Below are 288358 nucleotides of genomic sequence, written 5' to 3' on the forward strand. Positions count from 1 at the left end.
GTTACAGCAGATTGTATTATATTACAGAGCAACATTCATAATTCTGCTGGTAGCTAGTGGAAGTTAAGCTTGGCTCATAGATCAATGTGGTTAGTTTTTCCTATGTCAGATTGCTATACAGTGCCTCATAGGGGACACTATCTGTAATGCACATCACCTGTTACAATGATGGTACTCTGTTCACCATTGTTTCCGTAGGGCCTGTTGCCAGATGTAGCTGTAAGCCGTGTACAGGGGAGGGCTCCCCAGGATACAGTGAAGTCACGAACGAGGAAAGCAACCCCAACGCCAGCTTTTGCCAAAACAGAATTTTACTTAAATGTGGCAATAAACACAACCAAAAATGCTGGGAACGCACAATCAATTTACATACATCTAGCCTGTAGGCTGAGACTCTTGTGTTGCACAGCACGGCGCCCTCTGATGGATGAAGGAGAAAAGTGAAGTAATTTACCTACTGGCGGGCACAACTAAACTGCCACACCATACCTTTTATTACCCTAAAAGAACAAGAATCACTGTATGGGAGTGTGGTATGGGCTAGCCTGCGGTGCAGCATAACAGCTTATAATCTTACACATATCTACAGTATTCCCACTCCCATAACTGGTCCTGTAGCACGTGCCTGTGTATTCCTTCTGAGCAAAACGCCACCCTGGCTTGAGTTTGCGGGAATTTTATCGGCTCCCCAATGTGAAATGTCACTTTAAGTTTGGAGTCCTTGCAATGAACAGTCGTAACACTTGTGGCCTGACACAAACAGAGACCCTAACTAACTAACTACAGGCCTGGTCTCAGTCTCTAGGCACCAACACTGTAATGAGGTGCGTGTACGATCTTACCGACCCGGGTCTGATTTGCATCCGCTGGTGACTCTGAACAGAACAAATGTCTCTCCAACAAGCATGCGGTACCGCAGTGTATGTTGCTTTGTTCCTCTGCTCTCATCAGCGTTCCTGGCAGCAATCTTCCTTCCTCTGGACAGGATCAGGGTCTTCAACACGATCAGCTTTACTTAGCTGCAGCTCTGGTCACTCTCACAGCCTTAATCTAAGATGGCTGCTCCTTCCTCTCCAGGCTCTGTGTGTGTGTAACCCCACCCCTCTCATGAATATGGAGATATATGAGCAGTCTGTAGCTGTGCTTAGGAAACAGCGACATCTTGTGGCCAAACAGCAGAATGTCAGTCCAGATCATTTAACTTCATTTAAACAAACACAATGTTTAGGCAATGAGAGCTGTTTCCCTATCTCACATAACTACAGTACGGTGATTTCTCAGGATAGCAGAGAACATTTGGTACTGTTCCGTGTGTACTAGCTACTGGTTCTCATGGGGTTAATCTACCTGTCTTGTGTCTGCACCTGTCTGGCAAATGTGCTTGTTCAGTCCACAATTTGGTTCCTGAGTTGTGTGTCAGTTTTGTTGAGTTCTCTCTGAAGTGAGTGTCTAGACCCTAGCTGTGCACTAATGTTCGCTAGATTATTTGTTTGTCCAAATGGCTCTGCCTGCCTTGTTCCTGAAACTTCACCCCTGAAGCCTTCCTGTTCCTGCAGCTTCAGCCATATATGTTCTTATTCTTGAAAATACCACTGCTAGATTGGTTTCTGTTGTATGTCTGGGTTCCAGAAGTATCTTCTAGTCTTCACATGTACAGTACCTAGTCTTTGTCTCTGTACGTCTGGGTTCCTGAGGCTTTCTCAGCCTGAGTGTCTGTTTACTCTGTATTTTCTGGACCTTAAAGAGGACCTCGTACTGGTTCTGACTAGGGATGAGCGAACTTCATATTTTGACGTTCGGGTTGGGGTATATGCTGAGAGGACTCCAGCATAACGAAAACTAGACGGATCCATTATGCTGGCCATAGACTTTTATTATGACCGAATGAATAACGGAATGCCTCTAAAAGCATTCCATTATGCATTCCGTCATGAAATTGAGTTATGGTCCGTGGTAACGGAATCCATAACGCAATTCAGCATATACCCCAACCTGAACACGAACTCGAACTTCAAAATATGAAGTTCGCTCATCCCTAGTCCTGACGTTACAATATTAGTACCTGGCGGTGTAGGGCTTTATTAGTAGATGATAGGGCACTTTTTTTTTTTCAGATGTGCTGCTCTTTTCCCCCGCTGTGCCCCCCGTTCACTTTTCCCACCCTGTATGCTAATTAGTAGCATCGGTACAGGGAGGAGGAGACTGGCGCATTTCTCAAGTGGCGTCTCCTTCTCCCTGGCTGTGATCTGGCCAATCACAGCGGAGAGCGTCACATCCAGGGAGAAGGTGATGCCCCTTGAGAAACACTGCAGGAAAGGAAACTGTTAATATCGACAGACAGGTCTACACCCATAGTGTTACATTCTACAGCCATAGCGTTACATTCTGCACCCATAGCGTTACATTCGACACGCATAGTGTTACATTCTGCACGCATAGTGTTACATTCTGCACGCATAGTGTTACATTCGACACGCATAGAGTTACATTCGACACGCATAGTGTTACATTCGACACGCATAGTGTTACATTCTGCACCCATAGAGGTACATTCTACACCCATAGCGTTAGATTCTACACCCAGTGTTACATTCTACACGCATAGCGTTACATTTTACACCCATTGTTACATTGTACACCCATAGTCAGCCATTGTTTCTGTAGCCTGCATTATCTACTTACCCAGAACAATAGACAATGCACAGTGATATGAAAAACCACATTCCCCCACCAAGCCATTAATCAGTGTTGTACTAAAACAGTAATTTTGTACCAGCCCTGGGCAGGAAAAATATCCACCTAGCAACACTCCCTGACTCCTTGGCCTCCATCCATGCAGTACAGAACATTATATTGCAGTGCTTTACGTGAGAATAAGCAATGTATACGAAGTGCACGCAGGGTCATAAAGTTGATTTATTCTGATAGGGGAAAAAAATTCAAACGCAATCTAAAATGTAAAAATCACTCCAGGGGTTGTCTATTTTTTATAACCCCTTTTTTCATAGGCGCAGTTTGTGCTGCTGCTGGAACCCTTGGCGATCAGCTGTGATCTATGGTGGAATCCAACAGCAACTTATCCTACAGCACCACTACAAATCTGTGCAATGCTCCACAGCGCCGGGTCCTCCAGAGACAGAGACACTTTTCGTAGCCTCTATTTACTCTGGAGAGGTTCCATACCGGAGCCCCACCGTGGGTCCCGAAGTACAGATTTAAAGGGAATGTGTCATCAGGTAATGACATAATGTTTAAGGTTTTAGGTTAAACATATATTATTTTTTGTAATAATTTTTGGTGACTTTTTTATTTATTATAATTTTTCCATGTCATATAAAAATTAAAAAAAATCCACCACAATCATGCAGTTTCCGCATGGCCCACTAGACCTAAAATGTGTTAAAGGGGTTGTCTCATTTTGGCAATTATCATTTATTATGTAAAGAAATTGAATACAAGGCACTTACTAATGTATTGTGATTGTCCATATTGCCTCCTTTGCTGGCTGGATTCATTTTTCCATCACATTATACACTGCTCGTTTCCAGGGGTTATGACCACCCTGCAATCCATCAGTGGTGGCCGTGCTTGCACACTATAGAAAAAAGCATTAGCCTATGTGCGCTCTCAAGGCTGACACTTTTTCATATAGTGTACAAGCACAACCACCACTCATGGATTATAGGGTGGTCGTAACCATGGAAATTAGCAGTGTATAATGTGATGGAAAAATGAATCCAGCCAGCAAAGGAGGCAATATGGAGAATCACAGTACATTAGTAAGTGGCTTGTATTAACGTTCTCTACATGATAAATGCCATTTGCTGATGTGAGACAAACCCTTTAAGATGTCCTGTTTTTGAGAGAAGCTACATGGCCAGGAGCTGACCTCATTCACTACTATAGGAGATCTGTAGACATGCTCTGTGACCTGTGCAGAGGTCAGGAGGGAGCTGATAAGCTGTGATATCACCTATTGTGAAAGGTGGATCATGTAATATCTATACAGAGGTGATATTTGTCATTGTAATCCCCCTCTTCCGATGATAATGTGATGGCTACTGAAAAGTGAACTGCAGTATTATATAAAAAAAAGTTTAGATAGTAACATGTAAAATTTAAAAAAAACTCTTGAACAATTAAAAAAATATATATATGTTTAAAGGGGTTTTCCAAGAGTTTTTTTTACTGATGACATATCCTCTCTGGATAGGTTATCAGTATCTGAGCAGTGGGGGTCCCACACCCGGGACCTCTGCTGATCAGATGTTTCAGAAGGCACTGTCGCTTGCAGTAGGGCCGCGGCCTTCGCGCACCTTTCACTAGGCCATGTGACGTCACGTTCATTGGTCACATGACCTAGGAGCAGCTAAGCCCCATAGAAGTGAATGGGGCTGAGCTGCAATACCCAGTACAGCCGCTATTAAATGGATGGCACTGTGCTTGGTGAGCTGTGAGAAGGCAGTGGAGCTACTGCAAGAGCCGGTGCCTTCTCAAAAGGCTGATCGGCAGAGGTCCCAGGTATCAGGCCACCACTGCTCAGATACTGATGACCTATCCAGAGGACTGTATGATGGAAGAGCTGCCAGGCTGGTTGGCGGTAGGAGGGTCCTTCCACTCAGTCCCAATAATGGCCAAACGTAATGTAGAAAAAGTGTAAAAGGGCAACTGTTTCTGGCTCTGCTCCAAATATCTCCAAAACCACATTTTTTACCTCAGTTGAAACGCGTTGTAATAAAGACTTTTCTTTTTATATATACCATTTTTGGAGAAGCGCCAGGAAGAATTGCCTTTTTGTAATGTTTGTACATACAGCTGTAAATGAGTCATATGACGTTTGTGGACCAACTACGTAAGGTCAATGATGTGCAGCAATGAATGTCACATGTAGGATTGCAAAATCCTTCATCTTTTGTCATCTTGATAAGAGAAAGTCTTGAAGATAAGGCAAGATTTCATTTTATTTTTTCTGAGAACCTATATCACCATCTAGTGGCATATCACAAACATGCTGACAAAGGTAGGCTGGAACTCAAAAATACTTGAAGATAAGACCAGCACTCACTCAAATGCAGTTTCTTTCCTTTATTGGTCACATAAATAAAGACACTTGTGACATGTTTCGGCTTAGGGAATGAGCCGTTCTCAAACAGACCTGAAGAAGGGTCACATTGTGTAATGTGTTTAGGGGGACCCAGGAACTAGCTGAGATCACGGCCCTACATGTGACTCCAGCAAAGAACATCTCACAACCAAAAGGAACTTTCATCTTACCCGGTAACTGACTTTTACTCTGCTTAATCCTGTTGTACCCATATAACCTGTATCTGTAACCTCAGACCACTGTATATATTCTCTGTGTATATTGTGTTATATCTAGTGTGCCCTTATGGCGATTAAATATATAATTTAATCTTGTGCTGTCTTGTATCTCGATCACGAATCCTCACGTCCGTGTTTTGGCCTAGTTATAAGCTACCGCGGGTTGGTTTCTCACCCTATATAATCCCATTAGCGGACTGGGCTTATATCAAACGAGAAGCTGGTGGCAGATAATCCGAGCTGAGACAGCACTGCTTTCACTGCGGCTGTGAAAAGGCTCTCTCAGCTTGTTGCCTCTCTGTGCCAGCGTGGACAGGAGGTATATGTGTACACTGTACCAAGCTGACCTTACCTGCTCCTCTGGAGGGTGTAAAGTCACGTTTTTGGTAACCCGTGACCATACCACGTCTCGTGAGCTCGACGTAGGCGACGTCAAGCGGGCACGAGTGTCACCGCCAGTTCTGTGAGAAGGTCTGGCAGACGTCCTTCTCTACCTCTTGCATGATGTTCTTTGTTTTGGTTTCACTTTGTCATCTCCTTTCCTTCTCCTAGGTGTCACCTATTTAGACTAATCGTCTCCCTTTATATTCCCTCCCATACTGCCTCACTTTGCGGTTTATACAACTTCCTGGATGAAGTGTTCACTGATTGAGGCTGCTGCTGCTGTTTACTCAGATAGGTCTTTTCATGTATTGTGTTTCCTTGCTGGCTTGATTCTAGGTGATCCTGACTCTGTCCGTATTAAGTGCAGGGAGCCGGTGGTCGTGTCCCCTCACTATTATAGGGTTTTCAGGTGTTGCACAGTCTTAGGTACGTGGGCATGCAATCGTCTACCATTGAGACCCTTGCAGGGACATAGCAGTCAGGGAGAGCTCTTAGGGTTTTATAGGGCTCACCTGTATGCTCCTAAGTTTGGGATCAAGCCAGTCGGACATTTATTCATAAGTTCCAACTATCTGCAACATCATCCGTGACAACGAGGTGTGGTATTCGTCACACTTTCTAAAATAGTCATTACTTTACATTCCCCATAGGTCTACTTAATGTTTGGATCATTTTGTAAATTACATTTTTCTTTTTTTTGGGACGTTAGAAGGCTTAGAAGTTTAGAAGCAAATCTTGAAATTTTTCAGAAAATTTCCAAAACCCACTTTTTAAGGACAAGTTCAGGTCTGAAGTCACTTTGTGAGGCTTACATAATAGAAACCACCAAAAAATGGCCCCATTTTAGAAACTACACCCCTCAAGGTATTCAAAACTGATTTTACAAACTTTTTTTAGCCCTTTAGGTGTTCTACAAAAATTTATGGAAAATGTAGATAAAATTTCAGAATTTCACTTTTTTGGCAGATTTCCCATTTTAATCAATTTTTTTTCAGTAACAAAGCAAGGCTTAACAGCCAAACAAAACTCAATATTTATTACCCTGATTCTGTAGTTTACAGAAACACCCTATGTGTGTACGGGCACAAGGCAGGGCGCAGAAGGAAAGGAACGCCATATGGTTTTTGGAAGGCAGATTTCACTGGGATAATTTTAAGTCACCATGTCACATTTTAAGACCCCCTGATGCACCCCTAGAGTAGAAACTCCCAAAAAATTACCCCATTTTGGAAACTACGGGATAAGGTGGTTTAGGGTACATATGATTTTTGGTTGCTCTATATTACACTTTTAGTAAGGCAAGGTAACAAAAAATAGCTGTTTTGGCACCCGTCCGATCAGCGGACCCCTGCCGCTGATCGGGCGGGTGCAGGAGCTGCATGTACGGCGCTGGTCCTTAAGTCACGTCCACCAGCGCCGTACATGTACGGCCTGGGTCTTTATGGGGTTAAAGGGGTTATCCAGTAAATTATATTAATGACCTATCCTCAGCATAGGTCATCAATATCAAATCGGCCGGGAGCTCAGCAAGTGCCGTGGCGTTTTCATTGGACATGTGATGTCACCGTACATTGGTCACATGGTCTTGTTGCAGCTCAGTCCCATTGAAGTGAATGGGGTTGATCTGCAAAACCAAGAACAGCCACTAGGATAGGATAGATTATCATCATCATTTCCTGGATAACCCCATTTAAAGGGAAGCAATCTATTGCTTCATTCCTGGGGGGGGGAAATTTTATGCAAATGAGCAGTTAAAGACCATGGACACCTTTTGGGGGCATTTTCTATGATTACATTTTACTCATTTTTGGCTAAAAATAATTTTTTCGATTGAACTTTATTAAAAATTTTCTGCTGTTTCTGAGATACAAGTGTTAAAAATCAGTCTGTTTGCAAGCTGTCACTTTCTGTTTTCTTTGAATCCCATCAGCTGACAGCTCATGTGAAGCCTTATCTCTGATCTCCTGACCTCATGAACACGTATTTAAGCCATATTGTTATCAGTGTGATAAAAATTGAGCTATAATGAGCATATATGAGGTCAGGAGATCGGAGATAAGAGCTCTACATGAACTGCTGATGGCAGGGCCGTAACCGTCATTATTTACTTGTTTATAAAAGGGGAAAGCACTTAACGACACAGCTATAAGAGCTGCATAGCCACTGACTGAAAAAATATGAGACTTCTACTGTAGACTCGTTTATAGCTTTGATAGCTAGTGTACATACATACACATGACAGCTGCCCCAGCACACTCAGCTCTGCTATATCTCTATATGACAGCTGCCTCAGCGCACACTCAGCACTGCTACAGCTATACACATGACAGCTGCCCCAGCACACTCAGCTCTACTATATCTATGCACATAACAGCTGCCCCAGAGCAATCAGCTCTGCTATATCTCTATATGACAGCTGCCTCAGTGCACACTCAGCACTGCTACAGCTATACACAAGACAGCTGCCCCAGCACACCCAGCTCTGCTACATCTATACACATAACAGCTGCCCCAGGGCACTCAGCTCTGCTATATCTCTATATATTATAGCTGCCCCAGCACACCCAGCTCTGCTACATCTATACACATGACAGCTGCCCCAGAACACCCAGCTCTGCTACATCTATACACATGACAGCTGCCCCAGCACACTCAGGTCTGCTATATCTCTATATATCTATCTACTGTATAGTAATACTTAGATATATAGATATAGCAGAGCTGAGTGTGCAGGGGCAGCTGTCATGTGTATAGATGTAGCAGGGCTGGATGTGCTGGGGCGGCGGTCATATATAGAGATATAGTAGAGCTGAGTGTTCTGGGGCAGCTGTCATGTGTATAGATGTAGCAGAGCTGGGTGTGCTGGGGCAGCTATCATATATAGAGATATAGCAGAGCTGAGTGTGCTGGGGCAGCTGTCATATAGAGATATAGCAGAGCTGAATGTGCTGGGGCAGCTGTCATATAGAAATATAGCACTGCTGGGTGTGTTGGGGAAGCTGTCATATTGTATAGAGATATAGCAGAACTGAGTGTGCTGGGACAGCTGTCATATAGAGATATAGCAGTGCTGGGTGTGTTGGGGCAGCTGTCATGTGTTCGTTACAGTATGTGGTGTTTGCGGCAGTCGCTACACTGGCCAAGGAGCCTCCTCGCTGTCGGCACAGCCAGCCGCGCGGCAGTGAAGGCTACCGGCCTAACGGGAATTTTCCCGGTAGCCCTGGCTGATGGGATTAAATGAAAAAAGAAAGTGACAGCTTGCAAACAGAGTCATTTTTAACCCTTGTAGCTCAGAAACGGCTGAACATTGAAAAAATTATTTTTAGCCCAAAATGAGTCAAATGGAATCATAGTAAAATTTCCCCAAAGGTGTCCTTTAAAAGGGTTTTCTGAGACTGAAATACTGATGACCTTATCTCCGGATAGGTCATTAGTATCTGATTGGTGGGGGTCCGACACCCAGGACCCCTGCCAATTAGCTGTTTGAGAAAGAACTGGCGCTCGTAGTAGTGCAGCATCCTTCTTGCAGCTTTCCCTAGGCCGAATGATGACACGTTCATCGGTCCTGTGGCCTAGTAGCAGCTCAGCCCCGTAGAAGTGAATGGGGCTGGGCTGCAATACCAAGCACAGCCACTATACAATGTACGGCGCTGTGCTTGGTGAGCATGAAGAAGGCTGCAGCTTTCACAGGAGTGACGCTGTCTTCTCAAACAGCTGATCGGTGGGATCCCGGGTGTCGGACACCCATCGATTAGATACTGATGACTTTTCCAGAGGATAGGTCATCAGTATTCAAGTTTCAGAGAACCCTTTTAAGTGCCCCGAGGGCATCCCCAAAACACTTTGTGCACCCTTACTCCTTCTGCTTCTTCTGTCAGCCCTCCCTCTCCTTCTTGCTTGACAAGGCCAGGCAGATGGCTATGCAGAAATCTGCACCCCTGCTGATCAGCTGTTTTTGTCGCTCCCATGTCTGAACTATATAGCTCTGTCCATTGTGCAGTGAGTGACGCTGGTTACTTCAATGGGAGCAACACTGCAGTAACCAGCTGCGTCCACTACACAACAGATGGAGCTGTGTAGTTCTGGTGATACCCCAAAACAGCTGATCATCCGGGGTGCTGGGTGTGGGACCCCAGTCGATCAGATAATGATGGCCTATTCTGAGGATAGACCATCAATAGTAACATCCGGGACAAACCCTTTTTGACTCATGTATATTCTCCATGAGAAGGTCACCTTGTATTGCAATTAGCTGGTTGTCTCAAATTGATTTCAATGTATATATTCCATTCACATAATATTACAATACTGAAAAAATTGTTTTTTGGGCAGTTTTATTTATGAATTCTTCTGACCAATGAATGTCTTGAGTGTTTTCTTATTACTGCTGGGCACAGGGGTGGCGGTACGATGCATAACCATTGTCAGCTGTAGATAAAACCAGACATGTTATCCCAATATTACTCCAAAGTCTACACTCATTTCAAAGTAATAACATCCCATGTGCTGCAGAGCGGTGTATCTGTTGGAAACATCTTACTGGACCTCCATACATATTCTCATTCTCAGTGATTGTCTGTCATTTATCATCATGTCATTGTAAGGTCCACTCATGATTCATTGGTTAATACATCTTTATAGTGGTTGGCGTCCCATTTTGCAATGTAGAGCTCCAAATGCATGGAGTTAAATGACAAAATTATGGCTTTCTGCAACCACCACTAGAGGGAGCTCTGAAGCTTATTGCATACTAGGTTGTTATTGACTTCAATATTAGCTCCCCCTAGTGGTGGCTGCAGGCAGACAGAATTGTATCATTTTGCTACACATGTCTGTTCAGGGGATTCCGATCAGTGTATAATATGATTTTCTGTAGTCTGGACAAATAAAAAAATTGTGTTCAAAGCCATCATTGCTGAAATAGCTCCCTGCACAAGTCAGCACTTTCTGATTGTATGATTGCGGAGCAGTGGGGAACTGAGAGTCTCCACAGGAGTCCTCTAAGTTTAGTCATAGGCTATAGGAAGCCATTTATGTAGAAGAAACTTGACCGGCTTCATGGTAAGTTTCAATGAATTTTATATTTTCTGTAGCTCTCCTCCCCTGCTTTATTAGACCTGGGCTTATGTTCACATGATGGATGCAGCAAAATCACAGGTTACCATGACCCTCATATAACCTTAAATGGTTATTCTATCCTCATGATCAATATTAAAAGCGCCGATCTGATACTGAGGACCTACATCGAAATCTCGGACAACTCATTTAACATTGCCCCATGAAATGTTTCGGGACCTTGTTGAAATTCATTTTCAAAAAACCCATAGGGGTTTTCAGTATTTTTATATTGATGGCTTATCCTCAGTAGGCCATTGAATATTTCCGCGGTACAGGATTAGCTCCAGCGTCTGAACTGCACGGCTCCATCCATTGTGTCGCAGACGCGGCTGGTAACTGTAGAGCTGCTTCTTTAGAAGCGAATAATGCATTGCATGCAAAATAGAGAGAGCTGAGCAGTTTCAGCACAGGAGCTAATCCTGAACAGCTGATTAGTGGGTCTGCCGGGAGTTGGACCACCGACCGATCTGATATTAGTAGTCTACTCTGAGGACAGACCACCAATATCAAAATCCTGGATAATCCCTTTAAGCCAGTTCTTAGCAATGCACCACTTGTTACCAAGTAATCTTATAAATATGGAAGAGTGATTTTGAGGTTTTCATTGAGAAAAAACTTAAAAGGGTTTTACGACATTTAAATACTTATAGGCCACCAGTATCTGGTGGGGGTCCGACACTGGAGACCCCCGCTGATCACATGTTTCAAAAAGGCACTGGTGCTCCTGCTCACCAAGCACAGCGCCGTACATTGTATAGCTCTTGTGCTTGGTACGGCGCTTAGCCCTATTCACTTCTATGGGGCTGAGCTGCTCCTAGGCCATGTGACAGATAAACGTGACATCACTCAGCCTAGGGACAGCTGAGAGGATGCGGTGCTACTGATGACCTAGGGATTGATCATCAGTATTTAAGTCTCGGGAAAACTCCTTTAATGATAAATCACTATTAGTGTTGAGCGAACTTGTATTTGAAATTCGGTATCTAAAGTCCGGGTTCGGGTTATCGAAGAATTGCGTTATGGATTCTAAATTCCGTTATGGTCCATGGTAGCGGAATCCATAACTCGATTCTTCGATAACACGAACCCGAACTTTAGATGCCAAACTTAAAACACAAGTTCGATCAACACTAATCACTATATTTAGGAATTGAGTTGTGCACCAATTTCCATTGAGTCCTATGTCCTCCTAGATCCCTACAAATGTTGGAATTTTCAAATGTTGGTATGGCTAATTATCTGAATACTTCTAGAACCTATTGGTGCCAAAATGAAGGAGCCATAGTGTGTATGCATCTACTGTATAAGGAGTTTTGAAGAAGCTTGAAATTTGATGAAAGCCAAAGAACCTCAAGTTGCTTCCTCCCTCTGTAGACATCATATCTAATAATATTGAGATAGTATGTGTCTTGACAGCTCTATAATTACCTGTTTCATAGTAATCATACACATAGATGGAGCCAGTCTTCACATTTAGCACTCTATTGCCCATTATAACGTTGAATGATAGGTAAGTTGTGTCACAGGTAACCTAAAGGAAATACAAAGCAAGGTAAAACCACAAACTCATCTCCAAAGATCACAATGACTTGGACAGCATGGTGGCTGAATGGTTAGCACTATTGTCTTGCAGTGGGTCTTGGCTTTGAACCTAGCCAAGGAGACTATCTGCACGCAGTTTATATGTTCTCCACATATTGGTGGATTTGTCCCAGTTCTCTGGTTTCCTCCTATAATCCAAATACATTCTGATTGTTGGTTGATTGGCTTTTGATGGAATTAGCCCTAGGGTCTGTACAAAATATGGAAATTAGATTCTGAGCCCCATTATGGACAGGGACTGATGCAAACTGACACAACCTCTGTACAGCGCTGTGGAATATGTTGGTACTATGTGAGTAAAGGGAATGGGAAATAGATAAGTGTTTACTCACAGATTTTAGGTACAGGTTCACATGATTGTTCTTGGTCTCACTGTTGGAAATCACTTTTTTTTCCACCAACTGTGAAAAAAAAAAAAAAAGAACATAACTAAAATTTTTCCTGGTGTTTCGTAACAATCCTTGCTCCAGAATCCAGGTAAAGCGGTAGGCAGCTGCCCATTTCTGGGGCAGAGAGGCAAAAGGAGCCAGTCTATTCCCTTTTCAACTTGTTTGCCTGGCTTCTGGAGCAGAGATTGTTCCATATTTTAAGGACAACAACCAGCAGAATGACTTGAATCATGGACTACTGCACAAATTAAATATAATAAACCTTAATCAGATACGTTACTGTATAGAAGTGCAAGGACTGCACTTGCATAAGACCCTCTGCCTAAGGGGGAATTCCCACATGATTGATTTGTGCGGGTAAATCCCAAGTAAACAAGGCAAGTAGTGGAGATTTTACATTATTAGGGCTTGCATTTACAGGCTTGAAGACTGCAATTTAACTACTCCTAAGTCCCTGATGACAACACCTCTGGCTCCACTACTTACCATACACATAAATGTCCACATTCTTCTCAGCTTGGGTGGACAGCTATGGGTATAGAGGTATATAGAATGCAGACAGAGAATGTCATGAAGACACTAAAGAACAGAAGCTGCAATCTTCAGGTCTGTAACTTAAATCATGTCATTATTGATATATTCTTCAAATATTTGCTTTTCATAAGAAATTCTACAAATGTAGCAATAGTTGGCACTCATAGTCAGTGACATATGTAATATACCTCTTGAAGAGACCAGTAGTCTACTTGGTATCCTGAGAGCAATGCAATATCTATGATCGCCATATTGGATTGAGGTCGATTTCCTCTATAGCTAAAAGATAAAATAAATACAAGAGATGAAGATACAGTAGAACAGTCCAAAATCCAGATATTCTGATGGGGTTAGTAGTACCTGACACTGATGTCAATAGTAAAGGTGTAGGCCACTCCGTTCACACAGCTCATAGACGATGTGTTTACCGAGAGATGGAAAGCGGAGTTCTCCTGGGGAACAGGGACGTTGTACTGAAGAGTGGTCTGCAGAGAGCAAATGGAAACATGAGTGACTTCTATGTGTCCTCTTTGGGAAAATGAGGGTAACAGAGGGGGTTATCTGATAAGGACCCCTCAATGATACCAAGCAGACAGCCATTGCATAAAATATACAGTGGGATGCGAAAGTTTGGGCAACCTTGTTAATCGTCATGATTTTCCTGTATAAATCGTTGGTTGTTACGATAAAAAATGTCAGTTAAATATATCCTATAGGAGACACACACAGTGATATTTGAGAAGTGAAATGAAGTTTATTCGATTTACACAAAGTGTGCTATAATTGTTTAAACAAAATTAGGCAGGTGCATAAATTTGTGCACTGTTGTCATTTTATTGATTCCAAAACCTTTAGAACTAATTATTGGAACTCAAATTGGCTTGGTAAGCTCAGTGACCCCTGACCTACATACACAGGTTAATCCAATTATGAGAAAGAGTATTTAAGGGGTCAATTGTAAGTTTCCCTCCTCTTTTAATTTTCTCTGAAGAGTAGCAACATGGGGGTCTCAAAACAACTCTCAAATGACCTGAAGACAAAGATTTTTCACCATCATGGTTTAGGGGAAGGATACAGAAAGCTGTCTCAGAGATTTCAGCTGTCTGTTTCCACAGTTAGGAACATATTGAGGAAATGGAAGACCACAGGCTCAGTTCAAGTTAAGGCTCGAAGTGGCAGACCAAGAAAAATCTCGGATAGACAGAAGCGACGAATGGTGAGAACAGTCAGAGTCAACCCACAGACCAGCACCAAAGACCTACAACATCATCTTGCTGCAGATGGAGTCTCTGTGAATCGTTCAACCATTCGGCGCACTTTACACAAGGAGACGCTGTATGCGAGAGTGATGACGAGGAAGCCTTTTCTTCGCCCACAGCACAAAAAGTGCCGCTTGAGGTGGGCTAAAGCACATTTGGACAAGCCAGCTTCATTTTGGAATAAGGTGCTGTGGACTGATGAAACTAAAATTGAGTTATTTGGCCATAACAAGGGGCGTTATGCATGGAGGAAAAAGAACACAGCATTCCAAGAAAAACACCTGCTACCTACAGTAAAATATGGTGGTGGTTCCATCATGTGTGGGGCTGTGTGGCCAGTGCAGGGACTGGGAATCTTGTCAAAGTTGAGGGACACATGGATTCCACTCAGTATCAGCAGATTCTGGAGACCAATGTCCAGGAATCAGTGACAAAGCTGAAGCTGCGCCGGGGCTGGATCTTTCAACAAGACAACGACCCTAAACACTGCTCAAAATCCACTAAGGCATTTATGCAGAGGAACAAGTACAACGTTGTGGAATGGCCAACTCAGTACCCAGACCTAAATATAATTTAAAATGTGTGGTGTGAAAGAGAGCTGTCCATGCTCAGAATCCATCAAACCTGAATGAACTAAAGATGTTTTGTAAAGAGGAATGGTCCAAAATACCTTCAACCAGAATCCAAACTCTCATTGGAACCTACAGGAAGCGTTTAGAGGCTGTAATTTCTGCAAAAGGAGGATCTACTAAATATTGATTTCATTTCTTTTTTGTGGTGCCCAAATTTATGCACCTGCCTAATTTTGTTTAAAGAATTATAGCACAGTTTCTGTAAAATCTAATAAACTTCATTTCACTTCTCAAATATCACTGTGTGTGTCTCCTATATGATAGATTAAACTGACATTTTTTATTGTAACAACCAACGATTTATACAGGATACATTTCGCATCCCACTGTAGATGTTCATTGATTTCAACACTCGTTTATGTGAGGTCCCAGTGTGAGATTGTGAATAAGCTCTGCCTGTATAAGGTTTAAGTTTAAAGTGTACTTAAACTGTCATTTGGCATTCCGGGCACTAGAGGCCACTGTTTTGCAGCTACAACCAGCACACTCTGGGATTTGCATATGTAAAGTAGGTGATGACTCATGCTGCTGCTTGTGAGTGAACCAGGAAGTGTTGATCTGACATGGTGGAAGGATTGTGCTGTGAGGGACTGAATCCGCTTCCATCCTGGCTTGCAGATGTCCAGCAGTGAATGGACACTCAAAGGAAGGAGAGTAGCTGTCGTCTCCTTACTGAATCCAGCTCTTTGAAAGAGAGGTTGTTCCAGGAAGACCAGTTTCAGTGTGTGGACGGAAAGCCTCATCATCAAGCAAGGCCGCACGGTTGCTGAGAGCTTGGTGGACATCCCGGGTAAGAGGCATCCTAAGGCCCAGAACGGACAAAGGTCAGTACACCCGTTTACTCCATGCTTTACACTAGTGGCGCCTGAAAAACAGAGACTAAGCCTAGGCCTGAAACTAGATAGATAGTTAGGGTTGTGTTATTGCCAGGTTGTTCGGGACTGTTCTGCGGTGCAGTATTGACGTTGCAGGCTCTGCTGTGTCCGCCATCGGCTAGGTCAGTCCTCTGTAGCGGCACAGCACGACTTGCAGGCTCTGCTGTGTCTGCCATAGGCTAGGCCTGTCCAGTGGGCAGGGACATTGACTGTGAGTCCGGAATATAGCGTTTTCTATGCGTATTTGTATTGTTTTGGTTATGCTTGTGTTATTACTTTTTGCCTAAGTAAAGTTTCTGTTCTTGCATATTAAGCTGGTGTCAGTGTCGCTTTCCTTGTCTGTGACTTCGCTGTATCCTGGGGAGCCCACCCTGGTACACGGCTTACACCAGCATCGGCGTCACATAACTCCCACAGAGTAACTAGTTGTTGAGGGACACACTCAAAGTAAAAAAAAAAAAGGTTTGAGAAAAATGCAACCCCTTTAAAGCTTGTTTTATAATTTAGAGCTGCAATCACAATTCTGCCGCTTGTATTGCAAAGATTAAACAAGTTTATCAACAAACCCATCTTTAACAGTTTAGCTGAATGAGTGTAATGTAGGGGCCAGTACTCTCCTGCGTCTGACAACTGCACCTGCATCTGACAACTGCACTGTGCTAAGTGTAAAAATGGCACTTCCAAGAATGCAAATCATCAGCGCAAGCAGGGACACTGGAAGATTTCAGCTGTAAACCCTGTAGAATAGTGAATGAAGCTCAGGACTAATGCATGACATACAGTAACTCAGGATCAGTACAGAATAAGTAATGTCATGTATGTACAGTCGTGGCCAAAAGTTTTGAGAATTACATAAATATTGGAAATTGTAAAAGTTGCTGCTTAAGTTTTTATAATAGCAATTTGCATATACTTCAGAATGTTATGAAGAGTGATCAGATGAATTGCATAGTCCTTCTTTGCCATGAAAATTAACTTAATCCCAAAAAAAACTTTCCACTGCATTTCATTGCTGTCATTAAAGGACCTGCTGAGATCATTTCAGTAATTGTCTTGTTAACTCAGGTGAGAATGTTGACGAGCACAAGGCTGGAGATCATTATGTCAGGCTGATTGGGTTAAAATGGCAGACTTGACCTGTTAAAAGGAGGGTGATGCTTGAAATCATTGTTCTTCCATTGTTAACTATGGTGACCTCCAAAGAAACGCGTGCAGCCATCATTGCGTTGCATAAAAATGGCTTCACAGGCAAGGATATTGTGGCTACTAAGATTGCACCTCAATCAACAATTTATAGGATCAACAAGAACTTCAAGGAAAGAGGTTCAATTCTTGTTAAGAAGGCTGCAGGGCGTCCAAGAAAGTTCAGCAAGCGCCAGGATCGTCTCCTAAAGAGGATTCAGCTGCGGGATCGGAGTGCCACCAGTGTAGAGCTTGCTGAGGAATGGCAGCAGGCAGGTGTGAGCGCATCTGCACGCACAGTGAGGCGAAGACTTTTGGAAGATGGCCTGGTGTCAAGAAGGGCAGCAGAGAAGCCACTTCTCTCCAAAAAAAACATCAGGGACAGATTGATCTTCTGCAGAAAGTTTGGTGAATGGACTGCTGAGGACTGGGGCAAAGTCATATTCTCCGATGAAGCCTCTTTCCGATTGTTTGTGGCATCTAGAAAAAGGCTTGTCCGGAGAAGAAAAGGTGAGCGCTACCATCAGTCCTGTGTCATGCCAACAGTAAAGCATCCTGAGACCATTAATATGTCCAATCCAAGGGAGTGGGCTCACTCACAATTTTGCCCAAAAACACAGCCATGAATAAAGAATGGTACCAAAACACCCTCCAACAGCAACTTCTTCCAACAATCCAACAACAGTTTGATGAAGAACAATGCATTTTCCAGCACGATGGAGCACTGTGCCATAAGGCAAAAGTGATAACTAAGTGGCTCGGGGACCAAAACGTTAACATTTTGGGTCCATGGCCTGGAAACTCCCCAGATCTTAATCCCATTGAGAACTTGTGGTCAATCCTCAAGAGGCGGGTGGACAAACAAAAACCCACTAATTCTGACAAACTCCAGGAAGTGATTATGAAAGAATGGGTTGCTATCAGTCAGGAATTGGCCCAGAAGTTGATTGAGAGCATGCCCAGTCGAATTGCAGAGGTCCTGAAAAAGAAGGGCCAACACTGCAAATACTGCAAATACTTTGCATAAATGTCATGTAATTGTCGATAAAAGCCTTTGAAACGTATGAAGTGCGTGTAATTATATTTCACTACATCACAGAAACAACTGAAACAAAGATCTAAAAGCAGTTTAGCAGCAAACTTTGTGAAAACTAATATTTGTGTCATTCTCAAAACTTTTGGCCACAACTGTACACAGGGACCCCACCAGCAGAATAATGAGTGCAGCTCTGCAGTATAATACAGGATGTAACTCTGTATATGTACAGGATAAATAATGTATGTACACAGTGACTGCACCAGCAGAATAGTGAGTGCAGCTCTGGAGTATAATACAGGATATAAATCAGGATCAGTACAGGATAAGCAATGTAATTTTCACAGTGATTCCACAATGTGTCTAAAACAACACTTCGATGACCCTACTGTGTATGGAGCTCTGGAGCAAACAGATGGTCACTGCACCACTGTTAATGAATTTAAATGGTCAGAAAAGGCTTACATTTTCAGGGCAGTATCAAAATTGGACCTCCGCTAATTGTTAAAGAGTTGTCTTCTCCCATGAGTCATGTTTTCTTTTTCATGGACACAAACTTTGGGGGCAGCATTATGGTCTGGGGAGTGTCTGTCGCATTCTCTGGATCCATGTGGAAGTCTCTCTCAGCCGATTTGGGTATGAATCCATCCTTGCAGATCACATACACCCATACATGCTGATTGTCTTCTTTGGGGCAGATGAAATCTTCCAGCAAGACAATGTATCATGTCACACATCAAGAATTGTCTGACATTGGATGGAAAAGCATGACCAAGACTTCCAAGTACTACTCTGGCACCCTAATTCCCCAAACGAACCCAACCGAGGGACCACCTTCATGGTCATGTTCTCTACAGGGAGTGCAGAATTATTAGGCAAGTTGTATTTTTGAGGATTAATTTTATTATTGAACAACAACCATGTTCTCAATGAACCCAAAAAACTTATTAATATCAAAGCTGAATATTTTTGGAAGTAGTTTTTAGTTTGTTTTTAGTTTTAGCTATTTTAGGGGGATATCTGTGTGTGCAGGTGACTATTACTGTGCATAATTATTAGGCAACTTAACAAAAAACAAATATATACCCATTTCAATTATTTATTTTTACCAGTGAAACCAATATAACATCTCAACATTCACAAATATACATTTCTGACATTCAAAAACAAAACAAAAACAAATCAGTGACCAATATAGCCACCTTTCTTTGCAAGGACACTCAAAAGCCTGCTATCCATGGATTCTGTCAGTGTTTTGATCTGTTCACCATCAACATTGCGTGCAGCAGCAACCACAGCCTCCCAGACACTGTTCAGAGAGGTGTACTGTTTTCCCTCCTTGTAAATCTCACATTTGATGATGGACCACAGGTTCTCAATGGGGTTCAGATCAGGTGAACAAGGAGGCCATGTCATTAGATTTTCTTCTTTTATAGCCTTTCTTGCCAGCCACGCTGTGGAGTACTTGGACGCGTGTGATGGAGCATTGTCCTGCATGAAAATCATGTTTTTCTTGAAGGATGCAGACTTCTTCCTGTACCACTGCTTGAAGAAGGTGTCTTCCAGAAACTGGCAGTAGGACTGGGAGTTGAGCTTGACTCCATCCTCAACCCGAAAAGGCCCCACAAGCTCATCTTTGATGATACCAGCCCAAACCAGTACTCCACCTCCACCTTGCTGGCGTCTGAGTCGGACTGGAGCTCTCTGCCCTTTACCAATCCAGCCACGGGCCCATCCATCTGGCCCATCAAGACTCACTCTCATTTCATCAGTCCATAAAACCTTAGAAAAATCAGTCTTGAGATATTTCTTGGCCCAGTCTTGACGTTTCAGCTTGTGTGTCTTGTTCAGTGGTGGTCGTCTTTCAGCCTTTCTTACCTTGGCCATGTCTCTGAGTATTGCACACCTTGAGCTTTTGGGCACTCCAGTGATATTGCAGCTCTGAAATATGGCCAAACTGGTGGCAAGTGGCATCTTGGCAGCTGCACGCTTGACTTTTCTCAGTTCATGGGCAGTTATTTTGCGCCTTGGTTTTTCCACACGCTTCTTGCGACCCTGTTGACTATTTTGAATGAAACGCTTGATTGTTCGATGATCACGCTTCAGAAGCTTTGCAATTTTAAGAGTGCTGCATCCCTCTGCAAGATATCTCACTATTTTTGACTTTTCTGAGCCTGTCAAGTCCTTCTTTTGACCCATTTTGCCAAAGGAAAGGAAGTTGCCTAATAATTATGCACATCTAATATAGGGTGTTGATGTCATTAGACCACACCCCTTCTCATTACAGAGATGCACATCACCTAATATGCTTAATTGGTAGTAGGCTTTCGAGCCTATACAGCTTGGAGTAAGACAACATGCATAAAGAGGATGATGTGGTCAAAATACTCATTTGCCTAATAATTCTGCACGCAGTGTATAGTTCCCCCCCACGCCCCCTCCTGCAGCTGTTGCATGCTCTGCAGTCAGCATGGCTCAAGATACCTGTGACAACCTACCAGGATCTTACTAGCTGCTGTCCGTGCTTTCGGCTGATGCTATTTACACCACTATTACTCTCGTAAGCACAGTCCGTGCTCCCTGCAGAACATATTCATTAATTTTATCCATATTCTGGGAGTGGGGAATTAATTATTTATCTATTTATCTGAATGCAATTCATTGTAAGTTCATTACTTTTCTGGTATGTTTTTGGCATGAAGTCCATGTAAATTGGGGAGAACACACAGAATGTGTGTGTATATATATATTCTGTATCTATATATGCAGATGTTACCAGGGGAATGGTTTCCTCTCATTACCTGTATAAGACAGCAGCCTATCCCTGTGATGCTGATGTTGTAATCACTAGGAACAATGAGCGATTGTCTCTGGACCAGGAGTCTGTTGTCCTTATTCAGCTTTATCTCCGAGCTTTGCTGATTTTGTCCATTCAGTTGTATAATGTGCTCAGTATTGGGGTTAAAAATCAATTTGGCAAATGCAGAAAGAGCTTTAAGAGCCACCACAGTGTCCTGGAAGACAAAGGATATGAGAGGATGAATGGATAGATAGCTAGAAGAGAGATGAGAGATATACTGTATTTTTCGCCCCATAAGACGCAAAGTGGGGGAAAAATGTCACTGCGTCTTATGGGGCGCATACTAATGAGCGCATCCATTATGGAAGCGCTCATTAGTACTGGAGGACCGGGAAGCGGTGAATGCAGCACTACCCGGGCTCTGTGCAATGAGCTGGATCGGGGTATGCACTCTGATGCCAAATTATGCAATGGCTGGGTCAGGTGTAGGAGATAGTCTATAGTTTTGTTTGTGATGTCAATTGCAGCGTGCGCAGGGTACAATCAAAGGTGTTATAACTCAAGCCCCAGGTTAGGAATGCCAGAGTGGTGTAATGTCTCTGTATGGTGGTGATAATGGTGTTAACGGTGTCTCCTACCTGGGTACGGCTGGACTCCTGGCTCACTTGCAATAAATTGAGTGTAGTGATAGTGGGAGTAATAGAGGAATTGTGCAGCAGTAATTGAGATCCAGACCCTTGGTAAAATTCAAACTTGTCTTTACTGATGGTAACTTTCATCCAAGCAAGATACAGCTTTACTCTTAGGTTTCTGCTGTATGGGGACTGACTAGCTGAGGAGGAATATGGCTTCTCCTGGGTCTCTGGACTCTACTCACAGTTATCTTCTCAGGGTATGCTTTCTTCGTGGAACTGGAGTTGTCTGCTTGCTTCATCCAGCCAAGGCTGCAGGGCTTAGGCTGGGGATTTGATCAATGTCTCAGCCGAGACAAGATCCTGGTTTTCTTCTCTATCTCAAGGAGCTCCTAACATGCACACCCTACCCCTAGCAGGGGGTGGGCTACACTACCTCTAACTTCCTTCTCTCTCCATGCTGCATGATATGGGCACTTTATCTGCGGTAATATAAGCTTGCTACGGTGTATCTGAGGACTATTGCCCTGCTTGTAATGTCTCATGAACAGCGCCATCTATTGGTTTCATAGTCTTATGACAAAACTATGAATCCAATAGATGGTGCTGTTCATGAGTAGTGTAGATCGCGAATATTCTAATCATAAATTTTTATTGTGAATTTTCCATGCAAAAGGATACACTAATAATCTTGGCAGATAAAGTGCTAGAAGATGTGTGAATGATAGCAGAAATCCGAATTACACCTCAGTGTTAGCGCAGGCTATTATAGGCTGAGTGCTACACGGTGTGTGGACTCTGTTGAGCAGTGTGCCCCACTTACTAGCACCCCAACAAGATGAACAGCGCCATCTATTGGTTTCATAGTCTTATGACAAGAGTAATAGTCTTGTCATAAGACTATGAAACCAATAGATGGCGCTGTTCATGACTCATGAACAGCACCATCTATTGGTTTCATAGTCTTATGACAAGACTATTAAATGAGTAAAATTAGACTCCAGCACTCACTTTTTTTCGAAGTATTAAGTTCTCCATTTATTCAAGTTATACACGGACAGTACAGGGCTCAAGAATTCTCTTGGTACAGGCTGTTTTTGACGCGTTTCGAAAAGTCTTATTCGTAAAAGACTATTACTCTTGTCAGAAGACTATGAAACCAATAGCTAGCGCTATTCATGAGTTGTGTAGATCGCAAATGTCTTTCCCATATGCCTATGTTTATGAAAATGAGTTTTTACATGACAAAACTGTATAGAAAGGTTATTGAATATTATGTTAGGCAGAGTTCCTAAATAGGTTTTTTATCTCTGTATATACAAAAGAAGAGAAAGGAGCTGATATCTGTGGCGCCGGGGCTGTTAGTACATCCAGTGATATACTTAATTGGCCAACTGTAGATATGGTCCAAGAGAAGTTAAATAGGGTAAATGTGAACAAAACTCTGGGTCCAGATGGATTACACCCAAGAGTGCTTAAAGAGCTCAGTTCAGTCATTGCTATGCCCCTGTTTATAATTTTTAAGGATTCTCTAGGGACTGGTACAGTGCCAAGTGATTGGCGCAAGGCAAACGTGGTGTTCATATTCAAAAAAGGATCAAGGTCCTCCACAGGTAATTTTAAACAGTTTAACTTCTGTTGTGGGAAAAATGTTTGAAGGACTCTTAAGGGATTATGTGGCTATAAATAATATTATAAGTGATAAGAAGGACAGAAGTTGTCAGACTAACCTGATTTATTTTTATGAGGAGGTGAGTAGAAGCCTGGACAGAGGGGTGGCTGTGGATGTACTGTAGTGTTTCTGGATTTTGCAAAGGCTTTTGATACTGTCCCTCATAGACGCTTAATAAGTAAAGTAAGGTCTATTGGCTTGGAAAGTATAGTTTGTAATTGGATTGAAAACTGGCTGAAGGACCGTGTCCAGAGAGTTGTGGTCAATGATTCCTATTCAGAATGGTCTCAAGTTATAAGTGGTGTACCCCAAGGTTCAGTGCTGGGCCATTTATTATTTAATGTATTTATTAATGATATTAAAGACAGGATTAATAGCACCATATATATTTTTGCAGATGACACTAAGCTGTGTAGAACTGTACGGTCTATGGAAGATGTCCACAAACTACAAGCTGACTTGAACACTGAGTGATTGGGCATCAACTTGGCAATTGAGGTTCAATGTGGACAAATGTAAAGTTATGCATCTTGGTAGTAATAATCTCTGTGTTTCCTATACTAGGTGATATAGCACTGGGAGAGTCACTTATAGAGAAGGATTTGGGTGTCCTTGTGGATGGTAGATTAAATTACAGCACACGATGTCAATCAGCTGCTTCTAAGGCCACCAGGATATTGTCATGCATTAAACGAGTCATGGACTCGCGGGGCAGGGATGTAATACTACCACTTTACAAAGCGCTGGTGCGGCCTCATCTGGAATATGCAGTCCAGTTCTGGGCATCAGTCCATAGAAAGGATGCACTGCAGCTGGAAAAAGTACAGAGGAGAGCGACTAAACTGATAAGGGGCATTGAGTCTTAGTTATGAAGAAAGATTAAAAGAATAAAATTTATTTAGTCTTGAGAAGAGACGTCTAAGGGGGGACATGCTTAACCTATAAATTAACCTAATAAATACGGCAAAAAGCTGTTCCATATAAAATGTGCTCAAAAGACAAGAGGGCACTGCCTCCGACTGAAGAAGAAAAAGTTCAGTCTCCAGAAGTGTCAAATCTTCTTTACTGTAAGAACTGTGAATCTGTGGAATAGACTCCTCAGAACGTAGTCACAGCAGGAACAGTGGACAGTTTCAAAAAGGGTTTAGACAAATTCTTAAAAGTAAAAAACATTAATGCTTATGAAAACGTGTATGAAATCTGAGTCTCCCTTCCTTCTGGGATTTGCGGCCCCACCTATCCCTTGTTTGAACTTGATGGACGTTTGTCTTTTTTCAACCGTATTAGCTATGTAACTATGTAACAATCAGAAAACTTTTTGTCTACCTAATGATATTGATCTAGGTGCGCAGGTCCACCCAAGCCATCCAACAGATCTGAAGTAACTTTGAGGCTAACTGGTTCTCAGTCAGATGAGAGCTGGTTTGGAATGTCTCCTAGTGCACAAGGCTGCCATTGTAAGGTATACTGACTAAGCCTGTCATCTGTCTCATGGATAGATTGATGGCTTGCATATACCTGGCTTTTGGCATATAGCCTTTGTGTGGTTGTCTATTGCATGTCGTAGATAATAGGAGTCCAAGACGCATCCAGCTATCCTCTTAATGCTGTTTCCAAACCATTTTGATGGGGTTTCCATCAATTTCTAACCTTTTTTTTTGTGAACCAGACACTCTCTCTTCTTCAGAGCAGGGGGTGCCTGGTTTGATGCTCGGGTCTCCCATTGACTTTCATTGTATTAATTTGTACTCGAGCACCCGCAGTATTCGGCCAAGCACTCGGATGTGCCGAGCATAGTGATGTTCGAGCCGAACAGCAGTAACGCTCAACACCAATCGGGGGACGTATAAGAGGATGGGACTATAACTCCCAGCAGGTCCAAGCCGTTATTATGTATTATCAGAGTACATTACAAGAGGAGGTATAAGAGAAGACTACAACTCCCAGCATGTCTAAGCAGTTATTATGTAATATCAGAGTACATTATAAGAGGAGTTATACAACTCCCAGCATATCCAGGGTATTGTAATGTACCCTGATATTATATAATAATGGCCTGGACATGCTGAGAGTTGTTGTCCTCTCCTCTTATACCTCATCTTGTAATGTACTCTTATATTACATAACAGGCTGGACATGCTGGGAGTTGCAGTCTTCTCATCACACCTCCTCTTGTAATGTACTCTGATATTACATAACAGGAGGTATAAGAGGAGAAGACTACAACTTCCAGCATTTCCCTGGCACTTACATTGAATCCATACTTCTTCACATGCATTGCTGGTCTTCTTCTTCATTACTTTAGTGCATTGCTGAGCTCTGCCTCCTATTCTGGTTAGATGATGGTGAGGTCATCACAGGTCCTTCATTCCCTCTGCTGAGCTCTGCCTCCTGCATCTGACATTATCGCAGGTTCTGTCACCACTGTGGTAATGATTTCTCTTATATGTGAGGGAGCGGACCTTACACTCCATTGTAAAGTGCAGCTGTTCAGCTGTTCACCTGTTTGCTTCCTCGGATGTTCAACTGAATAGAAGCACTGAAGCAGGGGGCCCCTTAGACAATGGGGGCCCTGGGCAATTGCCCAGTTTGCCCCCCTAATGCCAGCCCTGGGCATGGGGGTCTGATCTGAGGAATGGAGGGCTGATCTGATGTATGGGGGTCTCATCTGAGGTCTGAATGGGGGGTCTTATTTATATTGGGGCACTTATCTGAGGTCTGGGAGTCATTCACATTGGGTATGAGCTGAGGTATGAACTGAGGTCTTATTGGGGTTTTATTAATATTGGGGGTCTAATCTGAGGTCTGATTGAGGGTCTTATTAACATTGGGGGTCTAATTAAGACTGTAAGCTGAGGTCTGATTAACATTGGGGGTCTGATTGCTGCTCTGAGGTCTAATGACATTTTTTTTTTCTTAATGTCCTCTAAAACCTAGGTGCGTCTTATGGGCCCATGTGTCTTATAGGGCAAAAAATACGGTGGATCGATAGATATAAGATAGATAGATAAACAGATAGATTGGAGATAGACAGACAGATAGATAATGGATCGATAGATAGATAGATAGATAGATAGAATTTTACCAGGGTGGACTGAAATCCTCCATATGAATTTTGTTGCCTAATCAGCCAAACTGAGATCTGTGCCATGTACGTCAGTTCATCTTGGGTGATATTGGGGCCCCTGGCAATGCTCAGTAATATATATGCAGTGATTTCCACTTCAGCGGCAGAATACAGAGGGTAGAAAAGGCCAATAGGTCGTACTTCAGGTTTGTCTTCACGTTCCCAATGGATCATCCCTCCTGAGGGCGAGAAGATTATGGTATTAATACAGTCCACTATATTTTCCACGTCAGCAGAAGCCACATAGAAATGACTTTGCAATGACAATATTGTTGGAAGTAATTGCGGGTTTAATGATGTACATATTGGAAATGTCTACCACGAAACGCTTACCTTCAGAGATGGCCTTAGATTTTAGTGACTTGAGAAGACTATACCTCCTGTCCCAATCCTTAGCCAGTGTAAAGGTGTAGACCATGAGGACCTGGTTGGGTAAACTTTGATTGGTCTTAAGGGCGTTCTGTAGGCAGGTCAAGGTACTGTCCAACAAGGTCATCTGAGGAGGATACAAGACTCTACTTATCTGGCCCTTATTCAACGCCAACCCTGGTGACTCATCTCTTTAAAAAACAATACGGTAAGTCAAATGGCATTGATTTTTGTCTCCCCTTCCTTCTTCCCGCACTTACGCTGCTTCATCTTTGGAGAGGAGACAGCTCGCTTTCAAAGAAAGCTTCTCCCAACTGCTCTTTCTACAATGGAGATGTTTCTGTTGCAGATTTCTACAAGGTTGGTTTAGGAGCTTGACTTTATCAGTCTAGTATTCTTATAAAGCAATACGGGGCAAAACTAAAACCCTCTGCTGTTCCTATACCTGAGGGGTGGAGCATGACACATGGATTTTTTTGTGTTAGGCTCCTACCTTGGCCTTGCACTAAACATAGCACTGTATATCTCTTAAAGTGTTAACTCTGAAAGCATAAGTTATAAAGAGGACATAAACTTAAAATAAAAAAAATAAAACATTAAAGAAGTAAAAATTCTAGGAAAAATTGTAAGAATTACCCCAAGACTGTAATTAGACTCCAAGAGAGCGATGGCAAGGAAGGCCGTGTAGGTGAGATCTGCATCTGCTCCTTTTTTCTGTAGTAAGAGAGTCTTATAAGATACACACCATGCAGATAATACATAGCCTGGTTAATTGAAAGATATAACTGCCCCCCCCCCCCCATTATTGTTTCGAATTTAGCCTCCAAGGGCATCTCTAGTGTCAAAGTGGGGATCCATGGGCCCACCATGAAAATTATTCTAGAGGTCCAAACCTTATATCATGAAGTCTAATTTGGCTTTAAATTATAGACCTAGACACTGGTGGCAAGTGATTGGCTCCAAAGTCAGCCAAGTGTTTTTTTTATTCTGGGTGTTTGGGGCCCATTATGGTATCAAAGCCTGGGCCTACCAGAGAACCCTTTGGTACTCTGGTGGGCCAGTCAACTCTGATCTCCTCATTTCCTAAGAAATCCCTTAGTAGAAGGAAGTCTTTCATAGTTTACTGCCACCATTGGACCAGTCAGGACCTGGCCTCTTTTTTATACAGCAGTGTAGGGTCATACAGCAGCCACACAAGTTTCTTCCATGGTGCCTACACCCTGGCCTAAGATCCTGAGCAACAAATCAGCCAAGAAATTTCATTACATTGGAAGAAGGGGATGCATCACTGCAAACAGAGGAAGAATAGCTATGTAGGAACCTGCAATAGTTAGGTGGCCACCTCTAGACGTTGTAATATCATCCATGAAAGACAAATATAATAATTGATAGAAGAGACCGATTGTCTCAGGCGCTGCAGTCTACATGTCAGACCTGGCTGAACAAATATGAGTTTGGTTCTTACCATTATCATGAAGGAGTCACCAATGGCTCTGAAGCAGCCGCTGTCCAGTTGCTGGTTGTTTCCCAGCCAGATGAGTGTTTGCTGCTGAATTATCTCATCAATGTAAATGTATTCCTTGCATTTTTCAAAAGTCTTGAAGACATAAGCTGTCAACCTATAATGTAGAAGACGTGAAGTGATCACCTAACGTGTTCTTATGTATTACGGTCTATGTGAGGAGTATTTTAAAAGGATTATCCTATGGATTGTGCATAAAATGAATATCATATAGTACATGAAAATGTCTTTCTAATAAATCTAGAACCAGCCCTGTACCTCACATGGATCTAGAGATTTCCCCATTAATTGTTCTGTTAGATTTATTTCAAACTGACAGGGGGTATGTCCTTTCTGCTGCAGCTCTCTCCCCATCACAGCTCAGGGGGCTTTTCCCTTCTGCTACAACTCTCTCCCTATCACAGCTCAGGAAATGTGTCCTTTCTACTGCAGGTATCTCTCTTTCACAACTCGGGGACCGGTATGTGCTTTTTCTGCTGCAGCCAGCTCTAACCCATCAAAGCTCAGGGGATGTGTCCTTTCTGCTGCAGCTGTGTCCCTATCACAGCTCAGGGGTGTGTCCTTTCTTCTTCAACTCTTTCCTTATCACAGCTCTGTAGGTATGTCTTTTCTGCTGTAGTTATGTCTCTATCACAGTTCAGGGGCATGTCCTTTCTGCTGATGATCTTTCTTTATCATAGCTCAGGAGGCATGTCCTTTCTGCTGCAGCTCTCTCCCTGTAATTATCTCATCTTCTAACAGTAGATCTGGCTGGTGGCAGTTGAAGGATGGAAAGGAAAAACAGCAGGTGGTGCTATACAGATACATTCTATTCAATAACTATACTTCTTAATGACATGCAATTACAAAAGTATTCAGATGCATTTGCTGCTTTGAAAAACGTAGAATATTTTTAAGCGCTAGACCTTTTAATGACCCAAAGGGAACTCTTTATCAGTATATTAAAGTCGTAGGGGTGCTTGCATGAGCTCAGTGGAACTGAGCATGTGCGACCACCTTTATAAAGGTAGACAGAGAAAACAAAAAAGGAAAACAGCAGGTGGCGCTAAACAGATACATTCTATCAGATAACTCAGTGCCTATACCAAATTCTTAATGACAAACAATTACAAACCTATTCAGATCCAGGTGCTGCTTTGAAAAACATAGAATATTTCTGAGCACTCGCCCCTTTAATGACCCAAAGGGCACTCTTGATCAGTAGAAGAAGTAGCCATGGTGCTTGCTGGAGCCTAGTGGTCCCTTCACCACAGCACCTAACATATGTGGTTGTGCCCGGTACTGCAGCTCTGCCCATTCAAGTTAACAAAGGTAACAACATGTCCCAGGGGCTGAACCCCAACAATCATACATTGATCGTCTATAGCAAAGATGGTTAACCTCCAGCACTCCAGCTGTGGTGAAACTACGATTCCCTGCATGCTCCATTCATTTCTAGGGAGTTTTGAGAACAGCCAAGCAAGTGTGCATCTTGGGAGCTGGAGTGCCGGAGATTAGCCATCAAAGGTCTATGGCAATGACTGGTATCAGGGCAGGATACTGGTTGAGTCACTCTCGTCACTGTGAAGAGGAATTGTCTGGTTTTGTAGACTTGCTCTACTCTGGTTAATAGATGAGGGTCCTGACTGGGAACTTCCCTAGTAGGGCACTATTATATGGGTTTTCTTAACCAGACAACATCCCTTACGTTGCTCTTTCTGCATCCTTTGCAAAAAAAAATAGCAACCTCCAAATACTTTGTGTCCTCCATAAAAGAGCCAAGCGTCACTTACCATGAGTTTTCTTCACTCCCGAAGCCTCCAAATAAACTATAAGCTCCTGACGATAGTTTGTATCTGAGCTCTCGGTAATAACCTTAAGTAACACAAGAAATACTAGGTTTTTATTTAAGCAATCAAGGTGACTGAAATCTATTGAACAGAGAGATAACAATTTTAGCACTGCTCTATCCATACACGGAGCATTACTTGGAGAATACGTATGTGGTCTACCTGGGGTTGAATACGTCCTTACCAGTGTTCATGGACTGAATCCCTTTCTGGAGAATCTCTTCTGTAAGTTGGCCCGTGGCATTCAGATAATCTAGAAGATGAGGTATGGGAGCTAGGCGCACAAGATTCTGTTCTCCACATCCAAAAGGCATCTGGAGCAGGTTCTGAAGGTTCTGCAGGGGAAGACCTATAATATCTCCTGATAGAAGGGAACAAAGGGTTAGAAAGAACTTCTCAAATTCCAATATATAGCAATGGTGCAATCCAACCTAAAGCACGCAAAGCTTGTGAGCCCCAGTGCAAAATCTGTAATAGGACCCCCTTAATGTGTTCCATACATAATACTAGTTTCCTTTTATCCTTTTATGTCCCGTGCAGTTTAATCATGAGAATAAAACTAGATTTTCCATAAGAAAATTGCATGCTGACTGCAGCATGAGAATGACCAGAGTGAGAATAGCCAACACTCCCCAAGTTGTGCTCTGTTACTTGAAGAGCTTAAAGGGAACTTGTCATCAGGATTTTGTGCATAGAGCTGAGGACATGGGCTGCTAGATGGCCGCTAGCACATCCGCAATACCCAGTGTCACGGCTGAGGATGGGGGAAATCCTCAGCCGTGTGAAGCCCGGTGAGGTTATGGCTGCTTGGCCATGAAGACAGGATTAGGGAGCAGGTCACCTCCTAAAGGCATCCCTAACCTGACCCTGACTCCTAGCTACATGAGCCAACCTTGATGGTAGGAGGGCTCATGCTCCGGAACCTAGAAGTCCCTGCTAGCCCTCAAGATGGCCCTAAACTAGGAGCTGAGTAAGACAACCCACTCCTCCTAGACACGGAGGAGCAGGAGTCTCAACGGCCAAGCTGCTGGAAAAGGGGAGACATAAACAGCTCTATGGATATGGCAGGTGAACAAAGAGTTCCACCTACCTGCCACAGCCTTGCTGACTGGATCCCTGTGTAAGCAGGGTGCAGATCACAAACGCATCCCCACACAGGGACCCAGATCCATAGCTGCACAAGATCACAACAAAACATCAAACGGACATCACACATCACTAGAAATAAACTTAATGAGACATAATGGTTATGACCACAGGGGTGGCTCTTACTGGCAGGTAGTAAAGACAGAAGGCTGCTTTCAGCTAAGCATGGCTGAAGCAACCTCCAGCTCTGCAAAAGCAGTGAGGCTTTATAGGCCAAGAAGCCACACCCCACAGTCGGACACACCCAGTGAGACACACACACTAGGAAGGAGATTAACCCTTCCAACACCAGGGAAGGGAAAACACCACTAAAGGGAACGTGCACACAATAACATAAAAGCAAGTGCACACATACACACCTCACACAAAACCGCATGCACAACATAGCAAGCTGCAATGGCACAGCTCAGACTGCTACGCTGCCACATACATACTGTTGCCAGCGGCAACCACAGGTGAGGCAAATACCACAGCCCTCACCTGTGATTGACAACCAAAGAAAACCGCTGACAACCGCATGCGGTTCAGGAGTCACGGTCATAGCCATGGCCGTGACACCCAGTCCCCATAGCTCTATATGCTTTTATTGTGTAAAAAAAACGATTTGATACATATGCAAATTACCTGAGATGAGTTCTGTCCCTGACTCATCTCACGTACAGGACTCATCTCAGGTTCATTTGCATATGTATCAAATCGGCTTTTTTACACAATAAAAGCACACAGAGCTATGGGGACTGGATATTGCGGAATGCTAGCGGCCATCTAGCAGCCCATGTCCTCAGCTCTATACACAAAATCCCGGTGACAGGTTCCCTTTAAGCTCTTCAAGTAACAGAGCACAACTTGGGGAGTGTTGGCTATTCTCACTCTGGTCATTCTCATGCTCTATACACAAAACCCTGATGACAGGTTACCTTTAACTGCAGTGAGGTGATGACCTAGTAGTCCTCCAGTCATTCTCCCTCTGCTTATACTGCTGCAGAAAGACCAGCCTGAGACTAAAAGGTAGCTTAATTGCAGCATGAGAATGATCAGCCATGTGTCTTTTGGCTAGGATATTTTCTCACTAAAAAGACCTTTCAATAAGCCTGCAATGACTAAAATGATAACATGAGAATAGCCACCAGCCAACATGCTGTGCTCTATGATAGCCTGAGAATATTAGGTAGTTCAGCTGCAGTGTGAGAATAGCTAGCTATAAATTTTTAGCTATAAAAACTATGACTATCGAGGAGTTTAAGAGAAGTAATGAAATGACCAGGCACTCCTCCAGTCATTCTCATTCTGTACTGCTGCCGAAAGCATAGCCTGAGACTAAATATAGCTTGAGAATGATCAGCCATGTGTTCTCTGGTCATTCTTTGATTAGCAAAACTTTACATTTATCAGTAATAACTAAAAAGATAACATGAGAATAGCCACCAGTCCCCGTGCTGTGCTTTATGACCATAGAAGAGTTTTAGTGCAATAAGAAAATATCATGGTGGTCTTAAAGTTTTCTCATTCTGACGTTTCTGCTGCTAAAAATTACAGCCTGAGTATATTATGCAGTGTGAGGCTAACTATGTTCCCCGATCATACTATGAAAAATGATTCAATAGAATAATTGGGGGATACCTACCAAGATAACTGTGCAATGAGAATAGTCTCCAATCACCATGCCATGAGATGAGACTATTGAAGATTGCCCTTGGAGTGAGGGAATGACCAGGCAAGTCATAACTGATCATTCTGATGCTGAAAACTCTTGGGCTGTGCTTTGGGGAATGCGAACTGTGGCATGAGTGACTGACTTGGGAAACCACTTGGTTATTCTCACACTGCTCTTCGAGAGCAGCAAATACAGTGTTGAATAAACTATCTGCTAAATGTTTGACATTGATAGATATCATCTGGAAATGGCCATAATGTGACATCAACCTGAGCCCCACCATACAGAAACGACCTGAAATTGTCTACTGGTTACATGATATGGTTTTGACCAATACATCATAGTCCAACAATGACGGCAAGAACTGGAAGGGGTGTCCTGGTGACCAGAGATATTAGTTTAATACTACATAATAAACATGGAAGCTTGCGAAGACTTGGAGCCTAATGAAACTCACCCAGAAATGTAATAAATGCTGATATAGAACCAGGTACCACATTGGGCGGTTGAATTAATTTCAGTGGAAATGAACTATTTTCAGGTGTTTGGCCTGTGGACAAATAAATATTTCCCAATTTAACAGTTTCAGAAACTACAGCTAACCATTCAAAAAGGCAAGTTCTGCAGAATATATTATAGAAAAGTATAGATTGTCTGGTCCCTATGAGCAGCGACTGCTTAAAGTCAATGTCCAATCCATCCCTTAGTATCATTAATATAAAGTGAATGTCCACCCCTGAGTATTATTATTCTAAAGTGAATGTCCACCCCTGAGTATTACTATCATAAAGGTGAGTGTCAATCCCTGAGTATTATCATTTTTATTATAAAGCGAATGTCCATTCCTGAGTATTATTATTATAAAGTGAATGTCCACCCGTGAGTATTATTATTATAAAATGGGATTTGAAAGAATCAAAAATAGGCAGCACTACTACGTCAGGTTCCCCGGATGGGTGCTCTCAGCCAACAGATTCACCCAATCTATAAAACGAAATAAATATATCAAGAAATGGCTGGGCACTCTCTATACAGTATCTGGAGTTGGTGGTACTTTATTCAACCATAAAATCTTAAAATTTATATTTAATGTGTGACAAGTCTGGTCAGACTAAAAAGTGATATACAATAACTAATAAATACTTAAACAATAATATACAATAGAATACAATCGTGAATTAAGAACAAGGGTTCTCCTTTAGAACCTAATTAGTAGTTTTAGATCCAATGTCCAGAATTTCACATAAATAATCATAGAAATAATTTGCAGCGACAATAAATATTCGTAATTGTTTCGAATTTGTCTATGCAGTTTGTAGTATATCGATGGACAAATCGAAAAAATGTCTTCCAATTCTTAAGTATAAGAAATATTTGTTTGAATCGAACTGGTATGTCGATTATGCCCCCATCCCAAATACTTATTTCACCTCTAAATAGTGTGTCTACTCACGAGCCAGATCGATATGGGCGGAATCCGGTGGACAATCCGCGGCGTCCCGCGTGGTGGTTAAACCAGATCCCCCACTACTGCTTACTCACCTGAGTATCGATTTCACCAGAGGATGATAGTGTATGATTTTGCTGAAATATCGAGGGCGTCTCGACTAAAGTGTCCTTTATCGTCCACTTTGGCAAAATAGAATTTTCACTCACTGGCGCCAGTGGCTCCTTTACGCGTTTCCGGTTCTCCGAATGACACAGACTTATACGATCTGATTACAATGTTTTCCTTTCAGAGTATTCGTAGCTGTGAATGCCGGTGGTCTTTGTGTTGAGCAAGAGGGTCCAAAACTAAACGCGTTTTGGGGCTCTAAGTGGCCCCTTCCTCAGTGGTTAACCTCTCCTCCATAATCCATATCCTTATATAGGGGATTTGTAACATACAAAACGTAAAATGGATCTAGCTTTTCTCAAACAGTGTGATGGATTTGACCTGGATCGGACATTACTTATTTCTTTCATATCATTTCCATACTTCAATTTTTCTTCATAAATTTTTCATCAAGCATGTTCAACAGGTTCTCTAGATTGTATTGCACCCAAAATCGCAAAATATAAAAAAAACCGCATATGCAATATTAGTGCGTTTTCATCGCGTTTTCCATAAAAACTTATAATGAAGTTTATGGAAAACGCAATGAAAACGCACATTTTTATTCTAAAGTGAATGTCCACCCCTGAGTATTACTATTATAAAGTGAATGTCCGCCCCTGAGTATCATTAATATAAAGTGAATGTCCGCCCCTGAGTATCATTAATATAAAGTGAATGTCCACCCCTGAATATTATTATTATTATAAAATGAATGTCCATCCCTGAGTATCACTAACATAAAGTTAATATCCATCCCTGAGTATTATTATTATAAAGTGAATGTCTACCCCTGAGTATTATTATTATAAAGTGAATGTCCAACCCTGAGTATTAGGCCTCTTTCACACGGGCGAGTTTTCCGCGCAGGAGCAATGCTTGAGGTGAACGCGTTGCACCCGCACTGAATCCGGACTCATTCATTTCTATGGGGCTGTGCACACTTGTGCGTTGCGTGAAAATCACAGCATGCTCACGCAACACAGGCCTCATAGAAGTGAATGGGGCTGCGTGAAAACCGCAAGCATCCGCAAGCAAGTGCGGATGCGGTGCGATTTTCACGCATGGTTGCTAGGTGACGTTCGGGATGGGTACCCGATCTTTATTATTTTCCCTTATAACATGGTTATAAGGGAAAATAATAGCATTCTGAATACAGAATGCTAAGTAAATTAGGGATGGAGGGGTTAAAAAATAAAAGTTAAACTCACCTCATCCACTTGTTCGCGCAGCCCGGCTCGTATTTATTCTTCTTCTTTGAGGACCTGGGAGGAAAAGGATCTTTGGTGATGTCACTGCGCTCATCACATGGTCCATCACCATGGTAATGGACCATGTGATGAGCGCAGAGCCATCACATGGCCATCACATGGCCCATCACCATGGTGATGGACCATGTGACGAGCGCAGTGACGTCACCAAAGGTCCTTTTCTCCCAGGTCCTCAAAGAAGAAGAAAGAAGACAAGCCGGGCTGCGCGAACAAGTGGATGAGGTGAGTTAAATATTTATATTTTTTTAACCCTTCCATCCCTAATTTACTTAGCATTCTGTATTAAGAATTCTATTATTTTCCCCTATAACCATGTTATAAGGGAAAATAATAAAATTTACACAACACCGATCCCAAACCCGAACTTCTGTAAAGAAGTGCAAAACGCATTAAAATGCTTTGCACTTGTGGGGGAAAATCGCGCATTTTCCCGCAACGCACCCGCATCTTTTCCCGCACATCACCCGCAACGCCCGTGTGAAAGGGGCCTTACTATTATAAAGGTTAGTGTCCATCCCTGAGTATTATCATTTTTATTATAAGGTTAATGTCCATCCTTGAGTATTATTATTATTATTATTATTATAAAGTGAATCTCCCCCTGAACAATATTATATTGTTGTTTTTTTCTGTGCTGACTCATTTCATAATTGTCTGGACTTCCTTTTTACTGATACTGAGTTCCACATTTGCTGATCTGTCATATATGTAAACAGTAAGATTCTAGTTATCTGAAGCCACCACTAGGGGGAGCTTAGGGTTCACTTACTGCTGATACATTGAGCCTAATTGTTTTTTTCCAGACTTTTTGATAAGTCCTCTTTTTGTTGGTAACGCGGTAGATTCACCCATCACTTTGCAGAAAATGACTAATGTAAAAAAAAAATAAAAAAATAAAAAAAAAAAATCGGAAAGCTCTTCTAGCCCCTTAGTAGTAGTATCAGTGAAGGAAGTGCTTTCTTACCAACTATGTCATGATTATTATTTTATTATTGATGATTATTGCAAATAAGATATAAATCTTTTGAGATTTATTTTGTTACCTTGGATACAGATGAGGTTACTAGACGTCACTTCTTTTTTAATCCCCTCAGCCTAGTAAAAAGGAGGTAAAAAGTTAGCATTTCTTAATCATACTGAAATAAGATCTGTTTTTTTAAAATATACTTATATTCTATTGACTTCTATGGGATAGTGTTGTAGGCATGCTCACATTCCATTGACTTCTATAGGAGAGTGTTATGGGCATGCTCACGTTCCATTGACTTCTATGGGAGAGTTTGGTGGGCATGCTCACGGTCAATTGACTTCTATGGAAGAGTCTTGTGGGCATGCTCACATTTTATTGACTTCTATGGGAGAATATTGTAGGTATGCTTACAATGTACTGATTTATGAGATTGTTGTGGTCATGCTCTGTGATGTGCAGTAGTTGTAATTAAAACTTAGTAACATAGTAACATAGTACATAAGGCCGAAAAAAGACATCTGTCCATCCAGTTCGGCCTGTCATCCTGCAAGTTGATCCAGAGGAAAGGAAAAAAAACCCTGTGAGGTAGAAGCCAATTTTCCCCACTTTAGGGGAATAAAAAATTCCTTCCCGACTCCAATTAGGCATCAGAATAACTCCCTGGATCCCCGACCCCTCTCTAGTAGCTATAGCCTGTAATATTATTACGCTCCAGAAATACATCCAGGCCCCTCTTGAATTCCTTTATTGTACTCACCATCACCACCTCCTCAGACAGAGAGTTCCATAGTCTCACTGCTCTTACCGTAAAGAATCCTTTTCTATGTTTGTGTACAAACCTTCTTTCCTCCAGACGCAGAGGATGTCCCCTCGTCACAGTTACAGTCCTGGGGATAAATAGATGATGGGATAGATCTCTGTGCTGACTCCTGATATATTTATACATAGTAATTAGATCTCCCCTCAGTCGTCTTTTTTCTAACGTGAATAACCCTAATTTTAATAATCTTTCAGGGTACTGTAGTTGCCCCATTCCAGTTATTACTTTAGTTGCCCTCCTCTGGACCCTCCCCAGCTCTGCTATGTCTGCCTTGTTCACAGGAGCCCAGAACTGTACACAGTACTCCATGTGTGGTCTGACTAGTGATTTGTAAAGTGGTAGGACTATGTTCTCATCACGGGCATCTATGCCCCTTTTGATGCAACCCATTATATTATTGGCCTTGGCGGCAGCTGCCTGACACTGGTTTTTGCAGCTTAGTTTGCTGTTTATTAAAATTCCTAGAGCCTTTTCCATGTTAGTGTTACCAAGTGTTTTACCATTTAGTATGTACGGGTGACTTGCATTATTCCTTCCCATGTGCATAACCTTACATTTGTCAGTGTTAAACCTCATCTGCCCAAGCCTCCAATCTATCCAGATCCCTCTGTAGTAGTATACTGTCCTCTTCAGTGTTAATTACTTTACACAGTTTAGTGTCATCTGCGAAAATTGATATTTTACTATGCAAGCCTTCTACAAGATCATTAATAAATATATTGCAGAGAATAGGGCCCAATACTGACCCCTGAGGTACCCCACTAGTGACAGTGACCCAATCTGAGTGTGTACCACTAATAACCACCCTCTGTTTTCTATCACTCAGCCAGTTACTTACCCACATACAGACGTTTTCTCCCAGTCCGAGCATTCTCATTTTATATACTAACCTTTTATGTAGTACAGTGTCAAATGCTTTGGAGAAGTCCAGATACACGACATCCATTGATTCGCCGCTGTCAAGTGTAGAACTTACCTCCTCATAGAAACTGATTAAATTAGTTTGGCATGACCGATCCCTCACGAAGCCATGCTGATATGGCATTATTTGCTTATTTCCGTTGAGATGCTATAATAGCATCTCTCAGAAAACATTCAAACAGTTTACCCACAACAGATGTTAAACTTACCGGCCTATAGTTTCCAGGCTCTGTTTTTGGACCCTTTTTGAATATTGGCACCACATTTGCTATGCGCCAATCCTGTGGGACATTCCCTGTCAGTATAGAGTCTGCAAATATCAGAAATAAGGGTTTGGCTATGACATTACTTAATTCCCTTAGGATACGGGGGTGTATGCCATCCGGTTCTGGCTATTTGTCTATTTTAATCTTTTTAAGTCGCTGATGTACTTCTTTCTGGGTCAGACAGGACACTTTTAATGGGGAATTAATTTTTACATTCAGCATTTCATCTGACAGTTTATTTTCCTCAGTGAATACATTGGAGAAAAAAATATTTAACTGCTTTGCTTTCACCTCGTCGCTCTCTGTGACTCCCCCCTCATTACTCTTTAAAGGGCCGACACCTTCAGATTTATACTTTTTAACATTTATATAATTGAAGAACATTTTAGGGTTAGTTTTACTCTCTTTGGCAATTAATCTCTCGGTCTCTAGTTTGGCCGCTTTTATTTGTTTTTTACATGTTCTATTTTTTTCCTTATAGTTTTTCCGTGCTACCCTCCTGTTTTAGTGTTTTATATGCTTTCTTTTTGTCATTTATTGCTTTCTTTACAGTTCTGTTTATCCACATTGGTTTATTTTTGTTCCTTAACCTTTTATTCCCATACGGTATGTACCTCTCACAATGAGATTTTAGGATGCTTTTAAAGATATCCCATTTTGTGGCTGTATTTTTATTTTTGAGGACTTTGTCCCAGTTAGTTAGGCCTATGGCCTCTCTTAGTTGGCTAAATGTAGCTTTTTTGAAGTTTGGTATTTTTGTTCCTCCGTGTAGAAACGCTCTTTTGAATGATAATTGGAAGGTTATTACTTTATGGTCACTATTTACCAGGTGTCCCCCAACCTGCACATCTGTTGTTCTGTCAGGCCTATTGGTTAATACTAAGTCCAGTATGACCTATTGTTTATTTTTTTTATGGATATGCAGTGGGTGTCCCTCCACTACGTTATGAGTCACTTTAGATTACCTTCAAAATCTGCTTTTTTTAAATCTTACATCTAGTCGTCAGAGAGCATGCGTCCGAGCGCATGTAGGTGACGTGCGCACCTCCCTTCTGAATGGTGAACACCTAGCCCATGTGAGACGCCGCCTCTGTTGACTGACCCGCGACTTCTGAAGGGAATCCAGTGGTGCATTGCTGTGGACGCTGCCGCCTGTCCGCCCTGCTCGGCTGCGCTAAGGGTCTGCCGTCTGAAAAGGTATGTGTCTTTGATGGGGACCGAGACGGGGACCGGAATATAGAAGAAGATCGGAGGAGTTTGGTGGAAGGCGGCTGCACTGGTCTGAAGATCCGTTGCCTCCCATCTCCCTGATGGGAGTAGGGTGAGAAGCGCAGTGTATGGAGGGTTGCTGGATTGAGATCTTTACGTGGACATCCTTCTATTTTGAGGTGAGGTAAGCTGGTGCAAGGGGGGATAATCGAAGGGAGTCGAGGTCGCCAACGAATCGGCTCCAGAGTTTCAGCGAGGGAGCCGGTTGTCGACCCCCCCTCCCCCCTGAAGTATATGCTCAGAAGATAGGTTGCACCTCGAGATTTGATGGATAGGGTTCAACGCCATGGATGGCGATGTGTAATAAGGGCAGTAAAGCAAGCAGAAAAATGCCAGAGCAATGTTAAATTAAGATGGTCAAGGACCTGCTTCTGTGAATCTTCCCCCCTCAGACCAGGTGGGACGCCAGTTTGGTATTTTTTTAATGCCGAGATATTTTCTGGAGTTTCTGGCATATAATGGAGAGCAACTTAGACATTAACTACTGATTTTGGCAATCCCCCTGCCCCCCCCCCCCCAGTATAGGACATATTTGTTTTATTAATTATAACGGGAAGACTATAACTCCTGGAGGCCGGCCCCCTGTTTGTTGGCACTGGAATGTGTGGAAGATTGGAAGACTCTGGACTCTACCCCCTTTTTCACTTCCTTCTATATGCCTTTCTATGCATAATTGTAGTTCCCTGTCCTAATAATATTGGGGATGAATTTGACTCTTTCAACTGTATGAATCGACTTTGACTGAAAACCAGGGATACTGCTTGGCGATTGTTAAGCTGGAAGTGTTTTTTCTAGGAACTGCTATCAAATAAATTAATTGATCAAATATATGAGCTTTGAATTGTGGTAGTGTCTTATAAAGTTTGCTGGATTGTAATAAACAGATGAATGATTTATTTAATTGAGATATAAGTTATGCAATATGGAAGGTTGGGATAAAGATAAAAAGAAGGGGGGAAAAAAAGGGGGAGGGAAAGGAAAGAAAAAAAAAAAAGAAGGTTTTAGAAATGTCTAGACAAGGGGTGGGGAAAAAGGGGAGAGCCTCTCCAATGTTTAAGAGAATAGAAAGATCTAAGCAACAATTAATGACTAATGTACGTGGACAGACTAGCCCACCTGGGAGAAAGAAGGAGGGAAGCCAAGTCCTGGAGGGGGAACCCCTCTGCCCGATAGAGAACAATACTACGAGATTATCTGTTGAGGACTTCCAGCCTGGAGAGAGTGTTGATAAACCGTCTAAAGTTGTGGAGGAAAGCATTTCCACCAAAGAGGAGCAGGCACCTAGTTTGCAGGACATATTCCGAGAAATAAAAGAATATAACTCTGCAATACAGGATTTGTCTCTCCAGACTGGAAATATAAAGGAGGTGGTGGGGTTGCTCAGGGCAGATTTACAAAAATATAAAGACAGGCTTACAGAAGTAGAGAAGAGAACTTCATACTCTGAGGACCTTCTACAGATAATAACTAAGGAAAAAAAGTATTTTAAAGGAAGAAAATAGAGAACTCAAAAATATAGTATTAGATATGGAAAATAGGTCAAGGAGGCCCAATTTGAGATGTCTGGGGTTCCCAGAGGGAGTGGAGGGACGAGATCTATGTAGTTTCATACAAACTTGGTTGAGGGAACAACTGGGACAGGATATTTCAGACCATACAAATTTTGTAGAGCGTGCTCATAGAATACCGGCAAGGCTTCCCCCCCCCTTCCCCGGTACAAGATCACGACCTATTATAATTAATTTTTTGTCGGCTAGAGACAAGGAAGAGGTATTACGAAGGTCAAGAAATAAAGAGAAGTTGGAATACGCAGGTACAATAATAATGTTATTCTCCGACAATGCAAAGGAGGAGTCAATTTAGTACTCAATGATGTTTCCGTCCAAGTTGAGAGTCGAATGGGAGAATAAAACTTGTTTTTTTGATACAGTAGAGGCGGTGGGTGTATGGATCAAAGAAAAGTTTAAGATTTGAGGTGTAGAATTGGGCTGGGGATCACTCGGGAGGGAGTAATGCTAAGAGAGAGGGTCAGGTTCGGATGATATACTGGGCCATTCAGGAAGTGGGGTTAGGGAGGGTTTTGCTAGGTAATTGCCAATTAACTAACACGGGTTCAAAATTAAAAGATACCACAGTAGAACTGGGGTGGATTGACATTTGGAGGATAATGCACCCAAATTTAAAAAGATATTCATGCTTCTCAAAAACTCACAGGAGCTTATCACGAATTGATTTAGTTTTCACTGATAATAAAGGTGCACCGGATATAGAACGGGTTAAGTATGGACAACGTGGAATTTCGGATCATAATTCAATTATTATAAATATAAAAAATAAAATAATAATTGAGGGATGAATATATGTATAGGATGGATAAATATAATGGCCACTCACGATAAGGTTTTGAAAGAGATTAGGGAATACTTTGAGATAAATGAGGGAACAGCAGAAAATAATGTGGTATGGGAGGCCGCAAAAGCCTTTATAACAGGGGTTATCACAAAATATATGGCAATATGTAAGAAGGCAATAAGGAAAAATATAACGGATCTAGAAATAGAGGTGGAAAAAAAAGAAAAAAAAAATACACCCAAAATTCCATTGTACAAAATTATAGAGAGTGGATAGAAAAAGTGGCTAAACTGGAAAGTAAATTGCTTCTAATGGCGGAACAACAAAAAGAAAATTACGTGAGGGACAATTATATTTATGCACACATTCCCGGTAAAAAGTAAGCAGCTTTAGCGGTAACCCAAATAAAACAGAACAATTATATTTACTGTTTGAAAAACAAATTTGGGCATAGGATTGTTGAACAAAAAGCTAAAACAGATCTGTTTAAAGAGGACCTTTCACCGATCCTGACATTGTGAACTAAGTATACAGACATGGAGAGCGGCGCCCGGGGATCTCACTGCACTTACTATTATCCCTGGACGCCGCTCCGTTCTACCGTTATGCCCACCGAATCCTTCGCTCACTAAGTTATGGTAGGCGGAGATTTCAGTCACTAAGTTATGGTAGGCGGAGTCAGCCCTTGTTCTGCTGTAGTGCTGGCCAATCGCAGCGCAGAGCTCACAGCCTGGGAGGTTCTTTTCTCCCAGGCTGTGAGCTCTGCAATGCTATTGGCCAGCGCTACAGCAGAACAAGGGCAGACTCCGCCTACCATAACTTTGTGACCGAAGATACCGGAGGACATAGCAGGAGAACGGAGCGGACCTTTCACCGATCCTGACATTGTGAACTAAGTATACAGACATGGAGAGCGGCGCCCGGGGATCTCACTGCACTTACTATTATCCCTGGGCGCCGCTCCGTTCTCCTGCTATGTCCTCCGGTATCTTCGGTCACAAAGTTATGGTAGGCGGAGTCTGCCCTTGTTCTGCTGTAGCGCTGGCCAATCGCATTGCAGAGCTCACAGCCTGGGAGAAAAGAACCTCCCAGGCTGTGAGCTCTGCGCTGCGATTGGCTAGCGCTACAGCAGAACAAGGGCTGACTCCGCCTACCATAACTTAGTGACTGAAATCTCCGCCTACCATAACTTAGTGAGCGAAGATACCGGAGGGCATAACGGGAGAACGGAGCGGCGTCCAGGGATAATAGTAAGTGCAGTGAGATCCCCGGGCGCCGCTCTCCATGTCTGTATACTTAGTTCACATTGTCATAATCGGTGAAAGGTCCTCTTTAAGGAGTATTTCGAGGACATGTATAGCAGTAAGATAAATAAGAGCTCAGCGGAATTAAAACAGTTTGAGGAAAATTACCATTACCATGTTAACCTCTGATCAATGGGAAAGTCTGGAAGCTCCTTTAGATCCCACAGAAGTGGAGATGATATTATCTAAGATAATTAAGAATAAGACCCCAGGAATAGACGGAATTCCGTTTGAAATCTATGCTCAATATAAAGAATTATTGACTTAAAAAATGCTTACAATGTGGAATGTTTCGAGGAAACAGGGAAAACTCCCAGAGTCTTTGAGAGAAGCTCTAATAACACTTATTTTAAAACCAGGGAAAGATCCAGAATTTCCGGATTCATATTGTCCTATTTCACTAATCAATACAGATAATAAAATACTAGCAAAGATTTTGGCAAGTAGACTTGGGAGCGTGGTTTCTGGCATCGTTCATGAAGACCAGTCGGGTTTTATGTCTGGCAAGACTACAACTGACAACATAATTAGAGATATTTTATGTGTATCCAGCTGGAGCCTACAAATTGTGGTGAACGTATGATTGTAACTATAGACGCTTCAAAAGCTTTTGATACGATAGAATGGCCCTTTTTATTTGCTACACTGAAGAGAATGGGATTTGGAGATAGTTTCCTATCCTGGGTTAAGTTATTATACACTGAAGTCTCTGCAAGGGTAATATTGAATGGTGAATATTCCAATAAATTCCACGTCGGTAGGGGAGTCAGGTAGGGCTGCCCCTTATCCCCTTTGTTATTTGCCATAGCCATGGAACCCTTGGCTGATTTGATTAGGCAAGATAAAGAAATAGTGGGTTTCAGGTTTGGGGCCCATGAGGAAAAAATTGCTCTATATGTAGATAATATTATGTTGTTTGTGGGGTCACATGCCTCACTTATGAAGATCTTTCAAGTTTTTGAAGACTATAGTAATCATGCTGGACTGAATATAAACTGGTCTAAATCGGCCTGTATCCCGATTGATCCTATGAATAGTATTGTACCGGGACTACTGGAAATTAAAGAGAAACAAGAACCGGTCAAGTATCTAGGTATTCAGATAACATCTAATTCTAGAGATTATGTACAGCTGAATGTGGTCCCTAAAATACAGGAGATTCGTAAGAAAATAGAGGTTTGGAAAAAAACTTATATTTCGATGGCGGGGCGTATCTCATTAGTGAAAATGTGTATATTACCCTCTCTGAATTATAACTTCTGGAATGCACCGGTAATAATTCCCAAAAGTATATTTAAAAGAATAGCTACTTTAATAACGGATTTGGTATGAAGAGGCAAAAAAACTAGAATAAGAGCGCATATATTGCATATTCACGAGAAAGAGGGTGGTTTATCAGTTCCGGATTTAGAACTGTATTTTATTTCTGGGCAGATTAAAAATATGATAATGTGGAGTAAGTCATACAAATATAGGACCATGATAGCAGAGATCAATAAAAATCTGGAAAATTGTAGTATTTTTCAACTAGTGGAAGCAGATATTCTGTCAAAACAACAGTTTAGTAAAATACCTTTATTCGAGTTGTGGACTAAAGCTTGGAAAATGGCTAGAGAATTATGGCCTCAGAGGGGAATACATTTAGACACCTTGTTGTAGGAAAACATTCACCTTAGGGAATTAAAAATAATCAAACAAAAAATATGGTGGAAATATGGAATTTTTAAGGTCAGGTATGGAAAGAGGGGGATATAATTACCTATCAAGACCTTATAAATGAACATGAAATAGGCGATAAAGATTTAGGTTCTTCTACTTACAATTGAAACACGCTTTGCGAGCTGAGATAGGAAAAGGAACACAAATTGTCGCCCTATCAAAACCCTTAATTAATATCACTAAACTAGTAGTAGGCAGGAAATTGATCTCTAAAATATATGGATGGTTGTTACATCAGAAGATTACTACCCTAAACCATAGATGGCAAGACGTGTTAAATATGCAACAGGAAGAATTTTGGGAAAAGGCCATTCCGGCAAAAAATAGGGTATCAAAAAACTTTTCATATAGAATTACCCAATTTAATATACTATACCGCTTATACTATTCCCCTAAGATTTTCATGAAATGCTATAAATCTAAGAAATTTAGCTGCAAAAATGTGGGTAGGAAGGGGCAGATGATATTCACATACTTTGGACATGTACAAAGATTCAACAATTTTGGTAAAAGAAAAAATAGAGACAAATGACTTGATTAAATTCCCAATCTTTCTTGAAATATGTATTCTGGGAATAATGGATAAAATAGATACCTCCAAAGACTGGGCTGTAGTATCAAAATTAACATTCTATGCAAAGAAATATATTATTGCAGCATTGGGGAGATAGGGTGGTTCCCACAGCTAAGGAGTGGGAAAAATTTACTAGAACCTCGCTGATTACAGAGGAATTCCACTTGATATCAAGGAAGAAAAAACATAGATTTGTTAGTATGTGGCAGAAGTAATTAAAATAATAAGTTGTGACGTTCGGGGAATCCGAGGGGGTTGGTGGGGGAACGGTGAGGGAGGGAGAGGACCGGACCAAATTTTTTTTATTTATTTTTTCTCTTGTTTCTCCCAGGAGAGGACTAAGCAACAGGGCAACAGGGAGGGGTGAAAGGGTATGCACTATGAAATTATATATATCATGTCAATATTGAAAAGAAAACAGATTTGAAATGTATTGTTACAAGATTTATATGAACTATTAAATAAAGAGGAATAAAAAAAAATCTTACATCTATCATGAGATATAACCTCTTGAATTTACAGGCCCAAAGCCTGAGGCTGCATTACTGATATATTTTTATGATATCATGCAACAATCTACTTCTACCTCAATTTCTAGATCCTAGCTGGATGGAATAGTGATAATTATGTGGGTCTATCTGTGGATGGTGATCTGAATCAGGGTATATGACAATACTGGACAAAAATCAGGAGGGGACATATCATCAGAATCTCAAAACTGAAATCCACATTATTCACCTCGACAATAATGGTCTGTATCACAGTATCCTTGCGGGGTGGCTGAGAAGGATCATTGGTTCCATCACATGTTTGACCAATGTAGGTAGTCTCTGCCGAAACAGTAAAATTGATAACCCCTGGTAGAAGGGAAAAAACAAGGGTTAAAATAGAGATAGTATGTGAGAACTGTAATTCTATGAATTGAAAAAGGTTCCCATGAACATTTTAGGGGTGGTCCCTTGCACTGCACCAAGTGCAATTCCTATCTTCAAGGGGGTGTCTCACCTCAGACATTGTTGGCATATCGCTAGAATATACCACCAACGTGAAATAGGTACAGTTCCCACAGTAGGTGCAGGACCATCTCTTATCCCTAGAACGGGAACCCCTGAAGTAAACAGAGGGCAATCGCGCATGTGCAGCCACCCTCCATTCCTTTCTATGGAAGTTGCGAAAAAGGTGAGCGCTGGCTTAGCTATTTCCGATAGTCCCATTCGAGGTCAATAGAGTGGTGGCTACCCTTGCGCAGTGCACTCCTACATCACTTCTATGGGGCTTCCAAAATTGCTCTCGTCTACTTTCAGAACCCCCATAGAAATGAATGGAGAGCATGCTGTGAATGCGTTCTGAGCTTTCCTTCAGTTTTGGTGACCCATTCTGGAGATAGGCGTCGGTCCCAAAGGTAGGATCAGCACTTATCTGACATAACGATATGTCATCAATCTCTGACACCATAAATGCCATTTAAGCATTTATGGCACATCCTCAGGATCTGTGTTTATTTTATCCTACGTTATCTTGATAGACAAAAGTCCCAGAGCTGAACCCACATACCAGTATCTGATCAGTGCGGATTTAACTTCTAGCACCCCAATCGCTCAGCTGTTTGAAGGAGCCACGTTGTTTGGGCCAGCACTGCAGCCTCATACTCTACCAAGCACAGCTCCGTACTTTGTATGGTGGCTGTGCTTGGTACTGCAGCTCAGCCCATTCGCTTGAACAGGACTGAACTGCACATAGGTCATGTGACTTATAAAAGTGACCTCTCCAGCCTAGGAGGAAGCTATGGTGCTCTTCAAATAGCTAATTGGTTAGTTGATCTGATATTGATGAGCTATGATGATCAAGGAACCCAGCCACCCCATTCAAGTTATAAATTTGAGGGCAAAAGAATGACCTGAGTTCTATTGATCAAAATATTCCTACCTAATGAGGTCGCATTTATGTTCCAGATATAGGAGGCTCTCTCTTCTGAGCAGATGCATGCATTCTGTTCTCCCTCTTGCAGTGCAGCTTGATAATCATCAGACTTCGACAAACTTACTAGGATCTGTAAAGAAAGGACATACAGAAAATTGCCTAGAGATGGAGCTGGATGATTTTAAACGGATACTAGATAGGATACCAGTTGGTGAACTTTTACTCCTTCTAAACCAATTAAATGCAAAAATCCCCAAAGTTCCCATAGTAGCAAAAATAATTTTAACCAAGGTTTTAAAGACTTGTTCTGCAGCTGCCACCAGAGGTAGCATGGCTTGCTGAATACCATTTAACTCCTTTAAAACCCGCCTATTTTGGGCCTAACCTAAAGGGGTTGTCCCTGCTCAACATTTATATTGCTAGTACTGTTGAGCAAATCGAAGTCCATGAACTCCAGGGAAGATTCGATTTGCCGCAAAGCTGAATTTCCTTGTACTTACTTGTGGTAACGAATCGATTTCCCTGAAATGGCAGTAAAGAATAAAACAAATCATACTTACCTCATAAGAGCCAGATGCCGCCATCTTAATTGAAAATCCCGTACGAAAACCAGTGCACGGTGGCGTATGACGTCACAACGCCAGCCGAGGTGGTGACGTCATCACGTACCGCGCAATATTTCGTGCTGGATCTTCAATCAAGACGGTGGCAGCCGGCTCTTCACGATCAAATGGATGAGGTAAGTAAGATTTTATTTAATTTTTTTATTGTACATTTTAATAGTAATGTCAGATGCCGCGATCAGCGATGAATGTGGCATCTGAGGGGTACAATGAGGAGGAGAGACACAATTGCCATTCCCTGTCATTGCACCCACTATTTACTACAGAAGTAATTCATCACGAAGCTAATTTTTTTGTATAATTCGGCAAAGCAGCCGAATCGCATTCTCTAATACTTTGCTCATCATTCATTTCTAGGATATGCCGCAAATGTCAGATAGGTGTGGGTCCCACATCTGGGATCCGCTCCTATCTCCAGATTGGGGCCCTCAAAGTTAAGGAGAGTGGACCGTGCATGTGAAGCACTCACCAATTTTCAGAACTTCCATAGCAGTGAACGGAGGGTAGCTGCGCATGCGTTGCTGTTCTTCCTTCACTTCTAGAGCCCTATTGTAGAGATTTGTGCAGGTCCTACCTCTGTCATCTGCTTATATCTGACATTTGTGGCATATGGTAGCAATATGCCATAAATGTTGAGATGGGACAACACAACATTTTAAGATCCGACATTTAAATTTTTTTTTTCATCCTCATCATTCAATCAAGAGTGATAACTTTTTTATCTCTCCGTTGACGTAGACTTTGCTGGACAAGTTTAGATTTATCAAATGCAACATTTTAAAGTATGTACAATTCAACAAATAACTATTATACATTTTTTGAGGTAATACAAAAAAACAACACAATTTTTTAGGTTTTGTTTTTTGGGTTTTTACAGCTTTCACTATGTAACATAAATGACCGGTTGACTTTATTGTGTGTGTCACGATGATTACACTGATAAAAGTATTTTTTCAATTATTGCACAATAAAAGCATCACAAATATGATTTGTGCTGCCATTTTTTAGGTTTTTGTTGGTTGACTGAGCCATGTGAGGACATATTTTTTGTAGAATGACTTTTAGTTTGAGAAACAAAAAGAGAATTGCAGATATGATAACTTTTAAATGGCTAACAAAAATGGATGAAGCTTTCGAGACAACTTCATTAGGCATGCTATAATTAAGAGTCTGAAGAAACACAACTGGAAAGTCTGTCTTGGTATCTAACTCCAACAAACCCTTGGCCTACTTTTGGTACATCGAGGATATCTTGATCATGGATGGACTAAACTAATAAAATTTCAAGAACGATTCCATGAATTTCATCACACCATAAACCTGACACTGACGTATTCAAATACAACAATCAACTTTCTGGACACCACCATAAAAATTCAAAACAGCTCCCTAGATCAAAAGCCTATAGCCTAGATCAATAGGCCTACATAGCTGAAATGGGATAGCTAGCTGCCACCTAAAAGACATTAAAAAGTCCATCATTTACAGTCAGGCTATCAGATGTTCCCGCATATGTTTCCACCCAGCAGACAAGGATGAATACTTAAAATTTCAAAAAGACATTTTTACATCAGGGCTACCATCCTGCTTCAATGGATGATCAAATCACCAGAGCCACCAGAAGTCAACTTTTCCAATACAAGGAAAAAAAGAGAACCATTGTGTACCTTTGGTAGTGCCTTACAACCCACAGCTAGAGGTACTGAGAAAACCCTCAATAAAAAAAAAATTATATCATGTCCTGTACAAGGATGACCATGTGAAATTGAAACTCCAAGATTCTCCCCTGCTATATTACCTACAACCTTCCAATCTGAGAGATGTTTATGAGTTCTTTGTCATCTGAGCAGATGCCATTAATGACCACAGATAGGATCTGGATTCCCAACACGCAGTAGGAATATATGATTCCTGGGTTATTTACATATTCTGCATCCAATGTGGTGGACCTGATTTAGTGCACTAAATGTCCTACTGCGGGTCTCCATGTTGGAAAAACAGACTGAAAACTCAAAGCAAGTCTGAGGTCTCATCACCACACAATTAAAGAAGGAACATTTTCCTTTGGACAAATATTTTTGAAGCCAAGGATACAATGAAGACATATGAAAGCAGTCGTATTAAAAGGCAAATTTCAAGTCCCAAAGAGCCAGAAGGATTTGGAAGCGTGTATTTATGACATACTGAACACAAGACTGAATTTGTCACAAGGATCTAAAGAATCTGCTCCAGAGATAGTGGGGCTAGTGGTCCTTTACTCAGGCCAGTTATTAGACCAATTGTCGTGATCGAATGCTTATACAAACACTCGTGGCTGATAATTGGCCTATGCAAAGGTAAAGGGGAACAGCACTCCAAGTAGTTGCAATAGCTCTTCTGGGTACTCGCTGCCACGGGTTATGGTCCAACGCGCCCCAACAACGTTTATCCTCAAAAGATGAATGATGGAAGCGGCACTTCAGTTGAGATAGTTGCTTCTTGAATAAACTATCACACCTGCATCTTTACCGAGTGCTGCTTCCATTTTTCAGCTTTTGTGAATTGGCTTATACAAATATGCCACAGATCACCCAATGAATGAGCAAATGCTCGTGTCTCTGGCATGGCCTAATAGGTGCACTATGATGGTAGACCTGGATGATATTAGGCCCCTGGCTGCCATGTTAATGCATCAGCAATCCACGATCATGTCACAGGGGCCAATAGCTTGACAGAGAGAACCTCTACCGTCTATCTAACTACTACCACTATTGACTATGGCATCTATGGCATCTAAACTGCTGGAATCAGAGTTGTTTCTGTTCCCAGTAGATGAAGCAGGACCAGGGCTCTGTAATACTGTGCCCATGAGATCACCATGATGATAATGTACCTCACGGGGCATTAAACACCAGCCGCACTTGACATACATTTTTGACCCACCACATTTCACTTCAGTTACCTTCACACATTGCTCCAGATAGTTGGACACAAAGGCATTCAGGACAAGCAATTCTCCTCGAATGAAGGAATAAGGTAGAGACACCTCTATGAAGAATGGGAGGAATGTGGTGAACTCTGACGGACTCTTCGTCATCCCAAACCCGTCCGTTTCAGACGTGCAGATCATGGAGCCCTCCCACTCAGTGATGGTATCAGGAACTGTCTGAGATATATTGCCATGGCCTTGTGAACTGAAGCACATACAGAAAGAAATTGGCAGACTAATTGTAAGCGTTGGGGAACAGGAAATGAGATATATCATATTTAGATAGATACAATGACAGAGGCAGATAGCACCATGGTCCAAAGAGATCTACACAATTAGATTGGTCCTTCAGAATATGTTCTTAGCATGTTGCAGGGTTTTCCAGGACCAGTTTCATATCTGATCTGTGGCAGTTAAGACCCTCAGTATCCTTCTTAATCAGCTGAATGAAGGGGCCATGGTTCACATCAGTTAAGTCCCATTCAAATAAGGAAGGGGTTGGCAGATTGGCAGGCGTTCGGGGACTTTAGCCCCTCCAAATCAGAGAATGATGGCCCTATCCTAAGGATAGGTCTTTAATACAGTCCTGATCAAAAGTTTAAAACCACTTTAAAAATGGCAAAGAATCATATTTAGCATGGCTAGATCTTAACAAGGTTCCAAGTAGAGCTTCAACATGCAACAAGAAGAAATGGGAGTGAGACAAAACATTTTTTGAGCATTCAATTTAATGAAACCAACGAATAAACTGAAACAGGCTGTTTTTCAGCTGATCAAAAGTTTAGGACCACACCTCCAAAAAAAAACGAAACTCCCCCCAAAACAGAAATCCAACTTCCAAACATGAACTCAGTAATGAGTAGCTCCGCCGTTATTGTTTATCACTTCAAAAATTCGTTTCGGCATGCTTGATGCAAGCGTTTCCATGAGGTGAGTGGGAACATTTCTCCAAGTGGTGAAGACGGCCGCACGAAGGCCATCTACTGTCTGGAACTGTTGTCCATTTTTCAATTGGATTTAGATCAGGGGAACACGCAGGATGGGCCAAAAGAGTGATGTTATTCTCCTGGAAGAAGTCCCTTGTCCTGCGGGCATTGTGTACTGTAGCGTTGTCCTGGTGAAAAACCCAGTCGTTACCACACAGACGAGAGCCCTCAGTCATGAGGAATGCTCTCTGCAACATCTGGACATAGCCAGCGGCCGTTTGATGCCCCTGCACTTCCTGAAGCTACATTTTTCCACTGAAGGAAAAAGCACCCCAGACCATTATGGCGCACCCTCCACTGTGGGGCGTAGAAAACATCTCAGGTGGGATCTGCTTGTCATGCCAGTAATGTTGGAAACCATCAGGACCATCAAGGTTAAATTTTTTCTCATCAGATAATAAAACTTTCTTCCACCTTTGAATGTCCCATGTTTGGTGCTCTCTTGCAAAGTCCAAATGAGCAGTTCTGTGGCGTTCAAGGAGACGAGGTCTTTGAAGACGTTTTTTGTTTTTGAAGCCCTTCAGTCTCAGATGCCGTCTGATGGTTATGGGGCTGCAGTCAGCACCGGTAAGGGCCTTAATTTGGGTCGAGGATCGTCCAGTGTCTTGACGGACAGCCAATTGGATCCTCTGGCTCAGTGCTGAGGAAATTTTTTTGGGTCTTCCACTTGACTTTTTTGTTCCATAACCCTCAGGATCATTTAAGAAATTCCAAATGACTGTCTTACTGCGTCCCACCTCAGTAGCAATGGCGCGCTGTGAGAGATCCTGCTTATGCAGTTCAACAACCCGACAACGTTCAAAAAGGGAGAGTTTTTTTGCCTTTGCCATCACAACGTGTGACTACCTGACAGAAAATTACAATGAATCCACATCTTTGCACAGATTTGGCCTTTTAAAGGCATGTGGTCCTAAAATTTTGATCAGCTGAAAAACAGCCTGTTTCAGTTTATTCGTTGGTTTCATTAAATTGAATGCTCAAAAAATGTTTTGTCTCACTCTCATTTCTTCTTGTTGAATGTTGAAGCTCTACTTGGAACCTTGTTAAGATCCAGCCATGCTAAATATGATTTTTTGCCATTTTTCAAGTGGTCTTAGACTTTTGATCAGGACTGTATTACACTTTGGAAAACCCTTCTAAGACCTTATCAAAATTTTTGTTTCCCTTGTTTCAGTCAAGATAAATGTCATTGTATTACTATTTTGGCAGATATACTACAAGTATACAGATGTAATATTTTGCAGAATTAGCAAAGATGTGCTTGTCATTTGGCACCACCAGGTATAGGTTTTAAGAGAGAGATTTATCATAATGTACTTTAAATATATATTGGCGGAGAGCTACAAACTTGTTGTTATCATATATTATATGGTCGCCAAGTCAATTTTCCAGAATTTCAAGTTCAAATCTGTGTGCAGTGCCCCAGAGGATGACTGCAAAGTGTTTGTTATTGCTGAAAGAGTTAATGCCTTGTACGTATGTGATCCCAAGAGCTGTCTATAGGTAGGACTATTCAGTTATTAAAACAAAATCACTGTAGAATTGCAGTGGCCATTATGGCGGAACTGCTCGGACCCCAAACACTGTAGCGTGTTTCTCATTGGGCGAGCAGTCCCATCGCATGTGAACCACAGAAATATCGTGGCAGACATGGAGGAGCTGCTCAAACCCCAAACACTGTAGCGTGTTTCTCATTGGGGGAGCAGTCCCACCGCATGTGGACCGCAGCAAACGACCATCCCGAGCAATTAATGCGTACAAAGGAGGACGCCAGCGCGGTCCACATGCACCACAAAAGCATCCTGCACAGGCAGAGCATTGTGCGGATGAAAATACAATTATATAAATCCCTGAAGAAAATGCACCAAAAGGATATGTCACTGACTAAACTAGCTGGTCATGCAAGCAGATATTAAAAGCTGAGACTTTCGCCAATATGTTCCTGTCAGGAAGATATCGGAGCCCATCATTGCACCACGTCACGGTCACTCAGCATGGCAAAGGGTCCTACCACTACGCTAACTGTGGTGTGAACACGGTCTGAAGGTGATATGATCCAGCTCACAGCCCAGCCTGCACACAAATGCCTAGCAGGACAGCCAGTGCAATGTGAACAAAGCAGGACTGTGAGCCCCACCCATATCAGACCATGTGATGAAGGATTCCAGGTGCAAAGGAATGTTCAATTGCCAGATGAAGGCACATTCAAGACATATAAAACAAAATCACTGTAGAATTGCAGTGGCCATTATGGCGGAACTGCTCGGACCCCAAACACTGTAGCGTGTTTCTCATTGGGCGAGCAGTCCCATCGCATGTGAACCACAGAAATATCGTGGCAGACATGGAGGAGCTGCTCAAACCCCAAACACTGTAGCGTGTTTCTCATTGGGGGAGCAGTCCCACCGCATGTGGACCGCAGCAAACGACCATCCCGAGCAATTAATGCGTACAAAGGAGGACGCCAGCGCGGTCCACATGCACCACAAAAGCATCCTGCACAGGCAGAGCATTGTGCGGATGAAAATACAATTATATAAATCCCTGAAGAAAATGCACCAAAAGGATATGTCACTGACTAAACTAGCTGGTCATGCAAGCAGATATTAAAAGCTGAGACTTTCGCCAATATGTTCCTGTCAGGAAGATATCGGAGCCCATCATTGCACCACGTCACGGTCACTCAGCATGGCAAAGGGTCCTACCACTACGCTAACTGTGGTGTGAACACGGTCTGAAGGTGATATGATCCAGCTCACAGCCCAGCCTGCACACAAATGCCTAGCAGGACAGCCAGTGCAATGTGAACAAAGCAGGACTGTGAGCCCCACCCATATCAGACCATGTGATGAAGGATTCCAGGTGCAAAGGAATGTTCAATTGCCAGATGAAGGCACATTCAAGACATATAAAACAAAATCACTGTAGAATTGCAGTGGCCATTATGGCGGAACTGCTCGGACCCCAAACACTGTAGCGTGTTTCTCATTGGGCGAGCAGTCCCATCGCATGTGAACCACAGAAATATCGTGGCAGACATGGAGGAGCTGCTCAAACCCCAAACACTGTAGCGTGTTTCTCATTGGGGGAGCAGTCCCACCGCATGTGGACCGCAGCAAACGACCATCCCGAGCAATTAATGCGTACAAAGGAGGACGCCAGCGCGGTCCACATGCACCACAAAAGCATCCTGCACAGGCAGAGCATTGTGCGGATGAAAATACAATTATATAAATCCCTGAAGAAAATGCACCAAAAGGATATGTCACTGACTAAACTAGCTGGTCATGCAAGCAGATATTAAAAGCTGAGACTTTCGCCAATATGTTCCTGTCAGGAAGATATCGGAGCCCATCATTGCACCACGTCACGGTCACTCAGCATGGCAAAGGGTCCTACCACTACGCTAACTGTGGTGTGAACACGGTCTGAAGGTGATATGATCCAGCTCACAGCCCAGCCTGCACACAAATGCCTAGCAGGACAGCCAGTGCAATGTGAACAAAGCAGGACTGTGAGCCCCACCCATATCAGACCATGTGATGAAGGATTCCAGGTGCAAAGGAATGTTCAATTGCCAGATGAAGGCACATTCAAGACATATAAAACAAAATCACTGTAGAATTGCAGTGGCCATTATGGCGGAACTGCTCGGACCCCAAACACTGTAGCGTGTTTCTCATTGGGCGAGCAGTCCCATCGCATGTGAACCACAGAAATATCGTGGCAGACATGGAGGAGCTGCTCAAACCCCAAACACTGTAGCGTGTTTCTCATTGGGGGAGCAGTCCCACCGCATGTGGACCGCAGCAAACGACCATCCCGAGCAATTAATGCGTACAAAGGAGGACGCCAGCGCGGTCCACATGCACCACAAAAGCATCCTGCACAGGCAGAGCATTGTGCGGATGAAAATACAATTATATAAATCCCTGAAGAAAATGCACCAAAAGGATATGTCACTGACTAAACTAGCTGGTCATGCAAGCAGATATTAAAAGCTGAGACTTTCGCCAATATGTTCCTGTCAGGAAGATATCGGAGCCCATCATTGCACCACGTCACGGTCACTCAGCATGGCAAAGGGTCCTACCACTACGCTAACTGTGGTGTGAACACGGTCTGAAGGTGATATGATCCAGCTCACAGCCCAGCCTGCACACAAATGCCTAGCAGGACAGCCAGTGCAATGTGAACAAAGCAGGACTGTGAGCCCCACCCATATCAGACCATGTGATGAAGGATTCCAGGTGCAAAGGAATGTTCAATTGCCAGATGAAGGCACATTCAAGACATATAAAACAAAATCACTGTAGAATTGCAGTGGCCATTATGGCGGAACTGCTCGGACCCCAAACACTGTAGCGTGTTTCTCATTGGGCGAGCAGTCCCATCGCATGTGAACCACAGAAATATCGTGGCAGACATGGAGGAGCTGCTCAAACCCCAAACACTGTAGCGTGTTTCTCATTGGGGGAGCAGTCCCACCGCATGTGGACCGCAGCAAACGACCATCCCGAGCAATTAATGCGTACAAAGGAGGACGCCAGCGCGGTCCACATGCACCACAAAAGCATCCTGCACAGGCAGAGCATTGTGCGGATGAAAATACAATTATATAAATCCCTGAAGAAAATGCACCAAAAGGATATGTCACTGACTAAACTAGCTGGTCATGCAAGCAGATATTAAAAGCTGAGACTTTCGCCAATATGTTCCTGTCAGGAAGATATCGGAGCCCATCATTGCACCACGTCACGGTCACTCAGCATGGCAAAGGGTCCTACCACTACGCTAACTGTGGTGTGAACACGGTCTGAAGGTGATATGATCCAGCTCACAGCCCAGCCTGCACACAAATGCCTAGCAGGACAGCCAGTGCAATGTGAACAAAGCAGGACTGTGAGCCCCACCCATATCAGACCATGTGATGAAGGATTCCAGGTGCAAAGGAATGTTCAATTGCCAGATGAAGGCACATTCAAGACATATAAAACAAAATCACTGTAGAATTGCAGTGGCCATTATGGCGGAACTGCTCGGACCCCAAACACTGTAGCGTGTTTCTCATTGGGCGAGCAGTCCCATCGCATGTGAACCACAGAAATATCGTGGCAGACATGGAGGAGCTGCTCAAACCCCAAACACTGTAGCGTGTTTCTCATTGGGGGAGCAGTCCCACCGCATGTGGACCGCAGCAAACGACCATCCCGAGCAATTAATGCGTACAAAGGAGGACGCCAGCGCGGTCCACATGCACCACAAAAGCATCCTGCACAGGCAGAGCATTGTGCGGATGAAAATACAATTATATAAATCCCTGAAGAAAATGCACCAAAAGGATATGTCACTGACTAAACTAGCTGGTCATGCAAGCAGATATTAAAAGCTGAGACTTTCGCCAATATGTTCCTGTCAGGAAGATATCGGAGCCCATCATTGCACCACGTCACGGTCACTCAGCATGGCAAAGGGTCCTACCACTACGCTAACTGTGGTGTGAACACGGTCTGAAGGTGATATGATCCAGCTCACAGCCCAGCCTGCACACAAATGCCTAGCAGGACAGCCAGTGCAATGTGAACAAAGCAGGACTGTGAGCCCCACCCATATCAGACCATGTGATGAAGGATTCCAGGTGCAAAGGAATGTTCAATTGCCAGATGAAGGCACATTCAAGACATATAAAACAAAATCACTGTAGAATTGCAGTGGCCATTATGGCGGAACTGCTCGGACCCCAAACACTGTAGCGTGTTTCTCATTGGGCGAGCAGTCCCATCGCATGTGAACCACAGAAATATCGTGGCAGACATGGAGGAGCTGCTCAAACCCCAAACACTGTAGCGTGTTTCTCATTGGGGGAGCAGTCCCACCGCATGTGGACCGCAGCAAACGACCATCCCGAGCAATTAATGCGTACAAAGGAGGACGCCAGCGCGGTCCACATGCACCACAAAAGCATCCTGCACAGGCAGAGCATTGTGCGGATGAAAATACAATTATATAAATCCCTGAAGAAAATGCACCAAAAGGATATGTCACTGACTAAACTAGCTGGTCATGCAAGCAGATATTAAAAGCTGAGACTTTCGCCAATATGTTCCTGTCAGGAAGATATCGGAGCCCATCATTGCACCACGTCACGGTCACTCAGCATGGCAAAGGGTCCTACCACTACGCTAACTGTGGTGTGAACACGGTCTGAAGGTGATATGATCCAGCTCACAGCCCAGCCTGCACCAGCTAGTTTAGTCAGTGACATATCCTTTTGGTGCATTTTCTTCAGGGATCTATTCAGTTATTATGCTCTAGCTCAGCAAAGGGAGGCTAGCCCTGCCCGACTACACAGGAACTGTGTAGTTGGATTGCATCAGCCAGTTCAACCTGGCTCTGCCTGTGAGAGAGGCAGATACAAGTGACCCTGTGTGAATCTGAAGCCAGAAAATAGCATTTTTTTCCCCAGGAAAAACACAGTTTCTATCATGTAGAAGCTGCCAGAGAACTGCAATTGTGCCAGTAGACTAGGCCTGAGGGAAAGAGAACAGATATCTGCATACTGTCTAGGGTCACAAGGCCTTGGGTATTAGCAAAGGAACACTCGTTTATGGCTATGGACTTTGCTGCTTTGTGGAGAGGAGATGGTATGGATTGTCATCCAGATCTAGAGATCTGCATCCTGCAGAGGGAACTGCAGTACTGATTGTGATAGATTTGCACACCAATGATCATCTTGGAAAGATTGCATAGTGCTTAGAGAGAAATTCTGGGACCACTACTACCATCATTGTTGCCTATGCACACCTGTTTGGAAAAGCAAGCTCTGTGAAATACCTCAGAATTGTGCCTGATATATGCTTGTACTTCATCACCCATCATCCACAGTAAAAAGACAGTTTTTTGGCTATCACTAAACTGGGCCTGGTTTTTGACTCCACTATCATCCACCACCGGCTCCTGAACCTGACCTCCTGCCTTGCACCCCACCAAACATCCACCATCATGGGCACCTTACCTAACACCATTCAGGAGCCTCAAAAAATCCCAGGAAGTGTCCTAAGGGGGCAGCCTCTATCCACTGCAGTCCAAGGTGAGGACTGCCACTTCCAACATAGCCACTACCACTCCACCCATCCTCCACTTCTTTCTTCTGGACACCCTGTTCTGTATTACTAGATACAATTTGCATTAAAAAAAATGAGTGACAACTTTTATGGCAGCTTTAATAATGACTATTAGAGATGAGCGATGTTTTGAAAAAGTCAATTCGGCAGCTTTGCCGAATTTTGACAAGCAATTCGATTTGTTACGAATTACTTCATCACTGATCCCTTTCCATTGTATGGAGCAGATGCAATGATGGGGAACGTCGATTGTGCTGCCCCCGCATCATTTAACCCCTCAGAATCTGCATTCAACGCTGATCGTGGCATTTGTGACTCACATTCAGCTGCTCAGGGGTCAATCAGGGGTTAAAAAAATTTTTTACTCCCCTCCCCACGTGATCACTCTGGGCGCGCACGGTGACGTCACCGCACACATCCAGCGTGATCATGTGATGACGCCATCACGCTTGCCGCAGGTCCTTTGCTGGGTTTTTGTCAATCAAAATGGAAGCAGACGGCCTCTCCGCAAGCAAGTGGAGTATAATTTTTTTACCTTCAGCCACCGTTTTAGGAAAAATGTATTCCTTACCACGAAGCAGAAGGAAATTCGGCTTCGAGGTGAATCGAATCTTTCCTGAAATTCGAATTGAAGTCCACTTTGGATACTATGATTTGCTCAACACTAATGACCATACTAGTTGCCACCCAGGTGAGCAGCTCAGGAACCCTCTCTTCAAGCTAGAACAGAGCCATTCTTACATGGACCTGGTCATCTACGCACCATAAGGTCACCATTCATTTTAATAGAATACTATACGTCCAGAGAAAACACCATGATCACCGATGGTTAGAGAGGCTGGTAAATTTTTGTCCCTGCAAGGGAGCATTGTCTCAGAAAAGCAAAGCTCTTACCGCTATTTTACTGTGGGGTCTACTGGGCAGGGTGTGATTCTGTATGCCTATACTTCACTGCATTTCAGTGGTGCTATATGTCTGGAAATCCTCCCAACAATTTAACTCTGACGGGAGGCTCAGATAAAACGTAGCAAAAAGACATGACTACTTACTCAGCCGTTACCATTGTCCACACCCAGGTGTCCGAAAAGTTTCGTCTAACTGTTTCAATTGTTTCACTCTGCGCCATCTCTTCAGCCTTTGAAAATATTCCTTAAACAACATAAAAAAATCTGAAACATATTTGGTAGATGAGAAGATAAGTTCCACTGATCAAGAGTCATTTCAGATGATATTTTATATTAGTTTTTGCATAATTTACTTTAAAGGGGTTTTCCTTTTAAAGAGGAAAGGATGCCTCCTGATGTGCTAAATCAAAACGGATAAGTTTAATTCCGGTATTGAGATGCTATGCCGGATCTCAAAACAGGAATTAACAACGCAAATGTGAAAGTAGCCTAAGCTGTTAACATGGGCCAATAATACATTGTTAATACATTTGAAAAAGTAGTTCAATGCAAAGTCATCAACTGCAGCGCTGAAAAGTAGATAAGTCCATCAAGTTCAACCTTGTTTTACAGAGGTCAAATATTACTGCATTCCAGTGCCCTAAATACGGTAATACCTCCACACAGAGCTCAAGTAATACCACCACCATTCAACACCTAAATTATTTAAATGCCACCAAACAGACTATAAATAATTCAGTAATACAATGCCAAATGATAGTGCCAAAAAGTGACAGAACATGCAAACCCTATAGAATGTTGCTGTGAATACCTCAACTAATACCACCACAACATGAAAAGGTACTGCATATAGTTACCTTGTGGATACAAATCGTTTTTCAGGCTGCACACCTCGGGCTTTCTCACAGTCACGTCTGTCCCCACAATTAAGCCTATATACTAAACAAAAGACCAACAATTGGGGAACTGAATAGAGGGAAACCTGCACAAAAATTCTTATTCATTTTGTTCTTTTGATAATTACTTTTGTTAATTTGATAATTAGCTGTCATTAAACATGAATATTTTTTAACCAATTTGACCAATTTTGTTCCCAGGTGCTGGTGGGGAGCTGATGTAGGGTTGCTTTCCATTGAAATCTATGAGAATTATGGAACCCACCAAATGACCACAACATTTTCAGTAGCTCCCATGCTCTCCACTGCCAACTGGGAACAAAACCAGTCCATTCTCAGGATCTCCAGCGGTTTCTCTATTTTCAGGTTCTTTGGTGTCCAAGGCAGAGATCAAAAACTAAGCCCCAAGAAACCCCACTATGCAGAAATGGCAGCCCACATACTGGAATCTGCAGATGTCGTCAGCATGCTCTACTAATAATGTAGAGAAGGCTGGCTTTAGCTGTCATGGCTTCCTGTGCTTCAGAACCTACTCATGCCGCCATACAAAAGCACCTCACATTATGCACATATAGAGCACAAATACACCTTCCAAACAGGACAACACTACTCACCTTCAGGTTATTATATGTATCTCCGTCAGAATCACTACTCACAGGAACATAATAATTTCCATCATAAAATATCTGTTTATTGGGATCCTGACAGGGGGGTCCTGGCTCCTCAACATTGAATTCTCCAATAAAATATCCTGAGAACCAGTTCTGCAGGGAGGAATATACCTGATGGAGAGATGTTGAGAAACTTGATGACAACATAAAGACCTTAAAGATGGTGAAAAAGCTTAAAGTACTCTATGACCACACCGTGGGAACACCCAGGACCACATGGGAATGTGGAGAATGAAGGCATTAATCCCTTTAGTGCAGAACTTGAGTACCTTGGAGCCTTCTATAACATAGTTTGGATGGTAAAGCCAACAACTACATGCCTACATGCTATAGAATATACTGATATCACTGCCCAAAATGTCAATTATGTCATACTAGGAAATAATAGCTGGTCCCCACCTCCAGCCAGGGAAAAGCTCCCCATCTTTAGAGGTGGCAAAATCTTAGGAAAAAGAGAATGTAACTAGGATGAAAGGGGACAAGTGCTTCTTCTGATGATAAAGTGGTGGAATGAATCTGTACCTTGAAGGAGTCCCATACTAATATTAACTATGCGGTCCCTTCTGCTCTAAGTACCTTACTCCTCCCTGCATATTTTATAGGATCATAGTCATGTAGTGAAAGATGTCTGGTTTAGATAAAAGATAATTTTTAAATTGAAAAGTCTGGAATTCTGAGTCAATAGAGTGGAGCACTCAAGGGCTACAAAGTGTTTATGGACCTGGAGGATTAGACGTGTTCTCACATTAAACAGACAGCCCATTGATTTCTATGAACTATTTGTAATGTCTAATTTCTCCTGAGGGGGTGCTCCAGAGAAAGTGGAGGCTTACTAATAGGTTTTCCTACAGAATACAGCTGATCATTGGGGGTTCTAATGTTGTGATAAGTAGAGTTGAGCGAACACCTGGATGTTCGGGTTCGAGAAGTTCGGCCGAACTTCCCGGAAATGTTCGGGTTCGGGATCCGAACCCGAACCGAACTTCGTCCCGAACCCGAACCCCATTGAAGTCAATGGGGACCCGAACTTTTGGGCACTAAAAAGGCTGTAAAACAGCCCAGGAAAGAGCTAGAGGGCTGCAAAAGGCAGCAACATGTAGGTAAATCCCCTGCAAACAAATGTGGATAGGGAAATGAATTAAAATAAAAATAAAAAAAATAAAAATGACCCAATATCAATTGGACAGAGGTCCCATAGCAGAGAATCAGTCTCTTCATGCCATAGCAAAGAATCTGGCTTCATGTCAGCACAGAATCAGTCTCTTCATGCCATAGCAGAGAATCTGGCTTCATGTCAGCACAGAATCTGTCTTCATGTCATAGCAGAGAATCAGGCTTCACGTCACCCACCACTGGAACAGGCCACTGTCACACATTTAGGCCCAGGCACCCAGGCAGAGGAGAGAGGTCCCGTAACAGAGAATCTGGCCTTATGTCAGCGCAGAATCTGTCTTCATGTCATAGCAGAGAATCAGGCTTCACGTCACCCACCACTGGAACAGGCCACTGTCACACATTTAGGCCCAGGCACCCAGGCAGAGGAGACAGGTCGCGTAACAGAGAATCTGGCCTTATGTCAGCACAGAATCTGTCTTCATGTCATAGCAGAGAATCACGCTTCACGTCACCCACCACTGGAACAGGCCACTGTCACACATTTAGGCCCCGGCACCCAGACAGAGGAGAGCGGTCCCGTAACAGAGAATCTGGCTTCATGTCAGCACAGAATAAGTCTTCATGTCATAGCAGAGAATCAGGCTTCACGTCACCCACCACTGGAACAGGCCACTGTCACACATTTAGGCCCCGGCACCCAGACAGAGGAGAGGTTCATTCAACTTTGGGTTGCCCCGCAATATAATGGTAAAATGAAATTAAAAATAGTATTGAATGAGGAAGTGCCCTGGAGTAGAATAATATATTGTTAAGGGGAGGTAGTTAATATCTAATCTGCACAAGGGATGGACAGGTCCTGTGGGATCCATGCCTGGTTCATTTTTATGAACGTCAGCTTGTCCACATTGGCTGTAGACAGGCGGCTGCGTTTGTCTGTAATGACGCCCCCTGCCGTGCTGAATACACATTCAGACAAAACGCTGGCCGCCGGGCAGGCCAGCACCTCCAAGGCATAAAAGGCTAGCTCTGGCCACGTGGACAATTTGGAGACCCAGAAGTTGAATGGGGCCGAACCATCAGTCAGTACGTGGAGGGGTGTGCACAGGTACTGTTCCACCATGTTAGTGAAATGTTGCCTCCTGCTAACACGTTCCGTATCAGGGGGTGGTGCAGTTAGCTGTGGCGTGGTGACAAAACTTTTCCACATCTCTGCCATGCTAACCCTGCCCTCAGAGGAGCTGGCCGTGACACAGCTGCGTTGGCGACCTCTTGCTCCTCCTCTGCCTTCGCCTTGGGCTTCCACTGGTTCCCCTGTGACATTTGGGAATGCTCTCAGTAGCGCGTCTACCAACGTGCGCTTGTACTCGCGCATCTTCCTATCACGCTCCAGTGTAGGAAGTAAGGTGGGCACATTGTCTTTGTACTGGGGATCCAGCAGGGTGGCAGCCCAGTAGTCCGCACACGTTAAAATGTGGGCAACTCTGCTGTCGTTGCGCAGGCACTGCAGCACGTAGTCGCTCATGTGTGCCAGGCTGCCCAGAGGTAAGGACAAGCTGTCCTCTGTGGGAGGCGTATCATCATCGTCCTGTGTTTCCCCCCAGCCACGCACCAGTGATGGGCCCGAGCTGCTTTGGGTGCCACCCCGCTGTGAACATGCTTCATCCTCATCCTCCTCCACCTCCTCCTCATCCTCCTCGTCCTCCAGTAGTGGGCCCTGTCTGGCCACATTTGTACCTGGCCTCTGGTGTTGCAAAAAACCTCCCTCTGAGTCACTTCGAAGAGACTGGCCTGAAAGTGCTAAAAATGACCCCTCTTCCTCCTCTTCCTCCTGGGCCACCTCCTCTTCCATCATCGCCCTAAGTGTTTTCTCAAGGAGACATAGAAGTGGTATTGTAATGCTGATAACGGCGTCATCGCCACTGGCCATGTTGGTGGAGTACTCGAAACAGCGCAACAGGGCACACAGGTCTCGCATGGAGGCCCAGTCATTGGTGGTGAAGTGTGTCTGATCCACAGTGCGACTGACCCGTGCGTGCTGCAGCTGAAACTCCACTATGGCCTGCTGCTGCTCGCACAGTCTGTCCAGCATATGCAAGGTGGAGTTCCACCTGGTGGGTACGTCGCATATCAGGCGGTGAGCGGGAAGGCCGAAGTTACGCTGTAGCGCAGACAGGCGAGCAGCGGCAGGGTGTGAACGCCGGAAGTGCGAACAGACGGCCCGCACTTTATGCAGCAGCTCTGACATGTCGGGGTAGTTGCGAATGAACTTCTGAACCACCAAATTTAGCACATGCGCCAGGCAAGGGATGTGCGTCAAACCGGCTAGTCCCAGAGCTGCAACGAGATTTCGCCCATTATCGCACACCACCAGGCCGGGCTTGAGGCTCACCGGCAGCAACCACTCGTCGGTCTGTTGTTCTATACCCCGCCACAACTCCTGTGCGGTGTGGGGCCTGTCCCCCAAACATATGAGTTTCAGAATGGCCTGCTGACGTTTACCCCGGGCTGTGCTGAAGTTGGTGGTGAAGGTGTGTGGCTGACTGGATGAGCAGGTGGAAGAAGAGGAGGAGGAAGCTGAGTAGGAGGAGGAGGAGACAGGAGGCAAAGAATGTTGCCCTGCGATCCTTGGCGGCGGAAGGACGTGCGCCAAACAGCTCTCCGCCTGGGGCCCAGCCGCCACTACATTTACCCAGTGTGCAGTTAGGGAGATATAGCGTCCCTGGCCGTGCTTACTGGTCCACGTATCTGTGGTTAAGTGGACCTTGCCACAGATGGCGTTGCGCAGTGCACACTTGATTTTATCGGACACTTGTTTGTGCAGGGAAGGCACGGCTCTCTTGGAGAAGTAGTGGCGGCTGGGAACAACATACTGTGGGACAGCAAGCGACATGAGCTGTTTGAAGCTGTGTGTGTCCACCAGCCTAAATGACAGCATTTCATAGGCCAGTAGTTTAGAAATGCTGGCATTCAGGGCCAGGGATCGAGGCTGGCTAGGTGGGAATTTACGCTTTCTCTCAAATGTTTGTGAGATGGAGAGCTGAACGCTGCCGTGTGACATGGTTGAGATGCTTGGTGACGCAGGTGGTGGTGTTGGTGGTACATCCCATGTTTGCTGGGCGGCAGGTGCCAGCATTCCTCCAGAGGCAGAGGAAGAGGCCGAGGCGGCGGCAGCAGTAGCAGAAGAGGCCGAGGCGGCGGCAGCAGTAGCAGAAGAGGCCGAGGCGGCGGCAGCAGCAGAAGAGGCAGCAGGGGGAGCCTGAGTGACTTCCTTGTTTTTATGGTGTTTACTCCACTGCAGTTCATGCTTTGCATGCAGGTGCCTGGTCATGCAGGTTGTGCTAAGGTTCAGAACGTTAATGCCTCGCTTCAGGCTCTGATGGCACAGCGTGCAAACCACTCGGGTCTTGTCGTCAGCACATTGTTTGAAGAAGTGCCATGCCAGGGAACTCCTTGAAGCTGCCTTTGGGGTGCTCGGTCCCAGATGGCGGCGGTCAGTAGCAGGCGGAGTCTCTTGGCGGCGGGTGTTCTGATTTTGCCCACTGCTCCCTCTTTTGCTACGCTGTTGGCTCGGTCTCACTACTGCCTCTTCCTCTGAACTGTGAAAGTCAGTGGCACGACCTTCATTCCATGTGGGGTCTAGGACCTCATCGTCCCCTGCATCGTCTTCCACCCAGTCTTGATCCCTGACCTCCTGTTCAGTCTGCACACTGCAGAAAGACGCAGCAGTTGGCACCTGTGTTTCGTCATCATCAGAGACGTGCTGAGGTGGTATTCCCATGTCCTCATCATCAGGAAACATAAGTGGTTGTGCGTTAGTGCATTCTATCTCTTCCACCCCTGGTGAAGAGCTAGGTGGATGCCCTTGGGAAACCCTGGCAGCAGAGTCTTCAAACAGCATAAGAGACTGCTGCATAACTTGAGGCTCAGACAGTTTCCCTGATATGCATGGGGGTGATGTGACAGACTGATGGGCTTGGTTTTCATGCGCCATCTGTGCGCTTTCTGCAGAAGACTGGGTGGGAGATAATGTGAATGTGCTGGATGCACTGTCGGCCACCCAATTGACTAATGCCTGTACCTGCTCAGGCCTTACCATCCTTAGAACGGCATTGGGCCCCACCAAATATCCCTGTAAATTCTGGCGGCTACTGGGACCTGAGGTAGTTGGTACACTAGGACGTGTGGCTGTGGCAGAACGGCCACGTCCTCTCCCAGCACCAGAGGGTCCACTAACACCACCACGACCATGTCCTCGTCCGCGTCCCTTATTAGATGTTTTCCTCATTGTTCCCGTTCACCACAATTTTGAGAATGGCAAATTTGGGAATAGTTTTTCAACCCAGAAAAAAAAATGTGCTTTTACGGTCGCTACAAATAACTTTACCAGCTAAAACAGTACAGATTTGCTTGAATAGAAATGTGAGACCTGTTTTTTTTTGCACTGTGTGACAGGTTAAGGTTTAATCTCAGAATCAGACTTCTATCTGCACGGTAGCGTGTGTCTTAGGTTTTTCTGAATGACACTATCAGTACCTTCAATGTAAGATATCCTTTTTGGGATAGATTTCAAGTAGGCCTCAAATACCAGAAATTAGTTATTTTGAGAATGGCAAATTTGGGAATAGTTTTTCAACCCAGAAAAAAAAATGTGCTTTTACGGTCGCTACAAATAACTTGACCAGCTAAAACAGTACAGATTTGCTTGAATAGAAATGTCAGGTCTATTTTTTAGGCGCTGGGTGACAGGCTCAACTTGCCCCTGATGTAGTATATGGCCAAAAAATAACCACACTGTTGATGGTTAAATGCACTTCGGTGACACAGGCTCAGCCTGCAGCTGATGTAGTATATGGCCAAAAAATAACCAGACTGTTGATGGTTAAATGCACTTCGGTGACACAGGCTCAGCCTGCAGCTGATGTAGGATATAGCACAAAATAACCACACTATTTATGGTTAAATACACTTGGTGATAGCTTGTGCTGGCGCACCACAAGTCACAAAATGGCCGCCGATCACCCCAGAAAAAAAGTGATCTAAAAACGCTCTGGGCAGCCTCAAAAAAGTGAGCAAGTCAAAATAGCAGCAGTTCAATGATCCACAGCTGCAGATCGATCACAGAATAAAGTCTTTTGGAGGAGTTAATCTGCCTAATCTCGCCCTAACGTCGCAGCTGCAACCTCTCCCTATGCTTCAATCAGCAGAGTGACGTGCAGCGCTACGTGACCCAAGCTTATATAGAGGCTGGGTCACATGCTGCACTGGCCAATCACAGCCATGCCAATAGTAGGCAAGGCTGTGATGGCCTCTTGGGGCAAGTAGTATGACGCTTGTTGATTGGCTGCTTTGCAGCCTTTCAAAAAGCGCCAAGAAAGCACCGAACACAGACTTTTACGAAAATGTTCGGGTTCGGGTCCGTGTCACAGACACCCCAAAATTCGGTACGAACCCGAACTATACAGTTCGGGTTCGCTCATCCCTAGTGATAAGCTTAGTATTAGAGTCCAGATGGGGGAATTTCTTAGAATTCGATTTGTGTCCAATTTGTCCAAATTGGCCATCTGATTTGAGTTCGAATAAATTTAACCCAAATTGAAAGTGCTCTAATTGCCTAAAAAAGTCTTCCCCTCCCCCTCTTCTATCCCTCACTGTCTCTCTACCTCTCTCTCTCCCTCCCACCTCCCCTGCACTCTCTCCCTTTTTCTTTCTTTCCCCCTCCCTCTTACTCTGTCTTTCTCTCTCCCAATCCCTCCTGTTTCTTTCTTTCTTTCTTTTCTTCTTTCTTTCTTTTTCTCTCTCTCTCTCTCTCTCTCCCCCTCCCTTTCTTTTTTCCTCCTTCCCTCCCACCTCTCAACTCCTTTCTCTCTCCCTCTCATCCTCCTTCTCTCCCCTCCCTCTCTCTTTCTCCCATTAATTTTTGGGTCACCGATGAGAGATCTTAACCTTGAAGGCTCTACAAGAGGTGTTCAAAAGGATGGCAGGTCATGGATAAGCAGCATTTATATGACGTTGACGTTGAATTGCAATGTTTTTGAGATGTTGGAATCATGAATAAAGAAATGTTTAAAAACACGTACTGCTTCAGGTGTCATCCCTGTGTCTGGTTGGAGAAGAAGTATGCTGGAGTCAATCACTTTGACTGCACACAGAGATCCTGGAGATGCCGATATCTGTAGGTCAACATCGGAGGCTGGAGGTCCAATTTCTTTAGAGAAACTTAGCGATACCTAAAAAATTAATTTTTAATTAATATTTTCAGTAAAGTCTTCATCGCACAGAACTGTCCCGTCTGTTCTTGGTATCATCCATACCTCATTTTTGAAGCAGCTTTCGATATTCAATGACATGATGTCTGCAATGAGCTCTGTTTGTAGAAGGCTGTACACAATGAGGTCCGTCCTGAAGGCGATTTCTGAAGTTATTGGGAGGTCAAAAGAGAGAGTCCCATTCATAGCTGTAAGACAAGCGGGAGATATTTTAGATGATCCATATGATGGTTCTCTCATCTCCTTCTCTGTTACTAACATTGGCAATTAGGGATGCACTATGAGACGAAATGAGAACTTCACCAATGACAGCATCCAGGGGCGTAACTATAGGGGAAGCAGGGGAAGCGGCTGCTTTGGGGCCCTGACCCCGAAGGGGCCCATCCAGGAGGAGGAGGACTAAAAGATTTTGTCAGGGCTCCCTCAACAGTATTACACAATGCAATTATATCAAGTGACAGTATAGACAGTGTAGAAAACGGATAGAACAGCTGCCGGGCCTGGTCTGAGAGAGCGATCTTTACTAGCCACAGGAATGGGGGCGGCATGAATGGAAGGTGTTGCGAAAAAATTGCTGGGGGAGGGGGGCCCCATTCAAAAATATGCTGTGGGGCCCAGTCATTTCTAGGTACGCCCCTGACAGCATCTTAATTATAGAGGACGGCATTTCAGAAGATATAAAGCCTATTCCAAAAATATGGGGGGGAGGGAATATTCTAAATTTTTTAAACCAGCACTTGAACCTGAATAGTTTTGTAATTGCATGTAATGAAAAATGTAGTATAGCCATTGAGTTATTCAATAAAATGTATTGGCATAGTGCCACTTGCTGTTCCTTATTTCGCCCTTATTATCACCCTTAGTAACATCGTTGAGGTGGTCGCACATGCTCAGTTCTATCCTTAAACTGCCACCAGACAGGTCTTCTTTTAGAAGCCGAGACAGTTACAGGGAGAGAGTTGCAGCAGAATGGCCATGCCCCCTCAGAAAGGACATTTTCCTGAGCAACCACCTTGAAATAAATCTAGCAGAGCAATTGTAGCAATGAATGGGGAGATCTCTGGATCCATGAGAGGTACAGGGCTGGTTCTAGATTGTCATGTTCTATATGATGTCTGATTTTTTTTTTTACATTAATCATGGGATAACCCCTTTAACTATTGGCTTCAGGCATGTAACAATACAATATATGAGGCAGCACGTTGGCTAAGGGATTAGCAATGGGTTCCTTTGCTCAAATATGGCCAAAGAAGATAACATCTACAAGTAGTTTGCATGTTCTCCTCGTGTTTACGTGGGTTTCCTTGGAGTACTAGTGGAAGAGCTTATGAAGCATGCTACAATAGTTTATGTGCAAGAATGTAAAATTGAAGGCATAAGAAGATACCGTATTACTTCATAGACTTCATCCGTAGACCTTGAAGCAAATCTGAAGCATAGGCACTGAATGTACCTTGAATATCCACAAATAAAGCCCACGACTCACCCGGACTGAGCTCAACATCTTGCTGTCCAGACTGAACTATCCGTGATCTTGACATAGTCTGGAAAGTACATGGAACATGTCTTTATAACTTAATACCCAAATCCCATAAACCCAAAAATAATGCTTATTATCAGAAGGCAGAGATGTGTGCACAGAGGATGTACTGCAGAGACATGAGGTACAGGATGGCTCCATAGGCTTCAATGGGTGTTGTTTTATAGCATAATTTTAATACATCTGTGAACTTTTATGGAGCCACCATACAGCTGTGTGCATGACACCTAAGGTTGGAGCTTACAGGGGTTGTCTCATTATGATGGGGGGCATATGGATGTCATAGAAGGGGGTCTCCCTGAATTAAGATTAAGACTGGATGAGTTTAAATAGACAGCTCCTCTGTAAGGGTGGATTTGCATGTGGGCTTAGATGCAGAAGATAAGGATTCTCTAATGATTTAAAGTGGATTACACCTTTTACAATGCAAAGGGTGAAATCTGCAGCAATTTTGGAGCAAATCCACACCCAAAATTGGGACAAAATCTGCATGCCATTTCCCAAATCCACATCTAAATCTGCATCTACATGTCTTACCATATGTGTGAATCCCCTCACCCCTTCCTGGCTCTAGTTCCTATGGACCTAAAACCTCCATGTATTATGCGGACAGCCATTCATAGGCTATACCGTAAATAATACATAAAATTCCACATCTTTTCCCTCCAAACTTAGACCTTTGATCTTTTGCATATATTTTTGGATTCTACCACCACGACATCTTCTGTCACCACATTCAGATACTCACGAGATAATAGAACGTGGCTTTAGTAGCCCCAACACCAACCCCATCAGCGCTCAGAAGGAACTGAACCTCAATCTTCTGCTTCTGACCACATTGTAGGGTGCCCTGAAGAGGAATGATCTGCAGGAAGCTTCCGGTCTCCGAATAGAAGCGAAAGACAGTGTATTCATCGGTTGGATATTCATAACCTTGCCACCTATTGTAATAGCACTGCTCTGTATTCAGGTAACTGGCCTGTTAAGAACAAAGGAAAGGAAAAGAAAGAAAAATGTATCACAAATTAATATTTCGGTCTTATTGTAATCACAGGCATAATTGGAGTCTACAATATCGTCTCTGTATTTGAGGCATGTGTAGTACCCCAGTACAGGCACTATCATTCCTACACCTATCTAATGTCTCTAATGGTTAACAAATAATGTCATCTGTGTATTTAATTCCAGGTCCTTTGATATTGTGCCTTAATAATATTGCTATGTAACGCATGTATTGTTATTAAATGTATTGTGCCTGCTTGTCCAGCAGGTGGCAGTGTATCTGGCAGAGGGAGATCTTTAGATAGAATGGAACTTCCCATTCCATTCTCCCCCCCCCCCCCCCCCCCCCCCCCCCTGTTGGGCTGAAGTCGGCTCGACATGCTTCCTACCGAGGGGAGGGTTGCAGGAAGCTAGAGTGAGTTGAGAGTTGAGTTGAGAGTGAAGATGAAAGCTAAAAAGAGAAGAGAAAACATGGCGCAGTGAGGGGAGTGCCCCCCCCCCCTCCTCTGCAGCATCAGTCTTCCAGGGGAAGTAGATTGTAGAGCACCACGGCTCCAGGAAGTTCACAGACTGAGTTTTATGAGGGGGTCAATGGCCAAAGGCACTCCACTCAGAGGTACAAGAACTGCTAGAAAGTCCAGTAACCAGACTGAGGACAGAGATTAGTACAGTAGCAGAGGGAGAAAGCAAGGTCTCCAAGTTTGCCTGCCAGTTTACACTACAATCTGCTGAGTCAAGAGAAAGATCAAGTGTTGTCTGGATGCAAGTTTACTCAAGTAAAACTGTTGAACTTTACTAAGTATGGACTCGACTTATTCTCCACCACCTACGACTCTCCCCTTTATTGCTAAGAAGCCTAACTCTGGGGAGTGATGGTATCCAGGTAGGAGCACCAGGACACACAAACTATTCAGGCCATATACCACTTGGCATTCCCTACACTGGGACCCGATCGTGCCTCGGGGGACAGCATGTTGCATATGGGAAACACGTAAACTTTGAGTAACGGGCATAGGTATGAAAATGTCATATAAACACCATGTAAACAATATGGGAATGTAAGTCATACCCAAATACTATATGTATGCTAGAGAGAGGCATAAGAAAGTCAATAAAAAAGGCGGCGATGAGTCCTAAGTCTTCAGATCGTCATCAGATAGGTAGTCCTGAGCTCCTGGAGAGCCCTAATATTATTCACCACTCCAGGTCACATGTAAAGCTATTGCCCCAATACTAAACCTATCACTGGGGTTGGGGGGAAAATCTTCCTCTAGTGACAATGACAGTTTGGCTGAACTAACCAGTACAAGCATATCCTGTTGCCAACCTGGACAACTCTGCCAAGTGATGGCAATACAACTTCATCCAATCCCCAAAACTTTACCCCATTGGGTTAATCTGACCATTGATGGTAGTTCACCTTTTGGCAAGAAAAACATTCCTGTCAAAAAACTCAAGGTATCAACTCAAAGATTTTATTAGTGTAGGTACTTACCTGAAGAAAATCAGAGGAGAATAAATTGAGACTATTTACCTAAAAATTCAGGCCCACGAGACGCTACATAAACTCTCCCTTTCCGACCTACAACTTGAGGAATTGACGAAGCTAAGAGCAGAATTGAAAGCCCTCTTACAAACCAAAGTAGCCAAATATTATTTAAACTCTCAACACAAATACTTTGCCCATGGAGACAAGGCTTCAAAATTCATGATGCACAAAATGAAAAGTAGGAGATCCAATAATTTTATCCATCAGCTAACCTCCCCCTTAGGAGTCCCAGTGTTCTCTTCTACTCAAATTGCCACTCAGTTTCGAGACTTTTATGAAGCCCTCTACAATTTACCTCCCACCAACGCTCCAGATGCCCATAAGTCTCTCATTTCTTCGTTCATGACTCAGTGTCCCTACCATCCTTGATTGATTCACAAAAGCGGGCTTTAGTCTCTCCCTTTACCTTAGATGAACTGACCGCTGCCCTTCACCAACTACCAGTCGGCAAATGCCCAGGCCCAGATGGTCTTCCTGCCTCCTATTATAAAACCTTTCAGAGCCAACTCCTTCCCCATCTCCTAGATGTTTGCAATCTCACTCTAAAGGGTGGCCTTCTCTCCAGAGATATGACGATAGCACACATCACTTTAATAGCTAAAGAGGGGAAAGATCTAAAACAATGCGCCAACTACAGGCCAATCTCATTACTTAATTTAGACTTAAAGTTACTTGCTAAAATGTTGGCCAACCGCTTGGCTAATTTCCTCCCCCTCTTGATATATAGAGACCAGGTGGGCTTTGTTCGCAATAGGGAAGGCAGAGACAATACTTCCAGAGTCATAAATATATTGTGCCATGCCTCTGCATCCTCGAAACCTCTACTCTTTCTGAGTACGAACGCTGAAAAAGCGTTTGACAGGATCAATTGGACGTATTTGAGAAAAGCTCTGCTGCGCTTTGTACTCCCTGGTCTCTATGTACAAGCTATTTTTGCAATGTACTCACTAGCTACGGCTAAGGTTATGGTCAATGGAGTTATGTCCTCCCCTTTCCGCATCTGTAACGGCACTAGACAGGGGTGCCCCCTGTCACCCTTACTATTTGTTTTAGCTCTAGAACCTCTTTTGGCCTCATTGAGAAAAGACATTAACATCAGAGGCATTAATCTGGGAGGGCATGAACATAAATTGGCGGCCTTTGCTGATGATGTCATGATAATTATTATTATTATTATTATTTATTATTAAAGCGCCATTCATTCCATAGCGCTGTACATATGATAAGGGGTGCACATACATAATACAGACAAGTGCACTAAGCAGGAACAAGACGAGTTACAGACTGGTACAGAAGGAGAGAGGGCCCTGCCCGCTTACAATCTACATGGTATGGGAGAAGGACACAGTAGGTGCGGGTCAAGTTGGTCATGGCGGTATAGAGGCAGCAGGGTCATGGGTTGTAGGCTTGCCTGAAGAGGTGGGTTTTCAGGTTTCTTTTGAAGGATTCCACTGTAGGTGAGAGTCTGATATGTTGGGGTAGCGAGTTCCAGAGTATGGGGGATGCACGGGAGAAATCTTGGAGTCGATTGTGGGAAGAGGCTATAAGAGGAGAGGAGAGAAGGAGGTCTTGTGAGGATCGAAGAGTGCGTGTGGGGGTGTATCGAGAAAGTAGCTCAAAGATGTAGGGAGGGGACAGGTTATGGACGGCCTTGTATGTATTTGTTAGTACTTTGAAGTGAATTCGTTGGGCAATGGGGAGCCAGTGAAGGGATTGGCAGAGGGGAGAGGCAGAGGAGTAATAAGGTGAGAGGTGGATTAGTCTGGCAGCAGAGTTGAGGATAGATTGGAGGGGTGCGAGAGTGCTAGATGGAAGGCCACAGAGGAGAATGTTGCAGTAGTCTAGGCTGGAGATAATGAGGGCATGTACAAGCATTTTCACAGATTAAAAGTTAAGGAAAGCACGGATGCGGGAGATGTTTTTGAGTTGGAGACGGCAGGTGGTGGAAAGGGCTTGGATGTGCGGTCGGAAGGAAAGGGCAGAATCCAAGGTCACTCCAAGGCAGCGGGCTTTGTTGACTGGGGAGAGTGTGCAGCCATTGATCATGATAGATAGGTCTGTTGGGGGGGTTGAACAAGATGGGGGAAAGATTATGAATTCTGTCTTATCCATGTTAAGTTTAAGAAAGCGAGAGGCGAAGAAGGATGATATAGAAGATAGACATTGTGGGATTCTTGATAGTAAGGTGGTGATGTCTGGACCAGAGAGGTAGATTTGTGTGTCGTCAGCGTAGGAGTGATACTGAAAGCCATGGGACTCTATGAGCTGTCCCAGGCCAAAAGTGTAGATAGAGAAGAGCAGGGGTCCTAGGACAGAGCCTTGCGGGACACCAACAGAGAGGGAATGAGACGAGGAGGTGGTGCAGGAGTGGGAGACGCTAAACATCCGGTCTGTGAGGTATGATGTGATCCAGGAGAGGGCCAGGTCAGTGATGCCAAGAGATGAGAGAGTTTGCAACAGAAGGGAGTGGTCAACAGTGTCGAAGGCAGAGGACAGGTCAAGGAGAAGGAGGACAGAGTATTGTTTCTTGGTTTTGGCTGTCAGTAGGTCATTGGTGACTTTGGTAAGGGCAGTCTCGGTCGAGTGGTGGGGTCGGAAGCCAGATTGTAGGCGGTCAAAGAGGGAACAGGAGGAGAGGTGGGAGGACAGTTCTGAATGGACATGTTGTTCAAGTAGCTTTGAGGCATACTTAAGAAGTGATATGGGGCGATAACTGGACAAAGAAGATGGGTCAAGTGAAGGCTTTTTGAGGATGGGTGTAATGGTAGCATGTTTAAAAGCAGAGGGGAAGACACCAGAGTTTAGTGATAGGTTGAAGAGATGAGTTAGGGCTGGGATAAACACTGTGGTGAGGTTAGGGATGAGGTGGGATGGGATTGGGTCAAGTGCACAGGTGGTCAGATGAGATTTGGAGAGTAGAGTGGAGAGTTTTTCTTCTGTAATGGTGGAGAAGCGGGTTTTGGGAGAAGTGGACCGAGCAGTTGTGTAGAGGGTCTGTGGGGACTGTGCAGTAAAGCTTTCTCTGATGTGGACTATCTTTTGTTTGAAATATTTGGCAAAGTCCTCAGCTGAGAAGAGTGGAGAGGGTGGGGACGCTGGGGGACGGAGAAGGGAGTTAAAAGTGTTAAAAAGTTGTTTAGGGCTGTGTGACAGGGAAAATATGATAGATGAGAAGTAGGCCTCTTTTGCATCAGCGAGTGAGGATTTGAATATGAGAAGGGATTGCTTGTATGCGGTGAAATGATCATTTGAATGGGATTTCTTCAATCGCCGTTCAGCAGCCCTGGAAGCTTGTCTGAGTTTTTTGGTCAGGTTGGTGTGCAAGGGTTGTCTGTTGATTTTCCGGATTGTGTTGTGTGTGAGGGGGGCAACAGTGTCGAGAGCTGTACTTATTGTGGTGTTATATAGGGTGGTAGCAGCATCTGGGTCTTGGAGGCAACAGATGGTAGAGAGTGGGAGAAGAGAGTCAGAAAGCAAGCGAAAGTCGAGATGTTTGAGGTTCCTGCGGGGGTGTGCTAGTGTGTGGACCGGGGGAGCTGCAGAAGAGACCAGTGAAGAGAAGGTGAGTAGGTTGTGGTCGGATAGGGGGAGAGGCGAATTAGAAAGGTTAGATAGGGAGCAGAGGCGGGTAAAGATCAGATCCAGAGTGTGACCATCTCTGTGGGTGGGAGCTGAAGATCACTGTGATAGGCCGAAGGAGGAAGAGAGTGACAGGAGTTTAGAGGCGGCCGAGTGGCATGTGTCAATAGGGATGTTGAAGTCACCCATGATGATAGTGGGGATGTCGGCAGAAAGAAAGTGTAGTAGCCAGGTGTTAAAGTGGTCAAGAAAGATGGTGGCTGGGCCTGGAGGGCGGTAAATGACTGCTACTTGAAGGTTGGAGGGAGAGTAGATGCGAACAGAGTGTACTTCAAATGAGGTGAGCGTAATGGAGGGTGGCAGTGGAGTTGGGCTGTAGGAGCAGGTGTCTGATAGGAGAAGACCAACTCCTCCACCATGTTTGCAGCCGGGGCGGGGGGTGTGAGTGAATCGAAATCCACTATAAGAGAGTGCAGCAGGGGAGAAGGTGTCTGAGGGTGTCAGCCATGTTTCTGTGAGACCCAGAAAGGAAAGGTTTTGAGAGATGAACAGTTCATGAATGTATGACAGTTTGTTACAGACAGAGCGTGCATTCCATAATGCTCCTGCAAGAGGAACCAAAGGAGCAGGGGTCAGAGGAATGGTCATTAGGTTTAAGGGGTTGGAGAAATTTGTAGAAGGAGATTTGTAGTGGGACATGGAGGTGATAGTGGGGATTTGCTGAGGGGGTCCTGGATTTGGAGAGATATCACCAGCAGTAAGGAGAAGCAGAGAAAGTGTTAATAGATGAGAATAAGAGAGGGCATGAGGTGTCCGGGTGTGTTTGGGAAGGAAGTGTTTTATGTTGGCAAACAGGTTTGTGCAAAAGGTCAGATGAGAAGGTAAGATGGAGGAAGAGATGAATAGTTCCTTGCTGGGTGAATGGATGTGGGGGTATTTCAGGAGGTTGTGGAAAAGTAGGAGGAGTAAGAGGAAAAATTTTAACATTGTTTGCATTAACTATGTCTGTAATTACCTGTGGTCCCCTTCTGGTCCAATTCTGGTGTAATTCAGTCTGTGCACTTAAGAGTTGCACTTGAGAGATGTTGCATGTGGAAAGACCAAGGTCTGAAAAGGCCATTAACCGTACAGTCTCTCTCCCCCTTATACAAAATCATCTACAAAACTATAGCATAGTTTCTAACTTCAAAGTTAATGAAAAAAAATCTCTTATTATGATTAGTGGTCTCCCAGCACACATCAAACAGGCCTTAAAGGTTAATTCACCCTTTGACTGGTCATCCCCCTTTTTGACTTACCTGGGTGTAAAGATAAGCCCATCTGTCCCTTATCTCTTTGCACTAAATTATACCTCTTTGCTCCAATCTATGATTAAAGTCATAGACAACCTTAATCTTCGTGCTCCATTCTTATCCTGGTTTGGACGTAAGAATCTTCTCTCGTCACTGATCATACCTCGCCTCACTTATCTCCAGCAAGTTCTCCCTATCCCTATACCTAAGTCTTACTACGAATCTCTTAGAAAAAAGTTCAGATCCTTTGTATGGAATGGAAGGAAACCGAGACTCTCATATTCCCAACTCTCAAAGCCGGTGTCTGCGGGAGGGATTGGTCTACCAGATCCTGAACTATATGGTAATGCGACACTCCTCTCTAGAGCAATAGAGTGGCTACAAAATACTCCTGAAAAGTCTTGGGTCCCATTGGAACAACAATTAATGGGTAGACCCTTACGGTCTCTACTTTTGGGAAGCCAAATTCCGACCTTTACCCCCCCTCCCCACCTCATACCCAATTCTGCAAGCTACCCTGAATGCATGAAAATGGACAATTTCTACACACTGCTCAATCCCATTTCCATCCCCACTTCTCCAGGTCAGGGATGTGTTGGGTACGATCTCCCCTGACAGGTTGTCTTCCACCCGAGAGAATTATGAAGCGCATCTACCCCCATTATCTTTTCCCTGGGAATCTCTGGAGACATTACCAGTGTTAGTGACATGAAAGAGATCCTAAATCCCCAGCCTAGTGGTATAACCCTAATCACATATCTTAGAATGTTCATGACCCGCAATACAGGAAAAGGTGAACTTCTTCACCCAATAGTATGGCTTGAATCTCTGTTCACTGATCCAAAACCACCTAAAAAGCTTATCTCACAAATATACAATAAGTTAAGATCAACTCCTGTAACTGTAAAACCAGCCTTTATCCGACATTGGGAAAAAGACTTAGATAGAGACCTCCCCCTCTCCATGCTCCCCAAACTCTTCCTTTCTGCCTTTAAATCATACAGATGTGTTAGGATCCAGGAAAATAGTTATAAACTCCTATCCAGGTGGTATATAACCCCAGACAAATCTTGCCTCTTCTCAGAGGGCTCCTCGGATGTTTGTTAGAGGTGACAGAGGTACTTTTTTCCACATCTGGTGGGATTGCCCCAAAATAAACAAATGGTGGAGAAAAAAAACTCAAGAGATCCACATAGGATGACTATGGTCCTAAGTCAATCCCTCCTTATGGTCCAGGATCCTGCCATTCTAGGCAGGATATTGGGTTCATCCCGCTAACTGAACTGAGGCCTAAGTATCAGGTAACCTTTCAACATTGCTGACTTGGGGCAGCATTGACTAGTGACAGATCAACTTTGAATCTTTGCAAAGTGTTGACAAGACCCCCTGAATATTGTTGGAACTGTTATAATTTAACCCAATAATATGCTTTGTGTGAATTGTGTTGGTTCATTTCTTTTCACCATTGTAAGTCTACAGTAAAGCACTCTAAAACTGTTAATGCCTTTTCCAATATGGCACAAGTAAGATATGAGCCCTAACGCTATAATTTGTGGGAAATAACACAGTAGTGGCCCTCTGCTGCACACAACTACCACATAGCCACAATTCCCTGTATCAGGGACAAATCAGAAGCCTTGCATTTGCATTACATGGGATACAGCTGTGAGTTGAGTTGTAATTAGGGTTGAGTGAACTTTAGGATTTTTGGACCTCGGACCCAAACTTTTTCGTAAAAGTTCGGGTTCGGGTTCGGTGTTCGGCGCTTTCTTGGCACTTTTTGAAAGACTGCACAGCAGCCAATCAACAAGCGGTTAACTGTCTGACCTTAGAAGCCATCACAGCCATGCCTACTAATGGCATGGCTGTGATTGGCCAGAGCAGCATGTGACCCAGGCTCTATATAAGCTTGAGTCATGTAGCGCTGCACGTCACTCTGCTGTTACAAGTGTAGGGATAGGATGCTGCTGGACTGGTGATTTCAGGGAGAGAATAGGAGAGAATCTAACTCAGCGATCTACAGACAAATAGTTGTGTGGGTGCAGGGCACTTTCATTTTATCCTGCCCTTAGGCCATTGACAAAAAAAAAAAAATACTTTTATAATTCTGTTAGTTAGGTGGGTGGCGGCGGCGGCCATTTTATGCAAGCTCAGTGCACCAGCACTGCATCTGAGCTTTTGGGACATTGCAAATCAGCATTTTTTTGGCAAACTACAACATCTGAATTAGTCAGTGTGCAATTTAAGGTAGAAATACACCCATCATTTTCTGGGGTTTTAAAAACACACTTTTTTTTTCAAAAAACAGTATTTTCCTGTTCTGCAAATGTTAAATTCAAGTTTAATATATACAGCTTTCATATTCTGTTACCAAAAAAAACACTTTTTTGGCAATCTACAACATCTTGATTAGTCAGTGTGCAATTTAAGCTAGAAATTAGAGTTGAGCGGACACCTGGATGTTCGGGTTCGGCAGGTTCAGCCGAACTTGAAAAAAAAGTTCGGGTTCGGGACCCGAACTTGACCCCAAACCCCATTGAAGTCAATGGGGACCCAAACTTTTGGCCACTAAAATGGCTCTAAAATAGCCCTGGAAAGAGCTAGAGGGCTGCAAAAGGCAGCAAAATGTGCTTAAGAGCATGGCAAGTGCTCTGCAAACAAATGTGGATAGGGAAATGAATTTAAAAAAACATAAAAGACTTTAAAAAAAAAAAAATTAGGAATGATGTAGGAGCAAGAGGTTGAGGAGACGGTGAATGGGTGGATGTGGCCGTGTAGGCTCACGTGGCGGTCTAGGTGGAAGCGGCGGCGAAGAAGGAATAGGTAGCCAACACAGATGTGTGTTATTTTGCATTTTTACATGGGGGTATCCCCCAAAATATTGGGACATATAAAAAAAAAAATAAAGGAATAAGTGCACTTGAGTTCAAGGATGGATGCTTGAGGCTGTTAGAACTGTCTATTCTGCACAAGGTACGGACAAGTCTTGTGGGATCCAGGCCTGGTTCATTTTAATGAAAAAGTGGTTAAGTCTGTTAAAAATAATTAACCGCCAATAAAAACCCTGATGTAGGGTATTGCACTCAATTTTTTTATTTTAAACTCTATATGACAGCAGTATTTGTGGCCTAAATTTCACAGTAATTTATGCATGTCTAATCCCAGATGTGCACTATAAAAAAAAAAGGTTTTTTTTAACCCCAGTGTCTCAAAGCAGTATTTCTGGACTTGCAGACATGCAGATATCCTGTGCTGGTGCACTATCGTTGCATAAAATGGCTGCCGATTATGTATTGATATTGACTAACTGAAGGAAAAAAAGTTCGTTTTCAGTAGTAGTTGGCTCAGGGCAGGCTTAAAACAATTGTGCACTGCACCCACAAAACACATTTGCTGTAGATCGCTGAGTAAAGAAGCAGTTCTTCATAAGATTCCTCCCTCACAGCAGCTCTATATGACAGCAGTATTTGTGGCCTAAATTTCACAGTAAGTTATGCATGTCTAATCCCAGATGTGCAGTATATCAGAGGGTTTTTTAACCCCAGTAAGCAAAAAGCCGTATTTGTGACCTAAATGTGACACTCACTTATGCATGTCTAATCCCAGATGTGCAGTATATCAGAGGGTTTTTATAACCCCTGTAAGCAAAAAGCCATATTTGTGGCCTAAATGTGACACTCACTTATGCATGTCTTATCCCAGATGTGCAGTATATCAGAGGGTTTTTTCACCCCAGTATGCCAAAGCCGTATTTCTGGCCAAAATGTGACACTCACTTATGCACGTCTAATCCTAGATGTGCACTATATGAAACAGATGTTATTTTTTCACCCCACAGCAGCTCTATATGACAGCGGTATTTGTGGCCTAACTTTCACAGTAACTTATGCATGTCTAATCCCAGATGTGCAGTATATCAGAGGGTTTTTTCACCCCAGTAGGCAAAAAGCCGTATTTCTGGCCTAAATGTGACACTAACTTATGAACGTCTAATCCTAGATGTGCACTATAAAAAAAAAAGTTTTTTTTTAACCCCAGTGTCTCAAAGCAGTATTTCTGGATTTTCAGACATGCAGATATCCTGTGCTGGTGCACTATCGTTGCATAAAATGGCTGCCGATTATGTATTGATATTGACTAACTGAAGGAAAAAAAGTTTGTTTTCAGTAGTAGTTGGCTCAGGGCAGGCTTAAAACAATTGTGCACTGCACCCACAAAACACATTTGCTGTAGATCACTGAGTAAAGAAGCAGTTCTTCATAAGATTCCTACCTGATCTCTCCCTCACAGCAGCTGCAGCCTATCCCTACACTAATCCGAGCAGAGTGACGGGCGGCGCTACGTGACTCCAGCTTAAATAGAGGCTGGGTCACATGCTGCAGTTGGCCAATCACAGCCATGCCAATAGTAGGCATGGCTGTGATGGCCTTTTGGGGCAAGTAGTATGACGCTTGTTGATTGGCTGCTGTGCAGCCTTTCAAAAAGCGCCAAGAAAGCGCCGAACACCGAACCCGAACTTTTACATAAATGTTCGGGTTCGGGTCCGTGTGCCGAAAAACCTAAAGTTCGGTACGAACCCGAACTTTACAGTTCGGGTTCGCTCAACTCTACTAGAAATACACCCATCATTTTCTGGGGTTTAAAAAACACATTTTATTTTACTGTTCTGCAAGTGTTAAATTCAAGTTTAATATATACATCTTTCATATTTCTGTTACCAAAAAAAACTCATTTTTGGCAATCTACAACATCTTGATTAGTCAGTGTGCAATTTAAGCCAAAAATACACCCATCATTTTCTGGGGTTTGAAAATGACAAAAAAACACTATTTTCAGGCCTTGCAGCATCAGTACGTGTGGAATTACAGGCTTATATACTGCTGTCAAATTCAGTTGTTAAACAAACACTCGTTTGGGCACAAAAAATTTAGTTGGCAGCCTTAGATGCAGATGTCATTGTGATATAAACCCTTAATACATTTGGATTACATTCAGAGATCTTAAATCAATATTAAATTCAAGCCTTAACTGGTTCAGGCACTGTGAGATACCCCCTCTACATACAGGGGTTTGATTCAAGGATTTGAAATACAGCCATTTTGTGCAAAGAAATATTTACTTCAGGCCTACACTCGTTCAGACCGTGTAAGATACTCCCTCTACATACAGGAGTTTGAATCAGGCATTTGAAATACAGCCATTTGAAATACAGCCATTTTGGGCAAAGAAATATTGAATACAGGCCTACACTGGTTCAGACCGTGTGAGATACTCCCTCTACATACAGGGGTTTGAATCAGGCATTTGAAATACAGCCATTTGAAATACAGCTATTTTGTGAAAAGAAATATTTAATACAGGCCTACACTGGTTCAGACCGTGTGAGATACTCCCTCTACATACAGGGGTTTGAATCAGGCATTTGAAATACAGCCATTTTGGGCAAAGAAATATTGAATTCAGGCCTACACTGGTTCAGACCGTGTGAGATACCCCCTCTACATACAGGGGTTTGAATCAGGCATTTGAAATACAGCCATTTGAAATACAGCCATTTTGGGCAAAGAAATATTTACATCAGGCCTACACTGGTTCAGACCGTGTGAGATAATCCCTCTACATACAGGGGTTTGATTCAGGGATTTAAAATACAGCCATTTGAAATACAGCCATTTTGGGCTCAGAAATATTTACTTCAGGCCTACACTGGTTCAGGCCCTGTGAGATACTCCCTCTACATACAGGGGTTTGAATCAGGCATTTGAAATACAGCCATTTGAAATACTGCCATTTTGGGCAAAGAAATATTTACATCAGGCCTACACTGGTTCAGACCGTGTGAGATAATCCCTCTACATACAGGGGTTTGATTCAGGGATTTAAAATACAGCCATTTGAAATACAGCCATTTTGGGCAAAGAAATATTTACTTCAGGCCTACACTGGTTCAGACCGTGTGAGATACCCCCTCTACATACAGGGGTTTGAATCAGGCATTTGAAATACAGCCATTTGAAATACAGCCATTTTGTGCAAAGAAATATTTAATTTAGGCCTACACTGGTTCAGACCGTGTGAGATACACCCTTTACATACTGTTGTTCTATTCTACTATTAACTAAACACCCATTTAGGGCAAGATCCAAAATTTGAAAAATATGAGGAGAGCGTCAAATAAGGGACGTGGCCCAGGTCGTGGTGCTGCTGGTGGAGCTCCTGTTGCAGGGAGAGGACGTGGTCGATTTGTGCCAGCTACACACACAAGTCAAACCCTTTCCTCAGGTGCGAGTAGGCGACAAAACCTGCAGCAGTATTTGGTCGGGCCTAATGCTGCTCTACGAATGGTTAGGCCTGAACAAGTACAGGCGATAGTAGATTGGGTTGCTGACAGGGGATCCAGTTCCTTCACATTGTCTCCTACCCAAGTCTCCTGCTGAAAGACCACAGTTGGCACCTGCAGCCGATGTCCATCAGTCTTTCACCTCACCCCCTTGCAAATCAGCCAAGCAGTCTGAGCCCCAAGTCATGCAGCAGTCTCTTCTGCTTTTTGATGACTCTGTTAGCAGGGTTTCCCAGAGCCATCCACCTAGCCCTGCCCCAGAAGTGGATGAGATTGAGTGCACCGATGCCCAACCACTTATCTTTCAAGATGAGTACATGGGAGGACCATCGCAGCACATCTCGGATGATGACAAAACACAGGTGCCAACTGCTGGGGCTTTCAAAAGTGTGCAGACCGACAAGGAAGGCAGGGGTGAAGACTGGGTGGAAGATGATGTGGAGGACGATGAGGTCCTCGACCCCACATGGAATCAAGGTCATGCGAGTGACCTATGTAGTTCGGAGGAAGAGGCGGTGGTCGCACAGAGCCACCAGCACAGCAGAAGAGGGAGCAGGGTTCAAAAGCGGAGCGGCCGTCCTCTAAACAGTACGCCTCCTACTGCCCACCGCAGCAAGGGACTGAGCACACCAAAGCCAGCTCCAAGGAGTTCCCTGGTGTGGCAGTTCTTCAGACAATGTGCTGACGACAAGACACGAGTGGTTTGCACGCTGTGCAATCAGAGCCTGAAGCAAGGCATAAACGTTCTCAACCTGAGCACAACCTGCATGACCAGGCATTTAAGTGCAAAGCACGAGCTGCAGTGGAGTAGACACCTCAAAAACCAAGAAAGGTCTCTGGCTCCTCCTGCTTCCTCTTCTGCTGCAGTCGCGGCCTCTTCATCCACCTCTGGAGTGACAGTGCCACCTGGCACCCCACAAACAGAGGATCTGCCAGCAACACCAACACCTGGATCACCAAGCATCTCCACAATGTCCCACGGAAGCGTTCAGCTCTCCATATCCCAAACGCTGGAGAGGAAGAGGAAGTACCCCGCTACCCACCCGCGATCCCTAGCCCTGAATGCCAGCATTTCTAAATTACTGGCCTTTGAAATGCTGTCATTTCGTCTGGTGGAGACGGATAGTTTTAAAGGCCTTATGGCGGTGGCTGTCCCACAGTATGTCGTGCCCAGCCGCCACTACTTTTCACAACCAAGTAGGTGACAAAATCAGGTGTGCACTGCGCAACGCCATCTGTGGCAAGGTGCACCTGACTACGGATACGTGGACCAGTAAGCACGGTCAGGGCCGTTATATCTCCATAACAGCACACTGGGTAAATGCAGTGGCAGCTGGGCCTGAGGCAGATAGCAGTTTGGCGCATGTCCTTCCACCACCGAGGATTGCAGGGTGCTTCAGTTTGCCTCCTGTTGCTTCCTCCTCCTACTCTGCTTCCTCATCCTCTACCAGCTCCTCATCCGGTCAGCGTAAAACCTTCACCCCCAACTTCAGCACAGCCAGGGGTAAACGACCGCAGGCAGTTTTAAAAATTATCTGTTTGGGGGACAAACCACACACCGCGCAGGAGCTGTGGACGGGCCTTGAACAACAGACCGATGAGTGGTTTGTGTTAGTCAGCCTCAAGCCCGGCCTGGTGGTGTGCGATAATGGGCGAAATCTCGTAGCAGCTCTAGGACTAGCCGGTTTGACGCACATCCCTTGCCTGGCGCATGTGCTGAATTTGGTGGTGCAGAGATTCCTTAGAAATTACCCCGATATGTCAGAGCTGCTGCATAAAGTGCGGGCCGTCTGTGCGCGCTTTCGGCATTCTCACCCTGCTGCTGCTCGCCTGTCAGCGCTGCAGCATAACTTCGGGCCTTCCCGCTCACCGACTCATATGCGACGTGCCCACAAGGTGGAACTCCACCTTGCACATGCTGGCCAGACTGTGCGAGCAGCAGCAGGCGATAGTGGAGTTTCAGCTGCAGCACGCACGGGTCAGTCACTCGGCTGAACAGCACCACTTCACCACCAATGACTGGGCCTCCATGCGAGACCTGTGTTCCTTGTTGCGCTGTTTCGAGTACTCCACCAACATGGCCAGTGCCGATAACGCCCTTCTCAGCGTTACTATCCCACTTCTATGCCTCCTTGAAAAACCGCTCCTGGCGATGATGAAAGAGGATGTGGCACAGGAGGAGGAGGAGGAAGAGGGATCATTTCGTAGGGTTTCCGGACAGTCATTCCCAAGTGGCTCCGAGGGTGGGTTCCTGCACCCACAAACCCAAGGTACACAATTGTCCAGCCAGGGCACATTTCTGGAGGATGAGGAGGTGGAGGATGAGGAGGAGGAGATGCAGGAGGAGGAACCATGTTCACAGCAGGGTGGCACCCAGACCAGCTCATGGCCATTACTGGTGCGTGGATGGGGGGATACAGAGGACACGATACATCTCCCACAGAGGACAGCCTGGCACACATGAGCGATTTCATGCTGCAGTGTCTCCGTAACGACCGCCGAGTTGCCCACATTCTAACTTGTGCTGAATACTGGGTGGCCACTCTGCTGGATCCCCGTTACAAGGACAACGTACAGTCCTTAATTCCGTCACTGGAGCGTGATCGTAAGATGTGCGAGTACAAGCACACGCTGGTAGATGCGCTGCTGGTGGCATTCCCACCTGACAATTTTTGGGTGTATAGTACCACTGCTATACCTAGTAGGCCGGTTAAAAAAATAAAATAATGGTCATTAACATTTTCTGGTGAAATTCACCAATTTTTGGGTGTATAGTACCACTGCTATACCTAGTAGGCCGGTTAAAAAAATAAATAAATTGCCATTAACATTTTCTGGTGAAATTCACCAATTTTTGGGTGTATAGTACCACTGCTATACCTAGTAGGCCGGTTAAAAAAAAAATAATTGTCATTTACATTTTCGTGTGAAATAAACAAATTTTGGTGTGTATAGTACCACTGCTACACCTAGTAGACCGGTAAAAAAATAAAAATAAATTGTCAGTTACATTTTATGGTGAAATTAACAAATTTTTGGGTGTATAGTACCACTGCTATACCTAGTAGACAGGTTAAACCCCAAAAAAATTGTCAGTTATATATTCTGGTGAAATTCACCAATTTTTGGGTGTGATGTACCACTCCTATACCTAGTAGACCGAAAAAAAATAAAAAATTGTGTCAGTTAAATTTTTGGGTGAAATTCACCAATTTTTGGGTGTAATATACCCTCCTCTACCTAGTTGACAGCTTAATAAATTTCAATAATTTTTCTGTTACATTCTTGGGTTGACATTATACAATTTTAGATGTGAATAAACACCTGCTATGCATAGGTGACAGGGAATAAAATTTTATATATTATTCAGTAAATAATGACGCCACATCCTTTCATTCAATGCTTAAACTTTGAAAAGTTGTCACACTTTTACACTTTAATAATTTCTCCCATATTTCAACTCTATAATTTTAAATTTGAAAAAATGAATCCTCCCTTGGATGTGGTCTCTCTTTCTCACGCTCCCAATCTGGCCTGGAACCCTGATTCCCCACCACCCGTGATCACCATGGTAGGATCATAAAAGAACATCGAAAGTTGATAGAGAAGATATCAAATTGGATCGTGAACATCACGGGGATGTGCGACATGGTGGGGCACTAAGTGTGCACATGCCTACACGAACTGACTGACAGGGGTCAGCCCCTGCAACTTTTGGGTCTCCAAATTGGGCACATGGCCTGAGCTTGCCCTTTACCCCTTGGAGGTGCTGGCCTGCCCTGCAGCCAGTGTATTGTCTGAACGTGTGTTTAGCACGACTGGAGGGGGTTATCACAGGTTATATTTCCCAATGTTTTGGGGTGTACACTAATTTAAAAAAATAAAAATAAATTTAAAACCAAAAAGCAGTGTAGGCTACCTCCTCCTCCTCCACCGCCGCTTCCACCTACACCGCCACATCCACCGCCTCCTCAACCTCCTACTCCATATGGACCTGGTCCTCTTAGATCAAGATTATTATTTTTTTATTGTTAGGTATATTATGTTATTTTAAGTCATTTCCCTATCCACATTTGTTTGCAGAGCACTTGCCATGCTCTTAGCCACATTTTGACAACATTTGCAGCCCTCTAGCCCTTTCCATGACATTTTTAGAGCTATTTTAGTGCTCAAAAGTTCGGGCCCCCATTGACTTCAATGGGGTTCGGGTTCGGGGTCAAGTTCGGGTCCCGAACTCTAACTTTTTTCCGAAGTTCGGCCAAACCCGTCGAACCCGAACATCCAGGTGTCCGCTCAACTCTAGTTGTAATGTTCAAGAACTGTGGTGCTCATCTAAGATGTTTTCTTGCCTAAGCATGAAAGGTTGGAGCTCCACTCCTGTGAAAGATCAGGCTATAGGAACCTCAGGTTGGTCAGCAGAATTCCTACAGGCTGAATGTGGTACTACATGATTGCCATGTCCCGTTTGTAGTTTTCTATAACGTCTAAGAGTCGTAAAATGCATGCCTGTGAAATAATACATATGATAAAAATTGTAATACTTCACCTGTTTGTCACAAGCTGCGCTCGACAGCAATGTAGACCAAGCTCTCTAAGTGCCCAAGGATGTAACCACCAACTCTTGGTCCGTGAGGTTCAACATGATACCTGTCTTGCTTTAGAGAGTGAATATTTGAAGTGGGACAACCCCTTTAGGGTACAGCTACATATGGCATAAATGCTGTAGATTTTCTGCACTGAAACTGAGTGCGCACAATATTTATAGTAGCAACGAAGTGGAAGAGATTTCATAAGTCTCATCCGCACGCTGCAGGGAAAACCCTCAACGTGATGTGACTTGTGCTACGGGTTTTCAGTACACAGCATGTCAATTTATGTTTTGGGCTTTACCCGCGGCTTTTAACCTGGAGTCCTGTTGTATTCACAAAATTTAATATATTATACATACCCTGATTGTAAAGTTGGGTTCTAGGAAGTTAGAGGTGTCTATCTCGTATCTTGCTGATCCGTCCAAGCCAGTTATTACAGTCTGACTGCTCCAAACACAATCAAAATTGAGCTGCACCTCTTCACCTGCTATCGGGAGGCCCTTCTCATCCGTAAGTAAAACCTGAAAATCAAAAATATTATAAGACATACAAAATGTAAATTGTGATAGCCAAAATAAAAAGTCTACCACATCCTATATACATACAGTACCAATATGCAGTACCCATACAGCATTCATACAGTACATATATAGTACCAATATACAGTGCTCATACAGCATACATGCAGTATCATTATACAGTACCCATACAGCATACATACAGTACCAACATATAGTACATGTACAGTACCATTATACAGTACCCATACAGTAACAATATATAGTATATGCAAAGTACCATTATATAATATCCATACAGCATACATATAGTACCAATATAGAGGACATGTACGATACCACTATACAGTACACATACAGCACCAATATACAGTAAATTTACAGTATCATTATACAGAACCCATACAAATAATATCAATATACAGTACATGTATAGTACCAATATACAGTACATATACAGCATACATATAATACCAATATACAGTACATGTACAGTACCATTATACAATACCTATTTAGAATACATACAGTACCAATATACATGACATGTATAGTACCATTATACAGTATCCATAAAGCATACATACAATACCAAAATACAGTTCATGTACAGTACCATTATACAGAACATACATACATATAATACCAATACACAGTATGCATGCAGCATATGTACAATACCAATATACAGTACCCATGCAGCTTATATACAGTACCATTATACCCATTCAGCATGTTAGACATATTCTTTTGTTTATCAAAATTCTAAAATAGTGGACATTTACCATGACAGAATATGGGAGGCCTCTTTTATAAAACTGGTTCATATACTCATAATTTAATCTGATGCTGGCAAGTTGGCTGGTCACCGACAGATACCGAGTCTTTGTGACTTGGATCCCTGCAAAAGAAAATAAGATTAAAGCTGTTTTCACACCTAAACTCTGGAATATCAGGTCCGGAGATTTATCGGAGATTGTCTTTCACACATGTAGCTATCAGTTCCATGTCAGTCCGGTTTACATTACAGAGGAAATGTTCAGCTTGACTAGATATAGGGCGGGTACTTCAATACGGCTACTGTGATTTTTTGGAACATTTACTGCCGTTCTCACTCGGACAAAACCTGGATTTAGTACTAGGACTCTAGAGAGAAAAAGTCTGGGTAAGGCCTCATGCACACGACCGTTTTTTTTTGCAGTCCGCAAAACTGATTTCCGTTGTTCCGTTATCCGTGACCATTTTTTCGTCCGTGGGTCTTCCTTGATTTTTGGAGGATCCACGGACATGAAGTAGTTTTGGTGTCCGCTTGGCCGTGCGGAGCCAAACGGATCCGTCCTGACTTACAATGCAAGTCAATGGGGATGGATCCATTTGACGTTGACACAATATGGTGCAATTGCAAGCGGATCCGTCCCCATTGACTTTCAATGTAAAGTCAGGAGTCCCTATTATACCATCGGATCAGAGTTTTCTCCAATCCGATGGTATATTTTAACTTGAAGCGTCCCCATCACCATGGGAATGCCTCTATGTTAGAATATACCATCGGATTTGAGTTAGATCGTGAAACTCAGATCCGACAGTATATTCTAACACAGAGGCGTTCCCATAGTGATGGGGACGCTTCAAGTTAGAATATCCGACGAACTGTGTACATGACTGCCCCCTGCTGCCTGGTAGCACCCAATCTCTTACAGGGGGCTGTAATCCGCACAATTAACCCCTCAGGTGCCGGACCTGAGGGGTTAATTGTGCGTATCATAGCCCCCTGTAAGAGATCAGGTGCTGCCAGGCAGGAGGGGGCACACCCCCCTTCCTCCCCAGTTTTAAATTCATTGGTGGCCAGTGGGTCCCCCCTCCCTCCCCTGTATTACTGTCCATTCATTGGTGGTCAGTGGGCCCCCCTCCCTCCCCTGTATTACTGTCCATTCATTGGTGGCCAGTGGGCCCCCCCTCCCTCTCCTGTATTACTGTCCATTCATTGTTACCAGCGATTAAACTGGGACTCCGATCGGAACTCTCCGCTGCCACCAATGATAGGGGGGGGGATTTAAATTAGGAGGGGGAGGGAGGGGGGCCTCACTGGCCACCAATGAATGGACAGTAATACAGGGGAGGGAGGGGGGCCCACTGGCCACCAATGAATGGATAGTAATACAGGGGAGGGAGGGGGGGCCCACTGGCCACCAATGAATGGACAGTAATACAGGGGAGGGAGGGGGGGCCCACTGGCCACCAATAAATGGACAGCAATACAGGGGAGGGAGGGGGGCCCACTGGCCACCAATGAATTTAAAACTGGGGAGGGAGGGGGGGTGCCCCCTCCTGCCTGGCAGCACCTGATCTCTTACAGGGGGCTATGATACGCACAATTAACCCCTCAGGTCCGGCACCTGAGGGGTTAATTGTGCGGATCACAGCCCCCTGTAAGAGATCGAGTGCTGTCAGACAGTTCATAGTATATTCTTACTTAAAGCGTCCCCATCACTATAGGAACTCCTCTGTGTTAGAATATACTGTCGGATCTGAGTTTTCACGAAGTGAAAACTCAGCTCTGAAAAAGCTTTTATGCAGACGGATCTGCGATCCGTCTGTGTGAAAGTAGCCTACGGCCACGGATTACGGACGCGGATGCCAATCTTGTGTGCATCCGTGTTTTTTCACGGACCCATTGACTTGAATGGGTCCGTGAACCGTTGTCCGTCAAAAAAATAGGACAGGTCCTATTTTTTGGACGGACAGGAAACACGGATCATGGCCGCGGATGAACAACGGTGCATTTTCAAGTTTTCAACTGACCCATTGAAAGTCAATGGGTCCGCAGAAAATCACGGAAAACTGAACAACGGCCACGGATGCACACAACGGTCGTGTGCATGAGGCCTAAAGTTCAGGACAGATAGTCCGGATGTTTGCATTCACACATACAGTTCCTCATGATTCTGAACAGGGGACACTGTTGTCATACATCATTTGGACACTGTATAATACTGCAGGGAAAATGAACCCTTACTGCCAGGTTTACCTAGAAATTAAAGCTGATTGTGAAGGGACTCCTCCTTTAAGCTGAATTGTTATCAAATTGATAAGAATTCAGCCTAAATGAGTGATTATGAGCTGTCAGGGAAGTAGAGATAAGGGTTATGGAATGAGATTTCTGTGACAAGGGGACAGTTCGTAGAATCAGTGGAAATTTGAAGGCTGTAGAAGACAAATGGTGGATAATTTTTAATAAAGACCAATTGGAAAATGCATTTTAGCCATAAATCAGTACAATGCAATAATGGGAAAAAAAATGGATTCAAACGTGTCTGTAGCCTTTAATTGTGGTCATGGAGACAGTGAGTGTCCCAGGGGTGCTACGTGGCTTAAAGGGGTATTTATGTTGTTACACATTATCCCCTATCCACAGCATAGGGGATAATTACAGTTGCAAGAAAAAGTATGTGAACCCTTTGGAATGATATGGATTTCTGCACAAATTGGTCATAAAATATGATCTGATCTTCATCTAAGTCACAACAATAGACACTCACAGTCTGCTTAAACTAATAACACACAAAGAATTAAATGTTACCATGTTTTTATTGAACACACCATGTAAACATTCACAGTGCAGGTGGAAAAAGTATGTGAACCCCTAGACTAATGACATCTCCAAGAGCTAATTGGAGTGAGGTGTCAGCCAACTGGAGTCCAATCAATGAGATGAGATTGGAGGTGTTGGTTACAGCTGCCCTGCCCTATAAAAAACACACACCAGTTCTGGGTTTGCTTTTCACAAGAAGCATTGCCTGATGTAAATGATGCCTCGCACAAAAGAGCTCTCAGAAGACCTACGATTAAGAATTGTTGACTTGCATAAAGCTGGAAAGGGTTATAAAAGTATCTCCAAAAGCCTTGCTGTTCATCAGTCCACGGTAAGACAAATTGTCTATAAATGGAGAAAGTTCAGCACTGCTGCTACTCTCCCTAGGAGTGGCCGTCCTGTAAAGATTACTGCAAGAGCACAGCGCAGACTGCTCAATGAGGTGAAGAAGAATCCTAGAGTGTCAGCTAAAGACTTACAAAAGTCTCTGGCATATGCTAACATCCCTGTTAGCGAATCTATGATATGTAAAACACTAAACAAAAATGGATTTTATGTGAGGATACCACAGAGGAAGCCACTGCTGTCCAAAAAGAACATTACTGCACGTTTACAGTTTGCACAAGAGCACCTGGATGTTTCACAGCAGTACTGGCAAAATATTCTGTGGAGAGATGAAACCAAAGTTGAGTTGTTTGGAAGAAACACACAACACTATGTGTGGAGAAAAAGAGGCACAGCACACCAACATCAAAACCTCATCCCAACTGTGAAGTATGGTGGTGGGGGCATCATGGTTTGGGGCTGCTTTGCTGCATCAGGGCCTGGACGGATTGCTATCATTGAAGGAAAAATGAATTCCCAAGTTTATCAAGACATTTTGCAGGAGAACTTAAGGCCATCTGTCCACCAGCTGAAGCTCAACAGAAGATGGATGTTGCAACAGGACAACGACCCAAAGCATACAAGTAAATCAACAACAGAATGGCTTAAACAGAAGAAAATACGCCTTCTGGAGTGGCCCAGTCAGAGTCCTGACCTCAACTCGATTGAGATGCTGTGGCATGACCTCAAGAAAGCGAATCCCACCAGACATCCCAAGAATATTGCTGAACTGAAACAGTTCTGTAAAGAGGAATGGTCAAGAATTATGTAGTGGCCTCACGGACTAAGCGTGGGCACTACACGAGGGTCAATTGGGGTGTGCGTGACTTCTCTTCACTAGGGACAGGAGTGTCATTTCCAATTGTGCAGATATTATGTAAATTGTAAAGTATTGTTTTATATGTAATGTTTTCCCTGTATTATGTGGTATCAGGCCTAGTCTCTGTAGTTAGTCATCCTAGACGCTAGAGGGAGCTAGAGTTGCCTTAGTATAAGTATTCAGGCCCAGACGGGAGAGAGGGAGTTCGAGTGCAGAGAGTTCAAGGTCAGGGGTCTGCTGAGACCAGTGAGGAGGACAAGCTAGAGCCTCCCCCTGACATGCAGCTGGACAGCCCAGGCTGTTAGTTGTAACCAGGGGGCTAGTAGAGGGATCCTAGCCTACCTGAGGATAAAGAGAGCCTAGGTTAGCTCTGAAGACTCCCCAGTAGCAGGATGGCACCTCCTGGGGAGAACCAGCAGTTATCCTCCCGTCTATTCCAGTCAACACCAGGTCAGATAAGTACCATGATGGACAGAGTTATATAGAATACAGCAAGTACCTATATTGGAGAAAGGAACGATATACCAAGGATAAAAGCCAGCATTTGGGCATCCGGGCCTTGGCATCCAGCTAGCTAGAATAGCTGAAGGGGATAAAGCAGGGTTGCACTGTAAGCAATCACCATTGTGTTCCTCCAAGTATCTTGCCTGTTTATTTCCTGCCGTCATCTGAAGTCTACCTGCTTGTGAAAGAATTGTCTGAGGATCTGCATTATAACCATCTATAAATTGAACTGTATGTATAAAACTTGCACCGTGAATTTCCAGTAAAAAGACGTTTGGTTTACTTACTGATTCCTCAATTATTCCACCTATCATTATACGGTGTGCCACCGTCCAATTGGCACTGGCGTCACGAACTTTAAAGGGACCTTGCCCCAGGCACATAAAACACCTGCAACATCCAGGGCACCTCATCCAACACCAGGCCTGGTCCCTAAACACAGAGTGTGCCCCAGAGGACTTTTGTGCCAGCCTCTCCTTCACTGCCGTATGCCTGCCCAGGGGTTTCCATATATAGCTGTGAGTGACCCTCGCTTGCCATTGACCGTGACCTCACAATCGCATTACCCTGCAGGTCTGGCGTACCGCAATTACTCCTGACTAGAGTTGAGCGAACACCTGGATGTTCGGGTTCGAGAAGTTCGGCCGAACTTCCCGGAAATGTTTGGGTTCGGGATCCGAACCCGACCCGAACTTCGTCCGGAACCCGAACCCCATTGATGTCAATGGGGACCCAAACTTTTCGGCACTAAAAAGGCTGTAAAACAGCTCAGGAAAGGGCTAGAGGGCTGCAAAAGGCAGCAAAATGTAGTTAAATCCCCTGCAAACAAATGTGGATAGGGAAATGAATAAAAATAAAAATAAAATAAATAAAAATTAACCAATATCAATTGGAGAGAGGTCCCATAGCAGAGAATCAGGCTTCATGTCAGCAGAGAATCAGTCTTCATGTCAAAGCATAGAATCAGGCTTCACGTCACCCAAAACTGGAACAGTCCATTGTCACATATTTAGGCCCCGGCACCCAGGCAGAGGAGAGAGGTCCCATAACATAGAATCTGGCTTCATGTCAGCAGAGAATCAGTCTTCATGTCATAGCAGAGAATCAGGCTTCACGTCACCCATCACTGGAACCAGGGCCGTCTTTAATATTGATTAGACCCTGGGCAAGAATTTACTTGGGCCCCCTGGATCCCGCCCCCCCCCCCCCGCACTTTGCTGTACATGCTATACAGCAGCACTTACCTGTCACGTCCAGGGCCTCCAGGTGACGTCTCCTCTCTGTCATCATCTTCTCTGTAGATCTTCTCTCTCATCATCTTCTCCACTCGGTCTGGACAACTTCTCTCAGCCGCCTCGTCTCTGCAGAGTGTGACACACAGACATCTTAGCTTCCTCACATTCTATCATTATCCCCCAACTGGAGTCCCCACAGTGTTATCCTGCTGCTTGCTGTGCCCCTTCCCCCCCAGGGGTGTAGCTATAGGGGGTGCAGAGGTAGCAGTCGCTACCGGGCCCAGGAGCATGAAGGGGCCCAAAGACACTTGTGCCGCATAAGAAGACACACAAAGCACTGAGGGAAGGGGGGCCCAAGCTGAACTCTTGCACCGGAGCCCATGAGCCTTTAGTTACGCCCCTGCCCCCCCTCCCAATACCCCCAAATACTATCCTGAAGAAACATTACTGCCCCCCATAGTAATAGTGCTCCTCATAGTCCCACCAATAGTAATTCCCTTCTAGAATGCCCTCATTAGTAACACTGCCCCAACCGTGATAATGCTCCTCAACAATGCCCCCATTATTAGAAGAGCCCTCCCATATTAATAATACCCTCACCCTCCCCAGTAGAAATAAGTCCCCCTATTGTTCACCCAGTGGTAATAAAGCTCCCTACAGACCCCTCAGTAGTAATAAGGCCCCCATAGTGCGCTTAGTAGAAAAAAGGCGGATCTATAAGACCCTCCTATAGAGCCCCCAGTAGTAATAAGACCACCTATAATGTCCCCTGGATCTGCAGTGCCCCCTGCAGTTATAATCCTCCCTCCACCATACAGTCCCATGTAAATAACATCACCTCCTCCCCAGCCGCCTCTAACGCACAATCCCATGTAAACATCACCCCCTAAGGCTACTTTCACACTTGCGTTCGTGCGGATCTGTCCTGTACTTGTACAGGACGGATCCGCACCGATAATACAAACGAATGCATCCGTTCAGGACCGATTCGTTTGTATTAGATTTGAATTTCTAAGTCCCAATACGGATCTGTCCTGACTTACATTGAAAGTCAATGGGGGACGGATCCGTTTTCAATTGCACCATTTTGTGTCAATGCAAAGGGATCCGTCCCCATTTACTTACATTGTAAGTCAGGACGGATCCGTTTGGCTCCGCAAGGCCATGCGGGCACAAAAACGCTGCTTGCAGCATTTTGGGGTCCGCCTCCAAAACGGAAAGGGGGGCTGTACGGAGCCGAACGAATGCATTCAGAATGGATCCGCATCAATTCAGAATGCATTGGGGTTAAACTGATGCATTTGGGGCTGCTTGTGAGAGCCTTGAAATGGATCTCACAAGCGGATCCCCAAACCCAAGTGTGAACGTAGCCTAAACATTAAGTCCCATGTACATAAACATCATTCCCCCCCACCATCCACTTTCAACATACAGTCCCATGTAAATAACATCACTCCCTCCCCCAGCCACCTCAAGCACACAGTTCCATGTCAATAACATCCCTCCCTTCAGCCCTAACATACATCCTAGTTAAATAACTACAACTCCCAGCATTGCTCTGCGCCTCTACCTTCACTTACCTCTCCAGTCCTCATATACAGACATCAGCATTAGGCTCCTTCACATGATGGTGACATCATCCAGGTCATCCTATCACAGCCTGTTTTGCTGATCACATGACCTGTGATGTCACCACAGGTCCTTCACCTGTATTAGATTCAATTGTATTGCCGTTCTGTGTACGGCAATACAGTTCTATCTAGCAGGCAGGCAGGACATTCGGGGCCTGGGACAAAACATCAGGGGCCCAGGCCCCGAATGTTTTAACCTAGCGACACAGTTACTAGTAAATGGGAGTCGGGAAACAGAGCTCCCTTGGGCCCCCAGGAGCAACTGGGCCCGGGGCAGCTGCCCCTTTTGCCCTGCGGCAAAGACGGCCCTGACTGGAACAGTCCATTGTCAGATATTTAGGCCCCGGCACCCAGGCAGAGGAGAGAGGTCCCATAACAGAGATTCAGGCTTCATGTCAGCAGAGAATCAGTCTTCATGTCATAGCAGAGAATCATGCTTCACGTCACCCAACATTGGAACAGTCCATTGTCATATAATTTAGGCCCCGGCACCCAGGCAGAGGAGAGAGGTCCCATAGCAGAGAATCTGGCTTCATGTCAGCAGAGAATCAGTCTTCATGTCATAGGAGAGAATCAGGCTTCACGTCACCCACCACTGGAACAGTCCATTGTCAGATATTTAGGCCCAGGCACCCAGGCAGAGGAGAGAGGTCCCATAGCAGAGAATCTGGCTTCATATCAGCAGAGAATCAGTCTTCATGTCATAGCAGAGAATCAGGCTTCACGTCACCCACCACTGGAACAGTCCATTGTCAGATATTTAGGCCCCGGCACCCAGGCAGAGGAGATAGGTCCCATAGCAGAGAATCTGGCTTCATGTCATAGCAGAGAATCAGGCTTCATGTCATAGCAGAGAATCATGCTTCACGTCACCCAACATTGGAACAGTCCATTGTCAGATAATTTAGGCCCCGGCACCCAGACAGAGGAGAGAGGTCCCATAACAGAGATTCAGGCTTCATGTCAGCGACTCAGCAGAGAATCAGTCTTCATGTCATAGCAGAGAATCAGGCTTCATGTCACCCACCACTGGAACAGGCCACTGTCAGATATTTTTAGGCCCCGGCACCCAGACAGAGCAGAGGTTCATTCAACTTTGGGTTGCCCCGCAATATAATGGTAAAATGAAAATAAAAATAGGATTGAATGAGGAAGTGCCCTGGAGTACAATAATATATGTTTAAGGGGAGGTAGTTAATATCTAATCTGCACAAGGGATGGACAGGTCCTGTGGGATCCATGCCTGGTTCATTTTTATGAACGTCAGCTTGTCCACATTGCTGTAGACAGGCGGCTGCGTTTGTCTGTAATGACGCCCCCTGCCGTGCTGAATACACGTTCAGACAAAACGCACCTCCAAGGCATAAAAGGCTAGCTCTGGCCACGTGGACAATTTGGAGACCCAGAAGTTGAATGGGGCCGAACCATCAGTCAGTACGTGGAGGGGTGTGCACACGTACTGTTCCACCATGTTAGTGAAATGTTGCCTCCTGCTAACACGTTCAGTATCAGGTGGTGGTGCAGTTAGCTGTGGCGTGGTGACAAAACTTTTCCACATCTCTGCCATGCTAACCCTGCCCTCAGAGGAGCTGGCCGTGACACAGCTGCGTTGGCGACCTCTTGCGCCTCCTCTGCCTTCGCCTTGGGCTTCCACTTGTTCCCCTGTGACATTTGGGAATGCTCTCAGTAGCGCGTCTACCAACGTGCACTTGTACTCGCGCATCTTCCTATCACGCTCCAGTGCAGGAAGTAAGGTGGGCACATTGTCTTTGTACCGTGGATCCAGCAGGGTGGCAACCCAGTAGTCCGCACACGTTAAAATGTGGGCAACTCTGCTGTCGTTGCACAGGCACTGCAGCATGTAGTCGCTCATGTGTGCCAGGCTGCCCAGAGGTAAGGACAAGCTGTCCTCTGTGGGAGGCGTATCGTCATCGTCCTGCGTTTCCCCCCCAGCCACGCACCAGTGATGGGCCCGAGCTGCGTTGGGTGCCACCCCGCTGTGAACATGCTTCATCCTCATCCTCCTCCACCTCATCCTCGTCCTCCTCGTCCTCCATTAGTGGGCCCTGTCTGGCCACATTTGTACCTGGCCTCTGCTGTTGCAAAAAACCTCCCTCTGAGTCACTTCGAAGAGACTGGCCTGAAAGTGCTAAAAATGACCCCTCTTCCTCCTCCTCCTGGGCCACATCGTCTTCCATCATCGCCCTAAGTGTTTTCTCAAGGAGACATAGAAGTGGTATTGTAACGCTGATAACGGCGTCATCGCCACTGGCCATGTTGGTGGAGTACTCGAAACAGCACAACAGGGCACACAGGTCTCGCATGGAGGCCCAGTTATTGGTGGTGAAGTGAGGCTGTTCCGCAGTGCGACTGACCCGTGCGTGCTGCAGCTGAAACTCCACTATGGCCTGCTGCTGCTTGAACAGTCTGTCCAGCATGTGCAAGGTGGAGTTCCACCTGGTGGGCACGTCGCATATGAGGCAGTGAGCGGGAAGGCCGAAGTTACGCTGTAGCGCAGACAGGCGAGCAGCGGCAGGATGTGAACGCCGGAAGCGCGAACAGACGGCCCGCACTTTATGCAGCAGCTCTGACATGTCGGGGTAGTTGTGAATGAACTTCTGCACCACCAAATTCAGCACATGCGCCAGGCAAGGGATGTGCGTCAAACCGGCTAGTCCCAGAGCTGCAACGATATTTCGCCCATTATCGCACACCACCAGGCCGGGCTTGAGGCTCACCGGCAGCAACCACTCGTCGGTCTGTTGTTCTATACCCCGCCACAACTCCTGTGCGGTGTGGGGCCTGTCCCCCAAACATATGAGTTTCAGAATGGCCTGTTGACGTTTACCCCGGGCTGTGCTGAAGTTGGTGGTGAAGGTGTGTGGCTGACTGGATGAGCAGGTGGAAGAAGAGGAGGAGGAAGCCGAGTAGGAGGAGGAGGCGACAGGAGCCAAAGAATGTTGCCCTGCGATCCTTGGCGGCGGAAGGACGTGCGCCAAACAGCTCTTCGCCTGGGGCCCAGCTGCCACTACATTTACCCAGTGTGCAGTTAGGGAGATATAGCGTCCCTGGCCGTGCTTACTGGTCCACGTATCTGTGGTTAGGTGGACCTTGCCACAGATGGCGTTGCGCAATGCACACTTGATTTTATCGGATACTTGGTTGTGCAGGGAAGGCACGGCTCTCTTGGAGAAGTAGTGGCGGCTGGGAACAACATACTGTGGGACAGCAAGAGACATGAGCTGTTTGACGCTGTCTGTGTCCACCAGCCTGAATGACAGCATTTCATAGGCCAGTAGTTTAGAAATGCTGGCATTTAGGGCCAGGGATCGAGAGTGGCTAGGTGGGAATTTACGCTTTCTCTCAAATGTTTGTGAGATGGAGAGCTGAACGCTGCCGTGTGACATGGTTGAGATGCTTGGTGACGCAGGTGGTGGTGGTGTTGGTGGTACATCCTCTGTTTGCTGGGCGGCAGGTGCCAACGTTCCTCCAGAGGCGGAGGAAGAGGCCGAGGCGGCAGCAGCAGAAGAGGTAGCAGGGGGAGTCTGAGTGAGTTCCTTGTTTTTAAGGTGTTTACTCCACTGCAGTTCATGCTTTGCATGCAGGTGCCTGGTCATGCAGGTTGTGCTAAGGTTCAGAACGTTAATGCCTCGCTTCAGGCTCTGATGGCACAACGTGCAAACCACTCGGGTCTTGTCGTCAGCACATTGTTTGAAGAACTGCCACGCCAGGGAACTCCTTGAAGCTGCCTTTGGGGTGCTCGGTCCCAGATGGCGGTGGTCAGTAGCAGACGGACTCTCTTGGTGGCGGGTGTTCTGCTTTTGCCCACTGCTCCCTCTTTTGCTACGCTGTTGGCTCGGTCTCACCACTGCCTCTTCCTCCGAATTCTGAAAGTCAGTGGCACGACCTTCATTCCATGTGGGGTCTAGGACCTCATCGTCCCCTGCATCGTCTTCCACCCAGTCTTGATCCCTGACCTCCTGTTCAGTCTGCACACTGCAGAAAGACGCAGCAGTGGGCACCTGTGTTTCGTCATCATCAGAGACGTGCTGAGGTGGTATTCCCATGTCCTCATCATTAGGAAACATAAGTGGTTGTGCGTTAGTGCATTCTATCTCTTCCACCCCTGGGGAAGGGCTAGGTGGATGCCCTTGGGAAACCCTGCCAGCAGAATCTTCAAACAGCGTAAAAGACTGCTGCATAACTTGAGGCTCAGACAGTTTCCCTGATATGCATGGGGGTGATGTGACAGACTGATGGGCTTGGTTTTCATGCGCCATCTGTGCGCTTTCTGCAGAAGACTGGGTGGGAGATAATGTGAACCTGCTGGATCCACTGTCGGCCACCCAATTAACTAATGCCTGTACCTGCTCAGGCCTTACCATGCTTAGAACAGCATTGGGCCCCACCAAATATTGCTGTAAATTCTGCTGGCTACTGGGACCTGAGGTAGTTGGTTCACTAGGACGTGTGGCTGTGGCAGAACGGCCACGTCCTCTGCCAGCACCAGAGGGTCCATTAACACCACCACGACCATGTCCGCGTCCCTTACTAGATGTTTTCCTCATTGTTACCGTTCACCACAATAAGAAAAAAATTATTTGGCCCAATGTATTGAATTCAAATTCAGGCCTTTTTTACAGGCACCTAACACTATCTGGCTATCTATTTAGGTACCGTATTACACTAATACAGGCACAACAGTAACGACAGATTTAGCTGAATATAAATTGTAGGCCTAGTATTTAGGCGCTGGGTGAAAGGTATACGTTTACGGACAGAATTATTTAAACTTGGAAATGCACGGTAGAGTGTGAAGTTATTGAGGATGACACTATCCGCACCTTCAATCTAATATACCCTTTTATGGATCAATTTAAACTTGTCCTGATACAGCAGAAAAAAATATATTTAGGGGATTGCTAAGTTGGGAATTGTATTCAACCCAGAACAAAAACTGTGCTTTGGCGGACACTAAATAAATTGACCAGCCTCAGCAATAAACACAGATTGAGCTGAATATAAATTTTAGGCCTATTATTTAGGCGCTGGGTGACAGGTATACGTTTACGGACAGAATTAGACTTGGAAATGCACGGTAGCGTGTGTGTGAAGTTATTGAGAATGACCCTATCAGCACCTTGAATCTAATATACCCTTTTAGGGATAGATTTAAAGTAGGCCTGATACAGCAGAAACCACTAATTTAGGAAATTGCTAGGTTGGGAATTGTATTTCAACCCAGAACAAAAACTGTGCTTTGACGGACACAAAATAACTTGACCAGCTACAGCAATAAACACAGATTTAGCTGAATATAAATTTTAGGCCTATTATTTAGGCGCTGGGTGACAGGTATACGTTTACGGACAGAATTAGACTTGGATATGCACAGTAGCGTGTGTGTGAAGTTATTGAGAATGACACTATCAGCACCTTGAATCTAATATACCCTTTTAGGGATAGATTTAAAGTAGGCCTGATACAGCAGAAACCACTAATTTAGGAAATTGCTAGGTTGGGAATTGTATTTCAACCCAGAACAAAAATTGTGCTTTGACGGACACAATATAACTTGACCAGCTACAGCAATAACCACAGATTTAGCTGAATATAAATTTGAGGCCTATTATTTAGGCGCTGGGTGACAGGTATACGTTTACGGACAGAATTAGACTTGGATATGCACAGTAGCGTGTGTGTGAAGTTATTGAGAATGACCCTATCAGCACCTTGAATCTAATATACCCTTTTAGGGATAGATTTAAAGTAGGCCTGATACAGCAGAAACCACTAATTTAGGAAATTGCTAGGTTGGGAATTGTATTTCAACCCAGAACAAAAACTGTGCTTTGACGGACACAAAATAACTTGACCAGCTACAGCAATAACCACAGATTTAGCTGAATATAAATTTGAGGCCTATTATTTAGGCGCTGGGTGACAGGTATACGTTTACGGACAGAATTAGACTTGGATATGCACAGTAGCGTGTGTGTGAAGTTATTGAGAATGACCCTATCAGCACCTTGAATCTAATATACCCTTTTAGGGATAGATTTAAAGTAGGCCTGATACAGCAGAAACCACTAATTTAGGAAATTGCTAGGTTGGGAATTGTATTTCAACCCAGAACAAAAACTGTGCTTTGACGGACACAAAATAACTTGACCAGCTACAGCAATAAACACAGATTTAGCTGAATATAAATTTTAGGCCTATTATTTAGGCGCTGGGTGACAGGTATACGTTTACGGACAGAATTAGACTTGGATATGCACAGTAGCGTGTGTGTGAAGTTATTGAGAATGACACTATCAGCACCTTGAATCTAATATACCCTTTTAGGGATAGATTTAAAGTAGGCCTGATACAGCAGAAACCACTAATTTAGGAAATTGCTAGGTTGGGAATTGTATTTCAACCCAGAACAAAAATTGTGCTTTGACGGACACAATATAACTTGACCAGCTACAGCAATAACCACAGATTTAGCTGAATATAAATTTGAGGCCTATTATTTAGGCGCTGGGTGACAGGTATACGTTTACGGACAGAATTAGACTTGGATATGCACAGTAGCGTGTGTGTGAAGTTATTGAGAATGACCCTATCAGCACCTTGAATCTAATATACCCTTTTAGGGATAGATTTAAAGTAGGCCTGATACAGCAGAAACCACTAATTTAGGAAATTGCTAGGTTGGGAATTGTATTTCAACCCAGAACAAAAACTGTGCTTTGACGGACACAAAATAACTTGACCAGCTACAGCAATAACCACAGATTTAGCTGAATATAAATTTGAGGCCTATTATTTAGGCGCTGGGTGACAGGTATACGTTTACGGACAGAATTAGACTTGGATATGCACAGTAGCGTGTGTGTGAAGTTATTGAGAATGACCCTATCAGCACCTTGAATCTAATATACCCTTTTAGGGATAGATTTAAAGTAGGCCTGATACAGCAGAAACCACTAATTTAGGAAATTGCTAGGTTGGGAATTGTATTTCAACCCAGAACAAAAACTGTGCTTTGACGGACACAATATAACTTGACCAGCTACAGCAATAACCACAGATTTAGCTGAATATAAATTTGAGGCCTATTATTTAGGCGCTGGGTGACAGGTATACGTTTACGGACAGAATTAGACTTGGATATGCACAGTAGCGTGTGTGTGAAGTTATTGAGAATGACCCTATCAGCACCTTGAATCTAATATACCCTTTTAATGAATAGATTTAAAGTAGCCCTGACACAGCAGAAACCACTAATTTAGGAAATTGCTAAGTTGGGAATTGCATTTCAACCCAGAACAAAAACTGTGCTTTGACGGACACAAAATAACTTGACCAGCTACAGCAATAACCACAGATTTAGCTGAATATAAATTTGAGGCCTATTATTTAGGCGCTGGGTGACAGGTATACATTTACGGACAGAATTAGACTTGGATATGCACAGTAGCGTGTGTGTGAAGTTATTGAGAATGACCCTATCAGCACCTTGAATCTAATATACCCTTTTAGGGATAGATTTAAAGTAGGCCTGATACAGCAGAAACCACTAATTTAGGAAATTGCTAGGTTGGGAATTGTATTTCAACCCAGAACAAAAACTGTGCTTTGACGGACACAAAATAACTTGACCAGCTACAGCAATAACCACAGATTTAGCTGAATATAAATTTGAGGCCTATTATTTAGGCGCTGGGTGACAGGTATACATTTACGGACAGAATTAGACTTGGATATGCACAGTAGCGTGTGTGTGAAGTTATTGAGAATGACCCTATCAGCACCTTGAATCTAATATACCCTTTTAGGGATAGATTTAAAGTAGGCCTGATACAGCAGAAACCACTAATTTAGGAAATTGCTAGGTTGGGAATTGTATTTCAACCCAGAACAAAAACTGTGCTTTGACGGACACAATATAACTTGACCAGCTACAGCAATAACCACAGATTTAGCTGAATATAAATTTGAGGCCTATTATTTAGGCGCTGGGTGACAGGTATACGTTTACGGACAGAATTAGACTTGGATATGCACAGTAGCGTGTGTGTGAAGTTATTGAGAATGACCCTATCAGCACCTTGAATCTAATATACCCTTTTAGGGATAGATTTAAAGTAGGCCTGATACAGCAGAAACCACTAATTTAGTAAATTGCTAGGTTGGGAATTGTATTTCAACCCAGAACAAAAACTGTGCTTTGACGGACACAATATAACTTGACCAGCTACAGCAATAACCACAGATTTAGCTGAATATAAATTTGAGGCCTATTATTTAGGCCCTTGTATTTCAACCCAGAACAAAAATATATCCTTTGCCAGACAGCAGACAGTATTACAATTGGCTGGCCACAGCTGAAGCACCAGATTCAGGGTACTGCTATTTTGGCAATTGTATTTCACCCCTCAATAAAATAGCAAGCACAGCCAAGCCCCTAATGTAGGATATAGCCAAAAAATAACCACACTATTGATGGTTAAATGGACTTGGTGGCAGCTTGACCCTGATGTAGGATATAGCAAAAAATAACCACACTATTGATGGTTAAATGTACTTGGTGGTAGCTTGTGCTGGCGCACCACAAGCCACAAAATGGCCGCCGATCACCCCAGAAAAAAGTGACTGAAAAACGCTCTGGGCAGCCTAAAAACAGTGAGCAATTGAATATCAGCAGTTCAATGATCCACAGCTGTAGATCGATCACTGAATGAAGTCTTTTGGAGGAGTTAATCTGCCTAATCTCGCCCTAACGTCGCAGCTGCAACCTCTCCCTACACTTGAATCAGCAGAGTGACGTGCAGCGCTACGTGACCCAAGCTTATATAGAGGCTGGGTCACATGCTGCACTGGCCAATCACAGCCATGCCAATAGTAGGCATGGCTGTGATGGCCTCTTGGGGCAAGTAGTATGACGCTTGTTGATTGGCTGCTTTGCAGCCTTTCAAAAAGCGCCAAGAAAGCGCCGAACACCGAACCCAGACTTTTACGAAAATGTTCGGGTTCGGGTCCGTGTCACGGACACCCCAAAATTCGGTACTTTTTCCACCTGCACTGTAAATGTTTACATGGTGTGTTCAATAAAAACATGGTAACATTTAATTCTTTGTGTGTTATTAGTTTAAGCAGACTGTGATTGTCTATTGTTGTGACTTAGATGAAGATCTGATCACATTTTATGACCAATTTGTGCAGAAATTCATATCATTCCAAAGGGTTCACATGCTTTTTCTTGCAACTGTATTAGATCATCTGGAACCCCCACTGATCATGGGAACGGAGCAGCAAGTCGGGCATGAGAACTGCCGCTCCATCAATCTCTATGAGATTTCCAAAAATAGCGCTGTACGTGGCTATTACCAGAACTCCCGTAGTGATCAACGATGTGGCAGTGCTTATGCTCGACCTGATACTCCATTCTGAAGGGTACGGAGTCCCCATTCTTGTGATTGTTGGGGTTATCCCTGAAGATACCTTGTAACAACCAGAATACCCTTTTAATACCACCTCTAATGATACTGGGCATATGTATCGTTGGGGATACCATATGTTGTATGTAGCTGTTGTATTTCTTTTTGCCCATAGGAACATTACAACGACTTCCAATATACTGCCTGTACTTTCTCTATGGACAGGTAGGCTGTATACTCCATTATATGGACTAGTCATGTATCTGGAGGTCCCTGGTGGGGTGTAGAGGAATGATATTGTTGAATGTAATTTTCTGGAAGGTATAAAAGAAAATTGATGTAAAATGTAAGAAAATTTTAAATTGTGAAAGAGCCTTCTGTTACCTGTCCCATTCTCCGTAACTGTTACAGATAAATTAAGATTGGTTTGGGCTCCAGAGGGATCCATCTGGATGGAGGTCAGGTCAATTTCCCCATAGTAGGTGCCATCTGAGGCCAACTGCAGCACATAATATAAAGCAAAAAGAAGAAAGTCACCTTGACATTGGAACATAAGATTTGGCTCCTTACTCAATACCCGTACACAATAGAGAGCTATTAAATGCATGGCTGCACAACATTTCACATGGAAACAATGGAACTGAGAAATGGGGATCACTCTAAATTAAAGTGGTATTATACCTACTATAAAAAAAAAAATTAAATTGCTCTTTGCGCACATTTCTGATCAAACGTGTGTTGGGCCCATCTACCAGGCGTCAAGGTGGCTTCCACAGATGGGTTCCTGACACTAACAGAACTGCCTCTCTTGGACTTACTTAAGCCTACAATATTCAGGGCAGTTTAGGAAAGAGCTACATTTATACTCTGCTCAGAAGTCCCAGGAAGATGGGCATTGCTTAGTCTAAAAGAGGCCGCTACCCTCAATATATACTACAAGAAAATTTAGACTAGCACATTCATGATTAGTGATGGCCAGTTGGCATTGTTCGCCCGCGAACATATGCGGGCTGCCATCTTTTTTCACAAGTCCGGCGAGACACAGGTAAGCCCTTACCTGTGCCTGTGCGCGAGCCGGTCTGAAAACAAGTGCGGTCAGCGGGAGCAGGCAGTTCCGAGAACAGCCATCGGGGGCCTTCATCGGGCTGTTCTCGGAACTGCCTGCTCCCGCTGACCGCACTTGTTTTCAGACCGGCTCGCGGCACAGGCACATCTAAGGGCTTACCTGTGTCTCGCCGGACTTGTGAAAAAAGATGGCAGCCCGCATATGTTCGCGGGTGAACAATGCCAACTGGCCATCACTGTTCATGATCACAGGTGCATATCCATCAAGCAATGCCTGCTTTATGGATATGCACCTGTGACCATGAATGTGCTAGTCTAAATTTCCTTGTAGTAACACAATAGAGAGCTGACATCTTGTTGGCTTAACCTTTATTTATGGGAACGAACATTTTATGCCTGACTTTATGTAGAGCACAACAGCATCGGGCTTCACTTTAAAGGGTTTTTCTGGTATCCGCATATTGATGACCTATTCTAGGAATAGACTATCAATAGAAGATCGGCAGGGGTCATTCTGTGCACCCTTGTATCTCCGGCTTCCTCTGCCAGTCCCTCCCTCTCCTTCTTACTTGAATGAAGCATACCATGCCAGTAAACTTTTATGGACATCCAACTAGCCATGGCTGTGTATGCAGAGCAAGCATGTCACAGGATTCTCTGGGCACACAGAGAGTATGGTCTCAAGCTGCTCCAACTCTGGGCTAGCATCTCCTCAGCCCATATGACCCAGCAATAGCTCCTACAGTCTCTTTACCTGTACATTAGGTGGTACTGATAACGAGGTAACCGTACAATGCTCAATAGGTCTATGCTTGATACCTGTTGGGCGCCCGATCTGAAGAGTGGTTTGAAGAGTAACATTGTGAGGAAAGTATCAGAGTAGTTGTCACATTGTTACATTCTCTCACTTACCTGTGCTGTCTTATAAAAGCAGACGCCATTTTTGTCCTTGAAGCAATTATTTATTAGACCATAAGTGGGTTGTCTGCAGAATTTTACTGCTACCGCTCCAGGCACTGGTTCTCCATACGTATAACTAAAGTGACAAGTACGGTGAATGAAATATAATACTCCCTTTAGTTTATAACATATGCACTTTCTTTTAGTAAGTTACATAATTATTTCATCTCACGTACTCTGCACAGATATTAAAATGTAGAGTCTCATCCAGAATGGATAAAGTGCTCGGAGCCTCAAATGTCACATCAAATCTGGGCAGCACTGAAATATAAAATAAAATGGATGAAAACCACTAAAATGATGATTGTCCATGGAAATATAGAACCTACAAATAGCTTAATTTTCCCCTTGCTCTATACTCAAGGCACACCCAGTATTGCATGCTGGTTTCAACTGGAAATGGGCTGTTAGTTTTAAACATGACTTAACTGGAAGAGATGAGTGAATAGATTCTAAACTAATCGAATTTGACCCGAATTTTGTAAAAATTTGGTGTTGTATCCAAATGTAAATTTTTGCTGGAAAATTTTGGGAGGAGAAAGTGAAAGGGAAAAAGAGAGATATAGGGAATGAGAGAGATAATGAGAGAGAGAGAGAAAGAAAGGGAGCGACATATAGAGAGAGGGAAAGAAAGATAGGGAAAAGGTGAGAGAGAGCGAAAGACAGAGGGAGAGAAAAAGAGAGAGAGATACAGTGGTGGAGATAGGGAAAGCGGCAAAGAGATAGAAAAGAGGGAGCTAGAGAAAGGGGAATAGAGATAGAGAGAGATAAAGAGAGAAAATAGAGGGAGAAAGAGAGAGATAGGGAGAGAGAAAGAGAGAGATAGAGGAAGAGAGAGATGGGGAAACAGAGGTGGATAGAAAGAGATAGAGAAAGAAAAATGAAAAAATAAAAAGTAAGAGAACTATGGGGGCCATTTATTAAGACCGGCGTTTTAGACACCAGTCTTAATAAAGCCCCTGCGCTGGCGGTGGATCCGCCAAAATTATGAAGAGCCACCGGCCTCTCCATAGCTTTGGCGCATCTAGGGGCGCTTCCATAATGCACTTTGGTAATAGTAAGTTTAACTTTGGATGCTACTGGAGAAGAAGACATCAGAGTATCAGATGTCTGCAATGTGTGAGCTCTATAATTCCACTACATGTTGGTGATAATATTTTGTTTTTCAAGTTTTAGATAGAGATAGTTATATCAATAATACATACCATATTCATCCACATTAAACCACTGACTCACAGCAGCGTTAGGCGCTATCTCAGCCGTTATAGCGTAAGATCCAGAAACTGCGTCATCCACCAGAGAGAATTCTAACGATACAAGACCGCTTTGTGACTTCTGATCCAACCATTGGACTAAGCGACTCCCTGATGGATCCTGCAGCAAAGATGGTTGAAAGGAAGTGCACCCCCTCTTACACAAAAACACGTATCCTTTATGTTACATTGTTGCTTGGGATTTTACTTTTTGACCCTTTTGCGGTGGCTCCTCCACCTACCTGAACTATTTAACTGCTATAATCTGTTACTATACCTATAAGTGCTTGCTACAGTAGTTACATGCTGCATTATATCTCCCTGCATATAACAAGATGTCAACTTATCCCCTGGCCACAGGATAACGGATACATGATTAGCAAGTGTCCAAGGGTCTGTCTTCCCTATTTGAATGCATGTCTGTTTGTCCGCCCCTCCATACAACTCTATGGGACTGCCAGAGACAGCTGAGTGCTTGTTGTCAACCGATAGGTTGTTGTCATGGGACAACCCCTTTAAGTGCACCATGTATTACCATTTATGTTGATATGTCATATTATTAATGTAATGTGGTGTGTTAAATATGTGTTGCATGTGTCCAGGGGTGCACCACCAATGAGGCAGCGATCTGCTAATCTTGTGTTAGCAGCAGGCAGGAGATTAAAAAGTGAACTCGTAAATTGCTGCTGGAAACCAAGCCAGCAATAATCCTGCATGTAGTTAGCAAAGAAACATTGTTATCAGGCTCAACAAGAAGAAATGTGACTTGAAGACCCAGGGCCCCAATGTATAAACTGTATTGGTACCTCCACCTTCCTATGTGATGTGTCTTCTTATATGATAGAGGGGCATTTGGGCTTCTGCAGGTACCAGAGCTGGGATAAAACTGCTACCTTTGCTCCTCCTATAGCTAAGCCCCTGACCGTAACCATTACATACATTTCTAAGGGGTTTCTTATACAATGCAAATGCCATTATAGGCCATAATTTATATAATATGCAGTAAATGGGTTTTCTTACCGTCAGATAAACCAGAGGATACTGAAAGAGAAATAAAAAAAAAATCGGTTGTGTATGATGATTTTTCTTTACTTTTATATAATGAGTAGCCAGCATCTCCCAATGTAATATGGACGGTATATTTTAAGCATGGACTAAGAGGATAGGCAAGCAGGGTGTGCATGATGAGGGTTGTAGCAGTGAAGCCAGTTCATTAGCTGAACATCTCATATAAGTGGTTATCCATGGTTAGAACTTATTATTTTCAGTAACAGCGCCACTCTTGACTCTTGTCCATGGGCTTTGTCTGGTATTGCAGCCCAGGCCCATTCACTAAAATAGGCATGCGGTGGAATACCAGGCACTACCCATGGATAATAGTGGTGTTTTCTGAAGAAAAAAAAGAGGGCCTTTAAAGGCTGCAATTAGACATCCACCATATGGCTCTGCCCATTTAATGCCAATAATGGGATCTGATTCATAATGTCTGAATAACCAAACACTTCTGTGTCCTTGTAACCATCAGAGAAGAACGTTTTTGGTCTTTGTATACTTTTCCTACAGTGATGACATCACATTCATCCATGTGACCACTGAAGTCAAACACTGGCCTCAGTGGTCTTGTGTGATACATTCTAGCATCAGCGCTGAGCCAGTGATTGGCTGCAGTGGTCACTTGCATATACAACATGTCATTGACATGGCAAATTAAACAAAGACTGGCAGGGGATTTATCAGGTGAGTAAAAGTTATTTGTTATTTTATCACATTCCTTGTTTTTAGTTAATCTTGGACAACCCCTTTAATCACTTCATACTTTTTGAGGCTATAAATGTATACACTGGATAAATCACCAACAAGACCCAATAGATTACATGTGAATAATCCCATAAAAAACTAAGACTAGTCATCTCCAACTGGTCTCAAGAAATAGTAAACCCCATAACAGGAGACTCACCGTTGCATTAACAGGAAGCAGCTGCTGATTTAGTGAAACCAGATTAAACAGCACTACGGAAAGAAGTTAGGGTACTGGTAAATTTCACTTAATTTCACCCCTAAACAGGGTTTTCCAGTATCATAATGAGTTTTTTTTAACCTGCCCAGAACACTACATATTTGTGGCCCATATATCTGTTTTTTCATGTCTGCACTTTCCTTTCCCTGTTCTCAGCATCACTGCATCCTGGCAGGATGTCTACATGCAGAACATCCTGTTTTCATCAGCCTCCTAATGAGTTTTCTAACCAAACCCATGCATGCTTTGCTCTGTAATGCTTCATAGGTCTTGCTCTGCCTAGCTAACATGTAAAGTGGAGGTGTGGGGGGAAAGACAGAAGTAGGAAACCATGAGAAACATTACAGTGCAAAGCATGCTGGGTTTGGCTATAAAGCTCATCAGGAAGCTAGTCAAAACAGGAAGTTCTGCAGGTAAACATCCTTGCAGGATGCAGTGATGCTGAGAACAGGGAAAGGAAAGTGCTAACATGAAAAAAACTGATTTGTGGTGCAAAAATTGCCGTGTTTGAAGCACTCTGGGCAGATAAAAAAATTATTATTGGCCCAGAAAACCTCTTTAATGAAGTTCACAGTATGAAAGAAACTTCATAAAGGATAACTACAGTGTATGCCAGAATTTTTCATTGTGTTTCTTAATTTATAAAGGTCTTTCCAGACTGTGTATGAGCCTTATGTTTGAGTTACAATGTGGGAGTCATTCCCAATGTATACCTCTAACAGAAGGGTCTGACATATTCCATTATATAAGCATACAGTGGTTCACTCCACTCATAGGACCCATTTGCAAAAATCATATATTCATTATTTTTTACTGTATGTCCATTCTATTTCTTAATGCGAAGAAAAAGGGTATATGATGCATACTTATCTAGCATATGCCTAAAGAAAGCTTATTTGGAATAGAGCTTCAATGGGGACATATGGATATAGAGCTTTACCATTGCTTACGCCGAATGTGTTCAAACGTAATGTAAACAGAACCCAATTTCCTCAAGGAAAATGGCAATTCTTGGATCTTACCACTCTCTCCAGCAACACATTAGTACCTCACTAGTGCTGTCAATAGGAAGTGACTGTGGTGGGACGGGGCAAGTATAACTGAGCTGCATATTGCCCCATCACTAAACCAGAAGAGACACCATAACCTTATACAGCTGCTGTGAGTGCCACTTATTGGGTTCTCCTAGCATTTGATAGTCTTGGTACAGACCTGGATGTGGTTTTCCTATGCTGCTACCTAACAAACCCCAAGTCCAGGAAGCAAATATCTGGATACCTTTCTGTCCAGGTTTGTAGATTGGTTTATCCATTTGGACGAGGTAGATGTTGTTGACCTCAGTGATGACCACAGAATATCTCTGTAATACCTGCACATCTTCTCCAGAAACAGAGAGCAATACAAAGACGGGAACATCACCTTGTACTACTGGGATCTAAGAGAGTCAAAGAGAAAGACTGGTCTAGAATCTAATATTAGATCTACACAAGCATATAATGTTATAGGGGGTTGTACAGGATTAGAAATACATAGCTGTGTTACGAGCAACAGGAAATTCCTTGCTGTCTCATCCTCACCTGTTTACTGAGACTGCATTACTGACACTTCAATCTGGTTCATTTGATTGACTTAGGCTACTTTCACACTTGCGGCAGAGTGATCCGGCAAGCAGTTCCGTTGCCGGAACTGCCTGCCGGATCTGGCAATCTGCATGCAAATGGACAGCATTTGTAGACAGATCCGGATCCGTCTCACAAATGCATTGCAAGAACGGATCCGTCTGTCCGTTTGTCATACGGACAAACAGATCCGTTTTTATTTTTTTCACATTTTTAAAGGTCTGCACATGCGCACACCGGAAGGACGGATCCGGCATTGCGGTATTTTGAATGCCGGATCCGGCACTAATACCTTCCTATGGAAAAAAAATGCCGGCATTCAGGCAGGTGTTCCGTTTTTTGGGCCGGAGATAAAACCGTAGCATGCTGCGATATTATCTCCGTCCTGAAAAGTCAAAAAGACTGAACTGATGACATCCTGATGCATCCTGAACGGATTTCTCTCCATTCAGAATGCATTAGGATAAAACTGATCAGTTCTTTTCCCCGGTATTGAGCCCCTAGGACGGAACTCAGTGCCGGAAAAGTTTAACGCAAGTGTGAAAGTACCCTTAGCCTGCTTAATTTAGGGAGGAGTTGTGTATTGAGGCTTTCTTTGACTCTTCAGAGATTCTGTGCTTCTTTGACAGGTATACTGAAAGCTCTGTGTAATTTTTCAGATACTTTTATTCTAGTCTTGTCTATTGGTATTATATCAGTTTTTTCTGGAATTTGTGGTTCTACTGTCTTTCCTTGTTCCTAGCATAGTGGTTATGTCTATTATGGATTCTGTTTATGCCTGCTGTTTAGTTTTGATTAGTCTTAGCTGTCTTGCTGGGTTGTATTGCAGAGCAGGGTCAGTTCCTCGGTGCCTTTATTTCTGTTCACTGCCATTCACCGCTCTCTACCTAAATCCCATTACCACTTTCTATCTGTTCCATTTCCAGACCGCCATCTACTTCATCCTTTTCCATCATCTCTCAGTGAGTTATTTCTATGCATCTATAGCCTGCCATTGTTGTTAAATGCTTAATATATAGGGTTGAGCGAACCCAAACTGTAAAGTTCCCGTCCGTACCGAACTTTACAATTTTTGGTACCCAGACCTGAACCTGAACTTTGCCGGAAAAGTTTGGGTTCGAGTTCGGTGTTCGGGCATTAAATAAAGCGTGTTAAAAGGCTGCAGGGCAGCCAATCAACAATCTTTTAAACTGTGTGCCCTTAGAAGCTATCACAGCCGTGCCTACTAATGGCATGGCTGTGATTGGCCGGTGCATCATGTGACCCAGCCTCTATATAAGCTGGATCACGTGTAGCACCGCCCATCACATTTTTTTGTGGGTGCAATACACCATCTTTGCACCCCTGACACAGAAAGCTAATCATGAATCTGGCTGTTAATTCTGTGGGTGACCTACAGCGATTTTTTTTCTGGGTACAATGCAACATTGTACTTTGTACCCCTGACATACAAATATAATAGTTAATCCGTCTGTTAGTTAGGTGCACGTCATATACCCATTTATTGCGTGAAGTACACCTGCACTGCATACATGACAGGGAAAATAATATAGTTAATCTGTCTGTTGGTTCAGTGGGTGACCTCAAAGAATGAGGAGAGCATCAAATAAGGGACGTGGCTCTGGTCATGGTGCTGCTGGGGTTGGTGGAGCTCCTGTTGCAGGGAGAGGACGTGGTCGATCTGTGCCAGCTACACGCCCAAATGAAACACCTTCCTCAGGTGCACGTAGGTGACAGAACGTTCAGCATTATTTTGTAGGCCCAAATACCGGTGTACGAATGGTGAGGCCAGAACAAGTAGAGGCGGTAGTAGATTGGGTTGCTGACAGTGCCTCCAGTTCCTTTACATTGTCTCCCACCCGGTCCCCTGCTGAAAGTGCAGAATTAGCACCAGCAGCCTATGGGCATCTGTCTTTCACCTCACCCCCTTACAAATCAGCCAAGCAGTCTGAGCCCCAAGTCATGCAGCAGTCTCTTCTGCTTTTTGATGACTCTGTTAGCAGGGTTTCCGAGGGCCATCCACATAGCCCTGCTCCAGAAGTGGAAGTAATTGAGTGCACTGATGCCCAACCACATATGTTTCAGGATGTGGACATGGGAGGACCACCGCAGCATGTCTCTGATGATGACAAAACACAGGTGCCAACCGGCAAGGAGGGCAAGGGTGAAGAGTGGGTGGAAGATGATGTGGAGGATGATGAGGCCCTAGACCCCACATGGAATCAAGGTCATGCGAGTGATGTGTGCAATTCGGAGGAAGAGGTGGTGGTCACACAGCACCAGCCGCACAGCAAAAGAGGGAGCAGTGTGCAAAAGCAGAGTGGCCGTCCCCTAGCCAGTATGCCTTCTACTGCCCACCGCTCCCAAGGACTGAGCACACCAAAGCCAGCTCCAAGGAGTTCCCTGGTGTGGCGGTTCTTCAGACAATGAGCTAACGACAAGACACGAGTGGTTTGCATGCTGTGCAATCAGAGCCTGAAGCGAGGCATAAATGTTCTAAACCTGAGCACCACCTGCATGACCAGGCATCTAAATTAAAAGCTTGAGCTGCAGTGGAGTAAACATCTCAAAAAACTGATCTCAGATCTCAGGCTCCTCCTGGTCCCTCTTCTGCTGCAGTCTCGGCCTCTTTCTCCCCCTCTGGAGGGACAGTGGCACCTGCCACCCCACAAACAGAGGATGTGGCAGCAATGCCACCACGTCCATCACCGTCACCAAGTATCTCCACAATGTCCCATGGAAGCGTTCAGCTGTTCATCTCCCAAACACTGGAGAGAAAGCGGAAGTACGCCCTACCCACCCGCGATCTCTGGCCCTGAATTGCAGCATTTCAAAATTCCTGACCATTGAAATGCTGTCATTCCGTCTGGTGGAGACGGAGACTTTTAAAAAACGTATGGCGATGGCTGTCCCACAGTATGTGGTTCCCGGCCGCCACTACTTTTCCAGGCAAGCCATCCCCATCCTGCACAACCAAGTGGTGGACAAAATTATGTGTGCACTGCGCAACGCCATCTGTGGCAAGGTCCACATAACCACCGATACGTGGACCAGTAAGCACGGCCAGGGACGTTATATTTCCCAAACTGCACACTGGGTAAATGCAGTGGTGGCTGGGCCTGAGGCGGATAGCAGTTTGGTGCATGTCCTTCCGCCAGCAAGGATTGCAGTATGTTTCTCTTTGCCTCCTGTTGCCTCCTCTACCACCTCCTCATCTGGTCAGCGTAACACCTTCACCACCAACTTCAGCACAGCCAGGGGGAAACGACAGAAGGCTGTTTTGAAACTCATCTGTTTGGGGGAAAAACCCCACACCACGCAGGAGCTGTGGACGGGCCTGGAACAACAGACTGATGAGTGGTTGGTGCCACTGAGCCTCAAGCCCTGCCTGGTGGTGTGCGATAGTGGACGAATTCTCGTAGCAGCTCTGGGCCTAGCCGGTTTGACGCACATCCCTTGCCTGGCGCATGTGCTGAATTTGGTGGTGCAGAGGTTCCTGAAAGATTACCCCGATATGTCAGAGCTGCTGCATAAAGTGCAGGCCGTCTGTGCGCGCTTTCGGCGTTCTCACCCTGCTGCTGCTCGCCTGTCAGCGCTGCAGCATAACTTCGGCCTTCCCGCCCACCTCCTCACATGCGACGTGCCCACAAGGTGGAACTCAACCTTGCACATGCCGGAGAGACTGTGTGAGCATCAGCAGGCGATAGTGGAGTTTCAGCTGCAGGACGCACGGGTGAGTAGCTCTGCGGAACAGCACCACTTCACCACCAATGAGTGGGCCTCCATGCGGGACGTGTGTGCCGTGTTGCGTTGTTTTGAGTACTCCACCAACAAGGCCAGTGCCGATGATGCAGTCCTCAGTGTTACTATCCGACTTCTATGTCTTTGGAAGAGGATGTGGCACAGGAGGAAGAGGGATCATTTCCACGGTTATCAGGCCAGTCATTCACAAGTGGCTCGGAGGGTGGGTTCCTGCACCAACAGAGGCCAGGTACACAGCTGTCCAGCCACGGCACAGTTCTGGAGGATGAGGAGGATGATGAGGAGGAGGAACCGTGTTCACAGCAGGGTGGCACCCAAAGCAGCTCATGGGCATCACTGGAGCGTGGCTGGGGGGATACAGAGGACACAGACGATACACCTCCCACAGAGGACAGCTTGTCGTTGCCTCTGGGCAGCCTGGCACACATGAGCGACTACATGCTGCAGTGCCTGCACAACGACCGCCGAGTTACCCACATTCTAACCAGTGCCGATTACTGGGTGGCCTCCAGGGGCATCGTTAGGTCAAAACATTCGGGGCTTGAGCCCCGGATGTTTTGTCCAATGCCCGGAATGTTATGCTGGCCCCACCCCCCTTATACTTGTTCCGCTACTTGCGTGCTGAGCGGGCATGAGTTCAGTCACTTCGGTGCGCAATCCCATGAGACCCGCCGCTGTAGGTCACTGGTCTCACGGGATCACGCGCCGCAGGACGGGATTGCGCACCAAAGTGACTGAAGTTGAACTCATGCCGATGCAGCCAGCGGAACAAGTACAAGGGGGATGAGGGGATGATCTGTGGGGTTGCCCAGACGGCCAGGCCCTTTACAGTGGTCTTTAACACCTTTCAGCAGTCCCCCTTTCACTGAAGGGGGGACTGCTGAAAGGGGTTAATAACTACTGTGAAGGTGGGACTGCTGAAAGGGTTTAAAGTACAAGGGGGGTGGGGGGATGATCTGTGCGGTTGCCCAGACGGCTAGGCGGGACAGCTGAAAGGGGTTAATAACTACTGTGAAGGGTGGACTGCTGAAAGGGGTTAATAACTACTGTGAAGGCCCCCCTTCCCGGATATGGGGGCATGGCTTAATTGGGTGGGGGCGTGGCTTCACAGGGTGTGATACATTGGGCTTGTGCCCCGGATGTTTTCAGACCCTAGCAAAGCCCCTGGTGGCCACCCTGCTGGATCCCCGCTACAAGGACAACGTGCTGTCCTTAATTCCGTCACTGGAGCTTGATCGGAAGATGCACAAGTACAAGCGGACGCTGGTAGACGCGCTGCTGGTGGCATTCCCACCTGACAGCGGGGACACAGTGGAAGCACAAGGCGAAGGCAGAGGATGAGGAAGAAGTCGCTAATGCAGCTGGGGCACCGCCAGCACCTCAGAAGGCAGGATTAGCATGGCCGAAATGTGGAAAAGCTTTGTCAGCACGCCACAACAACCAGCACCACCAGCTGATATGGAACGTCTTAGCAGGAGGCAGTATTTCAGCAACATGGTGGAGCAGTATGTGTGCACACGCCTACACGTACTAAATGACGGGTTTATGGGTCATTCATGGGTCCCCATTGACTTCAATGGGATTCGGGTTCGGGGTCAAGTTTGGGTCCCGAACACGAACTTTGCGGCGAAGTTCGGCCGAACCCGGCGAACCCGAGCTTCCAGGTGTTCGCTCAACCCTATTCATATATTTTTCTTGCGGCCATCTGTTTGTTATGCAATTTTGCCCTATTAGACTGTAAGTGCTGGGGTTATCTGAGTACCAAGAGACACTGTTAGTACTTGGGAAAGGCGATTGCTATAGGTCAGGGATGCTTAACCTACTGCCCTCCAGCTGCTGTAAAACTACAACTCCCACCATGCTTGGCTGTAGGCTGATAGCTGTAGGCTGTCACGGAATGCTGGGAGTTGTAGTTTTGCAACAGCTGGAAAGCCGAATGTTGGGCATCCCTGCAGTAGTGAAGTCCAGTCCTGCAGTCTTGGGAATAACCAGCATTGTTACAGGTTGCTTTCCTTCATAAACAGCGCCACACCTGTCCATAGGTTGTGCAAGGTACTACAGCTCAACTTAATTGAAGTGAATGGGGCTGGGTTGCAATACACAGTCTGGGGAAAGGCATAGCACTCTTTGTAAAAGCCATGTTTTAGTAATCCTGTACAACCCCTTTAAGAACTTCAAAGATAAGAAAGGACCACAAAGTTTACAAAAACATTTTTTGTCATTTTGAAAAATAATAAGAAGGATTTGCTGGTAATTCAAAATACATTGGACCATACTACTTACTACTCCTGACAACCCATTTCCTAGCAGGATTGCTAGTACCAAAAATACATGCCTGATACATTGTGCCTGATGCCTCTGGGCTCCCGATACCAGCGATTTCCACATTTAATTGTATCTGTATCCTCAAGACTATAACAAGGACAACTTCTACAAAATTTAGCAGTTTTTACAGATTCATAGATCTGGAGTGAAATCTATCACAAATCCTTAGCACAATCCAGGTTATACATACAGATTCACTGTAGATATGCTGTGGATTTTTCCGCCATGGGTGGTAAAGTCCCCTGGCGTCAATGCTTTATTTTGCATACAATTGATGCAGGGAAATTGCCGCCTACATTACTAATCCATTATGCTTACTCAAACGGTAGCAACTGATTTCATGAGTGTATTGCTATTTTGTGTCATTTTACGGCCTGTACTGGCTGGGAGTTCACTAGAGAAGAAGCTGAGCAGGAGAAATGCTTCTTCCACAGAGCCTGGTCAACGCTGATGAATTTTAAAATATATTGCTATGAACACTATGGGAGGTAAAACCTGCCAAAATTAAAATGAAATTGAAAAACTTAAAATTATAATTAAAGAGGACCTTTCACCGATTATTACAATATGAACTAACTAAACAGACATGTAGAGCGGCGCCCGGAGATCTCACTGCACTTACTATTATCCCTGGGCACCGCTCAGTTCTCCCGCTATGCCCTCCGGTATCTCCGCTCACTAAGTTATAGTAGGCGGAGATTCCAGTCACTAAGTTATGGTAGGCGGAGTCTGCCCTTGTTCTTCTGTAGCGCTGGCCAATCGCATTGCAGAGCTCACAGCCTGGGAGAAAATAACCTCCCAGGCTGTGAGCTCTGCGCTGCGATTTGCCAGCACTAGAGCAGAACAAGGGCAGACTCCGCCTACCATAACTTAGTGACTGGAATCTCTGCCTACCATAACTTAGTGAGCGGAGATACCGGAGGGCATAGCGGGAGAACTGAGCGGTGCCCAGGGATAATAGTAAGTGCAGTGATATCCCCGGGCGCCGCTCTACATGTCTGTATAGTTAGTTCATAGTGTCATAATCGGTGAAAGGTCCTCTTTAAAATAATGTTTTAACATTTTAATTTTATCTAGTGTCTGCAAAATGCATGCCAAAATTAAAAAGAAAATTCAATTTCTCCATTTGAATTTTCTTTTCCAACTCCAGTGTGGGTCATAAATGTAAAAATAAATAGCCTTTTTCATTTTAAATTTCCACTTTGTCAATTAATTCTCCTCCTCCTATAGTGGGGTTTTCATGTCAAAATCATGAATCAAATGAAAACACCAAGTAGAAGCTGAAAATGGTAGATTGAGATTTCAATTTCATCTCTTGCAGGCATTTTCTCTGCCAAAAGTCAAATGAAAAAGAAAGCCCATTTGAATTTTCATTTTAGCCTTGTACTAACATTCAGATTCCTTTAAATGAGCAGCAGTGGGCGTGGTGCAGCCTGCAAAATGTTGTTATTTAAAGGATAACTGTCATATTTATTTATTTTTTTCTAGTTTATTAGAGCTAGGCATGTATACCTGAGTTATCTGTCAATAATTGCTAAAAGATCTGTAATTACCTTACAATAACAGCTTTCATTAATGTCCTCTGTCCCTTTCCACTGCTCCCTTAAAAGACCGTTACTAGGGCTCATCTGTCTCCCAACTTAATGTAAACAGAAGACGGAGGATCGGTCCTTCACACTGCATGCCTGCATTAGGCTTCAGAGTGCAAAGACGTGTCTTTCAGTAATCCAATCTGATTGGCTGGCAGGAAGCTTCTGGCTACAGCAAGTGTGTATGGGAAGTGAGGGAAAGCAGGTTTGGCCTCAGAGAACTGGCATGGAAGCCATCTTGAGATGGTCCTCATATTGTAGAGGTTAAAACAGCCGTAACTAAGGGAAAAACTCAAAGAAAACAGTGGTATGTGAAGAAACTAAAGATTGCTTTATGCATAATGCTGCAGCAGCAGTAACATATGCTAAAATAGATTTATTTTTATTTTTATGGAAACATGACAGTTATCCATTAAAGCATACCTTTCAAGTTTTTTTTATTCTAGATAAATACTTTCACTTGCGAGGTACTGCCCCCGCTGATGCTGCCACCCTGCCTGTTTTTTTTTTTTTTTTTAAATGGCTCCTATGCCCCGCTGTGCTCCCCTGTAGTTTTCCCGCTCAGTATGTTAATACTGAGCATCGTTACAGGGAGGAGGAGATGCCAGGGTTTCTCAACGGGCGTCTCCTTCTCCCTGGCTGTGCCGCAATCCAATCACAGCGTCACAGCCAGGGAGAAGGAGACGCCCATTGAGAAACCCTGGCATCTCCTCCTCCCTGTACTGGTGCTCAGTATTAACATACTGAGCGGGAAAACTACAGCGGGCACAGCGGGGCACCTTGAATTCCTGACTGAACAGACAGTGACTCTGTATGTCCACTAGAGGGCGCTGTGCTTCTCCACACAAATCTTAGTACTGTGTCGAATGCATAGGATGGGATTATGAGTCTAATAGATGGCGCCCTCTTTTTGAGGAGTGAATTATACTAGGATTATGATCATATCATCAACTCTGCTGCCCTTTTAACCCCCTAGATGCTGTGGTGCCTAATCACCCGCAGCATCTATGGGGTTAATCCACTCTGCCATACTTGAGTGAGGACATGGTGGACGTTGCTCTAGAAAAGTGCCAAGGAGCCTAATAATTTGCAAATGATGGTACACATATGTCATGCGCCATAATCGGTGACTTTTTTACATCAGTATAGCGGCATAAAACGATTAGTAAATGTCCTCCATTGTGTCTGTGTGACCAAAAATCAGGGGGCGTGACTTGCAGAAACGTGGGACATCCTTGGCATCACTGCTGATTGCTGGGAGAGTTCAGACCCCCATGATCAGTATTGATGGCCTACAATAGCGCTCAGCAACCTTTGGCCAGGAACGCAGCTTTAGCGTAGCTATGTCCTATTCTTATCCATGTTGCAGACAAGAACAGGCATTGTTACAATGGATTCACACAAAAAAAATGCTGTCATCCGTATTTTTTGTGGATCCATGTTTTGCGACCATAAAATACATACATTTGCGTGCATGAGCCCTTAGGGTAAGGGCTCATGCACATGACTGTATGTATTTTGTGGTCCGCAAAAACCGGATCCGCAAAAAATGTGGATGACGTCCGTGTGCATTCCGTATTTTGCAGAATGGAACAGCTGACTTCTAATAGAATAGTCCTATCCTTGTCCTTAATATGGACAATAACAGGACATGTTCAATTTTTTTGCAGAGCAGACATACGGAAACGGAATGCACATGGAGTAACTTCCGTTTTTTTTGCGGATCCATTAAAATGAATGGTTCCGCAAGAAAAAAAAAAAGGAATAAACACAGAAAGAAAATATGTTCATGTGCATGACCCCTAAATGTCAGGGTTTGGTCGGTATTAAGGTTCGGGTCAGTTTTAGGGCTCATGCACACAAATGTATTTTCTTTCCGTATCTGTTCAGTTTTTTTGCGGACCGCATGTGGAACCATTCATTTCAATGGGTCCACAAAAAAACGGAAGTTACTCCGTGTGCATTCTGTTTGCGTATGTCCATTCAGCAAAGAATAGAATGACAAGGATAGTACTGTTCTATTAGAGGCCAGCTGTTCCGTTCCACAAAATACGGAATGCACACGGAGGTCATCCGTATTTTTTGCGGATCCGTTTTTTGCTGACCGCAAAATATGTACGGTCGTGTAAACAAGCCCTTAGGGTTACGATTAATAATAGGGTCAGTATTACGGTTACCGTTATTATTATGGTTGGTATTACATTTAGGAGTACGTATTAGGATTAGTAATAAGGTTAGGGTCAGTATTATGGTTAGGCTCTGTATTAGGATTAGGGTTATTATTACAGTTAGGCCCCTTTCACACGGGCGAGTATTCCGCACGGATGCGATGCGTGAGTTGAACGCATTGCACCCGCACTGAATACCGACCCATTCATTTCTATGGGGCTGTGCACACGAGCGGTGATTTTCACGCATCACTTATGCGTTGCGTGAAAATCGCAGCATGCTCTATATTCTGCGTTTTTCACGCAACGCAGGCCCCATAGAAGTGAATGGGGTTGCGTGAAAATCGCAAGCATCCGCAAGCAAGTGCGGATTCGGTGCGATTTTCACGCACGGTTGCTAGGGATGGAAACCCGATCATTATTATTTTCCCTTATAACATGGTTATAAGGGAAAATAATAGCATTCTGAATACAGAATGCATAGTAAAATAGCGCTGGAGGGGTTAAAATAATAATAATAATAATTTAACTCACCATAGTCCACTTAATCGCGATGCCCGGCATCTCCTTCTGTCTTCTTTACTGAACAGGACCTGTGGTGAGCATTAATTATAGGTCAAGGACCTTTGATGACGTCACTCCGGTCTCACATGATCTTTTACCATGGTGATTGATCATGTGATGACCGGAGTGACGTCACCACAGGTCCTGTTCAGTAAAGGAGACAGAAGGAGATGCCGGGCATTGCGATCAACTGGACTAAGGTGAGTTAAATTATTTTATTTATTTATTTTAACCCCTCCAGAGCTATTGTACTATGCATTCTGTATTCAGAATGCTATTATTTTCCCTTATAACAATGTTATAAGGGGAAATAATACAATCTACAGAACACCGATCCCAAGCCCGAACTTCTGTGAAGAAGTTCGGGTTTGGGTACCAAACATGCACGATTTTTCTCACGCGAGTGCAAAACGCATTACAATGTTTTGCACTCGCACTGAAAAATCGCGGGTGTTCCCGTAACGCACCTGCACATTTTCCCGCAACGCCCGTCTGAAAGAGGCCTTAGGGTTAGTATAAGGGTAAGGGGTCAGTTTTCGGGCACATGAACAGAAAAGGGAAGGACGGTCTCAACTAACCTGTTCCAGATGGGTCCCACAAGGATCATGCAGCGATGCAGACAGGCCTCTTCTGGCAGGTCTGCTCTGGTGTAATGTCGCAGGCGGTGCGATGACATCATCTACATCACAGACAAGCGCCCAGAATGGAGGGACAGAACCAATCATTCCATTCTTTCGCTGGAGCTGCCAGATGCTCAATTGTATTTGTGTCCAGTGCAGGAGCTCCAGAAACCAAGTGAATTCACCTGGTGCCTGGGTCATTGTTGGACTGGGGTGCCTAGGGCCCACAGAAGAACTGATTCTGGGGCCCACCCTATAGCTACATGGAGATATTACAGTACATCATGTCACACTGGACATAAACACTGTAGATTTGCTGCACACAAGTATATGATGGCCGGTCCACAGCATTTACGTGTCGGCAAAGTGGATATGAATTTAAGGGGTCTCAGCCACATGTTATGAACAAAATTCACTGCACAGATTGGACTGCGGTGCGGATTTTAATTCAGTGGCATGATTGCTGTGGATGTTACTGCTGCAGATTTACAAGATGACGGACCCCCACCTGTTCTTTTGTCAGGACTTCACACACATGAAGACGGCACCGCACAGAACTGTATTGTGCACTGCCATATATCAATATCGTAGGCTGGGGATCCGCAACCTCCGGAGCTCCAACTGTTCTGAAACTACAACTCCCAGGATCCTGCTTTTACATCTATGGGAGTTACAAGAAAAATAAATGTGCATGCTGGGAGTTGTAGTTTCACAGCAGCTGTGCAGAGTGCCGAAGGCAGCTTCATAGCCAAATCATGGGCCTCGGTGCAAGAGTTCATCCTCAGCCCTCTTACCTCAGTGCTTTGTGGCCAGGGAAGCACATAGCCTTTGCGGTGCCTGAAGCAAAAATTGAAACGGCAACACCTACCCCCCATGCCAAATTTTTGACATAACCCCTTCTCTTCAGCCAAAAGAGTGACTTGACCAGCATATACTTTACTTTGTATAATACCAGTGTCTTCTTAAGTGGCACAGGAGTCTTCGGACTCCCTCAGGCTCCTGGGCCCGGTAGCGACTGCTACCTCTGCACCTCCTATAGCTATACCCCTGGCCGAAGGTTGAGGAGCGCTACTGTAGGCCATCAATACCGATCATGGGGGTCTGAACTCTGTGATGCCAAGGATGCTCCCTGTTTCTGCAAGTCATGCACCCTGATTTTTGGTCACACAGACACAATGGAGGACATTTACTAATCGTTGTATGCCACTATACTAATGTAAAAAAAAAGTCACCGATTATAGCGCATGACATATGTGTACCATAATTTGCGACTTTTTAAGCTTCTTGGCACTTTTCTGGAGCAACGTCCACCATGTCATCACTCAAGTATGGCAGAGTGGATTAACCCCATAGATGCTGCAGGTGATTAGGCACCACGGCATCTAGGGGGTTAAAAGGGCAGCAGAGTTGATGATATAATCTTAATCCTAGTATAATTCACTCCTCAAAAAGAGGGCGCCATCTAATAGACTCCTAAAAATAATCCTATCCTATGCATTCGGCACAGTACTAAGATTTCACTGTCACAGCGCCATCTATTGGAATTGTAAACTTGATCCTGTGTTAGCTGTTGGAAATGTGGAGAAGAACAGCGCCCTCCAGTGGACATACAGAGTCACTGTCTGTTCAGTCAGGAATTAACAGCCCACTGCTGCTCATTTAAAGGAATCGAATGTTAGTACAACGTTAAAATGAAGATTCGAATGGGCTTTCTTTTTCATTTGACTTTTGGCAGGGAAAATGCCTGCAAGAGATGAAATTGAAATCTCAATCTACCATTTTCAGCTTCTACTTGGTGTTTTCATTTGATTCATGATTTTGACATGAAAAATCCACTATAGGAGGAGGAGAATTAATTGACAAAGTGAAAATTTTAAATGAAAAAGGCTATTTATTTTTACATTTATTTGTGACACTTATGACCCACACTGGAGTTGGAAAAGAAAATTCAAATAGAGAAATTGAATTTTCTTTTTAATTTTGGCATGCATTTTGCAGACACTAGATGAAATTAAAATATTAAAATGTTAAAACGTTATTTTAATTATAATTTAATGTAAAAAATGAAAATCAGACATCATATGGTGCATGACACTGTCTTCTTACAAAGCTGGAACCAACCCTGTACCTCACATGGATCTAGAGAACTCCCCATTCATTGTTCCAATTGCTGTACTAGATTTATTTCAGGCTGGCAGCCCAGGAGGCTTGTCCTTTCTCAGGGTGTGTGTCCTTTCTAATGGAGTGTGTCCTTTCTAATGGAGAGTATCCTCTCTGATGCAGCTCTTTCCCTGTAACTGCCGCTGCTTTCAACAGAAGATATGGCTGGGAGCAGTTCAAGATTTAAACTGAGCATGTGTGACCATCTCAGTGAGGGGGACAAGAAATAAGGAATAGAACAGGTGGCGCCATACAGATACATTTTATTGAATTGCTCAGTGGCTAAAATAAATTTATTATATGCAGTTACAAAAGTATTCAGATTGAAGTGTTGGGTTGAAAAATGAAGAATATTTTTTTTGGTGCAAGCCTTTAAGTAAGAAAAGCAGTATCTGGTTAATGAAGTCCTGGAGTTGGGTTCTAACTAGTGTTGATCACGAATATTCGAATTTCGATTTTTTATCGCGAATATAGGTATTTCGAAAATTCGCGAATCTTTTGAATATAGTGATATATATTCGTAATTTCGAATATTCAATTTTTTTTTTAATCAGTACACATGATCCCTCCCTGCTTCTAGCTTGTGGGCCAATGAGAAGGCTGCAATATACTTGACTTTAGGAGTAGTGTTGTTTGCGAATTTTCAAATTTTTATTGCGATTTTTTTCAACTTACAACTATTAGACAAAGAAGATTATAGCACTATATTAGCTAAATTGCTCTATATTCGGGTTTTTTTTTCGAATATTTGCTATATTGCTATAACTTAGTTTTTTCGAATATTCGTAATATTCTAAAACAAGAATATATAGCAATATAGTGAATATTCGGGAAAAAAACGAATTTAGAGCAATTTAGCTGATATAGTGCTATAATCTTCTTTGTCTAATAGTTGTAATTTTTTTCTCATCTGAAGTTCAGATTGGAAAAAAAATACAACTATAAAAAAAAAAGATTATAGCACTATTTTAGCTAAATTGCTCTAAATTCGTTTTTTTTTTTTCGAATATTCACTATATTGCTATATATTCTTGTTTTAGAATATTACGAATATTCGAAAAAACTAAGTTATAGCAATATAGCAAATATTCGGAAAAAAACGAATATAGAGCAATTTAGCTAATATAGTGCTATAATCTTCTTTGTCTAATAGCTGTAATTTTTTTCTCATCTGAAGTTCAGATTGGAAAAAAATTACAACTATAAAAAAAAAGACAGAAATGAAGTGGCAATTCTGGAGGAGCTGCTCAGCCCCTGACACTGTGGCGTGTCTTTTTATTGGAGGAGCAGCCCGACCGCACGTGGACCGCAATAATCGACTAACCCCAGCAAAATATGCATACAATGGAGGACGTCGACGCGGTCCACATGCACCACAAGAAGCAAACTACACAGAATGTAGCAAATAAACATATGAAACACAGAGAGGAAATGCACCAACAAGAAATGCTACTGACTATACTGGGAAGTAATGAATGCAGGTATTAAAAGCTGAGACTTTCGCCAATATGTTCCAGTCAGGAGAATATCGGAGCCCATCACTGCACCACGTCACGGTCACTCAGCATGGCAGAGGGTCCTAGCCGCTGCTCTAACTATGGTGTGAACACGGTCTGGGGGTGATATAATTCAGCTCACAGCCAAGCTTCCACACAAAAGCCCAGCATGAATACTGTGGTAGTACAATGTGAATGAGGCCAGGCTGTGAGCCACACCTATGCCAGACCATGTGATGGAGGTTACCAGGTGCAACAGAGTGTATAAACACACCCAAATCTAACAAGACAAAAACACAGAAATGAAGTGGCAATTCTGGAGGAGCTGCTCAGCCCCTGACACTGTGGCGTGTCTTTTTATTGGAGGAGCAGCCCGACCGCACGTGGACCGCAATAATCGACTAACCCCAGCAAAATATGCATACAATGGAGGACGTCGACGCGGTCCACATGCACCACAAGAAGCAAACTACACAGAATGTAGCAAATAAACATATGAAACACAGAGAGGAAATGCACCAACAAGAAATGCTACTGACTATACTGGGAAGTAATGAATGCAGGTATTAAAAGCTGAGACTTTCGCCAATATGTTCCAGTCAGGAGAATATCGGAGCCCATCACTGCACCACGTCACGGTCACTCAGCATGGCAGAGGGTCCTAGCCGCTGCTCTAACTATGGTGTGAACACGGTCTGGGGGTGATATAATTCAGCTCACAGCCAAGCTTCCACACAAAAGCCCAGCATGAATACTGTGGTAGTACAATGTGAATGAGGCCAGGCTGTGAGCCACACCTATGCCAGACCATGTGATGGAGGTTACCAGGTGCAACAGAGTGTATAAACACACCCAAATCTAACAAGACAAAAACACAGAAATGAAGTGGCAATTCTGGAGGAGCTGCTCAGCCCCTGACACTGTGGCGTGTCTTTTTATTGGAGGAGCAGCCCGACCGCACGTGGACCGCAATAATCGACTAACCCCAGCAAAATATGCATACAATGGAGGACGTCGACGCGGTCCACATGCACCACAAGAAGCAAACTACACAGAATGTAGCAAATAAACATATGAAACACAGAGAGGAAATGCACCAACAAGAAATGCTACTGACTATACTGGGAAGTAATGAATGCAGGTATTAAAAGCTGAGACTTTCGCCAATATGTTCCAGTCAGGAGAATATCGGAGCCCATCACTGCACCACGTCACGGTCACTCAGCATGGCAGAGGGTCCTAGCCGCTGCTCTAACTATGGTGTGAACACGGTCTGGGGGTGATATAATTCAGCTCACAGCCAAGCTTCCACACAAAAGCCCAGCATGAATACTGTGGTAGTACAATGTGAATGAGGCCAGGCTGTGAGCCACACCTATGCCAGACCATGTGATGGAGGTTACCAGGTGCAACAGAGTGTATAAACACACCCAAATCTAACAAGACAAAAACACAGAAATGAAGTGGCAATTCTGGAGGAGCTGCTCAGCCCCTGACACTGTGGCGTGTCTTTTTATTGGAGGAGCAGCCCGACCGCACGTGGACCGCAATAATCGACTAACCCCAGCAAAATATGCATACAATGGAGGACGTCGACGCGGTCCACATGCACCACAAGAAGCAAACTACACAGAATGTAGCAAATAAACATATGAAACACAGAGAGGAAATGCACCAACAAGAAATGCTACTGACTATACTGGGAAGTAATGAATGCAGGTATTAAAAGCTGAGACTTTCGCCAATATGTTCCAGTCAGGAGAATATCGGAGCCCATCACTGCACCACGTCACGGTCACTCAGCATGGCAGAGGGTCCTAGCCGCTGCTCTAACTATGGTGTGAACACGGTCTGGGGGTGATATAATTCAGCTCACAGCCAAGCTTCCACACAAAAGCCCAGCATGAATACTGTGGTAGTACAATGTGAATGAGGCCAGGCTGTGAGCCACACCTATGCCAGACCATGTGATGGAGGTTACCAGGTGCAACAGAGTGTATAAACACACCCAAATCTAACAAGACAAAAACACAGAAATGAAGTGGCAATTCTGGAGGAGCTGCTCAGCCCCTGACACTGTGGCGTGTCTTTTTATTGGAGGAGCAGCCCGACCGCACGTGGACCGCAATAATCGACTAACCCCAGCAAAATATGCATACAATGGAGGACGTCGACGCGGTCCACATGCACCACAAGAAGCAAACTACACAGAATGTAGCAAATAAACATATGAAACACAGAGAGGAAATGCACCAACAAGAAATGCTACTGACTATACTGGGAAGTAATGAATGCAGGTATTAAAAGCTGAGACTTTCGCCAATATGTTCCAGTCAGGAGAATATCGGAGCCCATCACTGCACCACGTCACGGTCACTCAGCATGGCAGAGGGTCCTAGCCGCTGCTCTAACTATGGTGTGAACACGGTCTGGGGGTGATATAATTCAGCTCACAGCCAAGCTTCCACACAAAAGCCCAGCATGAATACTGTGGTAGTACAATGTGAATGAGGCCAGGCTGTGAGCCACACCTATGCCAGACCATGTGATGGAGGTTACCAGGTGCAACAGAGTGTATGAACACACCCAAATCTAACAAGACAAAAACACAGAAATGAAGTGGCAATTCTGGAGGAGCTGCTCAGCCCCTGACACTGTGGCGTGTCTTTTTATTGGAGGAGCAGCCCGACCGCACGTGGACCGCAATAATCGACTAACCCCAGCAAAATATGCATACAATGGAGGACGTCGACGCGGTCCACATGCACCACAAGAAGCAAACTACACAGAATGTAGCAAATAAACATATGAAACACAGAGAGGAAATGCACCAACAAGAAATGCTACTGACTATACTGGGAAGTAATGAATGCAGGTATTAAAAGCTGAGACTTTCGCCAATATGTTCCAGTCAGGAGAATATCGGAGCCCATCACTGCACCACGTCACGGTCACTCAGCATGGCAGAGGGTCCTAGCCGCTGCTCTAACTATGGTGTGAACACGGTCTGGGGGTGATATAATTCAGCTCACAGCCAAGCTTCCACACAAAAGCCCAGCATGAATACTGTGGTAGTACAATGTGAATGAGGCCAGGCTGTGAGCCACACCTATGCCAGACCATGTGATGGAGGTTACCAGGTGCAACAGAGTGTATAAACACACCCAAATCTAACAAGACAAAAACACAGAAATGAAGTGGCAATTCTGGAGGAGCTGCTCAGCCCCTGACACTGTGGCGTGTCTTTTTATTGGAGGAGCAGCCCGACCGCACGTGGACCGCAATAATCGACTAACCCTCATTCACATTGTACTACCACAGTATTCATGCTGGGCTTTTGTGTGGAAGCTTGGCTGTGAGCTGAATTATATCACCCCCAGACCGTGTTCACACCATAGTTAGAGCAGCGGCTAGGACCCTCTGCCATGCTGAGTGACCGTGACGTGGTGCAGTGATGGGCTCCGATATTCTCCTGACTGGAACATATTGGCGAAAGTCTCAGCTTTTAATACCTGCATTCATTACTTCCCAGTATAGTCAGTAGCATTTCTTGTTGGTGCATTTCCTCTCTGTGTTTCATATGTTTATTTGCTACATTCTGTGTAGTTTGCTTCTTGTGGTGCATGTGGACCGCGTCGACGTCCTCCATTGTATGCATATTTTGCTGGGGTTAGTCGATTATTGCGGTCCACGTGCGGTCGGGCTGCTCCTCCAATAAAAAGACACGCCACAGTGTCAGGGGCTGAGCAGCTCCTCCAGAATTGCCACTTCATTTCTGTGTTTTTGTCTTGTTAGATTTGGGTGTGTTTATACACTCTGTTGCACCTGGTAACCTCCATCACATGGTCTGGCATAGGTGTGGCTCACAGCCTGGCCTCATTCACATTGTACTACCACAGTATTCATGCTGGGCTTTTGTGTGGAAGCTTGGCTGTGAGCTGAATTATATCACCCCCAGACCGTGTTCACACCATAGTTAGAGCAGCGGCTAGGACCCTCTGCCATGCTGAGTGACCGTGACGTGGTGCAGTGATGGGCTCCGATATTCTCCTGACTGGAACATATTGGCGAAAGTCTCAGCTTTTAATACCTGCATTCATTACTTCCCAGTATAGTCAGTAGCATTTCTTGTTGGTGCATTTCCTCTCTGTGTTTCATATGTTTATTTGCTACATTCTGTGTAGTTTGCTTCTTGTGGTGCATGTGGACCGCGTCGACGTCCTCCATTGTATGCATATTTTGCTGGGGTTAGTCGATTATTGCGGTCCACGTGCGGTCGGGCTGCTCCTCCAATAAAAAGACACGCCACAGTGTCAGGGGCTGAGCAGCTCCTCCAGAATTGCCACTTCATTTCTGTGTTTTTGTCTTGTTAGATTTGGGTGTGTTTATACACTCTGTTGCACCTGGTAACCTCCATCACATGGTCTGGCATAGGTGTGGCTCACAGCCTGGCCTCATTCACATTGTACTACCACAGTATTCATGCTGGGCTTTTGTGTGGAAGCTTGGCTGTGAGCTGAATTATATCACCCCCAGACCGTGTTCACACCATAGTTAGAGCAGCGGCTAGGACCCTCTGCCATGCTGAGTGACCGTGACGTGGTGCAGTGATGGGCTCCGATATTCTCCTGACTGGAACATATTGGCGAAAGTCTCAGCTTTTAATACCTGCATTCATTACTTCCCAGTATAGTCAGTAGCATTTCTTGTTGGTGCATTTCCTCTCTGTGTTTCATATGTTTATTTGCTACATTCTGTGTAGTTTGCTTCTTGTGGTGCATGTGGACCGCGTCGACGTCCTCCATTGTATGCATATTTTGCTGGGGTTAGTCGATTATTGCGGTCCACGTGCGGTCGGGCTGCTCCTCCAATAAAAAGACACGCCACAGTGTCAGGGGCTGAGCAGCTCCTCCAGAATTGCCACTTCATTTCTGTGTTTTTGTCTTGTTAGATTTGGGTGTGTTTATACACTCTGTTGCACCTGGTAACCTCCATCACATGGTCTGGCATAGGTGTGGCTCACAGCCTGGCCTCATTCACATTGTACTACCACAGTATTCATGCTGGGCTTTTGTGTGGAAGCTTGGCTGTGAGCTGAATTATATCACCCCCAGACCGTGTTCACACCATAGTTAGAGCAGCGGCTAGGACCCTCTGCCATGCTGAGTGACCGTGACGTGGTGCAGTGATGGGCTCCGATATTCTCCTGACTGGAACATATTGGCGAAAGTCTCAGCTTTTAATACCTGCATTCATTACTTCCCAGTATAGTCAGTAGCATTTCTTGTTGGTGCATTTCCTCTCTGTGTTTCATATAAAAAAAAAGATTATAGCACTATTTTAGCTAAATTGCTCTAAATTGTTTTTTTCTTTGAATATTCACTATATTGCTATATATTCTTGTTTTAGAATATTACGAATATTCAAAAAAACGAAGTTATAGCAATATAGCAAATATTCGGAAAAAAAACGAATATAGAGCAATTTAGCTAATATAGTGCTATAATCTATTATACTAAAATTCGCATGGCGAAAATTCGCATATTACACGATCATTACCTTGCCGATTTTTCGAGTAAAAAAATCGTAGAATATAACGAATATTCTAATTTGCGAATATTCAACGAATATTCTACAAAATATTCACGAAATATCGCGAATTCGAATATGACCCCTGCCGCTCATCACTAGTTCTAACATCTACTTTCCAAAAATCTGGTACAAGACACTTACCTGGAAGTTGTTACATTGGAAGTATGTAGGAGGGGAGACATTCTCAGAAAATATAGTGGAGTTAATCCCGCTGTACTGAAGTACCACATTGAGCTGTAGAGTTTGCTCGTAACCTTGGAGGTTCATACAGGCTTTTTCAATCTCTCCGCTGTTCAGCTTTGCAGGAATGTAAAGTGCATATTGTCTATAGGGACACATGGTTAACAATTATTAATACTTTTACCAATGCTCCTACCATGCTTAAACCTCTACTCCATCCTCTACTTCAAACTATGGTCCAACCAATGCTCCAACATATGCTCCTGGCAATGCTCCAACCTATACTCCTGGCAATACTCCAAGCTATACTCTATACTCCTATCAATGCTCCAACCTATGCTTCCACCAATGATTCTAGCAATGGCCCAACTAATACTATAATCTATGCTCGTTGCAATGCACCAACCTACTATATGCTCCCACTAATCATCCTATCAATGCTCCAACTTCTTGCAATGCTCCAATCTATACTCCTGGCAATACTCTAACCTATACTCCAATCTTTACTCCTATCAATGCTCCAACCTATGCTTCCACCAATGATCCTAGCAATGGCCCAACCAATACTTCAATCTATGCTCCTAGCAATGCACCAACCTACTGTATACTCCCACTAATGATCCTATCAATGCTCCAACCTCTACAGTATGCCCAAACTAAAGTTTCCTTTACATGGGCAATTATCAGGGAGAATTGGGACAATTATCGGGCATGAGCATTCATACAAACACTCATTTCTGATAGCTGTCCTGTCTAAGGCTGAGTTCACACGGGCGTTGCGGGAAAATGTGCGGGTGCGTTGCGTGAAAAACGCAGAATATAGAGCATGCTGTGATTTTTTCACGCAACGCACAAGTGATGCGTGAAAATCACCGCTCATGTGAACAGCCCCATAGAAATGAATGGGTCCAGATTCAGTGCGGGTGCAATCTCGCCCGTGTGAACGCAGCCTAAATGTCTCATCAGTCACCTGACAAACGAGCAAAACATGACATAGATAGATAGATAGATAGATAGATAAGAAAGCTAAGAATAAGCCATCTATTTATTTTTAACTAAACAATAAAAAGTTTATTATATCCACAGCTGGTTTACATGCAAAGTCTAAATAATGTGTACACATATGTACAGTAATAACTTTTATATAGAGACAATAATCTGTACATCAGAATTGAGCAAGAAGTAATACAGACGCTATACTCGCTGTATGTCTGTAGGAGTAACAATCCCTGAAGCGTTGAAGCTCATGTATTACACACAGCATCATATATACCAGTGAAACCTTGTACCTACCATTGTTCTAACTACATCCCTCATATGGGGGCAAGGATAACAAACAAATCCTTTCCTCCCCGCACAGAAAGACAAGAGGAAAAAGGAAAAAAAAGAGCATTTGGTCCAGGTGGTTCTTCAGTGACAAATCAGAAGGTGAAATATCAGTGTGCCCCAGAGACAACAATGGGGAAGTATTAACAAGGTTCACATACATTACTGTTTGTACTTTCCTGTAAGGGCAGTAATATCTGCAGAGAAGTCTCATTGCTGACGATCATGACCCTTGTCCCAAGAACTTACGGTTCTGATGTCCCCGCAGAGATGAGAACCTGGAGGAGCACACTCAGTAGAAGGCTTCTCATGTTGGCACCGACTGGTGGAGTGACACAATAATTCTTGTTTATATACAGCTGTCCGAGGACAGGTCACTCCTGCTCCTGGCTCGGTTTCGTCTTGGAGGTGGTGGCATACTCTGTAATTTCAGAGTGGCACACCCAATCAGTTCTGAAGTAGCAAAACTATCGATAAGCATGCAACGTGGCATTCAAAACAGAAGAATAATTACAAGTGTAGCAGAGCTGAAAGTATCATTTACCTCTTTTGGGGTGATATGCTGCCTGTTTGATAGACGAAGGTCCCATCTCTAGGACCCGTTGCTATCTCAAGAACGGGGGCCCCCTTAAGTGAACAGAGACCATACCACTTGGCTATTTTCGGAAGTCCCATAGTGGTGAATGTTAAATGTCCAAGGTGTGAATAAGCCCTGCCCCCAGACACTCCGCCCAAACCCTCGCATAAACACATACTTCTGGGTATGTAAACTCCAGTCATTTTTGGGCCTGGACCAGACTAATTTTTTGGAATTGTGTCTGAAAATTCGGGACAATCTCAACAAATCCGGAACTGTTGGCCACTATGGAAACTGGTTGCCTCTCATTATCTCAAGAGATGAAATTTGTAGCTCTCAATTGGTCAGAACTGGGTTTGTCAGACATAGTGTTGTGACCCGCAGATGTGCAAGATGGTAGAATTTCATATCCCACCGTGCAACCAGGGCTATAGCTGAAAATCCCACATGTGAGCAGGTTGCACTCATGAAGACCAGTGAAGATGAGTCCACCTTTATCTACAGGTATAGTAGGTAATTGACACAAGCTCTCAGAGGACTCTAGATGGTTGGCGTCTCTGACCGTAGAATACTCTGCCATATTTATCCAGTGAAGACAGTAATTACAAGTTGAAGAATGAGGGTCAACATTCACTAATGTCAGTGTACCCAGAAATTGTTGTAAATTACGCCATTTTTGTTTTCCAGATATGGTACAGTTCTGGTGCAATTGCTCACGTTTGGCTAGTTTTGAAAAATCCAGTGCACCTAGCTCAGGGGCAGATTAAGTGACCTAAAAGCCCTGGGCTGTTTCATAAGTTAAAAAAAAGTATACTGCACAGCATAATCCCCCAACCCTAATGCTAAGGACATATTATATTCTGCGCTATCACACATACAGTACAGGAGAATACAGCACTACATACGTATTACATCCAGTGACGTCTCCTCTGATGTAGATGTTCCCTTTTCTCATCTTCTCCATTTGAAGCTTGGAAGCAGACCACCATGACGACATCTTTCAGCCATGTCTCTGCAGAGTTTACCACACAGATATGTTAGCTCCTCACTTTTCCATCATCCTCCCCCTCCTGGTGCCCCAGCATTGTTATCCTGCTGCTACCACCAATACAGCGCCCACTGTGGTCTCCAATAACCCCAAAGACTATACTGAAGAAATAATAGTGCCATATACTGTAGATATTCCCCAAAGTGCTCCCAAAAGACCCACCAATAGTAATAATTCCCTCCCAGAGTGCCCTCATTGGTAGTAGTGCCCTCCATGTCCGCTAACAATAATCCCCCCACAGTACCGCGATAGTAATAATGCACACATGGTGCCTCCAGCAGTGCTAAGCCCCTAAAGTGACCCCAGTAGCAATAAAGCCCCTCTACAGTGGCCACAGCAGTAATAATGCCCCATAGTATTCTCAGCAGTTATAATGTCATTTATAGAACTTCCAGTAGTTACACTGCCCCCTATAGAGCCCCACTAGTTATGTTCCCCAGTAGTGCCCCCAGTAGTTCTGATTTCTCCAGTAGTGCCCCAGCAGTTATTATTGCTCAGTAGTGCCTCATTAGTTCTTATTGCCCCTAGTAGTTCTTATTACCCCAGTATTCCCCCAGTAGTTCTTATGGTCCCAGAAGTTCTTATTACCCCAGTAGTGCCCCCCAATAGTTCTCATTGCCCCAGTAGTGCCCCCAATAATTATTATTGCCCCAGTATGCCCCCATAAGTTCTTACTGCCCCAATATTCCCCTTGTAGTTATGGCCCCTTGTAGTTATTATTGCCCCACTATGCCCACCGTAGTTATGACTTCAGTATTCCACAGTAGTTTTTTATGGCCCCAGTAGTTCTTATTGCCCTGCATTCATCGGTAGTTCTTTTAGCCCCAGTATACCCCCAGTAGTTATTGCCACAGAATGCCTCTGGTAGTAGTGACTAAATACTCACCTCACTCCTGCCATCTGTGATGCAGACCACAAGCCTCTTCTGCCCTGTGGCCTGATCCCTGCGCAGGTGGTTGTGATAACATCATCATGCCACAGAAGTGAAAACATCATTGTCCTTCCTGACCCGGCATAGGTGGTGTGGTGATGTCCTCACATAGCAACCATCCGCGTCACTCTAAAGGCTTCAGGCCTAGTGGCCTATGGCCTATGAGAGCAAATGGTAGGTAGAGGAGCCATGAGTTCTAATACTCTGCCTCAGTATTCAATTACAGGGCACTGGGCAAAACATCCAAGGTCTAAACAACAGATGTTTTCCCAGGAATACTGATGGGAGTTTTGGGTGGCCATTGGCCCCCAGGAGTGTGGAACCCCAGGCAGCTGCCCAAAACATCCATAGTGTAATCCACCCTTGACCTAGCTTGTCAAGGCTGCATGATGATGCAGGAAATTTGCCCCTTTAATCTCATGCAACCCCTTTAAGGGACACTCTAATTACATTTTCAATCACATAAACAACCTACAGTCAGGTCCATAAATATTGGGACATCAACACAATTCTAACATTTTTGGCTCTATACACCACCACAATGGATTTGAGATGAAACGAACAAGATGTGCTTTAACTGCAGACTGTCAGCTATAATTTGAGGGCATTTACATCCAAATCAGGTGAACGGTGTAGGAATTACAACAGTTTGCATATGTGCCTCCCACTTGTTAAGGGTTCCAAAAGTAATGGGACAATTGGCTTCTCAGCTGTTCCATGGCCAGGTGTGTGTTATTCCCTCATTATCCCAATTACAATGAGCAGATAAAAGGTCCGGAGGTCCTTTCCAGTCTCCTATTTGCATTTGGAATCTGTTGCTGTCAACTCTCAAGATGAGATCCAAAGAGCTGTCACTATCAGTGGAGCAAGGCATCATTAGGCTGAAAAAACACAACAAACCCATCAGAGAGATAGCAAAAACATTAGGCCTGGCCAAAACAACTGTTTGAAACATTCTTAAAAAGAAGGAACACACCGGTGAGCTCAGCAACACCAAAAGACCCGGAAGACCACGGAAAACAACTGTTGTGGATGACCGAAGAATTCTTTCCCTGGTGAAGAAAACACCCTTCACAACAGTTGGCCAGATCAAGAACACTCTCCAGGAGGTAGGTGTATGTGTGTCAAAGTCAACAATCAAGAGAAGACTTCACCAGAGTGAATACAGAGGGTTCACCACAAGATGTAAACCATTGGTGAGCCTCAAAAACAGGAAGGCCAGATTGGAGTTTGCCAAACGACATCTAAAAAAGCCTTCACAGTTCTGGAACAACATCCTATGGACAGATGAGACCAAGATCAACTTGTACCAGAGTGATGGGAAGAGAAGAGTATGGAGAAGGAAAGTAACTGCTCATGATCCTAAGCATACCACCTCATCAGTGAAGCATGGTGGTGGTAGTGTCATGGCGTGGACATGTATGGCTGCGAATGGAACTGGTTCTCTTGTATTTATTGATGATGTGACTACTGACAAAAGCAGCAGGATGAATTCTGCAGTGTTTCGGGCAATATTATCTGCTCATATTCAGCCAAATGCTTCAGAACTCATTGGACGGGGGATGGACCATGACCCAAAGCATACTGCAAAATCAACCAAAGAGTTTTTTAAGGGAAAGAAGTGGAATGTTCTGCAATGGCCAAGTCAATCACCGGACCTGAATCCGATTGAGCATGCATTTCACTTGCTGAAGACAAAACTGAAGGGAAAATGCCCCAAGAACAAGCAGGAACTGAAGACAGTTGCAGTAGAGGCCTGGCAAGGCGTGATGAAACCCAGCGTCTGGTGATGTCTATGCGTTCCAGACTTCAGGCTGTAATTGACTGCAAAGGCTTTGCAACCAAGTATTAAAAAGTGAAAGTTTGATTTATGATTATTATTCTGTCCCATTACTTTTGGTCCCTTAACAAGTGGGAGGCACATATGCAAACTGTTGTAATTCCTACACTGTTCACCTGATTTGGATGTAAATACCCTCAAATTAAAGCTGACCGTCTGCAGGTAAAGCACATCTTGTTTGTTTCATTTCAAATCCATTGTGGTGGTGTATAGAGCCAAAAATGTTAGAATTGTGTCGATGTCCCAATATTTATGGACCTGACTGTATATGTACATATTCTATGTAATTTTTTGGGGATATAATTTTTTAAGTCACTCCATGTATTCTACTTCCCTGTCCTGTCTCTTTAACTTCCTCTTTGTTAGGACTTTTAGTACAACAGACAGTCTCTCTTAACTCTCTCAGTCAGACCATCACTGCCAGAGAGAGCCCCCTTCCCTTAACTCCATTAGTGGGTCACACATTATACTGATTGATGTAATGCTCTTCTGTGGGCATCTTTATCTAGGCCTATCAAGAAAACAATAGAGCTATCATACTGTCATTCACATTCTACACCTATTATTATCGCAAGGATTACCCTTCAGATAATATCTTCGCGCAGCAAAAGTAAGGTACAATTGATTACCTGGATATTATCTATATAGAAGGTCTTATCATTCATGCTGACTGATACAGAAGCACAAGATTTTGTATTTCATTTTCAATGGCATTGTACAGTCAAACTAAACAAAATGCCAAAAATGCTAAAAATAATTGTTTTCTATAACAAGTTCGTTAAAGGAAATACAACTTTCTGATGGAAGTGTCCCTTAAATGACTTTTTTTTATTTTATTACAATGGTAAGTGTAAGAAATAAAGGGATTTCAGCTCACCCACCATCCTCCTTCGCCGTGCACGGATCCCGGACCAGGAATCAATCAAAACAAGGATACAAGGCTAAGTGCTCTTGTTTGTTTTCACATCTACATAATAATAAGTATAAACCACCTGTTTCTGTCCAAGCCATTTCAGAATGCCCTGAGGCCTACGTCTAAGAGCAGAGGAAGCATGTAATTTGTGATGAATGATAGACATTACACGGGAAGTAACATTTATTGCTTTATTTATGAAGTAAGATTAAGTAACATGAACCAATAAACTGTTCCTTACCCATGGAAAAGTACGGTTACAACACACAAAATAAGCAGGCGTCTTATAGAGGTCAACCACAGGTAGTTCATAAAAAAAATCATTAAATATCAAGTATTTGACTGCTGAAAATGTCAAAAGTAGATAGACCAGAAAGGCTAGCTTGGAAGAAAATGGGGAAATACTTAGGCAACTGTGGGAAATTGTAGTCATCAGAGAAAACAGAAGTCTTATTCAGCATTAGATGAAGATTCCTACAGAAAGATGCCCATCCACATTATAGTTCTTGGTTGTGCTGATCCAGAAGAAGGTGAAAAAAAAAAATCAGGATCCTGCAGGCCATATTTTTTTTTTTGTCTTGGACAAGTTTTAAGAAGAATGGTTTGATCTTCAGAGGACACAAACATTTCCATGCCATCACATGTGGTTTTCTGATACAGTCCACATCTCGTTCCAGTGGTCAGTGCTGATTCTGGACATATGTCCCTTAACCTCTTAAGGACATATGGCGTACCGGTACGGCTTGATGTCCTGGTACTTAAGGACACATGACATACCGGTACGTCATGTATAGATCCGATCACTGCCGCAGGGCGGGCGGTGATCGGAACCCGGTGCCTGCTGAAATCAATCAGCAGGCACCGTGGGACAATGCCCAGGGGGGTCCTGTGACCCCCCCTGTGTCAGCGATCTCAGCAATTCAGACCTGCGGTTTGCTGCGTTTCCGGGTTATTCAGGTCTCTGATGACCCGATAACATAGTAACATAGTAACATAGTACATAAGGCCGAAAAAAGACATTTGTCCATCCAGTTCGGCCTGTTATCCTGCAAGTTGATCCAGAGGAAGGCAAAAAACCCTGTGAGGTAGAAGCCAATTTTCTCCACTTTAGGGGAATAAAAAATTTCTTCCCGACTCCAATCAGAATAACTCCCTGGATCAACGACCCCTCTCTAGTAGCTATAGCCTGTAATATTATTACGCTCTAGAAACACATCCAGGCCCCTCTTGAATTCCTTTATTGTACTCACCATCACCACCTCCTCAGGCAGAGAGTTCCATAGTCTCACTGCTCTTACCGTAAAGAATCCTCTTCTATGTTTGTGTACAAACCTTCTTTCCTCCAGACGCAGAGGATGTCCCCTCGTCACAGTCACAGTCCTGGGGATAAATAGCTGATGGGATAGATCTCTGTACTGACCCCTGATATATTTATACATATTAATTAGATCTCCCCTCAGTCGTCTTTTTTCTAAAGTGAATAACCCTAATTTTGATAATCTTTCAGGGTACTGTAGTTGCCCCATTCCAGTTATTACTTTAGTTGCCCTCCTCTGAACCCTCTGGACGGTGATCGGTGGTGTGATAATACACCACCAAGTACCGTCCTGCGATCCTGAGATGTGGAGGTCACGCCACCTCTCAGGATCGCATCTGATTGGCTGTCAGGGAGGATGGGCGGGCGGAGCGGAAAATTTGAATTGCCGGAGCTCCTCTCCCCGCTCATACCGGTCCGTGAAGTGAGTTTTTTGTGCCATCTGTAGTCTGAAGGGACAGGTAGGGATAGGCGATTTTGGCAGGGATAGTGAGGGATAGATAGGGAGGAAATTTTTTTTTTTTTCTAAAGCACTTTTAGCACCTTGATTGGGTGTCTGGGGTCCACAGCACTCATCTGCATCCTCCTCATCATCTAGCGATGATGAGGAGCCCCCAAGGCGGCGGAGACGGCGCCAGGCGGATCAAGGGGACCTCCATGCCAGGGACCCTGTGGCCCACGCTAGTATGAGCAGCTCTGGGGCTCGTACTAGTTTTCCGGCCCACCAGATCAGTCCATCTGAGCCCCCTGCTGGTGAACTTGTCTGGTGTACCCCAGAGATTTTTGAGCCCGCGATTCCTGATTTTGTAGGCCAACCTGGAATCCAGATTTCCACAGTGGGTTTCACTGAATACGACTACTTTAGTCTTTTTTTCAGTGACCTTTTTGTAAATCTGATGGTGCAGCAAACGAAAATGTACGCCCAACAGTTCGTTGCACAACACCCGGGCTCCCTTTTGGCTAGGGCCAGTGGCTGGACTCCGGTCAGTGCAGATGAGGAAGTTTCGGGGCCTCATGCTGCACATGGGCCTAGTCAAGAAACCCATTGTCAGGCAGTACTGGAGTGGGGACGTCCTCTACCAGACCCCACTCTACAGTATGGCCATGACACGTACCCGGTTTGAGTCCATCTGGAAATGCCTGCATTATGCAGATAATGCAGCATGTCCCCCCCAAGGTGATCCTGCCTATGACCGCCTGTACAAAATCAGGCCAGTCATCGATCACTTTGGAGCCAAATTTGTGGAGGCCTATGTACCTGGAAGGGAGGTCGCGGTTGATGAGTCTCTAATTGCTTTCAAGGGGAGACTAATTTTCCCCCAGTATGTTCCCTCTAAGCGGGCGAGGTATCGCGTGAAGCTGTACAAACTTTGTGAGAGTACCTCAGAGTACACTTACAAGTTTCATGTGTACGAGGGGCGATATTCCTGTATGGAACCCCCAGAATGTCCCCCCCACTCTGGGTGTTAGCGGGAAACTTGTGTGTGACCTTATGCACCCACTGCTAGATAAGGGTTACCACCTGTACGTGGATAACTTTTATACTAGTATCCCCTTGCTCCAGTCCCTCGCCGCCAGATCCACATCCGCTTGTGGGACCATGCGGAAAAATCAGCGCGGTCTCCCTACCTACCCCCTCCAGGTACCTGTCCCCAGGGGTGAGACCCGTGCCCTTACCAGTGGAAACCTCCTGTGGCACACTCTGCACCTTTTTTGGGTCCGTCTCTTCTTTCCAGTATGGGGGACCACACCTGGAAAGTGTTGGCCAGGGACGATCCGGGCCCCTCCAGTTCCCGAGGTACTCCCGCCTGCTCTTTCCTGGTCAGAAAAGATCAGGGCCTTGAGGACTGCCTCATAGAACTGGAGGAATTTCCCTCTGTTGACAGCGCTCTGGGACAGCACAAAAGAGTTGTACAAGGCAACTTGCACCAAGTAGACCGCAACTTTTTTGTACCATGCCCAGGTTTTGCGCATGGCGTTATATGGCTTGAGGACTTGATCAGAGAGATCAACTCCTCCCATATTGTAGTCGTCGATATAATCGGGCTTGAGGACCATTGCCGCGGTACTTTGCACAGGGACAGGGGTGATGCCGTTACCGTGAATTGTGGACAGTACAAGGAGATCCCTATTGTCTTTATATCTGACCAGCAGCAGGTTTCCACTGGTAAGGGCACGGGTCAGGGCATTCTGAAATGGCTTGGACAGAAACAGGTGGTTTATACTTGTTATTATGTAGATGTGAAAACAAACAAGAACACTTAGCCTTGTATCCTTGTTTTGATTGATTCCTGGTCCGGGATCCATGCACGGCAAAGGCGGATGGTGGGTGAGCTGAAATCCCTTTATTTCTTACACTTACTATTGTAATAAAATTTTTAAAAAAGTCATTAAAGGGACACTTCCATCAGAAAGTTGTATTTCCTTTAACTAACTTGTTATAGAAAACAATTATTTTTAGCATTTTTGGCATTTTGTTCAGTTTGACTGTACAATGCCATTGAAAATGAAATACAAAATCTTGTGCTTCTGTATCAGTCAGCATGAATGATAAGACCTTCTATATAGATAATATCCAGGTAATCAATTGTAGCTTACTTTTGCTGTGAGAAGATATTATCTGAAGGGTAATCCTTGTGATAATAATAGGTGTAGAATGTGAATGACAGTATGATAGCTCTATTGTTTTCTTGATAGGCCTAGATAAAGATGCCCACAGAAGAGCATTACATCAATCAGTATAATGTGTGACCCACTAATGGAGTTAAGGGAAGGGGGCTCTCTCTGGCAGTGATGGTCTGACTGAGAGAGTTAAGAGAGACGGCCTGCTGTACTAAAAGTCCTAACAAAGAGGAAGTTAAAGAGACAGGACAGGGAAGTAGAATACATGAAGTGACTTCAAAAATTATATCCCCCAAAAATTACATAGAATATGTACATATAGGTTGTTTATGTGATTGAAAATGTAATTAGAGTGTCCCTTAAAGGGGTTGCATGAGATTAAAGGGGCAAATTTCCTGCATCATCATGCAGCCTTGACAAGCTAGGTCAAGGGTGGATTACACTATGGATGTTTTGGGCAGCTGCCTGGGGTTCCACACTCCTGGGGGCCAATGGCCACCCAAAACTCCCATCAGTATTCCTGGGAAAACATCTGTTGTTTAGACCTTGGATCTTTTGCCCAGTGCCCTGTAATTGAATACTGAGGCAGAGTATTAGAACTCATGGCTCCTCTACCTACCATTTGCTCTCATAGGCCATAGGCCACTGGGCCTGAAGCCTTTAGAGTGACGCGGATGGTTGCTATGTGAGGACATTATTACACCACCTATGCCGGGTCAGGAAGGACAATGATGTTTTCACTTCTGTGGCATGATGATGTTATCACAACCACCTGTGCAGGGATCAGGCCACAGGGCCATAAAAAACTACTGGGGAATACTGGAGTCATAACTACAGGGGCATACTGGGGCAATAAGAACTACTGGGGTCTGGGGCTATAACTACAAGGGGAATATTGGGGCAGTAAGAACTATTGGGGGCATACTGGGGCAATGAGAACTATTGGGGGGCACTACTGAGGCAATAAGAACTTCTGGGACCATAAGAACTACTGGGGGCATACTGGGGCCATAACTACTGGGGGCATACTGGGGTAATAAGAACTACTGGGGGCAATAAGAACGAATGAGGGCACTACTGAGCAATAATAACTGCTGGGGCACTACTGGAGAAATCAGAACTACTGGGGGCACTACTGGGGAACATAACTAGTGGGGCTCTATAGGGGGCAGTGTAACTACTGGAAGTTCTATAAGGGACATTATAACTGCTGAGAATACTATGGGGCATTATTACTGCTGTGACCACTGTAGAGGGGCTTTATTACTACTGGGGTCACTTTAGGGGCTTAGCACTGCTAGAGGCACCATGTGTGCATTATTACTATTGCGGTACTGTGGGGGGATTATTGTTAGCGGACATGGAGGGCACTACTACCAATGAGGGCACTCTGGGAGGGAATTATTACTATTGACACTAAACCCAGTGTCTGACACTAAACTGACACTAAACCCAGTGTCAGGCAGTACTGGAGTGGGGACGTCCTCTGCCAGACCCCACTCTACAGTATGGCCATGACACGTACCCGGTTTGAGTCCATCTGGAAATGCCTGCATTATGCAGAAAATGCAGCATGTCCCCCCCAAGGTGATCCTGCCTATGACCGCCTGTACAAAATCAGGCCGTTCATCGATCACTTTGGAGCCAAATTTGTGGAGGCCTATGTACCTGGAAGGGAGGTCGCGGTTGATAAATCTCTAATTGCTTTCAAGGGGAGACTCATTTTCCCCCAGTATGTTCCCTCTAAGCGGACGAGGTATGGCGTGAAGCTGTACAAACTTTGTGAGAGTACCTCAGGGTACACTTACAAGTTTCGTGTGTACGAGGGGCGATATTCCCGTATGGAACCCCCAGAATGTCCCCCCCACTCTGGGTGTTAGCGGGAAACTTGTGTGGGACCTTATGCACCCACTGCTAGATAAGGGTTACCACCTGTACGTGGATAACTTTTATACTAGTATCTCCTTGCTCCATTCCCTCACCGCCAGATCCACATCCGCTTGTGGGACCGTGCGGAAAAATCAGTGCGGCCTCCCTACCTACCCCCTACAGGTACCTGTCCCCAGGGGTGAGACCCGTGCCCTTACCAGTGTTAACCTCCTGTGACACACTCTGCACCTTTTTTGGGTCCGTCCCTTCTTTCCAGTATGGGGGACCACACCTGGAAAGTGTTGGCCAGGGACGATCCGGGCCCCTCCAGTTCCCGAGGTACTCCCACCTGCTCTTTCCTGGTCAGAAAAGATCAGGGCCTCGAGGACTGCCTCATAGAACTGGAGGAATTTCCCTGTGTTGCCAGCGCCCTGGGACAGCACAAAAGAGTTGTACAAGGCAACTTGCACCAAGTAGACCGGCAACTTTTTTGTACCATGCCCGGGTTTTGCGCATGGCGTTATATGGCTTGAGGACTTGATCAGAGAGATCAACTCCTCCCATATTGTAGTCGACGATACAATCGGGCTTGAGGACCATTGCCGCGGTACTTTGCACAGGGACAGGGGTGATGCGGTTACCGTGAATTGTGGACAGTACAAGGAGATCCCTATTGTCTTTATATCTGACCAGCAGCAGGTTTCCACTGGTAAGGGCACGGGTCAGGGCATTCTGAAATGGCTTGGACAGAAACAGGTGGTTTATACTTGTTATTATATAGATGTGAAAACAAACAAGAGCACTTAGCCTTGTATCCTTGTTTTGATTGATTCCTGGTCCGGGATCCATGCACGGCAAAGGCGGATGGTGGGTGAGCTGAAATCCCTTTATTTCTTACACTTACTATTGTAATAAAATTTTTTAAAAAGTCATTAAAGGGACACTTCCATCAGAAAGTTGTATTTCCTTTAACTAACTTGTTATAGAAAACAATTATTTTTAGCATTTTTGGCATTTTGTTCAGTTTGACTGTACAATGCCATTGAAAATGAAATACAAAATCTTGTGCTTCTGTATCAGTCAGCATGAATGATAGGACCTTCTATATAGATAATATCCAGGTAATCAATTGTAGCTTACTTTTGCTGTGAGAAGATATTATCTGAAGGGTAATCCTTGTGATAATAATAGGTGTAGAATGTGAATGACAGTATGACAGCTCTATTGTTTTCTTGATAGGCCTAGGTAAAGATGCCCACAGAAGAGCATTACATCAATCAGTATAATGTGTGACCCACTAATGGAGTTAAGGGAATGGGGCTCTCTCTGGCAGTGATGGTCTGACTGAGAGAGTTAAGAGAGACGGCCTGCTGTACTAAAAGTCCTAACAAAGAGGAAGTTAAAGAGACAGGACAGGGAAGTAGAATACATGAAGTGACTTCAAAAATTATATCCCCCAAAAATTACATAGAATATGTACATATAGGTTGTTTATGTGATTGAAAATGTAATTAGAGTGTCCCTTAAAGGGGTTGCATGAGATTAAAGGGGCAAATTTCCTGCATCATCATGCAGCCTTGACAAGCTAGGTCAAGGGTGGATTACACTATGGATGTTTTGGGCAGCTGCCTGGGGTTCCACACTCCTGGGGGCCAATGGCCACCCAAAACTCCCATCAGTATTCCTGGGAAAACATCTGTTGTTTAGACCTAGGATCTTTTGCCCAGTGCCCTGTAATTGAATACTGAGGCAGAGTATTAGAACTCATGGCTCCTCTACCTACCATTTGCTCTCATAGGCCATAGGCCACTAGGCCTGAAGCCTTTAGAGTGACGCGGATGGTTGCTATGTGAGGACATTATTACACCACCTATGCCGGGTCAGGAAGGACAATGATGTTTTCACTTCTGTGGCATGATGATGTTATCACAACCACCTGTGCAGGGATCAGGCCACAGGGCAGAAGAGGCTTGTGGTCTGCATCACAGATGGCAGGAGTGAGGTGAGTATTTAGATATTTTTTATTTTGTCACTACTACCAGAGGCATCCTGTGGCAATAACTACTGGGGGTATACTGGGGCTAAAAGAACTACCGATGAATACAGGGCAATAAGAACTACTGGGGCCATAAAAAACTACTGGGGAATACTGGAGTCATAACTACAGGGGCATACTGGGGCAATAAGAACTACTGGGGTCTGGGGCTATAACTACAAGGGGAATATTGGGGCAGTAAGAACTATTGGGGGCATACTGGGGCAATGAGAACTATTGGGGGGCACTACTGGGGCAATAAGAACTTCTGGGACCATAAGAACTACTGGGGGCATACTGGGGCCATAACTACTGGGGGCATACTGGGGTAATAAGAACTACTGGGGGCAATAAGAACGAATGAGGGCACTACTGAGCAATAATAACTGCTGGGGCACTACTGGAGAAATCAGAACTACTGGGGGCACTACTGGGGAACATAACTAGTGGGGCTCTATAGGGGGCAGTGTAACTACTGGAAGTTCTATAAGGGACATTATAACTGCTGAGAATACTATGGGGCATTATTACTGCTGTGACCACTGTAGAGGGGCTTTATTACTACTGGGGTCACTTTAGGGGCTTAGCACTGCTAGAGGCACCATGTGTGCATTATTACTATTGCGGTACTGTGGGGGGATTATTGTTAGCGGACATGGAGGGCACTACTACCAATGAGGGCACTCTGGGAGGGAATTATTACTATTGACACTAAACCCAGTGTCTGACACTAAACTGACACTAAACCCAGTGTCAGGCAGTACTGGAGTGGGGACGTCCTCTGCCAGACCCCACTCTACAGTATGGCCATGACACGTACCCGGTTTGAGTCCATCTGGAAATGCCTGCATTATGCAGAAAATGCAGCATGTCCCCCCCAAGGTGATCCTGCCTATGACCGCCTGTACAAAATCAGGCCGGTCATCGATCACTTTGGAGCCAAATTTGTGGAGGCCTATGTACCTGGAAGGGAGGTCGCGGTTGATGAGTCTCTAATTGCTTTCAACTGGAGACTCATTTTCCCCCAGTATGTTCCCTCTAAGCGGACGAGGTATGGCGTGAAGCTGTACAAACTTTGTGAGAGTACCTCAGGGTACACTTACAAGTTTCGTGTGTACGAGGGGCGATATTCCCGTATGGAACCCCCAGAATGTCCCCCCCACTCTGGGTGTTAGCGGGAAACTTGTGTGGGACCTTATGCACCCACTGCTAGATAAGGGTTACCACCTGTACGTGGATAACTTTTATACTAGTATCTCCTTGCTCCATTCCCTCACCGCCAGATCCACGTCCGCTTGTGGGACCGTGCGGAAAAATCAGCGCGGCCTCCCTACCTACCCCCTACAGGTACCTGTCCCCAGGGGTGAGACCCGTGCCCTTACCAGTGTTAACCTCCTGTGACACACTCTGCACCTTTTTTGGGTCCGTCCCTTCTTTCCAGTATGGGGGACCACACCTGGAAAGTGTTGGCCAGGGACGATCCGGGCCCCTCCAGTTCCCGAGGTACTCCCACCTGCTCTTTCCTGGTCAGAAAAGATCAGGGCCTCGAGGACTGCCTCATAGAACTGGAGGAATTTCCCTGTGTTGCCAGCGCCCTGGGACAGCACAAAAGAGTTGTACAAGGCAACTTGCACCAAGTAGACCGGCAACTTTTTTGTACCATGCCCGGGTTTTGCGCATGGCGTTATATGGCTTGAGGACTTGATCAGAGAGATCAACTCCTCCCATATTGTAGTCGACGATACAATCGGGCTTGAGGACCATTGCCACGGTACCTCGCACAGGGACAGGGGTGATGCCGTTACCGTGAATTGTGGACAGTACAATGAGATCCCTATTGTCCTTATATCTGACCAGCAGCAGGTTTCCACTGGTAAGGGCACGGGTCAGGGCATTCTGAAATGGCTTGGACAGAAACAGGTGGTTTATACTTGTTATTATGTAGATGTGAAAACAAACAAGAACACTTAGCCTTGTATCCTTGTTTTGATTGATTCCTGGTCCGGGATCCGTGCACGGCGAAGGAGGATGGTGGGTGAGCTGAAATCCCTTTATTTCTTACACTTACTATTGTAATAAAATAAAATAAAAGTCATTAAAGGGACACCTCCATCAGAAAGTCGTATTTCCTTTAACTAACTTGTTATAGAAAACAATTATTTTTAGCATTTTTGGCATTTTGTTCAGTTTGACTGTACAATGCCATTGAAAATGAAATACAAAATCTTGTGCTTCTGTATCAGTCAGCATGAATGATAGGACCTTCTATATAGATAATATCCAGGTAATCAATTGTAGCTTACTTTTGCTGTGAGAAGATATTATCTGAAGGGTAATCCTTGTGATAATAATAGGTGTAGAATGTGAATGACAGTATGACAGCTCTATTGTTTTCTTGATAGGCCTAGGTAAAGATGCCCACAGAAGAGCATTACATCAATCAGTATAATGTGTGACCCACTAATGGAGTTAAGGGAATGGGGCTCTCTCTGGCAGTGATGGTCTGACTGAGAGAGTTAAGAGAGACGGCCTGCTGTACTAAAAGTCCTAACAAAGAGGAAGTTAAAGAGACAGGACAGGGAAGTAGAATACATGAAGTGACTTCAAAAATTATATCCCCCAAAAATTACATAGAATATGTACATATAGGTTGTTTATGTGATTGAAAATGTAATTAGAGTGTCCCTTAAAGGGGTTGCATGAGATTAAAGGGGCAAATTTCCTGCATCATCATGCAGCCTTGACAAGCTAGGTCAAGGGTGGATTACACTATGGATGTTTTGGGCAGCTGCCTGGGGTTCCACACTCCTGGGGGCCAATGGCCACCCAAAACTCCCATCAGTATTCCTGGGAAAACATCTGTTGTTTAGACCTTGGATCTTTTGCCCAGTGCCCTGTAATTGAATACTGAGGCAGAGAATTAGAACTCATGGCTCCTCTACCTACCATTTGCTCTTATAGGCGATAGGCCACTAGGCCTGAAGCCTTTAGAGTGACGCGGATGGTTGCTATGTGAGGACATTATTACACCACCTATGCCGGGTCAGGAAGGACAATGATGTTTTCACTTCTGTGGCATGATGATGTTATCACAACCACCTGTGCAGGGATCAGGCCACAGGGCAGAAGAGGCTTGTGGTCTGCATCACAGATGGCAGGAGTGAGGTGAGTATTTAGATATTTTTTATTTTGTCACTACTACCAGAGGCATCCTGTGGCAATAACTACTGGGGGTATACTGGGGCTAAAAGAACTACCGATGAATACAGGGCAATAAGAACTACTGGGGCCATAAAAAACTACTGGGGAATACTGGAGTCATAACTACAGGGGCATACTGGGGCAATAAGAACTACTGGGGTCTGGGGCTATAACTACAAGGGGAATATTGGGGCAGTAAGAACTATTGGGGGCATACTGGGGCAATGAGAACTATTGGGGGGCACTACTGGGGCAATAAGAACTTCTGGGACCATAAGAACTACTGGGGGCATACTGGGGCCATAACTACTGGGGGCATACTGGGGGATTAAGAACTACTGGGGGCAATAAGAACGAATGAGGGCACTACTGAGCAATAATAACTGCTGGGGCACTACTGGAGAAATCAGAACTACTGGGGGCACTACTGGGGAACATAACTAGTGGGGCTCTATAGGGGGCAGTGTAACTACTGGAAGTTCTATAAGGGACATTATAACTGCTGAGAATACTATGGGGCATTATTACTGCTGTGACCACTGTAGAGGGGCTTTATTACTACTGGGGTCACTTTAGGGGCTTAGCACTGCTAGAGGCACCATGTGTGCATTATTACTATTGCGGTACTGTGGGGGGATTATTGTTAGCGGACATGGAGGGCACTACTACCAATGAGGGCACTCTGGGAGGGAATTATTACTATTGACACTAAACCCAGTGTCTGACACTAAACTGACACTAAACCCAGTGTCAGGCAGTACTGGAGTGGGGACGTCCTCTGCCAGACCCCACTCTACAGTATGGCCATGACACGTACCCGGTTTGAGTCCATCTGGAAATGCCTGCATTATGCAGAAAATGCAGCATGTCCCCCCCAAGGTGATCCTGCCTATGACCGCCTGTACAAAATCAGGCCGGTCATCGATCACTTTGGAGCCAAATTTGTGGAGGCCTATGTACCTGGAAGGGAGGTCGCGGTTGATGAGTCTCTAATTGCTTTCAAGGGGAGACTCATTTTCCCCCAGTATGTTCCCTCTAAGCGGACGAGGTATGGCGTGAAGCTGTACAAACTTTGTGAGAGTACCTCAGGGTACACTTACAAGTTTCGTGTGTAGGAGGGGCGATATTCCTGTATGGAACCCCCAGAATGTCCCCCCCACTCTGGGTGTTAGCGGGAAACTTGTGTGGGACCTTATGCACCCACTGCTAGATAAGGGTTACCACCTGTACGTGGATAACTTTTATACTAGTATCCCCTTGCTCCATTCCCTCACCGCCAGATCCACGTCCGCTTGTGGGACCGTGCGGAAAAATCAGCGCGGCCTCCCTACCTACCCCCTACAGGTACCTGTCCCCAGGGGTGAGACCCGTGCCCTTACCAGTGTTAACCTCCTGTGACACACTCTGCACCTTTTTTGGGTCCGTCCCTTCTTTCCAGTATGGGGGACCACACCTGGAAAGTGTTGGCCAGGGACGATCCGGGCCCCTCCAGTTCCCGAGGTACTCCCACCTGCTCTTTCCTGGTCAGAAAAGATCAGGGCCTCGAGGACTGCCTCATAGAACTGGAGGAATTTCCCTGTGTTGCCAGCGCCCTGGGACAGCACAAAAGAGTTGTACAAGGCAACTTGCACCAAGTAGACCGGCAACTTTTTTGTACCATGCCCGGGTTTTGCGCATGGCGTTATATGGCTTGAAGACTTGATCAGAGATATCAACTCCTCCCATATTGTAGTCGACGATACAATCGGGCTTGAGGACCATTGCCGCGGTACCTCGCACAGGGACAGGGGTGATGCCGTTACCGTGAATTGTGGACAGTACAATGAGATCCCTATTGTCCTTATATCTGACCAGCAGCAGGTTTCCACTGGTAAGGGCACGGGTCAGGGCATTCTGAAATGGCTTGGACAGAAACAGGTGGTTTATACTTGTTATTATGTAGATGTGAAAACAAACAAGAACACTTAGCCTTGTATCCTTGTTTTGATTAATTCCTGGTCCGGGATCCATGCACGGCGAAGGAGGATGGTGGGTGAGCTGAAATCCTTTTATTTCTTACACTTACTATTGTAATAAAATAAAATAAAAGTCATTAAAGGGACACCTCCATCAGAAAGTCGTATTTCCTTTAACTAACTTGTTATAGAAAACAATTATTTTTAGCATTTTTGGCATTTTGTTCAGTTTGACTGTTTAATGCCATTGAAAATGAAATACAAAATCTTGTGCTTCTGTATCAGTCAGCATGAATGATAGGACCTTCTATATAGATAATATCCAGGTAATCAATTGTAGCTTACTTTTGCTGTGCGAAGATATTATCTGAAGGGTAATCCTTTTGATAATAATAGGTGTAGAATGTGAATGACAGTATGACAGCTCTATTGTTTTCTTGATAGGCCTAGATAAAGATGCCCACAGAAGAGCATTACATCAATCAGTATAATGTGTGACCCACTAATGGAGTTAAGGGAATGGGGCTCTCTCTGGCAGTGATGGTCTGACTGAGAGAGTTAAGAGAGACTGTCTGTTGTACTAAAAGTCCTAACAAAGAGGAAGTTAAAGAGACAGGACAGGGAAGTAGAATACATGGAGTGACTTCAAAAATTATATCCCCAAAAAATTACATAGAATATGTACATATAGGCTGTTTATGTGATTAAAAATGTAATTAGAGTGTCCCTTAAAGGGGTTGCATGAGATTAAAGGGGCAAATTTCCTGCATCATCATGCAGCCTTGACAAGCTAGGTCAAGGGTGGATTACACTATGGATGTTTTGGGCAGCTGCCTGGGGTTCCACACTCCTGGGGGCCAATGGCCACCCAAAACTCCCATCAGTATTCCTGGGAAAACATCTGTTGTTTAGACCTTGGATCTTTTGCCCAGTGCCCTGTAATTGAATACTGAGGCAGAGTATTAGAACTCATGGCTCCTCTACCTACCATTTGCTCTTATAGGCCACTAGGCCTGAAGCCTTTAGAGTGACGCGGATGGTTGCTATGTGAGGACATCATCACACTACCTATGCCGGGTCAGGAAGGACAATGATGTTTTCACTTCTGTGGCATGATGATGTTATCACGACCACCTGCGCAGGGATCAGGCCACAGGGCAGAAGAGGCTTGTGGTCTGCATCACAGATGGCAGGAGTGAGTATTTAGATATTTTTTATTTTGTCACTACTACCAGAGGCATCCTGTGGCAATAACTACTGGGGGTATACTGGGGCTAAAAGAACTACCCATGAATACAGGGCAAAAAGAACTACTGGGGCCATAAAAAAAACTACTGGGGAATACTGGAGTCATAACTACGGGGGCATACTGAGGCAATAAGAACTACTGGGGTCTGGGGCCATAACTACAAGGGGAATATTGGGGCAGTAAGAACTACTGGGTGCATACTGGGGCAATAATAATTATTGGGGGCACTACTGGGGCAATGAGAACTATTGGGGGGCACTACTGGGGCAATAAGAACTTCTGGGACCATAAGAACTACTGGGGGCATACTGGGGCCATAACTACTGGGGGCATACTGGGGTAATAAGAACTACTGGGGGCAATAAGAACTAATGAGGGCACTACTGAGCAATAATAACTGCTGGGGCACTACTGGAGAAATCAGAAATACTGGGGGCACTACTGGGGAACATAACTAGTGGGGCTCTATAGGGGGCAGTGTAACTACTGGAAGTTCTATAAGGGACATTATAACTGCTGAGAATACTATGGGGCATTATTACTGCTGTGGCCACTGTAGAGGGGCTTTATTACTACTGGGGTCACTTTAGGGGCTTAGCACTGCTGGAGGCACCATGTGTGCATTATTACTATTGCGGTACTGTGGGGGGATTATTGTTAGCGGACATGGAGGGCACTACTACCAATGAGGGCACTCTGGGAGGGAATTATTACTATTGGTGAGTCTTTTGGGAGCACTTTGGGGAATATCTACAGTATATGGCACTATTATTTCTTCAGTATAGTCTTTGGGGTTATTGGATACCACAGTGGGCGCTGTATTGGTGGTAGCAGCAGGATAACAATGCTGGGGCATTGTTATCCTCCAGGAGGGGGAGGATGATGGAAAAGTGAGGAGCTAACATATCTGTGTGGTAAACTCTGCAGAGACATGGCTGAAAGATGTCGTCATGGTGGTCTGCTTCCAAGCTTCCAATGGAGAAGATGAGAAAAGAGAACATCTACATCAGAGGAGACGTCACTGGATGTAATACGTATGTAGTGCTGTATTCTCCTGTACTGTATGTGTGATAGCGCAGAATATAATATGTCCTTAGCATTAGGGTTGGGGGATTATGCTGTGCAGTATACTTTTTTTTACTTATGAAACAGCCCAGGGCTTTTAGGCCACTTAATCTGCCCCTGAGCTAGGTGCACTGGATTTTTCAAAACTAGCCAAACGTGAGCAATTGCACCAGAACTGTACAAAATCTGGAAAACAAAATGGCGTAATTTACAACAATTTCTGGGTACACTGACATTAGTGAATGTTGACCCTCATTCTTCAACTTGTAATTACTGTCTTCACTGGATAAATATGGCAGAGTATTCTACGGTCAGAGACGTCAACCATCTAGAGTCCTCTGAGAGCTTGTGTCAATTACCTACTATACCTGTAGATAAAGGTGGACTCATCTTCACTGGTCTTCATGAGTGCAACCTGCTCACACGTGGGATTTTCAGCTATAGCCCTGGTTGCATGGTGGGATATGAAATTCTACCATCTTGCACATCTGCGGGTCACAACACTATGTCTGATAAACCCAGTTCTGACCAATTGAGAGCTACAAATTTCATCTATTGAGATAATGAGAGGCAACTAGTTTCCATAGTTGCCAACAGTTCCGGATTTGCTGAGATTGTCCCGAATTTTCAGACACAATTCCAAAAAATTCGTCTGTTCCAGGCCCAAAAATGGGTGGAGTTTACATACCCAGAAGTATGTGTTTATGGGAGGGTTTGGGCGGAGTGTCTGGGGGCAGGGCTTATTCACACCTTGGACATTTAACATTCACCGCTATGGGACTTCCGAAAATAATTCACGGTAATGGCATCACCCCTGTCCCTGTGCGAGGTACCGCGGCAATGGTCCTTAAGCCCGATTGTATCGTCGACTACAATATGGGAGGAGTTGATCTCTCTGATCAAGTCCTCAAGCCATATAACGCCATGCGCAAAACCCGGGCATGGTACAAAAAAGTTGCGGTCTACTTGGTGCAGGTTGCCTTGTACAACTCTTTTGTGCTGTCCCAGAGCGCTGGCAACACAGGGAAATTCCTCCAGTTCTATGAGGTAGTCCTCAAGGCCCTGATCTTTTCTGACCAGGAAAGAGCAGCCCGGAGTACCTCGGGAATTGGAGGCGCCCGGATCGTCCCTGGCCAACACTTTCCAGGAGTGGTCCCCCATACTGGAAAGAAGGGACGGACCCAAAAAAAGGAGCCGAGTGTGTCACAGGAGGGGGATATGGAAGGACACCACCACTCAGTATGACACGTGCCCCAATCATCCGGGCCTCTGAATTATTGGTTGCTTCAGGGAGTACCACACTTCCATGGAGTACTAAATTTATAATCCCCTTTCCCAATATAGCCACTGACTATCGAAAAAAAAACTATGGTTCTCAGACTTGAGACACCCAAAAAAATAAATTTTTCCCAAAAATGATATTTAGTAAAACTAAAATAAATAAAAAAAGTAGACATATTAGATATAGCCACGCCCGTAAGAATCTCCTCTATAAAAATACCCCATGACCTACCCCCCAGATTAACACGGTCAAAAAAAACGATCACCTTACATAACAAAAAGTGTAATAGCAAGCGATCAAAAAGTCATATAGCCCCCAAAATAGTGCCAATAAAACCTAGCCCCTACCTAAGATAATCGGCTAAAAACTAAAAAAAAACTGACTCTTAGACTATGGAGATACTAAAATGTTTTGTTTTTTTGTTTATAAAAGGATAATATAGTTTAAAACCTAAATAAATGTAAAAAAGTAGACATATTAGGTATCGCCGCGTCCATAAGAATCTCCTCTATAAAAATCCCTCTATGACTTTACCCCCCAGATTAACACGGTCCAAAAAAATTTTTTTAAACTGTGCCAAAACTGTTATTTTTGGCACATTTTCCATTTTAATCCATTTTTCTCCGGGGGTTAACAGCCAAACGATACTTAATATTTATTACCCTAATTCTGCAGTTTACATAAACGCCCCATGTGTGGTCGTAAACTGCTGTATGACCAAACGGCAGGGCGCAAAAGGAAAGGAACAACATATGGTTTCTTTTTTTTTGACACCATGTCCCATTTGAAGAACCCCTGATGCACCCCTAGAGTAGAAACTCCATAAAAGTGACCCCATCTAAGAAACTGCAACCCTCAAGGCATGCAAAACTGATTTTACAAACTTTATTAACCCTTTAGGTGTTCCTCAACAGTTTATGGCAAATGGAGATGAAATTTCAGAATTCCTATTTTTGGTAACCTTACCTCACAAAAATGTAATATAGAGCAACTAAAAATCATATGTACCCTTTAAATAATCCCAACAAAACCGCCACCTTATCCCGTAGTTTCCAAAATGGGGTCACTTTTAGGGAGTTTCTACTGTCGGGATGCATAAGGGGGGCTTCAAATGGGACATGGTGTAAATAAACCAGTCCATCAAAATCTGCCTTCCAAAAACCACACGGCGCTCCTTTCCCTCTACGCCCTACTGTGTGATCGTACAGTAGTGTACGACCACATATGGGGTGGTTCTGTAAACCGCAGAGTCAGGGCAATAAATATAGAGTTTAGTTTGGCTGTTAACCCTTGCTTTGTTAGTGGAAGAAATGGATTAAAATGGAAAATTTGGCAAGAAATCTAAATCATGAAATGTCATCTTCATTTGCCTATAACTCTTGTGGAGCACCTAAAGGGTTAATGATGTTTGTAAAATCAGTTTTGAATACGTTGAGGGGTGTAGTTTCTAGAATGGGGTCATTTTCGGGTGGTTTCTATTATGTAAGCCTCACAAAGTGACTTCAGACCTGAACTGGTCCCTAAAAATTGGGTTTTTGAAAATCTCAGAAAATTTTCAAGATTTGCTTCTAAACTTCTAAGCCTTGTAACGTCCCCAAAAACTAAAATGGCATTGCCAAAATGATCCAAACATGAAGTAGACATATGGGGAATGTAAAGTAATAACTATTTTTGGAGGTATTACTATGTATTATAGAAGTAGAAAAATTTAAACTTGGAAATTTGCAAATTATTTAAAATATTTGGTAAATTTGGTATTTTTTTATAAATAAAAATGATTTTTTTTTAACTTCCTTTTACCAGTGTCATGAAGTACATTATGTGACGAGAAAACTATCTCAGAATGGCCTGGATAAGTAGAAACGTTTTAAAGTTATTACCACATAAAGTGACACTGGTCAGATTTGCAAAAAATGGCCTGGTCCTTAAGGTGAAATATGGCCGTGTCCTTAAGGGGTTAAATGACATGGTGAATATCAATGACTGCACCTAAGGAGTTTGACAGAAGACTCTCTTGGAACAACCAGGACTCTTCCTAGAGCTGGCCTCCCCATCAAACTAAGTAATCTGGGGAGAAGGACCTTATTAAAAGAGGTGACCAAGAACCAATAGCCACTCTGGCTAAGCTCCAAACATCCTGTGTGCAGATGGTATACACTTCCAGAAGGTCAACCATCACTGCAGCACTCCAACAATCTGGGCTTTCTGGCAGTGGCCAGAAAGAAACCTCTCCTCTGTAAAAGACACATGAAAGCCGTCTGGAGTTTGCCAAAAGGACCTAAAGGTCTGATGAAACCAAGACTGAATGTTTTAGCCTCAATTTTAAGAATTGTGTCTGGAGTAAACAGGCACTGATCATCACCTGCCCAATGCTATCCCTACATTGAAGCATGGTGCTGGCAGATGTTTTATGCAGCTGGGACTGAGAGACTGGTTAGGGTTGAGGGAAAGCTGATTGGAGCAAAGTACAGAGAAATTCCTGATCCAGAGAGCTCTGGACCTTAAACTGAGCCGAAGGTTCACTTTTCAACAAGACAATGATCCTAAGCACACAGCCAAGACAACACAGGAGCAGCTTTGGGACAACTCTATGAATGTCCCTGAGTGGTCCAGTCAGATCCCTGACTTGAATCCAAACATCTCTGGAGAGACCTGAAAATGTCTGTCCACCGACAGTCTCCATCCAATCTCACAGAGCTTGAGAGGATCTGCAGAAAAGAATGGCATAAAATCACAAAATCCAGATGTGCAAACCTTGTGGCATCAAATCCAAGAAGACTGGAGGCTGGAATCACTGCCAAAGGCGCTTCAACTAAGTACTAAGTGAATGGTCTGAATACCTACTGTATGTCAATGCAAGATTTTAGTTTTACCTTTTCATTAAATTAGTAAGGATTTTGAATATTCAGTTTTCACTTTCTTATTATGGGGTATTGAGTGCAGAAAGAAGGGGAAATTTGATATTTTTTTCATATTTCACCATACGGCCGCAACATAATGAAATGTGAAAAAAGTGGAAGGGTCTGAAGACTTTCTGAAAGCACTGTATATGGCTTGTCACTGTGCCACTGACTGGCTATACTCTGGAGGGGCATGTCTAAGCAACTACCTGGTTTTCACTAGAGCCTCAGATGGTAAAGACTTGAGCCGTTAGGGTAGTTGCCCAGGGCTACTCCAGAGCAATCTCGAGTCAGTGGCAGCTGGTCCAGGCGGACCAGGAGATACCTGGGTAGGTACCAGAAGTACATGCGTAGTCAGTAGGGTTGAGCGAACCCGAACTGTAAAGTTCGGGTTCGTACCGAACTTTACAGTGTTCGGTACCCGAACCCGAACATTTCAGTAAAAGTTTGGGTTGGGGTTCGGTGTTCGGGTAATATTAATATACCATCGGATCGGAGTTTTCTCCAATCCGATGGTATATTTTAACTTGAAGCATCCCCATCACCATGGGAACGCCTTTATGTTAGAATATCCCATCGGATTTGAGTTAGATCGGGAAAACTCCGATCCGACAGTATATTCTAACACAGAGGCGTTCCCATAGTCATGGGGACGCTTCAAGTTAGAATATACTGATAACTGTGGACATAACGGCCCCCTGCTGTCTGGCAGCACCTGATCTCTTACAGGGGGCTGTGATCCGCACAAATAACCCCTCAGGTGCCGCACCTGAGGGGTTAATTGTGCGGATCACAGCCCCCTGTAAGAGATCAGGTGCTTCCAGGCAGCAGGGGGCCAGACCCCCCTCCCTCCTCAGTATTAAAATCATTGGTGGCCAGTACGGCCACCCCTCCCTCCCCAGTATTAAAATCATTGGTGGCCAGTGCGCCCTCCCTAGTATTAAAATCATTGGTGGCTAGTGCGGCCCCCCCACCCCCTATTGAAATCATTGGTGGCTAGTGCGGCCCCCCACCCCACCCACCCCCTATTAAAATCATTGGTGTCCAGTGCAGCCTCACCTCTCCCCCCCTAAATAAAATCACTGGTTAACAACAACCCCCCCATCATTGGTGGCAGCAGAGCGGCAGTTCCGATCAGAGCCCCAGTTTAATCGCTGGGGCTCCGATCGGTTACCATGGCAGCCAGGACGCACTGCAGTCCTGGCTGCCATGGTTACTTAGCACTTTTAGCAGCATTATACTTACATGCGCTGACTGTGGCCGGCCGGCGCTCCTCCTACTGGTAAGTGAAAGGTCTGTGCGGCGCATTGCTTATACCACAGACCTGTCACTTACCAGTAGGAGGAGCACCCGGCCGGCCACAGACAGCGCACGTATGTATAATGCTGCTAAAAGTGCTAAGTAACCATGGCAGCCAGGACTGCAGTAGCGTCCTGGCTGCCATGGTAACTGATCGGAGCCCCGGCGATTAAACTGGGACTCCGATCGGTACAGCCGCTCCACTGCCACCAATGATGGGAAGGGGGGGTTGTTAACCAATGATTTTAATTAGGGGGGGAGAGGGGAGGCCGCACTGGACACCAATGATTTTAATACTGGGGAGGGAGGGAGGGAGGGGGGGCCACACTGGCCACCAATACTTTTAATACTGGGGAGGGAGTGGGGTCTGGCCCCTGCTGCCGGGCAGCACCCGATCTCCTACAGGGGGCTGAGATCCGCACAATTAACCCCTCAGGTGCCGCACCTGAGGGGTTAATTGTGCGGATCACAGCCCCCTGTAAGAGATCGGGTGCTGCCAGGCAGCAGGGGGCAGTTATGTACACAGTTCTTAGTATATTCTAACTTGAAGCGTTTCCATCACCATGGGAACGTCTCTGTGTTAGAATATACTGTCGGATCGGAGTTTTCACGATCGTGAAAACTCAGATCTGAAAAAGCTAATACTATTATTTTCCGTTATAACCATGTTATAACGGAAAATAATAAAGTGAAGTTCGGGTCCCCATTGACTTTAATGGGGTTCGGGTTCGGGTCCAAGTTCGGATCAAGTTCGAGTCTCGAACCCGAACTTTTTTTTAAAGTTCGGTCGAACTCCCCGAACCCGAACATCTAGGTGTTCGCTGAACTCTAGTAGTCAGGCAGGCGGGGTCGTTACCAGGAGCAACAGTGCAGCACCGAAGGATGAGGCAGAGGTGTAGTCAGACAGGCAAAAGGTTAGGGCAGGCGGCACAGGTGCAGGTCAGGCAATTCGGGTCGGCAACAGGAAAGCAGGCAGGGATCAGATGATAAACAGAGTCCAGGAACGAAGTATAAATCAGGAGCACACAAGAGTATCAGGAACCAACAACTCAAGGACCTTGACACTGAGGCATCTGGGAAGAGGGCTGAGCCACTTAAATACCTGCAGGAGAGCATGGGTTGGTCAACGAGATCACCTGACCTAACCCCCACAGCCCAGGGAGTGATGCACTCCACCCTTGAAACATGAAACCATCCCAACACAGGCTGTGACCAGGGCTGAGTGTAAGCTGTGGAGCGGAATCCTCAGAAGCGATAGCAGAACCCTGACACAGCCCAGGACTGCAGCGGTAAGCGGGGGAACAGCGGCGCCCCGCAGTCGCTGTTACATGGCTATGGGTAAACATATGGTAGGCAGGGGTAAGTACCAGCCTGTTTAATATTACTCTGCACTTTAAAATAAAAATCTAAAAATTATTCCTTTTTGATGCCTTTTTCTCTGTCTTCTGATCTGTAAACTGGTTTTGTGTGGGACAAATCACAAAAGTTTTGGATTTGCCAAAAATTTGAATCTTTTGGGAAATTGATCACAAATTTGATTCATGTGGAATCGATTCACTCATCCTACAAATGGGAACCTCTCTGATCATAAAGTGATGGCCTATTCTCATAATGAGTGGAGAATACACCTTTATTTGGGAGATAACTATTTTCAACTGAAAAAAAACAACAACTTTTTTTGGAGTGGTAATAAAATCTTTTATTAATCCTTATTATTGTTACTATTTTATATAAGGATCAGTGTGTTATGGAACATTTCCTAACATTTCTACATACATAAAGCATCAACATCAAGAACAATTCCCTTTTGGATTTTGTGAAAAAAACAAGACACAAGAGACGGAGGAGAGAGAAGCAGACAATGTCCAGAGGTAATTCTCAGAGGTCTGTCTACTAATCTACACACTGAAGAAAGTGATTCCCTCCAGGCCATATCTCACTGCTGGAAATGTGCACCTTTTATGCTGAAATTTACAAGTTTCTGAAGTTTTCTTAAAGGACACCTATCAGCACTAATAATCTTACTAAACCATTTAGACAGCCTGGTAGGGCTAATCCTGGTGATTAAAAGGATACCTGTCTTGTTGAATATGGTTGCAGCGTTCCCCAGAAAAAACAGACTTTTACTCTTCATGCAAATTAGGGCTTCAGTGCAGTGAGGGGCGGAGTCTAGCTCTTTGGTGCACTGAGGCTTCTCAGCTTTCCATTGCTGGCACCACCACTCAGTACACGAAAGCCTTTATTTGAATGAAAAATAAGGTATTTTTTCTCTACAACAATGCAACTAGTTTTCACAAGACAGGTATCATTTTAATTAGCAGGATTAACTCAACCAGGCACTTTGTCTGGTTTAATGGGGTTGATCATGCTGGCATGTGTTCTTTCTTAACATATAGAATATTTTGTAATTTCTTGAATGAAAAAATTACCAATGATGTTTGAATATAATTGTCACGGAGTGGGTATTACAGAGCACACAGGGACGGAGAATGGGATATGGATCCAGAGGACTTTATTGTATCACAGGGAAATCACTCCACAGAACATGGCCGAGCACCAACTCACATGGCTTATGCCGAAACAACAATGAATAAATCTATGGACGCCACCAGGTACTCTCCAAACGTCCTGGGTACCCTGTTGCTCAAAAGATGGCTCCCCTCGGCCAAGGGTGGATGGCAGACGATCCCCAGTCTCTACTTTCTCCTTGTGGCACCAGGTCCTGGTCCATCCAAACCTTCCTGTCCTGTACACTACAAAAAAAAACAACTTCCCCTCTGCTGACCTGTCCAGCACCTTATAGAAGATTTGTGGGCAAAAGGTGAAGAGCCCATGCCTTACTCACTCCTCCGGATTCCAAGGGTCCTGTCTTCGGACCGTCTGTCCAATGTTTATTTATTGAAGCCCCCAGTAACACAAGTAAAGGTTTACAACCCTTTCCCCCCTGAATGTCTGCAGAATACATGACGCCGGTAGAGTAAGAGGTGGTCATTAGAGATGAGCGAATCGAAGTTGACGAAGTGGAATTCGATCCGAATTTCAGGAAAAATTAGATTCTCACCGAATCCGAAGTTCCTCACGCTTCGGGGTAACGAATCGCATTTTTTCCTAAAATGGCTGCTGCATGTGTGGGGACATAAAGCAAGGAACTCTAGGAAGGCGGGATCACCCATAATGCCATGGGGGGAGGGAAATTACATTATAGGAGGGGAAGATAGTGCAGATAGAGACCGGGGGCGAGGTAGTGGGACTGGGGGAGGAATAGAAGGAGGGACTAGAACAGTTCAGAAGGAAAGGTGTAGGGTAAAAAATATACATAAACCTCTCAAATGTATGTATACTAATGCCAGAAGCCTGACTAATAAAACTGGGGAACTGGAATTAGTGATGTGTGAGGAGGACTATGACATAGTGGGAATAACTGAGACATGGCTGGATGATAGCTATGACTGGGCAGTTAATGTACAAGGTTACAGTCTGTTTAGAAAGGATCGTCAAAACCGTAGAGGGGGAGGGGTATGCCTTTATGTAAAGTCCTGTCTAAAGCCCACACTCCGGGAATATATAAGTGAGGGACATGAACATTGGGAGTCACTGTGGGTAGAGATACATGGAGCTAAAAACAATAATAAATTACTAATAGGAGTTTACTATAAACCACCTAATATACCAGAGTCCACAGAAAATCTACTACTAAACAAGATAGACAAGGCGGCAAATCATAATGAGGTGGTTATTATGGGGGACTTCAACTACCCAGATATAGACTGGGAAACTGAAACTTGTATATCTCATAAAGGAAACAGGTTCTTGGCAATAACCAAAGACAATTACCTCTCCCAACTGGTTCAGGACCCGACTAGAGGGACGGCCATACTGGACTTAGTATTAACCAATAGGCCTGACAGAACAACAGACGTGCAGGTTGGGGGACACCTGGGAAATAGTGACCATAAAGTAATAACCTTCCAATTATCATTCTAAAAAGCATTTCTACAGGGAGAAACAAAAATACCAAACTTCAAAAAAGCAAAATTTAGCCAACTAAGAGAGGCCTTAGGCCTAACTAACTGGGACAAAGTCCTCAAAAATAAAAATATAGCCACAAAATGGGATATCTTTAAAAGCATCCTAAAATCTCATTGTGAGAGGTTCATACTGTATGGGAATAAAATGTTAAGGAACAAAAAGAAACCAATGTGGATAAATAGAACTGTAAAGAAAGCAATAAATGACAAAAAGAAAGCATATAAATCACTAAAACAGGAGGGTAGCACGGAAGCACTGAAAAACTATAAGGAAAAAAATAGAACATGTAAAAAACAAATAAAAGCGGGCAAACTAGAGACCGAGAGATTAATTGCCAAAGAGAGTAAAACTAACCCTAAAATGTTCTTCAATTATATAAATGTTAAAAAGTATAAATGTGAAGGTGTCGACCCTTTAAAGAGTAATGAGGGGGGAGTTGCAGAGAGCGACGAGGAGAAAGCAAAGCTGTTAAATATTTTTTTCTCCAATATATTCACTGAGGAAAATAAACTGTCAGATGAAATGCTGAATGTTCAAATAAATTCCCCATTAAAAGTGTCCTGTCTGACCCAGAAGAAGTACAACAGCGACTTAAAAAGATTAAAATAGACAAATCGCCAGGACCGGATGGCATACACCCCCGTATCCTAAGAGAATTAAGTAATGTCATAGCCAGACCCTTATTTCTGATATTTGAGGACTCTATACTGACAGGGAATGTCCCACAGGATTGGCGCATGGCAAATGTGGTGCTAATATTCAAAAAGGGTCCAAAAACAGAGCCTGGAAACTATAGGCCGGTAAGTTTAACATCTGTTGTGGGTAAACTGTTTGAAGGTTTTCTAAGAAATGCTATCTTAGAGCATCTCAACAGAAATAAGCAAATAACACCATATCAGCATGGCTTCATGAGGGATCGGTCATGCCAAACTAATTTAATCAGTTTCTATGAGGAGGTAAGTTCTAGACTTGACAGCGGCGAATCAATGGATGTCGTATATCTGGACTTCTCCAAAGCATTTGACACTGTACCACATATATAAAATGAGAATGCTCGGACTGGGAGAAAATGTCTGTATGTGGGTAAGTAACTGGCTCAGTGATAGAAAACAGAGGGTGGTTATTAACGGTACACACTCAGATTGGGTCACTGTCACTAGTGGAGTGCCTCAGGGGTCAGTATTGGGCCCTATTCTCTTCAATATATTTATTAATGATCTTGTAGAAGGCTTGCATAGTAAAATATAAATTTTCGCAGATGACACTAAACTGTGTAAAGTAATTATCACTGAAGAGGACAGTATACTGCTACAGAGGGACCTGGATAGACTGGAGGCTTGGGCAGAGAAGTGTCAGATGAGGTTTAACACTGACAAATGTAAAGTTATGCACATGGGAAGGAATAATGCAAGTCACCCGTACATACTAAATGGTAAAACATTCGGTAACACTGACATGGAAAAGGACCTAGGAATTTTAATGAACAGCAAACTAAGCTGCAAAAACCAGTGTCAGGCAGCTGCTGCCAAGGCCAATAAGATAATTGGTTGCATCAAAAGGGGCATAGATGCCCATTATAAGAATATAGTCCTACCACTTTACAAATCGCTAGTCAGACCACACATGGAGTACTGTGTACAGTTCTGGGCTCCTGTGCACAAGGAAAACATAGCAGAGCTGGAGAGGGTCCAGAGGAGGGCAACTAAAATAATAACTGGAAATGGGGCAACTACAGTACCCTGAAAGATTATCAAAATTAGGGTTATTCACTTTAGAAAAAAGATGACTAATTACTATGTATAAATATATCAGGGGTTAGTACAGAGATCTATCCCATCATCTATTTATCCCCAGGACTGTGACTGTGACGAGGGGACATCCTCTGCGTCTGGAGGAAAGAAGGTTTGTACACAAACATAGAAGAGGATTCTTTACGGTAAGAGCAGTGAGACTATGGAGCTCTCTGCCTGAGGAGGTGGTGATGGTGAGTACAATAAAGGAATTCAAGAAGGGCCTGGATGTATTTCTGGAGCGTAATAATATTACAGGTTATAGCTACTGGAGAGGGGTCGTTGATCCAGGGAGTTATTCTGATTGCCTGATTGGAGTCAGGAAGGAATTTTTTATTCCCCTAAAGTGGGGAAAATTGGCTTCTACCTCACAGGGTTTGTTTGTTTTTGCCTTCCTCTGGATCAGTTTGCAGGATAACAGGCCGAACTGGATGGACAAATGTCTTTTTTCGGCCTTATGTACTATGTTACTATGCAGCCAATCAGCAGCCAGCCCTCTGATGTCACAGCCCTATAAATAGCCTCAGCCATTTTGGATTCTGCCATTTTCCAGTGTGCTTAGTGCAGGGAGAGATGTCAGCAGGCGCTAGGGACAGTGCAAGGAAAGACTTCATTGTGCTGGGAAAACGATTTACAAGTTCAGGGAAAGATTAGTAGAAGTGTAGGGAAAGGAAAGGAAGGAATGGAGGAATTATTACACAGTTTTTAAGCAAAACAGGGTCCAATAGGGGTGTTTACAGCCTGGGTAATAGGAACAATCCTATTACACCTTGCTGCACTGACTGGGGACCCAAATTGCCATTATACAGCTCTGTAATTCCAGCAAACCGTTCTTGTTATTGGGGTGCAAGTGCTGTTTGATACAGCCATTAACAGGGTTTATTACAAGGAAATATTTATATGTCTTATTTGCCCTAGTGCGGTGCAGTTATATGTTCAAAAGCTTTTTTTGGCGTGTATTAGTGGGAAAAAAAGGGCTTATTAGCCGTTGTGTGTTGAAGCGCGAAAATTACAGCCCTTTTTGGCGTGTATTAGTGGCAAAAGAAAAATATATTTGCCGTTCAGCGGTGCAGTTATAGGTTCTAAAGGCTTTTGTGGCGTGTATAAGTGGAAAAAAATAAGGGCCTGATTACCGTTCAGCGGTGCAGTGATATGTTCTCAAGCCTTTTCTTGCATTTATTAGTGTCAAAAATATATATATATTTGCCGTTCAGAGGTGCAGTCATATGTTCTAAAGCCTTTAGTGGCGTGTATTAGTGGCAAAAGAAAAATATATTTGCCGTTCAGCAGTGCAGTTATATGTTCTAAAGCCTTTTGTGGCATGTATTATTGGGAAAAAATATATATATATTTGCCGTTCAGAGGTGCCGTCATGTTCTAAAGCCTTTGTGGCGTGTATTAGTGGCAAATATATATATATATATATATATATATTTGCGTTCAAAGGTGCAGTTACATGTTCTAAAGCCTTTTGTGATGTGAATAAGTGGAAAAAAATAAGGGCCTGTTTGCCATTCAGCGGTGCAGTTGCCGTTCAGAGGTGCAGTCATATGTTCTAAAGCCTTTTGTGGCGTGTATTAGTGGCAAAAATATATATATATATATATATTTGCAGTTCAGAGGTGCAGTTATATGTTCTAAAGCCTTTTGTGCCATGTATAAGTGGAAAAAAATAAGTGCCTATTTGCCGTTCAGCAGTGCAGTTATATGTTCTAAAGCCCTTTTTGTAGTGTATTAGTGCAAAATAAAAATATATTTGCCGATCAGCGGTGCAGTTATCTGTTCTAAAGCCTTTTGTGGCATGTATTAGTGGAAAAGTAAAAATATATTTGCCGATCAGCGGTGCAGTTATCTGTTCTAAAGTCTTTTGTGGCGTGTATTAGTGGAAAAAGAAAAATATATTTGCCATTCAGCGGTGCAGTTATATGTTCTAAAGCCTTTTGTGGCGTGTATTAGTGGAAAAGTAAAAATATATTTGCCGATCAGCGGTGCAGTTATCTGTTCTAAAGTCTTTTGTGGCATGTATTAGTGGAAAAAGAAAAATATATTTGCCGTTCAGCGGTGCAGTTATATGTTCTAAAGCCCTTTCTGGCATGTATTAGTGACAAAAGAAAAATATATTTGCTGTTCAGCGGTGCAGTTATATGTTCTAAAGCCTTTTGTGGCATGTACAAGTTGAAAAAAATAAGGGCCTGTTTGCCGTTCAGCGGTGCAGTTATATGTTCTAAAGCCCTTTTTGGCGTGTATTAGTGGAAAAAGAAAAATATATTTGCTGTTCAGCGGTGCAGTTATATGTTCCAAAGCCTTTTGTGGCGTGTATTAGTGGCAAAAAAATATATATATTTGCCTTTCAGAGGTGCAGTCATATGTTCTAAAGCCTTTTGTGGCGTGTATTAGTGGCAAATGAAAAATATATTTGCCGTTCAGCGGTGCACTTATATGTTCTAAAGCCCTTTGTGGCGTGTATAAGTGGAAAAAAATAAGGGCCTATTTGCCATTCAGCTGTGCAGTTATATCCCATTATTACTTTTGGATCTTGCACATATGTAGTAATGCAGAGAACAAGAGAAGATGGAGAAACATAACGCACATATTGCCGGATAATGTATGTGTAGACAACATCCCCAGCGGCAGTTGCCAGTTTGGTTCACCCAAGATTGACAGAGCCAGGTGAGATGACTATGCAGGAACCTGGCGCTGTCAAATCAAGAAGGAGAAGGAGGGCCTGGAAAAGGAAGCAGGAGGATCAAGGGTGCACAGAGTGACTTGGACCCGCCCTCGGTGCACTTAACGCTCATTTGCATAAGGATTAAAAGTACTTTTTCTCCAGAATGAAGCAACGAGTTGCTAAGTGAAAGGTATCACTACCTTCAGCTGAACTAGCCCTACAAAACACTCTGCCTGGTTTATCGAGAATTTCCTGTTTTTTTGTTGTCCTCTGAATCTTTTTTCCAATGTTCTGTTACATAAAAGATAAATTAGTGGATAATGGTAAGTGTCAGTGAGAATCCCCTTTGTTTTTTTTTATACAAGACGCAGGGGAAATTACATTTAAAAGAAGAAGTTGTAATTCTCTGAGGTCCAACTGTCCATCTATATAAGCTGAGATTTTCCAGGAGCCTTTGCTCTCTACAGCACACGTCAGGTGGAGTATATATCTCTCAAGACTTTATGACTAAAGGAAGAAGGGTCCAGTATAGTTACATAGGCTGAAAAACACCCTGGTCCATCAACTTCAACCCTTTTCAGAGAAATTATACCTTATTACTTGAAAGATTGATTATAACTAGAGATGAGCGGACACCTGGATGTTCGAGTTCGGCAGGTTCGGCCGAACTTGAAAAAAAAATTCGGGTTCGGGACCCGAACTTGACCCCGAACCCGAACCCCATTAAAGTCAATGGGGACACGAACTTTTGAGTAGGGATGAGCGAACCCGAACTGTATAGTTCGGGTTCACACCGAATTTTGGGGTGTCCGTGACACGGACCCGAACCCGAACATTTTCGTAAAAGTCCGGGTTCGGGTTCGGTGTTCGGCGCTTTCTTGGCGCTTTTTGAAAGGCTGCAAAGCAGCCAATCAACAAGCATCATACTACTTGCCCCAAGAGGCCATCACAGCCATGACTACTATTGGCATGGCTGTGATTGGCCAGTGCAGCATGTGACCCAGCCTCTATATAAGATTGGGTCACGTAGCGCTGCACGTCACTCTGCTGATACAAGCATAGGGAGAGGTTGCTGCTGCGACGTTAGGGCGAGATTAGGCAGATTAACTCCTCCAAAAGACTTCATTCAGTGATCGATCTACAGCTGTGGATCATTGAACTGCTGATATTCAATTGCTCACTGTTTTTAGGCTGCCCAGAGCGTTTTTCAGTCACTTTTTTCTGGGGTGATCGGCGGCCATTTTGTGGCTTGTGGTGCGCCAGCACAAGCTACCACCAAGTACATTTAACCATCAATAGTGTGGTTATTTTTTGCTATATCCTACATCAGGGTCAAGCTTTCATCAAGTGCATTTAACCATCAATAGTGTGGTTATTTTTTGGCCATATACTACATCAGGGGCAAGTTGAGCCTGTCACCCAGCGCCTAAAAAATAGGCCTCACATTTATATTCATCCAAATCTGTACTGTTTTAGCTGGTCAAGTTATTTTTAGTGACCGTCAAAGCACAGTTGTTGTTCTGGGTTGAAAAACAATTCCCAAATTTGCAATTCTCAAAATTTGTGGTTTCTGCTGTATCAGGCCTACTATAAATCTATCCCTAAAAGGGTATATTAGATTCAAGGTGCTGATAGGGTCATTCTCAAAAACTTAACACACACGCTACAGTGCAGATCCAAGTCTAATTCTGTGATTAAACGTATACCTGTCACCCAGCGCCTAAAAAATAGGCCTCACATTTATATTCATCCAAATCTGTACTGTTTTAGCTGGTCAAGTTATTTTTTGTGACCGTCAAAGCACAGTTTTTGTTCTGAATTGAAAAACAATTCCCAAATTTGCAATTCTCAAAATTAGTGGTTTCTGCTGTATCAGGCCTACTTTAAATCTATCCCTAAAAGGGTATATTAGATTCAAGGTGCTGATAGGGTCATTCTCAAAAACTTAACACACACGCTACAGTGCAGATCCAAGTCTAATTTTGTGATTAAACGTATACCCGTCACCCAGCGCCTAAAAAATAGGCCTCACATTTATATTCAGCTAAATCTGTCATTACTGGTGTGCCTGTATTAGTGTAATACGGTACCTAAATAGATAGCCAGATAGTGTTAGGTGTTTGTAAAAAAAGGCCTGAATTTTAATTCAATACATTGGCCCGAATAATATTTTTCTTATTGTGGTGAACGGTAACAATGAGGAAAACATCTAGTAAGGGACGCGGAAGCGGACGTGGACATGGTCGTGGTGGTGTTAGTGGACCCTCTAGTGCTGGGAGAGGACGTGGCCGTTCTGCCACAGCCACACGTCCTAGTGTACCAACTACCTCAGGTCCCAGTAGCCGCCAGAATTTACAGGGATATTTGGTGGGGCCCAATGCCGTTCTAAGGATGGTAAGGCCTGAGCAGGTACAGGCATTAGTCAATTGGGTGGCCGACAGTGCATCCAGCACATTCACATTATCTCCCACCCAGTCTTCTGCAGAAAGCGCACGGATGGCGCATGAAAACCAAGCCCATCAGTCTGTCACATCACCCCCATGCATATCAGGGAAACTGTCTGAGCCTCAAGTTATGCAGCAGTCTCTTATGCTGTTTGAAGGCTCTGCTGGCAGGGTTTCCCAAGGGCATCCACCTAGCCCTTCCCCAGGGTTGGAAGAGATAGAATGCACTAACGCACAACCACTTATGTTTCCTGATGATGAGGACATGGGAATACCACCTCAGCAAGTCTCTGATGATGACGAAACACAGGTGCCAACTGCTGCGTCTTTCTGCAGTGTGCAGACTGAACAGGAGGTCAGGGATCAAGACTGGGTGGAAGACGATGCAGGGGACGATGAGGTCCTAGACCCCACATGGAATGAAGGTCGTGCCACTGACTTTCACAGTTCGGAGGAAGAGGCAGTGGTGAGACCGAGCCAACAGCGTAGCAAAAGAGGGAGCAGTGGGCAAAATCAGAACACCCGCCGCCAAGAGACTCCGCCTGCTACTGACCGCCGCCATCTGGGACCGAGCACCCCAAAGGCAGCTTCAAGAAGTTCCCTGGCATGGCACTTCTTCAAACAATGTGCTGACGACAAGACCCGAGTGGTTTGCACGCTGTGCCATCAGAGCCTGAAGCGAGGCATTAACGTTCTGAACCTTAGCACAACCTGCATGACCAGGCACCTGCATGCAAAGCATGAACTGCAGTGGAGTAAACATTCAGGCTCCCCCTGCTACCTCTTCTGCTGCTGCCGCCTCGGCCTCTTCTGCTGCTGCCGCCTCGGCCTCTTCCTCCGCCTCTGGAGGAACGTTGGCACCTGCCGCCCAGCAAACATGGGATGTACCACCAACACCACCACCTGCGTCACCAAGCATCTCAACCATGTCACACGGAAGCGTTCAGCTCTCCATCTCACAAACATTTGAGAGAAAGCGTAAATTCCCACCCAGCCACCCTTGATCCCTGGCCCTGAATGCCAGCATTTCTAAACTACTGGCCTATGAAATGCTGTCATTTAGGCTGGTGGACACAGACAGCTTCAAACAGCTCATGTTGCTTGCTGTCCCACAGTATGTTGTTCCCAGCCGGCACTACTTCTCCAAGAGAGCCGTGCCTTCCCTGCACAACCAAGTATCCGATAAAATCAAGTGTGCACTGCGCAACGCCATCTGTGGCAAGGTCCACCTAACCACAGATACGTGGACCAGTAAGCACGGCCAGGGACGCTATATCTCCCTAACTGCACACTGGGTAAATGTAGTGGCAGCTGGGCCCCAGGCGGAGAGCTGTTTGGCGCACGTCCTTCCGCCGCCAAGGATCGCAGGGCAACATTCTTTGCCTCCTGTCTCCTCCTACTCAGCTTCCTCCTCCTCTTCTTCCACCTGCTCATCCAGTCAGCCACACACCTTCACCACCAACTTCAGCACAGCCCGGGGTAAACGTCAGCAGGCCGTTCTGAAACTCATATGTTTGGGGGACAGGCCCCACACCGCACAGGAGTTGTGGGGGGGTATAGAACAACAGACCGACGAGTGGTTGCTGCCGGTGAGCCTCAAGCCTGGCCTGGTGGTGTGCGATAATGGGCGAAATCTCGTTGCAGCTCTGGGACTAGCCGGTTTGACGCACATCCCTTGCCTGGCGCATGTGCTGAATTTGGTGGTGCAGAAGTTCATTCACAACTACCCCGACATGTCAGAGCTGCTGCATAAAGTGCGGGCCGTCTGTTCGCGCTTCGGGCGTTCACACCCTGCCGCTGCTCGCCTGTCTGCCCTACAGCGTAACTTCGGCCTTCCCGCTCACCGCCTCATATGCGACGTGCCCACCAGGTGGAACTCCACCTTGCACATGCTGGACAGACTGTGCGAGCAGCAGCAGGCCATAGTGGAGTTTCAGCTGCAGCACGCACGGGTCAGTCGCACTGCGGATCAGCCCCACTTCACCACCAATGACTGGGCCTCCATGCGAGACCTGTGTGCCCTGTTGCGCTGTTTCGAGTACTCCACCAACATGGCCAGTGGCGATGACGCCGTTATCAGCGTTACAATACCACTTCTATGTCTCCTTGAGAAAACACTTAGGGCGATGATGGAAGAGGAGGTGGCCCAGGAGGAAGAGGGGTCATTTTTAGCACTTTCAGGCCAGTCTCTTCGAAGTGACTCAGAGGGAGGTTTTTTGCAACAGCAGAGGCCAGGTACAAATGTGGCCAGACAGGGCCCACTACTGGAGGACGAGGAGGACGAGGATGAGGAGGAGGTGGAGGTGGAGGAGGATGAGGATGAAGCAGGTTCACAGCGGGCTGGCACCCAACGCAGCTCGGGCCCATCACTGGTGCGTGGCTGGGGGGAAACACAGGACGATGACGATACGCCTCCCACAGAGGACAGCTTGTCCTTACCTCTGGGCAGCCTGGCACACATGAGCGACTACATGCTGCAGTGCCTGCGCAACGACAGCAGAGTTGCCCACATTTTAACGCGTGCGGACTACTGGGTTGCCACCCTGCCGGATCCCCGGTACAAAGACAATGTGCCCACCTTACTTCCTACACTGGAGCGTGATAGGAAGATGCGCGAGTACAAGCGCACGTTGGTAGACGCGCTACTGAGAGCATTCCCAAATGTCACAGGGGAACCAGTGGAAGCCCAAGGCGAAGGCAGAGGAGGAGCAAGAGGTTGCCAACGCAGCTGTGTCACGGCCAGCTCCTCTGAGGGCAGGGTTAGCATGGCAGAGATGTGGAAAAGTTTTGTCACCACGCCACAGCTAACTGCACCCCCACCTGATACGGAACGTGTTAGCAGGAGGCAACATTTTAATAACATGGTGGAACAGTACCTGTGCACACCCCTCCACATACTGACTGATGGTTCGGCCCCATTCAATTTCTGGGTCTCCAAATTGTCCACGTGGCCAGAGCTAGCCTTTTATGCCTTGGAGGTGCTGGCCTGCCCGGCGGCCAGCGTTTTGTCTGAATGTGTATTCAGCACGGCAGGGGGCGTCATTACAGACAAACGCAGCGGCCTGTCTACAGCCAATGTGGACAAGCTGACGTTCATAAAAATGAACCAGCCATGGATCCCACAGGACCTGTCCATCCCTTGTGCAGATTAGACATTAACTACCTCCCCTTAACAATATATTATTGTACTCCAGGGCACTTCCTCATTCAATCCTATTTTTATTTTCATTTTACCATTATATTGCGGGGCAACCCAAAGTTGAATGAACCTCTCCTCTGTCTGGGTGCCGGGGCCTAAATATGTGACAGTGGCCTGTTCCAGTGGTGGGTGACGTGAAGCCTGATTCTCTGCTATAACATGAAGACTGATTCTCTGCTGACATGAAGCCAGATTCTCTGTTACGGGACCTCTCTCCTCTGCCTGGGTGCCTGGGCCTAAATATGTGACAGTGGCCTGTTCCAGTGGTGGGTGACGTGAAGCCTGATTCTCTGCTATGACATGAAGACTGATTCTCTGCTGACATGAAGCCAGATTCTCTGTTACGGGACCTCTCTCCTCTGCCTGGGTGCCTGGGCCTAAATATGTGACAGTGGCCTGCTCCAGTGGTGGGTGACGTGAAGCCTGATTCTCTGCTATGACATGAAGTCTGATTCTCTGCTGACATGAAGCCAGATTCTCTGTTACGGGACCTCTCTCCTCTGCCTGGGTGCCTGGGCCTAAATATGTGACAGTGGCCTGTTCCAGTGGTGGGTGACGTGAAGCCTGATTCTCTGCTATGACATGAAGACTGATTCTCTGCTGACATGAAGCCAGATTTTCTGTTACGGGACCTCTCTCCTCTGTCTGGGTGCCGGGGCCTAAATATGTGACAGTGGCCTGTTCCAGTGGTGGGTGACGTGAAGCCTGATTCTCTGCTATGACATGAAGACTGATTCTCTGCTGACATGAAGCCAGATTCTCTGTTACGGGACCTCTCTCCTCCTCCTGGGTGCCTGGGCCTAAATATGTGACAGTGGCCTGTTCCAGTGGTGGGTGACGTAAAGCATGATTCTCTGCTAAGACATGCAGACTGATTCTCTGCTGACATGAAGCCAGATTCTCTGTTACGGGACCTCTCTCCTCTGCCTGGGTGCCGGGGCCTAAATATATGACAATGGACTGTTACAGTGGTGGGTGACGTGAAGCCAGATTCTCTGCTATGGCATGAAGAGACTGATTCTCTGCTTACGTGAAGCCAGATTCTCTGCTATGGGACCTCTGTCCAATTGATATTGGTTAATTATTATTATTTTTTTTTTTATTTTAATTCATTTCCCTATCCACATTTGTTTGCAGGGGATTTAACTACATGTTGCTGCCTTTTGCAGCCCTCTAGCTCTTTCCTGGGCTGTTTTACAGCCTTTTTAGTGCCGAAAAGTTCGGGTCCCCATTGACTTCAATGGGGTTCGGGACAAAGTTCGGGTCGGGTTCGGATCCCGAACCAGAACATTTCCGGGAAGTTCGGCCGAACTTCTCGAACCCGAACATCCAGGTGTTCGCTCAACTCTACTTTTGAGCACTAAAATAGCTGTAAAAATGTCATGGAAAGAGCTAGAGGGCTGCAAAAGGCAGCAAAATGTGCTTAAGAGCATGGCAAATGCTCTGCCATCAAATGTGGATAGGGAAAATAATAAAAAAAAACATAAAAGACCTTAAAAAAATTAAAATTAGGAATGATGTAGGAGGAAGAGGTTGAGGAGGCGCTGAATGGGTGGATGTGGCCGTGTAAGCTCACGTGGCGGTCTAGGTGGAAGCGGCGGCGAAGGAGGAATAGGTAGCCAACACAGATGTGTGTTATTTAGCATTTTTACATAGGGGTATCCCCCAAAATATTGGGACATATAAAAAAAAAAGAGAATAAGTGCACTTGAGTTCAAGGATGGATGGTTGAGGCTGTTAGAACTGTCTATTCTGCACAAGGTACAGACAAGTCCTGAGGGATCCAAGCCTGGTTCATTTTAATGAACGTGAGTTTGTCCACGTTGGCTGTGGACAGGCGGCTGCGTCTGTCTGTAATGATGCCTCCTGCCGTGCTAAATACACGTTCAGAGATTACACTGGCTGCAGGGCAGGCCAGCACCTCCAAGGCGTACAGGGCAAGCTCTGGCCATGTGGACAATTGGAGACCCAGAAGTTGAATGGGGTAGAACCATCAGTCAGTACGTGTAGGCGTGTGCACAGGTACTGTTCCACCATGTTGTTCAAATGCTGCTTCCTGCTAACACGCTCCATATCAGCAGTTGGGGCCGGTTGTTGCGACGAGGTGACAAAGATTTTCCACATGTCGGCCATGCTAACCCTGCCTTCTGAGGTGCTGGCGCTAACACAGCTACGTTGGCGACCTCTTCCTCCTCCCCTGCCTTCGCGTTGTGCTTCCACTTGTCCCCCGGAGTCAGTCGGGAATGCTCTCAGAAGCGCGTCTACCAGCGTGCGCCTGTAGTCGCGCATCTTCTGATCACGCTCCAGTGAGGGAATTAAAGGGAACCTGTCACCGAGATTTTGGGTATAGAGCTGAGGACATGGGCTGCTAGATGGCCGCTAGCACATCTGCAATATCCAGTCCCCATAGCTCTGTGTGCTTTTATTGTGTAAAAAAACTGATTTGATACATATGCAAATTAACCTGAGATGAGTCCTGTCCCTGACTCATCTCACGTACAGGACTCATCTCAGGTTAATTTGCATATGTATCAAATCGGTTTTTTTACACAATAAAAGCACACAGAGCTACGGGGACTGGATATTGCAGATGTGCTAGCGGCCATCTAGCAACCAATGTCCTCAGCTCTATACCCAAAATCCTGGTGACAGGTTCCCTTTAAGGACGGCACATTGTCTTTGTAACGGTGATCCAGCAGGGTGGCCACCCAGTAGTCAGCACACGTTAAAATGTGGGCAACTCTGCTGTCGTTGCGCAGGCACTGCAGCATGTAGTCGCTCATGTGTGCCAGGCTGCCCAGATGTAAGGACAAGCTGTCCTCTGTGGGAGGCGTATCGTCTGCGTCCTCCGTATCCCCCCAGCCACGCACCAGTGATGGGCCCGAGCTGCGTTGGATGCCACCCCGCTGTGAACCTGCTTCATCCCCATCCTCTTCCTCGTCCTCCAGTAGTGGGCCTTGGCTGGCCAAATTTGTACCTGGCCTCTGCTGTTGCAAAAATCCTCTTTCTGAGCCACTTCTAAAAGACTGGCCTGAAAGTGTTAGAGATGACCCCTCTTCCTCCTCCTCGTCCTGGGCCACATACTCTTCCATCATCGCCCTAAGTGTTTTCTCAATGAGACATAGAAGTGGTATTGTAACGCTGATAATGGCGTCATCGCCACTGGCCATGTTGATGGAGTACTCGAAACAGGGCAACAGGGCACACAGGTCTCGCATGGAGGCCCAGTCATTGGTGGTGAAGAGGTGCTGTTCCGCAGTGCGACTCACCCGTGCGTGCTGCAGCTGAAACTCCAATATGGCCTGCTGCTGCTCGCACAGTCTGTCCATCATGTGCAAGGTGGAGTTCCACCTGGTGGGCACGTCGCATATGGGGCGGTGAGCAGGAAGGCCGAAGTTACGCTGTAGAGCAGACAGCCGAGCGGCGGCAGGATGAGAACGCCGGAAGCGCAAACAGACGGCCCGCACCTTATGCAGCAGCTCTGACATGTCGGGGTAGTTGTGAATGAATTTCTGCACCACCAAATTCAGCACATGCGCCAGGCAAGGGATGTGCGTCAAACCACCTAGTCCCAGAGCTGCAACGAGATTTTGCCCATTATCGCACACCACCAGGCCAGGCTTGAGGCTCACTGGCAGCAACCACTCGTCGGTCTGTTGTTCTATACCCCGCCACAACTCCTGCGCGGTGTGAGGCCTGTTCCCCAAACACATCAGTTTCAGAACGGCCTGCTGACGTTTACCCCTGGCTGTTCTGAAGTTGGTGGTGAAGGTCTGTCGCTGACCGGATGAGGAGGTGGTAGAAGAGGAGGAGGAAGCCAAGTAGGAAGAGGAGGCAACAGGAGGCAAAGAATGATGCGATCCTTGGCAGCGAAAGGACGTGCGCCAAACAGCTCTCCGCCTGTGGCCCAGCCGCCACTACATTTACCCAGTGTGCAGTTAGGGAGATATAGCGTCCCTGGCCATGCCTACTGGTCCACGTATTTGTGGTTAGGTGGACCTTGCCACAGATGGCGTTGCGCCGTGCACACTTGATTTTATCCGATACTTGGTTGTGCAGGGAGGGCACGGCTCTCCTGGAGAAGTAGTGGCGGCTGGGAACGACGTACTGTGGGACAGCAAGCGACATGAGCTGTTTGAAGCTGTCCGTCTCCACCAGCCTGAATGATAGCATTTCAAAGGCCAGTAGTTTAGAAATGCTGGCATTCAGGGCCAGGGATCGAGGGTGGCTAGGTGGTAATTTACGCTTTCTATCAAAGGTTTGTGAGATGGAGAGCTGAACGCTTCCGTGTGACATGGTGGAGATGCTTGGTGATGTTGTTGGTGGCACATCCTCTGTTTGCTGGGCGGCAGGTGCCAACGTTCCTCCAGAGGCGGAGGAAGAGGCCGAGGCAGCAGCAGAAGAGGGAGAAGGAGGGGCCTGAGCCCTTTCTTGGTTTTGAAGGTGCTTACTCCACTGCAGCCCGTGTCTCGCATGTAGATGCCTGGTCATGCAGGTTGTGCTAAGGTTCAGAACGTTAATGCCTCGCTTCAGGCTCTGATGGCACAGCGTGCAAACCACTCGAGTCTTTTCGTCAGCACATTGTGTGAAGAAGTGCCATGCCAGGGAACTCCTTGAAGCTGCCTTTGGTGTGCTCGGTCCCTGGTGACGGTGGCCAGTAGCAGGCGAACTGTTTTGGTGACTGCTTCTCTGCTTTTGCACCCTGCTCCCGATTTTGCTACGCTGTTGGCCCGGTCTCACCACTGCCTCTTCCTCCGAACTCTGAAAGTCAGTGGCACGACCTTCATTCCATGTGGAGTCTAGGACCTCATTGTCCCCTGCATCGTCTTCCACCCAGTCTTCCTCCCTGACCTCCTGTTCAGTCTGCACACTGCAGAAAGACGCAGCAGTTGGCACCTGTGTTTCGTCGTCATCAGAGACGTGCTGAGGTGGTATTCCCATGTCCTCATCAGGAAACATAAGTGGTTGTGCGTCAGTGCATTCTATGTCTTCCACCCCTGGGGAAGGGCTAGATGGATGCCCTTGGGAAACCCTGCCAGCAGAGTCTTCAAACAGCATAAGAGACTGCTGCATAACTTGAGGCTCAGACAGGTTCCCCGATATGCACAGGGGTGATGTGACAGACTGATGGGCATGGGTTTCAGGCGCCACCTGTGCGCTTTCTGCAGAAGACTGGGTGTGAGATAATGTGAACGTGCTGGATCCACTGTCGGCCACCCAATTGACTAGTGCCTGTACTTGCTCAGGCCTTACCATCCTTACCACCGTCAGCTAGGGACCTACCACGGCAAGAAAACATGGTATGTTGAAACAAATGTAAAGAATGGAAAGTAAACAACAAACCAAAAATGAATAAAGACCAGGTGTGGTGAAACACCAAAGTCCAAAAACCGTGGAGGTGATGGCAGAGACCAGGGCTCACCTGAAAAGGACCATGTGTGAATCAACCCAGGATGGCGCTACCCCAACACGCGTTTCGGCGTGCCGAAACGCTTGTTGGGGTAGCGCCATCCTGGGTTGATTCACACATGGTCCTTTTCGGTTGAGCCCTGGTCTCTGCCATCACCTCCACGGTTTTTGGACTTTGGTGTTTCACCACACCTGGTCTTTATTCATTTTTGGTTTGTTGTTTACTTTCCATTCTTTACATTTGTTTCAACATACCATGTTTTATTGCCGTGGTAGGTCCCTAGCTGACCATTGATTCACCTATATACTTTAGCTTACACTCTGTTTATAGGCTGGTCATTGCACCGAGCATTTTTTCATGATCCATATGTATTGACCTATGTGTTCTCCCAGGGTGGCGCTCTTTTCTTTCCCCTGCTCTTACTCATTTTGTTTATGGCATCTATGTACTTTTAATCATGTTTCTACAAAATTTTATATAATTTAAACATACACTGTCATTCTTTGGTACTTTGAGCTCCATTTTCTTGTTTTTCTGTTAAAAGTGGTTGTCTGTTAAAAATAATTAACCGCCAATAAAAACCCTGATGTAGGGTATTGCACTCAATTTTTTTTTTTTAAATCTATATGACAGCGGTTTTTGTGGCCTAAATTTCACAGTAACTTATGCACATCTAATCCCAGATGTGCAGTATATCAGAGGGTTTTTTCACCCCAGTAGGCACAAAGCCGTATTTCTGGCCTAAATGTGACACTCACTTATGCACGTCTAATCCCAGATGTGCAGTATATCAGAGGGTTTTTTCACCCCAGTAAGCACAAAGCCGTATCTCTGGCCTAAATGTGACAGTCACTTATGCACTTCTAATCCCAGATGTGCAGTATATCAGAGGTTTTTTTCACCCCAGTAACCAAAAAGCCGTATTTCTGGCCTAAATGTGACACTCACTTATGCACGTCTAATCCCAGATGTGCAGTATATCAGAGGGTTTTTTCACCCCAAGAAGCACAAAGCCGTATTTCTGGCCTAAATGTGACAGTCACTTATGCACGTCTAATCCCAGATGTGCAGTAAATGAAACAGATGTTTTTTTTTCACCCCAGTATGCCCCAGAATGAGAAAGCCGTATTTGTGGCCTAAATTTCACAGTCACTTATGCATGTCTAATTCCAGATGTGCAGTATATCAGAGGGTTTTTTCACTCCAGTAAGCAAAAAGCTGTATTTCTGGCCTAAATGTGACACTCACTTATGAACGTCTAATCCTAGATGTGCACTATATGAAACTGATGGGTTTTTTTCACCCCAGTAAGCAAAAAGCTGTATTTCTGGCCTAAATGTGACACTCACTTATGCACGTCTAATCCTAGATGTGCACTATATGAAAAAAAGTTTTTTTTAACCCCAGTAAGCAAAAAGCTGTATTTCTGGACTTGCAGACATGCAGATATCCTGTGCTGGTGCACTATCGTTGCATAAAATGTCTGTCGATTATGTATTGATATTGACAAACTGAAGTAAAAAAAGTTCGTTTTCAGCAGTAGTTGGCTCAGGGCAGGCTTAAAAAAATTGTGCACTGCACCCACAAAACACATTTGCTGTAGATCGCTGAGTAAAAAAGCAGTTCTTGATAAGATTTCTCCCTGATCTCTCCCTCACAGCAGCTGCAGCCTCTCCCTATACTAATCCAAACAGAGTGAAGGGCGGCGCTACGTGACTCTAGCTTAAATAGAGGCTGGGTCACATGCTGCAGTTGGCCAATCACAGCCATGCCAATAGTAAGCATGGCTGTGATGGCCTTTTGGGGCAAGTAGTATGACACTTGTTGATTGGCTGCTGTGCAGCCTTTCAAAAAGCGCCAAGAAAGCGCCGAACACCGAACCCGAACTTTTACGTAAATGTTCGGGTTCGGGTCCGGGTGCCGAAAAACCTAAAGTTCGGTACGAACCCGAACTTTACAGTTCGGGTTCGCTCAACTCTAATTATAACCATTCAATATTACATAAGCCCTTTTTCTTTTAATTGAGAAGTTCCCTCTTCAGGCTTAAAGTATGAAAGGACACACATTCTTCTCATCTAAATCTCTATCAAGGTGTGGAAAATTTTTTGATAACATATAAATGTTTATTATGTGACTAAATGGCTACGATCAGCTACATTTTTGAATCTACACTCATTGACGCACCAAGAAGGAGATGTTTGAATGAAGCTTTCTATGTGTGACTATAATGATGATTAATGTAAGTGATTACAATATCAGAGGAAAGGAGAAGTTTATTGGGGAAAACTGTACAATTCAAAGAAGGCTCTAGGACCCTGTTGGCCTCTAGCCTGGGCACAAAGTAAGATACAGCCTCTAGCCTCGGCACAAGGTAAGATACGGCCTCTAGCCTGAGCACAAGATGAGATACGGCCTCTAGCCTGGGCACAATGTGAGACACGGCCTCTAGCCTGGGCACGAGGTGAGACACGGCTTCTAGCCTGGGCACAAGGTGAGATATGGCCTCTAGCCTGAATACAAGATGAGATACAGCCTCTAGCCTGGCCACAAGGTGAGATACGGCCTCTAGCCTGGACACAAGATGAGATACAGCCTCTAGCCTGAGCACAAGATGAGATACGGCCTCTAGCCTGGGCACAAAGTGAGACACGGCCTCTAGCCTGGGCACGAGGTGAGATACGGCTTCTAGCCTGGGCAAAAGGTGAGATAAGGCCTCTAGCCTGGATACAAGATGAGATACAGCCTCTAGCCTGGGTGCAAGGTGAGATACAGCCTCTAGCCTGAACACAAGGTGAGATATGGCCTCTAGCCTGGACACAAGGTGAGATACGGCCTCTAGCCTGGATACAAGATGAGATTCAACCTCTAGCCTGAACACAAGGTGAGATTCGGCCTCTAGCCTGGACACAAGGTGAGATATGGCCTTTAGCCTGGATTTAAGATGATATACAGCCTCTAGCCTGGGTGCAAGGTGAGATATGGCATCTAGCCTGAACACAAGGTGAGATACGGCCTCTAGCCTGGATACAAGATGAGATACGGTCTCTAGCCTGGATACAAGATGAGATACAGTCTCTAGCCTGGATTCAAGATGAGATACATCCTCTAGCCTGAATACAAGATGAGATATGGCCTCTAGCCTGGACACAAGATGGGATACGGCCTCTAACCTGGATACAGGATGAGATACGACTTCTAAATTGGATACACAATGGGATACAGTCTCTAGCCTGGATACAAGATGAAATACGGCTGGTCGTGGAAGCATACAGTTTCAGTATGGCCACAGATGTTACAGCGGGGCCTATAGATCCTGCACACTTGTAGGTTGCTGAGCAGGTGTCCCAGATGGTCCCATAAATGCTCGATTGGCTATAAATCTGGTGACCGAGCAGCCAAGGAAGTGTTGTAAACTGGCAGAGACATTCCTGGGAAACTCTTGCTATATATGTGGGTGACCATTATCTTATTGACTAAAAATGCACAATAATACCAGTAGGATCCAATATTATTACTGATAATAAAAAAAAACTACTCTAAAGCATAAAACCCACTCAAATACTCAATTATCAATCTAAAAACAATCAAATAGGAAATATCGATATAAGCTTCAGGGCTATTGATATGCCACTATATAAGCAAAAAAGAGAGCCAGAAAATATTCAATATTCAAATAGCTACATTGAACAAGGCCACTGTCAGACACTCTGTTATAGTTATGATCAGAAGACTTGGCAAGCAGATATCACCAATCCAATTGGTCACAATCTCTCAGAATGGAAACTCCAGGTATCCAGGCACTTCTCAATAGCAAGTCAAACTGGTAGTATACAGGTATTCTTCAATCAGCCTGATCCTTCTTTTATAGTCCTGGAGATAAATAAACACTGCAAATCTTTCGCAATATTTATGAAACCGCGCTACTTCACCTTCGCTACTTCATCCTTTGGTGCAATCATCCACATTGTCAGACACCGGAAATCAATACTCCCAACATTAATCTTAAACCGGACCTCTATGGGTTCCTCTGTAGAGTATCAAAATCACACAATAGTGAAATACCTCTGGTACAGATTCAAATTTCCGTGGTTTTATTATACTCACAAACAGAATAAAATTGGCAGCATATCATAAAACATAATACGCATCACAGCCCAGGAATGTCTACCAGTCAATGATCTCCAATCCAAAAGTAGCTTCTGAGAGTCTTTTTATAGGGCAGCAGGGGAAGCACTTTTATGCAAAACCCAGTGTCTAATCATACCACACCTGTAATCCTTTACATATCTGCCTGGGACATAACTGCATTCTGCGTTTTGCAGCCATCTGACATTTCTGTCTGGGTGCGTTATTTATTTTCTTTTGTCAATGAGTGGAGAAGATTTCATATTCATTAGTGCTCTTATTAACCTAGAATTAAAGGGGTTGTCCAGGATTTTGATGGCCATCAACATCTCCTACCGAGGAGCCTCAACCAACCAGACTTCCAGCTAAATAATATGAGTTTGTAATGTACCTCCAGAAATATAAGGAGTTGAAGATTTGGATCTGGCCCTGGAAGTCCACACTGGAACCACACAGCTTCATCCATTGTGCAGTGGACAGAGCTGGCTGCTGCAGCTCTGATCCCATTCATATCAATAGGAGCAGCGCTAACCAGCTCCATCGACCACTCCATACAATAATGGACGAAGCTGTGCATTTGCAACACAAAATTCCAGGGCCAGAGCCACATCTAAAACTTCTTATGTTTCTGGAGGTACTGTACGCCACAAACTCATATCTTGCAGCTGGGAGCTTGGCTGGTCGAGGCTCATTGACCCCTTTTGCACTCCCTCTTATCCAGCCCTGATGGCTACCAAGTAATCTATACATTAAGTAGATTCTATTTTTCCCTTATCCTTCAATAAGAATGTTGTAGACTCCACAGAATACAGAAGGAACCAAGCTCGTCCATTTACATACATAATGTGAATAAGTTATGACTTTTCTAAGGTTGTCATCATTGGTAACATCTCCATCACTTTCTCTGTCCATTTAGGATGATATCAGAGAATAAAACAGAAGACGGATTTCTCTTGTTGGGTTTCTTTGAATATCCCGATCTACAAGTTTTACTATTTCTTATTTTCCTGCTGATATATCTCTTCTGCCTATTGGAGAACATATTTCTTATAGTTATTATCTACTTGGAGTTAAATCTTCATACACCTATGTATTTCTTCTTATGCAATTTGTCCTTTCTCGACATTTGCTTGACTACTCACATCATCCCTAAGTTTCTCCTGACATTTTTGGGCCTGAGATCAATCTCTTTCTTGCAGTGCTTGACACAATTGCATCTCTACATTGCCCTCCACTGCTTAGACTATTGCTTATTGACGGTGATGTCCTATGACCGCTATGTGGCCATCTGCAATCCTCTCCATTACAGTCTCGTCTTGAACATGAAGATCTGTGTCCTCCTAGCTGGGGGTAGTTGGTTTCTCAGCATTATAGACCCCCTACCAGTCACTATTGTGCTTTCCCATTTTCCATTCTGCTCCTATAGGATCATTGACCACTTCTTCTGTGATCTCATGCCTCTATTAAAGGTCTCCTGTGGTAATGTCTTTAAAGTGATGTCCATTATTTTTAGTAAAGGTGTTATTCTTGGTTTAATATCCTTCATTTTTATAGTATCTTCCTATAGTTACATTATCTTGGTTATAATGAAGATGAAGACGGCTCTGGCGAGGCGCAAAGCCTTCTCCACCTGCTCCTCCCATCTCACAGTCATCACCATGCTGTATCTGAGTCTAGTCTGTGTTTATGTCATACCTACCTCAGATGATCCTTCCAATAGTAAAAAGGCAGTAGCTCTTCTTAACACAGTGCTGATTCCAATCCTTAATCCAATGTTGTACAGTCTTAGAAATAAAGATGTCAAATTCACAATTCAAAAGCATTTAAACTAAAAATTTTGCCAAGTACACAGTAGACCAAACATAATAAAGAGGAGACCATTGTCTTCATGTCGTGACCATCTTTCAATGTACTCCCCTGATCTTCTGAAAATGTAAAACATGGTTTCCATGATATGCCAGCCTTAAAGGGCTTCTGTCACCCCACTAAACATTTTTTATTTTTTTTTGTTACTTTTAATCCCTATACTGCGATTTATGCATACATACTGTAATTAATCATTTTGGTTAAGCAGATTATGTTAAAAATGTACTTTTAAAATATGCAAATTACCTTGCTACCAGCAAGTAGGGCGGCTACTTGCTTGTAGCAGCCGCATCCTCCTATCCTAAAGACGCCCCCTCCGCATGTTGATTGACAGGGCCAGCGGATGGGATCTTTCTCTGCTGGCCCTGTTTGCATTCAAAATCTGGCGCCTGCGCCGTACCTATCTTCAGTCGGCGCAAGCGCACTGAGAGGGGGACGCTCGCTCGGCGCTCCATCCTCAATGCGCCTACACCGATGACGTCACATCTACACCCGGCGCAGGCGCAATGAGGAAGGAGCGCTGAGCGAGCGTCCCCCTTCTGTTAGAAATTGTTAGCTATTTTATTAAAAAGGAAAAACTCTAATTTTATGTAAACATAAGTATTTAGACCTTTTGCTATGACACTTGACATTTAGCTCTGGGCCTCCCATTTCTCTTGATCATTTTTGAGATTTTTCTGCACTATGGCTGGAGTCACCTCTGGTGAATTCAGTGGATTGGAAAGACACAGCCGTGTCTATATGATCTCACAGTGCATATCAGAGCAAAAACCAAGCCATGAGTAGTGTGGATCGTGAATATTCTAATTGCGAGTTTTTATCGCGAATACTGGCACTTGGAGAATTTGAGAATATTTAGAATATAGTGCTATATCTTCGTAATCGCGAAGTATCAGTACCCATGATCCCTCACTGCTTCTTGCTTGTGGGCCAATGAGAAGGCTGCAATATCTTTGACTTTAGGAGTAGTGTTGATCGCGAATTTTTATTGCAAATTTTCCAATTGTCGATTTTCGCGATCAAGAAAATAATGACTAATCACGAATTCGAGAATATATGACGAATATTCGCCCAAATATTCGCAAAATAGCGCAAATTCGAATATTGCCCCTGCAACTCATTACTTGCCATGAGGAGGAAAGAACTGTCTGTAGAGCTCAGAGACAGGATTGTGTAGAGATCTGGAGAAGGGTATAAAACAATTCTGCTACATTGAAAGTTCCCAAGAGCACAGTGGCCTCCATAATTCTTAAATGGAAGAAGTTTGGAACAACCAGTACTCTTTCTAGAGCTGGCCACCCCACCAAACTAAGTAATCGGTAGTTGGGGGGGGAACTTTGATAAGCGAGGTGACCCCTAACCCAATGGTCACTCTGGTTGAGCTCCAAAGATCCTGTGTGCAGATGGGAGAAACTCAACCATCACTGCACCTCTCCACCAATCTGGGCTTTATGGCAGAGTGGACAGACAAAAACCTTTCCTCAGTAGACACATGAAAGCCACTGGAGTTTTAAAAGAAGCACCGAAAAGACTCTCGAACTGTGAGAAACAAGATTCTCTGGTCTGAAAAAAACAAGGTTGAACTTTTTGGCCTTGATTGTGGCTCATCAGCTGCCCAATACCATCCATACAGTGAAGTATGGCAGTGACAGCATGATGCTATAGGGGACAGGAAGACTTGAGTGTTGAGTGAAAGCTTAATGGAGCAAAGTGCATAGATATTCTCAATGAAAACCTGATCCAGAGTGCTCTGGACTTCAGTCTGGGCTGAAGGTTCACCTTCCAACAAGACAATAACCCTAAGCACACAGCCAAGACAACACAGGAGCTGCTTAGGGACAACTCTGTAAATACCAAGTAGAAAGTTAAACCAATGGCAGGGACTAAGTAACATAGGGGTCGCATGGACAAATCAGAACATTGAATATGTATATAACATGATTTATTAAAGATCATAAAGGAACATGATTATTAGTATGAATAGTTATCATAATATATAAAAATTATAATAGAAATAAATCAAAGAACAAGATATCCCCTACTGACTAATTATTCCTAATATAAATAGTCAGTAGGGGATATCTTGTTGTTTGATTTATTTCTATTATAATTTTTATATATAATGATAACTATTCATACTAATAATCATGCTCCTTTATGATCTTTAACCCCCTTGCTACCAGCGCTGTACATGTACGGCGCTGGAGCGATGTGTAAACATGTCGCCCGCTCGCATGTGCAGCAGGCGTCATGGCCGGCAGATCTCTGCTGTTTCATATAGCAGAGTAGTAAATCAATAAAAATAAAAAAATTTTATATAAATAATAGATGTTGAGATGGTGTCCTTTTGGCGCTGCAGATCTCCGAGTAAAGTGGGCTCAATTCACATTTAACAATCCTTATTCCATAAAGGTGATCGCGCTGCCAAGAATACGTGGAGGCTTCTAGGTTAGGTCAGACTGTAACAGGTTCCTCTTATGCAACCAAACATCCGAGTCCCAGCAAAGATGGTCTCATCACGAGCGATATTTCTGTGGAGGTTAGAGTATCGTGTACATAGTCAAGATCCACCAAAGTGATGAATAAAAACGCATTGAACAAGCATCCAGGATACGCCCGACCCAGGTTTCGCCAGAGGCGATGGTTACACCCACACAAGGGAGTGCTATTTATACAGGAAAGGGGTACACAAAAAATCCCTCCTCCCAGTTTTTCCTTTTCCTTACATCGCTAAACACTTCAAAGACTTTTTTTCTATATTATAAAATAAAATAAATAAATAAATAGATATCTTCTTAAAACACTTCATCCGCATTACGCTATAAGCAAGATTATTCCCATTATAAAATCAAACCATTACCCAAAGCGCTAGATCTTCATTCATAAAATAGTAACAAGTCTACTCATCACCAATGATCTAATACTCCACCCTAACCCCGCCTCTACTACCATTCAGTTTATTTTCATTCTTGGTTTAGTCACGTGATGTCTTTCATCCAATAGGATCAATTCCACTAGAAATACACTGCGGACACAAATATTATAGAGTCAGTACAGTATCCCTATTCACCTACTCCACTAAACAGGGTTTGACGTCAAAATCAATATTCATCCCATGTGGCTGTAGGGTATCCATTCTATATATCCATTCAACCTCGCGACGGTTGATGTTAGCCACTGGCTCACCGCCACGCCAGTTCACTTTTACCTTTTCAATACCTATAAACATCAGCCCTTTTGGATATTTCCCATGAAATTTCTTAAAATGTAACGGCACACTGATTTTCAAGGACCCTTTCTTATATTTATAATATGTTCTAATAACAGGCATCTGCTCACAGGACATTTCACCTCTAATTTTATATGTTGACCCCTTCTTAGACTGAACTACTTGTGCATTTGTCCTCATTTTTTGTGCGGTTCCTGCGTGGGAGCAAAAACCGCGCTATTGAGTTATGAACAGCGCCCTCTATTGGTTTCACAGTCTTATGACGAGACAAATATTCTTGTCAGAAGACTATGAAACCAATAAAGGGTGCTGTTCATAACTCAATAGCGCCCTCTAGTTAGTGTAGCCTTTTGCATGGAAAATTCACGATTAGAATATTCGTGATCTACACTAGGATGATATCTGAGACTGGAAATATCTGACACAATCGGAAAACTTTTTGTCGCCCTAATGATATTGATCGAGGTGTGCAGGTCCACCGAAGCCATCCAACAGATACAAAATAACTTTGAGATTTACTTGTTCTCAGTCAGATGAGAGCTGGATTGGAATATCTCATAGTGCACAAGGCTGCCATTGTAAGGTATGCTGGCTGTTATATATCTCATGGATAGATGGATGGCTTGCACATACCTGGCTTTTGGCCTATAGACTTTGTGTGGTTGTCTATTGTATGTTGTACATAATAGGAGTCTAAGACGCATCCAGCTATCCTTTTAATGTTGTTGCCAAACCATTTGGATTGGGTTTCCATCAATTTCTAAACTTTTTTTATGAACCAGACACCCTCTTCTCTTCCGAGCAGGGGGTGCCTGGTTGTCTCTCATTGACTTCCATTGTATTAAATTGTATTCGAGCACCCGAATTATTCGGCCGAGCACTCGGATCTGCCGAGCATAGCGACGCTCGAGCCGAACAGGTATGCTCGCTCATCACTAGTTTTTATTCATCACTTTTGTGAGTATAATAAAAGCTTTTAAAAGAATTTACCTTTGGTGGATCTTCACTATGTGTACGATACTCTAACCTCCGCAGAAAGATCGCTCGTGATTAGACCATCTTTGCTGGGACTCGGATGTTTGGTTGCATAAGAGGAACCTGTTACAATCTGACCTAACTTAAAAGCCTCCACGTATTCTTGGCAGCGCGATCACCTTTATGGAATAAGGTTCATATAGCAGAGACCTGCAGCTAATTACCGTGACCAGCAATAATGCCAATCGCGGTAATTAAAGGCTTTAGATGCTGTGATCAAGCGAGATCATGGCATCTAAATGCACAAAAACCCAGAAGCTTGCTACCGATGACACGTGTGGCCAATTTGGACATCGGTAGTTGCGCTGAATATTTTCAGCTTCGCTGATGAGACTGAAAGTGTTCATGCTGCAATTCTTATTTTGGCAGGCCAGGATAAGAAATGAGCAAACTAGCGTTTTTAACGTCAATTTAAAAATCCCTGATAAAACAAAATCAAAAATTAAAAAACATTATTTATAGGCTCATATATGAGCTTTAAAATGATCACACATTATTTTTTTTATTAAAAAATATATAAAAAATAAAAAAAATATAAAAGTTTAAATCACCCCCCTTTCCGTATAATTAAAAAATAAATACCTAAATAACAATAAATATAAACATCATGGATATTATCATGACTGAAAACACCCATACTATTAAAAGTTTCCAATACGGCGAATGGCATAACGGAAAAAAGGGTAAAAATGGCCAATTTGCCATTTTTTCATTGCCTCTCTTACTCCAATTTTTTTTTAAAAATATGATCAAAAAGTCACGCACACTCCAAAATGGTATCAATAAAAACTAAAGATTGTTCCGCAAAAAATGAGCCCTTAAACAGCTCAGTAGACATAAGAATAAAAAAGTTATGGGGGTCAGAATATGGAGATGTAAAAAAAATCTTTTTTTTATCAAAGTTTACATTTATTTTTACACTATTTAAACATAAAAAACCTACACATATGGGGTATTGTTGTAATCGTACTGACCCAGAGAATGAAAATCATGGGGCAGTTTTGCTGTAAACAAAACACTGTGGGAACAAAACCCATAAAACTGTGTTTGTTTCCATTTCACCCCATTCATAATTAATGGTGGCATTAGAAAGTACAACCTATCCCGCAAAAAATAAGCCCTTATACAGCTATGTGACCTGAAGTATAAAAAAGTTATGGGTCACGGAAAATAGGGAAGAAAAATGAAAACACAAAAATGAAAAACATCCGGTATCATAAGGGTTAATAAATCACGTTATATACATAGTCAATGTTCTGATTTGTCCATACGACCCCAAGTTACTTAGTGTCTGCCATTGCTTTATCTTTGTACTTGGTATTTGTATACACGGCAGTGGGTGTGCCGTAGGCAATGCACCCCTATACAGAGACATCTGAGAGAGTGAGCCCCTGTGCCACCACACAACTCTGTGAATGTCCTTGGGTGACCCAGACAAAGTCCTGACTTGAACAAACATCTCTGGAGAAACCTAAAACTGTTGAAAATGTAATGAATAAAGTAAAAAAATAGCTGTGTACTTAACACCTTCACACATTATCATCATGATTTGTAAGAGGTTGTATGGAGCGGGCTGCTTCGATGAGCCCACTGCAAACATGGCAGGTGCCAGCTGTATAATACACCAGGCACCTGTCCGCCATGACCAGTATCAGCGATGACACAGAACCTGGTCATTTAATCCCTCAGATGCTACAGTCAATAGTAAACACAGCATCTGTGGCATTAGGCAGAGGGAGGGGCTTCCTCTGCTTTTCGATCAGGGCCCCCACAATGAAATTTAGGGGCTCCGATTAGTTACTATGAGAGCCTGAGGCCTGCTGAAGGTTCCCAGGCCTGTCATGGCCAACTGCCTGCAAAGCTGTGCATGCGGCACAGCTCAGCAGGCAGAGCATCAAAATCCCATAGACTGTAATAATGGGACAAGAGATCAGAAGATCGCAGATTTTAGTGACCTATAGGGCCGAAAAGTTGTTGTAAAAAAAAACATAAAAATAATAACAATAACATAACAATAATAAACATAAAGATTCCTATTACACCCCTTTCCCAATTTTACCAATAAACAATATAAAACATAAACATAACAGGTATGGCCACATCCAAAAATGTCTGAACTAATAAAATATAAAAATATCTTTCCTGCGTAGTGTACTTTGTAATGGAAAACAATAAAAACACGCGATTCAACATTTTTTTGTCAACTTGTCCCCCCTAAAAAATGTAATAATAGCGATCTAAAAGTCACCCGTAACCCAAAAACAGTACCAATAAAAACTACAGTTCCCTCCACAAAAAACAAGCCCTCATACAGCTCAGTAGAGGGAAATTTTTTTAAATTTTTTTTTTAATTTAACTTTATTTTTATTTTAGAAAATCATAAAATTAGTACATAGACCAATATTAATCACATTAGTGTATATAATATAACAATCATAAATATCCTTATAACCCTCCCCCCCCCATTGGCTGTCGTTCCCCTCAGTTCATTCAAGTGCAACATACAATAAATACATTAGATATATCTACGTGGCTCTGCATGCAACTCTCCGATTCCTTTCAATATCCTCATAAATTTTAATTTGTTGAAGGTATAGACCCCACTCCCTTGAAGAGGGCTGGGAGACAGAGACAGTAGAGGGAAATTTTAAAAAGTTCTGGCTGTCAGAAAATGGCGATGCAAAGAAAATTTTGATTTTTTTTCAAGGAAAAAAACTAAATAAAAACTATACAAATCTGGTATCTCTGTAATCATATTGACATAAGGACATCATTTCATTTTAGAGCACAGTGAACACCGTCATATCAAAACCCCAAAAACCCTGGCAGAATTGTGAATTATTTTCAATTTCACGTACAATTTTTCAACCCCATAACTTTTTCCCATTTTCCAATACAAGACATAGTAAAATAAATGGTGCCATTAAAAAACCACAACTTGTCCAACAAAAAAATAATCCCTCATATGGATATGTGAACTGAAAATGTAAAAATATATGGCTAAAGGAATGTGTGGAGGAAAAAATTAAAATGCAAAAATGAAAATGGGCTTCGTCTTCAAAGGGTTAAATCTATAGGGACATATCTGAGGTTTTGGTATAGTGGGGGTCCGAGGGCTGAGACCCCCACTGATCACTAAAAAATGAAGAAGCATTCGGCTAAGCATTGCCTCTCCTAACTGCTGAAGACAGACTGAAGATGGGCTCAAAGACTTTCTGTTAAGTGTGACTTCAGCAATGAAGAGTAACAGAGAGCTCAGCCAAGCCCTTGTACCTCCTCATTTTAGTGATTGCCTGGGGTCTTGGCATCCAGAAACCCACCAATCAAAAACTTTGATATGCCACTCTGCTGTTTCAAAAGTTTTTTGAAAAAATCAGTTACTCTTTAAATCCAAAAATAGCTGTGTCTTAAAGGGGGTTAAAGGGTTTGGCCAACTAGGAGATGCGCTGTATGCAATGTATTTTCTAGATTGCCAGTTGGCCTTTTAGAACCTCCCATTACCAAAAAGGTTTCTCATCCAATTTGCACATTTGATCATGTAACAAATTTAAAGGGGTTTGTTGAAATCGACCCTCAATATCAGATTAGTGAGAGTCTGATACTCTGCACTTCCGCTGATCAGCTATTTGAAGGAGCGGTGCTCAAATGACTCTCAGTCACTTAATTGTGACAAAGCTGCAATACTCAATACAGACACTACTACATGTATGGTGAACACATGTATTGAACAATGTATACAATGATATTGGTTTTATATAAACACCCCATATTCTTGCCCCATAGACCTGTTTTCCATGTTATTTCATCAAAGTCAGTTCTCAAGGTTGTTAACTTTTTTGTTGCCAGGCTTCATGTTTTCAAGAAGTGGTTTGAGTATTGGTAAAGAGTGGATTTAGGCGTTTAAGCGATCCTTTGCTTTGAGACCCTGTCTTTGAGTTGACCAGTTTGGTTTCTGAAATTCTGCATATCTTTTTGAATGAGGTTCACATAAATTGTAATCTCTTCTACCTGTATTTTACTAGTTAGTGATGTTTTGCAGGCATTAATGGCAGCAAGAAGCTGTGAGGATTCCTGTCAGACAATAGGTTCTGGGTCATCTTCTGTGTCACGATTAGAGACAGATTAGGGGTCGCCCACACAAAATAGAAATACTATCCTGACTGATAAGAAAAAGATAAGAACAGGCACTCACCAACTGGTATGTCTATAGTAGATTATTTAATAATAGTAAAATCCCATAAAATAATGAGTATAAAACACAATGTATCATAAAAACATGTGCACTAGGATCGATGATCTGAGTGCAGATAGCTATCACATGAGATATGTTGCAGGATAACAATATACTTCAAACAAGTCTGTGCATATACTAAATTTTTACTATCCTGACTGAGAATCATTATTATCATCTTTAGGTTTCTCAATATTAGACGGTGCTTTAGACAAGGAAGTTTAATATAAGAAAGTAAATTGGATGACGAAATTCTTACTGTTCACCAGTAAAAAGAAGCAGGATGATGGAGTTGACTTTAAAAAGTCAGATCAAATTAACGTGTACTCAGGAGTAAAAGTGACTAGAAGTGGTTCTACAGTAAGTGAATTGTTGGGTTGTAGCTTTTATGTGATGAACGCTCCAGTTGACAGTATCACAGGATCTTTTTGAGATGTCTCCTTAAGCACTCCAAACTAGTGATAGGTAAGAAAGGATATTGTCTAGAGGTGAGGGAGAACTAGATTGGTAGTAATTTCAAAGGATAAGTTCAGTACAAAGAAATATTGTAAAACTGGCCAATGAGTTGCAGATAGACATGACTTTTCTCCTCCAAAGTTAGGGACCTTGCACACGACCGTATGCCCTCCAAGATAAACCGTCCGTGAGCGGGCCATATGTCTCGGAGTGGCATTGATTGTGCGCACGGGAGCACACAGCATCATAGATTACAATGATGCTGTGGATCTTATGAGTGCGGGACAATAGTCCCGCAGGCGGCCCAACATCCACAGCATTTTTGTAATCTATGTTGCTGTGTGCTCCCGTGTGCACGATCAATGCCGCTCCAGGACATATGGCCCGCTCACAGATTTGAAGGCATTACAGGAAACTTGATCTGTATTTTTTGTTGGGAAAGGCGGCAACCGTCCTACCACAAAGGCGGTAGACGTCCTACCACAATCTGCAGTTATGAGCAACACGCAGCAATAATAAGGGCAAACAAGCCTGACAAACAGTAACTATAGGTCTACATGGGGATGCTTTGTGCACTAACTTGAATAATTAATTAAGTGTCACAGCACCAAAGGGACATTTTGGAAAATGAGCAAGGAGTCTGTGCTTTTTGAAAGGAGAATCCATAGACACCCAAAGTTGAATGGGTTCTGTAGCCGCCATTATTTTATCACCAGAACACTCTAGATTATTGAAGGATTTGTTTAATTAGTCTACGCAGACCTTTCTTAGCCTCCTGATTTTTCAAGCTATAAATGAGAGGGTTCAGCATCGGGATGACTCCTGCGTACAAAATGGCAAACACTTTATCCTGTTCCATGGAATAGCTGGACTTTGGCCTCATATACATGCCAAGGACCGTCCCATAAAACAAGAGGATGACTGTGAGATGTGAGGAGCAGGTGGAGAAGGTTTTATGTCTTCCTTCTTTAGAGTGAATCTTTAAGATAGTTGAGATGATATACATGTAGGACACCAAGGTCATGACTGAATTGACAAAGCCAATAATGGCACTTGGTCCAAGTATTAACATCTCTATAGTATGTGTGTCACTACAAGAAAGCATCATTAGAGGCTTCATATCACAGAAGAGATGGTCTACTTTATTTGACCTACAAAATGTACAAGACGATATTAGAATGACATATAGAATGCCATCAAAGACTCCGATACTCCAAGATGTCAATAATATCCAGAAACAAGCTTGTAGACTCATGAAATAAGAATAATGTAAAGGATGACATATGGCCACGTAACGATCATAGGCCATTGCAGCTAGAATGAAGTATTCAGACACCATGAGCACCACAAAGAAGAAGACCTGAGTGATGCAACCCTCATAGGAGATGACATTGTTTCCAGTCAGAAAGATGTCCAACAACTTTGGTAGAACCATTGATGTGAAGGACATATCCAATACAGACATGTTACATAGGAGTATATACATGGGACTGTGAAAATGATGATCAAAGCAAAACAGACCAATTGTCAATGAATTTCCAACCAAAGTCACTACATAAATGACCAGAAATATGAAAAATAAAACCAACTGGAAGCTCGGAAGCTCGTGGAAGCCAAGGAGAACAAATTCAGTGACAGTTAAGTTTGTTCTCTCCATATAACAACACCCCAAAAATTTAATTTATCTTCAATTAAGTAGTAAGTGGTATAATCCCATATGTGGCATAACCTGTCCTTTAGCCTAATGACAATTGGAAAATACAAGGTGTCTATAGAACATTTATTGAATGAATATATTCACCAGAGGATTGAGTTTCCTATTAAATATAATGAAGACCCCTGGGAATGACAATTAAAACTAGTTACAAAGTACTTTTAATGACTATGTTTCATGGTAAAACTTCCAAAGTTATAAAACAACTGCATTACAGTCATTATTACTGGAATCTATGATAACAAGGCGAAAGATGACTAAAGATGGACTTCCACCAAATATACAATATCTGTGTCATGTATTATTTTAAACCCTTCAGGCCCTGCACTACAATTGATGGTTTAACAGGATACTGGTCACTTAACACAACACTATGCAGGAAATTCAAAAGTGATCATGCAATGACCCAGTGCCCACTGTTAAGCATAGGGTTTTGCAAATGTTATGTTTTCTAATATATCAGGTGCTATACTGTGCTATGTAAATGATAGGCATTTTGTGGTTGGACCATAGGGTTAATTCCAGGAACTTAACTACGGTCTCCAGGAAAGAGCAGGCCTGAGCCCCTGTGCTTGGCTCCTCCTGAGGGAGAAGGGAGTCTAGTTGGATTGAGTTCAGGAGGGAGTAGCCTACAGAAGCCTCAGTTCTGTAGATTTACAGTCAGCATCTTGGGGCCAAGAGAAGAACCTTCTGGAGTGAGGAAAAAGAGTATCTTTAGAAAGTTGAGCAGCCAAAGAGGAGGGTGCATGGAAGCAGACTTTGGAGGTAATGGTCGCTTTAAGGCTTCAGAACTCCGCAGCCCTTCGCTGGGTAAAGCGAAGGGCTGTAATACAAGTAATGCCAGTGGGGCAGATTGTGGTGTTCCTGTCTTGGCATCTACATCCCCCCCCAGTGGGCATTGTAGATCATAGTAGACCCCGTAGGTTGGAGAAAAGTATGATGTAAGGAACTGCATCTTTAAAAGCGACTGATTAAGAACTGTTTCTACATTTTAAGTGGATGACTGGAGAAAACTGGCTTCTTGTTATCTCTTGAACTGCACTGTTTCCTGCCTCCCACCCCTCAAACATCAAGGGCACCCCACCTTACAAAAGACAGGAGATCCATACCAGGGTGTACCCCACGGGAACAGGTACCTTTTCACTGTGCACAGCCCAGGGAGTGCTGGATCAGGACTTTCATCACCGTAATGCTACCATCTTCCTCACACTACTACCACTCCCCTCATGCCTCCAATGCCAAGCCACTAGAATCATCTTATAGTTTAGAATTTTGGGGTTTTTATAAAGGTATTCCAGCTTTTTTACATTGATGATTTGTCCTCCATATAGGCCATCAATATCTGACACCTACACCGATCAGTTGCTTTCGGGAACTGGAAACAGTGGACAGAGCCAGAAGTAGAAGGTTTCATGTGCTGGTTACATCCGCTTGAATGGGAGCTACAGTAAGTCAGCATAGCTGATTCGTGGGGGTGCCAGGTGCCAGACCCTCAATGATCCGGAATACTTGTTTAAGCCCCTTTGAGACCCATTCTTATGTCTGAAAATGCACCCTCCTATGACCAGGATTCTGGTAAAGTTGATCTTTCTGCTCCATCCATCATTCTTCAACAGGCAAATCCAGTCTCTTACACACAATATATTCCTCCTTCTCGTCCTTTTTTATATACTTTCTTACCTTGTGAAGATGATCGTCACAAAGTGACCAGCTTAAAGTAAAAACAAAAAACATCTGTAATTAATTTCATGTCCTCAAGCTGCTCATCCTTAAAAAGGGTTATGCAATATTTATTTTAATTTAATGTTCCCCCCCTTGATTATAGTTACAGCTTTTTCATTTATACTTATAAAAAGATGCTTACTGGGCCATGCTGTGCTTCCGGTCCAATGATATGCTCTGGCATTCCTATGATAACATGCAGTACATTGTGCACGTGATCCTAACTTGGTCACAAGTAGACTTGGACAATATCAAAAATATTCCCAGGATAACAATATCTCTCTGACTGCTCTTTCAGTCTATCATTTGATGGCTCCAATTATTCTCCTCTCCCTCTTCCTGTCAGGGTTCCTCAGGGTTCAGTCCTAGGCCCTCTTCTCTCTCTATGCAGCCCCAATTGGACAGACCATCAGCAGATTTAGTTTCATAGACATAGATAAACATAGAATGTGTCGGCAGATAAGAACCATTTGGCCCATCTAGTCTGCCCAATATACTGAATACTATGAATAGCCCTTGGCCCTATCTTATATGAAGGATGGCCTTATGCCTATTCCATGCTATGTTTCCAGTGCCACCTATACTGATGACACACAACTATACACTTCATCCCCTGACATTACCCCTGCTGTACTACAGAACACCAGTGACTGTCTGTCTGCCGTTTCTAACATCATCTCCTCTCTCTATCTGAAACTGAATCTTTCAAAAACTGTGTTCTCTCCATCTAACCTACCTAAAGCAGATATCTCCCTCTCAGTGTGTGGCACATCACAACATCTAGGCAGCACGCCTGCTGATCTTTCCTTTACCTCCTATATTCCGTCTCTCACCCATTTACATCGCTAGCCCCTCAAAAACATCTCTAGAATCCCCCCTTTCTCACTATGGAAACAACAAAAACTCTCATTGTTTCCCTGATCTATTCCCACCTTCATTACTGTAACTCACTATTATTGGTCTCCCCCTCACCAGACTTTCCCCTCTCCAATCTAACCTTAATGCAGCAACCGGGCTCACCTATCTGTCCAACCTCTACTCCGATGCATCCGTCGTGTGCCAGTCATTGCACTGGTTGCCCATACAGTATAGAATCAAATTTAACCCCTTAGGGACTTAGGACATACCGGTACGCCATGTTTGCCGAGTCCTTAAGGTCCCAGGGAGTACCTGTACGTCCTAACTTTAAAACGCGATTGCAGCGCGGAGGGGGTTAACCGGAACAGGATGTCCGCTGAAATCATTCAGCGGGCATCCTGTCACAATGCCGGGGGGGGTCATGTGAATCCCCCCGCAACGGCGATCGCCGCAAACCGCAGGTCAATTCAGACCTGCGGATTGCGGTTTTACCTTATCCGGCGCGCGGCGGGCGGCGGTGCCATCGTGTCCCCATGCGGCTGTAGGGGGGACCCGATGGCATGGAAGGCAGAGCGATGTCTAAGGAAGGCATCGCGCTACCTTCCGGTGACAAGCCTGTGAGATCCAGCCCCCTGGATCTCACAGGCCGGAAGCTGTATGAGTAATACACACTGTATTACTCATAAGGCCAATGCATTCCAATACAGAAGTATTGGAATGCATTGTAAAGGGGATTATACCCCCAAAAGTTCAAGTCCCAAAGTGGGACAAAAAAGAAAGTGAAAAAAAAGTTGAAAAAATAAAGTTTTACCCCCAAAAAATTAAAAGTTTCAAGTAAAAATAAACAAAAACGTCATTTTCCCCAAATAAAGTTTAAAAAAATTGGTAAAAAATAGGAAAAAAAAAAAGTATACATATTAGGTATCGCCGAGTCCTTATCGACCGCCTCTATAAACATATCACATGACCTAACCCCCTAAGATGAACATCGTAAAAAATAAAAAATAAAAACTGTGCTAAATAAACAATTTTTTTGTCACCTTACATCACAAAAAGAAGTACAACAGCAAGCGATCAAAAAGGCGTTTGCCCACCAAAATAGTACCAATCTAACCGTCACCTCATCCCACAAAAAATGAGCCCCTACCTGAGACAATCGCCCAAAAAATAAAAAACTATGGCTCAGAATATGGAGACACTAAAACATCATTTTTTTTGTTTTAAAAAAGCTGTTATTGTGTAAAACTTACATAAATAAAAAAAAAAGTATACATATTAGGTATCGCTGCGTCCGTATCGACCGGCTCTATAAAAATATCACATGACCTAACCCATCAGATGAACACCGTAAAAAATAAAAATAAAAACTGTGCTAAATCAACAATTTTTTGTCACCTTACATCACAAAAAGTGTAATAGCAAGCAATCAAAAAGTCACACGCACCCCAAAATAGTGCCAATAAAACCATCATCTCATCCCGCAAATATCATACCCTACCCAAGGTAATCGCCCAAAAACTGAAAAAATTATGGCTCTCAGACTTCAAAAATGAAATTATTATGTAAAACTTACATAAATAAAAAAATAAGTATACATATTAGGTATCGCAGCGTCCGTGACAACCTGGTCTATAAAAATATCACATGATCTAACCTGTCAGACAAATGTTGTAAATAACAAAAAATAAAAACGGTGCCAAAACTATTTCTTGTTACCTTGCCTATCAAAAAGTGTAATATAGAGCAACCAAAAATCATATGTACCCTAAACTAGTACCAACAATACTGCCACCCTATCCCGTAGTTTATAAAATGGGGTCACTTTTTTGGGAGTTTCTACTCTAGGGGTGCATCAGGGGGGCTTCAAATGGGACATGGTATAAAAAAAAACAGTCCAGCAAAACCTGCCTTCCAAAAGCCGTATGGCATTCCTTTCCTTCTGCGCCCTGCCGTGTGCCCGTACAGCGGTTTACGACCACATATGGGGTGTTTCTGTAAACTATAGAATCAGGGCCATAAATATTGAGTTTGGTTTGGCTGTTAACCCTTGCTTTGTAACTGGAAAAAAATTATCAAAATGGAAAATCTGCCAAAAATGTGAAATTTTGAAATTGTATCTCTATTTTCCATTAATTCTTGTGGAACACCTAAAGGGTTAACAAAGTTTGTAAAATCAGTTTTGAATACCTTGAGGGGTGTAGTTTATAGAATGGGGTCATTTTTGGGTGGTTTCTATTATGTAAGCCTCGCAAAGTGACTTCAGACCTGAACTGGTCCCAAAAAAATGGGTTTTTGAAAATTTCAGAAAAATGTCAAGATTTGCTTCTAAACTTCTAAGCCTTGTAACATCCCCAAAAAATAAAATATCATTCCCAAAATGATCCAAACATGAGGTAGACATATGGGGAATGTAAAGTAATAACTATTTTTGAGGTATTACTATGTATTATAGAAGTAGAGAAATTGAAACTTGGAAATTTGCAATTTTTTAATTTTTTTTTGGAAATTTGGTATTTTTTTATAAATAAAAATTAATTTTTTTTACTTCATTTTACCAGTGTCATGAAGTACAATATGTGACAAAAAAACTGTTTCAGAATGGCGTGGATAAGTCAAAGCGTTTTAAAGTTATCAGCACTTAAAGTGACACTGGTCAGATTTGCAAAAAATGGCCAAGTCCTTAAGGTGAAATAGGGCTGAGTCCTTAAGGGGTTAAACTGCTTGTTTTCACCCTCAAAGCTCTCCACAGTGCTGCATCTCCCTACATCTCTTCAATCATCTCTGTCTACCTCCTACCTGTGCTCTCCTTTCAGACAATGACTTACGACTGACATCCACCATAATCCGAACCTCTCACTTGAGGCTCCAAGACTTCTCCCGAGCTGCACCAGTTTTCTGGGACGTTCTACCCCAAGAAATTGGGTTAAATCACAATATACACAGTTTAAGGCACTCCCTAAAAACACATCTTTTTAGGGTGGCCTATCACATCCCTGATCTAACTCTCCTCTATTTATAGACCATTTATCATTATTTCCTGACCCTGATCCTCCACTAAACTCCTCCACCGCACCCAGAAGCTCTACAGATATCGGCTGGTGACCGGCTCTTGCAGTTTTATATCTACTCCCCTATTTTCCCAAGATGGCTGGACCATTGTACACAACAAGCACATTTACCTTTTGTATCACCCCTATCTCCTCATAGATTGTAAGCTCTTGCGAGCAGAACCCTCATACCTCTTGTTCTAATTATTGACGTGTCTGTTGCTATGTTATTTATGACTTTTTTACATGAAACCCTGAATTTGTAAAACGCTGAGGAATATATAAATAAAGATGGTTATTATTATGTAGTGGAATGGAAAAAAGTCAAAATGTGGTGGAATTGGAAAAAAAATACAATTCCGCCACAGTTTTATGGGTTTTGTTTTTACGGTGTTCACTTAGTGGTAAAACTTACTTGTGTTATTTATTCTCTGGGTCAGTATGATTACAGCGATTCTGTCACAGGGTTCCGAAGGTGCACTCGGTCCCCCATCGCCCGCAGAACTGTTGCTTAGCTTTTGGAATGAGGTTCTTTGTTTGACCTCATTCCCAGGGCGGCTTTACTAGCTGGGTGGCTCCCTGCTCCTAGTCTGCCTTGAGCGCCGAGCTGATCACTCGGTGCTCGACTGGTTGGTCTGTCGGTCATGTGACGCTGGCCACGTCACATGACCCTCACTCCCCACTATAAATACAGGCAGCCTGCTGGCTACAGGTTGCCTGTTAATTTCTAGGTTCCTGGCTATTTGTTGGACTGCTGAATACTTACCTGATCCTGTTCCTGACCATCCTTTTGCCTGCTCCTCTTGTACTGTGCTTCCGTCCTGGTATTGTGACCTCGGCTCCCACCTGACTACTCTCTTAGGACTCCTCTTGTACTTCTCTGCTCTCCTGGTATTTATGACCCCGGCTTCTCCTGACAATTCTCTGCTTGCTCCATTTGTACTTTGCAGCTTTCCTGGTATTGACTCGGTCCGTTCACGTCCTGTTGTTTGTCTGTCTGTCATCCCTGCACTTACTCCAAGTTAGGGATTGCCGTCCAGTTGTCCCCTGTCATTAGGACTCGCGAGGCAAGTAGGCAGGGCCAGGGGTAAGGGTGGAGCGCAGTGGTCACTTCCCTCCCCCCTGTGTGTGTGTGTGTGTACGCGACCGTTACAGATTAACAGGCCCAATAACCACTGTATTATGAATCCTCTGGTGACCCTGACTGACCATGTCTCTAATCTGACGCAGAGGGTGCAGGAGTTAGGGGAAAAACTCAGTTCTTTTGAGTTAGGGCAAGGTTCTTCCACTCCTCAGGCCTCCAGTCCACATTTTGAACCCCAGATTAAGCTCCCAGAACCCTTTTCTGGAGACCGGAGGAAGTTTCTCTCTTTTAAGGAGAGTTGCAAACTTTACTTCCGTTTGCGCCCTGTGTCCTCTGGCCCCGAGAGTCAACGCGTGGGCATTATCATTTCCCGATTACAGGGTGATCCCCAGGACTGGGCGTTCTCTTTACCTGCTGGCACCAGTTGTTTATATTCTGTGGAGGGGTTCTTTCAGGCCTTGGGTACCCTCTATGATGAACCAGACAGGGCTCTAGTAGCCGAGACGGCTCTAAAGACACTGGTTCAGGGCAATTTACCAGCGGAGGATTATTGCACCCAATTCAGAAGGTGGTGTGTCCCCTCAGGATGGAACGAACCAGCCCTGAAGAGTCAGTTCAGGTCAGGTCTGTCTGATAAATTAAAGGATCTTCTGGTCAGTTATCAACTTCCAGAGACCTTAGAGGAGATGATGACCCTTGTTGTCCGACTTGACCGACGGGTTAGAGAGAGACGACAGGAACAACAGTTCTCTTCCCAGATGGTGGTCCAGCCAGAGGCCTATCCCAGAGACAATGCTGAGGTCTCCACCGAGGAACCCATGCAGGTTGGCATGACCCGAGGGAATCTTCGCCGCAGACGTGGAGAATGCTTTTACTGTGGAGATTCTGACCATTGGATCAACCAGTGTCCTAAGAAGGTCCTCTAGTCAAGTCTCCTAAGGCAAGGCAACCTAAAGACCAGGTACACCCTGAATTTTCTAAATGTAAGCTTTCGGTACCTATTACGATTTCTCTGGGAGTAGATAAATGGGCGGGTAAGGCCTTTATTGATTCTGGCTCAGCGGCTAGCTTTATTGACTCTGAGTATGCTGTTAGATTGGGTATTCCTATGTTTGCCTTACCAACTCCTATCCATGTCATGGCTATTGATGCTACTCCTCTTATTGGTGGTACGGTGAGCTTATGTACCTCGGAGATTTCTCTAACCGTGGGTGTGTGCCACTCAGAGAGATGTTCGCTTCTAGTCCTGGAGAACCTACCTGCTGAGGTGGTACTAGGGTTGCCTTGGCTCCGACTACATAACCCCACTATAGATTGGTCCAATGGGGAGTTGGTGAGATGGGGGCCTAAGTGTGACTCGTGCTTGTCCGTGGTACAGGCTGGGGTCTCAGTAAAGTCTGATACTTTACCCTCTGTTGTTAAAGAATATTCTGATGTATTCTCATTACCAACCCCGGAGGTTCTACCCCCCCATAGACCTTATGATTGTACCATAGAGTTAGTAGAGGGGGCCAAGTTTCCTAAAGGACGAATTTATAATCTTTCTATGCCCGAACGCAAGGCCATGGAAGATTATATTAAGGAGAGCCTTGGTAAAGGGCATATTAGACCTTCTGTATCTCCTATGGGGGCGGGGCTTTTCTTCGTTAGGAAAAAAGATGGTGGTCTTAGGCCATGTATCGATTACCGGAGATTAAATAAAATCACTGTCCAGAATAGATACTCCCTCCCATTGATTCCGGATTTATTTAACCAGGTTCTGGGGGCAACCTGGTTTTCCAAAATTGACCTGAAAGGGGCATACAATCTAATCCGAATCAAGGAGGGAGACGAATGGAAGACAGCGTTCAATACTCCGGTAGGACACTTTGAATATCAAGTGATGCCTTTTGGACTCAGCAATGCCCCAGCTGTGTTCCAAAACTTCATGAATGACATTCTTAGGGAGTACTTAGGTAAATTTGTTATTGTCTATCTTGACGACATTTTGATATTCTCTCCGGACTTCGAATCCCATGTGTCTCATGTTAAACAAGTATTAGAGGTGTTGAGGGAGAATCAGCTATCCGCTAAACAAGAGAAATGTGTCTTTAGTGTACAGGAGATTCTGTTTCTAGGGCATGTTCTGACTCCTCACGCCTTCAAGATGGATCCTGGTAAGGTACTAGCAATTAAGGAATGGGTAAGACCTTCATCCTTAAAGGCCTTACAACGGTTCTTAGGTTTCGCCAACTACTATCGTAAATTTATTATGAATTTTTCCGTAATTGCTAAACCGTTGACCGACCTTACTAAGGAAGGGGCGGATTTGGAGAATTGGTCTACTGAGGCCATTTCTTCATTTGAAAAATTAAAAGAGGCATTTAGTAGCGCTCCCATTCTGATCCAGCCTGATCAGGAGAGACCTTTTATTGTGGAGGTGGATGCGTCCGAGGACGGCGTAGGAGCAGTCCTTTCACAAGGTCCTGCTAGCCTCAATAATCTGAGACCATGTGCCTTCTTCTCCAGGAAATTCTCTCCCACGGAGAGAAACTACGACATAGGGAATAGGGAGCTGCTGGCCATTAAATGGGCATTTGAGGAGTGGAGGCATTTTCTGGAGGGGGCAAGGCATTGTGTAACTGTTGTCACTGACCATAAAAACCTTATGTTTCTCGAGTCTGCTAAGAGGTTGAATCCTCGTCAAGCCAGATGGGCTCTGTTTTTTACTCGTTTTGATTTTTCCATCACGTTCAGGCCGGGAAGTAAAAATGTGAAGGCGGACGCATTATCTCGGAGCTTCCAGGCTTTTCAACCTACTGAGGTACCACCTGAATCCATCCTACCAGCAAAAATCTTCTTAGCAGCTCTTACCCAGGATATCTCGGCTCGCATTAGGTCTGAACAACATCTGGCACCGGTATCCACCCCAACAGATAAGTTGTTTGTTCCCGTACAATTTCGTCTCCAGCTGTTGGGTGAGTGTCACGATTCTGCCTTTTGTGGACATCCGGGTCTTGAGGGCACTAAGGATCTGGTTTCTAGATCTTATTGGTGGCCCACTCTAACTAGGGATGTCAAGTCCTACGTGTCAGCCTGTGAGGTTTGTGCCAGGTCCAAGACACCTAGGACTCGCCCTGCTGGTAACCTACGACCCCTACCTATTCCCAGTAGACCCTGGTCCCATATCTCGATGGACTTTATAACTGACCTACCGCTGGCGGAGGGTAAGACTGTGGTTTGGGTAGTGGTCGATAGGTTTAGCAAGATGGTTCATTTCATTCCCCTGTCTAAACTTCCGAATGCTAAAACCCTGGCATCTATTTTTGTGAGAGAGATTGTTCGTTTACATGGCATCCCGGAAAATATTGTTTCTGACAGGGGTGTGCAGTTTGTGTCCAAATTCTGGAGGGCCTTCTGTCAAAGATGTAAAATTTCATTGTCTTTTTCTTCCACCTACCATCCTGAGAGTAATGGGCAGACTGAACGCCTTAATCAGTCTGTGGAACAATTCTTGAGGTTGTATGTTGCTGATGACCAGCAACTATGGGTCAAATTCCTTCCGTTGGCTGAATTTGCTTTGAATAACCGTGTCAATTCTTCTGCTGGGGTCTCCCCTTTCTTTTGTAACCATGGTTTTCATCCCCGTTTTCATTCTGGGTCGTCCGTCTCCTCCTCTAACCCTGAAGCGGATAAACTCTCCTCCGAACTGTGCACAGTTTGGGCCCGGGTTCAATCGAACCTAGAAAAGGCTCAATGTTCTCAAAAACTCAAGGCCGATAGGAGACGTTCAAGGGGGGTAAACTTTCAGGTTGGGGATAAAGTATGGTTGTCCTCCAAGAATCTATCTCTCAAGGTAACTTCTAAAAAATTTGCTCCTCGTTTTATTGGACCATATAAGATCACGGAAGTGATTAACCCAGTATCTTTTAGGTTGGAGCTGCCTGAGTCATTCCACATTCATAATGTGTTCCATAAATCTCTGCTTAAAAAATATTTTGAACCGGTAGTACCATCAAAAGCCTCGCCTCCGCCGGTTCTTGTTAATGATGCTGTCGAGTATGTCGTGTCTAAAATAGTGGATGTCAGGAAGGTGCGTAACTCCTTGCAGTATCTGATTCACTGGAAGGGGTATGGACCTGAAGAGAGATCTTGGGTACCTGCCAGGGAGGTTCATGCTCCTAGACTGGTTTGTAAATTTCATTTAGAACACCTTGAAAAGCCATCGCCTGAAGTCTTGGGTCCGGTGGCCCCTCGTAAAAGGGGGGGAACTGTCACGGGGTTCCGAAGGTGCACTCGGTCCCCCATTGCCCGCAGAACTGTTGCTTAGCTTTTGGAATGAGGTTCTGTGTTTGACCTCATTCCCAGGGCGGCTTTACTAGCTGGGTGGCTCCCTGCTCCTAGTCTGCCTTGAGCGCCGAGCTGATCACTCTGCTCGACTGGTTGGTCTGTCATGTGATGCTGGCCACGTCACATGACCCTCACTCCCCACTATAAATACAGGCAGCCTGCTGGCTACAGGTTGCCTGTTAATTTCTAGGTTCCTGGCTATTTGTTGGACTGCTGAATACTTACCTGATTCTGTTCCTGACCATCCTTTTGCCTGCTCCTCTTGTACTGTGCTTCCGTCCTGGTATTGTGACCTCGGCTCCCACCTGACTACTCTCTTAGGACTCCTCTTGTACTTCTCTGCTCTCCTGGTATTTATGACCCCGGCTTCTCCTGACAATTCTCTGCTTGCTCCATTTGTACTTTGCAGCTTTCCTGGTATTGACTCGGTCCGTTCACGTCCTGTTGTTTGTCTGTCTGTCATCCCTGCACTTACTCCAAGTTAGGGATTGCCGTCCAGTTGTCCCCTGTCATTAGGACTCGCGAGGCAAGTAGGCAGGGCCAGGGATAAGGGTGGAGCGCAGTGGTCACTTCCCTCCCCCCTGTGTGTGTGTGTACGCGACCGTTACAGATACCACATATGTATAGTTTTGCTTGCACTGAAACACTGTAAAAAATACATTTTTATTAAAAATTTAAACAACACAAAAAATAAAAAATAAAATAACTTTCCCCTTCTCACCAAAATCCCCTCCCAAAAGGCAGGTGGACGGGGGGTTTAATGGGCAGGATTATCGTTCAATAGAAAAATGAATAATCACTTCAATATAAAGCAATTTAAAGGGCTTCTGTCAGCAGGTTTGTACCTATGACTACACTGCGTGCAGAATTATTAGGCAAATGAGTATTTTGACCACATCATCCTCTTTATACATGTTGTCTTACTCCAAGCTGTATAGGCTCGAAAGCCTACTACCAATTAAGCATATTAGGTGATGTGCATCTCTGTAATGAGAAGGGGTGTGGTCTAATGACATCAACACCCTATATTAGGTGTGCATAATTATTAGGCAACTTCCTTTCCTTTGGCAAAATGGGTCAAAAGAAGGACTTGACAGGCTCAGAAAAGTCAAAAATAGTGAGATATCTTGCAGAGGGATGCAGCACTCTTAAAATTGCAAAGCTTCTGAAGCGTGATCATCGAACAATCAAGCGTTTCATTCAAAATAGTCAACAGGGTCGCAAGAAGCGTGTGGAAAAACCAAGACGCAAAATAACTGCCCATGAACTGAGAAAAGTCAAGCGTGCAGCTGCCAAGATGCCACTTGCCACCAGTTTGGCCATATTTCAGAGCTGCAACATCACTGGAGTGCCCAAAAGCACAAGGTGTGCAATACTCAGAGACATGGCCAAGGTAAGAAAGGCTGAAAGACGACCACCACTGAACAAGACACACAAGCTGAAACGTCAAGACTGGGCCAAGAAATATCTCAAGACTGATTTTTCTAAGGTTTTATGGACTGATGAAATGAGAGTGAGTCTTGATGGGCCAGATGGATGGGCCAGTGGCTTCATTGGTAAAGGGCAGAGAGCTCCAGTCCGACTCAGACGCCAGCAAGGTGGAGGTGGAGTACTGGTTTGGGCTGGTATCATCAAAGATGAGCTTGTGGGGCCTTTTCGGGTTGAGGATGGAGTCAAGCTCAACTCCCAGTCCTACTGCCAGTTTCTGGAAGACACCTTCTTCAAGCAGTGGTACAGGAAGAAGTCTGCATCCTTCAAGAAAAACATGATTTTCATGCAGGACAATGCTCCATCACACGCGTCCAAGTACTCCACAGCGTGGCTGGCAAGAAAGGGTATAAAATAAGAAAATCTAATGACATGGCCTCCTTGTTCACCTGATCTGAACCCCATTGAGAACCTGTGGTCCATCATCAAATGTGAGATTTACAAGGAGGGAAAACAGTACACCTCACTGAACAGTGTCTGGGAGGCTGTGGTTGCTGCTGCACGCAATGTTGATGGTGAACAGATCAAAACACTGACAGAATCCATGGATGGCAGGCTTTTGGGTGTCCTTGCAAAGAAAGGTGGCTATATTGGTCACTGATTTGTTTTTGTTTTGTTTTTGAATGTCAGAAATGTATATTTGTGAATGTTGAGATGTTATATTGGTTTCACTGGTAAAAATAAATAATTGAAATGGGTATATATTTGTTTTTTGTTAAGTTGCCTAATAATTATGCACAGTAATAGTCACCTGCACACACAGATATCCCCCTAAAATAGCTAAAACTAAAAACAAACTAAAAACTACTTCCAAAAATATTCAGCTTTGATATTAATGAGTTTTTTGGGTTCATTGAGAACATGTTTGTTGTTCAATAATAAAATTAATCCTCAAAAATACAACTTGCCTAATAATTCTGCACTCCCTGTAGTGATAGACGAACATCAGCCGGGACGGTTCGCGAACGCGTGAACACGATCAAATGTTTGCAAACCGCAAGTTAGCGGCGGTCCCCATTCACTTTAATGGCAGGCGAACTTGAAAAACCTTCAGCTTATATTTGCAGCCTCCAAATACTTAGTAGAAGTGCACAAATAGTCCCACAACATGGACAGTGACATACTAGAGGGGGATCAATGACAAAAATTCCAACAAAAAATATGTATCTTAATCAGGGGACATTTTTATGCGTCTTAAAGGGAAATGCTCCGAAATGTGCCCTGTTGGAGCCTAGAAATTTTTTATTTTAGGCCACGGGAGTACGTTGTTCCAATGTTGTTTGTCACTATCTGTAGCTGAGGTAACGTAGCAAAACCGCAAACAAATGCTGCACTACCCAAATGCACTATATAGAAAGTATATTATTGGTATATCACACCCCTGCTTCAATCAGTTTTTTTGGGGGCAACTGGTATATCACACCAGTAAAAATTATTTGTTCCAATAGCGTTTGCCCCTCTGTATAGCTGCAGTATAGCAGCAGAACTGCACACAACTGCTGCACAATACAAATGCACTATAATATACTTTCTATGTTAGAAAGTATATTATAAGTATATCAAACCTCTATATCACACCTATCGATAGCACACCTATACCAGTCCTTAAAAGGACTTTTGTGGCCCGATTAGCTAGCGTTTGGTGTCCCTAACAGCCTGTCCCTGCTCCACACAGCAACCTCTCCCTACACTGGAAAAAGACTGAATGTAAAATGGCAGCCAGATCAGGTTTATTTATAAGTTAGGGGGTATGTCCATGTGCTGAAATGTCTCAATTGGCTGTCCTGTACCACCTGATGGATGTGTCATGGGTCAAAGTTCTTCACAATGTAAAATAATATGGCGCCGGCGGACATCGCCAAGGCCATCTCTACCTATGACACTGGCTGGCCTGTTACATGTCGCTTGGCAGCTGAATGCATCTGTGTTGGCCCCATGTTCATATGTGCCTGCATTGCTGAGAAAAATGATGTTTTAATATATGAAATTAACCTTTAGGAGCAACAGGGGCGTTGCTGTATCTCCTAGAGTCTCTGCAGCTGCCGCACCCCCTGCACTTTGATTGACAGGACCAGGCAGGATAGATCACATTTACACTGCCTGCCCCTGTCAATCAAAGTGCAGAGGGTGCAGCAGAGAGGTTGAAGCCTCTAGGTGTAACAGCAACTCCCCTGTTGCTCCTAGAGGCTCATTTGCATATATTAAAACTTCATTTTTCTCAGCAATGTGGGCACATACACACGTGGACAAAATTGTTGCTACTCCTCCTTTAAAAAAAGAAAATCCCACAATAGTCACTGAAATAACTCGAAACTGACAAAAATAATAAATAAAAATGTACTGAAAATCAGACATTGCTTTTGAATTGTGGTTCAACAGAATAATTTATAAAACATACTAATGACACTGGCCTGGACAAAAATGATGGTTCCCTTAACTTAATTCTTTGTTGCACAACCTTTTGAGGCAATCAAGCAATATCTGTAACTCTCAATTAGACATCTGCAACTGTCCACAGATATTTTGGCCCACTGTTCATGAGCACACTGCTCCAGCTGACTCAGGTGTGAAGGTACCTTCTCCAGACTGCATATTTCTGCTCCTTCCACAGATGTTCAATAGGACTTAGATCAGGGCTTATAGAGGCCACTTCAGAATAGTCCAATGCATTCTTTGATGTTTTAGCTGTGTTTTGGGTCATTATCCTGTTGGAGGACCCATGACCTTTGACTGACCAAGCTTTCTGACACCGGAACGCACATCTTATTCCAGAATGCCTTGATAGTCTTGAGATTTAATTGTACCCTGCACAGATTCAAGACACCCTGTGCCAGATGCAGCAAAGCAGCCCGAAAATATAACTGAGCCTCCTCGATGTTTCACAGTAGGTACAATGCTCTTTTCTTTCTATGTTTCATTTTTGTGTCTGTGAATACAAAGCTAATATGACTTGCGAAAAAGCTCCAGCTTTGTCTCATTTGTCCAATGGACATTCTCCTAGAGGCTTTGTAGATCGTCAATATGCATTTTGGCAAATTCCTGTCTCACTTTTTTATGATTTGTTTTCAACACTGGTTTCCTCCTTGGTAAAGTTGAGCGAACACCTGGATGTTCGGGTTCGAGAAGTTCGGCCGAACTTCCCGAAAATGTTCGGGTTCGGGATCCGAACTTGACCCGAACTTCGCCCCGAACCCGAACCCCATTGAAGTCAATGGGGACCCGAACTTTCCGGCACTAAAAATACTTTTCGGCTGTAAAATAGCCCAGGAAAGGGCTAGAGGGCTGCAAAAGGCAGCAAAATGTAGGTAAATCCCCTGCAAACAAATGTGGATAGGGAAATGAATAAAAAAAAAATAATAATAATAACCAATATCAATTGGAGAGAGGTCCCATAGCAGAGAATCCGGCTTCATGTCACCCCCCACTGGAACAGGCCACTGTCAGATATTTTTAGGCCCCGGCACCCAGACAGAGGAGAGAGGCCCCATAGCAGAGATTCAGGCTTCATGTCATAGCAGAGAATCAGGCTTCATGTCACCCACCACTGGAACAGGCCATTTTCAGATATTATTAGGCCCCGGCACCCAGACAGAGGAGAGAGGTCCCATAGCAGAGAATCAGGCCACTGTCAGATATTTTTAGGCCCCAGAACTCAGACACAGGAGAGAGGTCCCAATGGCCTGGAACAGGCCATTTTCAGATATTATTAGGCCCCGGCACCCAGACAGAGGAGAGAGGTCCCATAGCGGAGAATCAGGCTTATGCCACCCACCACTGGAACAGGCCACTGTCAGATATTTTTAGGCCCCGGTACCCAGACAGAGGGGAGAGGTCCCATAGCAGAGAATCAGGCTTCATGTCATAGCAGAGAATCAGGCTTCATGTCACCCAACACTGGAACAGGCCACTGTCAGATATTTTTAGGCCCCGGCACCCAGACAGAGGAGAGAGGTCCCATAGCAGAGATTCAGGCTTCATGTCATAGCAGAGAATCAGGCTTCATCTCACCCAACACTGGAACAGGCCACTGTCAGATATTATTAGGCCCCGGCACCCAGACAGAGGAGAGAGGTCCCATAGCAGAGAATCAGGCTTCATGTCATAGCAGAGAATCAGGCTTCATCTCACCCAACACTGGAACAGGCCACTGTCAGATATTTTTAGGCCCCGGCACCCAGACAGAGAAGAGAGGTCCCATAGCAGAGAATCAGGCTTCATGTCACCCACCACTGGAACAGGCCACTGTCAGATATTTTTAGGCCCCAGCACCCAGACAGAGGAGAGAGGCCCCATAGCAGAGATTCAGGCTTCATGTCATAGCAGAGAATCAGGCTTCATGTCACCCACCACTGGAACAGGCCATTTTCAGATATTATTAGGCCTCAGCACCCAGACAGAGGAGAGAGGTCCCATGGCAGAGAATCAGGCTTCATGTCATAGCAGAGAATCAGGCTTCATCTCACCCAACACTGGAACAGGCCACTGTCAGATATTTTTAGGCCCCGGCACCCAGACAGAGAAAAGAGGTCCCATAGCAGAGAATCAGGCTTCATGTCACCCAGCACTGGAACAGGCCACTGTCAGATATTTTTAGGCCCCAGCACCCAGACAGAGGAGAGAGGCCCCATAGCAGAGATTCAGGCTTCATGTCATAGCAGAGAATCAGGCTTCATGTCACCCACCACTGAAACAGGCCACTGTCAGATATTTTTAGGTCCCGGCACCCAGACAGAGGAGAGAGGTCCCATAGCAGAGAATCAGGCTTCATGTCATAGCAGAGAATCATGCTTTATGTCACCCACCACTGGAAAAGGCCACTGTCAGATATTTTTAGGCCCCGGCACCCAGACAGAGGAGAGAGGTCCCATAGCAGAGATTCAGGCTTCATATCATAGCAGAGAATCAGGCTTCATGTCACCCAACATTGGAAAAGGCCACTGTCAGATATTTTTAGGCCCCGGCACCCAGACAGAGGAGAGAGGTCCCATAGCAGAGAATCAGGCTTCATGTCACCCAACACTGGAACAGGCCACTGTCAGATATTTTTAGGCCCCAGAACTCAGACACAGGAGAGAGGTCCCATAGCAGAGAATCAGGCTTCATGTCACCCACCACTGGAACAGGCCACTGTCAGATATTTTTAGGCCCCGGCACCCAGACAGAGGAGAGAGGTCCCATAGCGGAGAATCAGGCTCATGTCACCCACCACTGGAACAGGCCACTGTCAGATATTTTTAGGCCCCGGCACCCAGACAGAGGGGAGAGGTCCCATAGCAGAGAATCAGGCTTCATGTCATAGCAGAGAATCAGGCTTCATGTCACCCAACACTGGAACAGGCCACTGTCAGATATTTTTAGGCCCCGGCACCCAGACAGAGGAGAGAGGTCCCATAGCAGAGATTCAGGCTTCATGTCATAGCAGAGAATAAGGCTTCATGTCACCGAACACTGGAACAGGCCACTGTCAGATATTTTTAGGTCCCAGCACCCAGACAGAGGAGAGGTTCATTCAACTTTGGGCTGCCCCGCAATATAATGGTAAAATTAATACTAATCTGCACAAGGGATGGACAGGTCCTGTGGGATCCATGCCTGGTTCATTTTTATGAACGTCAGCTTGTCCACATTGGCTGTAGACAGGCGGCTGCATTTGTCTGTAATGACGCCCCCTGCCGTGCTGAATACACGTTCAGACAAAACGCTGGCCGCCTGGCAGGCCAGCACCTCCAAGGCATGAAAGACTAGCTCTGGCCACGTGGACAGTTTGGAGACCCAGAAGTTGAATGGGGCCGAACCATCAGTCAGTACGTGGAGGGGTGTGCACAGGTACTGCTCCACCATATTAGTGAAATGTTGCCTCCCTGCTAACACGTTCCATTTCAGGTGGTGGTGCAGTTAGCTGTGGCATCTCTGCCATGCTAACCCTGCCCTCAGAGGAGCTGGCCGTGACACAGCTGCGTTGGCGACCTCTTGCTCCTCCTCTGCCTTCGCCTTGGGCTTCCACCTGTTCCCCTGTGACATTTGGGAATGCTCTCAGTAGCGCGTCTACCAACGTGCGCTTGTACTCGCGCATCTTCCTATCACGCTCCAGTGCAGGAAGTAAGGTGGGCACATTGTCTTTGTACCGGGGATCCAGCAGGGTGGCAACCCAGTAGTCCGCACACGTTAAAATGTGGGCAACTCTGCTGTCATTGCGCAGGCACTGCAGCATGTAGTCGCTCATGTGTGCCAGGCTTCCCAGAGGTAAGGACAAGCTGTCCTCTGTGGGAGGCGTATCGTCATCGTCCTGTGTTTCCCCCCAGCCACGCACCAGTGATGGGCCCGAGCTGCGTTGGGTGCCACCCCGCTGTGAACATGCTTCATCCTCATCCTCTTCCACCTCATCCTTGTCCTCCTCGTCCTCCAGTAGTAGGACCTGGCTGGCCACCTTTGTACCTGGCCTCTGCTGTTGCAAAAAACCTCCCTCTGAGTCACTTCTAAGAGACTGGTCTGAAAATGCTAAAAATGACCCCTCTTCCTCCTCCTCCTCCTCCTGGGCCACCTCCTCTTCCATCATCGCCCTAAGTGTTTTCTCAAGGAGACATAGAAGTGGTATAGTAACGCTGATAACGGCGTCATCGCCACTGGCCATGTTGGTGGAGTACTCGAAACAACGCAAAAGGGCACACAGATCTCGCATGGAGGCCCAGTCATTGGTGGTGAAGTGGTGCTGTTCCGCAGTGCGACTGACCCGTGCGTGCTGCAGCTGAAACTCCACTATGGCCTGCTGCTGTTCGCACAGTCTGTCCAGCATATGCAAGGTGGAGTTCCACCTGGTGGGCACGTTGCATATGAGGCGGTGAGCGGGAAGGCCGAAGTTACGCTGTAGCGCAGACAGGCGAGCAGCGGCAGGATGTGAACGCCGGAAGCGCGCACAGACGGCCCGCACTTTATGCAGCAGCTCTGACATGTCGGGGTAGTTGTGAATGAACTTCTGCACCACCAAATTCAGCACATGCGTCAGGCAAGGGATGTGCGTCAAACAACGGCTAGTCCCAGAGCTGCGACGAGATTTCGCCCATTATCGCACACCACCAGGCCGGGCTTGAGGCTCACCGGCAGCAACCACTCGTCGGTCTGTTGTTCTATACCCCGCCACAACTCCTGTGCGGTGTGGGGCCTGTCCCCCAAACATATGAGTTTCAGAATGGCCTGCTGACGTTTACCCCGGGCTGTGCTGAAGTTGGTGGTGAAGGTGTGTGGCTGACTGGATGAGCAGGTGGAAGAAGAGGAGGAGGAAGCCGAGTAGGAGGCTACAGGAGGCAAAGAATGTTGCCCTGCGATCCTTGGCGGCGGAAGGACGTGCGCCAAAGAGCTCTCCGCCTGCGGCCCAGCCACCACTACATTTAACCAGTGTGCAGTTAGGGAGATATAGCGTCCCTGGCCGTGCTTACTGGTCCACGTATCTGTGGTTAGGTGGACCTTGCCACAGATGGCGTTGCGCAGTGCACGCTGTTGGCTCGGTCTCACCACTGCCTCTTCCTCTGAACTCTGAAAGTCAGTGGCACGACCTTCATTCCTTGTGGGGTCTATGACCTCATCGTCCCCTGCATCGTCTTCCACCCAGTCTTCATCCCTGACCTCCTGTTCAGTCTGCACACTGCAGAAAGACGCAGCAGTTGGCACCTGTGTTTCGTCATCATCAGAGACGTGCTGAGGTGGTATTCCCATGTCCTCATCATCAGGAAACAAAAGTGGTTGTGCGTCAGTGCATTCTATGTCTTCCACCGCTGGGGAAGGGCTAGGTGGATGCCCTTGGGAAACCCTGCCAGCAGAGTCTTCAAACAGCATAAGAGACTGCTGCATAACTTGAGGCTCAGACAGTTTCCCTGATATGCATGGAGGTGATGTGACAGACTGATGGGCTTGGTTTTCAGGCGCCATCTGTGCGCTTTCTGCAGAAAACTGGGTGGGAGATAATGTGAACGTGCTGGATCCACTGTCGGCCACCCAATTGACTAATGCCTGTACCTGCTCAGGCCTTACCATCCTTAGAACGGCATTGGGCCCCGCCAAATATCGCTGTAAATTCTGGCAGCTACTGGGACCTGAGGTAGTTGGTTCACTAGGACATGTGGCTGTGGCAGAACGGCCACGTCCTCTCCCAGCACCAGAGGGTCCACTAACACCACCACGACCATGTCCGCATCATCCCTTACAAGATGTTTTCCTCATTACCTCCATCGTTACCGTTCACCACAATAAGAAAAAAATTATTTGGCCCAATGTATTGAATTCAAATTCAGGCCTTTTTTTACAGGCACCTAACACTATCTGGCTATCCATTTACCACATTACACTAATACAGGCACAGCAGTAACCACAGATTTTGCTGAATATAAATTTTAGGCCTAGTATTTAGGCCCTGGAAGACAGGTATCCTTTTACAGACAGAATTAGACTTGGAGATGCACGGTAGCGTGTGAAGTTATTGAGGATGACCCTATCAGCACTTTAATTTGCACCTTCAATGTAATATACCCTTTTACGGACAGATTTAAACTTGGCCTGCAACAGCAGAAACCACTGATTTAGGGAATTGCTCTTTTGGGAATTGAATTTCAACCCAGAACAAAAATATATCCTTTGCCAGACAGCAGACAGTATTACAATTGGCTAGACACAGCTGAAAGACCAGATTTAGGGTACTGCTATTTTGGCAATTGTATCTCACCCCTCAATAAAATAGGATATATAAAAAAAAAAACACACTATTGATGGTTAAATGGACTTGGTGGCAGCTTGTGGCGCACCACAAGACACAAAATGGCCGCCGATCACCCCAGAAAAAGTGACAGAAAAAACGCTCTAAGCAGCCTAAAAACAGTGAGCAATTAACTAGCAGAAGTTGAATTATTCACAGCTGTAGATCGATCACATCATTAAGTGTTTTTGCTGAGTAAATCCCTTGCTAATCTCGCCCTAACAGCAGCTGCATCCTCTCCCTACACTGATCAGAGCAGAGTGACGTGCGGCGCTACGTGACTCCAGCTTAAATAGAGGCTGGGTCACATGCTGCACTGGCCAATCACAGCCATGCCAATAGTAGGCATGGCTGTGATGGCCTCTTGGGGCAAGTAGTATGACGCTTGTTGATTGGCTGCTTTGCAGCCTTTCAAAAAGCGCCAAGAAAGCGCCAAACACTGAACCCGAACCCGAACTTTTACGTAATTGTTCGGGTTCGGGTCTGTGTCACGAACACCCCAAAATTCGATACGAACCCGAACTATACAGTTCGGGTTCGCTCATCCCTACTCCTTGGCCATCTTCCATTAAGTCCACTTTGGCCAAGACAGCAACTGATGGTGTGATCTGACACTGATGTACCTTGACCTTGGAGTTCACCTCTAATCTTTTTGTAAGTTGTTTTGGGTTCTTTGGTCACCATTCGTATTAACCATCTCTTCAAGTTGTCATCATTTTTCCTCTTACAATTTTAATCTATTTTGGGTTGTGTAGAAACCCTACAGACAGCCAATGCAGCTGTCAATGCTAAAAGAGTCCCCCTTTCCTCTTACAATTGCAACTATTTCATATAGGAAAAATTTGATAGATCATAATAAGAGGGTAATTACAAATCTTTTCTATTAGATGGTGATGCACGTGTATGACAGGTAATGTTTTCCAACAGCTTACATAGTTGTTTGTAGGCTACACCATATAGTAGATTCACATAAGAGATAAAATACACATGGGGAATAAGAAGATGAGAACAACTTGCTGTTTGTCTCCTTGAGAAGTGAGATACCTAGCCAAGGTGGAAAACAGAATTAGATACAAGAAAGTATCTGCTGATGCTTTAAAGGGACAAGTCCATCAAACTTTAAATTTATCACGTAAAAACAGCATACATTTGAATATTCTATGCAGCCATCATTAGTAAAGGCAGAACCTGCTTTCATCACTAAGCACTATTGTTTGCCATTGATGGCTCCATTACAGTTAGCAGGAGGTTGGAGAGCGCCTACTGATATCATGCATAGTGCAGAGACACACAGGACCAACACCAGGTGTCATAGTGTGGGGCGCCATTGGTTACCATCGCCATTCCCATGAGGTATTTGTGGAAGGAACACTGACCAGCTTTCAGCATGTCCAAGACATCGTGGAACTACAAATTTTTGACTCAGGTGAAGCCAGGTTGCTGGTGAAACATGTTGGGGGGCAGTTAACTGGTTTTAGTGGTCTAGCGTCTGGTGTTTATGTAAACAATAGGGTCAGTGAATACAATTAACGTTAGTATTTCAAGCAGTGGAAAATAGTAGGACCGGGTTGGTTTGTGCACACCACCCAGTCCTTTAGCCACTTATCGGTATTACCACAGCGCACAGACACTAGCAATTTTTAAAACTTTGGTCGCTCACAGTGCTTCATTTAGCTTTTAGACAGATTAATAAAAGTAAATTTTTAGGTATCACTAATTATTTAGATATCTGGGGCAAGTCTTAGGTAACCTGCCTAGGGTGGCGATGGTTGGTTTTCTTCATCTCATTAGGAGACGTGGTATTCCAACAAGATAACGCTGCCACACACTGCCCGCGCTACACACTGTGCTCTTCAGAGTATCCAGCAGCTGCCCTGGCCAGCTGCATCACCAGATCTCTCCACCATCGAGAATGTCTGGGACCCGATGAGGCAAAGGATCTCCCATGCAACAACCACCTTGGCTAAACTACAGGTCCAAGTGGAAAAATCTCGAAATGCCCACTGGAGGATATCGACCATATGTATAACCGCCGCCATGCCGGAGTGGCAGCCTGTATCACAGCAAGGGGAGATGCCATCCACTATTAATATGACCCTGCCCCAATATATACCTGCTGCAGAACCCCCAAAAAAAGGGAGAACCAACCTGTGTGATCAGTGACCAAGTTCTTTTATCATTTTCCAGTCACATATTCATGCCTTCTGCAACATCTCTCATGTTTCCTCTGGTGTTATTACGCTTTTAGGTAATGAACAAAAGGGTTTGTCTGGTTTAAAAACAAAAACATCCTACTTAAAAACCTTATTAGGCAAATTCTGACTTAATAGACGAGTGGCCCTCATATAGTATGCAGAACAGAGGGCAGCTACAAATAATGTCTCTCGGTCTGGAGGACCCAACACATCGATGCATTACATGGATATCCCATTGATTTCAATGGGCACTGTATAATTACTATATTTACTAGTCCTGTGGTGGACCAGGGAAGGTGAACACTTGCTGTCAGATTAATGTATAAAATATGGATAATTGCCTGGAGTCTCAGCGTTCGAACATCCTGAGATCAGCAAATATTTCTAGAGATTCATTAGTAGCATTGTAAGATTTACAAATGGCATGAAGCAGACAAATTGTATCAAATTGACCAAGATTTGGGTATGTGGCATCATATTTGAGGCATGCTGGTGCACATTGATTACCTTTTTTGGCACGGTTTATTTATTAATCTCTCCTACAGTCAGGTCCATAAATATTGGGACATCGACAAAATTCTAACATTTTTGGCTCTATACACCACCACAATGTATTTGAAATGAAACGAACCAGATGTGCTTTACCTGCAGACTGTCAGCTTAGATTTGAGGTTATTTACATCCAAATCAAGTGAATGGTGTAGGAATTAAAACAGTTTGCATATGCGCTTCCCACTTGTTAAGGGACCAAAAGTAATGGGACAGAATAATAATAATCATAAATCAAACTTTCACTTTTTAATACTTAGTTACAAATCCTTTGCAGTCAATTACAGCCTGAAGTCTGGAACACATAGACATCACCAGACGCTGGGTTTCATCCCTGGTGATGCTCTGCCAGGCCTCTACTGCAACTGTCTTCAGTTCCTGCTTGTTCTTGTTCTTGGGGCATTTTCCCTTCAATTTTGTTTTCAGCAAGTGAAATGCATGCTCAATCGGATTCAGGTCCGGTGATTGACTTGGCCATTGCATAACATTCCACTTCTTTCCCTTAAAAAAAACTCTGGTTGCTTTTGCAGTATGCTTTGGGTCATTGTCCATCTGCACTGTGAAGCGCCGTCCAATGAGTTCTGAAGCATTTGGCTGAATATGAGCAGATAATATTGCCCGAAACACTTTTGTCAGCAGTCACATCATCAATAAATACAAGAGAACCAGTTCCATTGGCATCCATACATGCCCACGCCATGACACTACCACCACCATGCTTCACTGATGAGGTGGTATGCTTAGGATCATGAGCAGTTCCTTTCCTTCTCCATACTCTTCTCTTCCCATCACTCTGGTACAAGTTGATCTGGGTCTCATCTGTCCATAGGATGTTGTTCCAGAATTGTGAAGGCTTTTTTAGATGTCGTTTGGCAAACTCTAATCTGGCCTTCCTGTTTTTGAGGCTCACCAATGGTTTACATCTTGTGGTCAACCCTCTGTATTCACTCTGGTGAAGTCTTCTCTTGATTGTTGACTTTGGCACACATACACCTACCTCATGGAGAGTGTTCTTGATCTGGCCAACTGTTGTGACGGGTGTTTTCTTCACCAGGGAAAGAATTCTTCGGTCATCCACCACAGTTGTTTTCCGTGGTCTTCTGGGTCTTTTGGTGTTGCTGAGCTCACCGCTGCGTTCCTTCTTTTTAAGCATGTTCCAAACAGTTGTTTTTGCCACGCCTAATGTTTTTGCTATCTCTCTGATGGGTTTGTTGTGTTTTTTCAGCCTAATGATGGCTTGCTTCACTGATAGTGACAGCTCTTTGGATCTCATCTTGAGAGTTGACAGCAACAGATTCCAAATGCAAATAGCACACTTGAAATTAACTCTGGACCTTTTATCTGCTCATTGTAATTGGGATAATGAGGGAATAACACACACCTGGCAATGGAACAGCTGAGAAGCCAATTGTCCCATTACTTTTGGTCCCCTAACAAGTGGGAGACACATATGCAAACTGTTGTAATTCCTGCACCGTTCACCTGATTTGGATGTAAATGCCCTCAAATTAAAGCTGACAGTCTGCAGGTAAAGCACATCTTGTTCGTTTCATTTCAAATCCATTGTGGTGGTGTAATGTTAAAATGTTAGAATGGTGTAGATGTCCCAATATTTATGGACCTGACTGTATGTGTGTTATTTCTGGTTTTCACTTTCTTTTTTAAGAATAAATTAAACTGGAGAAGGATATTTTTTGGGCATCTCATAGGAAAGAAAGATTCTATCTTTCTGTGAGCAACGAGTTTCTAATTTCACAAATACAAGTTAAAGAGATTGCTGCAGTAAAGATACGTCCAGTCACAGGCAGAAAAAGGAAGAAGGGGATTTGGACCTCTGACCTCTATAAAGATGTGCTATCACCTTGCCTCTGGCCTCATGAAGAACATTAATACCTTGCTTTGGCCATCAAAATATACAATTATATGACCAAAAAGCCTTTCATAAGGGAGAGATTGCAGTCAAAATGAGAAACCATCAGTCATCTTCAAGGCCTATGGAGGTATAATATTTTTATGTGGAGACTTGAACCCTTACTCAAGTGACAAAGCACCAAACAGAAATATAAAAACATGATAAAATTCCAGCAAAACTAAGGGTAAGACCGTGCGGCACGGTCGTGATGCCATTAGTAACCATAGCATCTTATTTCCCAATAGAAGTCGATGGGGGAATAGGTTTCGGAGATAGACCTGATGTTCAAAATTGTACTACTGCATGTGATTTACGTGAGGTAACCAAAAGTTCAGTGTTCAGTGTTCACACTTAGCAGGTTAACAAAAAACAAACAAAATCACCTTAGTTTAAGTCCTGGTGTTCAATTCACACCGTGCTGCGGGTACCGCAAAAGAAAGTCAAATCCTGGATTTCTATAAATAAATAGTGGCTCTCCCGTAGGTGCACCATTTTAGAACGCCCCAATTTTCAAAAAAGGAGGTATCGTATATCTTAAATTAAACAGGCACTCTATCACCAGGAGCTGTATCAAAAATACCAGTTTATTGTATCCAATCAATATAAATAAAAAAAACTTAAATGAAATAGAATAAAACTATATTACAAAAGTTGTGTTCTGGCTTCTGGTTCCGGCGCCGACATGACTGGTCGCGTGTGAGAGAAGCTCCGTCCCTGCAGCACAGCGATTACATCCTCCCAGTCAAACCAACTGCCTATTACTCACCGGCAGCTGGGACAATCTACTTCCAAGTATACCGGGCGGTTTATGGACCGTTATCTAATCTTCATGGGGAGTAAATCGAAGAAAAATCTGGCCAAACCAGAAAAGGCGCCAACTGAATCTAAAATGGCGACTCGCCAGAACGAACCTACGGCTCCTACCTTGCCGATCGATCCACCTCAGCAGTCTTCAGTTCCCACAGAGGAAGAAGATCTTCCCTCAGTGGATTACAAACAGTTAGCGCTGGAGGTAGCGGCTCGGATATTGCCTGACCTACAAGAAGCGCTCTCTTCTACAGTGTCACAGTCTCTTGCGGCATTACAAGCAGAGGTCACGCAGCATGGGGCCCGCCTGGGAGATCTAGAGTCCAGGGTGTCGGACATAGAATCTGATAATGAAATGCTCAAAAACCAATTAACCCAGGTGGTGTCTGAAAATGCAAAGTTGTGGAGCAAGGTAGATGATCTGGAAAATCGCTCCAGAAGGAGCAACCTCCGCTTGGTGGGTCTGACTGAGAACATACCGGCACGGGAGCTCATCGCCATCTGTGAGTCCGAATTGCCTGAGGTGCTGGGTATAGGGGTCAAATGTAAAGTGGAAAGAGCTTATCGGGTGGGCCTGGGTACACAACCAGACGACACCGCTAGACCCCGAGGGGCACGCCCAAATCAAGTACGAGGTAAAAGACCTCGCCAAGTTATAGTCAAGTATCTGGACTATGCCGATAAGACCGCCATACTTCGGGCCTATAAACAACAAGGCGGTAGTGTGCAGCTACGAGGGCAACGTGTGCTTATCTTTGGGGACTTTTCTGCAGATGTCACCAGGCGCCGAAGAGCATTTGCTCCTCTCTGTTCCGCTTTATTCAAAGCCCAGATCCGCTTCTCTTTATTGTACCCGGCACTTCTAAGGGTGCAACACCCAGACGGGAATGTGGAAACCTTTGATTCGCCAATAGAAGCAAGTCGTCGTTTAAAGATTGCCTCGATGGAACGAACCGCATTACCAACGATCACCTACCGAAGCAACACAGTCAGCGCATCGGAATTACCTGAGATGGCGACACCGAGAGTCTCGAATGGTGCCTCGGGTTCATCTGCTTGGGAATGGCGCACCCCAGCAGCTATCCCGAAAGAAGCTGGATGAGGGACATATCGCTATCACTAGGAAAAGATGAGTAGCAATAATTCATATGTTCCTGCTAGTGTCCTGAGCAGTTATTTTGTTCATGCTCAATATGCCTCCTGCATGTGACGTTCCGCCAGAACTCAATTTACCGTCGCTAATGGCGATTATTGCTGTTTTTTGGTTGTTAACATTAATGTGGCTGCATGGTTATCTATGTAAGGAGTCGCTGTGCGAAAGAGGAGGAGGGATGTGATTTATTATCGTTTTATAATGATTTGTGCACGCGTGACCAGAGTGTTGGGAAGAAGTGAAGCCTTCAACACTATGTGTAGGGGTGAAAGCCCTTTATTTATGTCTATGATTAGATTATTAAGTTTTAGCATTTGTTGGGTTAGGCTGGTTGATGGGGGGAGAGGGTGGGATGGGTTCTGGGGCACGGGTTATCTCTCTCAACACTACTTCTCAAGGTTCCTTCTTGGACTTACCCTTATGGCTAACACTTTAAAAATAATAACTTGGAACGTAAAAGGTCTCCGATCTCCTCACAAACGTATTATGGTTTTAAAGCACTTGAAACGCCTGAAAGCAGATATCGCCCTACTCCAGGAGACCCACTTAGATCAGGAGGATTTCTTTAGGATGAAGCGACTGTGGGTAGGAGAGGTATTTGGGTCCCTGGCAGTAGGGAATAAGGCTGGTGTGCTCACGCTTTTAAAGAAAGGGCTTCCGTACAATGTGGCGCAACATTTTCATGACTCGCAGGGCAGAATTGCTCATATTCATCTCACTTCACACTTAGGAGATTTAAGCTTATATAACGTATATGGCCCAAATGACCGCGATGCTGGGTTTTTCAACTCCTTGGGGGCCCGTATTACGGGAGATCCTATAGAACTGAAGATTTTGGGGGAGACCTAAATGCAGTGGTAAACCCAGACGAAGACAGACGGAGAAGTCGACCTAGGGATCTGAGTCTAGATGCACGGGATCCTAGACTGCCTTCATTACTTCAAGATGCTCAATTGACTGACACATGGAGGGTTTTAACCCTGAAGGCAGGGAATTCACACACTTCTCTAACGCGCATTATTCCTGGTCCCGTCTGGACTACTTACTGGTGAGCAGGGGCGGTCTCTCTCTTGTATCTGATCCCCAGATAGAGGAGATGATTATATCTGATCACTCTCCAGTCTCAATCCTGCTCAGGGACCGTATCCTGAGGGGCACTGACTATATCTGGAGGTTTCCCTCTAACCTATTTTCAGATGAGGATTTTAAGAATCGATTACGGGGGTGGTGGCTGGAATATTTCCAGCATAATAGGGACACGGTAGGCCCTCAGAGTCTCTGGGACGCTGGAAAAGCGGTTTTACGTGGTAGGATAGTGGCATTTGTGGGTAGTAAAAAGAAAAACATCAAAGCCAAAATAACAGAGTTAAGTGACAGATTGAGGATAGTTTACACTAACTTTTTGAATAATCCACTTCCCAGTCTAAAGAACATTTGGCAGTCGGTTAAAGAGGAGTATGAACAATGGCTGCACAGATGGGAAACGATCTCTCAATCCAAATGGGAAGCCCGTCTGTATAGGCATGGTAATAAATCGGGGAAATTACTGGCGGGGTTAGCGAAAGGTCAACGACCTACTACTGTCATCCCTCCCCTTAAGAATAATCTGGGACACTTACAGACACACCCCAAGGAAATAAATGCAGTCCTGAGAACCTTCTATGAAGACCTGTACAAGGCCCCAAGCGCCCCTCTTTTAGATAACAGTCAGTGGCTAGGGAAAGTATCTTTACCTAAAATTAGTGAGGAAGAGAAAAGTATTCTCAATGCCCCCATTTCCAAAGGAGAAATCGAGTTTACTATCAAAAACCTATCTTTGGGGAAAGCTCCAGGCCCAGACGGGTTCACTGGCGAGTTTTTTCGCCTTCTATCCCCAGAGATTTCACCTCTATTGGAACAAGTATATACGAGCTACACGCGGGGGGAGGCAATTCCGAATCAAACAAATACGGCCCATATAAAAATCTTACCAAAGCCAGGGAAGGACCCAGCCTATCCATCATCGTACCGTCCAATTTCCCTAATTAATGTGGATTTGAAAATAGTTTCCAAAATTTTAGCGGACAGATTAGCAAAAATATTACCAAGATTAATTTCTCCAGCGCAGGTGGGATTTGTGCAAGGTAGGGCGGCGGTCACTAACGTTCGTAAGGTACTCACGGTTTTGGACGAAATCAAGCTTCGACCTGATCTCCATCCATCCCCAGCATTAGTAACAGTAGATGCTGAAAAAGCTTTTGATAATGTACACTGGGGGTGGATGGAGCAGGTACTTGAGGTGATGGGATTCGACAGAGCCTTTCGTCAGTACATAAGGGCATTGTACTCACACCCATGGGCCAGGATCCATACCCTGTCACAGGCTTTTAGGTTGGGCAAGGGTACTAGACAGGGATGTCCTCTGTCCCCCCTTCTATTCAACCTGGCCTTAGAGCCCCTGTCCAGGAAGCTAGCTGGAGATAGTAAGATAGAGGGGATTAAAGTTGGGAATAGGGAACTTAAACATGTTTTATTCGCTGACGACTTATTAGTCTTTTTAGAAAATCCATTCAGAGACCTACCCCATTTGTATCAATTACTATCTGAATTTGGTGCTATGTCAGGTTACCGAGTTAACGCAACTAAGTCTGAGATCCTATTTATAGGCTCAACTATTCCAAATACTGTTGAGAAGCCACTAGGAGTCCCCCTTCAAATAGCTACTAAGTCAATTAGGTATCTAGGTATTCAGATAGGAAGGAACCCGGGGTCGCTTTATTCTTTAAATTATCCATCCATTATCCAAAAGATCAAGGGAGACTTGCAGAGGTCGATGAAATCCCCACTGTCCTTGGGGGGTAGAATACAATTAATAAAAATGATGTGCACTCCAAAGCCCCTATATCCGATGCAAACGATCCCCATCTTGATCAAACACAAGGATATTTTGGATCTAGAATCTGCATTCAGGGCTTTTATTTGGAGGGGACGCAAACCCCGCATAGCTTTTCCAAAACTCCAACTACCAAAAGGGTTAGGGGGAATGGCATTGCCTGACTTGCGTTCATATAATTTAGCCAGCCAATTAAGGCACGGTATTGATTGGATCTTCGGATCCAACTTCTACACTAACACACTGTTAGAATCTCAACTAGCTAGACCGTGGTCCTTGGGGGCACTCCTTCACACAAAGTTCTCCGCTCTACCCCTTGTGGCCAAACGAAGCACTTTGTTGACAGACACTATAGCGGCCTGGAAGGGGGTGCAAAAAATTTTCAAGCTCCCATTCATGATTTCAAAATTTATGCCAATCTGGGGACACCTGGAATTCCCTGCAGGCATGGAAGCAAAACATTTTGAATCATGGAGGCGAGATGGTGTGAGGAGGGTTCAAGACTTCTGGGATAGAGAAACTAACGACTATTTGTCTTTTACTAAAATACAGAATAGATTCCCACAAGTCAAACCACAACACTTTCTGGCACATGCTCAGTTGATGAGCTTTCTCAGACCTAGAGTGAAAAACATGAGTGGGGAGTTCTCTGTCAATGCTTTTGATCGTTTAGTGGGAGATGGATCCAAAAAAAGATCACTTTCAGGTCTCTATTACGAGTTGCGGGATAGCAAGCAAAAGTGTCTGGCAGACAATGTATTTTCCCATTGGAAAAAAATATTCCCCTCACTAGACGCAGATACTTTAGTAATTCAGGGATGGAATATAGTCAATAAAGTGATAATTAACCAAGTTTGGAGAGAATCTCATTTTAGATTTATTCATAAAGCCATTTATGGGTTCCAGTTCTCTTCACCCCTTCTGTCCTCTGATAGATTAACTAGATGCCCTAAATGTCATTTGGACAAATCTGATCTGAGCCATGGAGTATGGTCCTGTCCAGCCTCTCAGAAATTTTGGAGGTTGGTCAGATCTCAGATTAAAGATTATCTGAAAATCTCAATACCTTTGTCTCCTGACTTAATGCTTTTCCATGCCCAGGCAAATGGGACCAATGTACAACCAGTTATTCACATCTTACTACTGGCAGCCAAACGCTGTATTTTCAAGCACTGGCTCAAACCTCAACTGCCATCAATGACAGAGGTTCTTAACCATGCTAAGCTTTGCCTGGATATGGAGAGAATTGAAGCGGAACAAATGGGAGAGCGATTTATAAACTCTTTTTTTCAAGAGATGGGAGTCTTTTATAGGAGTGGTATATTCAGATAGGGACATGCGCACTTTAATGACTCCATTAATTCTTTCAGAGTGGTACCTGAAGAAAAAATTAAACCAAACTCTGGGGAGACTTCAGATTGATTGAAAGCAATGTTGGTGCATTAGAGAAGTAGAGAGAGAGGGAGGGAGGGGGTAAAATGTTTTCCCAGTTAGGGAGGAAGGGAGGTGGGAGGGTAGGGGAATTGAATTGAATTGTATTGTTTATGAATATCCCAAAAAGAAAATCTTAGATTGAAGGTATTGATAGTGTCATTCAGAAAAACCTAAGACACACGCTAGCGTGCTGATAGAAGTGTCATTCTGTGATTAAACCTATACCTGTCACACAGCGCAAAAAAAAACAGGTCTCACATCTCTATTCAACCAAATCTGCACAGTTTGAGCTGGTCAAGTTATTTGTAGTGACCGTAAAAGCACACTTTTTGTTCTGGGTTGAAAAAGCATTCCCAAATTTGCCATTCTCAAAATAACTAGTTTCTGGTATTTGAGGCCTACTTGAAATCTATCCCAAAAAGAAAATCTTACATTGAAGGTATTGATAGTGTCATTCAGAAAAACCTAAGACACACGCTAGCGTGCTGATAGAAGTCTGATTCTGTGATTAAACCTATACCTGTCACACAGCGCAAAAAAAAACAGGTCTCACATTTCTATTCAAGCAAATCTGTACTGTTTTATCTGGTCAAGTTATTTGTAGCGACCGTAAAAGCCCTATTTTTTTTCTGGGTTGAAAAACTATTCCCAAATTTGCCATTCTCCAAATAACTAGTTTCTGGTATTTGAGGCCTACTTGAAATCTATCCCAAAAAGGATATCTTACATTGAAGGTACTGATAGTGTCATTCAGAAAAACCTAAGACACGCTACCGTGCAGATAGAAGTCTGATTCTGAGATTAAACCTTAACCTGTCACACAGTGCAAAAAAAAAACAGGTCTCACATTTCTATTCAATGGTCTGCCGGGTGTTCACTCCAAGGTCATGGAAGTCACGCCTGCGGCCACCCCGTTCTCCGAGGGATATGTCCTGAAATCCAGCTGAAAGCTGCAGAACATCAGTCGGAGGTCTCTCCACTACTGGCGGGCCTCTCTGGCGCCCTCTTCCCACAAGCAAAGGCTCGGCTGGTGGCTGCTGGGGTCTTTCAATGCGTCTAGGTTCTTGAGCCTCTTGCTCCTGTCCAGGCTGTCCTTGGCTGGGCTGCCCCCTGGCACGTGCTCTTCCGCGGGCTCTGGCTCGTCCACTCATCTTCTATTCCTGAGAGGATATAAACCGCTAATAAGGTCAATCTGCCGCCTAGCAGCTCCGCCGTGGCACAATCACCTCAGAACTCGTACACTGGTGACTTTAGGTATCTTCACTGGTCACTTTGAGCAGAATGATGACATCCGAGTCCCGGCACCAAATGTAACCCTCTTTTCCTTGCACCATCTGCGACACCTCCAGCTTTAACACTCACTCGGTCACCAGCTCCTGCAGGCATAAACTCTAAGTGGACTCTAAGGGACGACACTCAGGTCTTCTGTGGTTTAAAGCTTTATTGAGGTGGAGTGCACTTGGCTGGAGCCTGTAATACAACAGGGAAACACTGCCACTATGTGGTATACAGCCAGGTCACCAGCCCACCTATATCATAACAGGCAGTCATTATATTACATTCCCACATACATGTTACAGGATATAACAAAGCATACAGAAAAATGAACAAGAGAAAATCATTTACAAAGATATTGCAGCAGGGTGACCTGGAATACAGCATGTCTTGCAGCCATTTTAGGAAGAACACATGGCCCTCTAACTGTACATCATCTACTCAGCCTAGCATGTGCTGCAGGGTTTAAAGGCTGCTAAAAAACATAGTCACCTCTTTACATTCTACAGAACTATTATGGGTATATATTATAACTTTTTACAATAGATAAATGAACTTTAGCTTTATAGAACTTAGACAGAGATCCTACCTCCTTCACAGTAAATGTCTGCACTGAGGAGACCAAACCAAGTAGCAGAATACACAGGGGGCTTTCTGGAAGAGTGCACTGTAAAGACTCTGTCTGTTAAAACTTTTCTGTTATCTAATAGCACATTTGAAGAGGTTTATTTAGCATGTCCTGACTCTCTGCTAACAGCTTATGAATATATGGAACTATATTTAACAAGTGATCATTGCTGCAGCTCCTGTATATTGGTATGACCCTATTGCAAACCTGCAGACTGGATATTTGGTGAAACCTCATGTGGTTCATATCGACTGTACTACACCACTGACTTGGTGCCTGGGCCTAAATATGTGACAGTGGCCTGTTCCAGTGGTGGGTGACGTGATGCCTGATTCTCTGCTATGACATGAAGACAGATTCTGCGCTGACATAAGGCCAGATTCTCTGTTACGGGACCTCTCTCCTCTGCCTGGGTGCCGGGGCCTACATGTGTGACAGTGTCCTGTTCCAGTGGTGGGTGACGTGATGCCTGATTCTCTGCTATGACATGAAGACAGATTCTATGCTGACATAAGGCCAGATTCTCTGTTACGGGACCTCTCTCCTCTGCCTGGGCCTAAATGTGTGACGGTGGCCTGTTCCAGTGGTGGGTGACGTGAAGCCTGATTCTCTGCTATGACATGAAGACTGATTCTGCGCTGACATAAGGCCAGATTCTCTGTTACGGGACCGCTCTCCTCTGTCTGGGTGCCGGGGCCTAAATGTGTGACAGTGGCCTGTTCCAGTGGTGGGTGACGCGATGCCTGATTCTCTGCTATGACATGAAGACAGATTCTGTGCTGACATAAGGCCAGATTCTCTGTTACAGGACCTCTCTCCTCTGTCTGGGTGCCGGGGCCTAAATGTGTGACAGTGGCCTGTTCCAGTGGTGGGTGACGTGAAGCCTGATTCTCTGCTATGACATGAAGACTTATTCTGTGCTGACATGAAGCCAGATTCTCTGTTACGCGACCTCTCTCCTCTGCCTGGGTGCCTGGGCCTAAATATGTGACAGTGGCCTGTTCTAGTGGTGGGTGACGTGATGCCTGATTCTCTGCTATGACATGAAGACAGATTCTGTGCTGACATAAGGCCAGATTCTCTGTTACGGGACCTCTCTCCTCTGCCTGGGTGCCTGGGCCTAAATGTGTGACAGTGGCCTGTTCCAGTGGTGGGTGACGTGATGCCTGATTCTCTGCTATGACATGAAGACAGATTCTGTGCTGACATAAGGCCAGATTCTCTGTTACAGGACCTCTCTCTGTCTGGGTGCCTGGGCCTAAATGTGTGACAGTGGCCTGTTCCAGTGGTGGGTGACGTGATGCCTGATTCTCTGCTATGACATGAAGACAGATTCTGTGCTGACATAAGGCCAGATTCTCTGTTACGGGACCTCTCTCCTCTGCCTGGGTGCCTGGGCCTAAATGTGTGACAGTGGCCTGTTCCAGTGGTGGGTGACGTGATGCCTGATTCTCTGCTATGACATGAAGACAGATTCTGTGCTGACATAAGGCCAGATTCTCTGTTACAGGACCTCTCTCCTCTGTCTGGGTGCCGGGGCCTAAATGTGTGACAGTGGCCTGTTCCAGTGGTGGGTGACGTGAAGCCTGATTCTCTGCTATGACATGAAGACTGATTCTGCGCTGACATAAGGCCAGATTCTCTGTTACGGGACCTCTCCTCTGCCTTTGGTGCCTGGGCCTAAATGTGTGACAGTGGCCTGTTCCAGTGGTGGGTGACGTGAAGCCTGATTCTCTGCTATGACATGAAGACTGATTCTGCGCTGACATAAGGCCAGATTCTCTGTTACGGGACCTCTCTCCTCTGCCTGGGTGCCTGGGCCTAAATGTGTGACAGTGGCCTGTTCCAGTGGTGGGTGACGTGAAGCCTGATTCTCTGCTATGACATGAAGACAGATTCTGCGCTGACATAAGGCCAGATTCTCTGTTACGGGACCGCTCTCCTCTGTCTGGTTGCCGGGGCCTAAATGTGTGACAGTGGCCTGTTCCAGTGGTGGGTGACGTGAAGCCTGATTCTCTGCTATGACATGAAGAAAGATTCTGCGCTGACGTAAGACCAGATTCTCTGTTACGGGACCGCTCTCCTCTGTCTGGGTGCCGGGGCCTAAATGTGTGACAGTGGCCTGTTCCAGTGGTGGGTGACGTGAAGCCTGATTCTCTGCTATGACATGAAGACTGATTCTGCGCTGACATAAGGCCAGATTCTCTGTTACGGGACCGCTCTCCTCTGTCTGGGTGCCGGGGCCTAAATGTGTGACAGTGGACTGTTCCAGTGGTGGGTGACGTGAAGCCTGATTCTCTGCTATGACATGAAGACTGATTCTGCGCTGACATGAAGCCAGATTCTCTGCTATGGCATGAAGAGACTGATTCTCTGCTGACTTGAAGCCAGATTCTTTGCTATGGCATGAAGAGACTGATTCTCTGCTGACGTGAAGCCAGATTCTCTGCTATGGGACCTCTGTCCAATTGATATTGGTTCATTTTTATTTTTTTAATTTTTATTTTAATTCATTTCCCTATCCACATTTGTTTGCAGGGGATTTACCTACATGTTGCTGCCTTTTGCAGCCCTCTAGCTCTTTCCTGGGCTGTTTTACAGCCTTTTTAGTGCCCAAAAGTTCGGGTCCCCATTGACTTCAATGGGGTTCGGGTTCGGGACGAAGTTCAGATCGGGTTCGGATCCCGAACCCGAACATTTCCGGGAAGTTCGGCCGAACTTCTCGAACCCGAACATCCAGGTGTTCGCTCAACTCTAATTATTACTACAAAAATTCCCTTTCCAATATAAACCTCAACACATTTCTTACCTAGGGGTATCGCTGCCAAATGTTCTTGAAGCAACTTATAAAATAAATTACCTACCAATATACCGAAAGATTCGTCAGGATTTGACATCCTGGCAATCACTTCAGATTTCATGGGTGGGTAGGATAAACATAACTAGAATGGTAATCCTCCTACTATATCTATTTAGAGCCCTTCCAGTTCCAATTTCCATAAAGGATCTGAGATCTATCCAAAGAGATGTACTTAGGTTCATTTGGGCACATAAACGTCAACGTCAACGTACTATAAAGCAGCTAGGTTAGCCCAAATGTTCCTAACTCGCCTGGACCCAAAGATGCACCCTCTGTGGATCGCGATAGAGAACTCCAATATTACCCCTTGTACTTGGAGAGCCCTGATTTGGAATATGGATATTATTCCGCACTCCATACGCTCTAACTCCCTCCTGACGTATTACTCATTGATACTCTGGAGATCGGTCAGATTTAAATATGCACTACAATCCAGACCATCTCCTCTAATGTACCTTTTAGGGAACCCCACATTCCCCCCGGGTCTCCAACATCACAACCTCACATGGTGGCTAACCAATCGACTCTGTACATTGCACAGATTCTTGGTTAGAGGCAAACTAATCTCTATTACGGACTTCAAAGAAAAATACTCCCCTCCTGTCAGGGAATACCTTAATATGAATCAAGTGTTTTCTTTCTTAAGGTCTGTACAAACACCCAATCAAGCTGTAGCATTTACCCCGTTTGAGCGATCTATTACTTACTGTACTCATTGTATAGACAAGGTTTATTATCACGAATTTATGGGTGACTTAGCACCCTTCCTGAAGGTGATAAGTTACCTTATATGAAAGCATGGGAGAAGGATTTGCAACAGGAATACCCATCCTCCAAGTGGTATCAAAGATCCCAGACTCTCACGAAAGGGTCCTGGCAAGTCACACTAGCAGAAACCTCAATTAGGATCCTACACAGAACATATATGGTACCCGCCAGACTCCACCCTATATATACAGAGGTTTCTCCTAAGTGCTTCAGGGGTTGTGACGAAAAGGGATCAATGCTACATATTTGGTGGTCTTGCCCAGTTGTTAAACGTTTTTGGGCCCAGACAACAAAATTGCTTTCAACAATACTAAAATGTAACTATCCCATGACGCTACCTCTATGTTTATTGGGTGATAAACCCTACTGGCTGACCTATGCCAGATTCAAACTATCCCAATTCATACTGCTGGTAGCTAGAATACACATCGCTTTTAAGTGCCGCTCTAATTCGCTCATCTTTCAAGCAGTACTGGATAGAATTAATAAAATTCTACAGTGCGAAAAGATGTCAGCTATTCGTACTGACACATTTACTACCTACGAAAAAGTATGGGAACCATGTCTTCCTCCCATGCCTCAGACATGCGTTACAGTATATCTTTATGAGATTTGTATCATTATTGTGATATAATATGCCTCTGTTTTCTCAATGTAATTACGCCACATATTTAGAAGAATGTCACTGTTATTCTGAATGTAAGGTAAATTGAGAACAAATGTATGTATACCTCTAAGAAATATTTCTGTTCTATGTACCAAATCTAGTAACTAATATAGTAAGTTTTTGTGCTTACCTATGCTAAAAAACCCAATAAATGCTCTTTGAAACATAAAATAACTTTCTATGTATTGTAAAAAAAAGGGCTAGATAAAGGAATATTATTAGAATATATATATATACAGTACAGACCAAAAGTTTGGACACACCTTCTCATTCAAAGAGTTTTCTTTATTTTCATGACTATGAAGGCATCAAAACTATGAATTAACACATGTGGAATTATATACATAACAAACAAGTGTGAAACAACTGAAAATATGTCATATTCTAGGTTCTTCAAAGTAGCCACCTTTTGCTTTGATTACTGCTTTGCACACTCTTGGCTTTTTCTTGATGCGCTTCAAGAGGTAGTCACCTGAAATGGTCTTCCAACAGTCTTGAAGGAGTTCCCAGAGATGCTTAGCACTTGTTGGCCCTTTTGCCTTCACTCTGCGGTCCAGCTCACCCCAAACCATCTCGATTGGGTACAGGTCCGGTGACTGTGGAGGCCAGGTCATCTGGCGCAGCACCCCATCACTCTCCTTCATGGTCAAATAGCCCTTACTTTCAAAGTTTTCCCAATTTTTCAGCTGACTGACTGACTTTCATTTCTTAAAGTAATGATGGCCACTCGTTTTTCTTTACTTAGCTGCTTTCTTGCCATAATACAAATTCTAACAGTCTATTCAGTAGGACTATCAGCTGTGTATCCACCTGACTTCTCCTCAACGCAACTGATGGTCCCAACCCCATTTATAAGGCAAGAAATCCCACTTATTAAACCTGACAGGGCACACCTGTGAAGTGAAAACCATTTCAGGGGACTACCTCTTGAAGCTCATCAAGAGAATGCCAAGAGTGTGCAAAGCAGTAATCAAAGCAAAAGGTGGCTACTTTGAAGAACCTAGAATATGACATATTTTCAGTTGTTTCACACTTGTTTGTTATGTATATAATTCCACATGTGTTAATTCATACCTTTGATGCCTTCAGTGTGAATCTACAATTTTTATAGTCATGAAAATAAAGAAAACTCTTTGAATGAGAAGGTGTGTCCAAACTTTTGGTCTGTACTGTATATATATATATATATATAATGAAAACTTAACAGAGAATACCAGTATTCTATTGCATTCCAAAAATTCACAAAGATCCAAGAAATCCACCTGGACGACCCATTATATCCGGCATAGGATCTATCTCATCAAATTTGTCTCAATACATAGAAAGGATTTTACAACAATCGTAAAAAATGCCCCTTCATATACAAAAGATACAACTGCCATTATAGCTACACTGGAAACATTACAAGTAGAAGATCATTGGATTCTAGGGATGATGGATGTAAATTCCTTATACACTATCATCGATCATACACAGGGCATTGAGGCACTAAATAATAAGTTAACACAAGATGGTAAGTTATGTAAGGACCAGATAGCATTCATAGCAGAGGGGGTACATTACATCCTATTTCACAATTATTTTTTATTATGGATCAGATTTTTTCCTGCAGATCATAGGCACCAGGTTCGCCCCCAGTTATGCCAATCTTTTTATGGCATATTGGGAAGATGAGGTCGTCACTCCCAAACTGGGGGACAGCCTGGTGCTCTGGAAATGTTATATAGATGATGTGATTTTTATTTGGCGAGAATCAGAGGAGAATTTACATACATTCATACAAGATATAAGTACCAATCAAAGGAATTTGAGTTTTACTACTAATATCAGTACAGAAAAGGTGGATTTCTTGGATATTACAATTGAAAAACAAGATAAAAGTTTAATATGTAATACATATCAAAAACCTGTCAATAAAAACAGTTATATACTTTTTTCAAGTTGCCATCTACCAAGATGGCTGATAAATATACCCACTAGCCAATTTAGAAGACTTAAAAGGAATTGTACCACAAATGACCAATTTGAAAAGGAGGCACAAGAACTAAGTGAACAATTTTTAAAAAAAGATTATCTTTCAAAAGTAATTGAGAATTCTCTGAATAAGGTTAGATCTATGGAGAGGAAAGATTTTTTTTTATAGAGAATATAATTGAAAAAAAGAATGACGGTACCCTATGTATTATTCATCCTTTTAACAGTCATTATAAAGGGATAGAAAAGATAATAAATAAACATTGGCATCATATTTTAGAAGATAAATTAATAGGTCCTATATTAACTCCAATTCCAAAAATTACGTTTACAAAAGCACCTAATTTGGGCTTAAAAATTGCCCCTTCATACAAAAATAAAGTAAAAATGAAGACACACAATTGGTTACAAGCAAATGGTTTTTTAGATGTGGAACATGCAATAATTGTAGAATTACTAAATTTCCAAAGAAAATTACTGAAGTTTATTCCACAAAAAAACTCCTTTCATTTGATGACTAAAAGCACTTTGACATGTAATTTGATGGATGTGATATATATTATACAATGTCCATGTAATAAGCAATACATTGGTAGAACCAAACGTACCTTGAAAAAAAGAATATCAGAACATATTAATAATATAAAAAATGGTTTAGAACAACATTCATTATCCAAACATTACAAGGAGTTTCATAGCAAAGATCCATCAACACTTACCTTTGTAGCAATAGAAAAAGTGAGGAAACAATAGAGGGGCGGAGATCATATAGCATTTATGTCAAGAAGGGAATCGAAAAGATTTTTTGAGTTTGATACCTTGATTCCAAACGGCATGAACGCAGAAATTGAAATTTTTGGATTCTTGTAGAATCGGGATAGGTGCCCTTCATGGACGCGACATCGGGGTTAGGCTGTTTACCAGCACCCCGATCTTGCCTCCGTGGGAGGCTCCCATCCCTTGTCATCATTAGAAGATCCCTGTTTTCAAAATAAAAAGAATAAAAGAAAGAAACAGAAAAATAAAATAAAATAAAAGATGAACAACTAATTAAAATAGAATAAATAGGTAGGAAATTAAAATAGGAAGGTTTTAATAAAAATGGTCAAAAATATTCATCTCTGTATACAAATTACTCACATATAATGGCCCAATGTGTGTGATAATATAAGAATAGATATAGTATACATGTTTGATAAAAAAAACGCATTGAAAACGTATAAAAAACGCATATGAGTTTTTTTAGATATAGGTTGGATAAGGGAATCCTATAAAGGGTGGTGCCACTGGATGAAAAAATGAATGGAAAATGAACAATTAAATAAATGAAAAATAGGAGTATAAAAAAAAAATTTAAAAAAAATATCTCAATTGAAATTTTTCATGTAGTAGGTCAAGAATAACTGTTTGGGGATAACAATTAATATTTTATGGTATGTTATAAACTTGGCAACACAATTATGACAGAAAATGCATTACAAATGCGTAAAAAATTGCATATGCATTTTTTTTATATTTGTTGCAAAAGAGAGCCCTATAAAGGATTATTATACCAAACTTAACTATTAAGAAGATAAATGTAACATAAATCATGATAGCAAAAGATAAATGATTGACGTATTTGGCTGAAATGTGAATTTTTGGGAAGATTCATGCAGTATATTAGAAGGGGAATATGATTGTATTGATGTAATAATAAGTAGACTCTCTGAATCTCCCTAAACAAAAAAATTGGCTTAATGTGAAGATCCATGCCACTTCTTAGCAAAACCCTGAAAATTTTATCCCACCCATTGTCAGGGTATATATTGCACCACGAAACATATTGCCAGTAGGAGACAGTGAGGAAGGAGCACGTTGCTCCGAAACGCGTTTGGTACTACTGGCATAATAATCCAAGAAAGATCCCCGATACAACAACTGTCTAGATATGACATAAGAACACCGCAATCCTGCAAATACTTCCAGTTTACAGCACTATGGAGCGGTAACTAATACAGTGCGACCACATGGGACGCCGAACGGCAGCTCACGTCATCCATGAGGAGGGGAGTCAGAGGATTCTGTTCAGCGTTCTAAGGAGAGACGCACCAGAAGAAAGCTGACAATGTGGTAACATTTTTCTCTTCGTTAACAGAGAGTGATATATATTGTATAAAATGTAACAAGAGCTACAGTTCTGAATACCTCTTGTGTACTATCACCCACATTGAATAAGAACAAAGCATGATTATATGGATGGTTATTTGATGCGGTGGACTCAATTCTCTCCCAATTCTTTGGAATAGCCCCTACTATAGGTGTTGATTCACATTGGGGCGGAGGGGAGGACACACCATCAAATACATCTATGTTGGTGTCTTTTGGTATTTAAGTTGGCCGGTCAACAAGATTGATAACATTTACACAGCATCTAGCTATATATGTGTTATTGTGGACTTCTGCCCTTCTCAGATACCAGCAAACTCTACAGGATTGGACAGGAGAACACAACTTTTGTAATATAGTTAGATTCTATTTCATTTTAGTTTTGTATTTTATTTATATTGCTTGGATACAATAAACTGGTATTATTGGTACAGCTCCTGGTAATAGAGTGCCTGTTTAATTTAAGATATACGATAAATCCTGGATTTCATCTAGCTGTCCTCCCAGACAGGTTGGAAGCTTGCATCCAACCACAAGCCTTACACACCCCACCCTACTGCCATTCAGCTGGCTTTCAGACACTCAGGCATTGGCAAAGCCCAGACTGGCATGTGCTTGACCTCACCTGGCTGTCAATCAGTCCAGCAGCACATGTCTGGAGGAAAATATCTCCCATCTATCAAGCAACCCCTCACTGTGTCACAACTGTTATTGCACTGCACTGTGGAAAGGTTTAATACACAGCCAGCTAATACTGAGAGACTTTGGGACATTCTACCTATGCACTGAGAAGTTAGAAATCTTCCGCAGTTACTAAATGGGACTATGCAAAGTTTTGGAGGGAGAAAAACAGACACACTGACCTTTGACTGTCTGGTTTAGCTCTGCTGTTTACCTTGCAAACTTGTTTATCTCTGGAAAACTGAAATTGCAACATTGTTTCTATGTAGGCTGTGATTCTCCACTCCTCCAACTAGAAGGTTCTAGGTCAGTTAGAAACCGTATATAAGTAAGGCTACATTCACACTCGCGTTTTGAATTCCGTTTGTGAGATCCGTTTCAGGGATCTCACAAACGGTTCAAAACAGATCAGTTCTGCCCCAATGCATTCTGAATGGATAAGGATCCGTTCAGAATGCATCAGTTTGGCTCCGTTCCACCTCCATTCCTCTCTGTATGCGGACACCAAAACGCTGCTTGCAGCGTTTTGGTGTCCGCCTGGCGATGCGGAGCCAAACGGATCCATCCTGACTTACAATGTAAGTCAATGGGGACGGATCCGTTTTCACTGACACAATATGGTGCAGTTGAAAACAGATCCTTCCCCCATTGACTTTCAATGTAATTCTGGACGGATCCGTTCTGAACGGATACAAGCGTTTGCATTATAGGTGCGGATCCGTCTGTGCAGATACCAGACGGATCCGCACCTAACGCAGGTGTGAAAGTAGCCTAAAGCAGTCAGAGCTCATGGCTTTCTGCAGATAGAGACCAGTGTTTAGTAGAAGAGACTCAGTAAGACTTCAAGAGTGACCAGAAGAAGATGCTGAGAATGGAATCCTCTGCCCCAGACCCTCGGTCACCAGCTTTTTGACCATAGGGCCAGCTGGACGACTGAACCACAGACCCTTGGGAACCAGCCATGTTGTTGGGCCAGCCATCTGAGAGATAGAAAATCACAGCTAGATCAGGCCTTTCCTCAGCACAGAACCGTCTTATGCCTGGGAAGAAACTGGAGAAGCCAGCTCAGTGAATTGCCTGTATTGTTTTGTACTTGAGTTCCTCCAGTAAAGAAGCAGACTGGTTTACTGGAAACCTTGACTCTGTAGAATAATTTCTCATTGGGGTGCACCACGTGTTACCTTCTCACCAGAGAGCAGCAACACACGGTGACACCTTGATGTGAGACCCGTCATAGTGTTGAGACCGTCACAAACTGGGCCACTGCAATTATGCATGTGGTAAGCCCATGTAGTCAGTCATATGCATTCTCTAACCGCATCGTGACCACTATATGATCACGCTGTGTGGTCATATCCTAAGAAATTGCAATTTTAACTTTCATAACCTATAAGTATTTAACTAGAGATGAATGCCCACACAGACCTAAGGATTAACAGAGCATTGCTTTCTTTAATTTGCGCAGAGCTTTCTTCACATCCTGATTTTTTAAGCTGTAAATGAGAGGATTGAGCATCGGGATGACTCCTGCATACAAAATGGCAAGCACTTTGTCCTGGTTAATGGAATAGCTGGACTTTGGCCTCATATACATGCCAAGGATCGTCCCATAAAACAAGAGGATGACTGTGAGATGTGAGGAGCAAGTGGAGAAAGTTTTGTGTCTTCCTTCCTTAGAGTGAATCTTTAAGATACTTGAGATGATATACATGTAGGACACCAAGGTCATGACTGAAGGGACAAAGCCAATGATGGCGCTTGGTCCAAGTATTAACATTTCTATAGTATGTGTGTCACTACAAGAAAGTATCATTAGCGGCTTCAAATCACAAAATAAATGGTCAATCTCATTTGCTTTACAAAACATACAGGATGATATTAGAAGGGCATAAAGAATGCCCTCAAAGACACCCATACTCCAAGATATCCATAACATCCAAAAACAGACTTGAAGACTCATGAAATAAGAATAACGTAAAGGATGACATATGGCCACGTAACGATCATAAGCCATGGCAGCCAAGATGAAGTATTCAGACACCATGAGCACCACAAGGAAGAAGACCTGAGTGATACAACCCTCGTAGGAGATGACATTGTTTCCAGTCAGAAAAATGTCCAACAACTTTGGCAGAACCATTGAGGTGAATGACATGTCCAATACAGACAAGTTACATAGGAGTATATACATGGGACTGTGAAAATGATGATCAAAGCAAAACAGGCCAGTTGTCAATGAATTTCCAACCAAAGTTGTGACATAAATAACCAGAAAAATGAAAAATAAAACCAACTGGAAGCTCCGAAGCTCGTGGAAGCCGAGGAGATGAAATTCAGTGACAGTGAAGTTTGTCACCTCCATTTAGCAACATAAAACAGATATTTAGCTTTCAAGAAGAGATGTAATCTCATACACGGCAGAAATGGTTGTTAAGCTTTAATGAGAACGGGAAAATACAAGATGTAAATATATAGAACATTTATTCAATAGAAATTTGCACCAGAGGATTGAATTAGTTGTAATGAGAACTCTCGGGAATGACAATAATCAAGCCTGGTTAAAAAGTACTTTTAATGACTACATTCCATGTTAAAACTGTAAATGTTATGAAAAAACATTTCTACTGTACTTTCTAACAAAGGAATAATATTAAAATGACTGAAAGGTGAATTGTAGAGATTAATGGATTTCTAGAAATTTGTTTCAGGTTGCTTCGAACAAATCCTCAAGGCGATTCGATTAGGGTCCAAATAAATTCAACCCATGCATAGATTGCCATGACAAGTTGTGAATGACATTCTTGAGTCTCCTTGGGCTGTATCCAACCTCTTTCAAGATCTTTAACAGCAAGACAGTAATTGTGATCTTAAAGTGAGTGACAGCAACATGTATGACTATGGGCAAATGCATGTTTGTCGGTGTTAGCAAACAGCCTGGTTAGTAACACAATGTGCTGTCTGATTTGTTATGCTTTTTAAAATAAAAAAAACAGTTCAAAAATGATCTCTTATTGTGGGCAGATGTCATGTTTTGAACAAGCTTTCCAAAAAAATATCCCTTTTTAGGGATTAGCAACAGGTACAATTGGACAGAGTCCAGTACAATTTAGCAGTGAGAGATGCAGAACAACGTGTAAATTATACTAGGTTTTGATAAATGAAATTTTTGGGCTACAGTTTCTAATGCCTAAAAAAAAGCGCAATTGGACAGAGTCCACTCCAATATACGGTCAACTCTGATGCCTTTAAGATACATCTGGTCAGAATTTGACCAATTATTTATTTAAGAAACTTTGTAACAGTTTTTAAGAATAAAATGCACATTTGGATAGAGTCCACTCCAATATATGGTCACACTAACATGGCAAGATACATCTGGTCAGGTTTGGCACACTTACTACTTTAAGACTTGCAAGTGCGCTCATTTATTTTACAAAAAAAGGCAAATGGACTGAGTCCAGTGCAGTTAGTGCACAAAAATATGTTGGTACTAAAGATGAGCAAATTTTTCAAAAATTTGATTCGGCCGGTTCGACGAATTTTTCGAAAAAATTAGCTTCGATCCAAATTCATTTGTGCCAAATTACGTTAGAAAATGGCTATTTCCAGGCTGTAGAGAGCCTTTATAGTGGTGTAGAACAATGTGCCTTGCAGTAACACGCATAGGGAGTGTGCTGTGGTAGTGAACTAATACTGTGAGTCAGTATGACATGCAGATGTACAGCATTCATTTTAGGATATGGTCAGATATCACTGTCAAGTATCAGAATAATGCCAGTGTGACAACTCACCCTGACACCTGACCCGCCTTACAGCTGCTACACAGACAGGATCCATTGTGCGTCTCATTTTTCCTTCCTTCTGACAGATCAGAAGAAAGGTCAAATAAATTATGATGTCAGCCAGGCCAAAAGCCAAAATAGTGGACCAGTCATCAAGTGGGGAGGGTGGGAACAGCTTGAGAAGTCCACAGAGTGGACCTATGACATAGTGGTGAGGTTCAAGCAGCATGAGGAGACCACAGAGTGGCCCAATAACAGGGTCTGGAGGTGGAAGCAGTATGAGGAGGCCAGCGAGTGGCACAATGACCAGTCTGGAGTTGGCGGCAGCATCAGGAGGATACCACAGAGTGGCAAATTAACATAGTGTGGATATAGCAAATAATGGCAAAAAAAAGAGAGAAAGGGGCTCATAGGGTGAGTAAGTCAAATAACAGTGCCCTTACACACGAGAGGTGGTTTGTTCACCTATTTAGGTTGCACCAATTTGGGTGCAACCACATTGAAGGCCAGATGAAAATAGTTACTGGTTGGTGCAGCCGGACTTATCCGATAACCTTAGGCGGGAACCAAACCGCCGGTCAGATGAACAATAGTACTGGAGGAACACTGGACCATAGGAGTCAAGCAAACATGTGGACAACACAGGGCACAATATCACAACCAGGTGTCAAATAGATTTAGATTTATTCATAGACAACGCGTTTCAGGGTACATTAGACCCCTTTATCAAGTCTGGAAGTTAACAGCTGAATCAGAGACACGGCTGCTGCTTGCCGGGATGTTCAGTTTGCTGTGTAGCCGTCTACTGCTACCGCCGCTACTTCAGTGAACCCTTGCACCACTCTTTTCCGGACAGGCAGGCTGTTGCAAAGCGGATGATCTACCCCGTGCGGCTCCCAACTTTCCACTGCTGCCACCCTGCTGACTCCCGGCCACTCTAGCAACTTGCTGGCTCAGCCGTTGCCTCACGGGCAAGCTGGCACCCTCTTCTCCTGATGACGAAGCCCCTTCTCCACCCGGCTCCCAAATGTGATCGGCTTCATCATCATCAACTAGTGACTGCACGTCACTGATGTCCTCCTCAACCATCTCTGGGTCAGGAGCCTGACTGCTCGTACCACCACCTCCCACGCCACTCTCCTCATCACTACTTGCCCGCCTACTGGAGAAAGCAGCGGATGTCTCCTCCAGATCTTGGCTGGGCAGTAGCTGCTGACTGTCCTCTAGTAGCTTGTCCTCGCTGTATAGTGAAGCTGAGCCCACAGCATACAATACTTCTGTGGGTGATGGAACAGCAAAGGACAGAGGTGGGTGGAGGACAGGTGAGGGCACAGAGCCTGCTCCGGGGCAATGCCAACTAATGGTTGTAAGTAGAATCTAACGTGCTTATTAAAACAATACCTTTATTATTAACTGGGTTATGGAGCAAAAATTTGCTCAAGTGATATCCTATATAGAAGAGATGGATACTCTAAAAAATATTCCTACTATAAATAGGATAGTCGTTAAATAGGACAGATAGAACCAATGTTACCGAAAGCAGGGGTAGTTATGTTACTATATAGGGAATAAATATCTTTCCCTGGATAACCCTATAGGTCTAATAACCTATGCACAGGGATACCCCCTGATGGTGGAGGTACCTTGCCCCCGTACCTAGGTCTACCTATTTCCCTAATAAAGCCCTACTCACACAAATGGATAGAATATAAATCCAAAAAACAAAAAACATAAAGATGGCTATATGTATTAACGGAAACCCGTTAATACATATAGACATCTTTATGTTTTTTGTTTTTTGTACTGAAATAGGCCACTAAACACTTTCAACACATATAACTGCAGAAGTGAACTGAGAATATATATTTTTTCCTCTAGCAAAATAGGCCACTAAATGATTTTAACAGAAATAACTGCACCAGTGAAGTGCGTATATATATTTTTATTTCTGTACTGAAATAGGCCACTAAACACTTTGAACACAAATAAGTGCACCAGTGAAATGCATATATAGGTTTATTTTTGTACTGAAATAGGCCACTAAACGCTTTCAACACATATAACTGCAGAAGTGAACTGAGAATATATTTTTCTTTCTGTACTGAAATAGGCCACTAAACGCTTTGACCACAAATAACTGCACCAGTGAAGTGCGTAGATATTTTTATTTTTCCACAGATATAAGCCACTAAAGGCTTTTCAACGTAGCACTTGCAACACAAGAACAAATTGCTGGAATGACAGAGCTGTATAATGGCTTTTGGATCCACAAATAATCTTTCGCCAAACTTGTAAATCGCTTTTCTAGCACTATCCCTAGTGCCTTCTGACGTCACTCCCTGCACTAAGATGCTGTGAAATGATTCATCCCTATTCATTCCCTGCACTTACAAATCGATTTTTCAGTTTCTTTGTTCACAATGAGGTTTTTCCTATTACTGTCCCTAGCGCCTTCACACATCTGTCCCTGCACTCAGAACGTTGGAAAATGGCAGAATCTAAAATGTCTGCCGTATTTATAGGGCTGTGACATCACAGGGCTGGCTGGCTGATGATTGGCTGCATGCAGGCATGTCAATCTGGGTGATCCTGCCTTCTCAGAGTTCCTTGCCCCATGTCTTCAGTCCTCACATGTGTAGCTGCTCTTTTAGGAGAAATTGTGATTCGTTACCACGAAGCGCGAGGAAATTCGCATTCATTGCCAATCACATTTTTCCTTCGATTCACTCATGTCTACTCAGTACATTACATTTTTAACCTCCTCAGGACCGCCGTACGCAGGATTGCGTCCTGGCGGCGGGCCTGCTATTCTGGGTGGACGCATATACACACAGGCGCGCGTGTTCACAGGATCGGAAGGTAAGCGAGTGGATCTCCAGCCTGCCAGCGGCGATCGTTCGCTGGCAGGCTGGAGATGCGATTTTTTTAACCCCTAACAGGTAAATTAGACGCTGTTTTCATAGCAGCGTCTAATATACCTGCTACCTGGTCCGCTGGTAGTCCCTTTTGCTTGGATCGACCACCAGAGGACACAGGCAGCTCAGTAATAAGTAACACCAAACACAACTACACTACACCCCCCCGTCACTTTTTAACCCCTTATTAACCCCTGATCACCCCTGATCACCCCATATAGACTCCCTGATCACCCCCCTGTCATTGATCACCCCCCTGTAAGGCTCCATTCAGACGTCCGTATGTTTTTTACAGATCCACAGATACATGGATCGGATCCGCAAAACACATACGGACATCTGAATGGAGCCTTACAGGGGGGTGATCAATGACAGGGGGGTGATCACCCCATATAGACTCCCTGATCACCCCCCTGTCATTGATTAACCCCCTGTAAGGCTCCATTCAGACGTCCGTATGTTTTTACAGCTCCACGGATACATGGATCGGATCCGCAAAACACATACGGACATCTGAATGGAGCCTTACAGGGGGGGTGATCAATGACAGGGGGTGATCACCCCATATAGAATCCCTGATCACCCCCCTGTCATTGATCACCCCCCTGTCATTGATCACCCCCCTGTAAGGCTCCATTCAGACGTCCGTATGTGTTTTGCGGATCCGTGGATCTGCAAAACACGGACACCGCGGATCCGCAAAACACATACGGACGTCTGAATGGAGCCTTACAGGGGGGTGATCAATGACAGGGGGGTGATAACCCCATATACACTCCCTGATCACCCCCCTGTCATTGATAACCCCCCTGTAAGGCTCCATTCAGACATTTTTTTTGGCCCAAGTTAGCAGAAATTTATTTTTATTTTTTTTCTTGCAAAGTCTCATATTCCACTAACTTGTGTCAAAAAATAAAATCTCACATGAACTCACCATACCCCTCACGGAATCCAAATGCGTAAAAAATTTTAGACATTTATATTCCAGACTTCTCACGCTTTAGGGCCCCTAAAATGCCAGGGCAGTATAAATACCCCACATGTGACCCCATTTCGGAAAGAAGACACCCCAAGGTATTCCATGAGGGGCATATTGAGTCCATGAAAGATTTAAATTTTTGTCCCAAGTTAGCGGAAAGGGAGACTTTGTGAGAAAAAAACTAAAAAAATCTATTTCCGCTAACTTGTGCCAAAAAAAAATAATTCTATGAACTCGCCATGCCCCTCATTGAATACCTTGAGGTGTCTTCTTTCCAAAATGGGGTCACATGTGGGGTATTTATACTGCCCTGGCATTTTAGGGGCCCTAAAGCGTGAGAAGAAGTCTGGGATCCAAATGTCTAAAAATGCCCTCATAAAAGGAATTTGGGCCCCTTTGCGCATCTAGGCTGCAAAAAAGTGTCACACATCTGGTATCGCCGTACTCAGAAGAAATTGGGCAATGTGTTTTGAGGTGTCATTTTACATATACCCATGCTGGGTGAGAGAAATATATCGGTCAAATGCCAACCCTTTGTATAAAAAAATGGGAAAAGTTGTCTTTTGCCGAGATATTTCTCTCACCCAGCATGGGTATATGTAAAATGACACCCCAAAACACATTGCCCTACTTCTTCTGAGTACGGCGATACCAGATGTGTGACACTTTTTTGCAGCCTAGGTGGGCAAAGGGGCCCACATTCCAAAGAGCACCTTTCGGATTTCACAGGGCATTTTTTACAGATTTTGATTTCAAACTACTTCTCACGCATTAGGGCCCCTAAAATGCCAGGGCAGTATAACTACCCCACAAGTGACCACATTTCGGAAAGAAGACACCCCAAGGTATTCCCGTGAGGGGCATGGCGAGTTCCTAGAATGTTTTATTTTTTGTCACAAGTTAGCGGAAAATGATGATTTTTTTTTTTTTACAAAGTCTCATATTCCACTAACTTGTGACAAAAAATAAAAACTTCCATGAACTCACTATGCCCATCACCTTAGGGTGTCTACTTTCCGAAATGGGGTCATTTGTGGGGTGTTTGTACTGTCTGGTCATTGTAGAACCTCAGTTAACATGGTGCTCAGAAAGTCAGAGCTGCTTCAAAAAGCGGAAATTCACATTTTTGTACCATAGCTTGTAAACGCTATAACTTTTACCCAAACCATATTTTTTTTTTACCCAAACATTTTTTCTTTATCAAAGACATGTAGAACAATAAATTTAGCGAAAAATTTATATATAGATGTCGTTTTTTTAAAAAAAAATTACAACTGTAAGTGAAAAATTTCGTTAAATTTTGATTAATAACAAAAAAAGTAAAAATGTCAGCAGCAATGAAATACCACCAAATGAAAGCTCTATTAGTGAGAAGAAAAGGAGGTAAAATTCATTTGGGTGGTAAGTTGTATGACCGAGCAATAAACGGTGAAAGTAGTGTAGTGCAGAAGTGTAAAAAGTGGCCTGGTCATTAAGGGTGTTTAAGCTAGGGGGGCTGAGGTGGTTAAATTTTTATGATAAAAATTGGATTGCTAAAAAGAAATTGACTACTGTAGCTTTAAATATTGCTGTGCAGTGCAGAACCCTCACGACATACAAATGGCTACAGCCCATTAACCCACATGAGATGACTAACTTAACCCATTCCTTTCGCTAAAACCTATCTCTATATCAATTAATTCACTATAACTACTTATTATCTTTCCTAAAACTGCCCCTGTTTGAATCTAAATTAGTTGTATTGAGTCTTTGTTCTCTCTCTCAGCGAAGGAAAAGCTCCAGTGGGGCAAAAACCACCCAATGGTTTGGTTGAAATCCAGAATTTTTATTAGGCAGCGGTACAACACGTTTCGGGGATAAAAACCCCTTCTTCAGGTACTTGCAAGTATCTGTACCTGAAGAAGGGGTTTTTATCCCCGAAACGCGCTGTACCGCTTCCCTAATAATTTCTGGATTTCAACCAAACCATTGGGTGGTTTTTGAGCCGCGTGACCTTTTCCTTCGCTGATTCTCCGACTTCCTGAGGGACTCCAGGCATCCCTGATCAGAAGCACCTGCACCCGTGGCTGCACACCACCTGCTGCAAGGGGACATAAGCACCCCCTGATGTGCCTACACTATAGTTGTGCCTACATCTAGCACAACCTTCCAAGGTGAGCCTCCAATTTTGGAGACATTTTATTTTTATTTTTTTATTTAAATGTTATCACCTTATGGTACGCCTTTTTATGTTCCACAGTTGAAAACAGCCTGCATAAACAATTTGTTCTCTCTCTGACATCCTGCCCTCGGTGATGCAATCTTCCTTCTTCATATTGCCTACCCCTGTGACTGTCTTCTGATCTTTAACCCCTTAAGGACCAAGCTCATTTTCACCTTAAGGACCAGGCCATTTTTTGCAAATCTGACCAGTGTCACTTTATGTGGGAATAACTTTAAAACGCTTTTACTTATCCAGGCCATTCTGAGATTGTTTTTCGTCACATATTGTACTTCGTGACACTGGTAAAATGGAGTAAAAAAAAATACATTTTATTTATAAAAAAATATCACATTTACCAAAAATTTGGAAAAATTTGCAAATTTCCAAGTTTCAATTTCTCTACTTCTATAATACATAGTAATACCTCCAAAAATAGTTATTAATTTACATTCCCCATATGTCTACTTCATGTTTGGATCATTTTGGGAATGCCATTTTATTTTTTGGTGACGTTACAAGGCTTAGAAGTTTAGAAGCAAATCTTTAAATTTTTCAGAAATTTTCCAAAACCCACTTTTTAAAGACCAGTTCAGGTCTGAAGTCACTTTGTGAGGCTTACATAATAGAAACCACACGAAAATAACCCAATTTTGTAAACTACACCCCTCAAGTTAATCAAAACTGATTTTACAAACTTTGTTAACCCTTTAGGTGTTCCACAATAGTTATTGGCAAATGGAGATGAAATTTCAGAATTTCAATTTTTGGGCATATTTTCCATTTTAATCCATTTTTTTCCAGTAACAAAGCAAGGGTTAACAGCCAAACAAAACTCAATATTTATTGCCCTGATTCTGTAGTTTATAGAAACACCCCATATGTGGTCGTAAACTACTGTACAGGCAAACGGCAGGGAGCAGAAGGAGAGGAACACCATATGGTTTCTGGAAGGCAGATTTTGCTGGACTGGTTTATTTACACCTCTCCCATTTGAAGCCCCCCTGATGCACCCCTAGAGTAGAAACTCAAAAAAACTGACCCCATTTTGGAAACTACGGGATAAGGTGGCAGCTTTGTTGGGACGTTTTTAGGGTACATATGATTTTTGGTTGCTCTATATTACATTTTTGTGAGGCAAGATTACAAAAAATTGAAATTATGAAATTTCATCTCCATTTGCCAATAACTCTTGTGGAACACCTAAAGGGTTAACAAAGTTTGTAAAATCAGTTTTGAATACCTTAAGGGGTGTAGTTTCTTAGATGGCGTCACTTTTATGGAGTTTCTACTCTAGGGGTGCATCGGGGGGCTTTAAATGGGACAACATGTCAAAAAACCAGTCCAGCAAAATCTGCCTTCCAAAAACCTTTCCTTTCCTTTCCTTTTGCGCCCTGCCGTTTGGCCATACAGCATTTTACGACCACATATGGGGTGTTTCTGAAAACTACATAATTAGGGCAATAAATATAGATTTTGTTTGACTGTTACCCATTGCTTTTGTAATGGAAAAAATGGATTAAAATGGAAAATTTGGCAAAAAATAGCTGTTTTGGCACCGTTTTTTTTTTTGACTGTCTTCATTTGAAGGGTTAGGTCATGTGTTATTTTTATAGAGCAGATTCTTACGGACGTGGCAATACCTAATATGTCTACTTTTTTAAATTTATTTAGGTTTTACACTATAATATCCTTTTTGAAACAAAAAAAAAACATTTTAGTATCTCCATAGTCTGAGAGTCAGTTTCTTTTTAGTTTTTAGCCGATTGTCTTAGGTAGTGGATCATTGTTTGCGGGATTTTTTTGGCACTATTTTGGGGTGCATATGACTTTTTAATCGCTTGCTATTACACTTTTTGTGATGTAAAGTGAAAAGAATATAATAGAAACGGTGTAAAAGAGCAATTTTTTACACAGTTTTAACTTTCCTTTTTTGACTGTGTTCATCTTAGGGGCTAGGTCATGTGGTATGCAGCGATACCTAATATGTATACATTTTTATATTTATTTTATCTTTACAAAATAATATCATTTTTGAAAAAAATTTTTTTTTTTTTTAGTGTCTCCAAAGTCTGAGAGCCCTATTTTTTTTTTTTTTTTTTTTTGGGCGATTGTCTGTGGCCAAATAGAATAAAAATTTGGGAAGGGGATTATAAATTTAGTGTGGTACTCCCTGAAGCAACCGTCAATGCAGAGGACCGGATGATCAAGGCACGTGTCACACTGAGTGGTGGTGTCCTTCCGTATCCCCCTCCTGTGACACACTCTGCACTTTTTTTGGGACCGTCCCTTCTTTCCAATATGGGGGACCACACCTGGAAAGTGTTGGCCAGGGACGTTCTGGGCGCCTCCAGTTCCCGAGGTACTCCGGCCTGCTCTTTCCCTGTCAGAAAAGATCAGGCCCTTGAGGACTGCCTCATAGAACTGCAGGAATTTCCCTGTGTTGCCAGCACAAAAGAGTTGTACAAGGCAACCTGTACCAAGTAGACCGCACCTTTTTTGTACCATGCCCGGGTTTTGCGCATGGCGTTATATGGCTTGAGGACTTGATCAGAGAGATCAACTCCTCCCATATACCGATTGTAGTCGACAATACAATTGGGCTTGAGGACCGTTGCCGGGGTACCTCGCACAGGAACAGGGGTGATGCCGTTACGGTGAATTGTGGACAGTACAAGGACATCCCTCTTGTCCTTATATCTGACCAGCAACAGGTTTCCACTGGTAAGTGCATGGGTCTCACCCCTGGGGATAGGTACCTGGAGGGGGTGGGTAGGGAGGCGGCGTTGATTTTTCCGCACGGTCCCACAAGCGGACGTGGATCTGGCGGCGAGGGACTGGAACAAGGGGATGCTAGTATAAAAGTTATCCACGTACAGGTGGTAACCCTTATCTAGCAGTGGGTGCATAAGGTCCCACAAAAGTTTCCCGCTAACACCCAGAGTAGGGGGACATTCTGGGGGTTCAATACGGGAATCTCGCCCTTCGTACACACGAAACTTGTAAGTGTACCCTCACAAAGTTTGTACAGCTTCTAGCCATACCTCGCCCGCTTAGAGGGAACACACTGGCGGAAAATGAGTCTCTCCTTGAAAGCAATGAGAGACTCATCAATAGCAACCTTCCTTCCAGGTACATAGGCCTCCATAAATTTGGCCCTGAAGTGATCGATGACCGGCCTGATTTTGTACAGGTGGTCATAGGCAGGATCACCTCGGGGGAAAACATGCTGCATTATTTGCATAATGCAGGCATTTCTGAATGGCCTCAAAACGGGAACGTGCTATGGCCTACAGTAAAATGGGGTCTGGTAGAGGATGTCCCCACTCCAGTACTGCCTGACACTGGGTTTTTTGTCTAGGCCCCAAAATGTCCTCATCTCGGCTGCACTGACCGGAGTCCAGCCACCAGACCTAGCCAAAAAGGAGCCTGGGTGTTGAACTGTTGGACGAACAAGTTCGTTTGCTCCACCATCAGATTCACAAAGTGGTCACTGAAAAAATAACTGAAAAAGTCATATTCAGTGAAGCCCACTGTGGGAATCTGGATTACTGGTTGGCCAACAAAGTCAGGAATCACAGGCTCAAAATCCTTTGGGGTACACCAGACAAGTTCACCGGTAGGGGGCTCAGGTGAACCTATCTGGTGGGCCGGAAAACTAGTACGAGCCCCAGGGCGGCTCATACTAGTGTGGGCCACAGGGTCCCTGACATGGGGGTCCCCTTGCTCCGCCTGGCGGAGTCTCCGCCGCCTTGGGAGCTCATCGTCATCACTAGATGATGAGGAGGACGCGGATGACAAGAGGAAAGTGGGGTCATCCTCATCCTCACTGGGGCTCTTGAAGTCGGAGGCTAGCAGGGTGTATGCCTCCTCGGCCGAGAACATCTGTTGGGCAATAGGGGAGTGTGTGTGTGCATGTCTATGTGTGTGTGTGTAAAACTTTATTTAGTGTGTGTGTGTGGGGGGGACGGGTGTTCAGCGGTGGGGTGGGTGATGCGCTAACAGTGGCCAGACGCTAAAAGTGCCGGCCACAGTCAGCGCACGCACAGAAAAAAAACGCTTGCACCCAAAAAAAGTGTGTGGGGGGGGGACAGGAGGGCAATCTGCAGCACCCCTGGGGAGTCTAGGGTCGCACAGCTGAGTGTGCTGTGGACCCCAGACACCTGATCAGGGTGAAGCCCAAAAATATAAACTTTTTTTTCCCCTAAAATTATCCCTCAGTCTCCCTGCTTAATCTAACCTTACCCTAAACCTGTCCCTGCAAACTTTGGTGGCTCACGTGGGGGTGCTGGGCTCAGTGATAGATGGACGGACAGGCTCCTCTCTCCACGGAAGCAGTGTGGAGGAGGAGAGCAGAGCTGGGGGAAGTTAACCCCCGCCCACCCGTCCAGCCAATAGGATGCGATCCTAAGAGGTGATGTCATCGCCACCTCTCAGGATCTAAGGATGGTGATTGGTGGTGTATTATCACACCACCGATCACCATCCTATTCCGGGTTATCGGGTCACCGGAGACCTGAATGACCCGGAAACACAGCAAACCACAGGTCTGAATTGACCTGCGGTTTGCTGCGATCGCCGATACGGGGGGGTCACAGGACCCCCCTCGGCATTGTCACAGAGTGGTTGCTGAATGATTTCAGCAGACACTGTGTTACGATCACCGCTCGCCCAGCGGCGGTAGTCGGAAATACACAGGGCGTACCTGTACAGTTACACCCTGTCTCCTTAAGAGGTTAACATGGCAGATGCCATTTTGAGCAATTTGCCTGAATCGAAAAGCAAAAAATTCTGATTCATTTGGAAGCCAAATTGTTATGAAATTCAAGAATAATTTGATTTGTCTACAATTTGGTAATCTGTAGTGAAATGGGAAACATTTATTATTTTGTTATAAAGTCACCTGTGAAGGGATTAGATATATTAAAGTGGTATCACTTCACATGCTTTCATAAAAAATAAAAATAAAAATTAGCATATTTTACTGCTGCTGCAGCATTATGCATACAGCAATCTTTAGTCTATTCACATACCACTGATTTTATTGAGCTTTTCCCTTAGCTACGGCTATTTTAACCCCTACAATATAAGGATCTTGTCAAAATGGCTACTCTGCCAGTTCTCTAAGGCCAAAACTGCCTCCCTTACTTCCCATACACACTTGCTGTAGCCAGCAGCTTCCTGTCAGCCAATGAGATTGGAATGCTGAGAGAAACGCCTCCGCACCCTGAAGCCTGATGCAGGCTTGCAATGCCCTTCTGTCTTCTGTTTATACTAAAGGGAAGACAGACAAGCCATAGCATGTTAAGCACAATAAAGTCTCTTTTTAGGGACCTCAGTGGGACATACTCAGGTGTACACTGCCCAGGCACAATGGTGACACGGTTTTGTTCTGTAGGACAGTCCTGTTCATGACACCAATTTCTGCAGTGGAGAGTAGTAGTACGGACACTGATAGTGATGGTGGTCCACAGTGGATGTCCTCACTCCAGCACTCACAGATGCCATACAGTGAGTGGAGGGCACAAACTTTCTTCCCTCAGGGCACACTAGATTTTCTGGGGCTCCTGGCTGGTGTTAGGTGGGGTGCCTTTCATGTTAGGTAGATGGGTGCAAAGTCTACCAACTGTAATGGAAAGCCTATCACCTGCAATGATCATGCTGCCACTATACAACCAGGTCAGCAGCTTTTACTCCACCTACTGTGTCCTTCCCCTTCCCTTGTAGATTGTAGGCTCCCGCGGGCAGGGTCTTCCCCCCCTCTGTACTAGTTTGTTAATAGTTTCATGTTTATCTCATATATAGCGGGGCGGGGTACTGTGGAGGTCACTGTTCAGGGAACGGGTACTGTGGCAGTCACTGTTAACCCCCTCCCGTCCGCACGTTGACTATAAACGTCCGGGAGGTGGTTCTCTATCTCTGAATGGACGTTTCTGAACTCCATTCAGAGATTGCAGCTGCACACTAATCGTGCAGCTGCAGAGCAGTTTGCCCGCTGTCAGTGACAGCAGGGCAACCCTTAGAGAAGGCAGGGACAGTTCCCAGGTGTCCCTGCCTTCTAGATCGCTGTATACACAGCGCTCAGCGAGCACTGTGTATACAGAGCAGGAAGCGCTATGCGCTTCCTGTTCCGGCCCGACAGAGTGTCGGGTCTTTCACAGACCTCGATCAGCCCTGCACTGAGGCTGTACAGCGGAGTATACCGCTGTACAGCCTCTCTGGGGGTGTATTTCCCCTGTAACTGGGGCTACTATGTCAGTTACAGGAGAAATCAATAGTGAAAAAAAAAGTGAAGTTAAATGTCCCCCAGAGGTCTTGTATGACCTTATGGGGGACGAAAAGTGTAAAATAAAAAATAAAAAATAAAAAAAAGGTTTCATATGCAAAAAAAAATAAATCCCCAAGTAAAGTGGTTTTAAAAATGCTAATATTGTGTTAAAGTGAAATAAAAATAAAAAAGTATACATATTGGGTATTGCCGCGTGCGTAACAACCAGCTCTATAAAAATATCACATGACCTAACCCCTCGGGTGAACACCGTAAAAAAATAATAATAAAAACTGTGTCAAAAAAAGCCATTTTTGTCACCTTACATCACAAAAAGTGCAACACCAAGTGATCAAAAAGGCATATGTCCCACGAAATGGTACTAATAAAACCGTCACCTCATTCCGCAAATAATGAGCCCCTAAATAAGAAAATCGCAAAAAAATATATATATATATAGCTCTCAGAACATGGACACATTAAAACATTATTGTTTTGTTTCAAAAATGCTATTATTGTGTTAAAGTGAAATAAATAAAATAAAGTATACATATTAGGTATCGCGACGTCTGTAACAATCTGCTCTATAAAAATGTCACATGACCTAACCCCTCAGGTGAACGCTGTAAAAATAAATAAATGAAAACTGTGCTAAAACAACCAAATGCATCAGGGGGGCTTCAAATGGGAAAAATCTGTCTTCCAAAAACCATGTGGCGCTCCTTTTCTTCTGTGCCCTGCCGTGTGCCCATACAGCAGTTTATGACCACATGTGGAGTGTTTCTGTAAACCGCAGAATCTGGGTAATAAATATTTCGTTTTGTTTGGCAGTTAACCCTCGATGTGTTAAAGAAAAAATTGGATTAAAATATAAAATCCTCCCAAAAAGTGAACTTTAAAAATCTGATCTCCATTTTCCTTTAATTCTTGTGGAACGCCTAAAGGGTTAACAAAGTTTGTAAAATCAGTTTTAAATAACTTGAGCGGTGTAGTTTCTACAATGGGGTCATTTATGGGGGTATCCACTATGTAAGCCCCACAAATTGACTTCAGACCCGAACTGGTCCTTAAAAAGTGGGTTTTGGCAATTTTTGTAAATGTTTTTTATTGCTTCTAAACTTCTAAGCCTTCTAACGTCCTAAAATAATAAAATTACATTTCCAAAATGATGCCAACATAAAGTAGACATATGGGGAATGTTAAGTAATAAATATTTTATGAGGTATCACCTTCTGTTTTAAAGGCAGAGAAATAGAAATTTTGAAAATTTTGGATTTTTTCATAAATAAAGGTAAAATATATTGACTCAAATTTATGACTATCATGAAGTACAATGTGTCACGAGAAAACAATCTGTGAATGGCTTAAGTATGAATAGATAAGTAAAAGCGTTCCAAAGTTATTACCACATAAAGTGACATATGTCAGATTTTCAAAATTAGGCCTGGTCAGGAAAGGGGCAAATGGCACGGATGTGAAGTAGTTAAAGGGACGGGTGCTGTGGAGGTCTCTGTTAAGGGGGAAGGGAACAGTTGAGGTGACAGATAAGGGGACGGACATCTATTGAGGTCAGTGTTAAGGGGCAGGGTGCTGTATAGGTCACTGTTAAGAAGGCAGGCCCCTGAGGAGGTCAATGTCAAAGGAGTGGGATGCTGTGAAACTAACAGTTAAAGGGGAGGGCTGCTGTGAAGGTCAAAGTTAACGGGAGGGGCTACTGTGGAGGTCCCATTTTAAGGAGGCGGGGCGCTGTGGGGGGGGTCAGTGTTAAGGGGTGGGGGCTGTGGAGTTCACTTTTAAGGGGGAGCGGTACTGTACACTGTTATGGGGGATACTGTAGATATCTTTTAACGACACACACAAACATTAAATTAAATAAATTAAATATACTCAATGCAAAGCCAGGTCCTTCTGCTAGTATATATATGAAAATAAGTTTGTCTGTCTGTCTATCTGTTCTTTTTGCATGGCCAAACAACTTGACCGATCTGCACCAAATTTGGCCCACAGGTACATCAGGTGTCTCAGCTCTCTAGCATGTACCATTCCTGAGATATTCCCAAAGAAAATGCAAATATGGCACTATCACATGACCTGCATTAGCCAATAGAAGCCCACAGGTCTTTCACTCATATCTCAACTGCCATACACATGGTCACATGGCCCTTATCAGCCAATAGAAGCTCGCAGGCCCTTAGTCTCCACATACACACAGTTTTACACCAGGTTTCCATAACAACCCAGCCATTTTTCTTCACTGCTGTAGGTCAGCTTTAAAGGGGCAGGGCGCTGTGGATGACACTGTTAAGGGGCAGAGTGCTGTAGAGGTCACTGTCAAAGGGGCGGGTTATTGTGGAAATTACTTTTAAGAAGATGGAGTACTGTGGAAGTCACTGCTAAAGGGAGGGGCGCTGTGGAGGTCACTGCTAAGGGTACAAAGCACTGTGGAGGTCACTGTTAAGGGGGCGGGCACTGTGGAGGTCACTGTTAAGGGGGCAGGGCACTGTGGAGGTCACTGTTAAGGGGCAGGGCACTCTGGAAGCTACTATTAAAGGGGTAGCTACTGTGGAGGTCACTGTTAAGGGAGCAGGGTAAGGTGGAAGCCACTGTTAAAGGGGCGGGATGCTGTAGAGTGCCCTGTGATGGAGAACACTGTGGATATCTTTTAACCTCACACACAAAAATTAAGTGAAATACATGAAAAATACCCATGCAAAACCGGGTCATATGTAACCTTCTCTTGATTTATAGTGCCACGGAATTAATGGCGTTTTCAAATAAATATTAATAATGGGTGCAAGGTGGGACTCCCTCATGGTGCATGCTATGCAATGGTGGCAGCTGTGCAGATGTTGGGTCCAAGGCAGTGCAATAGTAGGGGCCAACAGATGATGGCGGAGTCATTGACCAGACTAGTTGGTTACAATAAATAATGTCTCTTTTTACTGAATAGATGATAAGTGTAGTAGTACATATAGCAGCAATAGGCACAGTTCCAAAGTATATTACAGCGTAGGCTTTTCCCAAAAGCTGTGTATAGACAGTGGCAATGATGGTAGTAGTAGTTCTCTCTGTGTCTAAGTACTCTTTGCAATCTTCCAAAATAACCACAAGCTTGCAATTCTGTTCTCATTAACACTTTCTACAATTTCCAGGTTGCAGGGTACAGATCTTAGATAGAGATGGCCTTGTGGTTCGCCCGGCGGTCGTTTCACGGCGAACTTTGCTCGTTCGCGATTCGCTGAACATGCGAACATATGGCGATATTTGCAAGCGCCATATTTTTTCATAGCGCCGAACTTTGACCCATGACACATCCATCAGGTGGAACAGGACAGCCAATTATGACGTTTCAGCACATGGACACCCCCCCAACCTATAACAGAACCCGAATAAAAGGGGGGACCCCCCTGCGCTCCTAGAGTTTAGATATGTAGATCTACCTGTGAAGGAAGATTCCGCTGCTCGGTGTCTATCAAGGAGCTGTTGTCCTCCCTGACGAAGAAGCCTGATAGGCTCCGACAGTGGTTTCCCGGGCAACCAAATCACAAGCTCCCTCGCACCACGCGTGCTTCCGGCCGCGGCAGCGTTGTTGCTAGAAGGTGAGCAAGGAGGACGCTCTCATTTAAAGATACACCTACAAAGAAAAAAAAGAAAAGAACCGAGAAGAGCGCTATACAATCACCAGGGGAATAAAGTGGGAGAAGTATAAGGTACGGACCGCACTATTATTATTATTATTATTATTATTATTATTATTTTTATTAACTCTTGCAATCACTGCTTATTTTTGACTAAGTTAGCAGTCATACATATCCCAGTACAGCCCACTTTTATGCACCATCCTTTTCTCCGAGGGATAGATACCTACCCATCTAACAAACTCTAATGGGATTAGCTGTTTAGCTTGTTTTCCAGCGCCGATGTCTCATATCACCCACGGGTGATACACCGGGACTATAACAGAACCCGATCTGGCAGCCATTTTACATTATGTGTTTTGTCAGTGTAGGGAGAGGTTGCATTTTGGAGCAGGGGCAGTTAGGGACACCAAACGCTAGCTAATAGGGCCACAAAAGTCCTTTTAAGGACTGGTATAGGTGTGCTATCGATAGGTATGATATAGAGGGGTGTGATATACTTAGAAATTATATTATAGTGTACTTGGATTGTGCAGCAGTTGTGTGCGGTTCTGCTGCGATACCGCAGCTAGATAGAGGGACAAATGCTATTGGAGTAACTAATTGCAACGGGTGTGATATACCTGTTGCCCCCAAAAAAACTGCTTGAGGGCTGCGATATACCTTCTTCCACAAAATCCTGATTGAGGGGTGCTATATACCAGTTTCCGCCAAATACTGATTGAGGGGTGCTATATACAAACCAGATTCCAAAAAAGTTGGGACACTATACAAATCGTGAATAAAAACTGAATGCAATGATGTGGAGGTGCCAACTTCTAATATTTTATTCAGAATAGAACATAAATCATGGAACAAAAGTTTAAACTGAGAAAATGTACCATTTTAAGGGAAAAATATGTTGAATCAGAATTTCATGATGTCAACAAATCCCCAAAAAGTTGGGACAAGGCCATTTTCACCACTGTGTGGCATCTCCCCTTCTTCTTACAACACTCAACAGACGTCTGGGGACCGAGGAGACCAGTTTCTCAAGTTTAGAAATAGGAATGCTCTCCCATTCTTGTCTAATACAGGCCTCTAACTGTTTAATCGTCTTGGGCCTTCTTTGTTGCACCTTCCTCTTTATGATGCGCTAAATCTTCTCTATAGGTGAAAGATCTGGACTGCAGACTGGCCATTTCAGTACCCGGATCCTTCTCCTACGCAGCCATGATGTTGTGATTGATGCAGAATGTGGTCTGGCATTATCTTGTTGAAAAATGCAGGGTCTTCCCTGAAAGAGATGACGTCTGGATGGGAGCATATGTTGTTCTAGAACCTGAATATATTTTTCTGCATTGATGGTGCCTTTCCAGACATGCAAGCTGCCCATGCCACACGCACTCATGCAACCCCATACCATCAGAGATGCAGGCTTCTGAACTGAGCGTTGATAACAACTTGGGTTGTCCTTGTCCTCTTTGGTCCGGATGACATGGCGTCCCAGATTTCCAAAAAGAACTTTGAATCGTGACTCGTCTGACCACAGAACAGTCTTCCATTTTGCCACACTCCATTTTAAATTATCCCTGGCCCAGTGAAAACGCCTGAGCTTGTGGATCTTGCTTAGAAATGGCTTCTTCTTTGCACTGTAGAGTTTCAGCTGGCAACGGCGGATGGCACGGTGGATTGTGTTCACTGACAATGGTTTCTGGAAGTATTCCTGAGCCCATTCTGTGATTTCCTTTACAATAGCATTCCTGTTTGTGGTGCAGTGTCGTTTAAGGGCCCGGAGATTACGGGCATCCAGTATGGTTTTACGGCCTTGACCCTTACGCACAGAGATTGTTCCAGATTCTCTGAATCTTCGGATGATGTTATGCACAGTTGATGATGATAGATGCAAAGTCTTTGCAATTTTTCGCTGGGTAACACCTTTCTGATATTGCTCCACTATCTTTCTGCGCAACATTGTGGGAATTGGTGATCCAATACCCATCTTGGCTTCTGAGAGACACTGCCACTCTGAGAAGCTCTTTTTATACCCAATCATGTTGCCAATTGAACTAATTAGTGTTAATTGGTCTTCCAGCTCTTCGTTATGCTCAAATTTACTTTTTACAGCCTCTTATTGCTACTTGTCCCAACTTTTTGGGGATTTGTTGACACCGTGAAAATTGGAATCAACGTATTTTTCCTTTAAAATGATACATTTACTCGGATTAAACGTTTGATCTGTCATCTACGTTCTATTACAAATAAAATATTGACATTTGCCATCTCCACATCATTGCATTCAGTTTTTATTCACAATTTGTTTAGTGTCCCAACTTTTTTGGAATCCGGTTTGTACCTGTTTCCGCCAAATACTGATTGATGGGTGCTATTTACCTTCTTCCACAAAATACCGATTGAGGGGTGCTTTTGCTATATACCTTTTTCCACCAAATACTGATTGAGGGCTGCGATACACCTGCTTCCACAAAAACTGTTTGAGGGGAGCCATATACCTGTTTCTGCCAAATACTGATTGAGGGGTACTATATGCCTGTTTTTGCCAAATAATGATTGAGGGGTGCCATATACCTTCTTCCACAAAATACTGATTGAGGGGTGCTATTGCTATATACCTTCTTCCACCAAATACTGATTGAGGGCTGCGATACACCTGCTTCCACAAAATACTGATTAAAGAGGTGCCATATACCTGTTTCCGCCAAATACTGATTAAGGGGTGCTATATACCTGTTTCCAACAAATACTGATTGAGGGGTGCCATATACCTTCTTCCACAAAATACTGATTGAGCGATGCTATTGCTATATATCTTCTTCTACCAAATACTGATTGAGGGCTGCGATACATCTGCTTCCACAAAATACTGGTTGAGGGGTGCCATATACCTGTTTCCGCCAAATACTGATTGAGGGGTGCCATATACCTTCTTCCACAAAATACAGATTGAGGGGTGCTTTTGCTATATACCTTCTTCCACCAAATACTAATTGAGGGCTGCGTTACACCTGCTTCCACAAAATACTGATTGAGGGGTTCCATATACCTGTTTCCGCCAAATACTGATTAAGGGGTGCCATATACCTTCTTTCACTAAATACTGATTGAGGGGGGCCATATACCTGTTTCCGCCAAATACTTATTGAGGGGTGCCATATACCTTTTTCCACCAAATACTGATTGAGGGCTGCGATATACATTCTTCAGCAAATACTGCTCTTTTCTATGGACTTAGGCAGAGGGTCATTTAGAAAATGACAGGCAGAGGAAGAGGCAGACCATTCCGCAGGGATCGTAGGGGTCGGCAGGTGCACTAGGCTGGTGCACTCTCTGCTGTGTGCACCCCCAAAGACACCACCACCGCCACCACCATAGCTCCTCCACTCGAGTCAGAGGAATTATTTTCCCATCCATTCCCAGACCTTATCGATGCACAGCCATTCTTGACATCCGATAAGGAAGAGAAGGTAGCAACAGCCGCCACACGGTTGTCTGACAACAGTACCCAGGTCAGCCCAAGGAGGGAGGTCCCCACTGTTGCCTCCTCCACCGAGATCTCAAATGACAGTAGTGGTGAAGGTGACGATGATGACATGTCGATGGACGTTATGCGGGTGACCACAAAAGAGGAAGAGGAGGGGAGTTTAGAGGGAGAGACGAGCAGCAGATAGTGAGAAGAAGGAGGAGAAGCAGGCAGAACTTACAGTGCACAGGAGGCAAAAAGCAGATTGCAAATGTATCTGGAGCGAGCCATCCACCATGGACGGTCACATCTTGCGCTCCCAGGACGCAGGCACATGGCTCCGCAGTGTGGGCTTATTTTAACGTGTCAGCTGCTGATAACAGTGTTGCCATCTGCAGCCTGTGCTGTCAACGCATAAGTCGCGGTAAGTCCAACACTCACCTAGGGACGAACGCCTTAAGAAGGCACCTGGCCTCCCATCACTGAGCCCAGTGGGAGCAACGCCGTCAGAACCCACAAAGCCACACTCCCGGCACTCCACGTCCTGCCCCATTTGTCCTCTACTCCACCTTCCATCGTGCAATCGTCGCGTTCATCTGGCACAAGGCAGGCTTCCGTGGCCCAAATGTTCGAGCGTAAAACAATGATGATGCTGGATAATCCTCTTGCCCAACTGCTGACCACTGGCTTGTCGGAACTGCTAGCCCGCCAACTACAATTGGTGGACTCGGAGGCCTTTAGAAAATTTGTGGCCATTGGCACACCACAATGGAAGGTCCCGAGAAGGAAATATTTCTCCCAGAAGAACATCCCAGAGCTATATGGCCATGTTCAGCGGCAAGTTAATATATCTTTGGCACACAGTACATCTAGCCACAGACACATGGTCTGGCAAACATGGGCCGGGAAGGTACATAACTTTTACTGCTCACTGGGTGAACCTTCTGACGGCTGTCAAGCATGTACCCGTGGCACCCGTGTGGATTTGGTGTTACCGCCATGGATTGCATGCAGGCCTGCCTCTTCTTCTCCTCCTCCTACTCTATCCTCCGTCTCCTCCTCGGCCGACTCCCCCTTTTCTGCTGCTACCGTCTCTTCTGCTGCGCCCCCCAAGCTCCCCAGAACCTATTCGACATGCCAGGTGAAACATTGCCATGCTGTACTGCGGCTGTTGTGCCTGGAAGCCAAGAGCCACACTGGTCCTGCACTCCTTTCAGCTCTGCGGTCACAGGCCGATCAGTGGCTAACCCCGCTCAATTTGACAGTTGGTAAAGTGGTGTGCGACAACGGTGCCAATCTGCTGGGCGCGCTGAAACAAGGCAAAATTACACACGTGCCGTGCATGGCACATGTCCTGAACTTAGTCGTGCAGCGATTCGTTGCCAAATACCCCGAGGTCCAGGACGTCTTGCGGAAGGCCAGGAAAATCTCTGGCCATTTTAGAAGATCTTACACGGCCATGGCTCGCCTTGCTGACGTTCAGCAGTGACATCACTTGCCCGTCAGACGTCTGATTTGTGACTGCCCGACGCGATGGAACTCCACCTTTTATATGCTTGATAGGCTGCTCCAGCAGAAACGTGCAGTTAACGAATAACGACTACCTGTACGAACTCTGAGGCAGGACAGGTTCTGGGGAGCTTGTTTTTTTTTTCACTGCGCCAGTGGCTGCTCATGTGCGACGCATGCAGACTTCTGCGGCCTTTTGATGAGATCACCAAACTGGTCAGTCGCAGCCAGGGCGCCATCAGTGACATAGTATGCCTTCTTTCTGGAGCGTGCATTGCGTCGTGTCATTGATCAAGCCGTTGAGGAGCAGGAAGATAAGGAAGTCGCAATGCTGGATAAATTCCCAGGGGGGGCTACTCCATCTGAGATAAGTCAACAGGAGTCTGACGGCCATGGCTCATCTTGCTGATGTCTGATTTGTGACTGCCCGAAACGCTGGAACTCCACCTTGTATATGCTTGATAGGCTGCTCCAGCAAAAAAGCGCCGTTAACGACTACCTGTACAATCTCTGAGGCAGGACAGGTTCTGGGGAGCTTGTTTTTTTTTCACCGCGCCAGTGGCTGCTCATGTGCAATGCATGCAGACTTCTGTGGCCATTTGATGAGATCACCAAACTGGTTAGTCGCAGCCAGGGCGCCATCAGTGACATTGTACCTTACGCCTTCTTTCTGGAGTGTGCATTGCGTCGTATCATTGATCAAGCCGTTGAGCCGTCAAGCTGGAAGATGAGGAAGTCGCAATGCTGAATGAATTCCCAGGGGGGGCTACTCCATCTGAGACAAGTCAGCAGGAGTCTGAAGAGGAATCAGAGGAGGATGGTGGTTGAGGGGAGGAGGAGGAGCAAGAAGAGCAGGCTTTAAACTTTTCGGTGATCCCTGGTGTTGTCCGTGGATGGGGGGAGGAGACCGAGGACGACATTCTCCTAGGCGATGAGCAGGAGCCAGGCCACTCCACCGCTTCTAATTTAGTGCAATGGGGGCCTTCATGCTCCAGTGTTTGAAGAGGGACCCCTGTAAAAAATGCATAAAGGTCAAGGACCTGTACTGGGTGGCAACGTACTTAGACCTCCGGTACAAACACAAAATGGCGGACATGTTACCAGCATCACAGAGGGCTGGCAGAATGCAGCATTTCCAGGCCTTGCTGCGAGAGATGCTGCATTTTGCTGTTGCGGGAACTGGCAGAGGAATTTCCACCCACAGCGAAACAGGTGCGGGTACCAATCCTACAGCGCATGCAAGAAGAGGGCGGTTTGAAGATGTGTTGGTCACTTCGGATATGAGATCATTCTTGCAATCAACCCATCGACAGCCACCCTCCGGATCCAGCCTCAGGGAATGCCTAGACCGACAAGTGTCCGACTATATCGGGTTAACGGCCAATGTGGACGCTCTGAGAAGCGAGGAACCCCTTGACTACTGGGTGTGCTTCACCTGTGGCCAGAGCTGACACAATTTTACCATGGAACTCTTGGCTTGCCCCTCGTCGAATTTCCTGTCCGAAAGGACGTAAAGCACAGCAGGGGGGATCGTGACCGATAAGCGCACTCGCCTAGCTCACGACAGTGTGGACTACCTCACATTTTTAAAAATGAATGAGGCATGGATCTCTGAGGAATTCAACACCTGTGATGACCACGTGTAATTGAATTTCCTCATGCCATCCCACACATATCCGCCACCACCCAGAACAAAGAATGGTCCTTGCCTTATGTATATGCAACGGCATAAAAGGCCTTTTATGTCAGGTGAATTCCTAATTTTCGGGGCCTGTACTGGCTGACAGTTACATATTTATCCTGTGACCACCTAATGTACCTCCAGCCACAGAATTCAAAGTTCTTTGCTGTCAGATTAATGCCTATTTCCAAATTTTTGGGGCCTGTACTGGCCCACAGTTACATATTTATCCTGTGACTGCCTAATGTACCTCCAGCCACAGAATCCAAAGTTCTTTGCTGTCAGGTGAATGCCTATTGGCAAATTTTTGGGGCCTGTACTGGCCGACAGTTAAATTTTTTTATCTCTAGCCACATAATCACACCCTTGTCCCTCTCCTCTGCCTCTCATTATAGGTCAGGCTGGTAGTTTTTTTTCCCCAACCATAAGGGACCCACACAACGTAGGATTATCACATCCTCCTGACCTATTAGCGTAGGATTATCATTTCCTCTGCACTCATGAATCCTCCCATCTGAGGGGCATTTATAATTATATTTATAACTGACCTATTTTTCGCTGCAGGCTGCATACCTGCAGCTTTTTTCTTCCCTTTTGTACGAATTCCCCTGAAGAGTCGACACGGACAGAAACGTGCCACGTCGGGATGTCATCTGGAGCGCTTTAGCTGGTCACATAGACGTATTTCTTTATAATAAATGATCACCTAATTGTATTATCATTCGGGGGTAGGGCTAATATCTTTATATTATATAGATTCTAGTGTATTATACTGTGCCTTGTATCTCCCAGTAGAAAATGATCCTTGGGAAACACAGTCCTCATCCCTGACCACCAGGACCAGGTTGCGCTCTGTCAGTACATGGCGGCCTCCCCTCTCCGCCACGCTGCTCCGCTGTGTACTGGAGCTTATTCTGACACTAGGGCTGGGTCCACATCCTATTTTTGCCATCCATTTAATGCATACCAAAAATGTATGTGTTAACAGATGCCTCAGACTGATGCCGTACAGTGGCGTCCGTTCACCATACAGTTCCATGGTAGAAAAAAAAATTACATTAACGTATGCATTTTTAAATGGACTCTGCAGGATACAAAAACGTGGAGTGCTGCACATTTGTATACATCAAACCGATAGGAAATAAAACATTTCTAGGCTCCAGCAGGGCACATTTTTGAGAGTTTCCCTTAAAGACGCATAAAAATGGCCCCTGATTAAAATACATATTTTTTGTGGGAATTTTTGCCAATGATCCCCCTCTGGTATATCACTGTCCATGTTGTGGGACTATTTATGTACTTATAGTAAGTGTTTTCTGGCTGCAAATATGACCTGAAGGTTTTTCAGGTTCGCCTGCCATTAAAGTGAATGGGGACCACCGCAAACATGCGGTTCGCGAAAATTTGATCGCGAACAGGCGTTTGCGAATCGACCAGGCCGATGTTCGTCCATCACTAATCTTAGATCCGGATGGCCAGTCCATCGCCAAAGTGTGGTGGGCGCCTAAGCAATATACCCTTTCCACAAGCAGTAAAGTATTACCTTACATTCTTTCCAGGCATGGCTTTGAATATGATTCTCAACCATCAGAAAAATGGCCCTCAAGGGTGGCCCAGACTAAGCGCTACATGGGTCCCACCGTGCAGTGGGGAGCGGGGGCCGGCTCTCACACGAGAGCTGCAGCCCTGCTCTAACAGCCTGGACTGACAAGAGTGCCGATCCGGGCTGTTTAACAATTTACATGCCACGGGCAATGGCGCCCGGCGCATGTAAAGTGCTGACCGATGGAGCGGACTCCCTCTGTCTCCCATTGGCACCCCACAAATGCGATTGCGGGGTGCCGATGTGTGTGAAGGCTGGCTGGGGTCTCGTGTAGGCAATGTCATAATAGCACTGACATTAAAATGCAATGTACTATAGGAATAATGCATTGCATTTTAAAATCAATCAAAAGGCTGTCTGTTATAGTCCCCTTGTGGGAATATTAAGTGGTAAAAAAAAAACACATTTATTCAATAAAAAAATCCCATTAAAAAAAGACACTTTTCAATGAAAAAAATTGCAAAAAAAAAATCTCCCCCATATGTTTGGTATTGCCGCATCCGTAACGACCCGGACTACATAAATATCACATAAATTATCCCCTACAGTGAACGCTGTAAAACAAAAATTAAAAAAAGACAGAATTTCTAATTTATAATTAGTAGCCACCGAAAAAACTTAATAACAAGCAATCAAAAAGCGCCATTTACTCCAAAATTATACCAATGAAAAATACAAGTCATTCTGCAAAAAACAAAGCCCTCACACAACTCCATAGAAAGGAAAATAAAAAACTTGGGAAGCGGCAATGCAAAAACATTTTTTTCACTTAAAAAAAGGGGTTTATTGCAAAAAAGTAGTAAAACGAAATAAAACTAGATGTATTTGGTATCACTGTAAGAATAAAGATATTATGTTATTTATACCGAAAAATGAGCGCCGTAAAATATATAACGTAAAAACTCAGTGGCAGTAATGCTGTTTTTCCCATCTCCCTCCAAGAAAGATTTAAGAAAAGTTAATCAGAAAGTTGTGTGTACCCAAAAATGGCGCCATTAAAAACTACAACTTGTCCCGCAAAAAACAAGCCCTCATAAAGCTATATAGAATGAAAAAGAAAAACGTTATAGCTCTTGGAACGCGACGATGAAAAAAGGAAGAAAAACGCTTGGTTAGTAAGGCCCAAAACAGGCTGGTCACTAAGGGGTTAATTCATACCTTCTTCTCAGGAGCTCACACATGCATTTGTTGCCTCTAGGTCCTCTAAAAACTCACTAACCAGGTGGTGGGACTAGCCCATCAACCTGGGAAACTGGACTAAAGCTGCCAGTGTTAACCCTTTTCTGCCCATACATAACCATTTTGGAAACATAGTACATAATAAAATAAGTACTATAACAACAAATTTCAATATTTAACTCTGCAGCATTAAACGAGCCTTTGCAGTGATCCACTGGGTCACTGCACTTATAATTTTTTTTTTTTTTACTAAAACCTGATACTAAAACAAATGTTTAATTCTATTCTGTTTTTATTTTCTGATTGTAGATGTTTTATTCTATTTTCTGTACATTACCATGAGGATGGCTATCTTGCCTAAGCTACTGTTAAAGGAGTTGTGCCACTAATATAAATTTATCTTGCTCAACAGATATCGTTGCTAACTCACATTCCCCAAATACCACCATTTATCAAAGCTGCCTTATTCTAAAGCTATTAGCCTTCCATTGCACCCTGTGGCAAATCTGTTTTGATATTCAGTTGCTGTTGGTTGCGTCCTGCATTGGAACCTAGTAATATAGGACATAGAAAGCGTCCTTGGTAAGAACAAGGGGCGTGGTTAGTGTCACATGATCTGCTGATGTCAGGGCACATCTCACTGCCCTAAGGTATGATGGGAAAGCAGACACATGACAAACCAGGAAGTAAGATTCAAGCATGGGGGGTAAGAGAGAACAGCAAATGAGGTTAAAACATTTTTAAACATTCAAACTAATTAAAGAGGAATGGAACCTAGAATAATTAAAGAAAATACACTTTAGAGTTTATGCCAAAATCCCTTTAAAGGAGTTTTCTCATAAACATGTATCACCTATATGTACTTGGGGATCTGACCGCTGGTCTCCACACAATCATGATAATCCTCTGTGTGAATTGAGTGATGTTGTGTACTCCTCAGATTCACAGTGAATGGGGTGATGGCCGTACATGAACATGGGAGAGTCAGGGACCCACATTCTTGTGGTTGGTCAGAGTCCCAGCAGACCCCAGTGATCATACATTTATATATATCCAGTGGATAGGTGATACATTTTGTCAATGGGGAAAAGCTTTGTGACGCAGGATTTCATTTTAGTTTTTTACTCCCTGCCTTTACGGAGCCATAACTTTTTTATTTTTCTGTTCACTAGACATTTGAGGCCTTGTTTTTTTTTTTTGGAGAGACAGGGTACAATTTCTACCAACATCATTAATACAGCATGAAATGTAGTGGGAAGCAGGAAAACAAACTCTAAATGGGGTGGAATTGGAAAAATGCCATTGTTTTATGGATTTAGTTTTTACGGTGCTCCCTATGTAGTAAATATGATGATTTTGATTCTGCAGGTCAGTATGATTGCAGTGATACCCTATTTTCATCGTTTTAACCACCTCCCGACCGCCTAACGCAGGGATGCGTCCTGCAGGCAACCGGGTTATTCCTCCTGGACGCATCGGCGCACACAGGAGCGCGGGTTCACAGGATCGCAAGGTAAACGAGTTGATCTACAGCCTGCCAGCGGCGATCATTCGCTGGCAGGCTGTAGATGCGATTTTTTTAACATCAGAAAGGTATATTAGACGCTGTTTTGTTAACAGCGTCTAATATACCTGCTACCTGGTCCTCTGGTAGTCCCTTTTGCTTGGATCGACCACCAGAGGACACAGGCATCTCGGTAAGTAGCACCAAGCACCACACTACACTACACCCCCCCCCTGTCACTTATTAACACCTTATTAACCCCTGATCACCCCATATAGACTCCCTGATCACCCCCCTGTCATTGATCACCCCCCTGTAAGGCTCCATTCAGACGTCCGTATGTGTTTTGCGGATCCACGGACCCGCGGATCCGCAAAACACGGACAACGGCAATGTGCTTTCCGCATTTTGCAGATCCGCACATTGCCAGAACTATATAGAAAATGCCTTTTCTTGTCCGCAATTGCGGACAAGAATAGGACATGTTCTATATTTTTGCAGAACGGAAGTGCAGACCCGGAAGTGCAGATCCGCAATTCCGGATCCGAGCGGGTCAAAGTCTGTCCCCATAGAAATGAATGGGTCCGCAATTCTGTTCCGCAAAATGCGGAACAGAATTGCGGATGTGTGAATGGGGCCTAAGGGTCCCTTATCACCGCCAGTTAGTTAGCCACTTGTTAGGTAGATAGCACCCACCGCACCGCAGTCACTGGTTAGCCGCTGATTAGCGGCATCGCTGTCGCTAATCAGCACTAGTACTATATACACTGCTCAAAAAAATAAAGGGAACACTTAAACAACACAATGTAACTCCAAGTCAATCACACTTCTGTGAAATCAAACTGTCCACTTAGGAAGCAACACTGAGTGACAATCAATTTCACATGCTGTTGTGCAAATGGGATAGACAACAGGTGGAAATTATAGGCAATTAGCAAGACACCCCCAATAAAGGAGTGGTTCTGCAGGTGGTAACTAAAGACCACTTCTCAGTTCCTATGCTTCCTGGCTGATGTTTTGGTCACTTTTGAATGCTGGCGGTGCTTTCACTCTAGTGGTAGCATGAGACGGAGTCTACAACCCACACAAGTGGCTCAGGTAGTGCAGCTTATCCAGGATGGCACATCAATGCGAGCTGTGGCAAGAAGGTTTGCTGTGTCTGTCAGCGTAGTGTCCAGAGCATGGAGGCGCTACCAGGAGACAGGCCAGTACATCAGGAGACGTGGAGGAGGCCGTAGGAGGGCAACAACCCAGCACCAGGACTGCTACCTCCGCCTTTGTGCAAGGAGGAACAGGAGGAGCACTGCCAGAGCCCTGCAAAATGACCTCCAGCAGGCCACAAATGTGCATGTGTCTGCTCAAATGGTCAGAAACAGACTCCATGAGGGTGATATGAGGGCCCAACGTCCACAGGTGGGGGTTGTGCTTACAGCCCAACACCGTGCAGGACGTTTGGCATTTGCAAGAGAACACCAAGATTGGCAAATTCGCTACTGGCACCCTGTGCTCTTCACAGATGAAAGCAGGTTCACACTGAGCAAATGTGACAGACGTGACAGAGTCTGGAGACGCCATGGAGAACGTTCTGCTGCCTGCAACATCCTCCAGCATGACCGGTTTGGCATTGGGTCAGTAATGGTGTGGGGTGGCATTTCTTTGGAGGGCCACACAGCCCTCCATGTGCTCGCCAGAGGTAGCCTGACTGCCATTAGGTACCGAGATGAGATCCTCAGACCCCTTGTGAGACCATATGCTGGTGCGGTTGGCCCTGGGTTCCTCCTAATGCAAGACAATGCTAGACCTCATGTGGCTGGAGTGTGTCAGCAGTTCCTGCAAGACGAAGGTATTGATGCTATGGACTGGCCCGCCCATTCCCCAGACCTGAATCCAATTGAGCACATCTGGGACATCATGTCTCGTTCTATCCACCAACGTCACGTTGCACCACAGACTGTCCAGGAGTTGGCAGATGCTTTAGTCCAGGTCTGGGAGGAGATCCCTAAGGAGACCGTCCGCCACCTCATCAGGAGCATGCACAGGCGTTGTAGGGAGGTCATACAGGCACGTGGAGGCCACACACACTACTGAGCCTCATTTTGACTTGTTTTAAGAACATTACATCAAAGTTGGATCAGCCTGTAGTGTGTTTTTCCACTTTAATTTTGAGTGTGACTCCAAATCCAGACCTCCATGGGTTGAAAAATTTGATTTCCATTTTTTTATTTTTGTGTGATTTTGTTGTCAGCACATTCAACTATGTAAAGAACAAAGTATTTCAGAAGAATATTTAATTAATTCAGATCTAGGATGTGTTATTTTTGTGTTCCCTTTATTTTTTTGAGCAGTGTAGTATCTGTAAGTGATCAAGACTGATCACAATCAGATCTATATCAGTACATTAGGGTCACCTTAGGCCCTACAAAAAACGCAGTGTTCGCCCGATCAGGCCTGATCTTGTGCGCACACTTGCGTTCAGTCCGCCCCACCACAGTGACAGAAATTATTTTTTTCGGATCACTGCAAAAAAATCGCTGCGGCGCTATGAAGATCACTTTTGAGCTTTTTGGATCTTTATTAGCGATCGCAGCTTTTTTTTTTTTGCACATTTTTCGGCAGAGATTTTTTCATCCACATTGATCGATGCGAATGAAGAAATCTGTGCCGTTCATTTTTTATTTCAGCCCAGAGGCTGAACGAAAAAAAAAAATCTCATTACCCGTATGCTCAATATAAGGCCTCATGCACACGACCGTGCCGTTTTTTGCGGTCCGGTGTTGACTTCAATTTGCGGAACGGAACGGGCGCCCGCAATATAAATGCCTATTCTTGTCCGCAAAGCGCGGACAAGAATAGGACATGTTATATTTTTTTAGCGGAGCCACGGATGCGGACAGCACACGGAGTGAAATGAATGGGCGGCGACTCGGATGCGGACCCAAACAACGGTCGTGTGCATGAGGCCTAAGGAGAATAGCAGAAACTCCTAATGCTGGCCATACATGTAATGATTGCGGAGACCCTCAAATGCCAGGGCAGTATAAACACCCCACAAATGACCCCATTTTGGAAGGAAGACACGCCAAGGTATTCGCTGAGGGGCATATTGAGTCCATGAAAGATTGAACTTTTTGTCACAAGTTAGCGGAAAGGGAGACTTTGTGAGAAAAAAATAAATAATCAATTTCCGCTAGCTTGTGCCAAAAAAAAAATCTTTTATGAACTCACCATGCCCCTCACGGAATACCTTGGGGTGTCTTCTTTCCAAAATGGGGTCACATGTGGGGTATTTATACTGCCCTGGCATTTTAGGGGCCCTAAAGCGAAAGAAGAAGTCTGGAATCCAAATGCCTAAAAATGCCCTCCTAAAAGGTACTCGTTGGACTTTCGGCCCCTTTGCGCATCTTGGCTGCAAAAAAGTGTCACACATGTGGTATCGCTGTACTCAGGAGAAGTAGGGCAAGGTGTTTTGGGGTGTATTTTTACATATACCCATGCTGGGTGAGAGAAATATCTCTGTAAATTGACAACTTTGTATAAAAAAATGGGAAAAGTTGTCATTTACAGAGATATTTCTCTCACCCAGCATGGGTATATGTAAAATGACACCCCAAAACACATTGCCCTATTTCTCCTGAGTACGGCAATACCACATGTGTGACACTTTTTTGCAGCCTAGGTGGGCAAAGGGGCCCAAATTCCAATGAGTACTTTTAGGATTTCACAGGGCATTTTTTACGCATTTGGATTCCAAACTACTTCTCACGCTTTAGGGCCACCAAAATACCAGGGCAGTATAACTAGCCCACAAGTGACCCCATTTTGGAAAGAAGACACCCCAAGGTATTTTGTGAGGGGCATGGCGAGTTCATGTAAAATTTTATTATTGGTATATAACACCCCACTTCAATCAGTTTTTTGGGGGGCGACTGGTATATCACACCAGTAGAAATTGTTTGTTCCAATAAGGCTTGTCCCTCTATATACCTGCAGTATCGCAGCAGAACCGCACACAACTGCCGCACAATACAAATGCACTATAATATACTGTCTAACATAGAAAGTATATTATAACATTGTACAAGGAAGGCAATCCATTAGAATATACATAAAGATAAAACGTCACCTTTAATAATTTTACTATGAGGGTCCATTCACACGTCCGTAAGTGTTTTGCGGATCTGCAAAACACAGACACCGGCAATGTGCATTCTGCAATTTGTGGACCGCACATCGCCGACACTATAATAGAAAATGTCTAATCTTGTCTTCAATTGTGGACAAGAATAGGACATGTTCTATTTTTTTTGCGGAAACGGAAGCACGGATGCGGAAGTGCGGATGCGCAAATGCGGATGCGGACAGCACATTCCGGCCCCATTGAAAATGAATGGGTCTGCACACGTTCCGCAAAATTGCGGAACGGATGCGGACCCATTTTGGGGACGTGTGAATGGAAAAGATATCCCTCAAAATGAAAATAAATAAAATTATTAAAGTTAAGCAAAAAGCATAGATGTGGTCGGCAATAACAAGTGCTCGGCGGCACTAAATCAGAAACCATATGTCCTACCACAATCCGGGGGGTTCCAGTGCACATCCATGAATCCCGGAGGGAAAGCAAAAAACATCTATCCCTGGGCTAGATGATGATGTGGTATTGAACGACAGGGTGGGCAAAGAACTGTCCCTGATATTGCCCTACAGGGGGGTGCTATTCTGGCCCTGATAGTCTAACCACAGACCACCCGCCCTGATAAGAGCGACCCCGTCCGGAACCTTACCCTATAAAAAAATGGCCCTAGTAAGCCCCTAGCCCTTAGGCCCCGGACGGTGATCACTATATAGATCTATGTGTTTTTGACTCATTATAAAAGTATATTATAAGTATATCGCACCCCTCTGTGTATCACACATATAGATAGAACACCTATACCAGTCCTTAAAATGACTTTTGTGGCCCTATTAGCTAGCGTTTGGTGTCCCTAACAGTCTGTCCCTGCTCCACACAGCAACCTCTCCCTACACTGGCAAAACACTGAATGTAAAATGGCGGCCAGATCAGGTCTATTTATAAGGTAGGGGGTGTGTCCATGTGCTGAAACGTCTCAATTGGCTGTCCTGTACCACCTGATGGATGTGTCATGGGTCAAAGTTCTTCACAATGTAAAAGAATATGGCGGGCACAAATATCTCCATATGTTCGCATGTTCGGCGAATCGCAAACACGCAAAGTTCGCCGCGAAACGACCGCCGGGCGAACCGCAAGGCCATCTCTATTTAAGTCTCCGAAGCTGTATATGGTCTGCTACCACAGACCATAAGTAGCGGAATCCATAACGGAATTCTTAGATAACCCAAACCTTGTACGCCTAACTTGAAAACACAAGTTCGCTCATCCCTAGTTCTTTTATCATTTTCCAGTCACGTATTCATGCCTTCTGCAACATCTCTCATGTTTCCTCTGGTGTTATTACGCTTTTAGGTAATGAGCAAAAGGGTTTGTCTGGTTTAAAAACAAAAACATCCTACCCAAAAATCTTATTAGGAAAATTCTGACTTAATAGACGAGTGGCCCTCATATAGTATGCAGAACAGAGAGCAGCTACAAATAATGTCTCTCGGTCTGGAGGACCCAACACATCGATGCATTACATGGATATCCCATTGATTTCAATGGGCACTGTATAATTACTGTACTTACTAGCCCTGTGGTGGACCAGGGAAGGTGAACACTTGCTGTCAGATTAATGTATAAAATATGGACAATTGCCTGGAATTTCAGCGTTGGAACATCCTGAGATCAGGAAATATTTCTAGAGATTCATTAGTTGCATTGTAAGATGTATAAATGGCATGAAGCGGACAATTTGTATCAATTTGACCAAGATTTGGGTATGTGGCATCATATATTTGAGGCATGCTGGTGCACATTGATTACCTTTTTTGGCACAGCTTATTTACTAATCTCTCCTATTGTGTGTTATTTCTGGTTTTTAATTTCTTTTTTAAGAATAAATTAAACTGGAGAAGCTGACACAACAAATAAGGAGTGCATAACACACCAATGTAGAAAAATGCAAATCAATTTTATTAATGTATCGATAAAAATGTACATGATGCATAATACATATAAGATGCGCATTAAGGAATTCAATGTATGGCTTGGTGAATGGTGTCTGAACCAAGGGTTTGGCTTTGTGTCTCATGATAGCTCTTGTTGGAATGGAAAAGAACTGTACAAGAAAGATGGTTTGCATCTTTCTCTCAAGGGAACGAATGTCCTCAGTGAACAGTTCCAAGTATTTGCTAAGAAGCATTTAAACTAGGAAAGGGGGGCAAAAGAGTGATAATCCAGCAGTCCGACTGCCCCCCGGAACAATGCCAGAAGAGGCCAGTAGCACAAAGGTTAAGAAATGACAAGCTCAGAGTCTTGTCTACAAATGCTCGCAGTCTAGGGAATAAGATCAATGAGCTTGAGGCTATAATGGCATCTGAGAATATAGATGTAGTGGCTGTTACTGAGACGTGGTTCAAGGAGAGTAATGACTGGGATATATCAATACCAGGGTTCTCTCTATACAGGAAAGACAGAGAAGGCAAGAAGGGGGAGGGGTGGCCCTGTATGTGAAAGATAGCATAAAATCTAATTTGATACAAGTTAGCGAGAACAATTTAGAGTCAGTTTGGGTTACCTTGCAGCTTGATAATCATAAGGTAACTCGTGTAGGTGTGATATATAGACCACCTAGCCAAGTCAAAGAATTAGATGATCTACTAGTTGAGGAAATAGCTAAAATGACATTGAAGGGGGAAGTTATCATTATGGGAGACTTCAATCTTCCAGATGTAAACTGGAAAACCAAAATAGCTAGTTCTGCCAAGAGTACAGATATTCTAAATTCCCTACTGGGATTATCTCTACAGCAAGTAGTGAAGGAGCCAACCTGGAAGGAGGCCATTTTAGATTTAGTATTCACAAATGGGAATTTGGTATCTGATATTACTGTAGGGGAAAGCTTGGGATCTAGTGATCACCAGTCAGTGTGGTTTACTATAAGTACAGTGACTGAGTCACACCACACAAAAACAAAAGTTTTAGATTTTAGAAAAACTGACTTTTCTAAAATTAGATTAGTGGTATACGAGTCCCTATCAGATTGGAACAGTTTAATTGGAGTCCAGGAGAAATGGGACTACTTAAAAGTGGCACTATTGAAGGCAACAGAAGATTGCATTAGGCTTGTCAGTAAAAGCAAAAAAAGGAAGAGACCACTGTGGTACTCAGCAGAAGTGGCCAAAATCATTAAAAACAAAAAGATAGCATTTAGGAATTATAAAAAAAAAAAAAACGAGGATGACAGACAAATTTATAAGATTAGGCAGAGAGAGGCCAAACAAGTTATAAGAGCTTCTAAAGCACAGGCAGAAGAGAAATTAGCTCAGTCAGGGAAAAAAGGCGATAAGGCATTCTTCAGATACATAAATGAAAAAAGGAAACTAAAACAAGGAATTACAAAATTAAAAACTAAAGAAGGAAGGTATATGGAAGAAGATAAAGAACTAGCTGACTGCCTCAATGAATACTTCTGTTCAGTTTTTACAAAGGAAAATGAAGGAGAAGGACCTCAGTTGGGAAAGAAGACTAATGAATCTTTTGACGCATGTGTCTTTACAGAGGAAGAGGTTCTAAGTCAACTGTCTAAAATTAATACAAATAATTCACAGGGGCCTGATGGGATACACCCAAAGCTATTAAAAGAGCTCAGCGGTGAACTAGCAAAACCATTAACAGATTTATTTAACCAATCACTGGCAACAGGAGTCGTCCCAGAAGATTGGAAATTAGCAAATGTTGTGCCCATTCACAAGAAAGGTAGTAGGGAGGAATCGGGCAACTATAGGCCAGTAAGCCTGACATCAATAGTGGGGAAATTAATGGAAACCATACTTAAGGAGAGGATTGTGGACCATCTAAAATCCCATGGATTGAAAGATGAAAAACAGCATGGGTTTACTTCAGGGAGAGCATGTCAAACTAATCTTATTGATTTTTTTGATTGGGTGACTAAAATAATAGATGGAGGAGGTGCAGTAGACATCGCTTATCTAGACTTTAGTAAGGCTTTTGATACTGTCCCACATAGAAGGCTTATCAATAAAGTGCAGTCATTGGGCTTGGACTCCCATATTGTTGAATGGATTAGGCAGTGGCTGAGGGACAGGCAACAGAGGGTTGTAGTCAATGGAGTATATTCAGACCAAGGTCTTGTTACCAGTGGGGTACCTCAGGGATCTGTTCTGGGACCCATATTGTTTAATATCTTTATCAGCAAAATTGCAGAAGGCCTCAATGGTAAGGTGTGTCTTTTTGCTGATGACACAAAGATTTGTAACAGGGTTGACGTTCCTGGAGGAATGCACCAAATGGAAAAGGACTTAGGAAAACTAGAGGAATGGTCAAAAATCTGGCAACTAAAATTTAATGTTGATAAGTGCAAGATAATGCACCTGGGACGTAAAAACCCAAGAGCAGAATATAAAATCAGTGATACAGTCCTAACCTCAGTATCTGAGGAAAGGGATTTAGGGATCATTATTTCAGAAGACTTAAAGGTAGGCAGACAATGTCACAGAGCAGCAGGAAATGCTAGCAGAATGCTTGGGTGTATAGGGAGAGGCATTACTAGTAGACAGAGGGAGGTGCTCATGCCGCTCTACAGAGCACTAGTGAGACCTCATTTGGAGTATTGTGCTCAGTACTGGAGACCATATCTCCAGAAGGATATTGATACTTTGGAGAGAGTTCAGAGAAGAGCTACTAAGCTGGTACATGGATTGCAGGATAAAACTTACCAGGAAAGATTAAAGGACCTTAGCATGTATAGCGTGGAAGAAAGACGAGACAGAGGGGATATGATAGAAACTTAAATACATAAAGGGAATCAACAAGGTAAAAGAGGAGAGAATATTTAAAAGAAGAAAAACTGCTACAAGAGGACATAGTTTTAAATTAGAGGGGCAAAGGTTTAAAAGTAATATCAGGAAGTATTACTTTACTGAGAGAGTAGTGGATGCATGGAATAGCCTTCCTGCAGAAGTGGCAGCTGCAAATACAGTGGAGGAGTTTAAGCATGCATGGGATAGGCATATGGCTATCCTTCATATAAGATAGGGACAGGGGCTATCCATAGTACTCAGTATATTGGGCAGACTAGATGGGCTAAATGGTTCTTATCTGCTGACACATTCTATGTTTCTAAGTAAATGGGCAGGGACAACCACAGTCCTACATCGCCCTACTACCAGCCCAGTCACATAAATCGTGATAATAATATCTCAATTGAGCAGTACAGAGAATGTAAAAAATATCCAAATGGATGCGATGCAGCAGAAAACATGAAATATATTAGAACTATGTACGTGCCCCAAATACTAAACGGCAATACTACCTAGGTCCAGAACGAACATGTCTAAATACCAGGCGGTGCACAAAGTAATGAGGCTACATACCAACAAAGCTGGGACTGACACCAGGGCAATGACACTCCTCGGTATGTAGCCTCATTATTACTTTGTGCACCGCCTGGTATTTAGACATGTTCGTTCTGGACCTAGGTAGTATTGCCGTTTAGTATTTGGGGCACGTACATAGTTCTAATATATTTCATGTTTTCTGCTGCATCGCATCCATTTGGATATTTTTTACATTCTCTGTACAGCTCAATTGAGATATTATTATCACGATTTATGTGACTGGGCTGATAGTAGGGCGATGTAGGACTGTGGTTGTCCCTGCCCATTTACTTATATGTATTATGCATCATGTACATTTTTATCGATACATTAATAAAATTGATTTGCATTTTTCTACATTGGTGTGTTATGCACTCCTTATTTGTTGTGTCATTTTGTAAGTTGCGGGAGTGTACCGTTTACATTGAGACCATAGGTGATTTAATAAACTGGAGAAGGATATTTTTTGGGCATCTCATAGGAAAGAAAGATTCTATCTTTCTGTGAGCAACGGGTTTCTAATTTCACAAATACAAGTTAAAGAAATTGCTGCAGTAAAGATACGTCCAGTCACAGGCAGAAAAAGGAAGAAGGGGATTTGGACCTCTGACCTCTATAAAGATGTGTTATCACCTTGCCTCTGGCCTCATGAAGAACATTAATACCTTGCTTTGGCCATCAAAATATACAATTATATGACCTGAGAGATTACAGACAAAACGAGAAACCATCAGTCATCCTCAAGGCCTTACTCAAGTGACAAAGCACCAAACAGAAATGTAAAAACATGATAAAATTCCAGCAAAACTAAGGGTAAGACCACGCGGCACCGTCGTGATGCCATTAGTAACCACAGCATCCTTTTTTCCAATAGAAGTCGATGGGGGAATAGGTTTCGGAGATAGACCTGATTTTCAAAATTGTGCTACTGCACGTGATTTACGTGAGGTAACCAAAAGTTCAGCGTTTATTCACACTTAGCAGCTTAACAAAAAACAAACAAAGTCACATTAGTTTAAGTCCGGGTGTTCAATCCACACCGTGCTGCGGGTACCGCAAAAGAATGTCAAATCCTGGATTTCGTCTACCTGTTATTCCAGACAGGTTGCAAGCCTCCAGCCACAAGCCTCACACACCACACCCTACTGCCATTCAGCTGGCTTTTAAGACACTCAGCTGTCGGCAGAACCTGGACCGGCCTGTGAGATCCGATCTAGTGCTTGACCTCACCTGGCTGTCAATCAGTCCAGCAGCACATGCCTGGAGGAAAGTATCTCCCATCTATCAAGCAACCCCTCACTGTGTCACAACTGTTATTGCACTGCACTGTGGGAAGGTTTAATACACAGCCAGCTAATACTGAGAGACTTTGGGACATACTACCTATGCACTGATAAGTTCCACAGTTAGAATCTTCCACAGTTACTAAAAGGGACTATGCAAAGTTTTGGAGGGAGAAAAACAGACACACTGACCTTTGACTGTCTGGTTTAGCTCTGCTGTTTACCTCGCAAACTTGTTTATCTCTGGAAAACATTGTTTCTATGTAGGCTGTGATTCTCCACTCCTCCACCTATAAGGTTCTAGGTCAGTTAGAAACCGTATATAAGTAGAGCTGTCAGAGCCCCTGGTTTTCTGCAGATAGAGACCAGTGTTTAGTATTTGAGACTCTGCAGTACTCAAATAGGGAACAGTGTTTAGTAGAAGAGAATCTGTCAGACTTCAAGAGTGACCAGAAGAAGATGCTAAGAATGGAATCTTCTGCCCCAGACCCTCGGTCACCAGCCTTTTGACTATAGGGTCAGTTGAACGACTGAACAACAGACCCTTGGGCACCAGCCATGTGGTGGTAAAGCCATCTGAGAGATAGGAAGGCACAGCTAGATCAGGCCTTTCCTCAGCACAGATTCTTCTTATGCCTGGGAAGAAACTGGAGAAGCCAGCATAGTGCATTGCCTGTACTGTTTTGTACTTGAGTTTCTCCAGTAAAGAAGCAGACTGGTTTACTGGAAACCCTGACTCTGTAGACTAATTTCTCATTGGGGTGCACCATGCCTTACCATCTCTCCAGAGAGCAGCAACACACGGTGACACCTTAATGTAAGACCCATCATAGTGTTGAGACCATCCCAAACTGGACCACTGCAATTATGCATTACACTGAAAAACAGCCATATGCATTTCCTAACCACATCATACCTATAAGTATTTAACTACAGATTAATGCCCATACAGACCTAAGGATTAACAGAGCATTGCTTTCTTTAATTTGCGCAGACCTTTCTTCACATCCTGATTTTTTAAGCTGTATATGAGAGGGTTGAGCATCGGGATGACTCCTGCATACAAAATGGCAAGCACTTTGTCCTGGATCATGGAATAGCTGGATTTTGGCCTCATATACATGCCAAGGACCGTCCCATAAAACAAGAGGATGACTGTGAGATGTGAGGAGCAAGTTGAGAAAGTTTTGCGTCTTCCTTCTTTAGAGTGAATCTTCAAGATGGTTGAGATAATATACATGTAGGACAGCAAGGTCATAACCGAAGGGACAAAGCCAATGACAGCGCTTGGTCCAAGAATTACCATTTCTATAGTATGTGTGTCACTACAAGAAAGCTTTATTAGCGGCTTCAAATCACAAAATAAATGGTCGATCTCATTTGATTCACAAAACATACAGGATGATATTAGAAGGGCATAAAGAATGCCCTCAAAGACACCCATACTCCAAGACATCAATGACATCCAAAAACAGACTTGAAGACTCATGAAATAAGAATAACGTAAAGGATGACATATGGCCACGTAACGATCATAGGCCATGGTAGCCAAGATGAAGTATTCAGACACCATTAGCACCACAAAGAAGAAGACCTGAGTGATGCAACCCTTGTAGGAGATGACATTGTTTCCAGTCAGAAAGATGTCCAACAACTTTGGCAGAACCATTGAGGTGAAGGACATATCCAATACAGACATGTTACATAGGAGTATATACATGGGACTGTGAAAATGATGATCAAAGCAAAACAGGCCAGTTGTCAATGAATTTCCAACCAAAGTTGTGACATAAATAACCAGAAAAATGAAAAATAAAACCAACTGGAAGCTCCGAAGCTCGTGGAAGCCGAGGAGATGAAATTCAGTGACAGTGAAGTTTGTCACCTCCATTTAGCAACATAAAACAGATATTTAGCTTTCAAGAAGAGATATAATCTCATACACGGCAGAAATGGTTGTTAAGCTTTAATGAGAACGGGAAAATACAAGATGTAAATATATAGAACATTTATTCAATGGAAATTTGCACCAGAGGATTGAATTAGTTGTAATTAGAACTCTCGGGAATGACAATAATCAAGCCTGGTTAAAAAGTACTTTTAATGACTACATTCAATGTTAAAACTGTAAATGTTATAAACAAACATTTCTACTTTCTAACAAAGTAATAATCAATGATACTGTACATAGATCAGCCATAATATTAAAACGACTGAAAGGTGAATTGTAGAGATTAATGGATTTCTAGAAATTTGTTTCAGGTTGCTTCGAACAAATCCTCTAGGAGATCCGATTAGGGTCCAAATAAATTCAACCCATGCATAGATTGCCATGACAAGTTGTGGATGACATTCTTGAGTCTCCTTGGGCTGCATCCAACCTCTTTCAAGATCTTTAACAGCAAGACAGTAATTGTGATCTTAAAGTGAGTGACAGCAACATGTATGACTATGGGCAAATGCATGTTTGTCGGTGTTAGTAAACAGCCTGGTTAGTAACACAATGTGTTGTCTGATTTGTTATGCTTTTTAAAATAAAAAAACAGTTCAAAAATGATCTCTTATTGTGGGCAGATGTCATGTTTTGAACAAGCTCTCCAAAAAATATCCCTTTTTAGGGATTAGCAACAGGTATAATTGGACAGAGTCCAGTACAATTTAGAAGTGAAAGATGCAGAACAACGTGTACGCTATGCTAGGTTTTGATAAATTAAATTTTTAGGCTACAGTTTCTAATGCCTAAAAAAAAATGTGCAATTGGACAGAGTCCACTCCAATCTATGGTCACTCTGACGCCTCAAGATTAGAGTTGTGCGAACACCTGGATGTTCGGGTTCGAGAAGTTCGGCCGAACTTCCCGGAAATGTTCGGGTTCGGGATCCGAACCCGACCCGAACTTCGTCCCGAACCCCATTGAAGTCAATGGGGACCTGAACTTTTCGGCACTAAAAAGGCTGTAAAACAGCCCAGGAAAGGGCTAGAGGGCTGCAAAAGGCAGCAAAATGTAGTTAAATCCCCTGCAAACAAATGTGGATAGGGAAATAATAAAAATAAAAATAAAATAAATAAAAATTAACCAATATCAATTGAAGAGAGGTCCCATAGCAGAGAATCAGGCTTCATGTCAGCAGAGAATCAGTCTTCATGTCATAGCAGAGAATCAGGCTTCACGTCACCCAAAACTGGAACAGTCCATTGTCAGATATTTAGGCCCCTACACCCAGGCAGAGGAGAGAGGTCCCATAACATAGAATCTGGCTTCATGTCAGCAGAGAATCAATCTTCATGTCATAGCAGAGAATCAGGCTTCATGTCATAGCAGAGAATCAGGCTTCACGTCACCCACCACTGGAACAGTCCATTGTCAGATATTTAGGCCCAGGCAGAGGAGAGAGGTCCCATAACTGAGATTCAGGCTTCATGTCAGCAGAGAATCAGTCTTCATGTCATAGCAGAGAATCATGCTTCACGTCACCCAACATTGGAACAGTCCATTATCATATAATTTAGGCCCCGGCACCCAGACAGAGGAGAGAGGTCCCATAACAGAGATTCAGGCTTCATGTCAGCGACTCAGCAGAGAATCAGTCTTCATGTCATAGCAGAGAATCAGGCTTCATGTCACCCACCACTGGAACAGGCCACTGTCAGATATTTTTAGGCCCCGGCACCCAGACAGAGGAGAGAGGTCCCATAACAGAGATTCAGGCTTCATGTCAGCAGAGAATCAGTCTTCATGTCATAGCAGAGAATCAGGCTTCACATCACCCACCACTGGAACAGTCCATTGTCAGATATTTAGGCCCCGTCACCCAGGCAGAGGAGAGAGGTCCCATAACAGAGATTCAGGCTTCATGTCAGCAGAGAATCAGTCTTCATGTCATAGCAGAGAATCATGCTTCACGTCACCCAACATTGGAACAGTCCATTGTCATATAATTTAGGCCCCGGCACCCAGACAGAGGAGAGAGGTCCCATAACAGAGATTCAGGCTTCATGTCAGCGACTCAGCAGAGAATCAGTCTTCATGTCATAGCAGAGAATCAGGCTTCACGTCACCCACCACTGGAACAGTCCATTGTCAGATATTTAGGCCCCGGCACCCAGGCAGAGGAGAGAGGTCCCATAACAGAGATTCAGGCTTCATGTCAGCAGAGAATCAGTCTTCATGTCATAGCAGAGAATCATGTTTCACGTCACCCAACATTGGAACAGTCCATTGTCATATAATTTAGGCCCCGGCACCCAGACAGAGGAGAGAGGTCCCATAACAGAGATTCAGGCTTCATGTCAGCGACTCAGCAGAGAATCAGTCTTCATGTCATAGCAGAGAATCAGGCTTCATGTCACCCACCACTGGAACAGGCCACTGTCAGATATTTTTAGGCCCCGGCACCCAGACAGAGGAGAGAGGTCCCATAACATAGAATCTGGCTTCATGTCATAGCAGAGAATCATGCTTCACGTCACCCAACATTGGAACAGTCCATTGTCATATAAATTAGGCCCCGACACCCAGACAGAGGAGAGAGGTCCCATAACAGAGATTCAGGCTTCATGTCAGCGACTCAGCAGAGAATCAGTCTTCATGTCATAGCAGAGAATCAGGCTTCACGTCACCCACCACTGGAACAGTCCATTGTCAGATATTTAGGCCCCGGCACCCAGGCAGAGGAGAGAGGTCCCATAACAGAGATTCAGGCTTCATGTCAGCAGAGAATCAGTCTTCATGTCATAGCAGAGAATCATGCTTCACGTCACCCAACATTGGAACAGTCCATTGTCATATAAATTAGGCCCCGACACCCAGACAGAGGAGAGAGGTCCCATAACAGAGATTCAGGCTTCATGTCAGCGACTCAGCAGAGAATCAGTCTTCATGTCATAGCAGAGAATCAGGCTTCACGTCACCCACCACTGGAACAGGCCACTGTCAGATATTTAGGCCCTGGCACCCAGGCAGAGGAGAGAGGTCCCATAACAGAGATTCAGGCTTCATGTCAGCAGAGAATCAGTCTTCATGTCATAGCAG

General features: G+C 44.1%; 4 protein-coding genes across 4 annotated transcripts; all 4 read right to left on the reverse strand.

Moving 5' to 3' along the window:
* Window positions 1–10087: 10087 nt before the first annotated feature.
* On the reverse strand, window positions 10088–136632 carry LOC121005473 (ovostatin-like). Its single transcript, XM_040438242.1, has 35 exons — window positions 136571–136632; window positions 134957–135140; window positions 114199–114355; window positions 112861–112913; window positions 111924–111944; window positions 110856–111024; window positions 109827–109911; window positions 109603–109726; window positions 108010–108124; window positions 90814–90929; window positions 89870–90031; window positions 71908–72138; window positions 71106–71163; window positions 69665–69807; window positions 69431–69580; window positions 62181–62348; window positions 61528–61609; window positions 60815–60914; window positions 51629–51860; window positions 48071–48194; window positions 46883–47001; window positions 37002–37044; window positions 33542–33634; window positions 30469–30645; window positions 30228–30309; window positions 28399–28552; window positions 27570–27647; window positions 26898–27060; window positions 26523–26743; window positions 21135–21347; window positions 13710–13834; window positions 13538–13628; window positions 12759–12827; window positions 12253–12355; window positions 10088–10134 (listed from the first exon to the last, which is right to left on the reverse strand). The coding sequence occupies exons 1-35, from the start codon at window positions 136630–136632 to the stop codon at window positions 10088–10090; spliced, it is 4314 nt and encodes a 1437-aa protein (XP_040294176.1).
* A 60999-nt stretch (window positions 136633–197631) lies between these two features.
* LOC121005474 (olfactory receptor 5AR1-like) lies at window positions 197632–198390 on the reverse strand. Its single transcript, XM_040438243.1, has one exon. It carries the CDS (start codon window positions 198388–198390, stop codon window positions 197632–197634), a length of 759 nt encoding a protein of 252 aa, XP_040294177.1.
* A 44854-nt stretch (window positions 198391–243244) lies between these two features.
* On the reverse strand, window positions 243245–244174 carry LOC121005475 (olfactory receptor 5AR1-like). Its single transcript, XM_040438244.1, has one exon. The coding sequence runs from the start codon at window positions 244172–244174 to the stop codon at window positions 243245–243247; it is 930 nt and encodes a 309-aa protein (XP_040294178.1).
* Window positions 244175–284287: 40113 nt separating this feature from the next.
* LOC121005477 (olfactory receptor 5AR1-like) lies at window positions 284288–285217 on the reverse strand. Its single transcript, XM_040438245.1, has one exon. The coding sequence runs from the start codon at window positions 285215–285217 to the stop codon at window positions 284288–284290; it is 930 nt and encodes a 309-aa protein (XP_040294179.1).
* Between the last annotated feature and the right edge of the window lie 3141 nt (window positions 285218–288358).

The sequence above is a fragment of the Bufo bufo genome, chromosome 6 (assembly GCF_905171765.1).
Source record: "Bufo bufo chromosome 6, aBufBuf1.1, whole genome shotgun sequence".
NCBI classification, from domain to species: Eukaryota; Metazoa; Chordata; class Amphibia; order Anura; family Bufonidae; genus Bufo; species Bufo bufo.

Coding starts and splice junctions, on each gene's coding strand:
- LOC121005473 (XM_040438242.1), bottom strand. CDS start 136,632: ATGAGAAGCCTTCTACTGAGTGTGCTCCTCCAGGTTCTCATCTCTGCG. Junction 109,912..110,855: donor GTTTAATGTGGATGAATATG/GTATGTATTATT, acceptor TTTATATTTCAG/TGCTGCCCAGATTTGATGTG. Junction 51,861..60,814: donor TGGACAATGGTAACGGCTGA/GTAAGTAGTCAT, acceptor TATGTGCTTCAG/TTCACAAGGCCATGGCAATA.
- LOC121005474 (XM_040438243.1), bottom strand. CDS start 198,390: ATGTATATACTCCTATGTAACATGTCTGTATTGGATATGTCCTTCACA.
- LOC121005475 (XM_040438244.1), bottom strand. CDS start 244,174: ATGGAGGTGACAAACTTCACTGTCACTGAATTTCATCTCCTCGGCTTC.
- LOC121005477 (XM_040438245.1), bottom strand. CDS start 285,217: ATGGAGGTGACAAACTTCACTGTCACTGAATTTCATCTCCTCGGCTTC.